At 44.0% G+C, this 288,358-nt stretch overlaps 1 protein-coding gene across 1 annotated transcript; it reads right to left on the minus strand.

The window, feature by feature from the left end:
• Positions 1–15,280: 15,280 nt before the first annotated feature.
• On the minus strand, positions 15,281–218,348 carry TMDD1 (transmembrane and death domain 1). The gene is made up of 4 exons (XM_086920369.1): positions 218,194–218,348; positions 178,593–178,712; positions 24,263–24,406; positions 15,281–16,219 (listed from the first exon to the last, which is right to left on the minus strand). Exons 1-4 carry the CDS (start codon positions 218,339–218,341, stop codon positions 15,888–15,890), a joined length of 744 nt encoding a protein of 247 aa, XP_086776495.1. The 5' UTR covers positions 218,342–218,348; the 3' UTR covers positions 15,281–15,887.
• Between the last annotated feature and the right edge of the window lie 70,010 nt (positions 218,349–288,358).

Consider the following 288,358-nt stretch of genomic DNA (forward strand, 5'->3'; position numbering starts at 1 on the left):
CCCACTGATATTGCTTATTGCATGAAACATTGCTTGCATCATGACGTAAAATGAATCCACCTAGGACTAAACAATGAGCCTGGCTAAAGTTCATGTTGGTGCATTTCATCAATTTCTCTTTCCCATCTTTAGTCAAATTCTCATTCCTTGTCTTCCTTCCACCCAACTAAGCTCCAGACATGCAGCTGGTTTTCTCTATTGCAAAATAACGGCCAGTCGAGCTATTATAATTGATCTGACACAGATGGATTTGAAAATTCTGCCCTCATTATTTGACTGACCAGCTGCACAAGGAAGATATTCGGTGTAACTTTTACAATATAAGTTTAAAATAAAGGTTTGAAAGACAAAATTTGAAAACGTTGTACTTTCAATGTAAAGGTTGGATACAGGTGTGGGGGAGGATCGAAAAAGAAATAGATGTGGAAAAAGATGAATGTTAGGGCTATGTTCTTTCTAGGGAGATGAGCTGGAGTTTGTGTCTTAGAAAGTGTTTCATTCAGAGTTAGGATCAGGAACATGCTTAGGGCTGCAGCCTGCAGCTCTGGTTAGTCTTCCGGATGTGGCAGGATTCTGCACTTCCCAGCATGCATTGCCCACTCTTGAAATTGTGCACCAAGTTTACCATAGAAGTGTTCTTGTGAATCTGAGTTTCACTTAAAGACTAGGGGGCAGATTTATGTTAACTGGCGCATCCCGAGGGATGCGCCAGTTAACATGCGCCACAGTGCGCCACAGCTACGCCACCCATGGTGCGCCGCATTTATGATGCGGCGCACCATGGGGCAAAAACGGCACAGATGCGTGACGCATCTGTGCCGGAAATGTGGCGCATTGCTAGAGTTGAACCTGAATAGTTGGAAGTCTGGCCTCTGAGACCATCGCCCTATACCTGCTAAGAAGGTGCTTGCTACCTGAAATTCTTGCACTACATAACTAAAATCAGGTAACAATAATGAAGTAAACATCCTGGATGTAGTTAGAATGAATGCCTGAGGAACCTAGGAACCCAGGAGCTCTCTAATCAACTATGGGCATGGGTATATCCCACTACTTGGTCCCAGCTGGTCTTTTTCCCAAACTTACAAAAATAAACTGGCTTATCCTTTTGAAGTATAATGTGAGACCTGCTGTATACTATAAAATCATGCGTGTTCAACTGAGAGGAGTGTTAAGATACATTATGAGCTGTCTGGAAATGTACATAGTTGGGTGAAAGTAATGAATTTGTGTGATACTGAATGTGCTCTTTGGTCCATACAGTCAAGGCTATCATTATGCCTTTTTAGATTCCACCTTTCTTTTAGGGGAATCATGCCTAGGGAGTGTCTCTAGAAGGTTTGGCACTGCATGACAAACGACGGTCAGTTATAGGAGCGTTTCTCCAATGTCTATCAGATGGATAATATGATAAGCTGTAATGTATGAAATTTGTAGTAACCCCCTTAGGATGATGTATGCGATATGTTAAAACTGAATTGTAAGGTGAAAAATATATGTACATACATGAAAGTAAAGTGCGTGTTTTACCCCTTGTTTTGCAGAATTTTAACATTGTGTCCGCCCCAGTATACTGCCCCTTGCCCTGACGAAGGTGCAGCCTCACTGGCTTGCCACCGAAACGCGCGTCGGCGTATGTCTCCAGGAACACGGTTATTGTCCATATTACAACAGGACCCGTAGTTGAAACCATCTATCTGGATTAACATCTTGACATATCCAGCACAAGAACCATCGCTGTGCCATACCTGCAAGGAGTAGATAATTGATTGATAGAATGAATGATGTATGGTATGAGACTGGCTAGAGTGAATAAGGATTGAATGTGAATGATATGTTGTGTGTTTAACATTGGCCGATACTGGGCAGGACAGAATTTCCCCTTTGTTTTCTGTGTGTGTTTTATCTATGATATATATGCAATTTTGATAAATTTAAAAAAATATATTTCTACATCTCAAGAAGAAACCTTTTTATCTGTGTGATCAAGAAAATTTAAAATAATAAAAAAATATATATATTTTCCAATATGAACTGTTTAAGTCTACTTGATTTGACCATATGATTGTGATGTTTAGTGTCAAACCCTAGGTTAATCACCCCTTTCTGTATATCTTTTGGACCCTCTAACTAGGGCCTCAATATCTTGCGGCAGGGTACTCTCCTTTTCTTTTCAAAAGCAGCTCCAGCAATGCTCTGGGGGGGCCTATTCTTTCAATGCTGCGTTTTGAGTTTGAGTTTTAAAGTTCTTCTTAAGCGCACGTATACCAGCGGCTTCTTGGCGCTATAGCTAACGGGGACTGAGGGTGGAGGTAGGGAGGTCAAAGCGGGCAATTAGTCAAAGGATTTTGTAAAAAGATGAGTTTTGAGGCTTTTACGGAATTGTGAATAGAGGGGGATGGAGCGAAGTTCAAGGGGAAGGGAATTCCAGAGGGTAGGGGCGAGGACAGCAAATTTAGATCCACCCCACTTCTTTCTCCGGAAACGTGGGATGGTAAGGAGGGACTGGGTGGAGGATCGTAGAGCCCTAGTAGGGACATAAGGGACGATCTCCGAGGAGATGAAAGCTGGCGCCGAACTGAAGCGGGCCAGGAAAGTAATGCATGCGAGCTTGAATTGAATTCTAGCTCGCACGGGGAGCCAGTGCAGTTGTTTCAGGAGAGGGGTAGAGTGGTGGAATTTGGGGAGATTGAAGGCCAGGCGGGCCGCCTGGTTCTGTATTTGTTGAAGGCGACGCAAACTGTATGCGGGAATACCGGCATACAGGGCGTTCCCGTAGTCCAGGCGGGACACCACCATGGCCAGGATGATGAGTTTAAGTGCGGAGAAAGTGAAGAATCGGGACACCCTGCGAATTGTGCGAAGTGAGAGAAAGGAAGAAGATACCACAGAGCTAACCTGGGAGTGAAGGGTGAGTTGCGAATTGAGTTTAATACCTAAGGTTTTGACTGAGGGAGAGGGAACAGGAGAAGGACCAAGAGAGGGGGGCCAGAAGAGAGGGGACCAGGGGCTGGATGAACCACCCGTCAACACCAGTTCTGTTTTATCGGGGTTGAGTTTAAGGTGGTTGTGGTTCATCCAGTCCCTGATATGAAGCATAACAGTTTGAAAATTTAGTGTAGAAGAAGGAGAAGAGAGATTGAAGACCAGCTGGAGGTCATCCGCATAATTAAATACGGTGACCTCCATCTGTTGAAGAGAGAAAATAAGAGGGGCAATATACAGATTAAATAGGAGGGGAGAGAGAGAGGAACCCTGGGGAACCCCGCACTGAACTCTTCGGGTGTCCGCTGTGTAGTCACCCAGGCGGACAGCCTGGGTGCGGTCACTCAAGAAGGAGGACAACCAGACCAGGGCACTCCCCCCGATTTCCGCCGCCGCGATACGGGAGAGTAAGGTGTTATGGTCCACCGTATCGAAAGCGGCTGAGAGATCGAGGAGCACAAGCGCCTGGTGCTGATTGGTGTCCATACCCTCCCTGAGGGTGTCAAGGACCGACATAACAACAGACTCCGTGGAGTGTGCGGGGCGAAAACCGGCTTGCTGCCTCAAGCCTTACGCCTGCTTCAAGCAGGCGCAGGGTTTTGACGCAGCATTGCCCTGAAAGTGACTGAGTGAAATCTCATAGATTTCACTCAGCCACTTTCAGGAGGCGTTCCTGCGCAGGAACGCCCCCCCTGCGCAGGAACGCCTCCTCATGGCGCAGTGCTGTACAACGTGACGCATCTCCTAGATGCGTCATGTTGTAAATAGGGTGCAGGGATGCGCCACGTTTCCGTGCCGTTGCGTCACGCAAAGGCGGCGTAAACGTGGCGCAAGCCCTTCATAAATCTGCCCCTTGCTGCTTGCTTCTCTCTTAGCAGTGCCTGTTCATTAGTTGCTGTTGCTTAAGGAAAACTGCAATTATAGTATTTATGAACAATACAGACATATATACAACATAACACTCGTGGAATGCAAACGAGCATCTCTTACTGCATTAGAAAGTTAGAAAATACAAATGTACCCAACATCTAAGGTCACGTATAGTCTGCTTCAGTATAGCACATCTCAAATAGGGGCTCTTCTCATCCATCCTTCGCAAAGTCACTTTTATTTGCGGCATGCTCTGAATATCTGGCTGGTTACCCCAGGAGATGCTACCATCATCAAAGCATTGCACACATAAAAAATGCCAATAGGCACATCTTGGCAACCATGCACTTTATACATATAAATACCCGGGCATCGTGTTATATTGCCCCATCACAATTTGGGTATGTGGGAATTTGGGAAGATTTCCTCCTCAAAAGGTTTCAGCTTTTTGAAAACATAGCAAGCATCATTAAGCTAAGACGGCTTACAGTGCCTAAAAGGGGCCTCTGGGTGAGCCATACTTCCCGTGAGGCCCCAGATGCTGTCCCTTGCATCTTCCTGACATGCACAATATGTAATTTAGCAGTGTTCATGGAACATGAATTTCGTGTTTTCATGAACACTGCCAGTGCGCAGGACAGCCCTCTTGGCCTCCTCTCCAGGCTCCTGATGACAAGAGGAGGAGGAGAGGGGATGGGGAGCGGAGAGGGCTGAGGCACACTCCAGCTGCAGAGTGTTGTTTAAAAACAAACCACTCTGCAAGTGGATGTCTGGATAGCGCATAGTTCAACTGGGATCCCCTCACACAGGCACAATAAATTTTATTTAGCAGACATACTGCACATGTCGCAGGCAGCACAGTATATTTGCTGTAATATGGCTGCCATAGTGCCATCAGTGCACCCTTGAGACAAATGAGAAGCCACACAGAGGAGCAGGGGCAGGATCAGGATCACCAGCAATGGCCCAATTACTGGTACAGCTGTGCTTCCAATCCTGTCAAGAAACTGGGGGAGGGATTGATGCGTGGCTTCCACTTTACAAACCTGGCCGTGTTCCTCTCTCTGGCTCCTCTTTGGGAATCATGGCCCGCTGGCTCCTATGCCCAGTGCCAGATTCCTACTCTGCTGCTTCCATGGAGCCTCAGAGTTGTCTGCAAAGTAACCAAGGTAAGTAAGCTTTTTCTCTGTGCATGTGTATGTGAGTGTATTTGCGAGAGTTTGAGACTGAATGAGATTGACTGCAATTGTGTGTGTGTGTGTTTGGGAGTGTCAATGAGAGTGAATGTGTATGAGAATCTGTGTTTGAGATTGTGTAGGAATAAATGAAAGCAAGAGCGATGGAGTGAGAAAAGGAGAGTAAGCCTATTAGAGGCAGTGAGTGATTGGAGATTGTGAGAGGGAGTGGAATGAGTCCGGGGTTTGCTATCTATGGTGCAGAAAGTGCATATGAACCAGAGCTCAGAGCCAGTGAGTGTGAAAGGGTGGGTGTGTGTAACCGTGTGTTTGTAAGTGAGAATGAGAACTTGTGAATTATGAGTACATTTGTGTGTGAGTAAAAGTGAGTATGAGCATTGTGAGCAAGAATGAGTGAGACACGGCGCCTGTTATTTGTTATAGTTTGATGATTTTAACTGTACCTTGTGCCCTTTTAGTGGGTCTATGGTCTGTGGCTTGGAGGACCCGTTCAATCAGGAAATGCCCTATTTCAAGCACACGGTTTATAGAGATGCCTTGAATAATATGATTTTTAGGTCAAGTTTTAGCAGTAGCATGCAAGAGCTGCTTGCTCTGCAAGTCATGCAGTAATAGAGTATTGGAAACAAGCTTCCCTCACTCTTCGCCCATATTTTTCATTGGCTTCTCTCTTTGTTGTTTGTAAAGTCTGTCTTCTGGTTAATTATGTGGATTGTTAGTCCCGCCTTATTATGCCATGTCATCATTTGTACCCTCCCATGGATATTGGCCCCTTTACTTGAAGTGTTACACTGTACGGTGTTATTTATAAGCACAATATTTTCCCGCTCCTCCCGTCCACACTACCGCTGTCCGTGCCTTCTCGCCGCCTGACCCCGCCCCAGCACTCCTGTTTACAATGCAATAGGTCTTGAGTAAATGCGCGTCCTATTGCATTGCAAATGCTTGTTTTTGTTTTGTTTTTACATTTATGGTGAGCGCCGAGCCCACTTAAGGTACGCCGCACTCTGTTTAATTTTTTCTCTCCATTAACTTTAACTATCAGCCTGCAGGATCCGTCTCCCTCTGAGAGGGCACCAGGCTGTGTGTCCCGCTTCCGGAGCATGGCCGCTTCTAGAGCAGAGCTGGTAGCGGCAAAGGAGAGACAGCTGGAGTGTGCGGCCTTAGGTTGAGTCAGAGCCAACAGAAGGACATCCATCTAGTGCTTTGGAAAGTGCTAGAGCGCCTACCTGCGCTGCATGCTCCTATTCCATCTTCATGGGCAACGTGTGGCAACAGCAGATATACCCCAGTACACCACCTACTACTACCTGCAGTTTCTATGGGTTAAGGTAGGACCAGCTTCCTATGACCAGCTGCTCACTGGCATCAGGGCAGAGAGCAGAGCAAGCTGAGTAATGTGCGGCTGGAGGTGGTGTCACTAGTGCAGGTCTCTGGGGATCAGATTACTGGACATTGACACAAGCTGGGGACGAGCCTGATAGAGGACTCAATGGCTCTTGGTGTGGCTCGAAGGGTGCCACCTTATGCTGGAAGGGAGAGGCTGGGTGAGACAGGAGAGGCGTAACCCAAATTCCATCTGCAAAAGTCACCATTCCTCACAGGTTGTGACTTAAAGCTAATGGAATTGAATCTAGAATCACACTGTGCGCCTGCCTGAACACATGGAGCAGGGAGCTTTGGTGCATCCGACTTAATCAAGAAATGGGCTGTACTTAGGGGCAGATTTACAAGCCCCATGCGCCTCTTTTATGCTGCCGTTTTGTCACTTTTGTGACGCAGCGGCGGCGCAAAAGATGCGCCATGCTGCGGGGTATTTACAATGTGATGCATCTGGGAGATGTGTCATGTTGTAAAGCTGTGCCAGAAGGAGGCGTTCCTGCGCGGGGGGGGGCGTTTCTGGTGCAGGAACGCCCCCTAAAAGTGGCTGAGTGAAATCTACAAGATTACACTCAGTCACTTTTGAGCCCATGCTGCGTCAAAACCCTGCGCCTGCTTGAAGTAGGCGTGAGGATTGACGCTGCATTGGAAAGATAGGGCCCCCCAGAGCATTGCTGGAGCTGTGTCGTGCTTGCGACGTAACTCCAGCAATGCGCCGCCTTTCCAGCACAGATGCGTCACACATCTGTGCCGTTTTTGCCCCATGGTGCACCGCATTGTAAACGCGGTGCATCTATGGTGGGGGAGGCGTGGCGCACAATAACTGGCGCATCCCTGCTGATATGCACTACTGTCGAATTCTTAGCTAACCTTTATAGGGGGAAGAGCACACAGTAATATTGACTTTTTGTTAATTTTGAAAGCTTATAGCTTCTTGATTTCAGACCTTAGAGTTTTACCAAATTATTTGAGTGACCACAACCCTTTTATTTTTACTTTTATTTGTTAGCAGCCAGGTGTGGATAAGAAATTGACGATAGGCCCTCTTGCTTTCTCTGCAAGTAGAGGTCTCCAGATTAAATGGTATGCTGCCAAACCGGCCCAGTTCTTGATGTCTACAGTGGCTCAGAATTTGCAACTAATGATTACGTGTTTATCCACTGATATACGCTCTAGTCTGATAAAATACAGTTTTGCTAAGATATGCCATGTAGTTTCCTCAGCACTAACTTCGAGTAGCAAGTTTCATGACACCCCCATTCAACAATGGTTTAATTCAGCTTGCTCTGAGGCCCACAATTCATTGATGTTGGCACTAAAATCAAGCCAAGAAATTAGGAGAAAATTAAATCTGCACGATCGTTGGAGAGAGCTACACTCAGAAAACTTAGACTTAGAGAAACAGCCTGGGCCGACCTCCTGGAAGCAGGACTGTCAAAGGACCCCAAACATTTTTGGGAGGTAATTCATCGAGTCAAATTAACCATTGTTTGGTCTGGCCCCTCCTCTAAGACTGACTACTTAATTTCAGCTAAACTTGGGTCGCTCATTTTTCTCAAGTTTGCCTTTCCAGGAGTGAGCCCTATATAGCACAAGGATGCTGGGATTTGCACAATGTGATAGGGAGAAGATCTCTGAGTTTAGCCTCACAATCGGGCTCTAGCCATCAGGAAGAGCAAAAGTAGTGGTGTTCCAGTGGACATTTGTAAGGGAATGTAGATGTCTGGACTTCCCTGCTCACTAATGTTTTTCGTGTTGTTTAAGTGGCCCTCTTATTCCCACATGGAAAGAAGAAGTAGTCATTGTGCCCATTTTAAAGACGGGGACAGAAACAATCCTGTTTGCTATCCTCAAATAACTCGGTTGGACTCAACCATGAATTTTAGGCAGGGTGTTCTGGCTAGAATGGAAGACTGGGCGGGGACAAATAATATTATTTCATATTTACAGTATGATACAGGAACCACAGAGCAATTTTCAAACCTCTCCATTAGCAAATATGCACAAGCCAAAAAGATCGCCTGGCATTTGGCCTTTATGGACTTATAATGGACTTAAAAATGTACATAAATACATTCAATGGGCACCTTCTTCAAAAGAGGGCATACATATCGAGGGTGGGAAACTGTTTCTTCCCTACCCTCCTCTATGCCGATGACTCAGGACTGCAAATGGAGTTCCTGACCGCTTTAGATATAAAGGTTAATTGGTCAGATTCCTTTGACTTAATCTGCGGAACTAAAAGCACCAAACTAAAATATTATCATAATGTAAAGGGATCAGCAGTCCTAAAAGTTGACAGTTTTAACTATTTAGGTGTCCCTTTTAACTCCAAGCTTAAATGGGGCTTTTTGTTTAGGTCTCGACCTAAAGCATTGCTTTTAGTAGTGCGTGTTGTTGAGATTTCTAGTAAGCAGTTTGAAAAGTCTGCCAAGGGCGGATTAGCCACAGTTCATGTGAGAAAGGCACGTGCACAAACCAGCCACGTCACACACCACCATTTGTCTGCCTCCCATCAGACTTCAAAGGCTCTCCCGCCGCTCTCCCGCCCGCCCCCGCCACAGCAATGCTGACAACTTGTTTACCATTGTTTACCATTTACCATCGATTCATCTTCAAACGAGTGCTGCCAGGGCCTATCTATGCTGCAGCGTCGTCTATTCAAATATAACAAGGCTGCATTTCCTGCTCTCATCGATGCTGATGGAATCGCCAATTCTAATCTAATCTTACATTGAGGTGTCAATTAGCTAAAGCGAAAGCGCTCGCAAGACCTACTGCTTTCAATTCTATTGAATACAGAGAGGAACAAAATAACAACATTGATATCGCCTTGGCAGAGAAGACTTTCAATAACTGTAACTGTAACCCATGCAGTGCTGGATGTTGAAACATGAATCTGCTGAAGCAACTTGCGGTTCCAACTGTAAGGTCTATAATGTGATGTTTCCTCTTTTGGTGAGCCTAAAGGGACTCCTAAGAACTTGTATCTATGCAGAATGGCCAGTGTTAGCCCATTTGTGCGATTATCACTATGTCTACCAAATGATGTTACTTTTGTTTTGGAGATGCGCATTGACAGTTTATTGTTGTTCTAATACATCGTCGGGGAACTTCACAATCTCTGCAAGCCAAATGGCGTCTGATAAAAAAATCAAATAATCTGCGTCAGAGCGCAAGTAAATTCTAGACCTCCCTAAATGAGGTGAAAAGCAATGTGTACTTTTCTTATACGCAATCACTTATTCGCTCACCTATCAAATCATAAACCGCACACTCACCAATCCATTCAGGCACTAATTTACCCATCCATTCATCTATCCAGGCACGTTCTCATTCATCCATTCATCAACCCACCCATGGATTCAATATTGCGCTCATCTACTCACACGTTCACTAAACTTTTTGTAGAAAAGTCAGATCCATTAAAGTAGGGTCTTGGAAAGATAAACGCAGCACAATAATGCTTTTCATTACCATTCGCCACCATTCAGTTTAGACCCAACATGGGTGTAAGTGGTTCTAAAGATAAAATGTAAAAAGGTATTCATAAATGTGGGTCCCTAGTGCCACAAGTCAAATAGCAATAAAAAATTAAGACATAGGTAGAACAAACAACCATTGGCAATGTCAATAGGCCTGACTTATAGCTGAAAGTGTCTTTTACATATGTTTAGGCTATCAATAAATCATCATGCATGACTCTGGCACTCATTCTTGCCCTCATACATCATGCTAGGCCCTCGCTGACTCCTTCTTGCACTTTCCCACTTCCCAATCCGTAATAAAATTGACACACAAAATCCCATAGGCATGTGGAAAATAAATTATAAGAATAAAAGTAGAAGAAAAACTTTGCAGCTTGTATTAACAATACAAAATTAAGCTAAAATATAGTAGTGGGTAGCCATCTTGCATTGGTATTGTACAAAGTATATAATTGTTTTAAAGTTCCAACGGAGCTACCACACTGCTGCCCGCCTCACACTGCTGCCCGCCTCACACTGCTGCACGCCTCACACTGCTGCATGCCACACACTGCTGCACGCCACACACTGCTGCACGCTGCATGCCACACACTGCTGCACGCCACACACTGCTGCATGCCACACACTGCTGCACGCGACACAATGCTGCACGCCTCACACTGCTGCACGCCACACACTGTTGCACGCCACTTACTGCTGCACACCACACACTGCTGCACGCCACACACTGCTGCACGCCTCACACTGCTGCACGCTGCAGTCCACACACTGCTGCACACTGCACACTGCTGCACACCACACACTACTGCACGCCACACACTGCTGCACGCCACACACTGCTGCACGCCAAACACTGATGCACGCCACACACCGTTGCACGCCACACACTGCTGCATGCCACACACTTCTGCACGCCGCACACTTCTGCATGCCTCACACTGCTGCATGCTGCACACTGCTGCATGACGCACTGCTGCACGCCTTACACTTCTGCACGCTTCACACTGCTGCACGCCACACACTGCTGCACGCTACACACTGCTGCACGCCACACACTGCTGCACGCCACACACTGCTACACGCCTCACACTGCTGCTTGCCTCACACTGCTGCATGTTGTACACTGCTGCATTACTCATACTACTGCATGCTGTACACTGCTGCCTGTCTCACACTGCTTTCCACTGCACACTGCTGTGTGCTGCACACTGCTGCATTTATCACACTGCTGGATGCTGCACACTACCGCATGACTCACGCTGCTGCACGACTCACACTACTGCATGCCTCACACTGCTGCATGCCTCACAGTGCTGCACGCCTCACACTGATGCATGCTGCACACTGCTGCATTACTCACACTGCTGCATGCCACACTGCAGCACGCCATACACTGCTGCACGCCACACACTGCTGCATGCCACACACTGCTGCACACCTCACACTGCTGCATGCCTCACACTGCTGCATGTCTCACACTGTTGCACACCTTACACTGCTGCACGCCTCACACTGCTGCACGCCACACACTGCTGCACACCACACACTGCTGCATGCCACACACAGCTGCATGCCTCACACTGCTGCATGCCTCACACTGCTGCATGCCTCACACTGCTGCACGCTGCACACTGCTGCATGCTACACACTGCTGCAATACTCACACTGCTGCATGCTGCACACTACAGCATGACTCACACTGCTGCACGCTTCACACTGCGGCACTCCTCACACTGCTGCATGCCTCACACTGATGCACGCTGCACACTGCTGCATGCCACACACTGCTGCACGCCACACACTGCTGCACACCACACACTGCTGCACGCCTCACACTGCTGCATGCCTCCCACTGCTGCATGCCTCACACTGCTGCATGCCTCACACTGCTGCACGCTGCACACTGCTGCATGCTACACACTGCTGCAATACTCACACTGCTGCATGCTGCACACTACAGCATGACTCACACTGCTGCACGCTTCACACTGCGGCACTCCTCACACTGCTGCACACCACACACTGCTGCATGCCACACACTGCTGCATGCCACACACTGCTGCACGCCACACACTGCTGCACACCACACACTGCTGCACGCCTCACACTGCTGCATGCCTCCCACTGCTGCATGCCTCACACTGCTGCACACCTCACACTGCTGCATGCCTCACACTGCTGCACACCACCACATCACTCAGGGACACCACAAATCACTCAGGGACACCACCACATCACTCAGGGGCACCACCACATCACTCAGGGGCATCACTCAGGGGCACCACCACATTACTCAGGGACACCCCCACATCAATCATGGACACCACCAAATCACTCAGGGACACCACCACGTCACTCTCAAACACCACCACATCACTCTCAGACACCACCACATCACTCACAGACACCACCACATCACACTGGAACACCACCACATCACTCAGGGACACCACCACATCACTCAGGAACACCACCACATCACCCAGGGACACCACCACATCACCCAGGGACACCACCACATCACTCTGGAACACCACCACATCACTCTGGGACACCCCACACCACTCTAGGACACCACCACATCACTCTGGGACACCACCACATCACTCTAATACACCACCACATCACTCAGCCCAACCACTTCATTACTCAGCACCATAACAGCGTCACACAGCACCACAACAGCACTGTCCTTGCTTGTTGTTAAGAGCACTCCAACTTTGAAGAGCAAATACAGGAATATTTTGTTTTGCGTCAAAATTGGGGCATAGGCCAGCAAAGGAGATAATTGCTTCTCATCTCAGTTGCCTCTTATGGGGCAGGTGTGTGGAGGTATTGCAATTCCAACAATTTACAGAAATTTCTAAGCAGCTTTCTGCTTACTTTAGATTACTTTTAGTTTCCTCAGGCACATCCACCTTTTCTTGTCAATCTGAGGTTGGCCTGACCTATTTAGAAGACCTTTTAGGGCTTGCTCCCCTTTTGTTATGAGTAAAATTGCGGCAATCACATGATCTGGGTTTCACTAAAAATATAATATTAGATTGCATTGCTCTTTACAAGTTGGCAAGCGCTCCACGGCTAGCCTACGTTAAGAGTGCGTTTTTTAAGCCTGGGGTTTCAGAGCTGTATACCAATCCTGAACTATTATGTACCGCGGCTTAAGCTTGTATTAGGACTCAATTTTGTGCTCAATGCCAGAACATACTTTGAGCTAACGCTCTTTGGTTGACCTCTTAGGAAAGTCATCTCACTCTAAGCCCTCGATATGAGCTGGACGTTTACTTAACATTTATAGAGAACTCGCAATTCAAACTAGGTTACTGTTGTGTTCTTTACATTTTTTTCTTGCTTTCCTGCAAGAAGGTACCTGGTTTGATAAGCTTCCTAGCTGTGTCAATCGCTCAGTTCAATCTACTCTTCATCTTATGCCTTTTGTTCCCTTTATAAAGAGGTACGATACTGAGTTTTAGTACCAGTTTTATGATCAATGAATTGTAGATCCATATAAATTAGGCTTCCAGTATCTACAACAGTTAGATTTGGTAGAAATATGATGTGCAGTCCTTCATTTTATTAGCGGTGCCCTCAGTATTAGGAAATGGTATTCTTGAATTGACTGTGTATATCTTATATGTACACCATTTTTTCTGTGTCTCTGTCATTTTATTAATTAACAGTTTGTGTGGGGTTTCAAACATGCCGTTTTTAGTCTAAAATTCATCATAAACTGTCTGTTTATTGTACTTTTTAAATTTATAGTAATTTATTAAGATGTGTATATGCATATACTTTCAATGATGTACTTTTAGGGCATTATTTGGCTTGATAACGTTTTTGACTGACTGACTAAGAGTGCCGCTGGCTATGGCAGTACAATTTGGGGCATATGACGGCACCCAAGGAAACGTGCTGCCCCTGGCACATTGGAAATAATTATTGCCATAAGGAAGGGCCCCCATGGCAAAACGAAGACCCTGAAATATTATAAGTCATTCTATGGAAAAATGCTGGCACTTAACCACTGGAGGAATTTCTTGGCATGAAGGCACCTGTGTCAAAATGCTGGTGCTGAGACACTGCAGGTAATTCTTGGCAAAAGGGGGGGCACCTAAGGCCAAATGAAGCCCCGGAAACACTGGAAGTAATACTTAACATAGGGAGACAACTATGGCAAAATGTTGATGCTGGCTTACTGGAGGTAAATCTTTGCCTCAGAGAAGACAGCCATGACTTATTGGCGATGAACAGTGTGAGGTGGGGCGAGGGGGAAGCAATCCATGATAAAATGTTACCTCAGAAATACTGGAAAGATAAGTAGACTTAGGGCAACTCTGTTTACTCGACTGGACTAGGGTAGCTCAATTATGCTAATCACATATATCCAGTAGGACTCATTCATAGTTACATAACACTGATGATACCAAATACTTCCATCACAAGGTTATTTGCTTTGTTTACATTTCTTTTTACACAAGAGTGGCCCATAATCTAAAATTGGTAAAAACAAATAAAGCAGAGTAGCAGTCAAAACTTGTTTGCTGAATAAATAGAGAATAATCAATATTGAACAGTGTGTGAGGAGAAATGTGCTCTGTGCTCATACATGACACACAAGAGATGCAAAATTGGTGCATGAGATACAGTGAGAAACAAGACTAATTTGACTTGAAGCAGATCAATTGATTTTGTTTGTCTCAACCTGAAATTGAAGGAACACCAGATGATTACTGTATGATCTTATGGCAATGTATATACTTCACATCATAAAGAGAACTGCACTGTCTACACTTAATTGATTTAAGTATAATACACTGAATTTAAACTTCAAAACAGTGGCCTTTCATTTTGGCCATTTCCTAACTATAACTTATTGTAATTGAAACAATGAAAATAACCTTGAGACCCAGTTAATAGGTATAATCAGCGATGTATACCTATGAATGACTACTACTTGATTTATGTGTTTAGTTTTTCTCAAATACTGGTGGCAATTTTTGACATACATACCATCCATTGAATACGAGCAATATCAGTGGCAAACATTCTGGTACTGGAATATTTGTAGTTCTTGTCATAGGAGGGTACCCATATGGCGGGGCCATGGGGTTGCCTTTTTAAGGTTCTCCTATAAGCCTTTGAAAGACAGCACCGTGTGCCCACTTCTTCAGGACCCCCCATCCAGATTAGAACTTGTTATCGGGCAGGGGGACTTCTTTGGCAGCGTGGGAGTGGGGTGTTGGCAAGCACTTGACAAAGTGCAAAGATTAGCAACTTTGTAAAATATTTGCGGCCAATTCACAATTTTACTTGACTCACAATACATTGCATGAAATAACATAAAATACCATAACGTTACATAACATAAAAACTTAACATGATAGGACATGCCAATATAACATGCACATAGAGTATGATAGCTAAGCATAAAAAAAATACTGTGTCATTATCTATAGCATGAAATGACAAACTATTTGACCAGCCTTGAGATTAGTCTATATCCCCTTAGATTCTCAGGTAGGGAACTGCCTGTTTTACGCTTTAACATTCTCTTTAATTTTGCTCAGTCATTTCTTGTGAAGTGTGGCTTCTTAGGTTAAACACATCCCTTCCAATCGAACTGGTATCCCTTAAGACTTCAGTACTACAGTACTAAGGCCGTCTCTGCAAGCCTAGCTTGTTTCTACTTGCTTTCCCTTGACACTATTTTCACTGTAATAGTGGGTTAAATTCTGTAAATTAGATTTTATTAATGGAATGACTTAAATATGGAACCTTAAATGGCGAGAATGTTTTACAGTAACAGTAGTAAACCAAAATGCATGCACGCTTGTGGCACAATGTCTGCTGTCAGTTTTAACATGCAGTAAGACGATACACCTGCTGGTATAGAAAATCAATGCAGGATGTGTTTCTTTAGTTGGACTGTAGTTTTGCAAATGCCATCATTCATCTTCGCAAAGTGAGCTTAAAGTTCAATCTTTGACTGCCAGAGCTCAACATCATTATCACTGTCATCGCCATCATCATCAACGCTGTCCTCCGATGAGCTTGAGATGAGCGTGTTATTGGTGTCATTGAACCAGTTGATATGTTGGGTGTGCATGATTTGAATACAGTCCTGGTTTGAGAGCCAGAGGGTGAAGGATGCCACCACAACTGCCACCAGACCTGAACCCAGAAATCCAATTAAAATTCCTTGAATCACTGGCCTGCACCACCCTGACATGCTCCTATCATACGGTGGAAGCTCCTCAGCTTCAATGATCAGCTCCCAGTCTTCCCAGTTTTCGTCGGTCACTGAAAAGAGAAAGAGATGAGTGAAACTGGCAATTATCATAATTGTTTTGCAGTGTTGCAGATCGTTTGTTCACCCTTCCTCAGGCTAACACTGTGAATTATACTTTATTATTGCACCATGTTGCTTTTGAGGAAACTAGGTAAATCTTGGTTTTCATCTTTATTGTTGAATATAAAAATAAATAAAACAAAATATCCCTATCGAAAATAGCGCTACGAGTAATTTTCAATTGTTTTTGAAAAACAAATGTAATATTCACAAAATGATACATATTAAATGAAATACATATGGCATGCCACCTTCCAGCTCCCACACCACCAACTCCCCCGACGATCGCCCACCAGATTGCAAGTTGTAATACGGGTGGGCGGTCCTGCAGAAGCTGGCCCACGGCTCTGTCTTTTCAAAGGCTTGTAGGAGAGTCTTTGAAAGGCAGCGCTGTGGGATCGCCTCAGCATGTTCCAGCATGGCATGGACTATAAAGTCCATGCTGTGCTGTAACCGGGGGTGCATGCACAAAGGGAGGAATGCCATGTGCCAATCTGATGCATTCCTAGGCCTTGAGGTAACAGGGCTCCCTTTGTTTCCTCACTGCCACACTTTTCATGGTAAGCTTACTAACATGAAAAGTGTGGCGATGAAGACATTTATAATATGCTTGGCAGGCCAAAGGGGCACCACCAGCATTTTACAAGCCTCTGCCTGCTGCACCACCTCCAGGGATCATGGATCCCTTGCATTTGCAGCAGTCATATGCTGGTCCAACCGCCGTAATCGTAATACGACAGTCAGATCATTGGTGCGGTGGTTGCCACACCCCCACCATGTGGTTGACGGTCAATTGGACTGCCAAACTCCTAATCAGGCCCTAAATCTGGAGGTAAACTTTTGACTGGGATCAAGCACTCACCCTATCTGACCCGCCCCCCACTGCGCTCAGCCTAAAACTTTGACTTTGACCCAGTCCCAATCAGATCGTCTCAAAAAGTGCTTTAAGCTTTTTTGGAAAAACACAGTGGTCCCTGTAGGGGGAACAGTAAACCTCAACTTCCTCGTTAACTAGTAAATTTCCATCAACTCATTGGTCCTACTTGGAAAACTACAATGTATTCAATTGTTTAAGATTTAAAAAAAGATATGGAAGAACTAATGTTCGCCCTAATATTTAGAAGATTTGAAAATGAAGTGATGCTCCAAATGACGCAACAGTGCTGTGAAAGTGAGGTAGGTGATATAAATTGCGCAGGCGCTATACAATATGTGTACATAAATAGTGACTGTTGGGGATGCAGTGGTGTTGATACACACTCTGACTCAGAGTTTACAATCACCAAAATCGCCAAAAAATACTCTATTATAGTGTCAACTTTTTGACCCTCTGAGATTATTTACTGAGGGGCATCATCAGAATGAGCAATGGGAAACACCGATTGAATGGTATTCATGTAATAAATGTCAATTAGTACATTCCAGAATGGCTCGGCCACATCGGTCCTATGCAAGCCAGTGAATTGCTTCCAGATCCTAGCGTGTGTGGCCCCCTTCAACTATTGCTGAATTTTACAGAAGTCTGTAATGCTTGGAGCAGGTAAGACTCAAGGCACGTGTCTTCCTGGTAGTACTCACAGAATGTAAAATACAGTATAAGTAATGTGTGTCTGGAAGCATTAGCTTTCAGTGTGACCGAGAAAAGTTACCCCAATTATATGTGTGCCACCGTGAGGTATCGGTGTGTTGCAAACAAAGGCCAAACAATCACAGAATTTGCAAAAAATCATTAAGCCACCAAGAGGGGTAAAAAAATTAAAATGGCATGCCCAGAGAATCAAAACATAAAATCAAATCTATGCGCTCACTGTAAGAGTGACTCATTCATTGCCTGAATATCATCCAATGAGTGTTTCCCATCCTTCATTATGGTGATGACCCTAGGAAAATAAACTCAGAGGATCGAAACACTGATACTATAATAGTGTACTGTTTTTAAGTGACTTTGAAGCCTGTTAACACTGAGTCAGAAGGTGTATCAACACCACTGCATCTTCAACAGTCACTATTTATGTACATATATTGCACTAGCGCACTTTATACCAACCTACCTCACTTTCACTGCACTGTTGTGTCATTTGGGAGCACCACTTAATTTGAAAATGTCCCAAATAATAGAGCCCAAATGAGTTCTTTCATTTATGTTTTTAAATGTTAAACAATTGAATAAATCTGTACTTTTCTTGGTAGACCAATCAGTTGATGGTTATTTAATAGTTACAGAAGAAGTTGAGATTTGCATTTCCCCCTTCAGGGACCACTGTTTCCTTCATTTTTGAATAACCCTGGTCCCAGGGTTACTTGGTTGCCTCTTATTCTTTTAATTAAGCTCTTTGGCACTAGAATGCACAATTTTTGACTTAATCCTTAAAAATTCATATCTCCGGCTCCCTACATTGGATTTTTGTAATTTTGGTGTCATTTTAAAGATAAACATATTGCCTTGTTTGTAAATTGGTATTTTATTTGTATTGTGTTGTGGCTTTTACTAACTGGCTGTTTTGATGATATTAAATTCTTTACACATACCTGTCTCCTAAGTTAAGCCTAACTGCTTTTTTGCCAAGCTACCAAGGGTTGAGCAAGGATTCATTTATTGAGACTTGACTGGACCAATTAGTGATTGTGGTATTATTACTAGCTGAAGGTGAATAACCCCACCTACTAATGATCCACTTTCCTACAGTGACACTGAGTTTAAATGATAGAACGCAGTGAAACTGTATGACCATGAAGGCAAGACACAGAAGGCGCACTATAGAATTCACAGATTATTCCAAGTACAGCATTAAAAGCAGGCTTCCAGGACCAAATACCCAAGATGTGATTACTTGGCTGGGAAATGTCACATTTCCCTGAAAAGATGTGTATCTTAACAGAACAAGACTTCTGATTTTTCTCAAATTGGATGATAGCTATCATCTAGGAAAGTGATTATTTTACACAATATGGAAGAATCCACTCTCTTGTTCACCACAGATAAGAGAAACTTGTACAATACTCTTCTCACCAAAAAAGACTAACAAAACAAATTCTACCCAGAATCACAATAACACCCCTATTTTGAATCTGGAGGCATAAACCCACATCTAACCAAATGCTTACCTGATTAAATGGTAAGACGGTACAGATATGTTGCTTCATTGTCTAGCTTGATCTGTACCCTGCCTCAAGCCCGTAAACCCTGGTACCACAGAACCAGTCAGTGAAAGTGCCATAAAATTTGTAGATGGAAGGAGGTCTTGACATGCCCTATAGCCGGCATGTCCACCAACTACGTGAGCCTTGAGAACCCTAAGAATTGTCAGCTAGCTACATAGGCATGTTTGCACCAGTGGACAATGTCCATTGGCTCCCCTGCCAACAGTAGGTGGTGAGAAGAGTGCGGCTCCCTCCTGTCCAGAAGTAGAGACTTGTCTCTCCCTGCAAGGCCAGGTAGTCTTGCGATCTCACTATGGGCCAGATGTACGACCAATTTTAGTATGCACAAACGGGTTAACTACCCATTTGTACATGTTAAAATGGAATGGCCATGTACTAACACAATTTTGCGAGTCGCAAATAAATTATGACTTGTAAAAAAAGTGTTTAGAGACTCGCTATTTGGAAAGGGTGTTCCCTTCCAAACAGCGACCCTGTATGAATGTTTAGCAACTGCAATAGCGGTCACAAAACACTTTCAAATCACCACCCTCTTCAGGAGGGTCCCTGGGACCACTACCTGCCCCTAAAAAATGAAACAAAAATGCTTCATTTAAAAAAAAAAAAATTAAATACAACATTTTTCTTCAAGGAAATCTGGCTGCATTAAAAAAAAAAGTAAAAAGCTTTATTTAAAAGCAGTTCCGGACATGGTGGTTTGCTGAGCTCAGCAGGCCACCATACTTGGGAGGGCCTGCCATTCCCAATGGGCTCGCAAATTGCGAGGTGCTCATTAATATTACTGAGCCTCACAATTTGCGTACCCACTGGGAATCGCAAACAGTTGTTGTATATGCAAAATAGCGTCTCACAAATTGCAACACGGAATTTGCGAGGCTCTATTTTGCGCATCATACTTCTGGGCCGTACTGATTAAACTGATATATATGGTAGTAGCATTTTGTTTTATATATTAATTCCTGTTTTATAAAGAACTCTTTATTTCAAGCTCCAAGCAGCATCAGAAATAAAAGAATAACTGTATTGGTAAAATAAAATATTTGAAGTATTGTAAAAATTCTTGAAACATCTACTTTTGCTAATCCCACGCATATTTTTCATTCTATTGTTTTCTAGCTCGACTGAGACACAACAGAAAGAGGCCAACCCTATCAAAACCAGCATTTTTCCTTCTCCTACAGAAAAAAACCATCTCAAATGGCTATGCTTCAGGATGGATTTTCCTACTGGAGCAGACCAAGGCTGATTTCGATATGGTTTGTGTACTCCTGTAATAGAGCAGACAAACTAAAATTGTTTGGTATTTAAGGCACCCAGTGTAATGACCAGCAGTTCGGATTAATTCTAGTATTTCCACTATCCCTTCTTTGCTAACTGAGCCTGCCTTGATGAAGTTATGTTTTCAGTCTACATTAGCAACACAAGCGCCTCATTGTTAAAGCCCTAAAAGTCTAAAATCATTCTGGGGTTGCTTGTGTTTCATTTTAATGACATGTTGCGCTGCAGTTTGGGATGGAACTTTCCTAATGGAGCAGGTTCAAAGCTTCTTTGAAAATGATAGTGTCTTTCATTAATGCACAGACATGCAAAAAACAATTGGGTGAAATGCATCTATCGTACTTAACAGCAGTTACAATTAATTCAAACGTTTCTCTAAAATCTAAATCATCTTTTACCATTTAAATGAGTTATTTTAAAAAGTGGGTATGTCCAGACGAGTCCCTTGCTCCCTGTACTTTAAGGGCGCAAGCTTCACCTCATTGATAAGGTCTAAAAAGGCCAACATTTGATTCGATTTCTCGTGTTCCTGTCCAGAGGAGACATGGTCAGGAAACTCAGGTAGTGATTTTGGGGGGATCAGGACCAAAACTGATTTGGCAGTGGTCCACTTATGTAATAACACATGACAGCTAAGAAAGATAATATGATATGCAACTAGGGTATTCACAAGTGGTTGATGTTTATTAAGTATTTTCAATTCAGCATTTCCAGTCATGACTTTATGCTGCTAATATGGGGTCAGTCAACCACACAATCTAATTTTACATCTTGTTTTTGAAGGATTTGTACTACCATTGAATTTTTGGCTCTCCTAATCATTCCATGCATATATGGGTGTTTAGGTACCAGAAATACATTTTGTTCGAGATGTCTTTCATCCACTTTTTCAGGGTGCAGTAGATGTTGCATCATCCCCCAGATTGATGGTAAACCTTTGCAGATCATTTTTACTGAGTCACCTAAGCCTAATAGATGTATCAGGAGGTGAATCTAAAGATCAGAGTTGGATGACGGTTATTGGCATATAATTCTTTGATTCTCATGTTGTAACAAAAAACATTGAAAAAACAGAATTATGCAAACTACTAATACTGGGATAGTTGCATGTGTTATTTAGACAGTAATTCAGTTCTCACAAAGAGCTAAATAAGTGAGAAATAAGGGGAGTTGGAGAGTGACTTTTCAAAAGAGTCTCATTCTAGGAAAACAGTGCATTGCTAGTAACTAAGATGATTATTAACAATTTACAGATATGATGTTAGCCCCTAAAGCTGGCTGGACAAAGCTGTGTTGCTTTTTCTTAAAAGAAGAATTCGTTAATAAATGAATTGCATTCCAGAGAGCGTATGAGGATAGTTAACATGTGGGGAGTATCTTGTCAAGGTCTGTAAAATCTAAAGCCAATGCTAATAGGATACTTGATGTGATGGATCCCATCACTAATTCTACTATTTCTCATAATGATGCTGTAAAGGGGATTTTTTACATCATTATTCTGCACTTCAATGGAGGCTTCAGAGAATTCCATCTTAAAGGTTCTTGCTCCAAATCCAATTCTTCAGCTCGAATAGTATAATTAAGCGAATTTCAGAGACAGAATATAGAGTGTTGTCCTCCATGGCTAACACCACAACAGCAGGCATTGATGGTATCCCAATCAAGTTTCATAAGGATTTTGCCCACTTTTCAAAGATTTGTTGATCAAGCCATTTATTGAAATCATTTCTGGTGGTTATATTTCTACATAGTTTACAGAATCCATTGTATTAAGTGTTTAAAAAAAAGATAAACTGTCTCCTAAGTCTAATTCATACTGGCTGATCAGATGTTAAATACTGAGTAAAAATGGGTGAAAACATTGTATGTTGTCCTGACCGCTGAGCCCGAGCAACATGGCTGATGCCCAGTGGAGCTGTTTAGAGGAGAATGACTTTGGTTTTACCGTCTTGGCCGTTACCTACTCAGCTGGACATTGGATATTGTTTTTTCTTGTCTCTCTGATGTGTCTCCTTTCCCTCCCCTACTTCCTCCCTCTGTGATCCTTTGGCTGCCTCCTCTGCCTTCCAGCTCTGCCTGACTTTGTCTGTTTTGCTTTATTTCCCCCTACACCCTTGTCTCAATGCTCCCCCCACCTATCCTCATGCTCTTATTGCCTCGTACCTGTGTCTATTGTAGGCTATTGTAACTGATGTAACTATGTACAATCTGTTTTCATGTAAAGCGCTCTAATACCTTCCGGTCTAGCCAGCGCTATATAAAACTCTTCAAATAAATAAATAAGTAACCCTTAATGAAAATGTTAACTAATCGCTTAGCTCTTGTCACCCAGAAATGTATTCACGGTGATCAAGATGTTTTTCTTCCTTACAGGTCAATAGCTATTAATACTAATTATCTGATTCAGGTCATATATTATTTTTCGACCAAGAAAACTAGAGTGACTATAATTATGGTCTATGTGGAGAAAGCCTTTGACCTGGTAAATTAGTCAGCATCATTTCAGATACTGAGGAAGTTTGTCTTACCTGATTAATTTCTAAAGATGTTGAAGAATCCGTATTCAATGACGATAGCTAGGATCAGTATCAAGTCATGTGATGTGGCCAAATTCATATTCTTCAGGGATGAGTCCAGGCTTCCCCCTCCTGTGAGTTGTTACCTATATTTCTATTGAGCCATGGTCTATTCTTTTATGGAATGAACATTTAATTTCACCTCAAGGTTCAGGTATGTCTAAGTGAAAAAATGTTTGTGATGATAATATTTTGTATCTGAACACAACAAAAGCTAATATCCAGAGAACCTTCGAACTATTTAATGAATTTTCTCAAATTTGGGCTTAAAAGAATAATCATAACAAGTCAGAAATTCTTCTTTTCAATGCCTTGCAGGAGGAACAATTAGGAACCAGTGGCTACCTATTTGCCCCATTAAATATCTTTTGATGTTTGTAACTTCCAATATTTTAGATCTGTATGAGTTAATTTATTGAACAACACTGTTTAAAGTTGAGAAATTGTTAGAGACAGCATCTTTTACCTTTAACAACTATAGGTTGAGTGGCTTTAACAAAAATGTTGATTCAAACTTTATTTATATTTTCTAATGTTCTGATAAAACTAATCAAGAACATTAATAAGGAGATTGATTGTTTATATGGAAACATCAGCTTTCACGTATCAATCTGACCATCATTCAATTAAGCAAAAAGCAGGGGGCTTGGTTTTACCTGATGTTTACTTATATTATCAGGCCGCCTTTACTGACACTCATTCTTGTTTGATCCACTCTCTCCTAATACTTTCTTTTTAACGGCAATGGTTTAAGAGTAACAGCTTCAGTTTTTCTTTTTTCTCTAAACGTGAAAATGTCCCAAAAAATCTAGATATAAAATCTTAAAAGAAATGATTTTGTAAAAAAAGTTATATTGATTTCAAATATAACATTCTCAATTGTCACACATTTTTATCTCTGCAGGATTGTAGCAAGATGATTATCAACAATTTACAAACATGATGTTAGTTTTTTCATAGGCTTAGAAAACCACTTACCATCTCGTTCGTGGCGTTGAAGATTTTCAGGTGTTTCATCCTCTGGCTGCAATATTGCTGACTCTTTTTCCATATTTTTTGAGTAGTCTTTCACATATTTCTTGAGTTCCAGATTTTTATCCTGGTTCAAGTTCTTGCCCAATTCTTGAGAAAAGAAAAGATGCAATTGAACCTATGATTTTACGACAAAAATGTTTGGAGTTCATTTCTTTGTGTTCTTATATTCTAAGATCATAATTTGAATACAGCACTTAAAAAAACTATTTGATAAATAAAGAAGAAATACTTTAAAATGTAGAATAGTCTGGAGGACAAATGAAAATCAGCATTCAGTTGTATTTTATTAATGAACAATTAATCTGAGAGGCAAGTTGGTGTGTTATATATTAAATCTGTGCTATAATGAAATGGGTAAAAGTGGAAGATAAAGTCAAGTCAAATGAGCGTTTTTAACTATCCTGAGATTTTGTTAATTGAGCCTATATTTTGTACACATGCTTCCTAAGAGGTATATCACTGAAGCCAGTGTTACCACAGATGATGACAAACAACACAAGATGATGGACGGAGTGATTACACTTTTCAACCACTAACCCCCAGTCACAGATCTGGGTTTAATCCATTCTCCTTTTGCTCACTATGCTGCCTCAACTTGAACCCAGCCATATGCAAATCAGTCTTGACCCTGGTGCTCATGGGGACAGTACAGCCCGAACTACCTGGCCAGGTTCTCATTGGACTGAAAACAAGGATCGTGGGACCGGTTTTGGGGTTTCACCCTTATCATCAGCCAGGCTAGCTTGAATCTAAAGGAACAGCGAGCAAGGGACCCATGTCTGGACATACCCTTGGCCACTTAGGGCAAACATAGAAAACACAACAAGATGATGGACAGAGTAATGAAACGTTTCAACCACTCCCCCCCAGTCACATATCTGGGTCTAGGCCATGGATTTTTGCTCAGTATGCCACATCAGCTTGAACCCAGTCATATGCGAATCAGTCTTGACGTTGTTCCTAATGGGAACAGTCCAGCCCGAACTGTCAGGCCAGGTCCTTCCTGGACCGGAAACATGCACCATAGGTCCAGTTTCAGGGTTTCACCCCCCCATCAGCCAGGCTAGCTTGAATCCGGTGGTACAGGGCGCAAGTTTGAACCCAACCATATTCAAATCAGTCTTGACCCTGTTCCTCATGGGAACAGTCCAGCCCAAACTGCCAGGCCAGGTCCTACCTGGACCAGAAACAAGTATCCTAGGACCAGTTTCAGTGTTTCACTCCTCATCAGCAGGCTAGCTTGAATCCTGTGACATAGCGAGCAAGGAACCCACGTATTGGTACACACATGGCCATTTAGGTTGAACATAGCAAACACAACAAGATGATGGACAGAGTAATGAAACATTTCAACCACACACCTCCAGTCACATATCTGGGTTTAGGCCATAGATGTTTGCTCACTATGCGACCTCAGCTTGAACCCAGCCATATGCGAATCAGTCTTGAGGTTGTACCTCATGGCAACAGTCCAGCCCGAACTGTCAGGCCAGGTCCTTCCTGGACCGGAAACAAGCGCCCTAGGTCCAGTTACAGTGTTTCACCCCCCATCAGCCAGGCTAGCTGGAATCCGGTGGTACAGGGAGCAAGTTTGCACCACACCATATTCAAATCAGTCTTTACCCTGTTCCTTATGATAACAGTCCATCCCAAACTGCCTGGCCAGGTCCTACCTGGACCAGAAACAAGTATCCTAGGACCAGATTCAGTGTTTCACTCCTCATCAGCCAGGCTAGCTTGAATCCTGTGACACAGCGAGCAAGGGACCCACGTATTGGCACACAAATGATCAAAAGGGTGAACATAGCAAACACAACAAGATTATGGACAAAGTGATGAAACTTTTCAACCGCTCTCCCCCAGTCGCAGATCTAGGATTAATCCATTGTTTTCTGCTCACTAGTTCACCCCAGTTTGAACCCCGCTATATGCAAATCATTTTTGACCCAATTGTTCATGGGAGCAGTACAGCCAAACTGCCAGGCCAGGTCCTTCCTGGATCGGAAACAAGCATACTAGGGCCAGTTTCAGGGTTTCTCCCCTCATCAGCCAGTCTAGTTTGAATCCAATCGTACAGGAAGCAAGAGATCCATGTCTGGGCATACCCATGGCCACTTAGGGCGAACATAGCAAACACAAGAAGATGATGGATGGAGTAATGAAACTTTTCACCCACTCATCCCAGCCACAGATATGGGTTTAATTCATCATTTTTTGCTCACGGTGCCACTCCAGTTTGAACCCAATCATATGCAATTGAGTCTTATCCCAAATCCTCATGGGAACAGCCCAGCCCAAACTGCCAGGCCAAGTCCTTCCTGTACTGGAAACTAGCATCCTGGGACCAGTTTCAGGGTTTCACCCCTCATCAGCCAGTCTAACATGAATCCAGTGGTACAGGGAGCAAGGGACCCATGTCTGGGCATACCCATGGCCGCTTAGATTGAACATAGCAAACACAAGAATATGATAGATGGAGTGATGAAACTTTTTAACCACTTACCCTCAGTCATAGATCTGGGTTTAATCCATCATATTTTGTTCACTATGCCAACCCAGTTTGAACCCAGCTGTATGCAAATCGGTCTTGACTCTGTTCCTCATGGCAAAGTTCAAAGCTGAATTGCCAGGCCAGCTTCTCCCTGGACCGGAAACAAGCATCCTAGGACCAGTTTTGGAGTTTCACCACATATCAGCCAGGCTAGCTTGAATCCAGAGGCACAGCGAGAAAGCGACCCAGGTCTTGTCATACACTTGGCCCCTTAAGGCGAACATAGCAAACATAACAAGATAATGGACGAAGTGATGACATTTTTCAACCACTCACCCCCACTCGCAGATCTGGGTTCAATCCTTCGATTTTTGCTCACTAGGCCACCCCAACTTGAACCCAGCCATATGCACATCATTCTTGACCCAATTCCCCATGGAAACACCCAGCTTGAACTGTCAGGCCAGGTCCTTCCTGGAGTTGAAACAAGTATTCATGGACCAGTTTCAGGGTTTCACCCCTCAACAGCCTGGCTGGCTTGAATCCAGAGGTGTACGGGGAGCAAGGGACCCATGTCTGGGCATACCCTTAGCCACTTAGGGTGAACATAACAAACACAGCAAGATGATGGATGGAGTGATGACATTTTTCAACCACTCACCCCCAGTCACAGATCTGGGTTATCCATCATGTTTGCTCACTTTGCCACCACAGTTTGAACCCAGCCATATGCAAATCAGTCTTTGACCCAGTTCCACATGGGAACATCCAGCCCAAACTGCCAGGCCAGGTACTTCCTGGAGTGGAAACAAGCATCCTAGGACCAGTTTAAGGGTTTCACTCCTCATCAACCAGGATAGCTTGAATCCATTGGTACAGGGTGCAAGGTACCCATGTCTGCTCATGCCCATGGCCACTCTGGGTGAACATAGCAAACAGAAGATGATGGATGGAGTGATGAAACTTTTCAACCACTCAACCCCAGTCACATATCCTAGTTTAATCCATCATTTTCTGCTCATTATGCCACCTCAGTTTGAACCCAGCCATATGAAAATCACTCTTGACCCTGTTCCTCAAGCCAGGCTTTCTTGAATACAGAGGTACAGCGAGCAAGGTACCCACATCTGGGCATACACTTGACCACTTATGGCGCACATAGCAAACATAACAAGATGATGAACGGAGTGATGAAACTTTTCACCCACTCACCCCAAGTCACAGATCTGGGTGTAATCCATTGTTTTTTGCTCACTAGGCCACCCCAGATTGAACCCAGCCATATGTCAGTCTTGACCCAATTCCTCATGGGAGCATCCAGCTCAAATTGTCAGGCCAGGTCCTCTATGGACCAGACACAAGCATCTTAGGACCAGTTTCAGGGTTGTATCCCTCATAAGTCAGGCTAGCTTGAATCCAGTGGTATAGGGTGCAAGGGACCCATGTCTGTGCATACACATGGCCACGTACGGCGAACACAGCAAACATGAAAAGATGAAGGACGGAATGATGAAACTTTTCCACAACTCACCCCTAGTCACCGATCTTGGTTTAATTAATCATTTTTGTTCACTAGGCCACCCCAGTTTGAACCCAGCCAAATGCAAATCAGTCTAGATCCAGATCCTCATGGGAGCAGTCCACCCCAAACTGCCAGGTCAGGTCCTTCCTTGACCGGAAGCAAGCATCTTGGGACAAGTATCAGGGTTTCACCCCTCATCAGACAGAGTAGCTTGAATCCAGTGGTACAGGGAGCAAGGCACCCATGGCTGGGCATACCCATGGCCACTTTGAGTGAACATAGCAAAAACAAGAAGATGATGGAGGGAGTGATCAAACATTTCAACCACTCACCCCCAGCTAGCAGCAGAGTACAAAGTTCCCCGGAGATGGTGTGAATGCGTGGATATAAGGGATGGTATAGTCAGTACTGTGACTGGAAGGGTTCCCTAGTCGGAACTTGGAGAGCCTCATACACCCAGAGTATTAGGTGTGAAACACACCCTTACTGGAGGGTATCCAGTGTCATCATCGACTCACTGCCCCTCGACAGACCGGCGCTGCAATGTCTGCCGGAGTACCCACAGGTACTCTTTTAGCGGGGTTCTTTAGTTCCTTGCCGATGGTGGGTGTGAGTGAGGAGATAAAGAAGTGTAGTCAGTGTAAATGTGAGTGATAGTAAAAAGGGTAAAACAGTCCACACTGAATTTTATTAACGTTGCTGGGTCCCTGGTTAAAAGGGGTGGAGGGGAGCTAGAGACCGTAACAGTGTACAGAACTCTAACTCAACCCCCTGGTGTGGTCAACATGTTTCTCGCCGGAAGGCGATTCGTCAGGACCTAAATACAGTGCTACACAGAAAAACTCATATGAACTAAATGCTCATTCAATATGTAGACAATAAATACAATCTCTCACAGTCGGAGAAAAAGAGGGCCACGGGGTCCTGCTCTATTTAGGCGACCCTAGAGGAATTGCATAGGGCCTCGCAGCATGCTCCCGTGAGGCCAGCGCTAATAGGTTACTGGAACCTTGAATAAGGCGCTGGAACGGCGGAACACCTACCCTCACGCTCGTGGCACCTGGTCAGGGTCAAAACCACTCACCCCCAGTCATAGATCTGGCTTTAATCCATCATGTTTTGCTAACTAGGCCACTCAGTTTGAACCCAGCCATATGTAAGTCATTCTTGACCCAGTTCCTCGTGGGAGCAGTCCAGCCCAAACTGCCTGGTCAGGTCCTTCCTGGACCAGGCACAAACATCCTACGACCAGTTTAAGGGTTTCACCCCTCATCAGCCAGTGTAGCTTGCATTCAGTGGTACACAGAGCGATGGACCCATGTCTGGGCATACCCATGCCCACTTAGGGTGAACATAGCAAACACGAGAAGATGATGTACAGAGTGGGAAACATTTCAACCGTTCACCTCAGTCACAGATCTGGGTTTAATCCATCGTTTTATGCTCACTAGGCCACCCCAGTTTGAACGCAGCCATATGCAAATCAGTCTTGACCCTGTTCCTCATGGGAACACTCCAGTCCAAATGTGAGGCCAGGTCTTAACTGGGAAGAAAACAAGCAACCAAGACCATTTTTGGGGTTTCACCCCTCATCAGCTAGGCTAGCCTGAATCCAGTGGTACAGGGAGCAAGGGACCCATGCCTGCGCAGACCCATGGCAACTTATGGTGAACTTAGCAAACACAAGAAGATGATGGACGTAGTGATGAAACTTTTCAACCCCTCACCACTAGTCACAGATCTGGGTTTAATCCATAATTTTTTGCTCATTATGTCACTCCAGTTTGAACCCAGCTATATGCAAATTACTCTTGACCCTGTTCCTCAAGGGAACGGTCCACGCTGAATTGCCAGGCAAAGTTCTCCCTGGACTGGAAACAAGCATCCTAGGACCTGTTTCCTGTTTTCACCCCTCATCAGCCAGTCTAGCTTGAATCCAGTGGTACAGGGAGAAAGGGACCCGTGTCTGGGCGTACCCTTGGCCACTTAGGGTGAACATAGCAAACAGAAGAAGATGATGGACAGAGTGAAGAAACTTTTCAACCACTCACCCCCAGTCACAGATCTGGATTTTATACATTGTTTATGCTCACTAGGCCACTCCAGTTTGAACCCAGCCATATGCATATCATTCTTGACCCAGTTCCTCATGGGAGAAGTCCAGCCCAAACTGCCTGGCAAGGTCCTTCCTGGACCAGACACAAGCATCCTAGGACCAGTTTAATGGTTTCACCCCTCATCAGCCAGTCTAGCTTGAATCCAGTGGTACAGGGAGAAAGGGACCCATGTCTGGGCGTACCCATGGCCACTTAGGCTGAACATAGCAAACACAAGAAGATGATGGACGGAGTGATGAAACTTTTCAACCACTCTCCCCAGTCTCAGATCTGGTTTAATTAATCTTTTTTTTAGCACTATGCCACCTCTGTTTGAACTCAGCCATATGCAATTCAGTCTTGACTCTGTTCCTCAAGGGAACAGTCCATACCAAACTGATAGGCCAGGTTCTCCATGGACCGGAAACAAGCATATTATGACCAGTTTTGGGGTTTCACCCCTTATCAGCCAGAATAGCTTGAAACCAGAGGCACAGCGAGCAAGGGGCCCATGTCTGGGCATACACTTGGCCACTTAGGCCAAACATAGCAAACATAACATAGTACGTAGTGATTTAACTTTTCAACCACTCACCCCAGTCACAGATCTGGATTTAATCCATCGTTTTGTTGTTCATTAGGCTACCCCAGTTTTAACACAGCCATATGCAAATCAGTCTTGACACTGTTCCTCATGGGAACAGTCAAGCCTGAACTGCGAGACCAGGTCCTACCTAGGCAGAAAACAAGCAACCTAGGACCGGTTTAAGGGTTTCATCCCTCATCAGCCAGGCTACCTTGAATCCAGTGGTACTGGGTGCAAGGGACCCATGTCTGTGCATACACTTGTAAGTGGTCGACTGTGCACTGCCGTGTTAGATCAAAGATTAAGGCTGTAAGTCGTGCTCCAGGATTATTCCCCGCTCAGGAATATATATAATCAATGTCAGTTGCACCGCCACAATTGTGAGGGTGTCTCCTGGGCACAGACGTGCGTCGCTGTAAATCCGGCTATGTGTTTATTCATAAAACTATTTCTTCAAAGTTTTCATTTCCAAAGTATTTTATTCATACTTATGTTCAAATTTCATAAGTTTTCATAGAATTTCCATAACGACGTTAGACATTCAGTATTGTTTAGATTAATTAAGTTTTGATAGTTTATTTTGCATACTTGTCAGTGAGAATGTTATAAAAATGTACAGAGAAGGATTGCATAGTTATTTTGTTATTATTCTTTTTAGACTTCCCCGATGAAGGCTTTATGCCGAAATGCATTGGAAGGACTAATGTGGAAGGATTAAATGTGAGAAGTGATGATATATATGAAGATGTGAGAATATATGGAAATTCTATGAAAACATATGAAATTTGAACATAAGTATGAATAAAATACTTTTGAAATGAAAACTTTGAAGAAATATTTTTTTGAATAAAAGCATAGCCTGATTTACAGCTACGCACGTCTGTGCCTAGGAGACACCCTCACAATTGTGGCGGTGCAACTGTCATTGTGGATACACTTGGCCACTTAGGATGAACAACGCAAACATAAGAAGAGGATGGATGGAGTGATGAAACCTTTCAACCATTCACCCCCAGTCAAAGATCTGGGTTTAATCCATCGTATTTTGCTCACTATGCCACCCCAGTTTGAACCCAGCAATTTGCAATTCAGTCTTGACCTTGTTCCTCATGGGAACAGTCCAGCCCAAACTGCCAGGCCAGGTTCACGATAGCATGAATCCAGTGGGACAGCAAGCAAGGTACCCATGCCTAGGCATACCCTTTGCCACTTAAGGTGAACATTGGATGATGCTCCTATCTTTCACCATCGATTTCACATATTATGCTGCCAGAAAGTTGCAAGCAAGAAAATCTATCTGTCTAATGATAAAAGGCATTTTTCACCACAGTAAAAAGTTCTAGTTTACAAAAGTAGGACAATGTAGAAATGTTATTTTCAAATGTTTTTTCAGTCTCCAAAAACCATGAGACTACAAGGTCAGTCTTTGATTAAAAAAAGAACATTTTCACAAATGTAATTTGTGTAACATTTTGCAATAATGCCCTTTTCCCTTATTTAATGTTACACAGAGATACTATATATCCATGATGTCATGGGCAAATGTTGATAATTTGAACAAAGTCCTTGTTTCTGTCTCCGTTTTAAATAATTGTTTCATCAAGGTTTACGGTAGCATATTAGTGCATCTTAAATACTTTAAAATTGTACAGTGTCATGGTTGCTTCCTATAATGTCCGTGGATCACTGAAACAATATTGATGGCAAAAATATCAAGTAAAAAATATAGAATGCCAAATATCGACTTCCTATCTCCAAACAGGAAAGTACAAAAATATCGAATCAAAAATATCGTTTGAAAAAAGTATAGATAGTCAAAATATCTAATTTTTTAAATAGTTAAAAGTAATTACAAATTAATGAAATAATAAATATAACTAACTTAAATATACCTAAAATACTTGAATAACATTAAAATTAATAAATAATTAATATAAATAAAAAATATATATATATATATATATATATATATATATCCAAATCCAATGCTCACCTCTTTGACAAATGAGCGGGACACATGCTCCGGGTTAGACAAGGGGATTTAATCGACGTGGCAAGCACAATTGGTTTGTCCTACAAGTCTGTAAAACGCTGTAAAATGCAGGCAGACGCGTTTCTGGCCTCAGTGGGCCGTCTTCAGTGCCGGTCTCACAGACCGCCGTGCATCCCTGGATTTGGATCGGTCACCGCTTCCATGAAGTAGTTCCGTAGCTCCTCCTCCCGGCTGCAGGTGTGTGCTAATTGCTGATTCCTGTAGGTGAACTGCATGATGGTCGGCGTAGTCCCGCGTGGTGCCTAGTACAGTGACTGGTTACCAAGCACCTCTAGGATGCCCCCTTTGTTGGCGTTGAACAACTCTACCACCACACAGCACCTCGGTAAGTTGATTCCGTCGTACCCCTTGTCGTCCCCTTAGTCAGGCAGCACAATGCCGCCTCCTCTCTCCCCTTGCGATATTCCTCGCCAGCTGGCAAATTACACGCATGGGGGGGCGCCGCATTTAGCACTTGCCGTACTATATCCAAAGTTTGTTTGCTGAAACAATGCGGAGCACCAGAACGAGAGGGCGTGCCCCCACCCGGTCTTCAGCAAAACCGGATAAATATCCAAATCCAATGCTCACCTCTTTGACAAATGAGCGGGACACATGCTCCGGGTTAGACAAGGGGATTTAATCGACGTGGCAAGCACAATTGGTTTGTCCTACAAGTCTGTAAAACGCTGTAAAATGCAGGCAGACGCATTTCTGGCCTCAGTGGGCCGTCTTCAGTGCCGGTCTCACAGACCGCCGTGCATCCCTGGATTTGGATCGGTCACCGCTTCCATGAAGTAGTTCCGTAGCTCCTCCCTCCTATATATAAACATAGTAATAATAAAAAAATATACAATATATTTATCATAGGATAGCGAAAGGGTTTAAATTTACTATTACCACTCCAGTGACTGCAACAGTAGAAAAAACATTGGATAGCGTAGCAGTAAAAATTATTATTCCCACTCAAGTGAGTGCAACAGTAGGTAAAGCGTTGGATAGCGGGAGGGTAAAATTTACTATTCCCAGTCCAGAGAGTGCAACAGTAGGGAAAGCGTTGGATAGCGTAGGGGTAATAATTACTATTCCCACTCCAGTGAGTGCAACAGTAAGGAAAGCGTTGGAAAGGGTAGGGGTAAAAATTACTATTCCCACTCCAGTGAGTGCAACAGTAAGGAAAGTGTTGGATAAAGGGAGGGTAAAAATTACTATTCCCACTCCAGACAGAGCAACAGTAGGGAAAGCGTTGGATAGCGTAGGGGGTAAAAATTACTATTTCAACTCCAGTGAGAGCAACAGTAGGGAAAACAATGAATAGCGTAGGCATAAAATTTACAATTCCCACTCCAGTGAGTGCAACAGTAGGGAAGGCATTGGATACCAGGAAGGTAAAAATTACTATTCCAACTCCAAAGAGTGCAACAGTAGGGAAAGCGTTGGATAGCGTAGAGGTAAAAAATTACTATTCCCCCCCAGAGAGTGCAACAGTAGGGAAAACGTTGGATAGCGGGAGGGTAAAAATGTGTATTCCCACTCCAGAAAGTGCGACAGTAGGGAAAGCGTTAGATAGCGGGAGGGTAAAAATGACTATTCACACTCCAGTGAGTGCAACAGTAGAGAAAACATTGGATAGCGGTGGGGTAACAATTACTATTCCCACTCCAGTGAGTGCAACAGCAGGGAAAGCATTGGATAGCGGGAGGGTAGAAATTACTATTCCCACTCCAGAGAGTGCAACAGTAGGGAAAGCATTGGATAGCGTAGGGGTAAAAATTACTATTCCCACTACAGAGAGTGCAACAGTAGGGAAAGCGTTGGATAGAGGGAGGGTAAAAATAACTATTCCCACTCCAGAAAGTGCGACAGTAGGGAAAGCGTTGGATAGCCGGAGGGTAAAAATTACTATTCCCACTCCAGAAAGTGCGACGGTAGGGAAAGCGTTGGATAGCGGGATGGTAAAAATTACTATTCACACTCCAGTGAGTGCAACAGTAGAGAAAACGTTGGATAGCGTAGGGGTAAAAATTACTATTCCCACTCCAGTGAGTGCAACAGTAGGGAAAGCGTTGGATAGCGGGAGGGTAAAAATTATTATTCCCACTCCAGAGAGTGCAACAGTAGGGAAAGCGTTGGATAGCGTAGGGGTAAAATTTACTATTCCCACTACAGAGAGTGCAACAGTAAGGAAAGCGTTGGATAGTAGGAGGGTAAAAATTACTATTCCCACTCCAGAAAGTGCAAAAGTAGGTAAAGCGTTGGATAGCGTAGGGGTAAAAATTACTATTCCCACTCCAGTGAGTGCAACAGTAGGGAAAGCGTTGGATAGCATAGGAGTAAAAATTACTATTCCGACTCCAATGTGTGCAACAGTAGGGAAAGCGTTGGATAGCGGGAGGGAAAAAAATACTATTCCAACTCCAGAGAGTGCAACAGTAGGGGAAGCGTTGGATAGCGTAGGGGTAAAAATTACTATTCCCACTCCAGTGAGTGCAACAGTAGGGAAGGCGTTGGATTGCAGGAGGGTAAAAATTACCATTCCCACTCCAGAAAGTACGACAGTAAGGAAAGCGTTGGATAGCGGGAAGAGTAAAAATTACAATTCACACTCCAGTGAGTGCAACAGAAGAGAAAGCACTGGATAGCGTAGGGGTAAAAATTACTATTCCCACTCCAGAGAGTGCAACGGTAAGGACAGCGTTGGATAGCGTAGGGGTAAAAATTACTATTTCCACTCCAGTGAGTGCAACAGTAGGGAAAGCGTTGGATAGCGTAGGGGTAAAAATTACTATTCCCACTCCAGTGAGTGCAACAGTAGGGAAAGCGTTGGATAGCGGGAGGGTAAAAATTACTATTCCCACTCAAGAAAGTGCGACAATAGGGAAAGCGTTGGATAGCGGGAGGGTAAAAATTACTATTCACACTCCAGTGAGTGCAACAGTAGAGAAAGCGTTGGATAGCGGGAGGGTAAAAATTACTATTCCGACTCCAGAAAGTGCAACAGTAGGGAAAGCGTTGGATACCGTAGGGGTAAAAATTACCATTCCCACTCCAATGAGTACAACAGTAGGGAACGCGTAGGATAGCGGGAGGGAAAAAATTACTATTCCAACTCAAGAGAGTGCAACAGTAAGGAAAACGTTGGATAGCCTAGGGGTAAAAATTACTATTCCCACTCCAGAGAGTGCAACAGTAGGGAAAGTGTAGGATAGCGTAGGGGTAAAAATTACTATTCCCACTCCAAGGAGTGCAACAGTAGGGAAAGTGTTGGATAGCGTAGGGGTAAAAATTACTATTCCCACTCCAATGAGTGCAACAGTAGGGAAAGTAAAAACTTCATATATAAATAAAAATAAAATAAATATTAATACCATTTACAAATTAATTAAAATAATTAACACTTTTATATAATATCATAATTAATCAATTAAAAATACAAATATTAATTAATTATCAAAAATAATACCTACTAATACAAATTATTGACCAATTAACAATAAATGAATTAACAATTAAAAAATAATTAAAAATTAGATTAAAAAAAGAATTTAAAAATTGAATTGAATTACTTACAATTAAATTACTTCCTACCCTATTCTCCTATAAACCCACAACCCACTACAGAAAATAAATTAATAAAATTAACATAATTATCAATTAATAAATTAATTAATATTAATTACCCATTATATTTCAATTAATTAGAAATTAATAATTAAATAACAATTAATTCAAAAGATATACAAATCAATACATTAACATATTTAATTATTTGAAAAGTAAAAAGCACTCCGAATAGCCGTTCAAAGCGTTTTTCCCATACGAATCGTACCCTGCAACGTCCCCCGTACGTACGATGAAGTACGATTCGTACCAGGAGCTGGACTCCGTACGAATCGTACAGAGACCGTACAAATCAAATCCCCATACGAGTCTCACTCGGAAGCCACTGTACACGACATCTGTACGGTTCACGGCTGGTTTACACGACCCAGCAAGTACGATATGTGTTGGGTACGCACCGAACGACCTTTTTTCTACGGTAGCTGAAAACTGCCATAAAAGCAGAGTTCGCCCCAAAACAGGTACGGTACAGCCCCCCCGGGTACGGCAGGTACCCCCCATGATCGCAGGGGTACCTCTGTGATCATGGGGGGTATGCTCCGTACACCCAGCGTACATGGGGTACGCACCGTACCCCATGTACGCTGGGTGTATGGCGCGTACCCCATGTACGCTGGGAGTACAGCGCGTACCACCCATGATCGCAGGGGTACGTGCCGTACCCCTGCGATCATGGGGGTACGCGCCGTAAGGTGTGTATTTGATTGTGCGCTTTTCCATACGAATTGCCCTTACCTGACGTGCACCATACAACTGGCGTCCTGATACCCCGCTCTGGATCGTACTCGTCGGGTCATACGGCGTGTGTACGAGTCGTACGGAGACGGGTCCGGATGCGATTCATATAGACGGTAATGTTACCGGATCGGAATCGGGCCCATTGTGTCCATTCTATATTTTTTAATCGATATTAATGCAAATCAATATTAAAAACTCAATATTTTCAGTGCATACCAATGTCTATTTTCACAGAGGTACAGTGACTTTCAATACAGTCTCAGTCAAATTAACGTCTTCGAACAGTATAAACAAAATGTATACAGTGCTGCTTCTAACAAACAAATTAAATCGGACAGGTACAGGTGGAGAAGCATAATTTTGGATCAACCCTCATTATTGATTAGGACATATATATGTTTATTAAGGGCCTTATGGGACTAATAAAGTGGAGTGCACTGAAAACCATATAAAAAGTGCATTTACCATCTAACTTCTACATTTATATACATGTATACAGTAATGCTTCTTTTACAGTAACAATATATTGCAGTTCTCATGCATATTTACATGTATGTGTTTTAATAATATTGATTGATTTTCATGTATTCCCTTATTTACTTAAAGGTAACCTGCATTCACTGTATAATGGAATATGTATCTATCACAATTGTATTTCACACTTATAACGTGACTGTCTATATATTTGTATACACTGAATTACAAAAACCTGTATTGAAATCTTAGTTTTGCTAAGTTTACCTTAAGCATTTGGATTTATAGACATGTGTACAATAATCATTCTTTTACAGTATCAACAAATCGCAGTTCTCATGTATATTTGCACGTGTGTGTTTTAGTAATATTGATTAATTTTCATGTGTTTACATATTTATTTAAAGATATCCTGCATTCACTGTATTATTGAATATGAATCTATGAGAATTGCAGTTTATAATTAAAACGTGACTGTATATGTGTCAGTATTCACGCAGTTACAAAGTTATTGAAATCCAGGTTTTACTAGCTTGACCAAAGACTTTTAGCATTTGGATTTCCCAATGCTTAACCTTCAATGTGAATGTTTTCTTTGAGTGCATTGTTTTTCTTTCCTCCACAGGTGCCTGGAGCATGACCTGATGAATTGAGAAAGGCCTATTGTGTGAAGAATATAGGGAAGCATGAGGGGAGACCAGGGAGATAAAAATGTACAAGGAGAAGGGAGGACTACTGTCTGTGTGGAATGAGGAGCTGAAGACCAAGGTCACCTTGAATATGTGGATCAAAGAAGAAGAATTACGAATGTGTCTGCGGAAAGAGTACTGTTTGAAGGTGGTCTCTGATTGGACCTTTAATACTGTTCTAGAGGGGTCTTTTGTGGGTATTACTAGGGAATACTCTTGTGCTATTCTCATTGTGAATCATCATGCAATGCGCAACACTCTTGCTTTAGAGAACTCCTACCGAAGTACTCCTTTGCTGACAAATTGATCTATATGGGGTTTCCATTAGCATTCTTTAGTTTAGATTAGCTGGAGAAATTAGATTTCCTCATGTATTATAGGCAGAAGGACCACAACCTCCAAAATCATCATCACATTGTTTTCTTATATTTTATACGATTGCCACTGAAGTCCTCATCTGTTACTCGCTACTGAGGATAACATCTGTACGCCTTTTTGGCTTTCCCTTGATTATCCTATAATACTATACTATGTTTCTGAGACTGATTTATATTACTTTGGCTTTGAATTTGGAATAAATTCATAGTTAATTCTACTTATCAACTCTGAGCTTCACTGGTTGACCAAATGGGTTGCACTGTAATTGTGAATTGAACCTGAACCTCACTCTTTTATTTCTCAAGTACCCTTAAATGATCCATCACAAGGGTATAAAAAGGGGGTCCAACTCCTCTGCATCAGCAAATGGTACGAGAGGATGGTTTGGGTCTTGAGATAGGAAGTTAGGGGGTCTTCTAAGAAAATAGTCCATGTCACATTTTAATTTAGTCTCAGTTCTGAAGACTATGGTTTGATTTGGAGGATCAGCAGAATTTCAGTGTTCGCTGGTGGAGGAATAGCAGCTGAGGAGTGAGTATCAAAAGGGTTGTGTGTATGGCTTACGCTTAGGTTTCAGTGTAGGAATAATTGTGTGATGTCTAGCAGAGGTATTATGAGTGTTGTGTGAGTGTGGTAAAGTTGTTAACGGGCCCAACATGTCCTATGATCCTGAGATGGTATTAAAGGTGTATGAAACACTTTGTTGTAATTGTCTGCTAGAGCTTTCTGGGGTTTGCCGTGAGACGTCATCGGCAGCTTAATTGAGATACAGACTTTATCTTTACGTGTGAGTGATAAGTATGATTAGTACAGCGGAGCTTTTGTGCAGAGGGATACTGTACTGTACTGTTCACTCTGAATGTGTGCTAGATTAGTTTTTCATTGTGTGATAGTACTCTGTTGATTTCTTTAGTAAAGCAGACAATTGTTATTTGTTGTTATTGTATTGTATTTGCTTGTATGCGTGAAGTTAAAAGAATGCATTCTTGAAAATTGAAGAGGAGTGTGAACCACGGCAAGTAATGAGATCAACGTCACAGTGTATCGCTCTTTGATTGGCAGGTTGGTATAAAGCTGCGCTGTTATTGGTTGAATACCTCATAGGCTGCGGTGCTAATATTGACTGATGATTATATAAACACATTGTTTGAAAATTGCTATTTACTTGCTTGAATTGGATCATTTTGATTGAGACTGTTGATATATTGAGCTAAAGTGAAATGTTTTAAAGTGATACAGGACTTGGTTAGGGAAGATGTGTGAAAACCTGTTAGAGAGGGAGAACTGGCGCTACTTGACGATACTGCAGATCACTATATGGTGATAAATCTGGGGCTTCATGCTTGTTTGGCTTAAACAAAGGCACAAGATCACTGAAAAGGAAGGTGCACTGGCATTACCTCGCTATGGGAAATTTACAGACAGCTTATTGAAAATATGAGAAGGATCATATATTAAATGAATTTTCAATCTAGACCTACACAGTTTGAAGGACTCCATGCTTGGGAGACTGCTACCCACACTAGAGTGAAGAAGAGATATCAGGAAAGAGCTAGAAGGACAGTTCACTTGTATGCAGATGCAAGGAGGGACGCAGAACAGAAGAGGTGGAGGACGAATATGAAAGAGGGAGCTAAATTATTGCTTGAATTTATAGGTGAGGAGTTTGGGAAAGAAGGACAAGATAATGGGAGGAAATGGGCCAATTAAATCAGCTGAGGGAGGTGAAACTGATTAAAGAGACACTAGCTACAGTCTTATAGATGTGTTGTTGTCAGAGCGTCTAGCCATACATTGAAACCCAAGCAACGAAGATTGAAGTTTAATGATTAGTGGAAGTTCAGAGATTGCTACTACACCAATGACTACAAGTGCTAATGCAATGGGAGTTACCCGAGTGAGTATGAATGATAATAACATACGCAGAAGTTCAGGAATCTGTGTATCTAGTCGCCCAGAATGTTTCTATAGCCTTGAGCATTCCCACTGGTCTTACATTCCCAGTGACTATGGGCCCTGTAGTACCAATATATAATTCCAGCTCAACAGGAAGTGTTACATGTGATTTGTCTGTATCAAATGAGGCAAGAGCAGGTATATTAATGACTTGCTGGTTGTGTCAAATACTTGTGAAGCTTGTAAGACTGATACTATTGCATCGCTAAATCACTTGACTGGGAATGGACATAACGTGTCCCCTGGTAAGATGCAGTACTGTTTGAAAGAAGCCCTATATCTTGGTCATCACATTGAGAAGGGAGTCAGAATGGTGTCAAAAGAGAGAATTCAGGCGCTTTTACAAATAAACCACCAACAACTCAGAAAGAGTTGAGGATGTGCTTGGAAATGGTGGGCTACTGTTGCCAGTGGATACCCAACTTTTTCCTAGTGGCCAAGCCTTTACTGAGGCTGAACCGCAAGGATGTTTTGGATCCGGTGCACTGGAGCAATGACTGTTTGGTTGCCTTTCTAGAGTTGAAAGTCTCTGCCATGCCCAGGCGCTAGGAATGCCTGACCTTAATAAAGCATTTTCACTTTTCTGCAATGAGAGGTAGGGCTGCGCTTTCTCAGTGCTTACACAGACTCATGGAAAGGCCTGCAGACCAGTTGCATTATTTTCTGCTACTTTACGTCTAGTAGCGGCTGCCCATCCCGGGTGCCTTAAAGCAGTGGCATTTGTGGAGGCCAGCATCAAGAGGTGTTCCTACAAACCTGGATCAATCCTAGGTTTAGGTTTATGGCTGAAGTGCTGTGAAATAGGTGTGTCATGTTCCAACAGAACAATGTGGTGAAAAGGTCTGCAGTTACATTGAGTCGCATTGGAAGGGCTGGTGGTCCTATTATTTGGATGCAGTTCTATTTCATTGAATGCCTGTATTTAACGGATTGAAGTATGTGCTGGCTGTGGTGTTCATCTTTTCACAGTGGGTTGAGGTGTACCCTACATGAGCAAACAACAGTCTCACAGTAGCCAAAATATTGTTGTTTCATGTAATACCTAGATTTGGCTTCATGGCTTTGCTGGAATCTGACCGGGGGAACCCACTTTAATAACGAGATCTTGAGGATATTTTACACTGCTTTGCAAGTAGAACAAAGACTCCATTGTAGTTACAGGCCTGAGGCTGGTGGAGCAGGATATTAGGACTTTGAAATAAATCGAGGCTTGCCAAAGTGTGTGCTTCCACGTCATTAAAATGGCCTGATGCTTTGCTCTTTGTGTTCATGAGTCTCCGCATCATACCTGATTGAAGGACAAGATTGTCCCCTCATGAGATCATCGGGCAGGTCAATGAGATGGCCAGCAGTGCCTGCAAATACAATTGTGAACATTACTGATTAATTGATCCTCGATTATTGCAAGGGACTGGCTGATGTGGTGCATTCTAAGTCTCTGAAGTTGCTATGGCCCACCTCATCAGGATCAATGCCATGACCTAAATCCTAGTCACTGGGTCCTGGTCTAGAAACATGTAAGGGAGAGCTGTCTGTAGCTCTTACTTACCATCATATTCCTTTGACCTATTGTATGAAATGCAGTCTGTTGATGAACTTATTTTATAGACAGGACAGATCCCAATACTATTTTTCAAACTTTGATTTGGTTATTTCAGAAATCCCTCAGTTCAAACATTTGAATAAAAATCCTTATTTTGAAGGTGCAGAAATTGCACACAAATATTTTGCCTCTCTTAAATCATTAGACACTGTGTATGCTCATAGGCACACATTGACTTGCTCAATGTGGATTTTTTTATTTTTTATTTTGGTAGACGACAGGGGAAAAAAATCAGAGTCTAGTTCTGGAAATGATACAGAGACTTAGAAGCAACCTGGATGGAGAGCTGAAGAGATTAAACATCAGGGGAAGGGGAATTTACCTGTTCTAACCTTAGATTGACAGCATAAAGGGAAGTTGTGCATATATGTTGACCAGAGTTTAATGCTCCAATATTTTTGGGACAGAAGGATTGTGAGCATGTTTGTGAGGCGAGAGGAAAGAATGATCTTTTCCTGGAAGGGCAGGATCCTGTGATTCCTGGTGTGTATTTTACATATGGACAATGTGTGCATTTTAAATTGCCCCATGGATGGCATTGTACCCGCTATCTTAGAATAGTTACCATGTAGAACATTTTAATTGGCTAATGATCTAGTGTGGGACAAGAAGCAGAGGCAACATGAGATGTTATTACAGCAGAAGTGGTGGGAGATATATTTGGTGCCACATCCCATCTGTAGGTGTGATCCTGCATGATCTGAAGATTACAACGCTATCTACTATTGTGGCAAAGTTAGCTACTAGCACAGCAAATTCCTTATTACTTGTAAATACTGAGATGATTGCGATTAGGTCCATGGTTTTCCAGAATTGACTAGTTTTAGACCTTTAACTCGCAAAGAGGGTGGAGTTAGCTGGATGCTCAAAGTTCAGCAATGCTGTACTTATATACCAGATGAAAGTCAGGATCTTGATTAATATATCTGGAATATATCTAGGTTGATGAAGTATTTGAAAGGATTGGAAGCAACAGGAGCTTGGAAGGCCATTGGAAATGGATTCTCTGCTGTAGGCAGGTGGTTTGGAAATCTGAGAAGTGGAAATCTGGGTGCCATTTTAAAGACCCTTTTAATAATTGTTCTCTGCGTGATATTCCTATTCATAATCTTTAAGAGATCTAAATATGCTCAAGTCAGACGGGGAGTGAAAAGGAAGAGAGCAGATGTAGAGTTAGAGGAGAGTCAGAGTAAATACTATGACAATATGAAACATCTGGTAGATTCAAGATGAAGATCTTCCGGTTTTGGATGATCTATCTTCTTATAAGATCAGATTGTTATCTGAGATGGCTTGATAGGCGATAGGGGCAATTTTTTCTCCACCCTCGTTATTGTTGATTAGGTGACATATATGTTTATTAAGGGCCTATGTACTCATATGATATGGTGTGTGTTCGACCCGGCAGCCTTGACGTGGGTTTCCCCTGCATTTTTTGCATTTTGCCTCCTGTATTTTTACTGTGTGATGGATTTTGATTTGCTGGTCTAGATGCTTTGGGCACTTTCCCACTTCTGATCAGTACCAAAGTGCAATTGCTTCCATAGTAAATTGGTGTTATGGATTGTTGTTTCCATGATCGGTTTATTTGGTTTACTATTAAATCCCTAATACAGTGCACCACAGTGCGCCATGTGTGCCAAGGGCCTGTAAACCAAATGCTGCTAGTGGACTTGCAGCACTGATAGTGCCATCTACACAAGCAGCCTTGCAACAAGGTCTCAGGACTGCAATTGTAGTGCCTGTGTGCAGTCTAGTACTGTCATGTCGACCTGGCAAGTGCACCCACTTTCCAGGCCTTAACTTTCCTTTTTCTTATTTGTTAGTCACCCCTAAGGTAGGCCCACTGTACCCCTATGGGCAGGTTGCAGTGTATGTAAAAGGTTGGCCATACCCTGGTGTGGGTGGCATGTCCTGATAGTGAAATACTGCTAATTTTGTTTTTCATTATTGTAAGGCTTCCTGTTCCCATGGGATAGAATGTTGAGTTTACTCATAACATCTTATGAACATTGCTGCCCATGGGAACAAAATAGGAAAATAAAGTTTGATATGCCTTTACTCAGAATGTTAAGATGCATATTTTAGTGGGTGTGATTTTTACATTCAGTGTTTGAAAATACCACTTTTAGAAGGTAGGTATTTTCTTGCCTAACCATACAGTGTCCTGCCTTTCCAGAGCAAGTCAGGGTTGGGTTGAATATACCTGGCCTGCATTCAGAGTAAGGGGAGGAGATTTCTTTCACACCTGAATGGGCCTGGTCTGCCAAGGACAGTTCTGTTTTCACCTCCTGACAGGAAGCTGCACCAGAGAAGACAGAGCTGGTTTTGGCTGGGCACAGACCTTCTCTGCCACAGAGAACAAAAGATTTTGTATTATAAAAAGAGGGGCCCAGACCCCAGACTTTTAGACCACTTCTGGGAATCAAGATGCATTTTTACCAGGGAGAAGAGCTAGAGAAAATGAGGAGGAATACTAACCCTGTGCTGTTTGCTGTCTGGGGTTGGCCTGCAGTGGCTACTTTCTGCATGGGAATGAAAAAGACTTGTCTGTGTGCTGTGTCCCCTGCTTGTAGAATAGCTCCCAGGCTTAAAATAGAGCTTGCCTCCTGTTCTGAAGTTTCAGGGACACAAAGACTCCACCACCAATCCCCCCTGAACTCCTATGCAGAGTGGTACCTGACAGTGTTCTGGACCTCTGGAGGTTGCTTTGGGATTGTGAAAATCAAAGCTTCACCTGTTTCTGATGCATCGCAGCTGTGCAAGAAGAATTTTCTGCCGCATCACCATCGCCAAAGAATCGAGGCAGCGCGTACTTGCTGCTGAAGTGTTTGCCGTGCAACAAATCCTGTGCACCGATCTCCAAAGTCTGAGAATACTGCACCAATTCTGACGCAGGCCCTGTCGTGGAAGAACCGACGCATCGAGGGAACGCGGCTGAAATCATTGCAGCTCATTCTGGGTCTTCACGCATCGCATAGTACCCGATTGTCACGCAGCGTCAAGTCTGACGCATCGTTGGGGGACACAGTAAGAAACCGACACCTCACCTCCCCACACAGTAAGAAACGGACGCATCACCTCCTCTCCTGTAAAGAACCAACACATCTGCTCCCCTGCACAGCAGTAAGGAACCAACGCATCACCTCGCCCGAATCAAGAAACTGACGCACCACCTTCACTGAGTGTCAGGAACTGACTCATCACCTTTCCTGCGACCCTTTTTGCTAGCATTTTTCAAAGCATCCAAGGTACTTTGTGTAAAAGTGTTGCATCCAGCATTTTCTTGGAACAGAATTGTTTCTACCTTTTAAGAATCATATTTTTAGTACTGAATATTGGATTTTTGTCATTTTGGTCTTGTTTGGTTTAGATAAAGATTACTTATTTTTCTAAACTGGTGTTGTGTCAATTTGTAGTGTTTTCACTCCATTGCTGTGTTTGTTCACAAATATGTTACACACTACCTCTGAGATAAGCCTGTCTGCTCAAGCGAAGCTACCAAGGGGGTGAGCAGGGGTTATTTTAAAAGTGTATCCCCCTTACCCTGACTAGGAAGAAGTGTATCAACTTGGACAAAGGTACCGACCTCTGCTTTCTAACAGTGTAGCTAATGAAGTGAAGTGAACTTAAAGCCATATAGAAAGTGCATTTACCATGTCACCTCTTCATTCATATATGTGTGTACACTAATGTGCCTTTCCCAGTGACAACGAATGCAGTTCTCATACATGTTTACAATTGTGTGTTTTATTGACATTGATTAATTTTCATGTATTCACATATTTTCTTAAAGGTATCCTGCAATTACTCTATAATGGAATATGTATCTATCAGAATGACAGTTTACACTTATAAGGTGACTGTCTATGTATCTGCATTTACGCAGTTAAATGTATTGAAATCTAAGTTTTGCTAGCTTGACCGTAAGCATTTGGCTTTCGCTAAGTTTAGCCTTCAATGTGAATGTTTTATTTGGGTGCAGTGTTTTTCATTCCTCTTCAGGTGCCTGGTACATGAAATAATGAATGGATAAAGGCTCATTTTGTAAACAAGATAGGGAAGTATGAGGGGAGTCAGAGTGCTAAAAATTAATGAGCAGAGGGGGGACAACTTTCTGTGTAGAATGAGGAGATGAAATCAAAGGCCGCATTGATTACGTGGATCAAAGAAGAAAAATTACAAGTGTGTCTGTCAAAAGAGTACTGTTTGAAATCAGTCACTAAGTGGACCTTTGATACTGCTCCATAAGGGTTTTTGTGGGTATAACTAGGGAATACTCTTTAGCTTTATTCAGATTCTTTTCAGACTAGGAGAGTTACAGACCTCTATGCAGTATTCGCATTGTGTGACTTATGCAATACTCTAGTTTTAGAGAACTTCTAGCAAAGTTCTCCTATGCTGATACCTTTCTGCTTTATTGGATCTATTTGAGGATTCATTTAGCATTCTTTAGTTTAGATTAGCAGGAGAAATTAGAATTCCTCATGCAGTATGGACAGGAGACTGCAACTTCCAAGCTCATCATCAGATAGTTTTTCTAATACTTTGTATGATTGCCACTAAAGTCCTCATCCATTACTTGCTACTGAGGATAAAGGCTGTATGTCATTTTGGCATTTTTTTTATAATACTGGTGTCACTATCTCAATCCCACGAAGAGGCAGCCACCAAGCTTGCAGTCTGGAAGTCAAGTAACTGTTTAAAGTTAAATGGCAGTAAGACAGAGGTTCTAACCATAGTTAAGGCTCCCTCATTATGGTCGTCGATGTGGTGGCCGCAGAACCTGGGCCCCACCCCCGCCCCCAGTAACCAGGTTAAGAACTTAGGGATGTGGCTGGATTCTAAGCTCTCATTCGCTCACCACACAAGGACGGTGGCCGGAAGTGCTTCGGAATAATGAAAGGCCTTTGGAAGATCTTAGGTGTGCTCCCCGTAGCTGCCAGGATAACTCTAGTCCATGCGTAGGTGACTTCCCGCCTGGACTACGGGAACGCTCTATATTTAGGAGCCAGTGGTAAGTGTGCACAGAGACGGCAATGCATTCAGAATGCGGCGACTCGCCTTTTTCTGATGCTCCCCAGGAGATCTCCCTCCAGGAATGCCCTCGCTGCCCTACACTGGCTCCCGGTGAGGCAGAGAATCCTTTTTAAAGCCTTATTTGTCAGTTCACGCATTCTGCAGGGAAACTGACCTAGCTATCTCCATGGTCTAACGTCCCCCTACATTCCTACCTGGGCTCCGCGGACATTGGGGATGAGACACGTGAAGGTCCCAGTAATCAAAAGACTGAGAATGGGTGGGCGGTCCTTCAGCTTCCTAGCCGCTAAACACTGGAATGCCCTCCCTCTCGTTCTCCTGACAGAACCATCAATAAGGCTCTTCAAAATAAAATTAAAGACCTGGCTCTTCCACATATAGGTTTACCTCTCAGCTTCTTAGGTTTACTGCTACAGAGAGGGCAACTGGGTGCAGCGCGGGGACACACTAGTGAGTGTAACCATGAGCTTTATAATTAGGGCTCCCGGTTTTGTGTTTTTACGGATTTCTACATATAAATGCAGACGGAAATCTATATTTCCTTTGTCTGTATTTATATTTAGAAACGGCAAAATACTAGAAAACGTTGCTGCGCTCGAATCCAGAGTTCTCTCCAGGCCCCCTTCCTGCTGCTGGAAATTCCTTCCTGGGCGCACACACACACAGCCAGCCGCACCACAGTACTTCACAGGTACTTTGAAAGACCACTTATTTGTTAATGAAGCTTTATTCTTTCACCCCATGCCATAGCCTCCCCCAACGCCCCTGACTCCTCCTGTCCCAGGCCACATACAGTGCACGTTTTAAGCACTTAAATTCACAGTGCTGCAGCAGGGCATCCTGTCACTCTGCTTTTTTAAACCTAAAAGAAGATGATTTTTCCTCGTATAAGGAGGTATTGCAGTTTTGTTAAAACTGTGTCATAGCTTTGAACTGTAAATGTGTTTATGTTGTGTGTTTTCGCGCTCAGAATGCTCAGGTCCTCAAACAACCACAGCCATTAATGCAGTACAGCTACAAGGACAATTGGGGCCATTGGGCGTTAACGCTGTCAATAATTCCTCTCACTGCTCACGATCTTTTGAAAAGGTGCGATATTACCATTAGCCTCATCTGTGAAATAAATAATACTTTTTTGCTTATTCAAGCTTGTTTCTTGTGTTTCCTCAAAAGAAAAATATTGTTTTGTTTCATGTTATAGAACTTGAACCCTGTAAAATGTACAATAATTTGATGAGAAAAGCATCTAATTGAGAATGATTAATGTGAGATCATTGCAAATGTAGAAAACATTTGACAAGGTTTTTCAACCTTTGATTGTATTTTATACATTAAAATAATGATGTACCACAACATGATGTTGAATACATGTATTTAATTAGTCCCTTATTTTCAAGCGCATAATGATTGATCAGGTCTCCTCGTAATGAAATACGAGACATTTAAACAAGCACAACTTCTGAAAAATAGTTTCTTTTCTTGGTATTTTGTGACTCATTGGTGGGGGGGGGGGCTTGGAGGATATCCTTTCCTGTTTCCTCGTGACTCGCTGCATTAGATGAAGGTCAATATATGAGAACGTATCTTGCCCATCAGAAAGTTATATTTCTTGTGAGTTCGGGGGATGCGCCTCTGCATCTCTGTTCATTTGCCTGTTCGTTAGCTCCCAGGTATTTTTGTATTTCTTGAAGTGCGTTTCTCCATTTCACTCCACAGTTATGCAATGTTGCACAGGCGGGGTGGCGAGCTCTTCCAAGCTATGTCCAGCGGGCACATTTCAGTATAATGAGGTATCGCCTAAAGAGATGTCACACCCAGCAATTGAAATCCTGGGTGGGGGGGGGGGGGGGGTTTGCTGAGAGAAACAATACTGTGACAGATCTATCCTATGTAGCCTGCTCTGGTTCCTTAGAGGACAGGAGAGTCTCTTCCCTTGCTGAGCTTTCCACCACCACCGCACATTTTCTACACAGCTCTGTCAGGCATCAGGTCAACAACCCTACCCTACATCTCCCCCCACTACAATGTCTGCGTGTGGAGCCCACACAGGAATATGCAGTGAGTGGCGTAGCAAATTTGCCATAAGCAAGTAGGAAATTGGAACCCTTTTGGTCCACAATTTGTGCGGTGAAGTGCAGCTATAGTAGGGCCCTAGGGCTCTGGTGTCACTGCACTTGCTGTACCACTGATAGCTGTTCCTCTGGTAAACACCTTAGCTGCGCAGGATATTCCTCTGCTGTGCTGGGCCATAATGATAATGGGTGTGGTCATGACGAGAGTAGCTCGTCATGAGCACACGAGCACCGTGCCTCATGACGAGCTGAGCTCGTCATGAGCGCCGAAGGGGTTAATATTTTGTACCACCCCCATGATTTTCTTAACTTTATTTGCAGTACATATATAGATATTAACTTAACATTTCTTTGGCATGAAAGTCTCCTAGCACCCTTTGCAAGGCAAATGTCTAACCCATTAACAATCCCTCTGTGATTTAATTCATAGTTAATGATGGAACACATCATAAGTAATCTGTGGTACGCGAACGTGCCTGTAAGGGAAAAGAGGGAGAATGAGGGGCAGATTGCTGGTGGCAGGGAGGCAAAGAGGGGAGGTGGAAGGAATGTCAGACTGCCCAAGACAGAGGTATTGAGGGAAAGGTAAAATGTGAAGCGCATGGAATAATAGAAAAATATTGCATTTATGTAAGGAAAGCATCTGTTCTGTTAACCAGCATCAGGTAATTTTTCACCCGAGGAGTTCTGTCTATATTTTAAATTTGAAAGTGCATGTACTCTATCCTAAAGTGTTTTTATAGCAGAACTGAGAATCACAGGTACTCTCCTTTTCAAAATACTCATTACCGGACCATTTAAAGCACTGCTAAAGCCAAAACAACCCGCTAGTTTAAGTGAGCGCGTGTGTGCATTGTCAATTTAAATAAATGTGGTAAAATACCAGCTGTAGCATCGTCTTTTACTTGTGGCAAAAATAAATGTGCATAAATACAGAAAAAAATCCCAAAAAATAAATATGGATAAATACAGACGGAAATGGCAAAATAATTAATACCATGAAACCGGGAGCCCGATTTATAATCTTACTTATTATTATTATTATTTTTTGTTATTATTAGTATTATTATTATACTATGTTTCTGAGACTGACTTAGATCACATTGGCTTTGAATTTGTAATACATTCATACTTAACCCTACTTATCAACTCTGTGCTTCACTGTATAACCAAATGGGTTGCACTGTAATTGTGAATTGAAACTGAACCTCACTCTTTCATTTCTCATGCACACTAAAAAGGTCTGTTGCAGGGGGGTAAAGAAGGGGGCTGACTCCTCTGCATCAACACCGCTTATCACTACATCACGATCAATAAATCATTGGAGGAAGGCTTGGATGGCTAACCTCTTCTCCAACGGTTTTATTATTGGCTGCAATTTCCCAAGCTAAACAACTGAACACATCGTCTGGTTCATTAGATGTGGCATAACTCCCCACCTTGGTGTCTCTCACTAACCCATTAAAAAGGAAAACTCAGACCTTTACACGTTCAAATGTGGGCGACCTCAAGGGGCCACTGGTCCAATTTAGCCTCAAGTCTTTCAAGAAATCACCCCATTTGTCATATCTCCCACCTACCTGGTTTCTCATCACAGCGACGGGTCTCAATGCTATTTCAGCCTGTGTCGATTTCCTTAGGTCTTTATGCAATTCTGTCAGTAAGGGGCGGTGGGAGACTTCCACACAATGACTAAGCTCTGCTTTATTATGGCCAGACTTCAAAAAACGCTGCTGTACTTCGTGCTTTTCGTGACAGGTCTTGTGTTCAACAAACACTGTAATGTCCATAAGGGACAAGTACACCCACAACACTCATCACACAAATTAAGAATGCCTTCCAGAACTGGGCTATCACAAGGCACAGCATACTATATCATAAAAGTCAGCCACAGGCTCCATGTATCTGGGACAGCTGTACGTGTAACTCAGTCATTTCGGGGTCACATATTTGTGGTGCAGGAAATTGGAATCTGTGTATTTTAGTCTGGCATAAATTCAAGTCTTCTTAATTGAATGTACACCTCTTTCGCAGTCCACAGGTGAATTGTCTTGGTTCATTTAAGTTCCCACCAGACTTTAAGTCCATGAAAAGCTGCAACCCTTTGATGCCTGATTTAAGCATGTCATTTTCTTTTTATTCTGTCCATTTATCACCAGGACTGTTAATACAAGTGTGGCCTTGGGTATATCAAGTACTGACCCCATATCTGACCCATCACTCGTGTCAATGCCGAGCACAGCACGAGTTTTCCTCATCCCACACCATCAGATTATCGAAAGACCTCAGCTTTCCATCTTCTACTAGATCGCCCCAAACCGCTATGCCTGTTTCTGTCCATGCATCTGTGACTTCAGTGTACAGCATATTTATAAAACACACAGGTGCATAAGGAACTGAATAATCTTCTCCTCTTACATACACACTCCAACACCTTCTGGCCATAGTCAATGGCATAATATTCACGACGTGGGTAGTAGGGATCCATTGAGCCACTTCAATAAGTTCTGACCTTCAAGCCTCGTCTCTTTCTGAGTTCTGTCCGTGCCCCAGCCATCCTATTGATTCAGAAAAGGGGATGGTGATGGACATAGTATCTGAATTAAGCAGAACACTCCTACCCAGCCCAAAGATCAGGGTTTGATCCATCACCGTTTTTTAGCTCACTGCACCATCCCAGCTCAGAACCTGGCTACATGCAAATTAGTCTGTCCCTTATTGGCCATTGCAGTTGCACCACAGCAAAATAAAGTTCCTAGTTGGGGGCCCCCCGAGCAATCAAACGGGCATAAATGTTCTTTAGTGTGACTCTAGGTCTACCTGCACTCCAGCCCCGGGATTAGAGTAGTATCTGCAGTTCTTTAAAAAAAGGACCTCTTTAAGATTACCAGTAGGGCTGCAAAATAAGTATAGCAGCCTGGGCAAAAATTGCATCTTTGAAAATTTCCTTCTGCCCAATAGCCACAGAAGCAGTGGATACCATAACTGCACAGAGTGATGTATAGATATGTATAGATGAAAGAACCCTCCCCATGTTCCCTTCCATGAAGTCTCCATAGCATGATAAATGTTAACACTCAGATATTTTAAATTGTCCAATTTCTGCTAAAGCTGAGTGATAGGTAGGGCCTCCCTCCTTTCCTGTGATAATTTGAGCAGCGGAAACAAAAAAAAGATTCATCCCAATTAAATGTAGAAACCTGGCATTCGTCAAAATCATTAAGGAGTTGCATTATGGTATTTTTTTAAGCTTAGAGATATATTAATGCATCATCTGCATAAAGAGAGATAGCCCCAAGTTCAGACCCTGGTGCCTTGGCAATCAAGCCAAGGGCTCAATACGCATCCATGTATTTGGCGTTGTGTAAAGCAATTGCACCCACTTAATGAATTCTGTGCCCAACCTATAAAACTCCAACATCAAGTAAAACAAGCTTAGTGTGCCCAAAGCTTTTTCAGTTTGGTTCTTTATACTAAGTAGGAATTCATTTGAGAAAGAATGAGAGCCTGTGACCGAAGATTTGTTCAGAATACCGTGGCCGATCCAATTACATTTCGGCATCTAAATACCACCGCTAGTAGTCTTTAATCCACTGCCCGACACTCCCTGTTTCTTTTTCTCATTCTTGCAGCTTCCTGCTTCTCACTTTGTGAGAGTTTTGTTGTCTTTCTCTTCCTCCGTCTTTACCATCTCCATGTTTTATCCTCTCTACTAGGTTTGATGCAAAAAATAAGTGCCAGTAGCCTCCACCGGCTACCGCTAGCTCAAATTAAGCACTGCTTCTAACCTACTGATGTATAATAATATAGCTCCTAATGATGGCATCCCTAAGATGAATGTAAAAGCATCACAATGTGTAGAAAATTGCTTTTTTTAAATGGAAATCTGGCACCAGCAAAGAAACACTCTCTAGTTTGACAATAGTAAGTAAAACTAGGTGAACGATATTTTCATATATTTATCATCTAGTTGTTTGCTAGTATGAACAAATATTGCATGTTGGACCTTCTATTCAACTTGCTTTAACATTTTTAACAGCAAACGCATATAATTTCAGGCCCTGTTCTTCGGATCCAGTTTCCCAGATTACTTTGGCTGTTTCAAAGTTAGAATCACGGTTGTAATTATGTTCATCTACATGAAAACTCGATTGGAAAAATTGTTGCCAGTCCAGGCTGTGCAGATGGCACTTGATTTTCTGATCCGTTTTGGGAAAACATTTTATGGTACCAGTTATGCCCGGTCCCTGTTACTGATACTTTACTGTTTTCAAAAAGTTAAATATGCTGCTGGCTTTCTACAAAGCTATAATAATCTAAATACTGTAGGTGTCATTCTGAATGTGTAAAGGTGTGTTTTTTGCTCATTTGGCTTGTTGCAGATAATGAAGATAATATCAATAGAGCTACTGCAGTGCTATAAACCTATAGGTGCAAAAACAACAATTGATGGACAGAATGCAGAACAATGTCATACATTCACCCCAGTACAGAGATCTGGGCCTAAATCCATCGTTTTTTTGCACTCCACACCACCCCAGTTCAGACATGGCGATATGCAAATCAGCCTTGACCCTGTGACTCATGGGAACAGTCCAGCCCGAACTTCCAAGCCATGTCTTTCCTGGACCGGAAGCCTTGAGGCCCATAGGAATGAATGGGGAGAAATTCGCAATTTGCGATTCTCAATTAGAGAATCGCAAATTGCGAATGCAAATTCAAGGGTGCCAGGGTGCCAAAAGGACACCCTGTAATGTACCTGTGTGCGCATGTGGCACACATACATGCCCAAAGGCATGTATGTGTGCACATGGCACTTTGAAAAATGCAAAAAAGTGCATTTTTCAAGGAAATCGCAAATTACCACTTACTTGAAGCGTTTGCTTACTTTTCGAGGCTGTTACATCCCACTTACCTGAATTGCGATTGCAAACGCTGAACTAAATCATCTAAATACTGTATGTGTAATTCTGAAAAAGTAAAGTCAGGTTTTTTTTCTTTTGTCTACATACAGATAATTCAGATAATACCAATAGTGCTGTTAGATACATACTACAGGCCTCACTTATGACATTTTGGCATAGGGCAGCGTATCAAGGCATTTCTGTCCTTTCTGCCTGCGCTGGAGCGGTTAGAACAATATTTATGCTAAAACCATGCATCTTTCCCCTTTAAACAAAGACACAAGAATTTATAAATAATAAACTGTACAAATTGACATACTGGTTCAATTAAAAAAATAATTACAGATATATTATAAAGAAACATTTCAGACATAAAAAGCACAGTAACAAAATAATAAATATACTAACTGCACATTCATGTTCTTACATAGTCATGGAGATAATTGGGTACATTGTGGAACCTTCTTGGCTTAACATTTTCTGACATTACAATTCTTCCACATGAAGAACTATAATCATTTCCATTTGATGAATGTTAGATTTGGGGGTCTCTAGTTGGCACAGGTAGGTACTTGTGACAAATAGCGACCCTCTCCTCTAGTCAGGATAAGGGGGATTACACTCCTCAAATAACCCTTGCTCACCCTCTAGGTTGCATGGCGCGAGCAGTCAATGCTTATTTCAGAGGCGTTGTAAGTTAAGCAGTTGTGACTACATACAGTAACCCAGTGACAACACTACAAATGGACACTACACAGGTTTTATATAAAAAATAAGAAGACTTTATATAGAGTTACCACATGATCATGAATGACAAAAATACACACTATGATTACTTTAAGATGGTAGATGTAAGCTTAGTTCAGTTCAGTTCTTAGATGCAACACTCTGCGTCAATGTACCTTAGGTTGCGTTGCGCTTCCACGACAAGTAATGTCGCAGCGATGGGAAATGCAGCAAAGTTCAGGTACAAAGAAATAAAGATGTGAAGATCTTCCAGATGCGGCACGCTTCTCGGGGATGCGAGAAGCTCTCGGTTCGATGCGTGGACTGCAGCGGCGACACCCTTACGATGCGGCGACAACAGTTCCAGCGGCGACGCTCTTCTCCCATGATGCGTGAAGCTTCCACTTGATGCGACAACTACAGCGGCGACATCCAAGATGCGATGGCAGCAGGTCGTCTGGCAGCTCACTTCTCGGGGATGCGAGGTTCTCTTGGTCGTTGTGGTGCAATGCGACAGTTCCAGCAGCGACACCCTCCTTCGGAGTTGCGACGGCAGGCACAGCGATGGAGACACGCTCTGACCTCGTTGCGAGATTCTTCTCCTGATGCGGTGCAGTGCAACAACTACAGCGGTGACACCCTCCTTCGGAGTTGCGACGGCAGCAGCAGCGACGGCGACAAGCTTCCTCTTCGTTGCGTCGCGCATCTAGCTCCTTGCGACACGCAGTTCCTCAGAAGGCCAAAAACAGCCGCAGGCCCTTCCACAAGAACTCTGGGGTTGAAGTCTGTTGTTCCTGAGACTTCAGCAGGAGGCAAGCTCTTTTCCAATCCCTTATAGATCCTTCACAATTTGAAAGCAAAGTACGCAAAGTTCCTTTCTCCTTCCTCTGGCAGTAAAGCAACCACTGCAGGCCAATCCACCAAGCAGCACTTCAGCTTGGGAATAGTCTCTCCTTAGTTTCTTCAGGTCCCTCTCCTCAGTAAAGGTTTCTTCTTGTAGTCCAATGTGATCTAATTTCTTGGGATCAGGGTCCCAATATTTATACCCCAAAATCCATTTTCTCTGAGGGTAGAGGGACCTTTGCCCAGTCCAAACCAGTTCTGAAGCACTCTTTTTACCAGACTTCTCCTTTCCTTTCACAGTGCAGGGCAGGCACTTCCGACGCCCCACAGGAGGTGGAGCCAGCATTGTGGAAGGCAAGTACAGTCCTGGAGCACTTTGTTTACAGGACTCCTTCTCTTCTTTCAGTGTGCAGGGCAGAGACATCAGACGCTCCCCAGGGGGTGGAGCCAGCACTGTGGAAGGCAGGCACAGCCCTATTCAAGGTTCAGGTGCAACTCCTCCCTCCCATCTAGATGCAGATCTCTCTATTCACCACTGGGTGGCTCAGCCTGTCTCCTGGAATTCCCCAGCCCTGTCACTCACAAAACCAGACATAGGAATACACAACCTAGCAGAGGCAGGTTTGAATGGTTAGACAAGCAAATACCTACTTTTTAAAAGTGGCATTTGCAAACACAGAATATTAAAATAAACTTTACTAAAAGATGTATTTTATTATTCTGAGTTCAGGCATACTAAACTCGAATTTCTACCATGTTCTCTGAGACAGTTAGGATTATACAATGAAATAACTCTAACAGACCAATATGGCCTATGAAGAACAGGTAGCCTTGCAATAGTGAAACACGAAAATGGCTGTAATTCACTATTAGGACATGCCACACATCAGGGCTTGTCCTATCTTATACTTACAATGCACTCTGCCTTTGAGCCTACCATAGGGATGACTGATATGAAGAAAAGGGAAGGTTTAGGGACTGGGAAGTGGGTGGACTTGCCCATTCAGCATGACAGTACCAGACTGCACGCAGGCTCTGCAATGGCAGACCTTAGACACATTTTACAAGGCTGCTTCTTTGGGTGGCACAACCAGTGCTGCAGGCCCACCAGCAGCATTTGGATTTACACGCCCTGGGCACACTCAGTGCACTAGACTAGGGTCTGACAAGTAAACGAAATAGCCAAACATGGAATCACTTATTATTACAACAATTTACAATAGGGAGCACTTGCACTGTGGCACTGGATAGCAGTGGCAAAGGGCCCATAGCATATAACATCAGCAAAAATACATGAGGCAACAGCAAAAAATGGAAGGGAGACCCACGCCAATGGTGCCAGGTCTAACAATGAACTACAAAATTATTTTGTGATTGTATTAAAACCTTCAGAATTAGAGTCTAACCCCACATGGCCAGCCTCCTGATGCTTTTAAAGAACTGCTCTATTAAGGTTCCAAATTTTGCCATCCTCAGTTCTGATGTAATTCCTGAAAAGAATGTATTGTAGAACAAGGGGACCCCACAGTTTTCGAGAACGTGGGGTGAAAGAAGCAGTAATTCACTGACGCCAAATGGTCTCATAGATTTAAAAAACACCAACGGTATTAAACATCTTTTTCAAAAGACACAACAATACCTAATACATAACAAACAAATGTAAAAGTAGGACAGTACTTAACTTTGTAAAGCAGTTTATTTATTCATTTATTTATTGCATATATTTTTTAATGTTTTTAAAATTATGATAAGGTGTTCACAGTCATGTGAAGAAAGGGATGTATGACATTACAACGCATACATTCACAACGCATACCATTACAACAAAACTTTTACAATGCAGGATCCATTACAACGCATGCCATTACAACGCATGCCATTACAACACAGCTGCTATTACAATGCATGCCATTACAATGTAAGTATGGGCAAGTATTTCTTTTTTTCATTAATGGAATTTAATAGTAGTGTACGTGTTGGATAGTGTATGGGTTAAAATTACTATTCCAACTCCATGGGGTGTAATAGTAGTGTAAGTGTTGGATAGTGTATGGGTTAAAATTACTATTCTAACTCCATGGGGTGTAATAGTAGGGTAAGTGTTGGATGGTGAAAGGGTTAAAATTTTATTAAATACTTACCCACACTTACGTTGTAATGGCATGCGTTGTAATAGCAGCTGCGTTGTAATGGCATGCATTGTAATGGGTCCTGCTTTGTAAAAGTTTTGTTGTAATGGAAGTGCGTTGTTTTAGTTGCGTTGTAATGGCTGTTTCCCGAAGAAAGTGTGCACTGGCGAGTGGGAATATTAAAAATATGCAACAGTACAAAACAACAAGATCCTTAGACTCCTTTCTGAAGTTTTTGTATAGTAAAAGGGAGTCAAATTATTCTGTGGTCGACGGAGTTTCAATCTCATCAAATTGATATCATTATCAGGACAAGGTGTGTGAGCACCTAGAATTGATATAGATGAACAAGCGCCAATTCTAACAAGGAAATAGCGAAGCGAGGAGATGTTTTTTTCCAATTGCGTTATCACTCCGGCTAACGTGCTTAAGACTTGCAGAATTTAGAAGAACTTCAGGCTACAGAAATATTAATTAAATACCGAGCTGGAACTCCTGTGACTCCCGTATATTGTTAATCATTACTCCAAACAGGGTCGCATGGGAGACGTATGTGTGAATATTCTGGATAAGGAGTGGGATCCAAGGGTCCATCCAGGGGGTCGTTGCCAGTAGGGCTAATGAGCCTGTGATTGTAAGAGTATCAGGTTAACACTAATTCAGGTAAAGTGAATTGGGAGGAACGCATCGGGAAGCCTGATGGCAGCTCAGGTCTTGCAGTCAATGCAGTTAACAAGTACAGTTTTTTCTCAGGATGATTTCCCACTAGATCTTTAGTTTTTAACCAGTCACCCACATTAATATTCCATTCTCTCACACATGTCTAGCATCAAAAAGTAGTTTCCGTTTAACCATCTTCTCATGCTCTTGATTCTCCAACTATCATCTATAGAGACATTCACCCAACATTTATTTCTAACAATCCATCGCAACACCAATTTAGAATTGTGGTTTCTCCCTCTGAAAAGTTCAAGCAGAGACTTTCCTGTTGTCATATGAGGGGAAAGACAATGGTAAATTAACAATTCTGCAGCTCATTTTTCCAATCTAGTCCACTATTCTTATCTAACTGATATCTCTCTTCTAAGTGTCCCATTGAATCTTTCTACCATACCATTAGATTTGCGATATTAAAAATGTGACTTCTTGTGTTCTACACCATATGACACAAAGAAATCTCTAATTCTCTTGAGAAAAATTGTACCCCTTTGTCTGGCAGTATACTGCTCAGTACCCCATCTCTACTTAACAACATTTCAAAAAACGAATAACTGCTCCTGAGGTGATATCAGACACACACACTACTTTAGGCTATCTTGAGAATAGATCAAGAACAACAAATAAATAGGGTGTAGACCTCATGCCCTTCAATGAACCCATCAAATCAAGTGCTATGTCTTGCAACGGCCCTCTAGGAAATTCTCTGCAAACCATGGGCACGCATCTAGTTTTATCAACTTTTTACTTTCTCTATATGACATTCACAAATCTTCTTCTCAGTCTCAATATCCAAACCTGGCCACCAGAAAACTGATCTAAGATGTGGACTAAATTAACATTATCCCTCTCCGGGCGCATGGCTATAGGCAAATGATAGTACTCCCGAAGTTTTTATATCTCTTCGTCAATGTTCCGCTCCCACTCACTGCATAGTTCTTTAAGAAACTACGACCTAACATGATCACGCTCATGTAGGTGAATCTACAGCCGAGGATTTCTTACGAGCTTCTTGCGTTGCCATCGGCAGACAGAGGACTTGGTGAACCGGAAATGCAGTTGTATAGCCTATGTGCTCAGATGAGCTTCTTTCATTTTTTCCTCCATCCCACCATGTTCCAAACCCATTTATCAGTGGAGTGGGACCCAGCGTTCCCATGGCAGCTCGCAACTGCATTATTCCAACTGTACAAGGGACACAAGGCCGATATAAACACTGTGGAATGTGTGTACTGGGCATGAGATGGCATCCGTCAATGAGTTGGGCGCACAACGCTATATGCACCCTCTGCATCACTGGCAGACAATCCCATGTTTTGCTCACTACAGGACAGGGGCGCTGCTGGTCGCACCAGCGTTCTTGGCATCACAGTCTTTGCAGACCTATACCCAGACGGCCATTGACACTAACACACACGCGCTCACAGCAGTAGATACACTACTGTACTATCAAGTCAGAGCAGAGCGACCTGCCACACAGTACACAATAGATTTACTGCTCCCCCCCAGTTTCCATGGCATTATAATTCATTCACACAAATTCATCACCGCTTAATTTTATCATTTGACTTTATTCACTCATGCTAACGGCTTCCATGGTGGATACCAGCAAAGTAAGTATGGGCGAATTTTGTGAATTCGCGGTACGCAAATTCATGCGAAAGCATACTCGCAGACCGCAAAATAGGCAAACTTTTGCGAACTTGCAGATTTTTTTATTTTTGCATGTTCGCTGGATTTTTTTCAGCGCAGCTACCGCGAAGTTAGGCATGCGATCGTACATGGGCACGGCCATCTTGTTTTCAGTGTTCGCGTTCCGTATTTCCGTTTCCGGGCACAAGTTACATGCTCGCGTTGTGCATTTCCTTCGTACGGGCACAATTGCATGTTTGTGTCCGTTTTTGGGTGCTCGCGGGGGAAATATCGGGCAAACTTACCCACGTGGTCGCAATGGGCGCGGCCATCTTGTTTTTCATTTATTGCTATGGTTCGGGCATGCTTTTTCAATCCTCCTTCAATCTTTGTAATCCTTTGTTTGTTTGAACTTTTTAAAAATCTTTTTTACTCATTATCTATTACTCTTTTTTTGTACATCTATATTTTGTGTTTTTTTTCTACTTTTCTTTACTTTAAAACTACTTGTTTTAACTCTCTTTTCTTTTATTTACTATTTCCCTATTCTTTCCTATTTTATTTTCCTTTAACTGTCCAGGACCATGGCAAAGGGAGCCGGCAAAAACCTGAAGGGGAAGGGTCCCGCACCCCGTGGCCGGCTCCCTTGCGGGCGCTTAAGGGGGGAGGCTGTAAATCCCAGGGAGATCTTCAGCGCGTGGAGGTGGCCGCACTGGTCTTCTTCGTGCAGCGCCACCTCCCCATGACTGTCGTGGCAGACCCGTAACCTGGTACGGCCACCGGGAGCATTGCAAGCTATGGGGTAAGGTGTGCCGGGCCATGTATTGGTGAGTCTGGGGTCTGGCGCACCTACAACCAGGTGACGCACTGGTGGTCGGACATACTGGACCGGGAACATGACCTGCTCGACCAGCTTGGCATGGAGATCCTTGGGCTTGGTGAATACTAGTAGCTATTTAATCACTACTTTGTTGTCTTCTGCTCTGTGTTATGATATTGCAAATATTATTTTTATTCTGAAGAGCAAGAATGCTGCTGATTACATTGCAGGTAAATTATGTTTCAAAAGCTTCTGTGATTGCAGGTTCTCGTCTGCTCACTGGCGGTGCTACTATGCTTACTTGCTTTCAATTTTGGGCATTTGGCCTGAGTGATTATGTATGAGTGTACTTTACAGAACTCCGTAATGCTTGATACTAGAGATTACATTGCAGGTAAATTATGTTTCAAAAGCTTCTTTGATTGCAGGTGCTTGCCTGCACACTGGCGGTGCTACTATGCTTACTTGTTTTCAATTTTGTGCTCATTTGGCCTGAGTGATTATGTATGAGTGTACTTTACAGAACTGCGTAATGCTAGACATTAGAGATTACATTGCAGGTAAATTATGTTTCAAAAGCTTCTGTGATTGCAGGTGCTCGCCTGCTCCTTGGCAGTGCTACTATGCTTACTTGTTTTCAATTTTGTGCTCATTTGGCCTGAGTGATTATGTATAAGTGTACTTTACAGAACTGCATAATGCTAGACACTGGAGACTCAAGTCCAGTCCTTCTTTTGCACTCCTTCCTCTAAGAAGAGATAGTGGTGGTGGGTTGATAGTTTGAGTATATTATGACTGGTTATTTAGTAGGAAACTTTTTAGTGGTCTGCAATCATGGCGGACTGTGTCTGTCACTTCGCTTGCTGCAGAGTGCTGCCTGCCAGTCTTAGTAGAACCTTTTTGTATTTGGTTTAGTGAGTTACATAACATTCCAAGTAGACAGTCCACAAATCCAGCAATATTAATATCCTAGTATACCACATCAGATAGGTCAATAAATTTAGTGCAATTGATGTCTATTTCCCCAAAATAATTTGTTATTGTTGTTTTGAAATGTTTGATTTGGTTGACAACAATCATCCATGTTTGTGTCTTTCTTTCATGTACACATGACAATGAAATTTGAAGCGCGTAACCTCAAAATTGAGCGCACTGCATTTGCCAGAACGGCGTATGTCAAAAGTCCACCAATAACTTCAGAATTTTGATCCTTTTATTTGCGGGTGAATTTAAATGGTTTCCTCAGTTGTGCTTGTTACAAAGTAGACCGTGAAAAGTAACACTGCTTCTACACGGCAGCTGTGTTAATAACCTCTTGCTGTTGCATGCTTGTCCTTTAAAACAAATCTTAAGTGATTTTTCTTGTTCCCAATGTATTTCGGGCTTATCATGTAGCCCTTCTTCAGGGGATCACTAAAAATTTAAACAAACATAACTTTTAGGTATAGTCGTATCTTAATCATGTTATTAAAATGAACATTACTACATATACTGATAGACATTTTCCCACTATGTGCTAAATTAAGCACTATGACCTTTAACCAAAATCACGTAAATGTCATTCCCCTTTACACATATAGCCATGTACAAATGAAATTCGTCGGTTTCCTACCTTTGATCGTAGACTAAACAAACTTCTGATTCTCAAATATGTCATTACTCTACTTCCCAACATACTCAATAGTTATAGGTGCTACTCAAACTCCGCCCTGCTGTTTTTAAACAATACAACGATAGGTAGAACACACTTATACTACGAATCCCACAATGCCTTGTTTAAAACCCAGATCAATCCACTTTGTTCAAATATACATTTCCAACGCTGTTACCGTAATTTGGCCTCGGTTTAAAGATAATGAACTCGTGTACCCCGCCCTCCCTGAAGTGTATTACGCATGTCAATCAGAGAACTTTTTTTGGGCGCGAGCGCCCCTGTGTAGTAAGTCTATAATGGAATATAACATAATTATGACAGTTCAAAGTCCCACATGTTGGAACAGGTGAATAGATGGTAATTCTTCATGAAACGTTCTTTCTGTAGATTTTGTCCTCGGTAATCTTGGGTGCAACGTGTACATCAGCTCCTCCCAGTGGCAAGAGGACAGAGGTGGCAGTTGGGGCAGGATGGCCAGGATCGGTCCGCCGAGGGCTCCTCTGCTGGCCCCAGTAAGTTTTCCTGTTAATATTCTCTAACTTTTACAGCACCTATTTACGAGGCCTCCAGGTAGAAATGCACTTTATAAAACTCCATTTCATTTAATTTAATTTCATCTTCTTGTAGACTGTTTCTAAATTCTTATCCTGCCTCTACTATGACTCTCTGTGCTACTACTATTTTATTAGTCTTCCTGTGTAGCTAGCTAAGTGTGCACAGTTGGTAAAAGGTATTAAACAAAACTCCTGTTCAGCAATAGCTCTAGGCACTGAGTGCAGTCCTCTGGGTTGTCCATAATGTCTATTGAAGTCTTCTTAATGTTTATGCTTTGACAATTCCCAACAATAAAATGTCAATGGCCACCAAGAATAAGATACTGGTTTACTTTTTGATTGGATAGGAGGACATACTACTACTGTTGCAGGGACTATTCTGCACATACAGAACTATGGACAAGAAATAGGGCATTGGTGATAATAGGCGCAGTTAGACTTTCCACATACCTCAGTCATAAAGGAAGTTGAACCCCCAATCTCCTTACTGACTAGCTAGTGTGTCAGAGTCATTATTTAGCTCCCGAATGCAGTGATGATCCCCAATGATTATACAACCCAGAACATAAGACTACGGAGTCAGAGTTGCGACCTCTCAGAGTCACGGACAAATTGCAAACCCTTTTCCTCACTCACTTATGACCAAAAACCACAGAGTCTATGTACGTTTTAAAGCTTTATTAAAAGTAAAACAACTAGCTCTGTGTGTACTCTGTATATTACATTTCAATCGTGCATTATATAAAAACATTTATTAAAATCGACTTCATTCATATAAGATAAACGGCGAACTCTTTAAAACTGAACAGTGGCTGATTTTACACATTAATTGTGGGAGAGCCCTCACCTGGTTGGAACTTAAAGTCTCGGTGGTGATGATGACGACTCCGAGTATCATCTTGCTTTTGTTCGTAGAAGTGAAGCTTCTGTCTGTTATGAGAAAAATGGTGCGTGTTAAAAAGCAAGCATTCATCAGTTGTGCCAAAAAGTGTAGCATGTTATGGCTAAGCATAAATAAAAAACACCCTCCCCTTCCGAAAGGGGAATTTTTAGTTTAGACTAGAGAGTCACAAATAATTACATTTGTTTATGTAGTAACATATTATTTTTTCATTACTAGACAAAATAGGGAGTGGTGTATATTGCATCTAAAAATATTAAATGTATTTTCCAGGCGTAACACCATCGGCACAGCCCACCACCAGTGCCGGGGCCAGCGCGGAGGCGGTCACTCCAGGGGCGGATGCGGTGCCAGGTTTAACTGCTGTGGGGGATGCCACAGTGGCGGCGGGCAGTGGTAAGCTTAAGCTTTTATATTCCTTCCTTATTGAGATTGCAGAGTACACTTTACTGTTAAGGAGACTTACAAATTCAGAACTAAGTTTTTGTCAACCAGGTAGAAGAAAGGCACCCTTGACTTCGCATTAGCAATAGCATTAGCGGCAGGAGTTGACGAGTAACCATTGGCCTCCTCTAAATTTGACTTCAACTCAGCTGTGAAAGTATTATAGAGAAGTCAAGTCAGGTCAGAGATAAACTTGATGGATGGGATGAACGAAAAGGGAAAGAAGGGTGTAAGGAAGGACGAGCGAAATTAATGACTGTCAAAGAATGATACGTGTTTTTGAATGCAGGCACAGTTGGCTGGGAATCTGATGCATGGCCGGTTGAAGGATGGGTGGAAGGAGAAAGAAAAGAGGACTGCCTGGGTGGGTGAAACAGAAACTGTATGTGTGCGCAATATGTCCTTAGGTTCAAATTCAAAAGCAAGTCAAGCACGGATGTATGGCTGGCAGTTTACAAAAAAAATAAAAAGGGTTTTTTTCGTGAGAAAAAGTAAGGTTTGTCCAGTTGAGACATTAAGAAGAATGATTGACAGTTACTTTGAATGGATTAATGCCTGGATGGTATCACCCTCCTAGATAGCATATGTGTACATTGTAGAGTAGACAGAGTAGACAGTCACTGGATGAAGAGTGTTACTTTGAAGAGCATGTAACACCGCACGTCCGTGCCAGAGTAGCAAAGCCGAGGAAAGTAGAAGTTGTAATTTTTCAGAATATTCCCTTGACTAACAGTAGTTTGTAAGCACAGCATATATTGTGTATCTATTGTATAGTTCACATTATCAAGTCAAGTCACAACTCACAAGTGCCTTCCTCCAGCGATTACAGGGACCACTCACTATCTTTGTTAATAATTTTTTTTCAACTCTGTCATTCATGTGTGGCCGATCGGTGTTCACTCAATCAATAAAAACAAAGCACTTAAAGTCATCCCTTATATAAGCAAATATCCTGTGAAGGGATAGATGATCATATTATCTTCTTCATTTTCTTGTTGTAGTAGTCAGGGACAGGGCAGGATGAAAGGTAAATTAATTGAGCAGTAGCCCTTGTGACAGAGTATGGCCAATGCCACCCGTAATAGAAAAGTAAGAGCTTCACCAATCACCACCTGCATGTACTGGACTGGTTAACAGTAACACAAGTCTGCGTCATCATGGCTTGCGTCTGTTTTTCTTGGGTGCAAGCTGACTGCGCTGGCATTATACCAGCTTCCACAAGTTTACGTACTAATTTCGCTAAACAAGAGAGAAAAAGAAGACTGGTGTACTGTCTGAGTCTAATGTAGTGAGTCCATATAGTGGTAGTAGAATTCATGAAACTCCCACTAATGTTAGAGCAGAGGCCGACGAAGTGGGAGGTTAGATAGATGCATGCCACAAATGTTATGTACTGTGCTTGCAAGTGGCTAGTGCTACTGTGACACAACTTTCTGTTGAATTATTTTGTGTTAATCCTAAAGAGTATTGGTTACGGTATTTTTCTCTTTCTTCATATAGATACTCCTTCTAAACTATCAAGGAAGGAGTTGGCTATCCGGGCTAGGTGCCGGAAGCTGGAGGCAATTGTCGCCAAATATCGGCGGCTGGTGGCCAAGGAGGAGGAGGATGACTCGCAGTCTACTACATCTACAACATCTGCATCCTCCTCCACTGCCCCTGGGTCATACATTCAGCGCAATCCTCCAGCGGTACGGCGCCGTGGTCCGGCAGCCACCCGACGCCGACGAGCAGCGAAAACAACAGCTGCCCCCCACAGTGCCTGCAAGGCTCAGATGCACCGGTTGACCTGTGAGTGGCCTACCTTGAGCAGCAGGTGGCGACACTGTCAAGGCAGAAAGCCCTGCTCAAGGCCCTCCGTAGAGAGCTGCGTGACCACCTGGCCACAGGACACCACCGGCGAAAGTAGTGACTGTCCCTTGCCCCTTTTTTAAAGACTTTGGGGGGGGGGGAAATGGGCATTGGGGTTTTTGGACTTTTGGACACTTCATGGACATTGGTTGGGGTTAGGGAGGGGGTGGGTCGGGTCATGCGGGATAGTTTATTTTTGTTATGGTCAAAATAATTATTTCTTTTCTACTTAAACATAGCATACATGTTTTTATGTTTTGTGGGGGAGGCAGGGGGGGTTAACTGTAAGTATGTATTCCTGAAACTTAAATAACTGCTTGACTCAAATTGTCTAAGTAATAATCGCCCACATTTCTACAAAAGTGCCACTGACAGAGTTAGTGAATTCAATTGTCCTACTACTTTACTAGTACTACCGTCAGTCTCTCCTCTCCTCCTATTCCATTATTTTTCCTCCCCCAAAATGCTTATCTTACTTGTGATTAGTGTTTGACAATAGGGCTAGGCACAGGGCTGGCTCCATGGCAAATGACGATTAATGTTGGCTATGGAATCCTGGATGGATGAAATGGCATTGTTGTGGTGGTAGTAGTAGTGGTACACACTGGCAGTAGCAGCATATGAAAAAAAAAGAAATGAGACATTGAGTGGCCTGAGAGAAGCATTAGAACAGTACTATAGTACAGTACACAAGAACAGTGCCATAAATTAAATTGTAGCCTAAGCAATGCTAAAGTATTCAATCAAAAGTTAACTAGTGGCTACTACAAGAACTAATACTGAAGGACACAGCAGCATAAACTTTCATCACTTGTAGGAGGATGTTGTTGTTGATGAATCCACTTGATGGGGGACATGAAATTCTGAAATGATTTGCAAATACTCATGGGTGTGTGTCAAGCATAATAGGAATATATCTGTGGATTCCTTGACCTGCCTTTAAATTGCTTTTCTGTTGGTTTGACCTTATCCTCCCCAGCAAGGGTGTGGAATTATTGGTGTCATTTACTCACACACCTCAATGAAAACCACACAGCCCGGGGGAAGAGGGTTAGGGTTTGAAAAATGGATGGGAAAGGAGGTTTTTGGGAAAGTTTTTTGGAGAGAAAGAAAAAAAACCACAGCATGGACAAACAACAAATGAAAAAAAAAATCTTTGAATACAAGCCTCATAGAAGTTCACAACAATAACATTATTTAAAAGATAAGGACAAGTGAAGTGGATACTGTAACTGGATGTTGTAGTTGTCCTGGTCAAATTGAGAAGTTGCATGCATCCAGGTATTCCTCTTATTCGCGGTACTCCTCCAATCCATCGGGCGCTCCGTCGATCAATCTCTGTGACCACATTGTCCACTGCCTGCCTGGCGGATGCGGAATTGCTATTGTAAGCATGAGTTAATGTTTTTCGCACATCGCACAGGGTAAGTTCCGGCATGTAATTGTCGATGGAAAAACAGAAAGGGATATTAAAACACCACGGAGGAAAAATATAAGGTACGGTGTGTAGTGCAAAAATAACACTTTCACTTTCAGAGGTGACAGTATTACATACATGCATCATTTTTAAACTCTGAGTCTCTGTTTCCAGGACAATTATAGCACTCAGCAGGCATGGGGCAGGGCCATGCATAGCCGCAATTTTACATGAACCGCTGTCTCGACTCTGGCATAACACTACTACACTGGCTCGACCACTCCATCCCACGACTAGACAGACATGTAGTTCTGCTGTGGTTGTTCTTGACTTGTTTACCTGTAAATCGACGATGATGATCCATCCATCCCAGTGAGTGACTGTAAAGATATTATGTAACTTTGGTCATCATGACTCATCATCATCATCATGCTGTTAGCAAACTCAATGTTGTTCATGCAGTCACAGTCTACACACAGTGAGTCCAAGGACATTTTCTATATTGAAAAATGCAACGTAGTGGCCCGTGCAGTAGAAGTACAATTTATATTAAACAAGGTAAACAGAGCACACTTGCGTTACATTTAGTGTGTAAAAGATTGAATAATAATAACAGAACACATAGATAGGATTAATTTCATGCACAACAAACAAACAACAATTGCTTTAATCAGAGCCAGACAGCCAGTGTTGTCCACTGCATGCCATCTCATCATTTATTACCTGTTCCACTTGTCAGCATCTTATTCTTAAGTGAAGGGCCACAGGGCAGCCTCTCTGTCAATTTCAGAAGTAACAGTCAGCATAGTCAGTCATTCCAGTCCCACTTCCTTTGAGGGGACTCATCTACGAAGCGACCGTTTCTTGATTCTGCGTAATCCGGCCATCTGCCTTGAGGGAAATGTATAGGGGGAGTCTGGAGGAGGAGGATAGAGGAGCATGACTGAGTTGTGAACTTGTGAACTTCAGGAATGCAGACAGCGACACCTTCAATATGGAAATAAGACGAAGAAGAAGACAGTGCTGCTGATGGATTTGTTGTGATTAAAGTTTTGTTGTGCTAAAAGTTGCAAATCAAAGAAAGACACACAGAAACAGAAGTCAATAAGGACGGAAGAAAAGAAAAAGTAAGTTGTCAGGGAAGTAGAGCTTGTCCTCAAACTCTGTGAATGGAACATGGAGTAGATCAGCTAACGGTGAAGAACTTCCATCACCTAAGTCGGTGTCCTCTTCTTCCTGCATTGGTTCACGTATTTTGTAATCTGGTGGTATGAAGTGCTGAATCATCTTGATCATTGTTAACCTCTCCACATTTTTGGGCGAGAGGTGGGTCCTTTTTGAAGTGACAATGGCACCAGCAGCACTGAAAAGACGTTCAGAAGACACACTTTCAGTGGGCAAGCCAACTAATTTATAGTCAGCCTGGTGATCAGTGGCCATTGAGGCCTTTTTCCATACCAATACACCAATGGGTTATGATCAATGAAGACCTCTGTTGGGTCATCCAGATAGGCCTGCACCATCCGCTCAAGGTCCTCCAGGGGTGCTCCACTTTGCCTACCATCTGTTGCCTTTGCATCAACACTGGAACAAGCAAACCCTTGATGAGCTATCCAATCCACTTCGGACAATATTATGGCTGGGCCTGGTGCAGGTGATAATCTGGTTGCTGGTGTCTTTAACGGCTCTGAGGGAAAGTGACTGTTCTCGGCCACAGAAGTGGACCTTGACACCTGATGGCCTGCTACTTCAGTAGTACTTGTGGTGGTTCCTTCAATTTACTGCTGCTCTTTTTCGAACCGAGTGGCTGACAGAGCTAGCCTATGTTTCTACTTTGAAACAATTTCTTCAGAAAAAGGAATTAATGCATTGCTGGCCAGTGCCTTTTCGTACCGTGGATCCAGAAAAGTGGCACAAATGTAATGTTGTTCTGAATGTATGCCTTTAAGCCTTATATTGTCAACTAGGCGCCTTATTAAGCTCTCCACGAACAGACATGCGCCTTGTTTTTCAGCATCAACTTGGAACGTTGAAGACACCCCCTTCAGTTGGTGCTCTAGCATGTGCAACAATGGGATAGCTTTGCCCAAACTACAGTCCTTCCTGCTGACTTCACGGGAGAAGACCTCAAAAGGATGAAGCATGTCTGTCAGGCTTTTAACTAGGCCCCATTCCTCCACCTCTAACCTCATGTCTTTCATAGCAGCAGTCCGTGCGTTAAAGACATACTCATTGATTACCAAGTACTGCTCAAATAGATGCTCAAGCATGTAGAAGGGTGAGTTCCAACGTGTTGCCACCTCCTGGATGAGTCTTCTGACTGGCACTCTACGGGTCCGTTGAATGATCCTCAACTGCTTCCGGGCCTTAAAAGAATGGCTGAAATGTGTGCAGATTCTTCGGCAGGTGGTCAGTAACTTGCTGACTGTGTTTTATTTTTTCAAGAAATCTTGAACAATATTGTTAATGCTGTGCGCCAAACACTGAAATAGCCACCATCAAACATGGCCTTAACTATATTACTGCCATTATCCGTGGAAACATAACCAATCATGTGCTTGCTTGGCACCAGCCATTAAAAGACCTTACTGTTAAACTCCTCCAAAATGTTTACTGCAGTATGAGATTTCTCCATGGCAAACATGGCTACTGTTGCATGTTTCCGAGTAGCTTGAAAAATTGTGACACTGTCAACACCTGCAGCTATCTTATCTATAACCCCCGCAAAAAAAACAGTGTGCCGTGATGCACATATAATCAACGTCTTGGCAACTGCTCCACATGTCTATTGTCAGGTGGATAGTGTGACCAGCACTCTTCTGCAAAGCAGCCCCAATCACTTCCAGTACATCTTCATGTAGTGCTGAAACCGCAACTCCGGCAAAGTAAGACCCGCTAGGAACTTTCCATTTAGAGCAGGCTGTTGCCACAAAATCTAGGAAACCCACCCCTTCCACGAAGGAAAAAGGGACAAGGTCCAGCGCTGGCATTTTAGCCGGCATTGCATTATACAGATGTGCCCGTCGGTGGTTGCGTTCAAATGGCGCCTCCGACCAAAACATGCTTTTAATGGTGGTCTGGATCATTTTCATATGTGATGATGATGATCCAGACTTCTTCAACCCAGTTAGGCTCATTGATGTACTTTTTTGCATTGGTGTCTCTACCAGTCTCTTACTGTGCCTCATAGATGTTGCTGGGGTAGAGCGTGTGGGTGCTACCACTGCAGTGCTGCTGCCAGGCGTACTGTGTGTACCAGAAAACATTTCTGTTGCTTCTTCACCTCTCCCCTGCACGATCAGCCCCTCGTCATCATCAGATGCAATATCAATAGATACATTTGGATTTGTTGTACTTTTGGCTTCCCGGATCTTACTAATGTGCGCCTCCCACTGGATAATGTGGTGTTTTTTGAGATGACCTCTCTGGCCTCCGGTACCATAGTTGGTACCAAGCTTACCCCCACTAACTACTTGTTTACAAATCAAACAAATAACTAGGTTTTATGCCTTTTTGCTAATACCAGAGAAGTCCCAAACTGGGGAGTTGAGATTTCTGGTGGTGGTGGTGGAGGTGCTACTTTCAATGCCAAATGAAGTGGAGGATGGGCGTTGCCGAATTTTACTCTGTTGTGCACTTACAGTTACAGCACCACTACTTGAGGTAACGGAGGTCGAGCTGGATGGAGGTCCCTGCTGGCCCTGCTGAAGAGAAAATATGGCAGCTGTAGGTCGTGTTGGTGTAGTAGTTACCTGTCTTGGTGTTGGTACCAGTGCCACGCCGCCCACATCCCGCACAGCAGCATTTTGGGATAGGGTAAAAATGTCTGTCTGCTGCATGCCCGCTGGGCCTGGAGTGATGACTGTGATGACTGGGCCGTCATCGTCAGACTCTTCATCAGCAGCAGAATACACCACTTCTACTGCTTCTTCGTCATAACCCATAAGTGAAAGCCTTGCGGGAACCTTCCTTTTACCTAGCTTTGTCGGCTCATGGCGTGCCTCCCTCTCAGACTGAATTGGTGAGTGCCAATCAAGATCTAGATCATTAGAAAGAAGGGGGCTTGAAGAAGAACTTGTACTAGCCCTCCTTTTCCTTGCTGGGGATCTGGAAGACAATGGATCATCAGGATGCAGAGTGGCTTGCTCGGCTGATACCTCCGCATGAATCTCGATTTCCTCATGTGCCGCTACTTCCAGAGCAACAAGCATTGTGGGCAGGTGTACCTCTCCTTGCGCCTTTCCTTGCAACTCTCCTTGCGCCTTTCCTTGCAACTCTCCTTGCAACTCTCCTTGCAACTCTCCTTGTAATTCTCCTTGCAACTCTCCTTGCAACTCTCCTTGCAACTCTCCTTGCAACTGTCCTTGCAACTCTCCTTGCAACTCTCCTTGTGCCTCTCCTTGTGCCTCTCCTTGCACCTCTCCTTGTTGCACCTGTCGTTGAACATTCGTCAGATGACTTACACCCTGCGTTGATTGGATGCTAGTTTGCGATGAGTCAACGCCAACATCACTGGTCGATGGTGAAAGAACAATTAAAGTGGCTGCCTCTGCGGCACTCATGGGCTTGGGCCTAACTTGGCGTGATGGCACTGAGACCATTGAAGCAGAGGTGCTGCTCTCAGCTAGGTCCCCGGCGGACACCGCTGCTGCAGGCATAGTTTTTTTTTCCCAAAAAAAGTGTTGGTCGGCACACCAGTCTCCTTGGTAAGTGGTGCCACTAGCTTCTTCTGCTCCTTCTTACTGGCAGTGCCACTGGCAACTTTCTTGGTAGAGGAGCTACAGCTACCTTTCTTTGGGCCCATCTTCGTCAGATGTCAGAAGAACAGCAGGACGCAGTTGCACTAGTTGCAGAGTTGTCTGTGGCTATGTGACGTCACGTGACATTGTGCACACACCGCAGCAGGACTTCTTCCTTGCACTACAACAAGTGATGAATGATGATGAGGATGATTCCTGGTTCTCACTTCTCAGTCTTTGTGCACCTAGAAGCAAACCAGAGGAACATCAGTTAAATAAATGTTTCATATGTCGGGCTTCAATTAATACTATTGCAACTAGGCATCTTATTATTATTAACACAACACACCCACAAACGGAAAGAACCAAAATAAAAATTACAATTCTAATCAAAAATGGATGTTTAGATTAATAGAAGAGAAACCACACAGAGAGAGTTATTTCATGCACCCTTTCATAACCCTAGCCCTACTGGCCCGCAAGCTTGCCGGCCTATGGCAAAAAAAAAAACTGCCTGGCCTCAATATGCCCCCCCCCCATACCCACAAGGCCAGACCCTGGACCAGGCCCCAACATCCGACAAAAATCGAAATACACACAAAAATCACCCCCATCCAATACCATCCATGCCCTAAATGATGTTTAAATTCAAGAGACCCCACAGAAAGACTTGGTCCATGAACCACTGAGTACCCCTGGGCATAATGGATGAAAGCAAGGCAGACTGGGTGCAGGCCTATGGCACAACACACACTGCCTGGCTTCAAAATGGCCCCCAGGCCCCCACCGACATGGCCAGGCCCTGAACCAGGCATCAAAATGGCCCCCACCCACATGTCCAAGCTCTGGACCAGGCCCCAACAACACCCAAAAAATCGAAATACACACGAAAATCACCCCAATCCAATGCAATCCATGCCCTAAATGATGTTTAATTTCAAGAGACCCAACAGAAAAGCTTGGTCCATGCACCACTGAGTACCCCTGGGCATAATGGATGAAAGCAAGGCAGACTGGGTGCAGGCCTATGGCACAAAGCACACTGCCTGGCTTTAAAATGGCCCCAAGACCCCCACCCACATGACCAGGCCCTGGACCAGGCATCAAAATTGCCCCCACCCACATGGCCAGACCTGGACCGGGCCCCAACAACACCCAAAAAATCAAAATACACACAAAAATAACCTCAATCCAAATCCATCCTTGGCCTAAATGATGTTTAAATTCAAGAGACCCCACAGAAAGACTTGGTCCAGGCACCACTGACTGCCCCTGGGGCCTACTGGCTAGTGTGGCTTTAACACACACACCAAAATTTAAAAAAACTTCCACATATAACAGTGAGCTACTCAATAACATGCCATAAATTATATTTAAGTTCAACAAAGCTCACAGAAACAGTTTATCATGCACCCATGACTAACCATGGGCCTACTGGATACTGTGGGTACCCACAATTTTTTTTTTTTAAGTTGTGAAAAAGTTTATAAATTGTAGTTGCAGCAACTGCAATGCCCCAAACAAACAACACCAACTTACTTGTAAAATCTCAAATCCAAAAGTGATCCCAAAGAAAAGTCCTCAAATACAAATATCCAGCAGCAGCCACAAAGAGTAATCCTTCCAGCTCCAAATCCAAATGAAAAGTGACCAGGACATGGACAAAGCACTGGGAGGAGCCTGCTGGACAGGAACAGGAAGTTGGTGACTGTGGGGCACTTCCTCCCTCCCACCCCTCCCCAAAAATGGACTCCTTGCACAAAAAAATGCAGCCAAATGTCAATCTGACGAGTTATTCTGATCCAAATCATCATTTTCAGGAGTTTTATGCTGCCAGCGATAGATTTCTTGTGCAGAATTGCAATTTGTGCAATTTCGAGAAAGCGAGTTGTTCAAATCTCCCGCCGGATTTCAGCTGTGCTTCGCATCTACGTCTTCTGTTTTCTCTCGCGGTGCGTGATCGCAGGCCCTTATGACGTATTCGTGTTCAACAAGTCTCGCAGTGCAAGATGGCGGTCGAAAAGTCTCACGCGATCACGCAGCAAGATCGAAAATGGCGCAGCGCACGCAAACCAGGAGGAAAACAACTCAGCAAACTCAGAATCACAGTAAGTTAATGCCGTGCGCGAGATTGTATTTTTGAAGCGCGACCAAGTAAAATAAATCCGCCAACTCGCGAATTGCGAATTCTTTGACAATTTTGCGCAATTGGCCCACCGCGAAATTGTCAAAAATTTACAAATTCTGCGAGCGGAACAGATTTTCAGCCCATGCTTACTGGAAAGCCCAGGTAGCCTGGGAGAGAGACCAATGTTAGTAAAAAAGTAAGAATTGCGCTTTTATATTTTATGTGTCCTGTTATTGAGAAACAGCTTGATTTGTTTTTCACTGTTGTAAGGCCTACTCTTGTCATAGGCTAGCATTGGGAATTCCTTAAAATACCTTCAAGCTGTAACTTCTGATCAGAAAGGAGTAGCTTTTTCATGTTTAATATCTCTGCTTGCTGTTGCTCTCTGACTCTTGCGAAGGATAGCATTTGTACATGCCAGGACCTTTTTTCCGGTCGCAAAAAGGCCGATCTCCATTTGCGACCACAACAATCAGTCATACATCTGGCCCTATGTCTACTGTGAGTCTTACCCTTGCCTGAGGTACCCCCTCCTAGTTCAGAGCCTCAGAAGTGGGTCCTGCAGCTGCTGTCATACTATACAGCTTCTAGCCCCTTTAAATCAAGCTTTGTGCTCTTTGAGACCGCAAATGGGATCATTCACTTTGGAACCATTTCGCTCGCTTGAAGGATCAATACGAGCGGGCGGAGGTTTATCTCTTAGCAAAGCATCATCGCAGGTCGCAACCACAAGGCTCCAGGCTGTCTTCCACAATGTCTGGTGGCTCTTCGTGCAAAGTGGACCACCACCAGCAATGCCTACCGTGCTCCCAGCGAACTCCTTCCCTGCAAATGGGAATCTCGGCTCATCTTGTGATGGTAAAACTCAAGCAGGAATTATTTGACACTAATCACTGTTTTCCCATTAATTCTTTAAAAATTCATATATCGACTTCAACTGATTGTATTTTTGTAGTTTTGACCTTATTTTACTCAGATAAGTATTCTCTATTATATATTTGTTTGGCACAGAGCAGGTAGGCTTAACTTAAGAGGCAATGTCTGAAGTATTAGTACAACACTTCAAAGAGTAACACAGTGAAAACACCTCAAAAAGACTCCACACAGTTTAGAAAAATAGTTTATATTTGTATGAACTAAAAAAGCCAGAATGACAAAAATCCAATAGGTATAATCAAAGTTGAGAATTTTTAAAGAATAAATGAAAGTGTAGGGCTTAAAAGCCTAAAATGCCGACTGGGGTAATCAGGTCACGCTTGAACAAGGTATATCCAAAAGATCAGGTAGCCCGTGATGGAGAGCATGCCAGATACAGGGACCTGCCTTGGCCTGCTGAAAAAGTACCTTGGTTCTTGCATGCGTCAACGTTTGAGCCGAAATGCAGGAAGCAAAACACGATGGTTTGAGATCGAATCGCTGGATCAAAGGCGATGTGTTGATGTTGAGTTGTGCATTTCAGAGATGTATCATCGTTGAGCCACAGAATGTAGGCAATGTAGCGGGAACTGGAGTCTGTACAGCAGCGGTGATGCATTGGCATCAACAGAGCTGCCCTGGTTCCGATCAGTGCAACAGCGTTGATGCATGGATTCTGGTGGTTGCAGAACTTTGTATCCACTTCCAAGGGTCCAGGACTGAATCGGCAAAACTTAGCAGGGTAGCAAGCAAAGTTCAGTGGCTGTTGCTGGTCAGTTGAAGTCTTTGATATCTCTGAGATTTAAAACAGGGAGAAAGCAAGCATGCCCTTTAAGTCACTCTGGGCTCAAGTAAGAAGGGTCCAATACTTCCCCAGCAGGGCAGAGGGTAGCAGGCAGCAGGGCAGCACAGCAGAGCAGAAAAGCAGTTTTTTCAGAGCAGCAATCCAGCATAGTGGCAGTCCTTGTAGCTGCATAGCAGTCCTTCCTGGCAGAGCACTTCACAGGGCCAGTAGTGTACTGAGTTGGCGGGGTCAGTGGTCCAGTACTCATACCCAGTTGTGCCTTTGAAGTGGGGATGACTTCAAAGAAGGGTCTTTGAAGTGCACAGAGGTCCTTTCTTCCTGTCCTGGCTCCAGACTCACTACAGGGGCTTATTCAGCCCTGTGTGTGTGGTCAGAGCACAGGCTATTCAGGTGTAAGTGTGAGGACGGGCCTAGCTCCTCCCTTCTAGCTGACATCCCCATGCCGCTTGCTATTAGGATGCACGCCCTTGTCACATCCCTTCCTAAAAGCGTCTCGCAAAACCTATTTTGAGAGTTGATAATAGGTTACCTACTCGCAAAATAGGTTTGGTACATGATACACCAATTTTTGTGGTTGCAAACGGGCCAATGTTTTGTTTGTGACCGCCAAAAATGGTTGTACATCTAGCCCATAGTCCCTGAAATGTGGTGCAAATGTTAGCTGGCAGGATATTTTTGCACCTGTTTTTAGAACAAACCAAAAAAGCCAGCTCATTTTGTGTAGAAGCCACTGCTTCATATGTGCTTTATCATTGAATTTGTTAGGGTTCCATGTGGTAGTGAGGGAGAGCTAGTATAGCAAGCACAGATAAGTTATATACAAGCAGAAGGCAGAGGATAGCGTGCAGGCATAGGGATCACAGAGTGTACCCTTGTACACAGGGCAGGCGTTAGGCATGGGCAGCGTGGGCAGCTGCCTAGGGCCCCGTGGACAGCCCACCAACATGGGGCCCACGCCTCTAAGGCCCCCTGCCTTTGGTCTCACAACTGTGGTGTGGCGCTGTGAGGCCCGCCTCGCAATCATGTTTAGCTCTGGCAGTACTAAGCGAATGGGACCATTTCCCTGGGCTTCCCCGCACTGTAATGACTGTGAGGAACAGGAAAGGGGTGCCTCATTCCCTGGGTCTCGCAGGGCTACATCTTAAGTGCGAGGTTCGGGAACAAAGGACCTCTCCCAGGCTAATCATGGTCTTACGCTGCCCACACAAAGGCACTGCAGGACACAGACTGTCCCACACATTTAACCCATTCAAGTGAGAAGCAACTCTCTTTCAGCCCTTGATGAGGTGTGAAACAGATGCTTGTGGAAGGCAGACAGGGAAACGTTGCAGCACACAAGTTCATACACGAAGCAGCTTCAATAACACCTTCAGCTACTGGGATGCGAACAGTCTTAAGTGAATGAATGAAATCTACACACAGGACCTGTACTGAGGGAAGGCCCTATAAGGTTATTTTAAAGTACTGTTACAATGGTAAATCACTGCACGAGGCACTGGGACATTGTTATTTGTCCAGGAACAACAGTTGAATAAATTAGTAGAGCCAAGAGTGCAACACACCTCTACTTGGTGTGTAGGCTATACACAGGGCCCCTGTGATTATGCAGCAGAGGATGGCCAAAACATTTGCGGCCGCTCCACTAAATTATGCAGTAAATCCCCCTGAATAATGCAGTGAAATGCAGTACATTTTGTGATACTCTTGCTTCATTATTTTCTCATATTACACTTGTTAACAATGTTAGTGAATAGGTTGCTTCTCATTAGTATCAGTTTAACACCCAAACATAGTAATAAGAATCCAACTGGTGACCAGTCAACATGCGCAATGGGCTTTTCACTGTATGGCAACATGTGTTGCTGCATTTTTAGAAACTTTTGAACCGTCTGAGAAGTTAAAATCTGTAGATTATGTACCAAATGCTAGATTATGTGGCAAATGCGGTAAATCCATAATTATGGGAAAAACACCATGGTTGCACAATTGCATAATTTCAGTGGCCCTGGCTATGTATTTACCACTGTATTGCATTTAGGTGAATATACTACGTGACTTGGCACTTCTCCTTTTCCAGGTAATATTTGTTCAATTTTTTTATCATACATTTGCAAGCAGTCTTTAAATGTAATCAAAATTCGTCCAATCTTGAAAAAAATAGAGCAATACATTCAGAAAAATGATTGATCAAGAGCACACTATTTGTCCAAGTGGGAGACCGAGATTTAAAAAAAAAGGGTCTCCTCATGCCACAATTCCAGTTAGTCCACTAAACCACAACTGCAGTGTCAGTGATTCCAAGGGGGTGCCCTCCCCAGGGAGTTGTCATTCTAGTCATAGTGATTATTTCCATTATGTTTGGTTGAAATGGAGAAGCTGAAATTAGATGTCAAATATTCTAGGCCCCTGGCTGAAACATTCCCATTGGACAAGGTCCAATGGGAATGTTTCAAATTATTTTAAGATGGTCTGTACCAGAGGCGGAGGTTTAAAGTGAAGTTCCAAAAATCTTCTATGTGACTCACAAGTCCTCCACTCCACAAGAAACCTCTTCTGATGTCTCTGCAAACACAGTGTGTCTCCAAAGGTACAAAGTGTCATGTGAATTGAAAACTGGAAATTGGCCACCTTACTATGGCCTCGCAGGCGAGATCATGCCGGTGAGCTCTGTGGGAAGGAGCCTCCTCTCCTGGGACTTGCAGTGATGATGGTTCATGTGGGGATCCTTTCAAGGCTTTTAGTCAGTAGAGCTACTGGGTGCACTGCCTATATATGCGCACAGAGAGTTGGAATACACAATTATCATATGGTGCAAGCCGGCGAGTGGGAAGTCCTTAGAACCACTCAAATTGAGTAGAAAAACTACCAATGAAATAACTGACTGGGTTGCCGATGCACTCAAATAAACAGTGTAACAATTGTTATGTAACAATACAACGATTAGTACGGAAATCAAAGTGACAAAAGTTTTTTTCTCAGAAACTCAAGTGGAAGAGTAGTTCGTTAGAGTCCTTTAATAAGTCAAACAGCCAGCCGACACGTGTTTCATCGCACTTGCGAATACTCAGGGCTGAAACAGACAGATAAGTAACAATGGAGCATGTATCATGTACGAGTCTGGTTACATTTAGGCCGTTGAATACGGTCCATATACATTTAGTATAGCTCCCACTAGTGTGGATAAACATCCATTTACCTTATTACATCTAAGTGCAACCCGAACAGGTTCGTGTCGAAAGTGCCTTCGTGTAGTTCTCCTATCGACGTGCTAGTGACCAGTGAATTTGTGATAACACGTTGAGGGATCCTAGGTATACCCAATTGAAGAGAACCGACATGTTCTATAAGATTTGGGTAAAAAAGCGAGTGCCCTTATCAGGGCACAAATCATCCATACTGCATGCTTTGTGATATGTGATAAAGTCACAAGCATCTGTGACTCTACATGCAAAAAGAGGGCACATACCTAGATGGCTGTGTCACAATCAGAAGGTCTGTATATTTAAAAAGAGATAAACCAAACAAGGAGAGGAAAAGCTCATTACTATTGTACCATTGTCATGGTTACTGGGCAAAAACGAAAGAGTAGTGAACCTTGACAAAATTAAAAATTAAATTAAATATAAAGTGTTTTAGAGGCTCACCGCACAGCTGGTGATAATTCCGACCCAGCCGGGCCCGTGACCGTCGGTATGTGAGCAGAGCAGACAACAGGGTAATGTTCTCTGTACTGAAAATGAGCCAAATAATATGAATAATTAAACTAGAAGTGATTAAATGAGAAAATCCAGTTCAGAAGGTCTTGATAATTTACAATATCCTATGTACGCCCCCAATCTGAGGGTAGAACTGGTTAAGGTCAATTGAATTAGCATTGACACCGGAATTTGATTTGTTACCGGTGAATGCTGACTGGTTGACAACATCCAGCGATATTATGCAGTTTATGACTTTTAGTTAAATTTATATAACTATACAGTCTTATTCTTTTCAGATTACATTGCCTGTATACATATATATTCGACTCTCAACAATTCGATTTTATAGCCCGTATTCATTAGTCTATTATAATATGATGGTGACCCCAGGGTTGGGTCTTGCACTTAGTCAGGGTAATAGAAGCGTGAAACTGTATAGTATGGTACGTCAACAGCATAGTTGCACGTTCGCTTACCAGTGTTAGAAGGTTCTGGGACTGTAGCGCCCGGAGATAGCAGAGTCGATGACTCAATAGTTGTGAAGTATAGTAAACAGTGAATTTCTGAAACGAATAGGGTGCCCCATTAGGAATACATTACGATCTCGTGTGCAATTCAAAATAGTATAACACAGTAGTTCTTTATAGGCGTTACGATCTCCTGTGTAATCCAAAATAATATGACCCAGTGCTTCCTTATGGGCTCACCTCAGCATGTATTCACGTTGAATGTTTCAGTCGGGTGCGACTGCAATTGAAGGGGCTAAGAATATTCCTGCTCAGACTATAACTGATTCCCTGTCAATAAAGGATATACAAACAACTCACCTTCTCTTGTCTTTAACTGATATGGAAGATTCTCCTTTTGACATGGACAGACTACTTGAAGAACTAGATATTGAATCTGACTATAGCATTGTCAGTGGGCTCTAATCTAAATCCAGATGGATCCCTACTTTACCTGGTGGCAATGCAATAGACAATTTTCACAAATGCGTGATTGAAGATCTAGACAACCTGAATCGTCTACGAAAAGACAGAGGGGCAGATGTATCAAAATTCCATTTTGCGAGTCCGTAATTGCGATTTGTAGCGAATCGCAATTTCGGAATCGCAAAATGGTATGTAACATTAAATCTGCGAGAAAATAGCGATTCCATAAAAGTCGCAGAAATTAATGCGAGAAATTTGCGATTCGCATATCTGCGAATTTCGCATTTAAGGAAATCGCAAAAACGGGAATCATGCAATGCTGGCACAAGTTGATGACATCACAAGCAGGAAGTACCAGTGATTGCTTGCACCTGCTCCCCAGAACCACACCCAGTGGCAGTTGGAAGAGTGTGCTGAGGCAGAGCAGACCTGTTTGTTCAGCTATGGAGGCACAGAAGGCACAGGAGGAGCAGCCAATTGAGAAGAAAAAAAGAAAGCAGAAGTTTTCAGAGAAGGAGCAAGAAGTGCTCATAGAAGAAATGGTTTGTAACCATGAGGACCTCTTTGGAAAAAAATCTCTAAAGGTACCTGACTCCAGGAAGAGAAAAATATGGCTGGAGATCCAGGAGAAGGTCAACTCAGTAGGAGTCACCACTCGCTCCATTGATGAAATCAAAAAAAGGTGGTATGATATGAGACTGAGATCCAAGGAAAAACTTGCGGAGAGGCTGAAGGATAGCAACCTGACAGGTGGTGGAAGTTCCATGGTGGACAAACCGACACCCCATGAGGAACTGATAGAATCCACACTGACAACGGAAAGTGTGAGTGGAGTGACCAACATAGACAGCTCAGAACCCACAGCACCAGCACAAGGTAAGAGGAAATGAAAGTGCATCCATGTGTGTGTACAAAAAATGTGTGTGTGTGTGTGTGTGTGTGTGTGTGTGTGCACTGCATTTGAGATTAGCATTAGTCCATGAACACTGTGAAACAAGACCACAGCAATGCATTATGGGAGTTGTAGTCCAATCGCCCTAGTAACACTCACAATGACAGTCACTCATATGACTCCTTAATGTGGGACAACGTAATGCTGAAACAGTGCAGTACAAGTAATACAGTGCCATGAGTGATGTTTATTTTGCAATGAACACAAATTCATATTTTGCACTCTACATTCACAGGACATACCAGTGAGGACAGGACTGACAATGAAGTTGAATTGTCACCTCCCCATGTGATGTCAGATACAGACAATGAAGTCAGTAATGCCCCTGTGACCATACAGAGGAAGCGCAGAAGAGTACTTCCTCTACAACCAATGGAAGAGGAAGAAAACACAGATGTTGAAGCAGTGTCCAATGAGACAGTCACTGTGTCCAGCCAAGATGCACAACAGCCTTCACAAAGTCCACGGAGGGCACGTGCATTCCGTATTGAGCCATCTGCAAATAACACAGAACAGAGTGAGGTTGTGACAGTGTTTGCAGGGCTTGAGCAAAACATGCTTGAGGTACAACGCCTTCAACATAAGGCACTCAGATCCATCAATAGGCAGCTAGTGAAGTCCAACAAGAACCAGGAACGCATGGCTGATGCCATTGATAAACTTTGCCTGACACTTGTGAACACAGAGGATGCACGGAACAGGGCTGCACAGGCTGCGCAGGACACAATGCACAGCTACACCAAAGCCATCAACCGGCTATGTGCAGTCACCAGCAACTTCACACGTCGCAGTGTGAACATGCAGCGTGAATTGAGTGATTGCACACGTTCAGTTGGACAGAGTGTGAACAATATGACATTGGTACTGGAAAGTATGCAAACAAACCAATCAGGTGCAAGGGCCCTTCTGTGCTCAGGTGAAAGCGAGGACAACTCCAGTAGAAGTAGCAACAACCCCACACCAACAAACATCATGGTGCAACGCAGGAGTGGAAGGCGTTCCACTACTGGAGCAGACCAAGAGGCCATGCCGCCACTTGATCAACCTGCTGGCAGTCGCCTGCGCAGAAAATAACTTACCTTGTTCAAGTACCCATGAAGTACCCATGCAGCAGTCATGCATAGATACTGTTTTATTTTATTAGTAGTATGGAAATGTGAAATCACAAGGATTACTTATAATGTAACATAAAAATAGCAATGTTTTCTTGTTCTGAAGTAAAGAACAATGGCAAAGTGAAAATGGGTTTCTGTATTTTTTTCTCACCTAAAAATAGTTACGTGTAATCTCTGCCCTCCTTTGCCGACCAGCCATGGCTCCTACTCCTGCCACTGCCATTCTTGGGGGAGGGTTTTCATCTTCATCATCAGATGTGTCTGAGTCACTCACTTCAATTTCTGTGCCTTTGCGGATTGCTATGTTATGCAGCATTGCACATGCTGTCACTATTTTGCAACATGTCGCTGGGTTGTATTGCAATGCACCTCCACTTTTGTGAATGCGTCTGAAACGGCTTTTCAGAATTCCAAATGTACGTTCTATTACCCCACGTGTGGACCGGTGTGCCCTGTTGTAGCGTCTTTCACTTGCATTTGCAGGATTCAAGTATGGTGTGAGTGTGAAATCACGCACTGCATAAGCACTATCACCTGCAAGTTAGAGAGGGAAAAGTGACTCAGAGTTACATTACATTGTTTGGGTGGAAGGGAGGATGGATGAGTATTACTTACCTAGCAGGTATCCATCTCCAAACTGACCAGCACTGAGACGTCTATGTATTGCACTATGTCTGAAGATGTAGGAGTCATGTGTACTCCCTGGAAACTTTGCCACAATGTCCTGTATTATGTATTTAGCGTTGCATATGACCTGGATGTTCGGTGAGTGGTAGTGTTTTCTGTTGCGGAAAACATATTCAATGGCTGCTGGTGGGGTGATGGCAATATGGGTTCCATCTATGCATCCAATCACATGTGGGAATCTTGCTATTTGATAGAAATCCAACTTGGCTTCCTGTATGGCTTGCTGTGTATTAGAAAAATATATATGATGTTGAAGTCTACTGATCATTGCATCCAAGAAGACATGGAAAAAACGCGATAGGGCACTCTGTGAGACTCCACCAACCTCTGCTATTACTGTTTGAAAGGAGCCAGAAGCCAAAAGGTGCAGTGAGCACAATACCTGCACATGTGTTTGTATGGATTGTGTTCTGGCAGTTGGGCGTTGTAAAAATGGTTTCAATTCAGTAATTAGGTCCAGAATGCTGTGAGGATGTAGCCTGTATTTTTCATATATCTCCTCCTGTGTCTGCTGGAACAGCGTAATGCGTATTCGGAATATCCTTTCCTGACGTTGTCTTCTCTGGGCAAGAGCTTGGATGCGCATCCTCCTGGCAATCAGGTACAGTCCTGCCATTTTGGAAAGAGTGAAAATGCATTCTGGGTGTTCTTTTATATATTTTTTTTTTTACCACCTGCTTGTACCTGGTGTTAATTGCGATTCCTTATTATGCGAAAATGACAAAATCGCAATTTGCGATTTTTTCTTACATATCCATGCGAATTTCGCTATTTTGCACCAATGCAAAATCGCGATTCGCACAATTATCTGCGATTTTTCATTTCTCGCACATTAGGAATTCGCAAACATGCGAATTCCTAATGTGCGATGGGATTTCTTTCATACATGCCATTTTCGTTTTTGCATGTCGCAAACGCTGGAAAATAGAGAATCGCAGCTTTTGCGACATGCAAAACACATGATACATCTGCCCCAGAATGTTTAAATATAAGGACAATCTTACAAATGGAGAAAGACGCGCACTCACTACACTCATGAATAATGAAACCATCACTATAAGGGAGGCAGACAAGGGTGGTAACGTGGTGGTAATGGACCGCGTGGACTACCAACAAGAAATTTTTGAGCAACTATAAGACAATACCTTCTAACACTGGTAAGCGAACGTGCAACTATGCTGTTGACGTACCATACTATACAGTTTCACGCTTCTATTACCCTGACTAAGTGCAAGACCCAACCCTGGGGTCACCATCATATTATAATAGACTAATGAATACGGGCTATAAAATCGAATTGTTGAGAGTCGAATATATGTATACAGGCAATGTCATCTGAAAAGAATAAGACTGTATAGTAATATAAATTTAACCAAAAGTCATAAACTGCATAATATCGCTGGATGTTGTCAACCAGTCAGCATTCACCGGTCACAAATCAAATTCCGGTATCAATGCTAATTCAATTGACCTTAACCAGTTCTACCCTCAGATTGGGGGCGTACATGGGATATTGTAAATTATCAAGACCTTCTGAACTGGATTTTCTCGTTTAATCACTTCTAGTTTAAATATTCATATTATTTGGCTCATTTTCAGTACAGAGAACATTACCCTGTTGTCTGCTATGCTCACATACCGACGGTCACGGGCCTGGCTGGGTCGGAATTATCACCAGCTGTGCGGTGAGCCTCTAAAACACTTTATATTTAATTTAATTTTTAATTTTGTCAAGGTTCACTACTCTTTCGTTTTTGCCCAGTTACCATGACAATGGTACAATAGTGATGAGCTTTTCCTCTCCTTGTTTGGTTTATCTCTTTTTAAATATATAGACCTTCTGATTGTGACACAGCCATCTAGGTATGTGCCCTCTTTTTGCATGTAGAGTCACTGATGCTTGTGACTTTATCACATATCACAAAGCATGCAGTATGGATGATTCGTGCACTGATAAGGGCACTCGCTTTTTTACCCAAATCTTATAGAACATGTTCTCTTCAATTGGGTATACCTAGGATCCCTCAACGTGTTATCACAAGTTCACTGGTCACTCACACGTCAATAGGAGACCTACACAAAGGCACTTTCGACACAAACGTGTTCGGGTTGCACTTAGATGTAATAAGGTGAATGGATGTTTATCCACACTAGTGGGAGCTATACTAAATGTATATGGACCATATTCAACGGCCTAAATGTAACCAGACTCGTACATGATACATGCGCCATTGTTACTTATCTGTCTGTTTTAGCCCTGAGGATTCGCAAGTGCGATGAAACACGTGTCGGCTGGCTGTTTGACTTATTAAAGGACTCTAACGAACTACTCTTCCACTGGAGTTTCTGAGAAAAAAACTTTTGTCACTTTGATTTCTGTACTAATCGTTGTATTGTTACATAACAATTGTTACACTGTTTATTTGAGTGCATCAGCAACCCAGTCAGTGATGATGGTTCATATCGGCGTGGCCCAGGAATAGAGACTCTTCTCCTCTGAGCCTTGCATTACTAGACCACGAATGGGAGGCCCAAGTCAGTGGAGCCTCCTCTCATGGGCCTTGCCACACCAGCCAATATATGTGAGGACCAGGGAATGGGACTACCCTTTGCAGGGCCTAGCAGTGTTAGACCATGGCCGGGAATACAGTGGAATGTGACCACACCCCTGGGCTTCACAGTACTAGACCATAGATGTGATATCCAGGGTAAAGCTCATACCCACTCCCCTGGCCATCTTAGCTCTGGATCATGGGGGGATCGTCCAGGAAAGAAAACCCACATTAACTGGGATTGCAGCAACAGACCATTGTTGCAAGACTCAGGGAAGAGGGCTACATTACGCTGGGCTCCGGTTTTCTAGGCCTCACAGCTTTAGACCATGGTTGAGAGGCCCAGGAATTAGGGGGGCTTACCCTCGGCCTCGTAGCCATTGTCCTGTCCTGTGAGGCCCAAGGGAGTTGGACTCTCTCATCTACACCTAGTACCAGGCCCAAGGGTATTAGGTGGCCAATGCATCCGAATTATGGCAGTATTTTACTGTGCTGGATGTGGACAAGGCTGAGAGGACCTCTCTTTCATAGGCATCACAGCCATGTTTTAGCACTGTGAGGCTGAGAACAGATTCTCCCCTGTGCCTCTCAGCCATGGTTGGATGCACAGGGGAAGTGGTGCCTGCACATGAGCTTTGAGGCATTGCTTCACGGCTATGAGACAATGGGTGAGCTCTCTCATGGGTGGCACTATTAATAGTGCAGCAGGTGCTATGGCACTAGGGTTCATGGATGGCAAGGAGCAGGTGCACTAAACCTATTGATGTGTTTTACTACTCAGCATCATTTACTTGCACCAGAGTCCATACTGTGCCACTACTCCCTTCTCCCATGCACCTCAGAGCCATGACATGGAGCTGCAAGACCGGGGAAAGCCTATCCTCTCCTAGGCTTTATAGCTGTGGTCCAGTTCTTAGAGACCCTAGAAAAGGAGCCTTTTGCCCTAGGTCCCCCAGTGCTGGACCATGGCTCCGAGGGTCATAGCTATGGATAGCATAGCAAGTGTAGCGTGACGTCACTGTTGCCTTGGGGGTTTTGGGGCTAGTACACCCAAATTATGGCTGCATTTTACTGTCTATTCAGTGGCCTAAGGGAATGGGGAGGAGCAATGTATATTGTGCGCACCAGGGCTCAATGCACCACTGATACGGCAAAGTTTCCCCTCCCCTCTCAACCAGGTTCCTTCGCTGCAAGGACTCGCATCCCAGGACCATGCCAGTGAGACCCCTTGCAAGGGAGTACCTAATACTACTGCAGCAGGTTCAGTGAAAGTGGAACTCTGGGGAGCTGGGTCCCAGATATATTTAAATTATGACTGCCTTTAACAGAACTATGGCTGCGAAGCCCATGGGATATGGGCCCTTCCAAGGGTTTTAGCTATGAGCAGCACAGCAGGTACAATGGCATTTGAGTTGTGTGTTCTGAACCATATTTACCAAAATGATAGATGTATTTTAAATCCATCTTGTGGACCGGGCTGGGTGAGAAGAAGTGGTCCATTTCACTTGCCTAAACCATGACCCATGGCACCATTGCAACACCGCTAGCCCGCTCATCTAGGCCTCACAGCCATAATCCAGTGCTGCGATTCAGGAGAGGCCTTCACTCCCCTGGACATTACAGCCATGTCATGGTCCAGTCTAGTGCGGCCCTCCAAAGTAGGAAGGCAGTATTCTGGATTACTCTAATCTTCCCTTTAGATGTCAAGGAACTGATTCAGACAAGCAGTCTAAGCAATATGGGTTATAAAACAAATATTTTTGCTGTGAAGCCTGGAGCTGCCCAGCCCAGGGACATGCCTTAGCACTGGCTCTTCTGTACAGAGGTGCAGAGGGGCATCATTTACTAACATGGTAACTGGGATGGAGGACTTGTACCATAGGAAGCAAACTACAAAGGCTACTTTATTAAAATGTTTATCTTTAGAGTTTGAGAGAATAAATCACCACAGAAAAGGCAACATTCTACCTAAAATCTTTAAGATTTAGGATAATGGCCAGTCAGTCTATGAGATAATGGCAGATAAGGAGTTAAAGGTACGGGGAGAACATGATTTGACCAAGATGAAACAATTTGGTCAAGTAGGAGAACCAAGATTGCTGGTTTCAAAACACATACTTTTCCCAGTATGCTTTATATGTTAAAGAAAATAAGGGCCTGATTTTGAACAGGATGTAATATAATGAAAACCCCAAAATGAACTCTGATTTTTGGTAAACTCCATATATACATCTTCTTGGTGAAACCACAAGTACGCTAAGTGTCCAGCAAAGTAATAATGGAAAGTTGACTTCCGACCTGGGTGGATGTCAAAGGATAGGGTGGGTGCAGCATTTTCATCACTTTTAAAAGTTAGGGATTGATTCTTATCACCAAGGGATCCCAGCCATAGCCCGATGCTGTAAGGCCCAGAAAAGGAAGGGCCCTCCCCTGTCCTTTGCAGTGCTGGACCAAGGTGGGAGAGGCTCAGGAAAAGCTGTCTTTTCCGTGGGCCTCACAGACATGGTCAAGCATTGCATGATTCAAGGGGGCCATTACCTTAGTGAATATAAATACTGCATGCACATATACATACTTAATGCACTAATCAGGAAACAAATTGTTAACATTTGATTGAACTTATAAGTTTTGGATGACCTAGGCCAAACCATTCCATCCAGTGTGACTAATACAATGTATTTCCAGTTAACTGAAATTTTAAATATATGTGCCTATTTTATTTGCGTTAATATTTATGTTTTTCTTTTGCTGTGATATTCCCACCAAGAAAGTTGCTTTTGCAAAGTAGCTTAACCATAGACAATTGTTGGCATTTCCTATAATGTCAATTTCTGTGATTTCACATTGTATGCAAATTAGGGGGGGCAGGGGGGGGCTCACACATTACCTTTCTGCCCGGGGCCCCAAAAGTCCTATGACCAGAACTGCTTGCACAGGACACTATCGAAAACTTAGCGCTACGAAGCAAAGTGGATGCCAGATGGCCTGGGAATGACGAGCAGAACAATGTATAACACACTGAATATGGTATTTTATATGAAAAGTCTCCTGCGCATTGTGATCTCATTCTGTAGCGACTGGGGCATGGAAGAGATTGTGTCCAAGCACATTAATCAGGTTTGAAGAGCACGACGAAGGTCTCTCTCGGTTTGAAGTGGTGGTTACTGCTCAGGTAGAGCTCCGAGTACTTGTGTGACCTCAGGCTCTTAATGAGCTGACTACACGACACCATGGCTCCCTAGAATGTGAACGCGGGACTCAGAATCCGCTGAGCTGCTCAGAAATGCCATGCCAATCTCCATATTTCGCGTTCAAAATGTCATTTTGTTTCTCTTGGAGATTGCTTCCACCCAATTGCTGTCCGTCTAAAAGCCCATTACAGAAAGGTTTTTTGTGTGTGGTGACTGTATTGGTGAACAGCGTTCACTATTTAAGACAGTGATTGATGTAGGAGGTTTGTAGCAAAAAGAAAGAGATGTAGAGGGTTGGCACTACTTCAATGCAGCTCGAAGAAGGGGCCTATTCTCTCATAATCTTTCACTTGATTATTTTCCTTCAGCTATATCTCTTTCGATTTGTTTATTTTCTGGTCACAGTCAGTAAAGAAGCATAAAAAATAGCAGCTTTCTTGGGAATGACGTTTGTGGGTTTACAAATGTAAAAAGCAATTGCAAAGCCTATATGTTTTGCGTTGGCCACCAGCCTTTAGGCTCTGGCCATTATTGCTTTTTTCTGTCTTGCTATTGGAAAACTTTATTGCCGGGGAAGCTGCAGCTACAGAAAAACAAGCACTTGCAATGCAATCGGTCTCGTTTTCGAGACCTTATAAGTATTTTGCGATGTAGAACATTATCGCATAATACTGCAAATTATGTAAAGGTTAGAAGCGCAACACCTCATTGTGAAGTCGTACAGAAGCCATCAAAGGTAAAAACATGCAAAGCAAAAACAAGCTGTATAAAGACAATCCTGCATTACAAGTCAGGAAAATATTACAGAGGTACAACAGCATGGACAAGTGCCTACATAATATCCATGTTAGGTCATATGAACTTACACATCCATCATTCTGCACAATACAAACCTTGCCTAAGCCACACAGGAGCACCAGAAGCCAGAAACAGTGCAAGATTGGTGCACACTAGTCTATCCCATCCGTGAGTGTTAGAGCGTGCCTACCATCACTGCCAGCTCGACTGCTTTTTACTGTGATCAGCCAAACAGGAAATTGCCTGTGTGGGGTGTGAGCGGACTCTGCCAATTGGAGGTGGGGGAATAGGTTGTGCAAGCAGTTGCCTAAGCGCAGGGCACGATAGCAGTAACAGAAATATTAAACTATAAAACGTTTGATTGCAAAGTGTTTCCCCTCTTCCAGATAACGAAATGGATGGTGCCTAGCTCCATGCACAGTGAAAATGTGGGTTGAGGAAAATTCTGCATTTGTGCTCAGAGGGTGGGGGGACGGCTTAAGACGAATCGGGAGGGTGAGAGCAGCTCTCCTTGAAGTAACATAGGCCTGTGGTGGCCTAATAAAAAAATAAAACCAAGCCGTCAGTAATGCGTAGAAAAGGGCCTAAATGATCTCCCTTTTTCTAGATAAGGACATGGATGGTTCCTCACTCCATGCAGAGGGAAAGGGTGCATTGAGGGAAATGTTGCATTAGTGCACGTAGGGGTGCATAGGGCTCAATGTGAATTGGGACGGTGAGATGGCTGACTTTGAAGCTCTGAGGTGGGTTCCTGTGGTGGCCTAATTAGACAAGCATTGGCATGGCCAAAAGGTCTCGCATTTGGGACCTTATAAGTATTTAGTTATGCAGCACAATATCCTTGTTGCAACAACATCAACTGTTGCGTGGATAAATACTTATAAAGTCCCAAAGGCGAGACCTATTGGCTATGCCAATGCTTGTTATTTTTCGTTCTTGGGGGAAACCGGGCTAGTGCCAGGAGGGTCAAGGGTGAGTGACAGCGAGGTGAGGAGTGAATGCCAGGAGGGATAAGGGTGACTGTCAGGCCATGGGGGTGAAGTGTGAGTGCTAGAGAGGTGAGATGTGAGTGCCAGGGCGATGAGACGTAAGAGTCAGGAGGGTCAAGGGTGAGTGCCAGGGAGGGGAAGGGTGAGTGCTGAGAAGGGGAAGTATGAGTGCCAGGAGTGAGGGTAGCTGCCAGGCCAAGGGGATGAAGGGCTAGTGCCACAGTGGTGAAGGTTGAGTACCATGTCAGGGGGATGAAGGGTGAGTGCCAGGGAGATGAAGGTTGAATGCCATGGAGGTGAGATGTAAGAGTCAAGAGGGTCAAAGGTGAGTGCCATGGAGGTGAAGGGTGAGTGCCAAGGGGGCGAGTAGTGAATGCCAGGAGGGACATGGGTGAGTGTAAGAGAGGAGAAGGATATGTGCCAGGGAGGGGAAGTATGACTACCAGGAGGGTCAAGGGTGAGTGTCAGGGAGGTGACAGTTGAGTGTCACAGAGAGTCAATGCTGAGTGCCAGAGAAAGAGAAGGATGAGTGCCAGGTGCGAGGAGTGACTGCCAGGCCTGAAGGGTGAATGGTGAGTGCCAGGGAGGTGAGGGGTGAGTGACAGACTGCAAACAGTAGTGAGCTGGGGTCTAGAAGGAGGTGCGGAGATCATCACCCGGTGTGTGCCAGGCTGGGACGCACCAGTGCCACGACAGACTTGAGTGGATGCAAGAACCTCTGAAAGGCGGGTGCCAAGGCACTCGTAACCTTAGTACAGGAGTGGGGTGCGCAGGAGAGAGTAACATCTTCAAACAAGAAACTATTCAAAATCCTGAAAACTCCAATTCACGGTCTTGCAACCTTATGAGAAAATAATTAGCAAATGCATGGGCTTACGTAGCGGACTTGCAGTTTGTACAGCAACTTATTGAGATAAAGTCTGCATTGCAAATAAGCCAAAGGTAACACAATTTGAATTAGTAACGGTAAGTTCCAATGAACTAGCAACAAGTTGAAAAAGCACCCCAGAATTGAACCGAGGATATAGAATAATAAAAATGGGGGCAATATTGGTCTCCTTTTCACAGCTGACAGCCAAAAAAACAGGGTATTGTGGAGTACTCGGATCCTGGTGGAATCAGAATTTTTAAAAGAGTCAATTTTTCATAAAACTTTTGTTTTTTAAACAACTCTTTTGAACACACTAGTGCATAGTGCCATGCGAGTGCCACTGCCCTTCTCCTAAGACACAACCTCTGTGAAACAAACCGATTAGAATAACTGTTTGCTGTTTAAAACTAAGTGGGGCACGAACGCAGTTTAGTATTCTGGTTAGTGCTTGAAGGAAGGATAAGAAACCTGGTTACCTTTGTCTGTACCACTGATATCTATGTGGATCGAAGAAAATGCATGGAGTGGTATGGTTGGCAGGAGATGTGCAGGTTGCTTAAATATTGTAGAGATTGGATTGTCAAGCACTAGGAAACAAGAGTGAATGCTGAATAAAACTAGAAACGCGAACACTTTCACGGCGAACGCGGCCGGGAAAGTAAAGCTGATTGCAATCGTGTGAAAGTGAAACTGATTGCGATTGTGCTACCTGGCTGAGAGGAGGCTGATGGGCAGTGAGTGGCCGGGGGCAGGGTGTGTGTGTGTGTGGTTGTGTGTGGTTATGTGTGGTTGGGTGTGGTTGTGGTTGTGTGTGTGGTTGTGTATGTGATTGTGTGTAGTTGTGTGTGTGGTTGTGTGTGGATGTGTGTGGTTGTCGTTGTGGTTGTGGTTGTGTGTGTGTGGTTGTGTGTGTGGTTGTGTGGTTGGTTGTGGTTGGTTCTGTATGTGTGGTTGGTTGTGTGGTTGTTTGTGTGCGGTTGTGTATGTTTGTGTGTGGTTGTGTGTGGGAATGTGTGGGCGGTTGTGTGTGTCTTTGTGTGTGTGGATGTGTGTGTGTGGTTGTGTGTGTGGTTGTATGTGTGGTTGTGTGTGGCTTTGTGTGTGTTTGTGTGTAGTTGTGTGTGGTTGTGAGTGGTTGTGTGTGTGTGTGTGTGGTTGTGAGTGTGGTTGTGTGTGGGTGGGTGGTTGTGTGTTGTTGTGTGTGTGTGGTTGCATGTGTGTGTTGTGTTTGTGGTTGTGTGTGTGGTTGTGTGTGTGTGGTTATGTCTGTGCTTGTGTTTGTGTGTATGTGTGTGTGTGGTTGTGTGTATGTGGTTGTGTGTGACGTTGTGTGTGATTGTGTGTGTGTATGTGTGGCTGTACGTGTGTGGTTGTGTTGATGGGTGTGGTTGTGTGTGTTGTTGTGTGTGTGGTTATATGTGTGGTTGTGGTTGTGTGTGTGGTTGTAGGTGTGTGTGGTTTTGTGTGTGTGTGTGGTTGTGTGTGTGTGGTTGTGTGTGTGTTGTGCTTGTTTTTGTGTGTGTTTATGTGGTTGTGTGTGTGAGTGTGTGTGGTTGTGTGTGTGGTTTTGTGTGTTTGTGGTTGTATGGGTCTGTGGTTGTATGTGTGGTTGTGTGTGGTTGTGGGTGTGGTTGTGTGTGTGGTTGTGTGGTTTGGTGTGGTTGTGTGTGATTGTGTGTGTGGTTGTGTGTGTGGTTGTGTGTGTGGTTGTGTGGTTGTGTGTGTGTGTTGTGTGGTTGTGTTTGCGTGTGGTTGTGTGTGTGGTTGTATGTGTGGTTGTGTGTGTGGTTGTGGTTGTGTGTGTGGTTGTGTGTGTGATTGTGTGTGTGCTTGTGTGGGTGGGTGTGGTTGTGTGTGTGGTTGTGTGTGTGTGGTTGTGGTTGTGTGGTTGTGGGTGTGTGTGGTTGTGTGGTGCTGTGTGTGTGGTAGTGTGTGTGTGGTTGTGTGTGTGTGTTGTTGTGTTTGTGGTTGTGTGTGTGGTTGTGTGGGTGTGGGTGTGTTTTTGGTGATGTGTGGTTGTGTGTGTGGTTGTGGTTGTGCGTGTGTGTGTGTGTGGCTGTGTGTGTGTGGTTGTGTATGTGTGGGTGTGTCTGTTTGTGTGTGTGGTTGCGTGTGTGTGTTTGTATGTGTGGTTGTGTGTGTGGTTGTGGTTGTGTGTGTGGTTGTGGGTGGGGTTGTGTGTGTGTTGTGTGGTTGTGTCACAATGATACAGCAAAGGTAGTGGTGATTTAGACAGTTGCACCTTCAATTCTATCAAAAGTCTTAATTTGTACTGGTTGTTACTGAACATATTCTTGGTTGTCTAGTATTGGTGTCCCTCAAGGTAACAATAACACTCCACTATCAAAGATGTTGGCTCAACCAAAATCCCAATGGAAATCGTTGTTAAGAATTTTTTTAAACTACTTGTACCTCGGCACTCCAATCTTTAGTGTCATATAAACATTTGCTGTCTAGGGAGTCAGTTCCCAATCCTGACCTGTTTAGAGTGTCCTGATCCATTGAACAAAGATTACCTAAGTCTATCTGTAGAAAGAGAACATCAAAATATTGCATTCATTCAGTAATTTAATGTGTCATTGAAAAAAAGTTCCTCTCAATACAATTCTTATTAAAATGACATAGTGCAATATATAAGCAGTGTTGTTGCACGTTCTTCTCCACTTTGATCCTGAAGAACTGATGTTAGTAGCCAACACGTGTTTCGTTACTGAACGTAACTTCCTCAAGGCTTATTTTTCGTGGTATTGATTGGCATCTACGGCATGTCATGAAGATTCCCAGAACAGATAAGTTCCTGGACCTTATTTTAAAAATACATGGTTTTCTAATCAGTTGAAATGGCTAGAAAATGGCCAGAAAATGTACTTCTTTCTTGGCGATTTGTAAGTCTGAGCAGTATTTGTTTCTTCAAAAATGTTTCATTTGAAGGAGAAATATATTCAAAATCCTGCAAAGTAAGACAGCGTGTTGCTGTTTGGTCCCTCCGACAATAGGATTCGGGTAAATCCTATGCTCTCATGGCGGTAAGTATGTACAATCAATCTCTTTCACTCAAGGCGGCAGCTTGCTATTTAACAGGTATCTCTGGAAATAGGGCTATATTAGGTCATATATTCAGCGCGCGATGGTCGTGCATGGAGAAAACAACTCTAAAATCGTGATTAGTCCATGCGTACACGTGGGGGTCCTCAAGTCACACAAGGGGAACTCTGATAGGTGCTTCCCGTGCTGCCGCACAGACCTTAGGTCCAGAATGACATATCTGACTCCCTAGATAGCAAATGCTTATATGATACTAAAGATTGTGTGGGTGTGTGTGGTTGTGTGTGTGGTTGTGTGTGTGTGTGTGGTTGTGTGTGTGTGGTTGTTGTGTGTGTGGTTGTGTGTATATGGTTGTGTGTGTGGTTGTGTGTGTTTGTGTGTGTGTTGGTGTGTGTTGTTGTGTGTGTGTGGTTGTATGTGTGTGTGTGGTTATGTGTGTTGTTGTGGGTATGGTTGTGTGTGGTTGTGTGGTTGTGTGTGGTTGTGTGTGGTTGTACATGAGGTTGTGTGTGTGTGGTTGTGTGTGTGGTTGTGTATGTGGTTGTGGTTGTGTGTGTGGTTGTGTATGGGGTTGTGTGGGTGGTTGTATGTGGTTGTGTGTGTGTGGTTGTGTGTGTGGTTGTGTGGTTGGGTGGTTGGGTGTGGTTGTGTGTGTGTGTGTGGTTGTGTGTGTGTGGTTGTGTGTGTGGTTTTGTGTATGTGGTTGTGTGTTCGGTTATGTGTAGGGTTATGTGTGTGGGTGGTTGCATGGTTGGGTGTGGTTGTGGTTGTGTGTGGTTGTGTTGTGTGGTTGTGTGTGTGTGTGGTTGTGTGTGTGTGGTTGGGCGTGGTTGTGGTTGTGTATGTGTGTGATTGTGTGGTTGTGCGTGTAGTTGTGTGTGTGACAGTAATACGGAAAGCATCTCAAAATAACGGAACACAAACATCAAGTTTGGAGAAAGAGAAAGCACATTGTAAGTCAAAGGGCACAGCAACGCTTGACACAACAACAAAACAAGATCACTTAGCAAAGACTGAGTGCTGATAATGGATTCACACAGCCCATCATCTTAAGAGTTTGATTGCAACCAATGTGCACTCAAACCAACATGAAGGCAGGGGAGGGGCTGAGGCAGAAAGCAAGCAAGAGGAAAGACAGATGGCGCTGAAGGCTTGCTCGTGCACGCTCGCGTGAACGCAAGCTTGTCGCCAGCCAGCAGCACTTTGAAACCTCACCTGCTAAAGTCCCTCTGAGCAGCGCATGCGCGCTGACTCAGCGAGACCTAAAAAAGAAAATGAAGCAGTCCTGGATGAACAAAAGGAAAAGCAGCCATTAGGAGAGCTTAGCCAGCATGAACAAAAGGCTTGTTGGACGCACAAGGAAAAGGAAACAACACATTTCTGCTTTGAGGGTGGGGAAGGGCTTTTAAAGTGAAACACAAGGGGCAAAGCAATGAAGCATAAGAGCAGCCACTTTGAAGCTCGGAGGCAAGCGTGCTCAAGAATGGAAAGGTAGATATCTGCTGAGCCCGAGCACTGCTCGAGGACAGCTTAAATAATGCTCATAAGTCTAATAAATAACATGCAGTGTAACATTTGAAAAAGAGGGACTAGTAAGCTATTTCACAAATGAAAAGCCTGTGTTTACCAAGGGCAGTAAGAGGAACCAATAAAAAATATGGGAGTGACTTCAAGCCCATATTCTAAATACAGCATGTCACAAAGTGACAGCACAAATGCTGGTTAGATGAGACCTAAAAATATTGACTAAGGGCAAAAATATTTTTGGGCTCCAAACAAGCACACATTACCATAGTAGTATCATGTACTGAAGGGAAATACTTTGTGTGTGGATGTTCTCTTTATGAAAGGGAGCATATCATAAATTGCAGTAAAGTCAGCCAATTACTGGAGTAGACTGACCCATTGCCCCATGATGCGTGCTTGAGTGGGTGGAAGAAAATGTGAATGACACATCAGACTAATGAGTGAAATCTGGCTGGCAACCCCTACAAATAATAATGTTATACACATAGTTTATTTAAATGAAATGGTCATGGCCAACACTACACTTAAAAAACCAATTGTTTTCACAATGCTGCCAGCCTCTTGCCTTTCCTAATATTTCTTGTCAATTTTGATTACAAATAGAGAGACTTGCAAGGATGGATAGAGTTGTATAGCTCGATAGTTGTGTACATAGATGGTGTTGCATAGATAGATAAATAGATACATAGATAGACTTGCAAAGACAGTTAGATAGATAGATAGATAGATAGATAGATAGATAGATAGATAGATAGATAGATAGATAGATAGATGGATAGATAGATAGATAGATAGATAGATAGATAGATAGATAGATAGATAGATAGATAGATAGATAGATAGATAGATAGATAGATAGATAGATAGATAGATAGATAGAAAGATAGATAGATAGGATAGATAGATTAGGATACTTTTTAACGCGCTGCACGCGAGTGCGCAGTTCTGTCTCTTGCCATTCTTTGGGCACTCGCCCTTGCTGCTACTTGGGAATTAGGTAGGCTTACCCGCATATTAATCGGTTTTCACCCGCATTTGACGGGACTCAGCTAGGGGGGATCCGGGCTGTTGTGGTCCCGACCGCCATCTTGGGTGGGTGCTTGTGCTTGGGCCACCTTCAGGCGCCATATTGCTCGGTCTAGTGGCTCTAGTAGCCGGAAGACCACGCGGCGTTATAGCATAAATTGGTATGGGTGAACAGGCGCGCAGCGGATGCGCGCAGCGGCAGTGCCGTAGATGCGCCGGAGGTGCGCCAGAGGTAAGCCCGTTTGCGCCCGTTTGTGTCCCGGGCGCTCCCGGTGCGTATACCTCGGCTATCCCTCGTGTGTTAGATCTCCTAGTGGATCCTCAGGTTTCGCATATGCCTACTAATGCCGGTAAACATAGTACTTTGACCCTTTCTCCTTCCACAGTTCTTTCTTGTGGACTACTGAATGTCCGATCTCTTGTAAAGCATCAGGCTGAAATTGCTCCCTTGATAGACTCCTTACATTTAGATATACTTTTTGTAACGGAGACCTGGACTAAGGTAGATTGTGGGGAGGAACTTGGGTGGGCCTGTCCTCCGGGCTACCTTATAAAATATGCTCCTCAAGTATCTGGTAGAGGGGGCGGAATAGGCTGTATTTTCAAAGAGTCAATTTCTCTTACACAGCTGAGGAATAAAGAGGTTTTGGGGTTCGAGCTAATGGGATTTTCCATCACGGCCCAGGGAGGCACTCTGGTAACGGGTCTTTTATGTTATAGACCGCCCGCTTCAACCACCACGGCCCTTCAGCCACTTATTGGTCTGATTTACGATCTGTCGAATTCCCACACTAGATTTCTAGTGTTAGGTGATTTTAACCTTTGGCCGTCTGGACCCCAAGATCTGGCGTATAGAGAACTCTGCCAAGCATGTAGTAATATACAACTATCACAGTTGGTTACGTCACTTACTCATGTTAAAGGGCATACTTTAGATCTTGTATTTGCAAACGAGGATCTAGTCACAATTGGAGAGATCGTGGATCAATGTTGGACTGATCATGCACTAGTGCCAATGTCTATTTCCCTGCCTGGCTCCCCAAGGACAGGCGACCCTGGCGTTGCCAAGATTAGTAGGCAATGGTCTCGCCTTTTGAAACATCGAAATAGACCTTCACTGTTCCCTATACCTTTTATGGTGAAGGATAGTGTGGATGAAAGCTACTCTGTCTTTTGCCAGCAGATCTCGACATCTCTGGAGGAGCTGGCTCCACTAAGGAAAATGAGGGATAGACCCAGAGGAACCAACGCCTGGTTCACTGATGACCTTGGACAGCATAAACTTTGCTGTAAACAGGCGGAGTGACTTTGGAGAAGAGAATATAAAGAATCAGATGAAGTAGCATTCAAAGTAGTCTTGCAGGAATATAAGATTCAGTTGAGGAAGGCCAAAGCCCAATTCCTGGCAGACACGCTGGCCAAGGCCTCCAAAAAGTCGCAGGCCCTGTTTAAATTGGTCGACAATCTAGCCAATCCGCCCTGTATTGCACCAGCCATTCCCGCTTCTCAGGAACTGTGCGACTCTTTGGCTTCTGCGTTTGAGGAGAAGATTAGGACAATATTGAACGGACTGCAGACTGCCGGTCAGCCCGTATCATCCTTGCCTTCTCTTGCAGAACCCCTCCTTCTTGCGGGCTCTGAGAAGGGTTATAATCGTGAGGACTCTCCTCAGTTGTCCTGTTTTCCCACCCCTTCTCTGGAGGAGTTTTGCCTCCTGGCTAATGGTGTGTCCTCAGGATCACCACTTGATCCTATGCCACATAAGATCTGGAAGGCATTTCAAGATGAGCTGTTCCCTCCGCTTCATGCTATATGCTGCCAGCCATTGAGTACAGCAGTAGTTCCAGAAAGTTGGAAATTGGCGATAGTTACACCACTGCTGAAAAAGGTATCTTTGGACCCTTCACCACCCATTAGGCCCATCTCACTCCTACCATTTACAATAAAATTGTAGAGAAATGGGTCACGAGAGCACTATCCAGCTTTCTGGAAAACAACTCCTGCCTGGATACATCACAATTCGGCTTTAGGCCGGCTCACGGAACAGAGGCTGCATTGGTCACAGTGATGGATGATCTTCGAGCGCGTGGGCAAGTCAGCATTTTTAGTGCTGCTTGACATGTCGGCCGCGTTCGACACAGTAGACCATGCAGTACTTTTGAGCCGTCTCCAGAACATAGGTGTAACTGGGTTGACCTTGAGTTGGTTAACATCATACCTCAGTAACAGACAGCAGGCAGTGGCGTTACCTCCTTTTCGATCTGCCATACGGCAAGTGAATCAGGGTGTTCCCCAGGGGTCAGCGATAAGCCCGATTCTTTTTAATCTCTATCTTCGGCCCCTGGTAGACCTGATAAAGTCATTCGGCATATCTGTCATCAATTATGCCAATGACACTCAATTGATTTTCTCATTTGAGGGCACAAAGGCAGTATCGAGGGACATTTTCCACTGCTGTATGTCGGCAACAGCAGAGTGGTTACGAGCTAACTCGCTCCAATTCAATGGATCCAAAACAGAGGTTCTTCACTGCTCCATAGACCGCATATCTCGTCCGCTTCCGGACGATTTTTGGCCTACATCCATCTTAGGTACAGTAGAGGCCGCCGAATCGGCCCGTAATCTAGGAGTTCTGTTTGAACCTAATCTGCAGCTTGATGTCTATGTGAATAAGACTACGGCGACTTGTATGGGCTTACTTCGGGCACTACGTAAGATCTTACAGCTCCTTCCCATTGAGGCTAGGGCGGAGGTAGTGCGCAGTTCTATTCTTAGTCGATTAGATTACTGCAACGCCCTACTTTTGGGTGCTCTCAAAACTCTGATCCTAAAGCTCCAGAGGATCCAGAATATGGCGGCCAAACTGGCTTTAGCCCGCCCTCGCTTCGCCTCTTCTTCGGCTGCTTTGGCTGATCTTCATTGGTTGCCTGTCCAACAGAGGATTGCCTTTAAAGCTTTGTGCCTTGTTTTTAAGACTTTGCATGAACAGGGACCTATACCGCTCCAAAATCTTTTTTCCTGGTATCAGGCTACCAGACTTCTGAGATCCTCCTCTGCGTTCCCAGTGACGATCCCCAGGATCAATAGAGTGAGGATGGGTGGCCATGCTTTTAGCTTCACAGCCGCTACACTTTGGAACACCCTCCCGCTGACACTGAGGAGTAGACAAGACCTTGCCTCTTTTAAAAAGGACCTTAAAACCTTTCTGTTTCCCAGAGTAATGTAAGATGTTCTATCTGCAGGAATTATGTGGTCGTAGCGCCAGGATACCCTTTGGGTGGCAGATGCGCTTAACAAGCAATAAATACATACATACATAGATAGATAGATAGATAGATAGATAGATAGATAGATAGATAGATAGATAGATAGATAGATAGATAGATAGATAGATAGAATGAATTTTAGAAATGGGGGTCTCTATTTGACAATGTTTTGCACCTTTGCCAAGTAGGGACCCTTCTTCCTTGTCAGGGTAAGGGGGATTCACTTCTAAAATAACCCCTGCTCACCCTCTTGGAAGCTTGGCACAAGCAGACAGGTTTATTTGGAGGCAGTATGTAAAACATTTGTGCATGCATACAGTAACACCATAAAACACAACAAATGGACAGCACACCAGTTTAGAAAAATAAGCAAAACTTTATCGAAACCAGCAAGACCAAAACTGTAAAAAGCACAGTTCTTCCGAGTCCGGAGCTACTGCGATTCTGAAAATGACAGAGTCCAACAATTCCAGCCGACTGTGTCGGTACGGGTCAGCTAAAGCGTCAGCAGACTAGTAGGAAGTACCTTACTTGTTGTGCCTGACATGCTGGTGTGGGCCGTTCAGGGCAACCGTCACGGTTGTGATGTGAAGTGGAAGCGGTGCAGCGTGCGGTGCCCTCACAGTATGGTGCAGACAGCCGCTCAGCTGCCAAAGCTTACTATACGGAGTGAGGTGGTGCTTGATGCAGTTCCTGCAGGTCACAGTGCAGGCAACTGAGCTGGTCGATGTTCGGGTCAGGTAGCAACAGTGTTGGTGACGTCCAGGCAGAGTGAAGCGAGGCGGTGTGGAGTGCGGTGCCCACAGGACGCGGTGCAAGAAATGCTTATTGATGGTTGCCCAGTAGTGGCGGTGAGACCAAGGATGCGCTGCAACATGCAGCGGTGTCTTCTTTGGTGCCTTCAGGACACTGAACCAGCAGACTTGCTCTTTTCTTCTTTGGTGACTGAAACCAGCGGTTCCAGAGACGAGACCAAGAAGGATGGTGAAGTCTTTGCTTTTTCTGAGACTTATTGAACAGGGGGCAAGCTCTACCTCAAGCCCTTAGAGATACTACACACAATTCCTCTCCTTGCCATAATCAGCTACTGCAGGCCTACCCCAGACAGCAAACAGCAAATGGCAGTACTTCAATCTTTCCTCTTCCCCCAAGTCCATTCACAATTTTCATTCCGTTATGATTTTCATCAGGGACTGGATGAACTGCAATCATCTAAAGTTAAACCCTGACAAGACCGAATTGGTACTCACAGGTGGCAGCTCCAATCCCTGGACCCCTCTATTTTGGCCCCCCTCTCTGGGTATTTCTCCTTCACCTTCCTCCTCAGTCAAAACACTAGGGATAAAACGCAATAACAACCTTACCTTGCACTCCCAGATCAGTTCGGTGGTCTCATCCTGCTTCCTGACTTCGCACAATCCGCAAGATCTCACGTTGTTTTTCCTTTTCTGCCCTTAAACTCATTTTGTTGGCCATGGTCATGTCACGTCTTGACTATGGCAACATTCTGTACACTGGTGTCCCTGCTTATGATCTTCGGCGCCTTCAACTTGTCCAAAACCAAGCCGCCCGACTTATTTATAACCTCCCCAAATCACATCATGTCACACCCCCACTTAAAGCCCTTCACTGGTTCCCTATCCGGGAACGCGCCTTGTTTAAGATGGGTTGCATGACTTTTCAGGCCCGGGCAGGAACCGCTCCAGCCTTCATCAACTCTGAAATTAAAGTAGCAGAGAGCTGCGTTCCTCATCTCAGTCCCTCCTTTCTGTTCCCCGCTTTAGGAAGAAGAAATCAGGGGGCCTGAAATTCTTCCTCCTTGCTCTCACTTTCTGGAATACTCTCCCATTTACCATTAGGTCCTCGGTTTCCTACTTTGATTTCCGCAAAGCCCTGAAGACTTTTATATTCTCGCAAGCTTTCTCGCTATAGCAGCTTCCCCAACCCTCCTGGGATCTGTATCCCTAGCGCCAAGAAGCCGCCTGGTAGTCATGCGCTTTACAAGCATTTTAACTTCAACTTCTCCTCCAGCTTCTTCCAGCTCTTCTCCATGGCAGAGGTTCCTCTTGAGTCCCAAAAGTGATCTAAAGTTCAGGGGTCTGGGCCCCATGTTTTATAGTACAAAATCCTTTGCTCTCTGGAGGCAAGGAGTGCCTGTCCTCTCTGGCCCAGTTTCCTGGCAGGAGGTGGAGACATCATTGTCCAAGGTAGACCAAGCCCATTCAGGAATGAAATAAATCTCCTCTCACTACTGTAACCCAGGTCTATTCAGCCTGGCCCTGAATCACCCTGGAAAGGAAGGGCACACCTCACCCCCAAAAGTGGCTGTCTGAACTGAATGAACACCCCTAGCCCCTGTCAATCCAAAGCCAGACCGTCAATCCACAAACCTAACAGAGTCCCACAGGATGGCTAAAAAACAAAATATCTACCTTAGGGTGACTCACATGCAAGAAAAAGGAAGGTTAGGGCCTGTTAAGTGGGTACACTTGCTGGGTCAACATGGCAGTACTAGACTGCACACAGACACTGCAATGGCAGGCCTGAGCTCCTTTTGCAAGGCTGCTTGTGTGGGTGGCACAATCTGGGCTGCAAGCCCACTAGCAGCATTTGATTTACAGGCTCTGAGGAGACACAGTGAACTGTACTAGGGACTTAATAGTAAACCAAAAAAGCCAATTATGGAAACACTAATCCATGACAACAATTTGCAGATGGAGCACTTGCACTTTGGGACTGAACAGCACTGGCAAAGTGCCTAAAGCATCTAAACCAGAAAAAACGAAATCCAACACACAGTAAAACACAGGAGGCAAGGGCAAAAATACAGGGGAACCCACACCAAGGATACCAGGTCTAATGTAGATAGACAGATTTTAAGGCACAGCTTCAATTAGTAATGTTATAGTTTATATGGGTACAACATATAAGAGCATTTAAAGCAAACTAGAAAGCCATGCTAACAAACTAATGTGGCAGTACCGACTGCTACCCAACTCGGGTGGCTTAGATGGACCAAAAAAAGCCTAAACACACAAAAACACTTACCTGAAATGCCACTGCCTCCGAGCATTGTCCTCCATCCCACCAACATCTTCCTGCATTCCCGGCCAGCAGCAGGAAACACCCACCCTCTCAGCCTCCCCATAGCCAATCACAATGCCTCAATACAGCATTCTGATTGGTCTGAACATCATGGATTGGCGCTCAGACGGGGACTGGGAGAGTTTACAAGTTCCTCACCAGGCTGTGTAATGCAGCCTGGTAGGGGACATGCAAAGTGTTCAAGACTGCATGGGGCAGACTGAGAGGGTCGGCCAAGTAATCCTGCACGCTTCAGGAGTGAAAACAAATCCACTCCCTACTCCACCAGCCTTTCCCTACCAAAAGCCACTGACGCATATATGAAAAATAAAATGATAATAACAATAGTTATTATTCATTTTATTTTTACCTTTTTTTCAGTAGTGTGACTCTTTAATGTGGTCCACAGGACATCCAAACCCAGGGTGGTGTGGTGGCTACTGCTGCACCGGTGGTCCGACTGCCGTATAACAACCACTGGAGAGTCATGATCCCTTGGTGTTGGCATGCCAGGCTGGGGCAGCAATATGCTGACGGTACTCCTGCAGCCCTGCAAAGCATATTATGACTTTCCTGACCTCCACTTTTTTCATGGAAGTGATACCACCATTAAAAGTGTGGCTGTAAGGAAAGTAAGGGGCCCTACAGGGCCACTGGTGCCACTGTGCATGGGGGTGCATGCAGGGGTGCACAAGGTGTACCACCCTGTGTGCATGCTCCCCAGTTCCTGCACGGCATGGACCAAAAAGTCTGTGCCGTGCAGGAACTCTCTTTGGCGCTCCCTCTGCACTGTAGTTCAAAGGCTCACATATGAGCCTTTGAGCATCACCACCACAGGGTTGCTGTGCCACCTGCCCACCAGATCACAAATTGACTAGTAATCTGGTGGGTCGTTGGTGGTCCAGTTTTGCAGTCTTAGAGCAGGGTGCTGGCACTGGAGCCCGCTCTAAGACAGACCAACTCATAATCAGGCCCTATATTAGTTTATAAGCATAACTGTAGAACCGAATTAAAGTACATACCTGCAGGAAGTAGAGAAATGCAGTTAATCATTGTTAGAAATTGGGTTTCTGGTTGACAGAGGTATGTACCCTGTACAAGGAGGGACCACAATTCTAGTCCTGACCTGTTCTCAGGACACCCCCGCGCTGCACGGCCACCAGCTGTGTGTGTGCCTCTTGCCTCGCTGCTGCCCGTAGCCTCACTGTGACTGCCTCTGTGCTCCCCGCCCCTACGCCGCATTTTGCGTGCGTGTGTTTCTGCCTTACTGTATTTAACCTTGATTTGTTTTTTAACTGTTTCCTTCCTCGTGCGTGTGTCTCTGCCTTACTGTATTTAACCTTGATTTGTTTTTTAACTGTTTCCTTCCTCTTGCGTGTGTTTTTGCCTCTCACTGTATTTCTCCCTGAATCGCTTTGTATTTGCTGACTTCCTCTCAGTATATCGCTTCATTGTTGTTCAGCCCCCTGTGCCCGCCCCGCTCCCCGCTTCCCGCCACGTCCAACGGCCACGCCCCCTTTCTGTGCTGTGCCCTCCCCCCTCCCCCCTCCCAGCTGCTCCTCCCTCCCTCCCACTTGGCCATAAATGGCGACCGCGCGGCGCAGGTGAGTGTGACCTGTTCTCAGGACACCCCTGTGCCGCACGGCCACCAGCTGTGTGTGTGCCCCTTGCCTCGCTGCTGCCCGTAGCCTCGCTGTGACTGCCTCTGTGCTCCCCGCCCCTACGCTGCATTTTGCGTGCGTGTGTTTCTGCCTTACTGTATTTAACCTTGATTTGTTTTTTAACTGTTTCCTTCCTCGTGCGTGTGTCTCTGCCTTACTGTATTTAACCTTGATTTGTTTTTTAACTGTTTCCTTCCTCGTGCGTGTGTTTTTGCCTCTCACTGTATTTCTCCCTGAATCGCTTTGTATTTGCTGACTTCCTCTCAGTATATTGCTTCATTGTTGTTCAGCCCCTTGTGCCCGCCCCGCTCCCCGCTCCCAGCTGCCGTCCATTGGCCACGCCCCCTTTCTGTTCTGTGCCCTCCCCGCTCCCGCCTCCCAGCTGCTCCTCCCTCCCTCCCACTTTGCCATAAATGGCGACCGCGCGTACACGCAGCGGTCACGCGCAGCGGGCGAGCCGATTGTGCGCCGGAGGCGCGCCAAAGGTAAGCCCATCTGCGCCAGTCCACGCCTGGACCGCTCCCAGTGCCAGGACGCCTTGCCCCCACCGACGCAAGTCGACCCGACAGACCTACGACACCGCCGCCCTCAACGCACTCAATGCCGGCCGGAACACCGCCTGCTGCCGCCGCCCCGAACCACTTCCACGGACCCTTCACCTGCACAACCTGCAAGTTCACCTGCCTCCGAACATGCACCGCGCCCGCCAAGCCAAACCCCAGCAGCGACCTCAAATGCATCCTGCTCAACACCCTCTCCCTCCACAGACACGCCGTCGAACTCTGGAACCTGCTCGACACTACCTCAGAAGACGTTGCGTTCCTCACTGAAACTTGAATGAACACCTCCTCTGCCCCTGACATGGCCATCCCCATCCCAGATGGATACAAGATCATCAGGAGGGACCGCATCAACCAGACTGGGGGAGGCATCGCCATCGTCCACAAGAACACCGTCCGCATCCCGACCGACGCTGACGACACCTTCGCCGCCGCCAAACACCTCCACTTCCAGATTCACATCGACTCAAAGATGACCTTCAGAGGCACCCTCATCTACAGACCCCGGGACCACGCACACAATTCAGCGAAGACATCGCAGACTTCATCACCCCGCACGCCCTCCCCTCCGCTGACTACATCCTCCTAGGGGACCTCAACTTCCGCCTAGAGAACAACAAGGACCGCAACACCGTCACCCTGCTGGACAACCTCGCCAACCTCGGACTCAAGCAACTGGTCAACACCCCCACCCACTACAGCGGCCACACGCATGACCCCGTCTTCTCATCCAGCAAGCACATCGCCTTTAGCCACTCCGCCGGACTTCACTGGACCGACCACATCCGCGTCCACTTCAGCTTCAGAAAAACCACAACCCACCACCACCCGCAACAGGTCCCTCACAGAAGCTGGAGCAAGATCACCGTCGACCAGCTCACCACCTCCCTCAGCCAGAACCCACCTGCGAGCACACCGGACCCCAACGAAGCAGCCCGCAACTTCGCTCAGTGGCTGACCGCCTGCGCCGACGACCTCGCACCACTGAAGAACCCTCCCAGCAAACCCAGAAGCAATAAGGCCCCCTGGTTCACCGACAAACTCAAGGACTCCAAGAAGACCTACCGCACCCTCCAGAAAGCCTGGCTCCTCGACCGGACCACTGACAACATGACTGCCCTCAAACACGCGACCCGCAAGCACCACCAGCTCATCCGCACCACCAAGAAGAAATCACTGAAGGATCGACTGGACAACAACGCCCACAACAGCAAGGAACTCTTCAGCATCGTCAAGGAGTTCTCCAACCCCAGCACCGGCAACAACAACATCACCCCTTCACAAGATCTCTGCGACTCCCTCGCCTCATTCTTCCACCGCAAGATCACCGACATCCACAACAGCTTCGGCGCACCATCCTCACACCCAACCGTCAAACCAATGCACCCCACCGCCACCCTCCTCACCTGGACCGCAGTGACCACCGAAGACACAGCCCGCACGATGAACACCATCCACTCCGGATCTCCGACTGACCCCTGCCCCAACCACATCTTCAACAAGGCCGACTCCACCATCGCACCCCAACTCCGAGACGTCATCAGCACCGCCTTCGACACCTACACCTTCCCGGAGAGCTGGAAGCATGCCGAGCTCAGCGCCCTACTGAAGAAACCAACAGCGGACCCCACTGACCTCAAAAACTTCCGCCCCATCTTGCTCCTCCCTTTTCCTGCCAAAGTCATCGGGATGATCGCCAACAGACAGCTTGCCGCCTTTCTCGCGACAAATGGATCCCTCGACCCCTCGCAGTCCAGTTTCAGAGCCAACCACAGCACCGAGACCGCCCTCATCGCAGCCTTCGACGACTTCCGAGCCCTTCTCGACAATGGGGAAACAGCGGCACTCATCCTCCCGGACCTCTCCGCCGCGTTCGACACTGTCTGCCACCGCACCCTAGTCCAACGCCTCAGCAACACCGGAATCCAAGAGAAGGCATTGAAGTGGATCACCTCGTTCCTCGCTGGAAGAACACCAAGAGTCCACCTCCCCCCGTTTCCCTCCGAGGCCACGGAAGTCATCTGCGGCGTTCCGCAAGGATCATCACTCAGCCCCACCCTCTTCAACGTCTACATGAGACCCCTCGCAACCATCGCACGCCAACACAACCTCAACATCATCTCCTACGCCGACAACACCCAGCTGATCCTCTCCCTCACCAGAGACCCTGACACCGCCAGAACCAGCCTCCACGAAGGGATGAAAGACATCGCCGAGTGAATGAAGAACAGCCGCCTGAAACTGAACTCAGACAAGACGGAAGTCCTCATCCTTGGACCATCACCCTCCGCCTGGAACGACTCCTGGTTGCCCCCAGCCCTGGGCACCGCCCCCAAGCCAACAGACAACGCACGCAACCTGGGCTTCATCCTGGACTCCTCCCTCTCGATGACCAGACAAGTCAACGCTGTCTCCTCTTCATGCTTCCACACCCTCCTCATGCTCCGCAAGATCTTCCGATGGATCCCGATCGAAACCAGGAAGACAGTCACCCAGGCCCTCGTCACCAGCCGACTGGACTACGGAAACACCCTCTACGCCGGAACCACAACCAAGCTACAGAAAAGACTACAACGCATCTAGAACGCCTCCGCCCGACTCATCCTGGACATCCCTCGACGCAGCCACATCCCCGGCCACCTGAGGAACCTGCACTGGCTCCCCGTCAACAAGAGGATCACGTTCAGGCTCCTCATGCACGCACACAAGTCTCTCCACAACCTGGGCCCCAAGTACCTCAACGACCGCCTGACCTTCCACACGCCCACCCGCCAGCTACGGTCCGCTAGCCTCGCCCTCGCCGCCGTACCAGGCATCCGAAGAGCCACCACCGGAGGCAGATCCTTCTCCTACCTGGCGGCCAAAACATGGAACTCCCTCCCCATCCACCTTCAGCTGACCCAGGACCACCTCGCCTTCAGGAGACCACTCAAGACCTGGCTGTTCGAGCAGTAGCGGCCCCCTTCCCCTAAGCGCCTTGAGACCCTTCCGGGTGAGTAGCGCGCTATACAAGTGTTATGATTGATTGATTGATTGATTGATAGTCAGCAGGGCCGGCTTTAGCGCTGGTGGTGCCCTGTGCGACAATGTCTATTGGCGCCCCCAAATCTTCAACTGTGCCTAGGATTCCCTCACTAGCACCCTTTAACAGTGCATCTCAAGTCTCCATACCCACTGTCTCTCAGATTTATTCAGTTTTATAGCACCACTCAAACCAGTGTAACGTGTCAGAGCACTTTACACAACACACATTGCACAGAGACTATCATATGTGTGTAAATCAGGGTATATGAAATGTTACATCAGATAGTACTACAAGGTGTAGTTTAGGAGTGACATGTCATCGATCACACACCTAACCAGTCCATGGCACAGCCACCAACACTCATTTCCCAGCCACCTACCCCACTCATTACCTGTCCAGATACCAGACTGGATGAGATTATGTCTGCACTGCACCAAATGAAAGAGGAACTCCACGCTGTTAAAGAGATGATATCTAGACAATCATGGCACACCAGATCCTCAAGTACTTCTATATCAAGCAAGCCCCAACTCTCCTACCACTCACCCCCAAACATACTCTACCCAGCTGGAATTAAATTCCCTCCCGTAATCTCTCTACCCACCCAATGTGAAGCATCAACCCTTTCTCGCAGAACGATCTACGCTCTCTTCTGCATTTCTATGAACCCCCTCTTATGATCCCCATTTCTTCAGCACGCATGGCGATCCCTACTATCCCCACCAACCCTCACAGGCCCTCTACACACAATAATAGAAGAATCATCAATATTAATCTTAGAAGAGTCACACTCACTCAGGATCCCACTTCTTCCCTCATCACACCCCGTCTTAGATGCACACTTCTGAATTGCATTGCAGCCTCTAGACACACAGCGGACATAGCTGACCTCATTATCTCACATGATCTGGACCTCATAATGTTAACCGAAACCTAGCTAACTGAATCCTCCTTGCCACTCCTCGACATTCTAGTACCCCCAAATTACGACATCATCAGATTGGACTGGAGTGGTAAGATAGGGCGTGGAATCGCGTGTCTACATCGTAGAACATCTCTGTAAACAGAGCCATTTCCCCTGTATTCTCCTCTTTCGATTGCCTTGACATCAACAGTAATGGCAAACCAGTATGCTCATTAAACATCATCTATCATCCACCTGGTGACAACCTAATCTTCACCGAACACTTCATGGACAAGGTCACAACGAACACCGGATGACAAAACACCCAAACATTCCTTGGCGACTTCAATCTCCATTGAAACGACCACAACGACTCTATAGTCAACAGTCTCAAAAACGTCCTCGGCGCTCTAGACCTCACCCAAATCTGCAACAGCCCTACACACAATGAAGGTTCAATATTGGATTTAATAATCTCCAAAAGTGATTCCATTCAGCTTGAGTCGATCGAACCCTGTGATTGGTCAGACCATCATATCATCACCTTTGTTATCAGGGAAACAGTGAAACTTAATTCAGCTCAATCCACAAAACCTAAGGTATGGAAAAGAGACTTGAACAAACTCAACCCTAACACATTACCTTCCTACAGCTGCAATCTACTCCAGCTGAAGGACTGGGTTCTTTTGGACCCAGCGGTGCCAGGGCACAACACCTGAAACCTTCGTGGGTAACCTGCTCCGGCGTACAAGTCACAGAGACACGGGACACTTCCTTCGGCGTCAAAGATTCAAGGTTTATTTGCTGCAGGGAACACAGAAGTCACAGGAAGTACATCGAGTGTAGTTCGGGGAGACTGCTTCAAATTGGTTCTGTGGATCGCTCCTTTTATACAGGTTTTACCCATAGGATAACATGTTACACAAAAGTTTACAACCCGGTTCCCACAATTAGCCCCCAGAGGGGTCGCTTTGGTCACTTTGAAACACACAAGGTCCGGAACATAAGTACGGAAACATTTGGCGGTTCCCAACTGTAAAAACCCATCTTCCCACCATTAGCAAATTCCAATCAGCAGTAAAGTAGATCGAAAATAGGAACAAAGACAGGTGCAGAGGAAGACGGAGACAGTGGGGAGATCGAAAAGGGTGTAAAAGGGGAGGTATCGAGAAACACGAGATACAGGCATCAAAGGGATGTGCCTAATGAGATGCACGGCTGAGACAATAAGCCCGTGCGGCAAGATGAGCCTCGAGCGGCGCCATCTGCCTTACAGCAGCAACCCCCTCGTCATAAAGACACTTACAAAGAACATGTGTCTTCCGCAAATATCTTGGGAGTCCCAGGGTCGCGAAGCGGACAGCGTCCGTTCGCTGGCTACTTGAGGGCAAGAGACAAAATGGATGCCGTATCTAAGATGGAACCCGTGGGTACAGATGAAAAACCCACATAACAAACGAACGGTTTAAGTTAGCACAGTGAAACTGCGCACACTTACTAAACTCGTCATTTGCGGTTCATAGATACCAGACTCGACCAGATTCGTGCGAGTCGAAAACACCACTTACAATTGTCACGGAACCTCAGACGCTCCTTTTGCCCTCATGTAGGCAAGCACTAGTCGGAATCATACTCGATATTCATCAGACCATCAAGATGTTGTTGTAGCATAGCTCTGTCCAACCGAGTCCCCTTGGTAGCAGATGGTTGTCTCATACACGTTGTAGCACAGAGGCCACATAAGGCAGGACCACACTGCACGCAAAGGCAACACGTGAACAGGAACACTACCACAACCCCGATGATCATCAGAATCTTCCAACCCCAAGTCGACATCAGGCCCCAAAACCATCCAAGTAGCGTCCAATCCCCTACATCCACGTGTATGGATTCGGAGATCTTATGCAACTTCGAGATGGCTTGATAGACAGTAGGAGCATTATCTGGAATGAAAATGCAGCAGCTCGAATGGATCACTTTACATACCCCACCGCGATCTGCTAAGACGACATCTAAAACCATACGGTTTTGTAACGTCATAAGTCTCTCCGCCTGAAGTTCTGTGGTGATATTACCAAGGGCACTGGCAGTAATATTAGCTGTCGATTCTACCACTCGAGTCAACTGTCTCAGGTTCCTACTATTAACCATAGGTCCCCAAAACGGGAGGAAACCCTTGAAAAAGTCTCCTGCCTCTTGACCGGTAGTATCCTCTTCGCTAATTACGCCTCGTACAACTCTAGTCTTATGATAATCAGCATCTACAGTGAACGTCGGAGGCAACAAATTTGCAATGAAACATGAGCCCATGAAGTCTGCGGGCAACCATGTGTATGCACGATCATAACAGATAAAGTAGGTACCCTTGGCAGCCAGAAACACAGGGGACGAGAACATTGGCAGAACGTAACTTTCAGTGCAAGCACTTGCTCCAAGTGGGGCTTGCGAACCACGACCCACAAGACAAAGATTACCAGTGTGGGGTACGACCCATATTGGAGGCGAGCTTTTGAGCTGCTTTTCACTAGTGAGCATACTATATTCCCCTCTACTTAGGACCCTATAGGCTTGTACCTCTTCTTCAGGGATAAGAAAAGGATCATGGATCTCATCTTCCATATCCTCTATTGCCATCGATAGCAGCCTCTGATACGAGGTAGGACCAGAGTAGGGGGAACGTTGTTCTTGAGTGGGGTGGAAACCCAGTGCGCTTCGAAACATTGTTTGGAATGCTCGAGCTGACCCTTGGGAACTATACGGTAACACCAGATATGGAATTCCCTTACCCGTAGTATGTGGCATCAACCCACACACCCAACAATTAGTAGTGTTAACCACTAACTGATGCTGATGGAGGAGCTGAATAAAGGAATTGTTGCGGAATTCTACACGTCTAGCCTGCTCGTGTTCCGGTAACATATGAAAGGAATGAGGAGAAGCAGTCGAAGTAAGGTTAGAGTAAGGAGTAGGAGTAGGGGTAGCAAGTAAGAAGTAAGACATAGTGTAATACACCCCACCCGCCAATAATGCAGAAGCAGTCAAAAACAACACAAACAATTGAAATATAAAACATTTGGTACGACTGAGTTGCTGCAGCTTGAACCTGTACGCCTGAGCTCCTTCCAAATCATTCAGCTTCGAAAATGCCATTCCCTACGACCGTCCGCAACGTTTCTTGACGCACTTCGTTCTGTGCAGCAATAGTCAATCCCCAGGAGTTCCTAGGAATCGACGGCCTTTAACCTAGCGTCAAGACCTACTGTCCAGAAGGAAGTACGCGCGCGGCCCTACGGCCTTCAATACACAATATGTATATATATTAGCACAATGTCTCTCAGCTGTGGAAGGAAAAAGATACAAGGAAGAAGCTTAATATATGTACAAAAAATTTTCAATGATACGAATGTTCAAAGTTGATCATGGGAAACGAGGATATTGCAGTTGTCAATTTCAGCAAAGCAAGAAAATTTTATTTGTCCTTAGTGTGAGATCGCAGAGAATATCGATGTTTCCCGGGACGTGTCTGCTCGTCGAACAAAGGATCCGTTGAAGAGACAGCGTCCTGCTGATCAGTTGGTTGATCTGGTCTTGAGTCTTTTGCTGACAAGTGTTCAACAGTGGCTTTCTGCTGCGCTGAGTGTTCTCCAACAAGCTGTGCGTCGCTAAAAGGTACAAACGCCGGCAATGTTTCTGTTTCTGTTGACGCAATGCCTTTCCTTACCCACGGGTCTGCCGGCAAAGGAATAGGGACTCGCTTACAATGGGTAGCATGTACCCAATTTTTCCGCCCCTCAAGACGAACGGCAGTCCTCGTGGCCAGGAGTACCTGGTAAGGTCCGGTGAATCGGGGGTCCAGATTGTTCTTGCGTGAGAAGTTACGAGTAACCACCCAGTCCCCGGGCTGGAGCTGGTGGCCTGGACCCTCCGTCTGCGTCGGCAAGGTGTCGTAAACCTGTTGGTGAATTAACCTCAGTTTAGCAGTCAAGTCATGTAAGTAGTCAATCAACATCGGATACTCAAGATCAGAGAATATTCCTGGCCTAGGAACCCCCCACACATTCGCAGGACGGCCGAACACTATCTCATAGGGACTAAGCCCTATTCGGGAGTGTACAGTCGCCCTAGTTGACAGTAATGCTAGAGGCAAAGCATCAGGCCACGAAAGTCCAGTCGTAGCCTGAATCTTCGCTAGTTTTAGTTTAAGGGTGCCATTGTACCCCTCAACCAATCCAGCTGACTGGGGATGATTGGCGCTATGGAATTTTTGATTAATCCCAAGGCCCTTACACACACTCTTCATCACACTTCCAACAAACTCACTTCCGTTATCTGACCACACGACTCTAGGCATTCCATACCGAGGAAAGTATTCCTTCAGTAGGATTTTCGCAGTAGACAAAGCAGTATTGTCTTTGAGGGGATAGGCCTCGATCCATCGGGAGAATGCGCAAACCACAACCAAAACGTATTTCAGGTTATTGCATCGCTCCATATGGATGAAGTCCAATTGGATCACCTCAAAGGGATACGAAGGAGGAGCAAAACTGCCAGGGGGAGTTGGGGTTCCTTTGCCAGGATTGTACATTATACACACCATACAATTCTTCACCAGACGTTCAGCACACTTTGTAATACCATCATTCTTCCACACAGCAGCCAGCAACTTACAAATACCTTTCGCGCTAATATGTGCTAACCCATGTGCCATTGTCACAACGGCCAGCACATACGCATCAGGCAACATCCATCTTTTCTGGTCCGACAACTCAATCCAGCAACCATTCACATCCAACTTTCCCGTACTTTCTTTCCACTTCATCTTTTCAGTGTCGGTGGCCTCATTCTGAATTGCTTTCACGCTCTCTATGGTATCTTCACACATACTTGATTCTGCAGGCCACCTAACCGAACTCGTCACATACATTCGAGTGCTAAGGTTCCGGGCAGTCTCCTTAGCAATCTCGTCTGCAAACGCATTACCACGACCAACATCATCCGTCACTTTACGATGCGCACTACACTTAACAATTGCAACTTGCGCAGGCAAAGTCAATGCATTCAAAAGATCGTTCACAAGCTGGCCATGCTGGATTTTCGTGCCATGCGACGTCAAGAAACCACGCTCTCGCCACAATCGTCCAAAACTATGCGCTACACCGAAAGCGTACTGGCTATCGGTGTACACATTCACACGTTTACCTTTTGCTAACACACATGCTCTAGTAAGAGCGATCAGCTCTGCAGCTTGGGCAGAATTCTGATTCAATCTTGCAGTCTCGACAACAGTATTCAATGTTACAACAGCATAGGCAGTAGTCACATCGCCATTCGACAACTTAAAACATGACCCATCCACATAAAGAGTGCCATCCGGGTCTTCCAATGGGGTGTTTTTAAGGTCCACACGACCTTTTGTTTCCTCTTCTGTCCGCAAGTAACAGTCATGTTCTGCTACTTCATCTGACTCTGCACTAATTGGTAACAAAGTTGCCGGATTTAGGACATTACAACGTTTTATCTGAATGTAGCTTGCCAAGAGCGTCAATTCGTACCCAGATAACCTTGCACTCGTCAAGTGCTGAGTTTTCGTTCGATTCAAAAGAGTATCGACTGCATGCGGAACCATCACTGTAAGCATATTATCCATGACCAATCCTGCTGATTGTCGGATGGAGACCGCAGCTGCCGCAGTTGCTCTCAAACAACTCGGCAATGCTCTAGCTACTGGGTCTAAGGTCGAGGAAAAATATGCACATGGACGTTGCTTACCACCAAAAGGTTGCGTTAGAACACTCAAAGCACAACCTTCCCTCTCGTGAACATATAACGTGAACGGCTTGCTGTAATCAGGGGTACCTAACACAGGAGCCGAACACAATAAATCACGTAATTCAGAAAAACTTTTCTGACATTCTTCCGTCCATGGTAAAGGAGTTGAAACATCCTTGCACGTAAGAGCCACCAATGGTTTCGCTAGCAATGAAAAATTAGGAATCCACTGCCTGCAGTACGACGTGATACCTAGAAAGGCACGCACATCTCTTTGGGTTTTTGGCACAGCCATTCGCGCAATTGCTGCAATTCTCTCTGGGGTCAATCTCCTTCCCTCCTTTGACAATAAGTGACCTAGATAGGTTACTTCTTGACAACAATATTGGAGTTTAGAAGGTGACACCTTGTGATTTAACTCACAGAGATGTTGCAGCAACGACACTGTAGCAATTTTGCAAATGTCCTGAGTATCAGCAGCCACCAATAAGTCATCGACGTATTGGATTAAAGCTGCACCAACCGGCAACCTAAACGCATCCAGTTGACCCTTCAAAGCTTGACTGTAAATAGATGGACTTTCACAGTAGCCCTGAGGAGCGCGTTTGAACCGGAAGCTACGTCCACCAAGAGAGAAACCGAAAAGGTCCCTGCTCTCTTCGGCAATCGGGATGCTGAAAAATGCATTTTTCAAATCAATCACCGAAAACCATGAAGCAGTAGCTGGAATCAGAGTCAGTAGCGCCGTGATGTCAGGCACAACAGGAAATTGAGGAACCACAATTTTATTTACCTCCCGTAAATCGATAACAAAACGATAAACAGGCGGTTTGGTAGGATCAGTACGTTTAAGGATGGGCAGTACAGGGCTATTGCACACGTTTCCCCGAGTTTCCTCAATAACATCTTTCTTGATCAGATCATAGATGATCGCTAACAAAGCTCGTTCACCATCAAGGGAGATACGATACTGGGGAATACGTGGCAATCGCACATTAGATTTCAACTGAACAACATAAGGGGAGATATCAAGCAGGCCCACATCATTTGGACCCGTCGCCCACAAAGACGCAGGAAGAGAACTCAATTCCGGTGGAAGCTTATCGAGAGACAAATACATGGGAGAGACTACCCTCTCTCCTAACGTAAGCTTTACACCCGCAGGAGAACAATACAAAGTTGCATACAAACGTTTAAGCAAATCCAGACCCAAAAGATTTTCGCCACAACCTGTGGTTAAAATCAACGGAGCCTCTAGCTCACGTGGCCCAATTTGAAGGGGCAAAGGGCGTGAAACTGGATTGCTAACGGGGGCGCCAGAGAATCCAACGGAAACATTTGTTAAGCCAGACAAAGGTGCGCCAGGGAGTTTCGAACGTATGATGGAACTTTTCGCTGCACCAGTGTCCAACAGAAAAGGCTCAATGACGCCCGATGTAGCAACTGCGACGTAAGGCCCTCTCTGATCAACCGGAACTGATACCACTCCCTCTCCTTGTCTTTGGCTGTCCTAGTAATTACTATCGTCAGTCCCCTGATCGACGTAATAAACGTCTACATTGTACTGCGCAGATCGTCCTTGCGATGAGCCACGTTGATCGAAACAGTTATTAGAATTTGATGAATTGTCAGAGCGATCATTCTGAGCACCACGACCTCTACCACGTGATGCGTGCTGTGAACCACCACGGCCTCCTTTAGACGAATTACCACTATTACGTTCATTTAAAGCAGGACAATTGAATTTAATGTGTCCCTCCTGTCTACAATAAGCACATTGATTGTACCCTAATGAAGATCTTTGGAAAGAGGAATCATTACGCGACTGCGATCGATTCGATTGCGACTGTGATCTATTCTGCTGAGGCGCATTCTGATTAGAACGCGGCGGATACGCTTGTTGTAACAACACTTTAGTTTTTAGCTCTTTCGTCTTTTTATCAGCACGGTCATTTTCCTCTTTCTCTCTATTCTCGTAATATTGTGCCGTAGACAATATCTGAGCTGAGGTAGAAACGGCCCATGCACTCTCTGAATTCTTTAATTTATTGCTCAGATCGGGCAACAAGTTCGACACGAATTTATCCACAAACAACCTCTGTCCACCCTCAGTACCCATATCCTGTCCACTATGGTCAATGAATGCTTCCTCAAACCTCGTAAAGAAATCGGAAACACTCTCATCTTTCTTCTGCTTGCAGGCGGACAGCTTGTCCCAATTTACCCTCATAGCTGGCATAAGCGTTTTCATTAATGTTATTATCCGCTGAGGAAGAGCAGTAATCAATTGATCGGGTTTAGTAGCAGCCACTTGTCCAGCGTCTGCCGCTGTAATGGCAGCCCAATCACCACCTAATTCATTTGCGTGATCTTGGTGACGAATCTTAGCCCATACCGGTTGCGGTACGACGTTGCCAAACAACATGTCGATATCGGCAAGATTCATTACCGTAGCATCTACGAGCTGCGATAATTCCTTATAATACCCAGTAGGATTTTTACGAGGATCGGGCAAAGATTGTTTCACCTGAAGCACTTCCGATCGTTTCCATGGGAGGTGTATCCACACTCTCTCAAAATGTGCCACTATCGGACGAGGTTGAGCATTAGGATCAGCTGGTATCCAAACCGGCGGAACTTCACGCATAGGATATTGGCCAGACTCGTCTTGTTGTTCAAGATCCTCAACGAACAATGCATGAGGAATAGGAGCGGGACGAAGAGATAGCAACCGCTCAATAGCACGTCGGACATTAGTGTCTACTATCAGTCCAGTTGCGAACTGAAGCCGAAGTTCGGACAGGGCGGTCAGCACCTCGTCAGGCGCATTGGCCACTATCTGATCATGAAGGAACTTGCACATTTCATCAAACACATATCTCTGAGTTGGTATGTTGAATTGAGTAAACGTTTCGAGGACAACACGGGGTGGATTTCTAAGAGGGTTTACCATCCAACCCATTGCCATATTATATAGTGCAACACGTTCTCTGTTACCAGGAAGCTGACTACGTCTCTGAGGACCATCAGATCCAGCAGACCCAAAAACAGGTCCGAGCGACTGAAAGAAGTTTGTCGCAAGGGGAGAATTACGATTACGAGTAGAGGGAGAAGAGTAAGACACAGGACTAACAAGAGAAGGAGTAGAGACAGTAGCAACAACAGGCGTTATCAACACAGGAGCAGTAGCGGGAGCAGGAGTATGTGGAAGCGGAGGAGCAGTAGGAATAGAAACAGACAAAGGAGCAGGAACAGTCGGAAGAGCGGGTGCAGGTTGAGGAACTGGTGGAGGAACAATAGGTGGAAGAACAGGTACGGCAGGGACCATAGGAGCCACGGTACCCTGTACGTACGGAGGTGGCGACTTCATAAGATAGGACATTAAAGGATCCTCAACTGCCTCTTCCTTCTTATCCGACTCCGTAGGCAAAGTAGGATAGCATTTATCTATGGACATACGCTGTAGTCTCTCAAACACTTCCTTATCCTTATCCTCCTTATCACGCTGAAACTGCTCAGCTTTCTTCACTATAGTAGCAACATTATCTCGCTGACTACGTTTATTCTGTCTGATTTCTTTCTGTCGGGCTTCTTTGCGCCACAACCGAAAGGCATCAAACATGGCCGGCCTAGATTTACGTTCGAACAACTTTATTTCTAAATTATCTAAGATCGACGCCTCGAAGCTACCGTGAGGTGGCCAACGAAGATCGCCGTCTTTCTTTGTATATTTAATCCAATAATCGTTAAAAGCAATCGGGCCTAGCCCATGTTTGCTATATAAATCATAAGTAGGAGTTCCAACTGGAGGTATCGGACACGAGTCCTCCAGCAGGGAATCCGCACCACAAGGTCTAAAACAACTGAACAAAGTACTGCGACCAGGCATCTTGCACACTAGCCGAGTTTCACAAACTTCAAGGGTTACGGGATTTACCAAGTCCCAGCAAAGAACAAAACCCTCGGTTTTTGGCGGCTGCAGTCGTCAAATAATACAACAACAAAGTACGCTAGCAAAGTGTCACCGACAAAAACACTCACACAGCGTGAACAACAAAGACACTCGCTAAAGTGTCAACAACCAAGAACTCTGGGAGCGACCCACAAATACTTAACTCAAAGATCGATGGCGTCCTCAGGAAGGCCCGTCAATCGTCTCGCTATACCAAGGTCTACGCCAGGCGCCAAAACAGGTCTACAGTCAGGGCAGCAGTCCGTCGCAGCCGTCAGGAGGCGGGAATCTTCGCGGGAAAAGTCTTCGGGCCACTTATTTCAACAACAGGATCGATGAAGCGGGGTGCACCTTCCCTCGGAGATTTCACACGAAGTTCCTCACGATCGTCGGGCTTGGACCGGTACCACTGATGCAGCCCCACGTTGGGCGCCAACTGAAGGACTGGGTTCTTTTGGACCCAGCGGTGCCAGGGCACAACACCTGAAACCTTCGTGGGTAACCTGCTCCGGCGTACAAGTCACAGAGACACGGGACACTTCCTTCGGCGTCAAAGATTCAAGGTTTATTTGCTGCAGGGAACACAGAAGTCACAGGAAGTACATCGAGTGTAGTTCGGGGAGACTGCTTCAAATTGGTTCTGTGGATCGCTCCTTTTATACAGGTTTTACCCATAGGATAACATGTTACACAAAAGTTTACAACCCGGTTCCCACAATTAGCCCCCAGAGGGGTCGCTTTGGTCACTTTGAAACACACAAGGTCCGGAACATAAGTACGGAAACATTTGGCGGTTCCCAACTGTAAAAACCCATCTTCCCACCATTAGCAAATTCCAATCAGCAGTAAAGTAGATCGAAAATAGGAACAAAGACAGGTGCAGAGGAAGACGGAGACAGTGGGGAGATCGAAAAGGGTGTAAAAGGGGAGGTATCGAGAAACACGAGATACAGGCATCAAAGGGATGTGCCTAATGAGATGCACGGCTGAGACAATAAGCCCGTGCGGCAAGATGAGCCTCGAGCGGCGCCATCTGCCTTACAGCAGCAACCCCCTCGTCATAAAGACACTTACAAAGAACATGTGTCTTCCGCAAATATCTTGGGAGTCCCAGGGTCGCGAAGCGGACAGCGTCCGTTCGCTGGCTACTTGAGGGCAAGAGACAAAATGGATGCCGTATCTAAGATGGAACCCGTGGGTACAGATGAAAAACCCACATAACAAACGAACGGTTTAAGTTAGCACAGTGAAACTGCGCACACTTACTAAACTCGTCATTTGCGGTTCATAGATACCAGACTCGACCAGATTCGTGCGAGTCGAAAACACCACTTACAATTGTCACGGAACCTCACAGCCCCGAGCTGGTTCCTATAATGTACATGACCTCACCAACCACTACCTCAACTCTATGACCTCGATTATTATTGAGGTTGCTCCCCTTCAACTAAAGAGATTTTTCACGAAAGACTCTAAACTGTGGTACAACGATCTACTGAACTAGTATAGACGTTCTCTTAGAACTTCGGAACGCAATTGGAGATCAGTCCCATCCGCTAAGCACCTCCAAACTCTTAGAAAAAAGAGAAATGCATACTATAGAAAGATCAAGCGTCCTAAAGTAGACTTTTTCAGCCACCAACTAGACCAAGCAAGAAATTGTCCCAAAAAACATTTTGAATTAATCAAAACCCAATCTAAGGATGAACCTCAACGACTACAAGACATAGCCCGTCCACAGCCCACCTGTGAAGAATTTTCTACGTTCTTTACTCTAAAGACTGATAACATCAAGAAAGATCTCCTCAATGACCTAATCTTACACTCAAGTACTCACACCAAAACAATCCCTCTTCTACCAACGTCGTCACAACAAACCCCCACAAAGCTTGAACTAAAAAAACGATGCAGCCTGGTCTTCCTTTGATACCTACAATGAAGAAGCTATAGGCAAGATTCTCAGCACCATGAAGCCTGCCAATCACCCCACTGACCCTCTCCCCACAAACGCTGTTAAAGACTTAACCCCATTAACAGCTTACTTCAACAAGGTTGCATCCCGGACACCCTCAAAGTAGGACAGATATTACCCATCCTAAAGAAACCCACAGCTGACTCCACGGACCTAAACAACTATTGCCCTATCTCCAATATTCCTACCTTGGCCAAACTTTTGGAAAAATGTGTACACCACCAACTGACAAAACATATTGATCACTTCGACCTTCTTAACAAACACCAATCAGGCTTCTGAGCAGGTCACAGCACGGAATCAGCTATGACACACATAATTGACGATGCGCTACAAATACTTGATCAGAATGGTACATGGCTACTCATCCTATTTCACCTCTCCTCAGCCTTTGATACAGTCAAACACGAGAACCTGATAGATCTACTGAATCACAGAATGGGCATATCAGGATCAGTGCTTAACTGGATTACTTCTTTTCTTCAAAACTGGACTCAAAATTTCAAGGTAAACAACTCCCTATCCAAACCGGTACCAGTAACTTTGGGAGTCCAGCAAGGGTCCGCACTATCCCCGACACTGTTTAATTTATTCATGGAACCACTTACCAATCTGTTGCAAGCGTCTAACGTGCAATTTCACATGTACGCAGATGATACCCAAGTATATCTAAAGATACACACCCCAAAAGACATTAAACTGCTTAACACAACGCCTAGGAACACCCAGACATAGCTAGCAGAGAACCATCTCAAACTGAACGCGCTAAAACTGTATTCCTCCTAATGGCTCCACCCGCCAAAGTCCCCATCATGCATGACTGTTTCAAATATCTTACGGCATTCAACGTTCAACCAACCATTGTGGACTCAGCTATATCATTTGGCATAACCCTTGACTGCAACCTCAACATGCAGAAACACATTAACAATGCAACAAAGGGAGCAAACTTCCAGATAAATACAGTGAGGAAGCTGAAATCCTTTTTTGCCGATCAATGATTTCAAGTCGGCAGTTCAAGCGCTAGTTATCCCTCGGGTGGATTATGGAAATGTCTCTCTCTGTGGCCTCCCCAAAGCAACAACAGCACCAATAAGAGCCTCCATTAATGCTGCAGCGAGACTCATCACTGGCTCGAAAAGAAGGTCCCACATCTCCCCAGACTTAAACTTCTTGAATTGGCTACCATTTGAAGCCAGAATCCACCTGAAAATTGCGTGTATGACTCATAAGGCCATACATCACAATGCACCCAGCTATCTCACACAGAAACTGACAATCCCTGGTGGTATAAGATCCACAAGAAGTGCAGAAAACCTACTACTGAAGCCACACAGATTCAACAGGAAGAAAGCGTATAAATGTTCCTTCTCAGGGATGGCACCTAGGATTTGGAATGCACTTCCCCCAGAAACCAGACGTAACTCCTCCACTGCATCTTTCAAAAAGGAAGTAAAATCAATTCTCATGGCAAAATTCACATGAACATAGACTAAGGAAATTATGAGATCATTCGTACCATCACCAGTATTTCTTTGATGACAAGGGTCCAACTAGACAACCTAGGGCTAGATGTAGGTGGCTAAATACCAGTCGTTAACGCCGAAATTCAGTAAATTTCACCTTTACCGACCGGTATTTAGCCATGTGCGATGTAGGTATTACTGATCAGTATCGGTAATAAGGAATTGGTAAAAATAAGGGAAACCAGTTACCGATGCCTTATTTACTGATTGGCAGACAAAAATACCAAATCGGCAAATAAGGAATTGGTAAAAAAATCGGTAATGCGATGGACCAAAAATCGGTCACACGGAATTTGCTAAAAATCGGTATTTAAGAATCGGTAATTAGCACTGACTCAAAGCAGATGGTAATCAGGTGCACTGCATAAAAACAGCCCCAAAATGCAACAGTGTCAAGTCAATGGCCCTTTACGTGATAGCAAGGCATCTATGTTTGCGAGCAGCAGGACTGAGGATCTGGAGACGGGAGGTGAGCGTGTACAGACTGAGTGTAACACTGTTCCAACTGACTTAGGCTGAAATCCTTGAGAGGTACAGGCTACACCCAAACACCATCCTGGACCTCATAAGGGACCTGCACCCACTCCTGGAGCACTAGACACCAAGGAAGCATGCAATACCTACTCATGTACAGGTACTCTGTTGCCTGCACCTCCTGGCATCTGGCAGTTACCAAGGGGTAATAGCTGTTGCAGGTGGAGTGTCACAGAGTTGCCTGTACCGTTTTTTCAATATATTCCTGGATGCCATGTTGCAAAGGATGGCACACTACATCAAATTCCCCAGCACACAGGCAGAACTCCTTAATAAAAGTTGGACTTTTATTAGAAGGACCAGTTCCCACACGTCATTGGTTGCATTGACGGGACACATATACCAATCTGCCCCCCTGCTGCAACTGAGTACATCTACCGCAATCGCAAGTCCGCACATTCCATCAATGTACAGGTCATATGTGATGCATCTAGCATTATCACCGACATAGTTGCAAAACTTCCAGGGAGCACCCATGTGTGACCCCAATAGCGTTTATCTTCTCCTGGATTACCATCCAAATGCTCCTTTTCTCGGACTCAGGGACGTTTAGTGATCTCGTCCCAAAGAGCTGGCCATGGTCTTTCACTACTTCCTCTATGAGGACCTCCAACTCCCTTTCACTAAACTTGTGCTTCCTTTTCTTCCCGGCAGTATCATTCCCTTTCTCAGGTGTGGCCATGGTGCAGTTCCTCTGTGTAAGGTGGGTGTTGACTGTGCAGCTCCTCTGCTGTTGCTCCTGCTCCCTGTCTCTCCAACAGCTACATATTCAGTGCACCTGCATGGGTGTGGCCACTTCCTGGTTGGGAGGTCATGTGGTTGCTCAGGATTGGCTGATTCGACAAATACAGATTTTTAAAATTACCAAATCAGTACTTGCCGAATCGGTATTACCGAATCGGTAATACCGATTTGGTAATGGGGTTTTGGTCATTTTATTACCGATTTCTATGAAATCGCTGACTTTTAGCGAATTTTACTGAATCGCTATTTTTTACCGAATTATTTCCTACATCGCAAATACCGATTCCTTAATACCGATTCAGTAAAAATCGGTATTAAGGAATCGGTATTTGGGAATTACCTACATCTAGCCCCTAGTCACTATAGTTGCCACTGCCATTACTCAACGGGACTCTCCTGTTTGCACCTTAATGCTTTACGTTGCACAAGATGTTATGTATACTTGTTGTACCTGTTTTTATTTTGTTGTATAATTAACATCACTGATTGTAGAGCGCTCTGATATCTGCAGGGGTCTTGTTCGCGCTCTATAAAACTTTCAAAATAAATAAATAACATAATTGTTAGGGGTTCTCTTTCATAATAAGAATTGTTTTCTACTCAAATGAACCCTTTTCACAAGATTAGGATAATGAACGACTGGGCAAAAAAAAACCTATAGCTATAACATATACCTTGCAGTTTGCAGCAGCTCTAGGGTGACAGTTACCGGAAGACAGCTTGAAAACAGTAGTCACAGCGCTCATTCTTTCACGTCTGGATTACTACAATAGTCTCTATATTAACATCCAGAAGAGAAAATTGGTCAGACTCCAGATCGTGCAGAATGTCGCAGCCAGGATGCTTACAGGTACCCCCAAGTTTTGTTTAGGTGAGGGCAGGACTCAGAACCCTTCACTGGCTCCCTGTTGAATGACAGATTCAGTTTAAGGCCATGTGTATAGTCTTTAAAGCCCTCAATGGCATCGGTCCTGACTTCCTGAAGCAATCAATACCGTGGTATGTTCCTGGAAGAGCCCTATGCTCCATGCAAGCCAAACAAATCATTGTCCCACGCTTTAACAAAATCAGCTGGGGTGGCAGGAGTTTCTGTTACTGTGCCTCTAAGGCATGGAACTGTCTCCCCTTTCTTCTTAAAAACTCAACGGAGCTCCTTCCTTTTAGGAATGGATTAAAAACATGGTTATTCATGTAAATCGTTATCCCGCCATTAGGGACAGTCACAGCTTTTTTTGGGGACTGTAAGCGTATAGCACCAGGACTCCCTAGGGCATGGGTACTCACAAACTTTCTCTCGGGGGCCAAATTTACAGTTTGGTTTGTGTCCGAGGGCCGCATCGGTGGGGGGGGGTCAGGGTCAGTGGGGGAGGGGGAGGGGCTAGAGCAACAACATAAAACTGACCATGAGGTTGATCATAGGTCCCTGCAGCGGACGCCTTCGTCTACTGAGCCGTCCCGGCATACACACATCTCTCTCGGTCTCCCTCCCTCTCTCTAGCTCTCTCTCCCTCTCACCCTCCCTCTCTCCTGTCTTCCTCTGTCTCACTCCGACTGTCTCACTCCCTCTCTCTCACCCCCTCTCTCTCACTCACTCCCTCTCACTCACTCCCTCTCCGTCCCCCTCCCTTTCCCTCCCTCTCACTCACTCTCTGTCTCACCCCCTTTCTCTCCCTCTCCGTCTCCTTCCCTTTCCCTCCCTCTCACTCCCTCCCTCTCACTCCCTCACTCCCTCCCTCTGACTCACTCCCTCCCTCTCACTCACTCCCTCTCTCTCTCTCCCTCCCTCCCTCTCCCTCCCTCCCACTCCCTCCCTCTCATTCACTCACTCACTCCCTCCCTCTCACTCCCTCTCACTCCCTCTCACTCACTCACTCCCTCTCATTCACTCCCTCTCCGTCTCACTCACTCCCTCTCCCTCCCTCTCCCACTCATTCACTCTCACTCTCTCACTCCCTCCCTCTCACTCCCTCCCTCTCACTCCCTCCCATTCACTCCCTCCCTCTCACTCTCACTCACTCTCACTCCCTCCCTCTCACTCACTCACTCACTCACTCACTCCCACTCACTCACTCACTCACTCCCACTCACTCCCTCCCTCCCACTCGCTCCCTCCCTCCCACTCACTCCATCCCTCTCACTCACCCCTCCCTTTCACTCACTTCATCCCTCTCACTCACTCCATCCCTCTCACTCACTCCATCCCTCTCACTCACTCCATCCCTCTAACTCCCTCCCTCTCACTCACTCCCTCCCTCTCACTCACTCCCTCCCTCTCACTCACTCCCTCCCTCTCACTCACTCCCTCCCTCTCACTCACTCCCTCCCACTCATTTACTCACTCCCACTCATTTACTCATTCTCTCTCACTCACTCCCTCTCACTCACTCCCTCTCACTCTCACTCACTCCCTGTCACTCATTCTCACTCACTCACTCTCACTCTGTCACTCTCTCACTCTCTCCCTCTCCCTCTCTCCCCCCCTCCCTCCCTCCCTCTCTCTCTCTCTCTCCCTCCCTCCCTCTCACTCCCTCCCTCTCACTCACTCACTCCCTCTGACTCACTCACTCACTCACTCACTCCCTCTCATTCACTCCCTCCCTCTCACTCACTCCCTCTCTCCCTCCCTCTCTCCCTCCCTCCCTCCCACTCCCTCCCTCTCACTCACTCCCTCCCTCCCTCCCTCTCACTCCCTCGCTCACTCACTCCCTCTCATTCACTCCCTCCCTCTCACTCACTCTCTCTCATTCACTCACTCCCTCTCACTCACTCCCACTCACTCCCTCTCACTCCCTCCCACTCACTCACTCCCTCCCACTCACTCCCTCCCTCCCTCCCACTCACTCCATCCCTCTCACTCACTTCATCCCTCTCACTCACTCCCGCTCACTCACTCCCTCTCACTCACTCCCTCTCACTCACTCCCTCTCACTCACTCAACTCATTTACTCACTCACTCCCTCTCCCTCACTCACTCCCTCTCCCTCACTCACTCCCTCTCCCTCACTCACTCCCTCTCAACCCCTCTCTCTCTCTCTCCCTCTCTCCCTCTCACTCCCACTCACTCTCTCCCTCTCACTCCCACTCACTCACTCCCACTCACTCACTCTCACTCACTCCCACTCACTCACTCCCACTCACTCCCACTCACTCACTCCCACTCACTCACTCACTCACTCCCACTCACTCACTCACTCACTCCCACTCATTTACTCATTCTCTCTCACTCCCTCTGTCACTCACTCCCTCTCAGTCACTCACTCCCTCACTCACTCCCCCTCACTCCCTCTCCCTCACTCCCTCTCCCTCACTCCCTCTCCCTCACTCACTCTCACTCCCTCTCACTCCCTCCCTCCCTCTCACTCACTCCCTCCCTCTCACTCACTCACTCCCTCTCACTCTCTCTCCCTCTCCGTCCCCCTCCCTTTCCCTCCCACTCCCTCTGTCACCTCACCCTGCCTGTGCGCCAGCCGGGGCACACACACACAGCCGCACCCGAGCACTTCACAGGTCATTAAAAGACCATTTGCATGTTAATGTGGCCTTTGTATTTCACCTCTCTTTAGGCCCCTGTAGCTTTACTCTGGCCATTCCTAGGATCGCCCGGCCGGCAGCCCCCACAAAGCAGCAAGAGTCTCTCTCGCTGCTGCAGACACTTTAAAAAAGAAACTCGGGAAACACAGTTATGATGTCTCGGGGGTCCGCGGGCCGCCAGGGAAGGGTTGCCGGGCCACCACTGGCCCGCGGGCCGTACTATGAGTACCCCTGCCCTAGGGTAACAGAGCACTTTAAAAATTACAGTAACATAACATAACATAACAGTTAATAGTTCAATGTTCTATATCATGATTTTGACTTATAAGCGACAAGTAACAAAAGGAGCTCTCTTACAGAAGCAGTACCCCATGGACCTATTTACATTATATGCACTTCATTATCTACAGGGTACACATTCTTTGCAGCAGGCATTTTAACCCTCTGCGCTACCTTAGGATGAGTCAAAACTTCCACTAGACAAACCTTTGGTCTTTTTCCAGGAAGACGATTAATCAAAGGACTTCTCTTGACATTTTGATTGGTGTCTGAAAGTTGCTGGAGGCCAGGAATAAACAGCAGGTGCTTTTAAAATGATAATATACATTTTTAAAAATGGTCCCCCTCCCAAGTCAACTCCCAATGCAGTCGCACCAAGCACCCCGCCCTAGAGCCTGCTAGTCAGGGTAAGTCAGATACACACTCTTAATTAATGTGTACTGACCCTCTGGTAGATTGGCACAAAGCCGTCAGGCTTAACTTAAGAGGCAAGGTGTAAAGTATTTGTGCAACACTTAAAAAAGTAAAAGAGTGAAAAAATCACACAAAATATATACCACAACTAATTTGAAACACAGAGCTTAATGTATTGAACAAAACAAGACCAAAGTAACAAAAATGTACAACGTAGAACCGGAGTTATGAATTTTTAGAGAATGTCTTGAAATATCATGCTTGAAAGCTGCTCGCCCTTGACCGGAACAAATCCAAAAGTTCAGGCCGACTGCGATAGAGAGCCAGTCGGATACAGGGAGCAGCCTTGGCCTGCTGAAACAGTACCTTGGTTCAGACTTGGGTTGATCTCGATGGCAAGATGCAAGGAGCTAGGAGCAAGGAAGATTATGCGCCGGCATTGATCCTGGCTATGTACGTGATGCGTTGGTTTTCCAAATCAGAAAAGCATTTTCCTCAAACTTCTCTGATGTAGGTGATGCATCGTTGTTGACTCACACAGCTGGCAATGTGATGCCCTTGATCCTGTCAGCAGACTCGATGCATCAGTATTAAAGGATGTGCTCCAGTTACAAGCAGTGCAATGATGGTGATGTGTGGGGTTTTGCAGTTTCAGCACTTTAAACTTTAAACTCACTTCCAAAAGCCCAGGACTGGATTGGCACCACTTGGCAGGGTACATTTCTCTCTCTCAGATGGCAGAGTCCAGGTGCTGCTGATGAGTGGAGTGAAGTATTTTATGTACTTGAGAATTCGAACAGGAGGCAAGCAGACATGCCCTTTGAGCCACTCTGGGTTCAAGTGGTGGAGAGATGCAGATCCAGTCCTTCTCACTATCAGGCACGAGGGCAGCAGTCAGCAGGTCAGCACAACAGAGTAGGAATTCAGTAGAGTTACAGTCCTTTCAGTTTCACAGCAGAACCTCTTCCTTGTGAGTATCCACGGGTCCATAAGTTTACTGAGTTTTTGGTTTTAGGGGTCCAGTTCTTATACCGAGTTGTGCCTTTGAAGCGGGGGAGACTTAAAAGAGAGTCCCTGCCCTTCCTGCACTGACTCCAAACTCACTACAGGGGGGTATGCAGCCTTTTGTATGGGGACAGACCCAGCCCATTCAGGTGTTCTCCCTCCCCATCTATCTCAGGATGGCCGATTGGTATGTGGATGGGCCATCATCCACACCGAAGCTCGATTTGAGTGTGGCTGCCTGGAGGGAATGCATAAAGTCCAGTTGTCACCCACCCTAGATGTATATTCAGAAACAGGCAGTTTTTAGAGCAATGGCACCAAATGCAAAGGCACCAAATGGCTAAGGTAAGAAATATCAGCACAAAGGAACCACATTTGGGTACAGCCAAATCCTGAACAGTCTGAATCCAAAAAATTAAATTGACCAATTACTCTTCTTTTTACTCCTTGTTTTGTTCCGTATTGTTCATCATGTTTAAAGTTTTTCTTTTCAATTTATTTTACTCATTCGTCTGTCTTACACAAATATTAACACAAGCACAGGAGGAGTGTGTGTTTCTGCATGTCACAACGTTATTCACATCACCCAATGCATTTCGAGAATTTAATTCCCTTCGTCAGGGGTATCTGAAATGCAAAGAATATTCAAAAAACACTGCCATCAGTATACATATTACATTACCAACTTCTTTAAAAAACTTCAACCTCAATGAATTTACTGGATCGAATTAGCACACGCAGAAACACGTTTTGGAACATTACCTTCCTTATTACGTTAGTCATCCCCCAATGCCAGATCCAGGCCCATTTATCAATACAAACTCTTTTCAACCCCCACATGACTCAGGTTAAAAAAAACACCCTCACTCCATAACCCCTTCCCTGTGAGTTACCCCTCCTTCTTCTTAGTTATCCCTTCCACAACAACCATCCTCACTCCACTTACCATGACATGTATTCATTAAAAATGTTTTTAAATATTACCGGGTTACTGCATCATATCCACAAATATCTTAAATTCCACCACACCATGTTCACGGAGTGCCAAAACACTCTTATCTGTTTAAACAAGTCAAGTCAAGTTAAAATTTGTATAGCGCACTACTCACCCAGAGGGTCTCAAGGCGCTTGAGGGAGGGGGAAGCTTTACTTATCAAATATCCAAGTTTTTAGTTGTTATCTGAAGGAGAGGTGGTTCTGTGTGAGGCGGAGGTGGGTGGGGAGGGAATTCCAGGTCTTGGCCGCTAAGAAGGAGAAGGATCTTCCTCCCATGGTGGATCTTTGTATGCGTGGAATTGCGGCGAGGGCTTGATTGGACGATTGAAGTTGGCGGGTGGGGGTGTAGAAGGACAGGCGCGTGTTGAGGTATTTGGGTCCTAGGTCGTAGAGGGCTTTGTGTGCGTGGGTGAGGAGGCGGAACGTTATTCTCTTGTTGACAGGGAGCCAGTGGAGGTCTTTCAGGTGACCGGAAATGTGAGCTTGGCGGGGGATGTCTAGGATGAGTCTGGCTGAGGCGTTTTGGATGTGTTGGAGTTTTTGCTGTAGTTTGGCTGTGCTTCCAGCGTAAAGGGTGTTTATGTAGTCTAGTCGGCTTGTGAACAGTGCATGGGTGACCGTCTTTCTTGTTTCGGTGGGGATCAAACTGAAGATTTTGTTGAGCATAAGTAGGATGTTGAAGCAGGAGGATGAGACAGCGTTGACTTTTCTGGTCCTCGAGAGGGAGGAGTCCAGGATGAAGCCCAGGTGCGGTTCCCAGGGCCAGTGGCCACCATGAGTCGTCCCAGGCGGAGGGGGAAGATCCTAAGATGAGGACTTCAGTTTTGTTCGAGTTTACTTTTAAACATCTGTTCTTCATCCACTCGGCTACTTCTTTCATCCCTTCGTGTAGGTTAGTTTTGGCGGTGTTTGGGTCTTTGGTGTGGGATAGGATCAGCTGAGTGTCGTCTGCGTAGGAGATTATGTTGAGGTTGTGTTGGAGCGCAATGGATGCGAGGGGACTCATGTATACGTTGAAGAGGGTGGGACTGAGTGAAGATCCTTGGGGTACGCCGCAGATGACTTCGGTGGCATCTGATCTAAAAGGGGGGGGCGGACTCTCTGGGTTCTTCCGGCGAGGAACGAGATTATCCTGTCCAATGGTTTTCCTTGTATTCCGACGTTGCTGAGGCGTTGTATAAGGGTGTTATGACAGACTGTGTCGAAGGCTGCGGAGAGGTCGAGTAGGATGAGGGCAGCAGTTTCTCCGTTGTCCAGTAGAGTTCGAATGTCGTCTGTTGCTGCGATGAGGGCAGTCTCGGTGCTGTGTTTGGCTCGGAAGCCGGATTCTGAAGGGTCAAGGGATTTGTTGGATTCGAGGAAGGCGGCGAGTTGACTGTTGACGGCTTTCTCAATGACTTTGGCAGGGAATGGGAGGAGCGAAATGGGGTGGTAGTTCTTAAGGTCAGTGGGGTCTGCTGTAGGTTTCTTCAGGAGGGCGCTGAGTTTGGCGTGCTTCCAGCTTTCCGGGAAGGTGGCGGAGTTGAGGGAGCAGTTGATGACGTCTCGGAGATGGGGTGCGATAATGGAGTTTGCTTTGTTGAAAATGTGGTGGGGACATGGGTTGGTTGGCGATCCTGAGTGAATGGTGTTCATCAGGCGGATGGTGTCTTTAGTGGTGATTGGGTTCCAGGCGTAAAGGTTGTTGGAGGGGGTTTTTAGTTCGGAGGTAGGTGGGGTGGGTTGGTCTCCAAAGCTGTTATGTATGTCAGCGATTTTGTTGTGGAAGAACGAGGCTAGAAAGTCGCAGAGGTCTTGGGATGGAATGATGTTGTTGGTGCCGGCGGTGGGGTTGGTAAATTCTTAGACGATGTTGAATAGTTCTTTGCTGTTGTGGGCGTTGTTGTCGAGTCGATCCTTGAATGCTGATTTCTTGGTGGATTGGATCAGTTGGTGATGTTAGCGGATGGTGTTCTTGAAGGTGGTCATGTTGTCAGTGGATGGATTTTTTCGCCAGGCTTTCTCGAGGGTGCGACAGATCTTCTTGGATTTCTTAAGGTCACCATTAAACCAGGGGGCTTTTTTACTGCCTTGATTTGATGGTTTTTCAAGGGTGCTAATTTGTCCGCGCAGTGGGTGATCCATTGTGTGAGGTTGGTGGCTGCTTGGTTTGGGTCCGATGATTTTGCAGGAGGGTTTTGGTGGAGCGATGTGAAGAGCTGGTCGGTGGTAATTTTATTCCAGTTTCTCCGGGGAATTGGTTGTGGATAGTTGTGGGTCGTAGTTTTTTTGTAGTTGAAGTGAACGCAGCTGTGGTCCGTCCAATGGAGAGCTGTGTTGTGAATAAAGGGGATGTGCTTACTGGAGGTGAAGATTGGGTCGAGCGTGTGCCCGGAAAAGTGGGTGGGGGTGTCAACAAGTTGTTTGAGTCCGAGATTGGCGAGGTTGTCCAAAAGGGTGGTGGTGTTGCTGTCGTTGTTCTTTTCCGGGTGGAAGTTGAGGTCTCCCAGTAGGATGTAGTCCTCGGAGGGGAGGGCGTGGGGGCTGATGAAGTCAGTGATGTCTTCGCTGAATTGTGAGCGGGGTCCGGGTGGTCTATAGATGAGGGTGCCCCTGAGTGTGGTCTTAGGGTCGGTGTGAATCTGGAAGTGAAGGTGTTCGGCGGTTGTGAGGTTGTCATCGGAACTGGTCGTGATGCAATTGGTGTTCTTATGAACCATGGCAATTCCTCCTCCTATTTGGTTGATGCGGTCCTTTCGGATGATCTTGTAGCCGTTCGGGATGGCAATGGCGATGTCGGGCGCTGATGAGGCGTTCATCCAGGTTTCTGTAAGGAAGGCGACGTCCGGCGATGTGGTGTTGAGTAGGTTCCAAAGTTCAATGGCGTGTCTGTGGATCGAGCGGGTATTTAGTAGGATGCACTTCAGGTGGTTAGTGTCGGTGCTCTGATTGGAGTCTGTGGATTTGGTGTGGGTCCTGATGCAGTCGAACTTGCGGGAGTGGCAGGTGAGTGGCAGGTGAAGGGTCCCTGGGTGTGTCCTGGGGCGGCTTGTTAGCAGTCTGGGGGACGGCCGGAGTTGAGTGCTGAGAGGGTGGCGTAGTCGTACGTTATGCGGGTGGAGAGGAGTTTGCGGGAGCCACGGGGTCTGGCGCTGGGCGCGGTCCAGGCACGGACGGGCGTAGATGGGCTTACCTTTGGCGCACCTTCGGCGCGCATGGGGCACGTCCGCTGCGCGTGAACGCTTCACGTCAGCTATTCTGACATAAGTGGATAGTGGGGGGGTGGGGCGAGGGAGGAGCAGCTGGGAGGCGGAAGCGGGGCGGAGGCGCGGGCTACGAGGCACAACAACAACAACAACAAAATGGCTGCAAAGCAAAAGCGAAACAGGGCGAGATTGGGGCACAGTCTGTGGTGTCTCAGACAAATGGGCAGAGGCACAATCGGGCACAAATGACTCCCAAAGCAAAGCGAACAGTGAAATACAATGTACTGCAAACGATCGTACCAGGCAGCTCTTATTACCGGACTCCTATGCTATAGGCCCCCGGGGGGCTCTACAGACTATCAGAACCTCTTTGATGTTATTACTAATCTTACGCTGGCCCACTCTAGAATTATTATTCTTGGAGACTATAAAGTCTGGGAAGATGGGAAGGCTAACAACCACCTGCGAGATCTAAGACATACTTGTACTAATCTGGACCTCACACGTCCTTGATTTGCTATTTTCTAATCAAGCCACAACAAGGGTACTAAATGTAATGCCTCAGAGTTGGTCAGGCCACTATTTAGCATCAGGACGATGCACTCAAGGGACAGTGAAGGTCAGCAAAGGTCCTATAGGATAGGCAGGGAATGGGCGAAACTGGGTCAGATTAGACCCCCAGTATTTGACCCAGAGGTCACACACTTCGACCCTATGCTATCGGTAGAAGAGAACTATTTACTCTACACAAACCATATATCTACCAACTTAGATCAGGTAATCCCCATGAAGAGGATAAAAAATAGGAGGAAGGCTACGGAACAGCTCTGCATGCTTCGCAAGAAGGCGGAGAGGAAATGGAGGAAGGGGTATGGGGAGGAAGATAAAATTGAACTAAGACAGAGACAGCTGCACTATAAGGAAAGTATCCTTAAGGCCAAGGCCGACTTCTATGCCAGCTCAACTGCCCACGCATTTAATGGGACAAAAGCCCTCTTTGAAATCATAAGGCTTTGTCTGCCCCTAAATGTATGGATAATAAAGTGGCAGCATCTCAAAAACTTTGCGATGAAATTGCCACACATTTCCAAGACAACATCGCTAAGATCGTGGATAGTCTTACTGTTAACAGCAAGGATGAACAACTTAATTCTGTACAGACGGGAGCTGAAGATCAATTACCACTGGTATTTCTGAATAATTTTCAAACCCTCCCAAAAGCTGTATTTGATAGTTTGGTAGAGAGTGTCTCCTCAGGCTCACCTAATGATCCCTTCCCCTCCAGAATATGGAAGTCATCGGGCCAAGACACTCTTCCTTGGTTGAGGCAGATATGCAATCAGTCCCTGGAGAAAGGAGAGGTCCCAGAGGAATGGAAACTGGCAGCGGTGACTCCACTGATTAAAAAGCCTTCCCTGGATCCATCAGTACCAGCCAATTTCAGGCCTATTTCTCTCCTGCCCTACCCAGTGAAGATCCTAGAGAAAACAGTTAGTAGGGAACTGTCGTGTTTTCTGGAGGAGAACTTCCTACTTGATAAAGATCAGTTTGGCTTCCGCCCTGGTCACGGGACGGGAACGGCCTTGGTCACAATGTTGGATAACCTGCGGATGCGTGCCGACAACGGGAATGCGACTGTGCTAGTGCTTCTCGATATGTTGGCCGCATTCGACACGGTGAACCATCTCATCCTACTGGAAAGACTACAGAATCTGGGAGTGAGGGGGCCGGCACTGCTATGGCTACAATCCTACCTGGCAGGACGTCACCAGGTGGTAACACTAGCTCCTTTCACTGCCAGTAAATCGCCAGTCATCCATGGGGTGCCGCAGGGCTCCGCGATCAGTCCTATCTTATTTAATATTTATCTGCAGCCCCTGCTCCCCATTATAAAGTCTGCCGGAGTCTGCACTGTCAATTACGCGGACGATAAACAACTGGCATTCTCTCTGGAAGGTGACAACGCAGCATCCCTTGACCTGTTTCAGGAATGCATGCAGAAGACATCCAATTGGCTTAGTAGGAATTCCTTTCAGTTTAACGCAGGAAAGACCGAGGTGGTCTATTGTTCCTCGGGTAGGCCACCTAGACAATTTCCCTCTGAATATAGGCTTATTCCAGAGGAGGAACCATTGACCCCGGCAAGCAGAGTACGTAATCTGGGGGTGCTGATTGACAAGGATCTCCAGATGGAATCACAGGCTAAAAAGACCGCCAATGTCTGCTTTGCCTTAATACGTATGCTGCGTAAAATACTTCCCTTGCTACCTAAAGAGGCGCGCCCACTGGTAGTAAGTAGTATAGTAGGTAGCAGGCTGGATTATTGCAATTCCTTGTATCTGGGGGTCCCACTATACATTCTGCAGGGTCTCCAATGAATTCAGTCTGCTGCAGCTAAACTTGCCCTTGGCTGGCAACGCTGCTACTCAACAACACTGGCTTTGAGAGAGCTGCATTGGCTACCAGTGATGGAACGTATTCGCTTCAAATCCCTGTGTTTGGTTTTAAAGCGGTACATGAGCTGGGGCCAGTTCCTATGCGAGAAAGGTTCTCCTGGTATCAACCCACTAGGCAGCTCAGATCGTCCAGTGCCGCCCTACTTAAGGTGCCTAGGTTCAAACAGGCCAGGCTAGGAGGTAGAGCATTCAGTGTGGCCGGCTCTCGTTTGTCGAATGAACTTCCCCAGAGCCTTAGACAGATTAGCGCCCTGCTAGAGTTTCGCAGGAACCTGAAAACCTGGCTTTTTCCTAAAGCCTAGCTTGAGTCCCCTATTTAGGCTCTGGCAGGGTGCGACCTATTCAATCGTGGTTCCGATTTTAGTCTGAAGCGCCAGGATACCCGTGGGGTGACAGTAAGCACAATATAAGTTTTAAAATCAATCAATAAATCAATCATACAGTCTAGGATTTGGCTGTGCAGCCGGAATGGTATCCAAATGTGCTTCCTTCGTGTTGACTTTTCATTGAAAGCACAATGGGGCAGGCTCGGACCGAGCTTGGACGCCTATAGAAGTTTAAACCATTAAACATGATGAACTATAACAATTACATTGGTGTGCATTTTACCACCTTCAAATGTCTCTTAAAGTAAGAAATCTGCCAACTTTCTAGAAGTTGTTATGTAAATTTGGGCAACCAAATGTACCCATGTGGCCTTTGGGAATTAAAGTAAACAGGTACGGATACCAACAAGAAATGTATTAAGGTCATACTATTTTTTATGAAAACTGTAACTTGTATAAGATGTCTAACCATGACATCAAATTAAATAAATAAATGCATTCAACATATCTGCGTAGAGAAAACAATGATCATACTTTGCTAACAGAATTCAAGTTATTCTGAATGAAGATTTACTAGTTTTCAATACATAACTGCCCATCTCAGCGAAACAAAACCAGAGTCTTTCCCACACATGCGAACTAGAACTCCACACATGAGTTTAACAGTAATTAAATAGAAGATTGGGTTAGACATCGGTATTTTGGTCTCCTTTGTAATATATCGGTGTGACCATCTTCAGAATTCAAATGATTTTTGTGAAGATCTACCACAACCCCTTCTTCAATTGGAAGCAGACTTCGGTTTGTACTTTTAAAAAACTCTCACCAAGAACTTAGATCATATTCATACACAGTCTTAACAACTGTAGCAGCCACCGCATCTGTCAACAGTCTCCTCCGGCGTTCCACAGCTTCAAATTTCCATGGAATAGATTCACACTTTTAAAGTCAGTTGTGAAGTTCTAGTTCCTATGTGTAGGGCAGGCTCCGGGTTTGTTTCTCGGAGATGGGCAGTTATATATTGATGACTAGTTAATCTTCATACAGAATAACTTACATTTCTGTTATCAATGTATGTGAGAATTTCTACATTGAACCCCTAATTCTGTGGTTTTTGATATGCATTGAATTATCAATGATACATGAATTCGAAACAGTATGCGTTAAAATGCAGCAAAAATGAAGTCAGCAAAACAGGAGGTCAGAAGGCAAACAAAAGTTAGGGGAAACCACAGGAAGGATTGCAGGTCGAACAATAATGCATTTGTTTGTGTACATATTCTGTGCATACTTAGAAGAGGATAACTTTTTAAAGAACAGTTCAAATGAACAGAACCTGCGTGCTGTGAAAAAGCAGCATTCAGATGAACAATGGGGTATTTAGGCAAAATATTAAAAAAAATATCTTCATACCAAAATATTATGTCTAAACTATTTTGATATAGAAATATCACATGCTAGAATATCTTTGTCAAGAATATCGATTTTCAGGTAAGTAATATTGATTTTTTAAACTATTTAAAAAAATCATTAATATTGTTTACAAAGATATGGTTGTTTATAATATAGTTTTTAATTATAGTTATGTATGTTAGTATATACTTTTAATGCATATGTTATGTTTTGTCTAATTTTTTGTGTTTTTAATATAGTTGTTAAACTTTTAGTAGTTATTAAATTTAGTTTAATACATTTTTGTGATTTCGCGTACCGTTGCTGGCTGTGCAATTTATATGGGTACAGGGTTGGAAGTACATTAATTATTCATTAATTTCGAATTAATATTAATTATGTATTCGCAAATGAATGATGTTGAATTTTCTAACTTTCTTTACGTTTAAATTTAGGTGCGGTTTTGGGAAAGATGGGAAGTAAATAACTATAATTCAATCATAATACATTTTTAATTATTATTAATTACTTCATTGGCAAATATTTATGTTAATTGTGTATTTTTTTAAGTTAAGTTTCAGGTGCAGGTTTTGGATTTTATAGGGAGATAGGGTGGGAAGTAAATTAATGTTAATTAATCAATATATATTTTCAAATTAAAATTAATTATGTAATTGATAATTAATTATGCTAATCAATTTTATATGCAAAATATTTATGCTAAATGAGTAATTAAGATATTGTTTAAGATATATCAGGTGTGAGTTGTTGAATTTGTAGGGGTAGGGTAGAAAGTTCATTAGATACATTTAATGTATTATTAGTTAAATATTAATATACATTTTCTAATTGATAAACAAATTGTAAGATATGTAATAATATTTTTAAAATTTACATATTAGATGTGGTTTATTTGTTTTGTATGGCTAAAGGATGGAAAGGTAATTAATTTTTTATAGTTAAATATTAATAATATTGTAATAGGTGTTTATTTATGAGAAATGAGTAAATATTATACATTTGTATATCTTTTTTTTCTGTGTTGTGTAGTTTGTAGAAGTATAGGTTTGAAAGGTATTTAAGTGATAACACATTTTAAAATAGTAAACAAATGCTTTTAAATATGAAAATTATTATTGTGTTTAATAATTGTGTTATGCAGTTAACATTGAAATAAAAGTGGATTTATTTGTTGGTATTACAGTGAGAATATAGGCCCAATTAATTATGGTGATCAGTCCGACCACCAAATACCATCTCATCAGGCAGAAAACGTCCGACAATGAGTCGGCAGCCCTCACTCACTTTTATGTTGAGACGGCCAGCGCGATGGTCGGGAAAATACATCAAATTTGGCAGAAAGGTAGCTTTTGGTCCAGAGTGCGACCTTTTTGTTAAATGGTGTAAACCAGTTCAGTAGTTCCTGAGAAATTCATATAACTAGAAATATTGATATCTGATGACCGCGGTGGATCCTGAACCCTTGCGATCTCGAGCTTGACTCTGATTGGCTGCCATCTTGTGACTTGGTTGAACCAAGTCACAAGAAAAACTGTAAACAAACAAGAAAAGGGGGCAGGGGAGAAACACCCTGACCCCTAGGCCTGCGCAGGGGGTCCCACAAAAAGCATTTAAAAAAAATATTTTCAGTGGGATTCGAGTGTGAATCTTGCCAAATAGGTTTTTTATTAAATGAAGCGCGCTCTCCCACACTTCGTTTAAATAAGCCTCCGGGTGGGCCAAATGCCGGGTGCATTGTCAAAATGTGATGTGGGGGCTCTGCGGAGCCCCCAAGCACTGGGGACCGCCACCTCCCCGGGGCTTTTTATTATTTAAAAAATCACAGGGGCTCCTGCCCCAACGCTGCCCTTGGGACCACCACCTCCCCGGGGCATTCATTCATTATGGGTGGGGGAGTTGTAGCCCCATGAAGACCCAAGGACCGCCACCTCCCTTGGGCTTCAATTTCTTAAAAGAAATGTTGGGGGCTCCTTCCCTCTACACTGCCCAGTGGTACTCCACCTCCCGAGGGGCATTCATTAGTTAAAAGATTGGGGTCTGTTGTGGACCCCCGGTCCTGGGGACTGCCTCCTCCCCGGGGGTGCACAGAAGATGGCAGGAGGCTGTGCGGCCCCCCCCTCCAGGAGTCCTCCATGGCTCTGGGGACGGCCACCCTCCAGGGCCATCTCCAGCAATGTTCTAGGGTGCCCACCCCTGGGACATTTCAGTGTGCAATGGCAGGGCGGGAGCACTGTTTCCATCATGCAATAGCATACTCTACTTCGATTCATGGAAGCAAGAGCTGAAAAACTGCTTTCGCTTCCATAAAGTGAAGCAGATTTGCTTTTGGGCAAAGGGGCAGCATGTTTGCAGCTCCCTTTGTCCAAAAGCAATGCAGGCTCCCTCAGGAGGCGTGGAGCCAGCAGGACCCGCGGGGTCATTGGGGTTTCCCCGTGATACCCAACATTGTGACCAGGCCCAGTGGATGAGGTCAATGGGGCCAACAATAGCCTGGGAGGGGGGCCACTCGCCCCCTCTATTCTTTTTTTTAAACGCATAAGGCTGGGCCTCAGGGGATGTTGTTCACAGGGCTGAAATCAGCATTGGGAGAGGGGGCCACAGAGCCCCTCTCCCCCTTAGTAAAATAAATAAACAAAAGCCTACCCCCAGGGGATGGGGACCCCGGAGAAATAATTGCCTCTGAAGGGGGGCTGCACACCACCCTCCCTTTTCGATAATTTTTTTTAAATGGCTGAGGCCAAGAGGGATGGGGTCCCTGGGGCACAAAAGGGTCAAGAGAAAGGGGGCCACACAGCCCCGTTCCTGAAATAAAAAAATAAAAAACTCCACTGCCACAGCCCCCCTCCTCCCTGCACCACTCTGCAAATGCGCCTCCTGGTGCACTCTAGGTTAGGGGATGAAGTCCTGGTGCGCTCTAGGTTAGGGGATCAAACCCACTGGGTACCTCCAGTAAGCCCCACACAGTGGGATTACTGTTAACCCTGGGCAGACAACTACACTAAGCTCGCGTAGTTTGAGAAATTTGCTCTACTTTGCACTACGCGAATTGCACGTAGCACAGTGCAAACACGTGTAGCGTAGTGGTCATTTTTTGCTTACTCGCGGTCCTCAACGTCAAGTTGGTGACCGCGAGCGAGCAAAATGACAACCCAGCGAGACGTTTTCCTCGTACGCGATCAGCAACATCAAGTTGGCGATCACGAGCATGGAAAATAAACCTCCTGGCGAGATTCTCAACACGGGGAGGTCAGGTTTCTAATTGCGAGTGGTCGCATATGCTCGCGACCGCTCGCGATGAGAAACTACCAATCCGCGTTGAGAAAACTGCAGCTCGAGTAAAAAACGACTCGATCGGCAGTAAAAGACAGCTTGCACTGTGCAAGATGCCCTTTTCAATGATTGCACAGTGCGGACAAGCATCTGGCACTGTGCAATCATCGCGAACAGTGCACTATGCAGTTTGCGTTGAGCTATGCGTAGCTCGAGTAGTGCAAAGTGCACTTTGCGTAGCTACGCGTAGCGCTACTTCGCAAACTACGCCCAGGGTTAATTACTGTAAGGTGGTCGGAGGCCCTGCCCCTTTTTACAACACTCTGTAAACGAACCTCTTGGTGCACTGCTGGTGGGTGAATGAGGTCCCCTTGTGTCTTGAGGACTTCATGACTAAAGTGGAAATCATCCCTCAAGCAGCAGTGCGCCAGGAGGCTTGTTTGCAGAGTGGTGTAAAAAAGGGGATATGGCCTCTGACCACTCTCAGCAATCCAGCTGTGTGGGGCTTACTAGAGGTAACACGAGGGCTTGTTGGCCCCCAGGGACTCTCAGGAGGCAAGGGGACTTCATCCTCCAACGAAGAGCAGACCAGGAGGCACGTTTTCCGAGAGATGGACAAAGGGCGCATGGCCTTGTATCAGAACTCACCAATCCTGCTGTGTGGGATTTACTGGAGGTATTAGTAGAGTTAGTTGGCCTCCAAGGTTAGAGCTATTGGCGTTGTAAATGTAAACGTTTTTTACTAATGTGTTTTGGAGTGAGGGAATGTATGTTGTGTGGAGAGGTATTATGTGGTGTGTTGTGAAATAGGATTATGTGGATAGAAAGTATATCGTATTTAGTGTTTAGGACTATGTAGAGTGGGATTAAATGTTATGGAGAGTAATTATGTGGTATAGTCGTCTGTGTTGTGGGACGATAACCTCAGGATTAGTCATCCTTGTTTCCATAGAAGCTAAATTATAAACTCAATGAGACAAAAAAAGAAGGAACCGCTGAGGAGCACTTCTGGACCTAGTCAGAGATATGAGCAGAGCCACTACAAAGATGTGACTGTTCAGCTGCACCGATTTGTGTGTAGTTATACATTTTCCACATTTGCCACATAATCCATCATCTGCTGCATAATCTGCAGATTTGAACAAAAAAAACATTGTCTCAAACAGCTCAAATGTTACCAAAAATGCAGCAACATGTGGTGCAGTATGGTGGAAGGCCCTTTGCAAACCTAGAATGGTCACCGGTTACTTATTGCTAAATGTGGGTGTTAACTTGCTTCTAATGGTGCACAAACCAGTCTTGCTTCTTTCTGTGCCTCTCTTGCCTCTTTCTGCATTCCTCTTGCTTCTTTCTGCACCTTACTTTCTTTTACTGCACTTCACTTGCCTCTTTCTGCATTTCTCTTCCACCTTCTGCACCTCCCTTCTTTCAGCAACTCTCTTGCTTATTTCTGTATCTCACTTGCATCTTTCTCCTGCATCTCTCTTGCCTCTTTCTGCACATCTCTTGCCTCTTTTTGCACTTTTCTTGCTTCTTTTTGTACCTCTCTTGCTTCTTTCGGCACCCCTCTTCCCTTTTTCTGAACCATTCTTCACTCTGTTCTGCACCTCTGTTGCCTGTTTCTGCACCTCTCATGCCTCTTTCTGCACTTCTCTTGTCTCTTTCTTCACTTCTCTTGACTCTTTTTGCATTTCTATTGCTTCTTTCTATACTTCTCTTGCCTCTTTCTACAACCCTCTAGAATCTTTCTGCACCCATGTTCCTTCTTTCTATACCTCTCTTGCCTCTTTCTGCACCCTCTCTTTCCTCTTTCTGCATGTCTCTTGCCTGTTTCTGCAACTCACTTGTCTCTTCCTGTAGTTGTCTTGCCTTCTTCTGTACCCCTGTTGCTTCTTTCTGCACTTCTCTTGCTTCTTTCTGCATACCTCTTGCCTGTGTGTGCACGTCTTTTGCCTCTTTCTGTACCTCTCCTGCCTCTTTCTGCACCTCTCTTGCGTCTTTCTGCCCCTCACTTGCATCTTTCTGCAGTTCACTTCTCTTTTTCTGCACATCTCTTGTTTCTTGCTATAGCTCTGTTTCTTCTTTCAGCACTTCTCTTGCCGCTTTCTGCACTTCTATTTCCTGTTTCTGCACCTCTGTTACCACTTTCTGTACCACTCTTACCTCTTTCTATACCTCACTTCTTTCTCCACCCCTCTTACCTCTTTCTGCATACCTCTTGCCTGTGTCTGCACGTCTCCTGCCTCTTTCTGTACCTCTCCTGCCTGTTTATGCACCTTTCTTGCCTCTGTCTGCACCTCTGTTGCTTCTTTCTGCTCTTCTCTTGCCTCTTTCTGCACCCTCTTGCCTCTTTCTGCACCTATGTTGCTTCTTTCTGTTCTTTTCATGCTTCTTTCTACACCTCTCTTACTTTGTTCTGCACCCCTGTTGCCTCTTTCTGCACTCATCTTCCTTCTTTCTGTACCTCCCCTGCTCCTTTCTGCACTTCTCTTGCTTCTTATTGTGCCTCTCTTGCTTCTTTCTGTATCCTTCTTCCCTCCTTCTCCACCCCTGTTCCCTTTTTCTGCACCTCGGTAGCCTGTTTCCACACCTCTCTTGCCTTTTTCTGCACTTCTCTCGCCTATTTCTGCATTTCTGTTGCTTCTTTCTGGACTTCTGTTGCCTCTTACAATGCCTCATTGTCTTCTTTCTGCACCTATCTTGCCTCTTTCTAAACCTCACTTGCTTCTTTCTGCACCTCACTTTCTTCTTTCTGCAGATCCCTTGCTTCTTTCTACACCTCTATTGCTTCTTTCTGCTCTTCTCTTGCTTCTTTCTGCACCTTTCGTCCTCTGTTTGCACCTTTTTTTCATTCCTTTGCCTCTTTCTAAAAACTCTTTACTCTTTTGGCACATCTCCTGCTTGTTTCTGTGCCTCTCTTGCCTCTTTCTGCACCTCTCTTGCTTCTTTCTCTACTTATCTTGCCTCTTTCTGTATTCTTTTTCCGTATGTGTGCACCTCTCTTGCCCGTTCCTGCAACTATCTTGCCATTTTCTGTACTTCTCTTGCCTCCTTCTGCACCTCTGTTGCATCATTCTCCTCTTCTCATGCCTTTTTCTGCACCTCTCTTGCTTCTTTCTGCACCCCTCTTCCCTCTTCTGTACCCTTCTTCCCTCTTTCTGCACATCACCTGCTTCTTTCTGCACCGCTCATCCCTTTTTCTGCACCTCACTTGCTTGTTTCTGAAAATTTCAGGCCTCTTTTTGTAGTTCTCTTATCTTCTGTTGTACCTCTGTTGCTTCTTTCTGTACTTCTCTTTCCTCTTTCTGCACCCCCTTGTCTGTTTCTGCACCCCTGTTCGTTCATTCTGCTCTGCTCTTGCTACATTATGCACCTCTTTTGTAAATTTCTGCACCCCTCTTACCTCCTTCTGCACCCCTCTTACCTCCTTCTACACCTCTGTTGGTTCTTTCTGCACTGTTCTTACCTTTTTCTGCACCCCTCTTTCCGTGCCTATGTTGCTTGATTCTGCACTTCCCTTGTTTCTATCTGCACCTCTCTTTCTTCTTTCTGCACCTCTCTTGCCTCTTTCTGAACCTCTCGTGCCTCTGTCTGCACCTCTTTTGCCTGTTTCTACAATTCTCTTGCTTCTTTCAGGAACCCTTTTGCAAATTCTGCACCCTGTTGCCTCTTTCTGCTCCCCTGTAGCCTCCTTCTACACCTCTGTTGGTTCTTTCCGCACTGCTCTTGCTTCTTTCTGTACCTCTTTTGCATATTTCTGCAACTCTTTTGCCTCTTTCTGGACTTCTCTTGCCTCCTTCTGCATATATGTTGCTTCTTTTTATACTTCTCTTGCCTTTTTATGCACCCCTCTTGCCTGTTGCTTCTTTCTGCACCTCTGTTGCTTCTTTCCGTGCCTCTCCTGCTTCTTTCTGTACCCCTCTGGCCTCTTTCTGCACTATTCTTTTCTCTTTTTGCACCTCTCTTCCCTCTTTCAGCACCCCTGTTTCTTTTTTCTTGCCTGTTTCTGCAACTTTCTTGTCTCCTTCCGCAGTTCTCCTGTCTCCCTCTGCAGCTCTGTTGCTTCTTACTGCACTTTTCCCGTCTCTTTCTGTACCCCTCTTATCAGTTTCTGCACCTCTGTTAGTTCTTTCTGCACTGCTCTTGCTAATTTTTGCACCTCTCTTGCGAATGTCTTCACCCCTCTGGCCTCTTCCTGTACCAATGTTACCTTCTTCTGCACTTCTGTTGGTTCTTTCTGCACTGCTCTTGCTTTTTTCTGTACCCTTGTTCCCTTTTTCTGCCCCTCTCTTGGCTGTTTCTGCAAAATTCTTGCCTCTTTCAGTACTTCTTGTACCTCCTTCTGCACCTCTGTTGCTTCTTACTGTACCCCTGCTACCTCTTTCTGCACTTCTCTTGCTTCTTTCTGCACCTCTGGTGCTTCTTTCTGCACTTCTCTTGCTTCTTTCTGCATTTCTGTTGCTTCTTTCTGTACCCCTCTTGCCTCTTTCTGCACCCGTTCCCTCTTTCTGCACGTCTTGCCTCTTTCTGTACCTCTGTTCCCTTTTTCTGCACCTCACTTGCCTGTTTCTGCAACTCTCTTGATTCTTTCTGTGGTTCTCTTGTCTCCTTTTGCACCTCTGTGTCTTCTTTTTGAAATGCCCTTGCCTCTTTCTGCACCCTCTTGCCTCTTTCTGCACCTCTGTTGGTTCTTTCTGCACTGCTCTTCTTTCTTTCTAAACCTCTCTTACCTCTGTTTACAACCTCTTGCCTCTTTCTGCACCTCTCTTGCTCTTTTCCGCACTTCTCTTGCTTCTTTCTGTACCTCTCTTGCTTCTTTCTACAACATTCTCAAACCCTGTTCCCTCTTCCTGTACCTCTTTCTCCACCTTCTTCCCTTTTTATACATCTCTTTTACCTCTGTTTGCACCCCTCTTGCCTCTTTTCTACCTCTGTTGCTTCTTTCTACATTTCTCTTGCCTCTTTCTGCACCCCTCTTGCCTCTTTCTGCACCTCTGTTGGTTCTTTCATTCTTTTTGTTCTGCTCTTGATACCTTCTACACCTGTCTTACAAATTTCTGCACCCCTCTTGCTTCTTTCTGTACCCCTCTTCCCTCTTTCTGTACCTCTTTTGCCTAGTTCTGCATCCCTGTTTCCACTTTCTGCAGCTCTTTTGCCTGTTTCTGCAACTTGCTTCTTTCTGAACTTTTCTCGCCTCTTCCTGTACTCAAATTGGGAGTGCAAGCTGTCAAGTTTAAAGATCTGTGTGCTCTCGTGACTGAGGTATATGTCTACTTGTACAAGTATTCTTATATGTGTCATTCACCCGAAAATGGTAGCTTAAAAAGCGGGGAACTTCTCCTGTAGGTGGTCAAATCTTCTAAGTTCTGAGTTATTATTTGGTTGCACAGGTAGACATGTCCTATGTATATTTGTGTTATAGAGCCCCCCCAAATATACTATTGAATACCCATGTGCCCTGTATTATGAACAGAAAGAAATGCATACAAGTTTTTGTACAGAAATTTACAGGGTATGCTGTTTGAAACACAGGTATTCAAGTATGTTTATGTTTATTTTTATGTAACATGTCACTAGGTAAAAGCAGAGACATATATGCATACCTTCACAAACACGGTCAGACTTGCAACAGTTTTATGCTTATGATTGCTGTTTTATATTTGGTAGGCCTAACATTCTGAGCAGTCGATTAACAGCGAACCGTCAAGAGAAAAGTGAGGTATAAAACATCTTGGGAGAATGATTAGTGATTAGACTACTTTGTATGAGTCTATTGTAAGGTACAGTCAAAGTAGGCCTCTTTCTGCATCTCTGTTCGTTCTTTCTGCACATCTCTTGCTTCTTTCTATACCTTTCTTCCTCTTTCTGAACTTCAGTTGCCTCTTTCTGCCTTTCTCTTGCTTCATTTTGCACCTTTCCTTCTCTTTCTGCATCTCTCTTGCTTCTTTCTTCACTTCTCTTGCTTCTTTCTGTGCATTTTTCCTCTTTCTGCACATGTCCTACCTTTGTAGGCATAGTTAGAAATTAGAATTTAAAAAACCTTAGAAATTCACTATAAAAAAAGAGTTTTCAGAGACGTTATAGTTAGAAATTAGCATTTAAAAAACCTTAGTAATTCCCCCAAATAAACACAGGTTTCACGGATGATATAGCTAGGCTGACATTTCACTCATAGATCCTCAAAGGTGTATTGAAGAATGAGTGGGTTTATGAGTGTCTGAATGGATGATTTACTGGGTGCATGCCTGACTGTGTAAGTGAGTGATTAAACATGTCTTAGTGAATGCTTGGGTGAATGACTAATCTTTGTGAATGTCTGTATCAGTATGTCAGTTGGTTGGTGTAAGTGGTTGCATGGGTTAGTAGATAGCTACATGAGTGTCTATATGGGTTAATGATTAGTTGCCTGAGTGTCTGTGTTGGTGAGTGGGTGTTTGTGTGACTCCCTGCATGAATGTGTGAGCAGTTGATTAACTGGGTGTATGGGCTTGTGAGTGCATCTGTGAGGGGCTGTATGGATGAGTGAGTATAAGTATGGCTGTGTTGTTGTGTGAATGGATGTCTCAGTGGTATATGTGTGAGCAAATACATATGTTAAAGGCAGTTTATGTGAGTGTTGGAGTATGTACGTGACTATATGTGAGTGTGAGTGATTGTAAGAGTGGCTGCATGCAGGAGTATGTGCTTGTGTCAGTGATTGTACAAGAGAGTAAGAATGTGTTAGTATCTGTATGAATAAGTGAAGTGGCCTGTCTGTAACTGTATAGGTGAGTACAGGAGGTGAGTAAATGGCAGTGTGATTGAGGCTTTGGGTTACTGAGTAGGTGAGAAATTCTATGGGTGAGTGGTGGTGTGTGAGTGTCTGTATGAGTGTCTGAGTGCATATATCAGAGGTTGTTTTTGACTGACTGAATGTATGAGTGACTGTATGGGTGAGTGATTAGATATGTGTATAGACCTATGAATCAGTGATTGGGCATGTACGAACTGGTAGTGGTGTGTCTATGGTTTTATTAATGATAGTCTTTATTTTAGAGTGGGTGTTTGAAAGGTATGTTAGGGTGTGAGGAGGTGCATCAGTTATTAAGTGGAGGATGTTATCAGTGATGTCATTTAAGATGTCATCAGGGGTTCAAGAAGCAAGAAGCAAGAGAAGTGAAGAAAGAAGCAATGCAGAAAGAGAAGGAAAGGTGCAAAATGAAGCAAGAGAAAGAGCATCAGTGATGTCATTTGAGATGTTATCAGTGATGTCATGAGTAATGTCACAGACCAAGTCATGAGTTATGTACTATGTGACATCATCAGCAGTGTATTGCGGGGGCGCGAGTTATAGTTAGCTCAACTAACTATAATGGCCAAAATTCTCTGGTTTTGTACTAGTGAAATGTCCAACTAACTATAACGTCTCTGAAATCTGTGTTTTTTTCAGTGAATATCAAAGGTTTTTTAAATGCTAATTTCTACTATACCGTCCCGGAAACTTGTGCTTTTTAAATTAATTCCCAAGGTTTTTTAAATATTAATTATTAACTATAACATCCCTAAAACCTATGTTTTTTTCAGTGAATTTTTAAGGTTTTTTAAGAGCTCATTTATAACTATAATGTCCCTGAATCCTATGGCTTTTTTAAGTCAATTTCTTAGGTATATTAAAGGCCAATAACTAACTATAACAGCCCTGAAACCTACTTTTTTTCAATTAATTTCAAAGGTTTTTTAAATGCTAATTTCTAACTATAAGTTAGAAGTCATATTTGCAGAGTTGTGCAGAAAGGGGACTTGGCCTCTGACCAGTGCCCATGAATGTTGCTGCGTTGAACTAACAGGAGATGCCTGGAGGGCTACTTGGCTGCCAAAGTCCCTCAGGACTAAAGTGGACTTCATCTCCCAACCATTACTGTGCCAGGAGGCACGTTTGCAGAGTGGTAGAGAAAGGTGAGCATGGTCTACGAAGACCTTGTAGCAATCCCACTGTGTGGGACTTACTGGAGGTAACATCAGGGGTAATTGGGCCCGCAAGGTCAACCTTGTAGGCCAAGAACCCCTCCTATTAACTCCAGTAAGTCCCACACAGAGCAGAATCGCTACGTTCTCATAGCAGGCAATACCCGCTTTACCCACCACTCTGCAATGACACTTCCTTGTGCGCTCTTGGATGGGGATCAAAGTCCCCTTTGCTGCTGGGGGCCCTTAAGGGCCAACTAGAGTCCCTGATAACTCCAGTATGTCCCAGATAGTGGGACTGCTGACATGTGGACACAGGCCATGCCCCTTTGTCCACCAGTCTGCAAACATGGTCCTAGTGCTTGCTGGGTTGGGGAATTAAGTCCCCTTGAAAACAGACGGCCCATGGGGGCCAACTAGCCTACCAGGTACCTCCAGTAAGCCCCATACAGCTGGATTGCTGAGAGTGGTCTGAGGCCATGCCCCCTTTTTACACCACTATGCAAACGCACCTCCTGGAGCACTGCTGCAAGGGGGATGAAGTCCACTTTAGTGCTGAGGTCCTCAGAACACAAGAGGACCTATTTGCCCCACCAGCAATGTGCCAAGAGACGTGTATGCAGAGTGTGTAAAAAGGGGCTTGGCCTCTGACCACCTCTCTGCAATCCCACTGTGTGTGGCTTTCTGGAGGTTTCTGGTGGGCTAGTTGGCCAGTCAAAGGGACTTAATCCCCCAACTTAGAATGCACCATGGTGCGTTTTTGCAGAGTGATGCAGGGAGGGGGCATGTCCTCCGGGCACATGCCAATATTTTATGAGCCCTGGGGCCCCCATCCCCCACGGTCTCACCCATTTATTTTTTTAAACGGGAAACACAGAAATTTCAGCCGTTATACTTAGCTGAGCTAACTATAACTTGCACCCAGGCAATGCACTGCTGATGGTGTCACATATTACATCCCTCATGACATGGTCAGTGATATCACTGATGACATCACTGATGATATATCTGGTTTTGTATGAGTGAAATGTCAGCCTAACTATAACGTCCCTGAAACCTGTAGTTTTTTAAGTGAATATTCAAGGTTTTTTAAATGCTAATTCCTAACTATAACGTCCCTGAAACGTGTGTTTTTTTTCAGTGAATTTCTAAGGTTTTTAAATGCTAATCCCTAAATATAACATACCGAAAACAATTTCTAACTATTCTTACTTAGGTAGGACATGTACAGAAAGAAGAAGAAAGGAGCCAAAAGAATCAAGATAGTACAGAAAGAAGCAACAGTGGTGTAGAAAGAGGCAAGATGGGTGCAGAAAGAGGCAGGAGAAGTACTGAAAAAAGCAACAGAGGAACAGAAAGAGGGAAGTGAAGCACAGAAAGAGGGAAGAGGGGTACACAAAGAGGTAAGAAAAGTACAGAAAGAAGCAACAGAGGTGTAGACAGGAGCAAGAGAACTGTAGAAAGAGGTACAGAAGAAGGCGAGACTTGTGCAGAAAGAGGGAAGAGGGACACATAAAGACCAAAGAGGAGTGCAGAAAGAAGCAAGAGAGGTGCAGAAAGAAACAAGAGAAGTGCAGGAAGAAGCAAAAGAGGTGCAGATAGAGGCTAGAGGGCTGCAGAAAGAGGCAAGAGAAGTGCAGAAAGAACCAACAGAGTACAGCAAGAGGCAATAGAAGTGCCGAAAGAGGCAAAAGAGGTGCAGAAAGAAGTAAGAGAAGCACAAAAAGAAGCAAGAGAAGTGAAGAAAGAGGCAAGTGAAGTGCAGAAAGCAGAATAATACATAGAAAAATGCAAGAGAGGTACTGAAAGAGGCAAGAGAACAACAGAAAGAACCAATAAAGGTACAGACAGAGGTAAGAGAGGTGCTGAAAGAAGCAAGAGAAGGGCAGAAAGAAGCCACTTAGGTGCAGAAACAGGCAAGAGAACTGTAAAAAGAAGCAAGAGAGGTACAGAAGAAGATAAGAGAGGTTCAGAAAAAGGGAAGTGCGATGCAGAAAGACACAAGAGGGATGCAGAAAGAAGTAGGAGAAGTGCATAAAGAACCAACCAAAGGTGTAGAAAGAGGCAATAGAAGTACAGAAAGAGGTAAGAGAGGTGAGAAAAAAAGCAAGAGAAGCACAGAAAAAAGCAAGCGAAGTGCAGACAGAACCAACAGATGTACAGACAGAGACAAGAGAGGTGATAAAAGAAGCAAGAGAAGTACTGAAAGAAGCAGAAAGAGGCAAGAGAACTGTAGAAAGAGAGGTATAGAAGGAGGTAAGAGAGGTGCAGAAAGTGGGAAGAGGACTGCAGAAAGACCCAAGAGGGGTACAGAAAGAAGCCTGAGAGGTACAGAAAGAAGCAAGAGAAATACAGAAAGAAGCAACAGAGGTGCAGAAAGTAGCAAGAGGGGTGAAGAAAGAGGCAAGAAAAGTGAAGAAAGAACCAACTGAGGTGCAGAAAGAGGCAATAGAAGTGTAGAAAGAGGCAAGAGAGTTGCGGAAAGACGCTAGAGAAGCACAGAAACAAGTAAGAGAAGTGCAGAAAGGAATACAGAAAGAGGCAAGAGATTCGCAGAAAAAGGCAAGAGAGGTACCGAAAGAGGCAGGAGAACTGCAGAAAGAACCAATAGAGGTGCAGACAGAGGCAAGAAGGGTGCTAAAAGAGGCAAGAGAAGTGCCGAATGAAGCAACAGAGGTGCAGAAAGAGGCAAGAGCACTGTAGAAAGTGGCAAGAGAGGTACAGAAGGAGGCAAGAGAGGTGCACAAATATGAGAGAGGGATGCAGAAAGACATAAGAAGGCACAGGAAGAACCAAGATAGGTGCAGAAAGAAGCAAGAGAAGTATAGTAAGAAGCAACAGAGGTGCAGCAAAAGGAAATATAAGTGCAGAAAGAGGCAAGAGAGGTGCAGAAAAAAGGCAAGATAGGTGAAGAAAGATGGAGCAGGGGTGCAGAAAGAGGCAAGAGGGGTACAGAAAAAGTGAAGGAGGTGCAGAAAGAGGCAAGAGGGGTACAGAAGGAGATAAGAGAGGTTCAGAAAAAGGGAAGTGGGGTGCAGATAGACACAAGAGGGATGCAGAAGGAAGTAGGAGAAGTGCATAAAGAACCAACCAAAGGAGTAGAAAGAGGCAATAGAACTACAGAAAGAGGCAAGAGAGATGCAGAAAGAAGCAAGAAAAGCACAGGAAAAAAGCAAGCGAAGTTCAGAAAGAGGCAAGAGATGTGCAGAAAAAGGCAAGATAGGTACAGAAAGAGGCAAGAAAACTGCAGACAGAACCAACAGAGGTACAGACTGAGACAAGAGAGGTGATGAAAGAAGCAAGAGAAGTGCTTAAAGAAGCCGAAAGTGGGAAGAGGGATGCAGAAAGACCCAAGAGGAGTACAGACAGAAGCAAGAGAGGTACAGAAAGAAGCAAGAGAAATACAGAAAGAAGCAACAGAGGTGCAGAAAGAGGCAAGAGGCGTGAAGAAAGAGTCAAGAAAAGTGCAGAAAGAACCAGCAGAGGTGCAGAAAGAGGCAATAGAAGTGCAGAAAGAGGCAGGAGAGGTGCGCAAAGAAGCTAGAGAAGCACAAAAACAAGTAAGGGAAGTGCAGAAAGAAATACAGTAAGAGGCAAGAGATGCGCAGAAAAAGGTAAGAGAGGTACAGAAGGAGGCAAGAGAACTGCAGAAAGAACGAATAGGTGCAGACAGAGGCAAGAAGGGTGCTGAAAGAGGCAAGAGAAGTGCCAAAAAAAGCAACAGAGGTGCAGAAGGAGGCAAGAGAACTGTAGAAAGTGGCAAGAGAGGTACAGAAAGAGGCAAGAGATGTGCAGAATAAGGCAAGAGAGATGCAGAAAGAGGCAAGAGAACTATAGAAAGAACCAACAGAGGTGCAGGCAGAGGCAAGTGGGGTGCTGAAAGAGGCAAGAGAAGTGCCGAAAGAAGCAACAGAGGTGCAGAAAGAGGCAAGACGGCTGTAGAAAGTGGCAAGAGAGGTATAGAAAGAGGCAAGAGAGGTGCAGAAAGAAACAAGAGAAGTATAGACAGAAGCAGCAGAGATACAGAAAGAGGCAATAGAAGTGCAAAAAAAGGCAAGCGAAGTACAGAAAGAGGGAACGGGGTACAGAAAGAGGCAAGAGAGGTGCAGAAAGTGCGGGAGGGGTGCAGAAAGAGGCAAGAGTAGAGCAGAAAGAAGCAAGAGAAATGAGGAAAGGGACTGTCAGGTGCCCCACAAGACATACCTCTGCTTGCGAAGCGATTCCGCAGAGACAAGAGCCACCGCCCCTGTACCCACCTGACCCGTGCGGACTGTAGTACCCAGCAGGGATGAGATGGAGGAAAGGAAGGGAGCCAGAAAGGAACGAAGAGGCTTGGCGTGGGTGGAGCTTGGGTAGGGTCTTGGTGCCAACTGGGGAGGTAAAACAAGACTCAATCAGGGAAAGGTCACACCTCCCACCTCCAATGCAGACCTCTAAACACATACAGCAAAGGACTCTTCGCCACCAAACTCACCAGTGCTCATGCAGACCTTTGGACCCAGGAATACAGGAATACAGCGCTGCTCCAAGAAGAAGAGGTTACCATAGTCAAGCGCTCCTCCGCGGTGATGCACAATTAAGTGTCAGGCTCTAGTAACACGTGGCGTTCCTGTGTGGCAAAACGTGAAAACATATGTAGCGCTCCTGCGTATTCTGCCATCCATAACACATCAGACCATTCCTTCTCAACCATGAGCAGCAAACAGCAGATGTACTGCTCCATGGTGTGGTTCGTTCTTTCAGCCTGCCCGTCCGTCTGGGGATGGTACGTGGAGGAAAGGCGTACGTCCATCTCAAGTATCCTGCATACCTCCTTCCAGAAGCGGGACACAAACTGTGAACCCCGGTCCGTTATCACCACTGATGGAATGCCGTGGAGGCGAACCACGTTGAGCACGAAGACCAAAACTAGTTCGGCCACTGTGGGCAGCTTTATCAAAGGCACGAAATGAGCCATTTTGGAGAGGTGGTCCACTATGGTGAGTATCGTGGTGTGACCCGTCTTGGTGAGAGGTAGTTCGACCACGAAATCCATGGAGATGGTGTGCCACAGATACGGTGGTACAGGAATGGGACGCAGAATACCAACAGAAGGCTCTGAACAGTTCTAGCCCTGCAGACAAACAGCACAGCTCGACACATGGTTTCTTGTGTCAGTCACCATCGTAGGCCACCAGAACTGTCGCTGTACGAGATCGAGCATCTTGTGGTAGCCAGCGTGGCCGGAGAGAACATGGTTGTGGCACATGCGGGTAGCTTGTTTTTGACAAGGCACCCCAGGTAGGTACAGCTTGTCTCCCTTGTACAGCAACCCGTTCACGCAAGTCACACTCTTCTGTCCTTCTGCTAGGTCAGCAGGATCGGTTAGGTTTGTATCTTTATGCACCAGAGACATGAACTCGGAGGACGCCACAACGCCCTGGAAGTGTTGTTCCGATATGATGGGAAGAGGCTCGATCGTGTCAGCATCTTCATCGGTTTCGTCCAGCCATGAAAGGGCATCCGCTTTGGCGTTTTCCTTTCCGGGCCAGAACGTGATCACAAAATTGTACTCATTGAAGAACAAGGTCCACCGTAGCTGTCGGACTGTGAGGGCACGTGCTGAGCGTGGTCTGTATAGATGGTCATGGTGTGTCTGGCCACCTTTAGGTAGTGGCACCATTCCTCGAACGCCGTCTTGATCACTAGGAGCTCTCGGTCGAACACGGTATAGTTGCGTTCAGCGGGTTGAAGCTTCTTGGAGTAAAAAGCCACTGGGTGGAGCTGTCCTGTGCTGGTATCCCTTTGTGAAAATACGCCCCCTAAAGCGTCCTTTGAGGCGTCTGCTTCCACTACGAAGGGCTGCTCGGTATCTGGATGCACCAGAACAGGTGCTGTGGTGAATCGCCTTTTTAGTTCTTGGAATGCATTGTCTGATTTCTGATCCCAACAAAAGCGCACCCCCTTGCGCAGTAAGCGTGTGATAGGAGCCACCATCCCGGAGAAGCCTGTGATAAACCGACGGTAGTAGTTGGAAAAGCCCAGGAACCTTTGCACCCCTTTTACGGATTCCGGAGTGGGCCACAAGAGGATGGCCTCCACCTTTTTGTTGTCCATTTGAATGCCAGCTGGAGTGATGATGTGTCCCAGGAACTCAACAGAGGATACGTGAAAAACGCTCTTCTCCAACTTCACGTACAAACGTTGCCTTTCCAGCTGTTGGAGGATGGAAGGCACGTGCTGAACGTGTTCTGTGATGTTTTGTGAATATATTAAGATGTCGTCTATGTAGACGATACAGAAGACATCTATGTAGTCCCGTAACACGTCGTCTAAGAAGAACTGGAATGCTGCGGGGGCGTTGCAGAGTCCGAAAGGCATGACCTGGTATTTGAATAGACCGTATTTCGTCCGGAAGGCGGTCTTCCATTCGTCACCCTTCCGGACTCTGACTAGGTGGTAAGCACCCCGCAGGTCCAGTTTCGTATAAATGGAGGCGTTCTTCACCTGATCCAAGAGGTTGGAGATCAGTGGTAGCGGGTACCGGTTCTTCACTGTGATGGCGTTCATCGATCTGAAGTCTATACAGGTCCTCAGATCATCTTCCTTCTTCGACACGAAGAAAAGAGGAGAGGATACTGGAGACCTGGAATGGCGGATAAATCCGTTGTCCAAAAACTCATCCAGATAGGAGCGTAGATGGATGTTCTCCTTCTCTGTAAGATAATAAATCCTGCTGCAAGGTCACGTGGAGCCGGGTATCAGGTCTATTCAGCAATCGAAGGAACGATGTGGTGGTAGGGTGTTGGCTCCCTTCTTGTCGAACACTTCCGCCAGGTCCAGATAGGCCTCAGGTACTTCTGTTTGGGAAACCATCCCCATGCCTTGTACAGGTAGCGAACGTGCTTGCACGGTACGAGTACCCAATAGGTCGTCCTTCGCATAACAGGTCCTGCAGCAGTGTTCTGAATCCAGGCGTATGATTCTGGATACCCAATCGATACGGGGATTGTGCTTTACCAGCCATGGCAAACCCAATATTACCTTGAACTGAGGAGCGTTAATGACGTCAAAGCTGATGGACTCGGCATGGTGATTCACACAGGTCATGGTCATGTCTTCGGTTCGATGTCTGATAAGGCCAGAAGTCAGGTCCATTCCGTCTACAGCCTTGACCGTTTCTGGTTGTGCTTTAGGCACTGTACTCATGCCCAAAGAATGTGAATAGGTAGTATCGATGAAGTTGCCGGTTGCACCGGAGTCCAACATCGCGGTCACCAGCCAAGTACTGCCTGCCTGGTTCTGCAAATTCACTTCTACTCCTACATGGCGACTACCGTTGAATACTGCAGGGATCGCAGAGGTGCAGGAAGAAAAACCCAGAGGACAGACCCCTTTGTCTACTGGGTTGCCTTGTTTCTCGACTTGTCTCCCTTGGTGATAGGCAGCGCAAAGGGCCTTCTGCTCTGTGGTCTTGTGGGTTTCACTGGACACTCCCTGACGAAGTGTTCGCTCTTGCCGCAGTAAAGGCAATGGTTCTGCTTCCTCCTTTTTTCTCTTTCTTGGCTAGTCCGGGGTCCTCTGACGCCGCCTATCTGCATGGGTTTGGGGGTATCACCCTGGGGAGCAGCTTCTTCTTTGCCTCGTTCTGCGCCCTTGTCCCCAAAGGACAGGAAGCGGTTGCCGCTGCGTTTCAACTTTTCGGTCCTTCTTTCCAGTAAACGGAAGTTCATTTTGACCACCAAGTCAATGAAAGGGCCTATAACGTCGGGCGGATTGGAAAACTGTGAGATGAGATCCGTAAGGTCGTCATGCAATCCCCGATAGAACACTGATACCTTCTTGGACTCAGGCCATTGGGCCTCGATGACGAGCCTGCTGAACATGGTGATGTAGTGAAGCAAGTCATTGTTACCTTGCTTTAGGTTGAGCAGCTCGTTGTCTGCGGCTTGCAGAAAGGTGTGACGAGCGAACATTCGCCGCATGGACTCCTTGAACGTCGGCAGTTCGTTAAGCATGGGGTCGTTGTTTTCTACCAATGAAATAGACCACTGAGCAGCGTCCTCGCCCATGTATGACAGAATGAACGCGACCTTGGATGTGTCGTCGGGAAAGGCCGATGTTCTGGCCATGAAATGCAGGTGGCACTGATGGATGAAAACGCCGTGCTTGGTACTGTCACCGTAGAATCGTTCGGGTGGATCCAGTTGTACAGGATGGGGCGTGACGACTTGTGTAGCTGTGTCCTGGTTGGTGGTAGTGGAGGACCCCCCAAAGGTGAACGTAGGCTGTCTCAACAGCCCTTCTTGTCTGACTCTGGGGCTAGGGGTGGTTCCCCAAGGACTGGTGATACCAGCTGCCAACTGGCCCTACATGGTAGTCAAGTCCTGGCGCAAGCTGAGATTCTCTGCCTGCATGGCAGCCAGCATGACGGCTATGTCTTGCAGGGTAATCTCCGGGTCACTCATGTCGTCTGGGAGGAATAATCTACGTGGGCTTTGGATTCTGTCAGTTGCCACACAAGACTTACCTCTGCTTGCGAAGCGATTCCGCAGAGACGGCAAGAGCCACCGAAAGGGTCTGGTGTGCTACTTAGCACGATTTCAGCGAGGAAATTCCTCCCGATCGATCCCTTCGTTGCTCATGAAGTTTTTCCGACCCTTTTAAACAGTTGAATAAAAACTATAAAACTTTTTTTGGCTAGGTACATTGTTTGACCCTGCACTATAATTTCTCACTTTTATTAGGAAAATCCTAAATACGAGTTAGTGAAATGTGAGTAAGGTGGGGATTTGTGTACCCCGTCCTGAAGAAGGTGTTTTACACCGAAACATGTCGACACACACAACAAGGAGGTAACGCACATTAACTGCGGCACAACCTCCCACTTTTTATTTTTAATAGTACCAGCCCGGGGGCTTATTAAATAGTTTTTAGTCACTCCACAAGCCAGGTCCTTTTTAACTTTCACTCAATTTTAAAACCTCACCGCACACTCACATAATCAACCCCTCACGTACACCATACATAGTCCACCAAGTGCTCCCACACAACCGTACGTCGTAGCACGCCGTACCCCAGAGAGGGGTACGATGACCGCGATGATGAAGCATGACACCAAGGGGCCTGTTGGTGTGTGAGGGGACCTAAAAAACATTAGGGTGCTCCCCATTGCGGAGACCACACCTACGACTATAGAAAGAAGCAACAGAGGTACAGAAAGAGGCAAGAGAACTACAGAAAGAGGCAAGAGAACTAACTAAAGCGGCAAGAGAGGTGCAGAAACAGGCAGGAGAGGTGCAGAAAGAGGGAACAGGGGTGCAGAAAGAAGCAACAGAAGTGTAGAAAAAGGCAAGAGAAGTGAAGAAAGAGGCAAGAGAGGAGCAGAAACAGGCATAGAGGTGCATAAAGAGGGAATAGGGGTGCAGAAAGAGTCGAGAGCTACAGAATGAGGCAAGAGGGGTATAGAAAAAAGCAAGTGAGGTGCAGAAAGCGGCAAAAGAGGTGCAGAAAGAGGCATGAGCGATGCAGAAAGAGGCAAGAGAACTGCAGAAAGAACCATCAGAGGTACAGACAGAGACAAGAGAGGTGCTGAAAGAAGCAAGAGAAGTGCAGCAAGAAGCAACTGATGTGCAGAAAGGGGCAAGAGAACTATAGAAAGAGAGGTAAAGAAAGAGGCAATAGAAGTGCAGAAAGAGGCAAGAGAGTTGCGGAAAGAAGCAAGAGTAGTACAGAAACAAGCAGGAGAACTTCAGAAGGAGGCAGGAGAAGTGCACCAAGAGGCAAGAGATACGCAGAAAAAGACAGGAGAGGAACTGAAAGAGGCAAGAGAACTGCAGAAAGAAACAACAGAGGTGTTGACAGAGTCAGGAGGTGTGCTGAAAGAGGCAAGAGAAGTGTTGAAAGAAGCAACAGAGGTGCAGAAAGAGGTAAGAGAACTGTAGAAAGATTCAAGAGAGATACAGACGGAGGCAGAAGAGGTGCACAAAGAGGGAAGAGGGATGCAGAAAGACACAAGAGAGGTACAGAAAGAAGCAAGAGAGGTGGAAATTCAGAGAGAAATAAGAAAGGTACAGAAAAAAGGAAGAGAAGTGAAGAAAGAGGCAAGTGAGATGCAGAAAGAGGCAAGGCAGGTACAAAACGAGGGAAGAGAGGTGAAGAAAGAGGCAACAGAGCTGCTGAAAGAGGCAAGAGAACTGCAGAAAAATGCAAAAGCTGTATAGAAAGAGGGAAGAGACGTGCAGAAAGAGGGAAAAGGAGTATTGAAGGAGGCAATAGGGGTGCAGAAAGAAGCAACAGAGGTGCAGAAAGAGGCAAGAGAACTATAGAAAGAGTCAAAAGAGGTGAAGAAACAGGCCCATGTATCTCCAGTGCCAGAATCTTTGACCATACCGCATTGCTGTCACCGCGGGCCTGCCTCTTTGGTAAGCTTCTCAAGATCCTTTTGCGACTCCAGTGCCTCTGGCCTGTGGGTCCTATCAAGGGTCATTTTTTAATTTTGTGGGCTCCCATGATTGCTTGTGGCCTGCCCTGACTCCCCTGCTTGTGTTTAATCCCCTGGACCTTGCTGGTATCAACATTGCATCTTTTTCAACTTCAGTATTGGTTGCCGTTGCCAAGGCTTGTTGGTTCTCCCGCCATACAACTACCTCATAACTCTCGACATCCAACGTGGGACAGCTCAAGTAAAGCTCCTGGTCTTCCACAGCATCGCCTGGTCCATAAAGCTGCAGCTCCAAGTTCACCATCAGCTTTCCTGCTACACCCAACATCGGTGGGCATTCCTCTTCCGTGCCTCCTGGTCACTCCTGAGTGGCATAGACTCTGGCCCCTCTGCTTGCAGGTTTTTCGAATCTTGAATCCACCTTTGGGTTCCCCCGGAAACTTTCATCTTCTCCAGCATCAGCATCTTCCTGAAGTCTCCCATTGAGTTTGACTACGGTTTCCGATGCCACTTCACACCTATGCACCTGGCTTCTCTGGTGCAGGTAGCCTGGTTCCAAGAGTGTCCACGGATGGGATGGCTCTCCAACCTCTTGTCTTCAAAGGGGTTTCTTCGGGGTCCGTTGGGAAGTGTCCTCTTTCTTTAGGATTGCATCCGAAACTTACATGTTGATTTGTATGGAGAACATGGTCGTGTTCCTAAATTGCACACAACCTCTGTGGGGCTCTTATATACTCACAATGGGTACCTTAGGTCCCCTGAACTTCTACCTCCTCTAAGTATTGTCTTGACTTGAGTCATGGTTCTTATACCCCTATTTTTGTATATGGTTTGGTCTCCCCTGGGGATCACTGTGTATTGTGTTCTACTTACCTGTTTCCATCGCGAAGTATTGTGTGTATTGGGTATATCTCTGGCTAGGAGATATCTGTATGTGTTAGTGAGTGTCTTATAATAAATACATATTTTTATAACTGCACCGTGTGGTTATTTTTCACTTAAACTATACCTATATGATTATGTTCTGGTAAAACAAGCTGCTTTACACTCCTGGACTAAGCCTGAAGGCTGCTCTCCACAGCTACCAGTTAAGAGCTTTCTAAGGTCGTCTAAGACCACTGAAATACCCATAAGAGTTGTCTGGATGAGTGCAAGGTGTCTACTTACAAAAGTGTACATCATATACTGAGCCAGCCTCTCACAATGGGTTACACCACGTTGTCTGTTTTTGCAGAAAACATGTCCTGGTTGTTGTATTCAGGGCACAAGTCCTAAAAAAAATAGGTGGGGGGACTAACCTAATTAGGCAGAATGCAAGTGACATCACAGCACATGACATCACAATGCAAGGCATCACGGCACATTATAGTATTAAGTATGTGTGAAGTGCTCACCTTTGTTTCCCCTCCGCTGCAGTTGCTTCTAGGTGTGAGGCTCCTGACTGCTGCCAGCCAGGAGACTCGAAAAAAAGGAGGCCTGATTACCCCTCAAATGTGGCCTTTGGTATTGGCCGAGCAGGAGTCTAAAATAAGAAAGTCCTGTCCCAGCCTACACATTGTTGCTTGTTGCATATGGAAAGCAGGTAACGTGCAGGCGCTGCTGAAAGTGTTTTGGTGTTTGAAAATTACACAGGGACGAGTTCAGTACAATATTTAGTGAGGCCCAACTTCTTGGTAGGGTGGGCGGCGTTCACCCTGTGAAATCAATCAATCAATCTAACAAATTTGTAAAGCGCGCTACTCACCCGCTAGTGTCTCAAGGCGCTGGGAGGGGGGGCAGCCTCTACTGATCGAACAACCAGGTCTTGAGTTGTTTCCTGAAGGAGAGGTGGTCCTGGGTCAGCCGTAGGTGGGTGGGGAGAGAGTTCCATGTCTTGGCCGCCAGGTCGGAGAAGGATCTTCCTCTGGCGGTGGTTCTGCGAATTCGTGGGACGGAGGCGAGGGCGAGGCTGGCCGAGCGTAGCTGGCAGGTGGGTGTGTAGAATGTGAGGCAGTTGTTGAGGTATTTGGGGACTATGTCATGGAGAGCCTTGTGTGCGTGGGTGAGGAGTCTGAACGTGATCCTCTTGTTGACGCGGAGCCAGTGCAGGTCTCTCAGGTGGGCAGAGATGTGGCTGTGACGCGGAATGTCCAGGATGAGTCGTGCTGAGTCGTTCTGTATGCGCTGGAGTCTTTTCTGGAGTTTGGCTGTGGTTCCAACTTAGAGGGTGTTACCGTAGTCCAGATGGCTGGTGACGAGGGCTTGGGTGACTGTCTTCCTGGTTTCGGTGGGGATTCACCGGAAGATCTTTCGGAGCATGCGCAGGGTGTTGAAGTAGGATGACGAGACGGCATTGACTTGTTTGGTCATCGTGAGGGAGGAGTCCAGGATGAAGCCCAGGTTGCGTGCTTGGTCTGTTGGCTTGGGGGCGGTGCCCAGGGCCGGAGGCCACCAGGAGTCGTCCCAGACAGAGGGGGATAGTCCCAGGATGAGGACTTCCATCTTGTCTGAGTTCAGTTTCAGACGGCTGAGCTTCATCCATTCCGCGACATCTTTTATTCCTTCCTGGAGGCTGGTTCTGGCGGTGGTGGGGTCGTTGGTGAGGGAGAGGATCAGCTGGGTGTCGTCTGCGTAGGAGATGATGTTGAGGTTGTGTTGGTGTGCGATGGCTGCGAGAGGGCTCATGTAGACGTTGAAGAGGGTGGGACTGAGCGAGGACCCTTGCCGAACGCCACAGAATACTTCGGTGGCCGCGGATCGGAACGGGGGGAGGCGGACTCTCTGGGTTCTTCCGGCGAGGAACGAGATGATCCACTCCAAGGCCGATCCTGGGATACCGGTGTTGCTGAGGCCCTGTATCAGGGTGCGGTGGCATACAGTGTTGAAGGCTGCTGAGAGGTCCAGGAGGTTGAGGGCAGCAGTTTCCCTTTTGTCGAGCAGGGACATGATGTCGTCGGTAGCTGCGATGAGTGCGGTCTCGGTGCTGTGATTAGCTCAGAAACTGGACTGCGAGGGGTCGAGGGATCCGTTTGTCTCGAGGAAGGCGGAGAGTTGTTTGTTGACGGTCTTCTCGATGACTTTGGCAGGAAAAGGAAGTTCTTGAGGTCAGTGGGAACTGCGGTGGGTTTCTTCAGGAGGGCGCCCAACTCAGCATGTTTCCAGCTCTCCGGCAAGGTGGCGGATGCAAAAGAGCTGTTAGTTATGTCCCGGAGTTGGGGTGCGATGATGGAGTCGGCTTTGTTAAAGATGTGGTGTGGATAGGGGTCGGTTGGGGAGCCGGAGTGGATGGTGTTCATCATGCTGGTGGTGTCTTCAGTGCTGACCAGGGTCCAGGTGCAGAGGGTGGTGGTGGGGGGGCGTTGGTTCGGTGGTTGGGTGCGTGGTCTGTGCGTCAAAGCTGTTGTGGGTGGACGCTGTCCACCCGCGTGTACCCCCGACGCATGCCCTGGTTGAATTGTGCATTTCTACCATAGATGCCTGCTTGCCTTTCTCATGATCTAAAACTCAAACATGTATCATTGCATTGCCAATTGCCTCAATTGACAGCATGTCTTTGCCATTTGGATATGTTCCAACTATAGAAATATCACATACATACATGCATACATAAAGAAATATATATAAACATCTTTTTGAGTGACCACAAGCATTAGTTACTATAACCACTACATTTAAGTGCCACATTGTTCCAATTAGTGAGTGCTGAATGCTGCTGTGGATATTTTAAACTAAACAGAACGAATAGCCTGACAGATTTACTTTTTAGACTTTGGATCACACCCAGCCTATCAATTCAGGGGGATCAACTTCAAGCCCGGGATAAAGAAGAAGGGTGCTACTAGGGGCATCAAAATATTACCATTCTTTCCATCCCTAGGAGTGCAACCCTAGAAATTACTATCTAATCTCTATGAACTGTGTTGTCCGACTGTCTTCTTGTACTTAATACAAAGGTCTGGTTTCTAGCATGAAATAATTGTTAGGCATCTTATTAATTTGCTGTTGGTGTTTTTGACTTCAAGCCCGGGATAAAGAAGAAGGGTGCTACTAGGGGCATCAAAATATTACCATTCTTTCCATCCCTAGGAGTGCAACCCTAGAACTTACTATCTAATCCCTAGCTTAGTAAGACAGGCAGGCAGTCCCTATGAACTGTGTTGTCCGCCTGTCTTCTTGTACTTAATACAAAGGACTGGTTCCTAGCGTGAAATAATTGTTAGGCATCTTATTAATTTGCTGTTTGTGTTTTTCGAAATTACAGTATTGATTGTGTATATATTGAACACTTGTATATTGATTGCACATTTTTCCTGTTTGTATGTATTCTTTATTGTTTGATGACTGTATCTTTTTGACGACATCCAAAAACTTAATGAAAACATGTTTTTCTAAAAAATAGATAAAAATACTAGAATAAAATAGTTGATCCCCCAGAATTGATAGGCTGGGTGTGATCCAAAGTCTAAAAAGTAAATCTGTCTGGCTATTCGTTCTGTTTAGTATATTGGAGTGGTCCAAGCCAGTCAGATACAGGACCCAAACCTTTTTGTCACCCTGTGGATATTTTAAGGCATAGCAAAAACGGTCTCACTGTAAATGCTGGTGTTTGTCTCATGGTAATTGCCGCCATTTTTTGGGATGGGGGGAGCGATGTCCCTTTGCACACCTACTCTATTTTCTAACCTGCTGAAAGGTATTTCCTCACCTACAGCTGTATTACTATTTAATTAGGCACTGCAGTGCAGGTGGCTAAATGTTCGTTAGCAGGAACAATACCGGCCAAAGTCCACATACTGTTACCCTCAGCAAGCGTTAGTCATATTTTGTCACTAAGCAAACAGTGCTTACGTTTTCCAATGTACACGAATTGAACAGATTGTTTACTTTTAACTAAAAGTAAGCCAACAAAAACAGCCAAATGAGCCCTTTTTTGTAGCATGGACGTAAGGGGAAGTCCCAAATTCATCGAAAAATTTCATCATTAATTACTTCCTGATTGACTACATACTCATATTACTTAGCAAATGTCTTGGCATAGGTCTTCAATTTGGTGAAGCACAAATGGAAAGGTTTCTTATTTATTTGCAATAGTTAAATAAAACCTTTCTGCCACATTACACCAACATATAAAATAGTTCCACAATACTATGTACTTGGGATAACATTTAGGAAAGCCTTTGCATCTTTAAAACCACAACATTACACCGATATATAAAATAGTTCCACAGTACTATGTACCTGGGATAAAATTTAGGAAAACCTTTGCATCATTAAAACCACAACATTACACCAACATATAAAATAGTTCCGCAGTTCAATGCACGTGGGATCACATTTAGGAATGCCAGTACAAATAGATTACAAAAGTATTCTTATGTACGGAGTAGTGACAGAGCCACGGTGAAGTGATCCAAGTACACATGTAATTACAATGACATCACAGAATGGATTAAAATCACTTATATGCAGAGTAGTAGGTTTTTCTGAATAAAAAGAATGGCTGAAGGAAGTGACTCGACACTTAAGGTTAAATTTGTGCAGTTTAATGAGTTATTGATCAAAGTTCCACGAATGCAGGGTGTTCCCTGTCTCGGGTATGCTTCCATTTCTTCCTTGTCTTTATGTATCACCGCCAGGCATTTCCATTAGTTTCTTTCCTGCCTTTATAAGAAATCTCACAAAACGCCAGTTGAACTGTGAATCCGTTGGGGAAAAACAGAACAATAGCTCCTGTTTACATGATCTAATTCCTCTTTAGTTGAAGAGTGGGTGTAATATTACTTTTCTCTCTGCCAATCATTCCTTACAAGTGCATACCAAGTGCAGCAGATCTTCTTTTCCCTTTCCCCATAGCCAGCAGTGGGTTGCGGACGCACTGCGTTTCCAAGGAGATAGGTGTATGTGTGTTTGTAGGATGCCCAGTCGATATCTCAGGATTTTGTTTATGTTAGAAAAGTCTGTATGGAAGTAGGGTTGGGGTAAAGTTGTGTCATAGCACTGCAGCGCTAGACAACCATAGGCCCTGCCCACCACTGCTGCCTTGTCCTGGATTAGTGAGACACCTTTGATGGTTTTGTGTACTGCCTTTTTGACGCTGGTGTGGGTTGCATATACTGCCCAGAGACTTTGTAAAACAAGTTAAATTATGGATTAGTTGAGTTAGGCCTGGGCAGACAAACTACTTCTGGTTGTCAGTTCCAGCCATAAGATTTTCATGGATTTAGTTCGGCGTTCTTCATTTTGTGCCAACAGTTGATAAATTCACCTCTCCTGACGAGGGATTGTTTCTGAACCCCAAACCTTGTCTGGGCTGGAGAAGTGTATTTAGGGAGGCCAAAGATCATTCTCTGGGCCCTGGACACAATTCTGTCCAGCATTGATACATCCCTTCTACATATATCAGCTCACTACCATAAATTATTGTAGTGTTAGATTAGGGCTGGCTACTTTCCTCTTTAGATTCTGTAATGCCAAGGCTAGGGCATTGCCCTTTCTCTTCAAGGCATAATTCTGCGGTTTGAATGATCCTTTTCATCAATACTGACTCTTAAGTATTTATATTCAGACAGGGACTCGAAACGTTGAGAGGCGATGCACCAGTTTGATAAATTTCTTTTCGTGCTGTACACAGACATTGCTTTTGTTTTATTGAAGTTGATTTTTAAGCAATTTTCTATTGAATAGGCATAGATGGCATCAAGAAGGTGCTACAGACTGACCGCGGTGTGGCTTATTAGCACCAGGTCATTTGCATAGAGGAGACTGGAGAGGGCTAGTCCACCCAATTTCGGGGTTTGAGAATTTCAGCAATACAATTTTATCATTAAGTCGACAAGAAAGAGGTTGAATAAAAGCGGAGGCGAGGACGCAACCCAGCTTCAGGCCTTTAGCGATTGGTATATGTCTTTGAGAGATGCGTTCACATCCTTAACTTGACCTGCACGCAAGTGTCTGTGTGTAACATGATCTGTAGCTTCAAGAGGGTGGGTTGAATTTTGCGTTTGGCAAATTTCCTCCATAATTTGCCACAATCAATGTGGCCAATTCAATGAAGCAAAACTATACAGAAGACTTTGCTCCTTTGGTCCTGTGTATTAGCAAGGATAGAGCCACTAATGGAAAGGAGTTTGAATCTGAGAGCCCTTGATTTGGAAAAGACCTTTTGTTTTTAGTGCTAAGTTCTGCTTGTGCGGGTGAGTCATAACTAGAAAAGAGATGGCAGTTTCCTCATTCAAGTCAATGGATTATGTTTTTGTCAAAAATAAATAACAAGTTGAAATAAACTATTTCACAATGTACAACAGGAACAATGGTTGACATCTGAAAAAGTGCTTAGTGAACAATTTAATATGTAGTCCGATTGGGGGGAAAGATAACAATGTGGCAAATTACAACAAGGGCGATAAAATTAGTGTTTTTTTAGAGACATAAATGAGCTGATGAGTGAAGTTCGCAAAGGAGGGATTTAGTAGTTAGGGGGTAGAAGGGAAACATCTATTACAATGCAGGTATTACATCGTCATACCTTTACAACACATCATTTATAACACAGATGCATGCCATTAAAACGCATATGCCATTACAATGCATGCTATTACAACACATTTTATAGTAACTTTTGAAGTTTGTACTTTAAATAGGATTTCATATATTTTTTTCCTTTACTATCTTCATGATTTATAATAAAAAAATTTGAAGAGGTTTGACGGGACACAAGGTAAAGTTTGGATGGGAAAGTGTATTAATGCCCAGGTATTAATTTATTGCTTGTGCATTAACACCCAGGTATTACTTGTAACATTAGTGTACTAACTTTTAATGATTAATTGTTTAATTATAAGTAAACTAAAAAAACTATGGGCCTTACTTAGGAGGATATGACACACATCCTCTGGGGCCGGATGGAAGGGAAACAGGGGTTTTGGCTGGTGTAGTGTATTCATATCCAGGTCTTAATTTTAATACTTGTGTATTAATGAATATACGTTTTTATTTTAAATTATAGTTGAATTATAAAAAAGTATAATTATTATTTTGAAGGTTATGATAGTCTTCTCCTGGTAAGGGATGCAATAGAAATAGTGGTTTTGGAATGGGGACTGTATTATTATCTAGAAAATAATAATATTACCTGGTAATTACTTATTTTTGAATTTATTTTTTAAACTGATTGAAAATGCTTAAAATGAAAATTTTGTAGTTGTGATACTTATTATCTGAGATGGGATGTTGGGTAAATAGGGGTTTAATGAGTGAAACAGTAGCAATTTACAGGTATTCATTTTAAGAACATTCCATAAATTTATGTTAAAAAAATGAGTAAAGTAACATTTTTAAAAATGGATAAAAAAATAATTATAAGGTTTAACCTCTTACTATTGAAAGTAGAATGTTAGAGTAGAAATGGGTTTAGAATAGGGGCTTATCATATAATCAAAACATCTTTTTCTTTTTATTAATTATAAAATAACAGAGTAAAACAATAATATATATATGCATACATGTACCATGAAATTAATTTAAAAAACATTTAAACAGGTTTTAATAATTGTATTACTAATATAAGACATAAAATGAAATATATTACAATTTATAAAACTTTGCAACATGGTATATAAAAATAGGTTATATTATATGTTTAATTTACAAAAATAATCGTTTTCTCAAAACTGTACCTTCATATAGTTTTTCTTTTTTTTTTTAAGGATTTCCCAAGCTTTCCCATTGAAATGAATAGCAGAAATTCTCCTTTTTTCATTTTTGCTTTTACAGATGACATTGCATGTTGAAAGTCTGTTTCCACAGATCGTCGGGGTAAAGATCGTACACAAGGAAGACCTGCACTCAGGTAATTGTTATTTTATTTACTAAATATAGATTGTGGGTGGCATAGTTGATTGTAAGGAGAGAGCATGGAGATAGTTAGATATTTGTTTGTATTTTGAAGTATATTTTGTATGTTTTAATCACCATTTTCATCCCTATTCAAGTAGTGGTTGTAGGCCCGCATCGGTTTAATTGCGCTTTTCAACTTTTGGTTTAAAAAAATATGTTAAAAGAAATTTTGTGATTCCTTTTCAACCAAATATTTAAAAAGCAATATTTTTTAGCGTATAACTCTGTGGTGCATCACGTTTTTCTAACACAGTATGCGATTGTCGCAGATTTACTGCTGAGTGGAAGTTTGGCGGAAAAAGATGGGAAGTACAACTGAATGGAAGGTTTGGACATAAAGGAAGTTTTCCTATGAGGTTTCTCAGAATATGCTATAATTTAATATATATACAACCTATTTATTTTTGTTTTGGAAAATCAATTTTGGGAATAATTTGAAAACTGTGTACAGTGGATTGCAACAATGGATTTCTTGTTATGTTTTTTCTAAAAATAATCTATTTTGGGGGGTTTTGTTTGCACTACATTTGCTATAAAGTATGACTGTGTCATTTTTTATAGTTAAACTCGGGATTTGCATTACATTTTGGATTATGGAATTGTTACCCAATAGTCGCTCGCACATTTCTTTTTTTCTTTTAAAAATGTATGGGCTCAGACTACCAGCCAATGATTGCACAATTTTCATTTCTTGGAAACTTTGCTCCTCTTTAAAAATTTCCAAAAAATTATCAAAGCCACGGTGGGACTTTCCGATTGATTTGTTGAAGGAAATGTGCTATCCCTCTATGGCATTATTAGTCTTTGCTCCTCTAAGCAGGTCGTGTAACAGTTCAACCAATTCACATGAAACCTTGAAATCCTCCTGCGACCCGGCCTGCTTACATGCCAAATCCATGTGTCTTCAAAGTAATTTAGAAGGGGAGCCAATTTGCCGTCATTTGTCATAAAATATTTGGATTCAGAAATTGATGTGTAGTATTCATCCACACAGTCAGGAGGAACAAAGCATAAAGCAGTTAGGGCCTCTTTAGGATGGCGGTCAGAATTATGCCCAACCACATCCATTCAGAAACGGGACCGCCCAACTACAAGATGGTTGTCTCACCAGCCGAATTAGGATGTGACCACCACCACTTCGGAACCAATGCCTACATTTTGTTTTGCAGAGGTTGCTGTGGTCTGCAGCGAATGCCACAGTAGCAAAAACACATCCCTGCACTATGTGGCAGGCACCATGCAATGCCTGCTACATGGTGGAGGGATATGTAGAGTGCCCCCTAAACCTAATACTAAGGGCCAGGGGGAGGGGGCCCACTACGGGCCCCCAACGTCCCTTTCTTACAGATTTTTCATGGCGGGGAAACCGGTATGAAATGGTCGGCGGGGAGGGACATCATAACCCCTACGGCGGTGCCTGGCAGGCATCACCACCCTTGTATGGGATCGATGTTTCCTTTGGCGGTCCAACGGGCTCCTTGAGCCCATTGGATCCGTGGCGAGTGGTCTCTCCGACCACTACCCATCTGCCCGCTATCCTAATGTGGTGGGTGGAAAACAAGAATTTGATGACGGTGGGACCACCACCGACAGGCTTTCAATAGAGGTCTTACCTTATGTAAGGATGTTTTTTTAATTTTTCTCCCGTATGCCTGTGAAAAGTTAAAAACAATCCTTGAATTTAGGTTTCAGTACACAATTTGGTGATGGTGTTAATCAAGGGTAATTCAAAATCAATAAGCACTTTTCTAGGACTTTTATTCTGTGTTTTAGTCTTACCACTGTTAAAAGTTCAGTGTATGTTGAGGTGTGCTTATCAGGGAGTAAACTATGCACTAAGGGATTACAGTGTTATTAATGAAGGAGTGAATAGTGTATTTTTGACCCAATGGATGGGGTGTCGATTTAAACGTCCCATCCATCATCCAAATATCACTAGCCTCCTATTTTAGATGTTTATGGCGTGTGCTAAAAATTAATATCCTTTTCTGAGGGTTTTTGTTATCATGCAAAAAAAAGTTTTCATTAGTAACTGTAACAGTTAGTTCATGGGGAATATTAATACCAGAAAATGCTTGGGGTGTTATATGATGAGGGCTACTTGCCTGCTTTTTACTTTGGATAATTCTTCTTAAATAAGGGACTGTGAGCATAGAACTTGCTACATGAATGGGTATGGTAGTGGGTACCTCCCTCAAAGCTAAGGCACAGGGTTCATTGGAGGTGGATGCAAGTTCTTTCCATTCATTTATGTTTTCGCTAACCTCTTTCTCCATTGCACAGGCTGAGTGAATATGCTCTGTGGCCCTTTTCAACTGTGTCACCAAGAGTAACCACTCAGCCTGTGCAATAGGAGCAATAGGATGCGTAATATTGCACACACCTCCAATGACTCCTGGGCTCAGTTAATCCAACCTTACAATAAAGATTGTCACTGTACTTTAATAATTTGCTGCCTCTGTTTGACTTGATATAAAAAGCCTCTCCTCCACTTGTCATACTGCAAAAGAAGGATAATATGTCTGTAGCTGCCTCTTGACTATTTATTGAATATGTTTTGTATTCTATTTTTATACTATGAATATGCTACCTATGATTTTGTATTATGATTTATTGCAGACTGCTGTGAAAAAGAAGAGAGCTATTTCAATGTCATAATATGTCCAGCTTTACCTCGATCAGGTTCCTTTGTCTGAATGCTTGCACTTTAAGTGGTATTGGTTTATTTCTAGGTGATAAGGTTTGCTTGATTGTGTTGCTTCTGGCTGTTGTCGGGTAGGTCTGAAAAGAAAAGTTTGTATTAATTGAGGTTTTTGGAAGTGATTGTGCATTTTTTCTCAATTGTATTTTCTTGGATTTGTAAAAACTGATTGTTGCTACTTTTTCATTTGGGATACTGAAAAGAAAAAGTTGTTGTTAATATTGGCTTTACCAACAGGTTTTGAAAAAATGTACCGCAGATTGCCCTTTGCTTCACGACCACATGCAGATGAATAGGCTTTGTTGACCAGCTGATGGTTTGGCCTGTATGCTTTTTTTGATGGTTATGTTAATAAATGAGAGAAAAAAAGTATAATTACTTTATGTTTAACTGTAAAATGGTTACATTTCTTAAACCAAACAACAGACCAGCACCTTTATTGTAGGGGTGGGCGGAATTTGCGAAATTGACTTTGTCAAACTATTGCGAAATTGCCCAAAATCTCTGTGAGCATGCGGAACTTTCGCGAAGATGCAGAGATTTCTTTTCCTGTCCGTGTTTTTGCGTGCTTGCGGGGAAATGTACCTCTAACTTGCCCATGCGGTCGCTAATGGGCACAGCCATCTTGCTCGTGATGCTTATGTCCTCTTCCGGGTCGAATGACGTGTTCGCGATCGCAAAGTCATGCGGGATAGCACGACCAGTTACCAACAATCCAACATCTCGTGGCACACGCGAAAGGGATAGGAAAACTCATCACCGAATGCAGGGAACCGTGAAGTTGCTAACGCGCACACATAAATGCATTTTTAAAGCGGGAACAAGAAAAAACTTCTGTTTCATGGCATATTGCGAAAGTTTTTACCTTTTCGCGCTCTCCACGGAACGTGAACATGTCAAAATATCGCAAATTCTGTGAGCGTAACAAAATTTACCACCGAGGCCTACTTTATTGGGGTAAGCATCTGGTGGTTATAATAGTAATTTGACCCCCCAGGATTAATCAGCAACCTCTCTGAGGCAAGCACACATTGGAATTAGATTAGTTAGTTGTTGCCCGAAAGCTGTCCAGCACTTTCCTGAGGCAAATACATAGCAGAGTTAGAATAGTACTTGCCCACCTACCACTGTCCAGCACCTCCCCTGAGGCAAACATCTGACGTAGATAGAATAGAAAATTTGACCCCCACCACTGTCCAGCCCTTACCCTGCGTCAAACATTTGGCAGAGTTACATTAGTCATTTAGACCCCCCACCACTATCCAGCACCTTCTCTGAGTCAAAGACCCTGTGGAATTAGAATAGCATTTTAGCCCACCAGTGCTGTCCAACACCTTTCCTGAGTAAAGCACACAGTGGAGTTAGAATAGTAATTTTGCCCCAAACCAGTGACCAGCACCTTTCCTGAGGTAAGCACCCAACAGGGTTAGAATAGCAATTTCGCCAGCACCATTGACCAGCACCTGCCCTGAGGTAAGCATCCTGCAGAGTTAGTGGCGTTATTTTTGACACCCCCCACTGTCCAACAGCTTCTGTGAGGGAAACGTCCGGCATAGTAGCATAGAAAATGTGCACACCACAACTGTCCAGCACTTTCCCTGAATCAAACATCTGGCAGAGTTAGAGTAGGAATTTTCACTTCCACCACTGTCCAGCTTCTTGGCTGAGGCAAACACCTGGTGGAGTTAGAATAATAATTTTGCCCCCAAATTCTTTCCAGCACCTTCCCTGAGACAGAGACCCAGTGGAGTTAGAATAGTAATTATTCCCCCCACCAGTAACCAGCACCTTTCCAGAAGCAAGAATCTTGTGGAGTTAGATCAGTAATTTTGACCAACACCACTGATCTGCACCTTCCCTAAGGCAAACAACTGGTGGAGTTAGAATAATAATTTTGCCCACCAACACTGTCCAACACCTTTCCTGAGGTAAGCACCCTGCAGCATTAGAATAGTAATTTTGCCCCTGCACCACTGAACAGCACCTACTCTAAGGTAAGCTCCCTGTGGAGTTAGTATAGAAATTTTGGAGCCCACCACTGTCCAGCAGCTTCTGTGAAGCAAACGTCCAACATAGTTAGAATAGAAAATGTGCACACCACAACTGTCCAACACTTTCCCTGAGTCAAACATCTGGCAGAGGTAGAATAGTAATTTTCACCTCCACCACTGCCCAGCACCTTCCCTGAGGCAACCCCCTTGTGGAGTTAGAATAGTAATGTTGCCCTCCAACTCTGTCCAGCACCTTCTCTGAGGCAAACACCAGGTGGAGTTAAAATAAGAATTCTGTCCCCAAATTCTGTCCAGCACCTTCCCTGGATCAAGTACCTGGCGGAGTTAGAATAGCAATTTTGTCCCCCACCAGTGATCAGCACCTTTCCAAAAGCAAGTATCCTGCGGAGTTAGATTAGTAATTTTGCCCTCCACCATTGACCTGTACCTTCCTTGAAGCAAAAGCCTGGTGGAGTTATAATGCAATTTTTCCACCCAACACTGACCAGCACCTTCCCTGATGTAAACACCTTGCAGAGTTGGAATAGTACATTTGCACCACAAACTGTCCAGCACCTTCACTGAGGGACGCACTCGGTGGAGAAATAATAGTAAGTGTGCCCCTCCCCCCACCACTGACCAGCACTTCCCTGAGGCAAGCAATCGATGGAGATAAAATAGTAAGTTTGCCCCCCAACAATGATCAGCACCTTCCCTGAGGCAAGTTTCAGGTGATGTAAGAATAGTAATTTTAATCCCTGCACTGACCAGCACCTTCCATAAGGGAAGTACCCAGTAGAGTTACAATATAAATGTTGCCCTATAGTACTGAACAGCAGCTTCACACAAAAAAATTGAAATATTTGAATATGAATATATTACATTGTTGGTAAAAAATACATTTTACAGTGTACTTAAAGATAATTATCCAAGGGAATGTATTGTAAAAATTTGATTGTTGTCTGTGTATGGTCAATCTCTGCAAAACTTTAAAAAAATGTTTAATTGTAATTTCCTACTTACTGATGATTGGAAATATGATTTGTAGTGCTGGAGCTGTTTTTCAAGTTCTGTTAATAAAGGTGATTTTCTTTTTAAGTATTATCATTAAATTATTTTCGTTATGAAGGTGCTTAGTTCTGAACTAACACTTAATTCAGTCAATAGATGACAGTCTTCCAATTGAAAAAACTCAGTTGTCTCCTCCAACTGCTGCTGTGTGTGGTCACCAGTAAAGATAGAGCACCATTGAGCACAAAATGGTGGTCAGCTTCATGTATACGTTTTTAGAAGTAAAAAACATTTTTAAAGTAAATATGTTTGGACCTCTTACTCACATCCGCAATAGAAAATGTCCTGAACAACTGGAAAGACACACATACGGCTTCATTCAAATGCTGGATGAATTGGAATTTATACATTAGGGGTGCATATAACATCACTCTTCAAAATTCACCCTGGAAACCACCAGTCAGACATATTTGGGACAAGTTAGATGTATATTTCACCACGTACAAACCACCATGACGATTCATAGATACTATCCACATTTGTGTTTCCCCTTCATAACTCCTCAGTCACAAAATCTGAGACCCATGTTGGGACTCTTGCCTGAATTCCACTAATGGGACTTGTGAATCCAAAGCTTAATTTAACGCACTCAGGAACTAGAGGCGTACTTGGACACCTTAGCTCTACTTGATTAGGCCTTCACTTCTGTATATGAAATTGACTTTTAACCAATATAGTTACCCAGTGGCCAGCTTTTTAATTCTTTTGTTATTCATTCGTTGTATATAATGCTTTGAATTACTTTGTACTTTTATATTACTTTGTATTTTTACTTGTTTGTAACTCTACCATCTACTTATCACTCTGCAAAGGTTAAAAATTGTTTACACAGCTGATGTATTCCATCTACCCATTTAAGCATTTGTTATTCCTTTTATTTTTATTTTGTACACTGTTTGCTTTATGAAAATAACTAAAAAGATCCTTTGAAATGTGAAAACTATGGGCTCCGTTAGGATGTCGGACGGGTCGCCACCGCCATGGTGGCGGTGGCGATCCGCCCAACAGAAATGACTGCCCGCCACCCTTTTCCCCCCCGCCACATTACAATGGCGGGGGGGACCGCAAAGGAGGCAAACACCGCCCGCCACTTTTCCGCCCGGTCGCATTGCGGCCGGGGCGGAAAATGATTAATATGGTGGCGGTGTCTATGAGACACCGCCAGCCATATTACAATGGCAAGTGTGCAATGCCTTTCCGCGGCGGCAATGCCGCCACGGAAAGGCAGGCGGTGTTCACTCTGGGGGCCCCCTGTGGGCCCCCGGAGTGAAGGCCAAAGGGGGGTGGCACACGGGGGGTACCTGTGGTACCCCCCTGCATTTGCATAATCAAAGCGGCAGGCACCGCGCGGTGCCTGCCGCTTTGATTATGTAAATGCTGCTAAGCATTTTTTGTATTGTGGCGGGCGGAGCAGAGAGCTCCGCCCACCACAATACTATACATACAGGATGTGCCCGCCACTGTGGCGGGCACATCCTAATGGTGCGTGCAGGACCCCCGCCCTTAGGGCGGGCGGTCCCGATTTCCGATAGGATGGCGGGCGGGCAAAGCCAGCCCGCCATCCTAATGGGGCCCTATGTTTCAGCGTGAATCAGAACCTGACAAAATGTATATTTATTATGTAGTGTGTGAAATGTTGGTTTCTATGTTCCATTTCAGAATGGAGGCCATTTTGAGTAGATGATGGCTAGGCTACTGTAATCGAAATAGTGGAAGGTCATGTGTTTTTTCTACTTTGTATGACTTGAATGTAGTTGATGCGTTTTTTATGGACTGTAAAGTGTGTTTCTCAAAAATGCTTTGTATATACACATAAATGTCAGATTTTGTTTTTCAAAGGTCCATAGGTGTTAAGAAGCAGGTATTAAAATAGATACACAAGTATTAAAATGTATACCTGTGTATTAATTTACTTCCGCACCCAAAAACCCCTGTTTTCTTTGCATCCCATCCCAGATGATGGCAAAACATTTTTTTAAATAAAAAAATTTACCATTAGTTATACTTTAACATAAGAGAATTATTATGCGTTGTAATGTTATATTAGTATACGTAGTGATGGTTTGAGTTGCAATAGTCATTTTTATATATCTCTAGGAACATGCATTCAATCAATCAATCAATCAATCAATACATTTGTAAAGCTCGCTACTCACCCGTGAGGGTCTCAAGGCGCTGAAGGTGGGTGCCTACTATTGCTCAAATAACCAGGTTATTTGAGGTGTTTCCTGAAGGTGAGATGGTCTTGGGTCAGTCGTAGGTGTGCAGGGAGGGAGTTCCATGTCTTGGCTGCTAGGTAGGAGAACGATCTTCCTCCGGTGGTGGTTTTGCGAATCCGTGGGACACTGGCGAGGGCAAGGCTGGTGGAGCGGAGCTCGCGGGTGGGAGTGTAGAACGAGAGGCGGTTGCTAAGGTATTCGGCGCCCATGTTGTGGAGCGCTTTGTGTGCGTGGGTGAGCAGCCTGAACATGATCATCTTGCTGACGGGGAGCCAGTGCAGGTTTCTCAGGTGGGCGGATATGTGGCTGTGGCGAGGGATGTCAAGGATGAGTCGTGCGGAGGTGTTCTGTATGTGTTGAAGGCGTTTCTGAAGTTTGGCTGTGGTCCCTGAGTACAGAGCGTTTCCGTAGTCCAGTCGGCTGGTGACGAGGGCCTGGTGACCGTCTTTCTGGTTTCAGTGGGGATCCACCAGAAGATCTTTCGGAGCATGCACAGGGTGTTGAAACATGAGGATGAGACTGCGTTGACTTGCTTGGTCATCGTGAGGGAGGAGTCCAGGATGAATCCCCGGTTTCGTGCATGGTCTGTGGGTGTCGGTGCGGTGCCCAAAGTTGTGGGCCACGAGGAGTCATCCCAGGTGGATGGGGATTGTCCGAGGATGAGGACCTCCATCTTGTCCGGCATTATAAAGCCTTGCATTGTAAAAACTTGCGTTGTAATGGTGTTTGCGATGTAAAGTATGCGTTGTAATGTCAAATATTCTGAGGAGAAGGGTCAGTGTGGCTAAAGGGATCATTTAGGGGTACAGGTAGTCATGGAAGTGTTTTAAGCATCATGCTTATGAAGTTACCGTAGGGTTCAGACCACACCACCTATAATGGTTGGCCACGTATCCCTTCTACTGATCTTTTTGTTGCACAATAAAGTAGATTTAATAAGTAATTCTGAGGTCTTACTATGGTTTTTAATTGCATTTTAGTCACCAACCAAATTTTTTTGATCTAGTGACTTGATTTTCAATCAAAGTTTTCAATTAATTTTTATTGAAAAAAAAGAAAATTGGATTAGTGATTTCAATAGCATAACATTTACGTTGCTTTTATTAACTAGGTGGCTCGTGTTATAAGATAAATGCTATTTTCTCTTCAGCACCGCATTAGCAATTTTACAAATTGTTTAGAATTTGTTACTGTTTCTGGGAAGATTTTCTTCCAACACCATGAGCCATCAGTACAGAGAGCTTAGTATACAGTTTTTAAAGACTGGTTCATGCAGTAATTTATTCTAAACAGCAAGTCGAAGTTTAGATTTTGTTACCTCGAGATACATCGTCACGACCAATGACTCGAAGGGTTCGAGACAGCCGATCCCAATACATTGTATCTCCCTCCTTAGAAAGCCAATCTTGAAGGACTTCGAGACACTGCTCTTGTGTAACTGTAAAAAGAAGCAAGAAATATTAATGACCAGCTGTAATATGCATGGAGAAAAGTTGAAATGAAGAAAACAGGACCTCAATGGGTGTGTTCAATCTCCCTGCTTATTGCATTAATTTCATCATCTTGATGTGTGCTTTCATTTAAGTGTTGACATTCTTGTTTTTCTTAAAACTTGAAAGTTTTGTTCTAACCGTGGCTCTCAACTTTTATTTTGGTGCTGATTCACATAGACATTTACACTTATATACTCATTAATGTCCCTGAGGATGAGCACCCAAAATATTATCAGTTCAAGTAGTACTAATTCATATAATTTGAAACTACTTTGTGAATTGTTTCCGAAATGGTCAACTCCCTATTAGTGAAAGTGCAAAGAGTGCACGCTCCTTCTATTTGTACAAATTGTATATCAATATTCCATGAATATTCGATTTTAGATGTTTTGAGGCAATTCACAAAGGCAGTTCAGTAGTAATTGTAGCACAAAGGTGGAGATTTGCATGGCCTGTGTCATCATTTCCATAGTTCTTATTTCAACATTCAAGTTTTCAGGAAAATAATAACTGTAATAAAAAAGAAGAGAGGGACATACTTTATTGTCCCAATAGTCTTAGTCACTGCTCATATCTACATTTGTGATATTGCCCTGAGTCTGCACAGGTACTCATTGTACTGAGTCTTGTCTTGGAGTTTCAGTGTGTGCTGGTTTTATGGTTAGTTTGGAGTGGCAAAGTAACAAAGCAGCTGCTCTCTGATTCTGAAAACATCTCAATGGAAAGGAAGAACCATGATGGACACTATCGATTTCAGATCTCTGTTTTTTAAAGTCTCATCATTGACAAACTCCACATGGTACAACTTCTGTTGCTTGGTCCTCAGATGATATGAGGTACACCTTATTTGCTTGATCTCTCAACCTTTCAGAGCTATGCCATGATCACTTCGAGGTGGAATGACTGCTGTATTAACAGAAATTAAAATATATTATTCCTCCAATCGAGACATTATACAAGGTCACGCCTATTAGAAATGTTGTAATTTGAAAATCCCTTTTACGTGGTGGCATAATTGCATTAACGAGCTACGTGACTGCTTTACAACGCAGCATGTGCAGGAAGAGCATTTCACGCAAGGAATGCTTAGAGTTTTAAATCATAACTACCAAGAAGGAATATAGAATGAAATCAAAGATAACGCTCACTCTTGATGTACACAATTATGCTGAGCCGACTTCTTCCCTTTGGAATGCTGGGTGCAGGAAGTATACTTACCTCTGCTTCATGGCACGAGCATAGCTTATGCTTGAGAAGTTGTTTGCAACTTTTACTTTTTGAGTAATCTACCAAACTTGGGCCTGGTTCAAAAAGGTAAACTTAGATCAAAAGTCTAAATTTAGACCCAAAGTCTAACATTACTATTACTAAATTTAGCATTTTGGTCTAGGTTTAGACCAAAAGTATAACTTAGACCAAAAGTATAACTTTAGTACTAGTAAAGTAAGACTTTTCATCTAAGTTAGACTTTTGGTCTAAACTTAGACCAAAAGTCAAACTTTACTAGTAGTAAAGAAAGTCTAACTTCACTAGTAGTAAAGTTACTATTTTGTTCTAAGTTAGACTTTTGGTCTGAACTTAGACTTCAGGTCTAAACTTAGACATTTGGTCTAGGTTTCCATTTGTGAATCATGCCCCAAGAGTCTGTTGAGGCATGGATATGGAATTGTAAAAGAAACATCGACAGAAATGGACATGGAACTGATTATTTGAAGACAGTTGCAAAGTAGCAAGCAATTTATATTCAACACCTTGCAGGCAGTTCTCATTGGCATAATGTACACTCAATATTCTGGAATAATATGGAGAAGTCATGGACTTCTATCCAGAATTCTTTCCCCCCAAATTATTTGTTCATCCTGATGGGTATTTAGGTGGATAAAACTCGGAGAATGATGCTCTCAGAATCATTTACAGAATGAATGTGGTCAGATTGCAGAGGTACATGAGTAATCATCAGCAAATAATCTTTCTACCTTGGTCACAGAGTAGGAGCACAGAAGAGGAACTGTACAATAGGCACAAGTCAAGTGGTTTGGGAGCATAGCAGCCCACCTTGATCTCCCACTGCCAGAGAGGTTCTGCATTTATATGTATTGATAAATACAATACTTCGATTCTCAAGGAGAGGTTATGCATTGTGTTAAAACCATATAGTGATGTGGCCCTTTCTTACTAGGTACAGATTGCGTGGGAGAGTAAAAGTAGAGGAACAGAAAATATAGGAACTGATGTACAAAAATGTGTATGTGTCATAAACCCTCCAATTCATGGACTCAGATGATTTGCAGCTGCTAACAAGCTTTTTGGGATTTACAACCATAATTTCGATCACAAACCATCAAAAGGTTACTGACTCCCAAATTGAGGTAGTATGTTTTTCTGAATCTTCTTTGGGCCCCTTCTCCTTTGGGAGTTGGTTGTGCAATTTTCCGGAGGAGAGTGCAGTTGTCCAGGAGACCTCTGTCAACTTATAATTAAATGTTCCACAAAGAAAACTTTTTTAAAGAATCCCCCCTTCCTTTACGGAACCGTGGCTACTTTAAAAAGGTTTTTATTTTTTGAAAATCAATCAAATGGATGGTGATCTGCTAATCCTTGCAGGCCACCATCCATGTGACTGTGACTAATCGTAGTGACTCCTAAACTGCAAACCACCTAATGGCTATTCATTAGACATGGCGTTCATCAACTTAGGCTGATTTGCAAAATCAGATTCCATTCACAGAACGTTAGTGCGCAATTTAAGACAACTTTTGGCAAATGCATCAGGACCCTAATTCATTGTAGATAGTGCAGTAAAGGAGCAATGAAACAAGTTGTAGCTTAGTTCCAGAAAACAGATTGGATGGGACAGAAATATAATAGTAAGAACTAATTTCAAGTCGCATTGTCAGGTACGATTTTGCCACACCAAATAAGTCCTGGTGTAGGAAGCCAGTCTCTGTTTCACCTGGTCGGAATCCACATCAGGTAAACCTGTGTTCAAAGGCAGGCATCTGCACAGTTGGCCCTACTTGGGGGCCGAATATGATGTTGTTAGGAAAGCATTCCCACCGAATTGGGTTAGGAATGCTTTCTGAACGATTCGTATTCGGGGAGTTCTACAGAATGATTACAATGTGTCCTGCTGCTTAAGGACACAGTTCAATTCACACGCATTGACTTTAATGGGAGCCTGTGTCTCGAACGAGAAGACAGGCTCTCATTGGAAAAAGGGGTGGATAGGAAAAACCTTGCATCCTGGGACGAGCACCCCATGGTGCCTGCCACATTGTGCATGGTTGGGAAGAGGGGTCCCTTGGGTACACACACAGGCCACAATTGGTTGCCTCCAGGTGAAGGAAGGCCTGCAATGCGCCCCCAAAGTCGAATCCAAAAGCTGTTTTGTCTCGGTCACAGCTGCAGTCCATGCACGTAACAGCAGGGGAGCCAGGCAAGGGGAAATTTCGAGGAACAATGCCCAAGTAAAATTAATTATTTATTTAATTGTTCCTCATCATCGTACCTCGAAGTCCCCCCTTACCAGGCCCCACTGCCCCACCGCCCTACCGCTGTTACCTGCATGGACCACGGCTGCTCAGTCAAACTGATTCAGAATTGCTGTCCGAATAGGGCATCGTACTTTCTCATTTAGAAAACATTTCAATTGGGCTGTAAAACTTGGCTCCAATTGACTCAGGAAGCCTGATTCCAATCCGGAGAGCCAGGATGGCTTCCTTGCATCGTATTCGGTCATCTGGAAAGTGACCGATTCGGAACGAAACATGGGTTCCAAATCAGATTCGCCAATACCGAATCCCATCCGTGAGGACTGAATTAATCCTCCTTCCCAGGGGTCTAAATGTTGATGACACACACCTACATCACAAGCTCTGATGACTGATTTCTAAAAAGTAGATGTTCATTAGAGTTATGTGTATATCTAGGAACAATTGACCTGTTTTATGCCAGAAAGATTTATATCTTGTATAACTGATGTATATATATCTCAAACACCTCTCCCCTGTCCTTCATCCACACGTTATCACTTGTTTCCCAACCTTCCCTTTTCTTTCCATATCAAGAGCACTGTAAATATGTATTTTACTGTTATATGCTTGAGGAACTGCCTTGCCAGTAATAATTAATGCTTCGACTCAAAATCGCATTAGATGCTTTTGATCCAGAAAATAAATTGCATTTCTGCATTACATTTAAAGAAAGACTGGTGAATGCTATATTATTTACTGTTCGCTACAAGTGTTGCTACCGCAACCACTTACCTATTGTATTGGTTCTAGACAGCCTATTGTGTGCCAGTGCAGAGGAAAGCACAGGGATGCATTGTATTGTTGTAAATACGACTCATCCCTGCACTTTCCTAATAACGCAGCTCGGCGCAGCAAAATGGCTTGCAGCTCTGTGCTGCGTCATAATGTTGTAAATATGACCCTATGTATTGCACTAGGTATAAACAGGTAAAATGAAACTGCTATGTAATTTGCATATATTCAGATTGAATTTTCACTCACATGTAAAGAACATCAAGGGGCATATTTACACTAACTGACGCATCAACATGAATATGCCAAGTTTCTTGCGCCTACTGTGAATGCCCTAAAGATGCCACAGATGTTCTGCATTTACAATACAGTGCTCCAAGGTTCATGGATTTCTGGTGCATCTTTTGCCGCAAAAGTGACGTATTGCTGGAGTTGGTCTTAAGACTGACGCAACCCCAGCAATACGTCAGCACACAGAGGCGACTCCCGTGTTAAAAACCCTGTGTCAAGCCTTACGCCTGGCTTGAGAAGGCGTAGGGATTTCACTGCATCGGTTCTACATGAATTTTAACTTGGGAACAACTACCCTGTATACATAATACCTGGTGGAGGTATAATGTGACACAGGCCTGTACAAACTGACACATTGGGCCCAATGCGTCAATTTTTAAATGTTAAAGCGCTGATTGCACAGGCGCTGCGGCCTGGCTACCTCCTTATAAATATGCCCCAAGTACTTTGTATTGGTAGGCTTGTAAATATCATAGCTACAGCTTGAATGAGCCTATTATCAACTGAAGGGCAGACTTAGCCAGCTTTGCCTACTTATACTCCTCAGATGATCAGGCAGAGTGTGGAAATTATTAGAGCTATGTTGAGAGAACTAATCACCAACAACGGAGACTATGCTTTGCAGAGTACAGGTACTAGAGTATTGCCTGCAGTATATACATCCAACAATGTTGCCAATAAATCACAAACTATAAGAGCACTTATAGAAACCTGCACCATGAAGAAATACCCTTTTGGGGACCACTGAAAATGCGCAAGATATATGTAACATATCCCAATACAACCCTATCAGACAAACAGAATTATGACTAGGTGATTGTCTCTAGACATGGCACCACAGGAAAAACAATGGGGAATGCTATTTACTAATATATATACTACAACAATGGTACCTTATTACGTGCAGTAATTCCTGATGTTTTGCAGGAAAATACAGGAAGAGCATGGTGCTTTGCCTACAGTAGATCTTGGAAAAAAGCTCCAGGCAATGTTGATACAACTGCAGAGGTTGTCTTAAACAATATCAAAGGAGATGTTGTAAATCTAGCTTTCGGACAAAGATATTCAGAAGTTGCTCTTAAGAATAGGGAAGCTGAATTCCCCTAAATCATTTAACAACCACATACAATCATGGGATAATATATCGTAAGGTACAGCACCTTTTTAAACTGTAGAAAAGATTGCAGGAATAATTCCAAAGTTAAGGAGCTGGATAAGAAGTCTTCTGAAAAGGAGATAACCAAGAAAAAGTAATCTCGGTAAATGAAAGACTAGTTCATATAGAAATAAAGATAGAGAATAAGTATAATTTTAGAAGTCTGATGTAAGTGGGGCCTTCAGAAATATATCACTTGGATGGCCGCTTACTCTCCTTAGGGTTGAGAAGGCAGAAGATGCTCGAAAAAAAATCAGAAAGAGAGCAAAAGAACTCTCAAATACGTTCCGCATCCGGCACTTTAAATAGATCATTCCAAGAAAAAGTGTGACGATTCAGTAAAGAAAGAATGCTCATTAGAAAAAAGTTGCTTTGAATCACATGAGAAAAACTTCCTCAAGATAGTTCTTCTAATAAATGGGACATGGACACAAGCAGGGTTAGACAATACAGACAAGATAACAATAGTCTATCAAAGCCTCATTCAACTGTCTAGAACAACCACAAATAAAGTATAGGTACCTCGTTGAGATATCAGATGGACTTTTGAGTGAACCAGGTCACGTTTGTGAAGATGAATTGCAGATTTAGAGAGCTAGGTAAATTTGTCTTAAGGCAGTATTCTGACCTCAAATTTCAAATATTTTTCACATTATACTTTCTTAAATTGATTGGCCTCTACAAGTAGTGACAGAATGACTTCTCTACTCTTGCTTTGAAGAATCATAGGGATGTACATTCTAGAAAATAGACATAACAATTGTTACCTGCTCTCTATGAGTCAGGCTGGTTGGGAAAACAGGGCAACTCAACATTTTAATCCTGCACATTGTTAAACACATATTCACAGCCAATATGCAATGAGCCCAGAGGCCAAAAACATTTGAAGAAGATCGTAGATGAATAGATGAGTTACTTTATCAGGGTATAGTTGCCTCAGTGCACTCAACTAGGAACTCAACGTTATTCCCAATATTAAACCATATTTAAACTATTGTCTGGTGATGGAACCAACTTTTGGAGACAAACATTGAACAGAATGCCCACAGTACATGTCTTATGATGGAATTCACGAGAGGTAATTCAGCTGCAGATGAAGCAGCTAACAATACTCTTTTGAAACATAAACTTGCAGCAATAACTTGATCTCAGACTAAAACATGTATATAGACACAATCTTGACAATAGAATCATGATCTTAACCGAATAGGATAGTTCCGAAGTATTTCCCAGGGAAATATAAGTATTTACTAGTGATTGAAGGAAAACCTATTGTTAACATTACTGGAGTTGATGATCTGTGTATTCCAAATGCAGCAGCTAGATTAGATTTAAGCAGGGCAGCTCATGGTGAATTGAATCTGTACATGAAGGAGTATCAGTGACTCGCCAGATGTTTAGAGATCGTAACTGGTAGTCACTCCTTCCTAAGATGGTTAGGGTGAATGTTCTTCAGTGTAGAAAAGTATTAACTAACTAAACCTTCTAGTATTGCACGGCCAAATCCAGCTCATTTGATAAAGACAACAAACGCTTCTGAGACAACTTATGATGATTATGTTGGTCCCAGAAAACTGTTAATATAAATATAAAATGATAGATGTGGACAGCTGTACATGCTTTATGTTGGTCTGGCCTGAGGGTAATAAAACAGCTGAAGCAGTTACAAAAAATGTGTTATGCCTGGTTTGTATGGGAGGAGTTAGAACATCTCACACATATCAGGGTCAGGCATTCACCTCAAAGGTGTGTAGCGGGAATTCCGTTCTCCTACAGAACTGTGCATAGAGACCTGGAACCTCGGTGAATTAGGATGGCCCAAAACTCACCTTAGTACCCAAAATCCCCTTACCGAGCTAGCTACAGTGTCTCATTGGTCATAACAAACTCCCAATGCTTAGAGAGACCAGAACATGAACTTAGATTACCTCAGGTATCGTGGAACACATGAACACTCTTTCGTTATATAATCATTGCAAAGCAGAACATGGAGTAAATGAGGACACATGCATGTTTGAAATATTTATTTACTAATGCATGGTTCTCAAACGCAGTATCTTGTACAATACTAGCAAACATATTATAAGCAACAAAGTTATCAGCATAGTTATATTAGTCCATAAAAGGCGAATGGTGACAGCATAATAAGATGCTGAAATGAATAGGAATTAAGAACCCCTAATTCACACCCTCCCTATTTAGCATAGTATTTTATATCTATGAAGGTCTCATTTGGGTTTTAGCAGGGGGGGCCATACCTCAAAATCTCAGTGGCAGAGGATCACATCATCTTCCACCAGCTCTCTGCATGCGAAACACCATCAAGTGTGTTACATGTGTGTTCAGCACAACAATATAAAACCCACCTAGAGCCAGATTTTGGCAGCAGCATGTGTGTTATGTCTATGAAGGTGCGAAGATCAGACCTCACAACAACATTGTGTCTAGTTATCCTTGCAGCCTTCAGCACTCACTGTGCGGACAGTGTACTGAGCAAAACTGATATCAGAGCAATAACATATTATTTCTCAAGTAAATCACGAAGCTCTTCTGGGTTGAAAGCTAAAACAACAATTATGTGTCATGTGCAAAATGAGGCAGAAAGGTAAAATGGCGTTTAAACATTTAATAAGCTCATGCTAACTTAACACAGTATATAGAAAAGAATCAGCTATATGACACCCCCCCAATGATCCGAGCATGGACAAAATCAAGGCAAGGTAAAACCAGAACAGGGGCATAACATGACAGCAAAGTTCAATATTAATGAGCTAAGCTAATCTGAAAAGGTATACATGATGGCCTATAGTGGCCAAAATAAATGGTCCAAACTCTTCAACACAAGGCCCCCAAAGATAATGTCTATAGGCCTGGGGCGTATAAAAAGAATTGAGCGTAAGGAAAAGGCACCATCAAAAAATACAAACGGGTACGTGCCTAAATAATAAAAAGTTTCCGAGGCATCTCAGGGCAGGACTGTATATGCAAAATATGCAGCAGCAGCCTCCAATATGAAATCACTGTCATCATCCGAAAACAGTTCAGCCATCCAATTAAGCAGCGGAAAAGAACATACGTGCTCCTCCAGCACTGGATCCTCTAGCATCATCAGAGGACAACTCGGTGGGTTTTCAAGAACGCTTTGTGCCAAGAACTCATGCGCAGCTGCGAGTATGTCCCAATGACCCATTAGTCCATGCATCGCTGCCAAGGCCATACCAACTCGTGAGCAACTACGGGGCTCATCAGATGATTAAAATCAACGTCAGGAGACACCGTCAAGCAGAGACACAAATCAAGGGCCCATTCGAAATCGCAGATCAGGCAATGAAAAACAGGCTGGACACATGTGAAGTAGGAAAATCGAAACCATAATCCAAATGCCGTGCTTAAAGTCGCAAGCCGCAGGGTGAGATAGTAATCAAGCATCCGGTTGCGAAACAGCAGTAGGAGGGGCTCTGCGGCATCCAGCGCAGGACGGGCATCCATGTTTAATAAAACAAAATATAACCAAAACGCCTGCAGCTAATGCCAGCAAAACTGGGAAGCCAACAAACAGACTTAAAAATATAGAATGGAAAAAGCTAGGGATGATTCCAAATATCTTCTCGAATGAAGTCACGAGACCACTGCTAACTAATTTAAAAAAGTGAGCCAGGCCAGAAGTGGAGGAGGCATTAAAGATTTGATGAACCAGCTCGCTGAAATGTAACGGTAAATCAGTATTCGAAAGGGCCTGCACCTCCGTGCGCATGTTAGGTATGTGAAGGACGAATGTTTCTCGGGCCGAACTCAGGGCCACTTCTTTTTGAGACAAAAGGGCTCTTATTGTACTCATACCATTGAACTCTGCTTTCAAGAATGGGATGTGCGGCCAGATGGATACAGCTGAATTCCCATGCGTAGGGGGATACAGAACATTTTTGCAACAGACGACACGTTCTGATACGGTTACTACATAAGTGACACCTTTAATTAAACCGCAACACTCCTCGTTATTCAACAGCAAATAACTACCATTCGCCAGTAATGTGAATGTGGGAACTATTGCAGGAACTGGAGTCCCTTTTAAAAAACTTGCCAAATTAGGCCGGTCCTGATTACAGGAACCATGTAACTGGATGTGCCTGCATATCAATGAATGGTCAGGGGACTCTGTGCATTCTTCTCCATTAAGATACACTTCTTTCTCGTCTTTCAAGCATCTATAAGTGAATGGAAGAGACCACGCCTCGTGGAGAAATGATTCCCTAATGGTTCATATCTCCCTATAGCTATGAAATGCATACAATTAGTAAACTTGTACAAGGCAAATGGTAATGTGATTAATCAGTGGATAAGCCATGTTGCAGCAGTAGCTTCAGCTACAGAGAACGGTAAAGATTCCAACCTCTCAATGTGTAACATGGAAAATGAAGCATCACGCATTGAAAGCATGCAATGTTTGTCAGTTAAATTAAAAGGGGCGAAAAGAGAGGAAACAATCATGTAACTCCAAGGCACACGACCAGCCTTAAGCGTCTGCAGGGTCCATGCAAATTGCAAAATAGAACGCAATTGATTTTGACCATGGTACAAAACAGACACGTCATCATGTACAATGTCAACAACAGAAGATACAATATTATTCAACGTATAAATGTAGGAAGAAAGCATGTTAATACTGTTATCGACAACTGCAAGCACTTTTTCTAAATTAGCTTGATCTATTGTCCTTAGGCGCTTAGCAGCCTCAACCTGTGAAGTTTTCAAGATTTCATTGTAAATTGCATAAATTCATCTTTTAGATCTACCATTAGCCCGGCCCTTTATGAAATCATTCAAATCCACATCATCAGTCAGCTTGGCCAGATGTAATTTAACAGCAGCTAATGTAGAATGTTGTAGCCAATTCTGACATAATTTGCCAACTGAGTAAGTAGTGACAGTATGGTCAGTCTCAAAACGTGGGTCAGGCTTGACGTGTGTAAAATCTTCAGTTAAACCCAAAAAGCGACGCTGGCAAGAATCAGAGCTTCTCTGCCACATCAGCCAACCCTTTGGATCCAAACTGGATACATTGAAGGATGAATTGTGCATTAACTTTTGCAATTCCCGAGTGGAAAATTGTGTGAAATTATTCCAACCGGAATATTCTCTAAATCAGGAATAGAAGGGGTATTTAATTTTTTTTAAGTAGCCAATCCATAGCATGTTGTCTGGAAAATGCTAGAATTTAAAAACAACATATGATTTGGGATGAGACATGCACGGTGCAAAGCCTCAGTGCCTTGTACCTGCGAACTTTTAGAACCCCAAACCGATTTAAGGTCAATGGTTTCCTTCCATAGCTCGTAGCCCTCTGCAGCTAATCCGTCTAGAAAGGACTTCAAATACAATAATTTAGTATTGGTAAGTCTAACTTTGGAAATGGGCTTTTGTGTCATCTTAAAATAAAAGGACTCAGGACTTGACTGATTCAAGTCGGTAAAATAAGTGTACTTTTTCAAAAATGTACTGGAGCTGCCTTGTAATGGTGCTGGGCAATGTTCCCACTGTGTGTAATTTACAGTAACGCTTCTTGAACTAGTCTTATGCAGGAAATGGTTACCAAAATGTTGAAAGCAAAATAAATCACCATAATTAGCAGATTCTAAATACAAATCTTCAGCATCAAAGGCAGCATAATATTTCAAATCAGAAAATAATGATTCTACGGCCTGAACATCCCAATCATCAGAACGTATGTTTTGTTTCACCACATCCCCCATGTTCACTCTGAGTACATTAGGGACATTAACCACTTCAGTTGGGCCATGGATTTGAAATTTAACTGCAACCCACACAATCCCATCAAGAACCGGCCAAGCAGTGATGTTTACAAAATTCAAGTCTCTCTTCAGTCTGTATGCAGAATGGGACGAGGAAAGGGGGGCCAAAGTTCCATTAAGATGCTGAATGCATGTTCTCTCCTCGACATAGTGTCCATCGATCAGACGGAAAAAATAAAACACAAACCCAATTGACACAAAAAGATAAACTGAAAAAAGCACCAGACAAATATACGTCCAGGGAGGGACCAAAAAATGTTTTTAAATAAAGTCGCATAAGTTGCTAGACGTGAGGGTTTTTGCAAATTCACTGAAACACAGTCAAATGAGAATCGGGATTCTGTGGTCAAACGTGTCGGTAAATCAGGCATCGATAAGTCAGCAGGATAGGCATAGTCTATGTCATCAATGTTATTAACTTGATAAGTATTTAATAAAGGATTGGAAATGGCAGGCATCTCGAGGGCCACTTCAGGTTCAGCATTAGAAGTTGTGGCCAACACAGAATTTCTCACAATCAAAGGACAGGAGACCGCCGGTGTCATACTATGAAGAATCGGCCACCCTGTGTATCTTGACATTGTCAATTGAGATAAACCTGTTTTCCTTACGACCTGGAAGTGGTGGTAAAATGACTCTTCTTGTGCCCTTCACTCCAAGAACGGGAACCGGCGCTCGATTGGAAGGACCAAATTCTTTCTTGTTATCGATCTTCTCTCGAACCAGTAGTCCAACTTTGGGTAGCCAGCCAACCACCGGGATCTGCAAAGCATCATCCGTTGTGGAGGGCAAATGTTCCTTTGCAAGACTGTCTCTGGTATTTTGTAGATCCTGTAAAACACTGCAATGTTCATCTACGTCAAAGGCCGTGGCTTGAGCCACGCACTCTACACCGTCGAGGTCAGGGACATACATCTTGATACCAAAGAGCATTTCGTACGGGGTCCGCCCACCCAGAGACCTTGTAGGGAGATTGTTTAGAGCATGCTGCACGCCATTACGGTGGGCCAACCAGTTTCTGTCAGTGCCTATAACTCGAGCTGTCAAAGATTGCTTTAAGTCATGGTTCATTCGCTCCACTACACTATTACCCTCAGGTCTCTATGGAGACGAAAACTTGACTTGGACCCCCAACGAAATCATAACATCCGTATACGCATTAGAGGCGAAAGCTGGACCCTGATCCGAATGGAAGGTACCACAGGCAAAAATCCCTACAAAGACACGCAAATCTCTTATGACAGCCCGTGAATCAGCGCTGCGATGGGGCCATACCCACACAAAGTGTGTGCATGAATCAACTGCTACTAAGATGTACTTATACGCAGTATCAGAAGAAAAAGGACTGCAGTGATCTAAATAAACGCAACCCAGTGGTTTATTAGATATGTACATATGTGTCTGAGGCGGATGCGCAGCAGTCGAAGGCTTGATCTGCTGGCAAATGTCACATTGAAGGACATAATCTTGCGTCTGTTTGTACAGTCCCCGCCACCAGAACCTCTGTTGTAGCTGAGTTCCAGTGGCTGAGACGCCCGCATGCGCAGACGCCACACCTTCATGCGCCACTGTAATCAAAGTAGCTCCGCAATCCGAGTTGGGAATCAAACGTTCCCCAACATCAGTAATTTTCACATACGGAACCTTATCGGGACTTAAGTGGTATGTGTACTTCGAAGGGAACCCCAAATGATATTTACCTCCCTTCTCAGTGGCAGCAACTGCCGCCAAGATGTCATCATCAATTTTACTTTCAGACCGTGTAACTGGTGCAACTAAATATTTTGATACTGCTGATTTTGCTGCCTCATCAGCAAGCGAGTTACCGACAGCGTGGACTCCTACACGCTGATGGCCGAGAGTATGAATCACAAACACAAGTGGCAACCGCTCTTTAAGCTCAGCCACTCGGACCCAGATCATTTTATGCTTTATTGTGCTACCGTTGGAATCACGAAAGTCATTCTGAATCCAAAAGAACAAGTTCTCATTGTAAGACTGGACACTGAAGTAAGAATCCCTTACGATTAGAGTTGTCACACCAGGATCTGCGTACTCCAATGCAAGCATCAGAGCACGAAGCTCTGCTAATTGTGCAGTACAGTCCCCTAGTGTCTGCGTGTGCACGACACTGGACTTGAACTCATTGTTCACCATGGCACTGACCACAATGGCGCATGCGGAAACGTAGGCATGTTTAGAGCCATTCGCAACCTGCGCCAAACCATCAGTGTAAATGATGCAATGGAAATCCTCCAGGGGTCGCATTGCTAAAGGAGCCGGATGAACGAATTCATACTGTAAGTACTCCTGCGACCGTAATGAGGCGTCAAAAATAAACTTGACATCCTGGGATGTCAAGGATGCAGCCCATTGAATCCACCGAGGGTGCAAAGCTTTAGAATTTGGTACACTGGCTTTCGTGACTACCTCCAAGGTAGGACACGGGGTAACAACCAACATGCGCTTTCCCTGTGACAGGGCACGTTCCTTAAGAATTGCCATCTGTACTGCCGTCAAAACTTTCTCTACAGTGGAAAAGCGCAATTCAGCCGAAGTGTACAAGTGTGACTTGTAAGCAATAGGTACTGTGTCTCCCTCATTAAAAGTGAGGTTCTTGAAACCCACTGTCCCAGGGATAATTCTTATCACCAGATTGGTCTGGTTATCACAAGTCAGTAAGAAGTTAGAAGCGAGCAGATCAGCCTGCAAAGACTGCAGAATTGCCGAATGCTCAGGCAGCCAGCATGATTTGGAAAAAGATGGTTGTATCAAAGCATACAAAGGCTTGATACGCTGGGCATATTTCGGAATGTATGTTCTCCCAAAATTCAAGAAGCCCAGTAAAGATTGCAATTTTTTCAGTGTTGTCGGAGCACGCAATTGTGCGCATTTCTCCAGGAAGTGAGGAGCCAATACCTTTCCTTCATTGTTGAGCTCGTAGCCCAGAAACAACACTGTGTACTCCGCAATGTGCGATTTTGCAAAGTTAAATTTGTAACCTAAGGTGGCAAAGGTACAAATATTCCCGTTGACCCGACACAGATGCTCCCAAAGTTCGTCATCTGTGAGATATATGTCATCCACATACGAACAAGCATCCGGGTCGATTCCCTCCAAAAGGGAGACAATGCGGGCAGTGAAAATCCCAGGACTATTCTTATAGCCCATAGGCAAACACCGAAAAGGAGGTCCATTGGGAACTTAGAGCATCCAATCGATGTGCATAAAAACCGTTGGAAATGTCAAGCGTGGTTTTAAACCGCTTACGCACAAGACTATTCATTAGAGCAGAACCGTGGGTATTCTGTACTGCACAGTTACGGCAATGCGAGTTTAAATGCCGGTAATCCAATACCAAACGCTATGAACCGTCTGGCTTGTTTACAGTAAAAAGAGGGTTAGTCATTGGTGACACACATGTTTCAATTACACCTTGATATTCTAATTGTTCAAGGATAGCCGCGACGGAAGCCTTTGCTTCACTCCGTATGGGATATTGAGGTTGAGGTCGTGGCTGAGACCGTAAAGGAATCTCGTGGCACGGGGACAATTTATCCCAACCACATTGATTGCGGTACACAGCCGGAGCCAGAGCCCACTCTTCTGTAAAATGCAGCGCATCCTCTTTCGAGACTGTGTTCGCGAAACTGGGGAGGATTACCTCCTCCCCTCGCGGAGCTGCGAGTACAAAAGGTGGGGGCCAGTCAGTCTCCGCAAGCAAAATGTCATATGTAGACAAAAGATTTTCCCAAAATACCCCTATTATGGTTTGCTGTATGTCACCCTCGATCAACAGGACAATTTCAAAAAGTCTATCAGGGGGAGCAACTCTTGTATCAGCTGTTTCAATCACAACATAAGTATCAGTCACTGTCACCTTCAGTAGTGGACAGGGGCCTCTCTCAGTATGGTAATCTCCGCCGCGCTGTCCAGCAAGGTCAGAGCCCACATCAGATTCCGAAGCAGCGTTCTCACTATCTGTGGAATATCGATGCGCTGTTAAGGCTGCGACTTTCTTCTTGGCAAACTGCGGTCTTCTAGGCGTAGAGCCTTCCTGCTTTTCTGCACCGCTCCTCGGGTGGGGCTGGTCACGACCTTGCTGGCCACCCCGACCCCTGCCGCCCCCTCCAACACCGGTTGTCGGGCCGATGAGTCCTGAAAGGAACTAGGAGAGCGTTGGTCAGAAGCTTGAAATCGTTCAGGAGATATAATCGTCGCGCGATCGCGCAAGTCATAAACTCGTTCCGACTGCGCAGGCAACGGATACGCAGGACGAGAAGCCTGGATTTGTTGTTGTTGCTGTTGCTTTCCCTGTTTCTGTTTTTTAGGCCAATTTAGTTTTTTGGACTTGGGCTGAACTTTCGTTTCCTAAGTTTGTCCCTGGGGCTGCTTTTTCTCCTTAACAGAAAAAGGAAAAGACCCTTAGTATTGCGACCCACGGTTTTATAAGCCGCCTCAATAATTTTCACTAACTGTCGGGGTTTCTCAGCATCGGGAAGCACCGCCAACGCGTTAGCCACCTGAAAGTTCACTGCATCCCCCTTGACATTAGCAAGGATCAGATCGCAAACCATATCAAAGGTGCCACACAGGTGCATGCCCAATTCTACCGCAGACTCCGGTCCGTGATCATCTTGAACACGTTTAAGGACCTTAGACAGCACGGACATAGACGGGGTGCCGTAGCACCTAGCATAAACCGCTGCAAAAGTCTTACCCCAGGTCTCACAGTCAACAAGCTCAGGGGTCAAATCCTTCGGCAAACTTAGCGTAAGAATCCGGTGTTTTTCACCAGGAGTCGTATTAGGAAATACACCTTCCAGCTGGTCAAATTTCTCGGCAAGCCAGAAAGGAAAAGCATCCTTATCCTGGGGCTTCTTGCCCATTACAGCATTGACCATGACGGGACTGAATTTCAAACCGCCCTGTCCGGCCGGAAGCGCCGCACCCCCCGGAGCTCCGCCTGGAAGATTACGGCCCATGTAATGCACTAATGCTCTAATCACGGCAATTGCGACTACATGTAGTCGTCGAAGTTCAGACAAAGGACCTAGCCTTGGAGCGTTCAAAGAATGGGGTAGGGCGCCATCAAACCAAGCTCTATGCTGCCAAACGTCAATAGGAACTTCCTGTGCCCTGTACGGAGTATACTCATTAGGTACAGCCGTGGGAGTGTATGTGTGGAACACACCAGAATTCGCGTCCACCTCCGGAAATGTCACCCACGAGTTCGTAAGGGTAAGCAGCATCCGCACTCACCACCATTATCACAGCCAAGCCTTCCAAAGGTACATTGTACATCCGCAAATTATCTCGCACCGCACTGCGACTATGCTGCGGAATGTCCACGGCAGCCATGACAGCACAGGAAATATGAAAAACAAAGTAAACTTTGTAGCACAACTGGGTAGTAATTCAAGGAAACCTTTTTAGTAAGAATCAAGCTTGAAAAGACCTCTTTCAAAATAGGTAGGTTTTTCCGACACCACTGCTTTCCGGAAACGGCAGTGAAGGGGTTAAGGAATGAATGATATACTACTCCAGTGGGATATATGATGTTACAACGCGGACTGTAACAACGCATACCGTTACAACGCGGATTTTACAACGCGGATACTGTAACAACGCATGTATTTACAACGCATTTTTTTACAACGCAGGTACCTTTACAACGCAGACCATTACAACGTAAGTATTGGTAAGTATATATTAATATTAATATTATAATAGTAAATTAATTTTTTTAAATTAATTAATTAAATATAATTTAATGTAATTTTATTTAATTTAATTTCAGTTAATTAATTAAAATTAAAATTAATATTACTTTATTTTTACCCTGTACCCCTGTACCCCAGAAACTCAAAACTGACCCACAACCCCAAAAATAAATTTAAGTAATTTTATTAAATTTAATTTAAATTAATTATTGTTAACTTAAAAAAATGTTTACTTTATATTTACCCTGTACCCCAAAAACTCAAAACTGACCCTCAACCCCAAAAATAATGTAATGTAATTTAATTTAATTTATTTTCTATTAAATAATTTAATTTAAAATTAATTTTAATTTATTTTTACCCTGTACCCCAAAAACTGAAAACAGACCCTGAACCCTAAAAATACCCCTTTACCCAAAAACTGAAAACTGACCCTAAACCCTAAAAATACACCTTTACCCAAAAACTGAAAACTGACCCTGAACCCTAAAAATACCCCTTTACCCAAAAACTGAAAACTGACCCTAAACCCTAAAAATACCCCTTTACCCAAAAACTGAAAACTGACCCTGAACCCTAAAAATACCCCTTTACCCAAAAACTGAAAACTGACCCTGAACCCTAAAAATACCCCTTTACCCAAAAACTGAAAACTGACCCTAAACCCTAAAAATACCCCTTTACCCAAAAACTGAAAACTGACCCTAAACCCTAAAAATACCCCTTTACCCAAAAACTGAAAACTGACCCTGAACCCTAAAAATACCCCTTTACCCAAAAACTGAAAACTGACCCTAAACCCTAAAAATACCGCTTTACCCAAAAACTGAAAACTGACCCTGAACCCTAAAAATACCCCTTTACCCAAAAACTGAAAACTGACCCTGAACCCTAAAAATACCCCTTTACCCTAAAACCCAAAACTGACCCTAAACCCTAAAAATACCCCTTTACCCCTAACATATAACATTTAAAATATAACTATATACTTACCAATACTTACGTTGTAATGGTATGCGTTGTAAAGGTACCTGCGTTGTAAAAGAATGCGTTGTAAAGACATGAGTTGTAACAGTATCTGCGTTGTAATAGATGCGTTGTAACAGTAGTGCGTTGTAAAAAATGCGTTGTAACAGGTGCATACCACTCCAGTGTCATGATATAAGGCCAACAACATAAGGGCGCCATGTAGCGCGAATTCCGTTCTCCTACAGAACTGTGCATAGAGACCTGGAACCTCAGTGAATTAGGATGGCCCAAAACTCACCTTAGTACCCAAAATCCCCTTACCCAGCTAGCTACAGTGTCTCATTGGTCATAACAAATTCCCAATGCTTAGACAGACCAGAACATGAACTTAGATTACCTCAGGTATCGTGGAACACATGAACACTCTTTCGTTATATAATCATTGCAAACCAGAACATGGAGTAAATGAGGACACGTGCATGTTTGAAATATTTATTTACTAATGCATGGTTCTCAAACGCAGTATCTTGTACAATACTAGCAAACATATTATAAGCAACAAAGTTATCAGCATAGTTATTAGTCCATAAAAGGCGAATGGTGACAGCATAATAGGATGCTGAAATGAATAGGAATTAACAACCCCTAATTCACACCCTCCCTATTTAGCATAGTATTTTATATCTGTGAAGGTCACATTTGGGTTTTAGCAGGGCGGGCCCATACCTCAAAATCTCAGTGGCAGAAGATCACATCATCTTCCACCAGCTCTCTGCATGCGAAGCACCATCAAGGGTGTTACGTGTGTGTTCAGCACAACAATATAAAACCCGCCTAGAGCCAGATTTTGGCAGCAGCATTGTTGTGTTATATCTATGGAGGTGCGAAGATCAGACCTCACAACAACATCGTGTCTAGTTATCCTTGCAGCCTTCAGCACTCACTGTGCAGACAGTGTACCGAGCAAAACTGATATCAGAGCAATACCATATTATTTTTCAAGTAAATCACGAAACTCTTCTGGGTTGAAAGCTAAAACAACAATTATGTGTTGTGTGCAAAATGAGGAAGAAAGGTAAAATGGCGTTTAAACATTTAATAAGCTCATGCTAACTTAACACAGTATATAGAAAAGAATTAGCTATATGACAGGTGCTCGCTAATGCCTTAACTGAAATTGGAACTGATCTGCAACAGTCACCCCTTTTTCTCATGGAGTAATAGCCTGGATTGAAAGAAACAGCAAAACTCTTAAGCACATCTTGAGCTCGAGAATCTTCAGCAAAGAAGATAATTGGTTCGGAAACCTAAAGAACGCACAGTGAGTAATTAACAACCTCAAAGGTGAGCACTTAGTCACCATACTCCATTCTAAATGTTATTTGGAATAACAATGTTCATTCCAGATTTTCCAGTTCTTACAGCTCTCTCTGAACCGTCACACTTTGATTTTCCGCAGGATTTTGCAGAAACCTGTGAGACTGAAGAAAAGTTGCTGGATGGCTTTCAATGGCTGGTGGCCAATACTGTGAATAAATTACAGTTAACCAAATATTTTGTCCATTATGCAAAGAGCCAGCAATGGACATCTCCACAAAGGGAACACCTGTTGTACCTGGTTAGAAGAGTTTCTATGGGTACATATTGACCAGGTAATCTCACCACCATCACAGCAACTCAAGGTGATGGCTCAAGAAACTATTCCCATCTGTGAGCAATCTGTTTCTCTTCATCAACCGTTGTATAAAGAATTTGGATCATGCAGATGAATATATTCAACTTTTAATAGCAACAGCACCAAATCCTGAACCTTGCTCTGAAAATACTGACAATAGCAAGCACAGCAAATTGGGTTACCGGTTGAGGGGGTGAAATTCAACTCAAGCAGCAACCACAACTCTTGCCATGGCCAAAAAAGCCTGCGGTTAGCCGTCTGGGGGATTGGCACAAAAACAGTCATGCTTAACTTAAAGGCAAGGTTTAAGCATTGATGCAGGACTAAAGTGTCAATACAACACAAGAAATATCCACCAATTCAGAAAAATAGATACAATATTTATAAATTATTGGACAGGAAAACAACAAAAATCGAATCAGTAGAACTGGAGATATGCAGTTGTAAAGGTTTTGTGAAAATCAATTTCTCTACAGCAAAAAGCATCAACTGCAGTAATCTGTTATGGGACACTGGGTTCAAGTCACAAGTTCAGGCAAACTGTGATGGAATGTCGATATGCAAAGTCCTTGCACTGATGGAGCCACAAACAAGGGGCTGCAATGGCAGGTCTGGAGCAGAGATCAGTCATGCAGGGGCGTCAATGAGAAGCTGCAATGTTAGGTCCCACGTCGTCGTCGAGGAAGCCACTGGTTCTTTCGAAGACTTGCAATGAGGTGCATGGGCATCGAAGATGAGCTGCATCGCCCTGGGCTGGAGCCAATAGTAGGCTGCATTGCAATGCGTGGCAAAGCGTCAACCTCAAAGACGCCTCTTATGGCCCTGTGAATTAGAAGAAGTGGCCAACAGCCAGTGGACACTCCATGGAGTTCTGGGTCCACACAAGCAATCATACGTGCATACGTGTCCTGGTGCAACAACAGCTGGCCCTGGCAGCAAAGCAGTCCTTGGTCAGCAGGGCAGGCAGCGCAGCTGGGCAGTCCATTTTCTTGGCAGGGTCCACAGGTCCAGAATTGATCTGAAGAGTTGGTCTGAGGTCCATTTTTTATGCCGGGTGCCAGCTTTGAAGAAGGAGAAAGTTCTAGAGGTTTCTAATCTCAGACGTCCTTGGAATTTCCTAACTCCCTCCCTGTCCCCAGCCTGTCTGGGAGCACAATAGTATCAAAGCCTTTGTAAGTGTGATGAGGCAGGGGCTTTGTCATGTGCAAGTGTGGTAGGCAACAGCTCCACCGCTATCAAGTTAGAGATGGCCGAACCTGCAAACACCTGTTCACTTTGTCTCACTTTCTGGGAGCAATATGCAAAGACCAACTGCCAGAAAAACCTAGTCATGTGACACAGGCTGCAGGCCTCAAAGGTTAGGAGAAGAAATTTCAAGTTTCTAAAAGTGAAATTTTTGGAATTGTGATTTAAGAACAACTTTATCCTCAAATAGGGTTTTAAATTACAATACTTTAGATACCAAACTTGACATTCCACTTACTCACAAATTACATTTGTGACTTATTAAATTTAATTTGGTAACTCAATGTTATCCTATGAGAGAGGTAGACCTTGCAGTAGAGAAAAACAAATGTAAGAGTTTTTCACTACCAGGACATAAAAAACGTCAAAGTCCATGTCCAACTTATTAAATGCACTGCACTCTGCCCTCTGGGTTGTTTCGGCCTACCCTAGGGGGGCCTTGTATGTGCTAAAAAGAAAGGTTTAGGAGTGGCAATATTTTTATATTGCCCTGTCAAAATGGCTATTTAAAACTGTACAAAGAGGCTGCAATAGGAGGCCTGGGTACGTACGTAGGTTGCACAATCGGTGCTGCAGGTCCACTAGTAGCATTTAATTTACAGGCCCTGGGTATGAGGAGTACCACTTAACTAGAGACTTACAAGTAAATTAAAGGTGCCAATTGGGTGGATGCCAATGCTACCATGTTTAAAGGAGAGAGCACAAACATTTTTGTACTGGCTTGCACTGGAAAATTGTGGATAGTCCAAAAAGCCAACAAAAAAGGCTTAGAAAACAAGAGGGTGAATGCAAAAGGTTTAGGGATGACCCAACAGAAAGAGCACATCCAACAGTGAGTAAGCAATGCTCAACAATTGTTTCCTGTACAGAAGAAGAGGAAAGAGTAACAAACAACAAGAGACTGCTGTGAAAATCATCAAAGAGATTATTGTGTTTGTACACACTAACACCTTGGAATTCTCTCTAGGTAAACTTAATTGTCTGTGGTTTTTGATGACGGCACAACAGGTACACCGCAGGCTTTGACCGAGAATCCCGGTCATTTCCCTTGCTGAAACACTCCAGGGACCACTCGCAACAAATCGTTAGCGTATGCTTGAGGAGGGAATCCCCCTCTTACACTTATAGCACCCTAGTGATTGCGACACTTAGTCCTAAAACACTCACTTTATTGTTTTTAACCCACATTGGCACTATTTATGGTCCTGGGAAAAGCCAGCATAATCAAAGGCACTGGCTGAAACATGTCGACCGAAACTGGATGTAGGAGGTCTTAATCTTGCCACCGCAACATCCACTTGCCTTGTTTTTAACCGCTGATGGAGGCCCAGGCTATTAAAATGTAATTCACCCTCGGGTACTGGGACCACCGTCTAGCCGTTTTAACTTCACTGCACAATTCACCACACTGCACCCTCAGAAAAATACCTGCTACGCTGTAATCAGGCGTCGTAGCAAACCCGGGACACATTATGTGTCACTGGGTGGGCCCGATGATAAAGCATGCCACCAACTAGGTTAGTGGGTGAGGGCTTCATAAAAAACCTAATAGGTGGCTATTGTGGGTGGTGGACAGCAGACTGCGCAGGTGCTGGAGGAAGCTGGTGTTTGGGTGCTCACTCGGGCCACGAGAACATGCTGAACTTTGCCATTGGCGCTGGTATCTAGCTTCAGATCTTGCTCTGGCCAGTTGGCCTCTGGGGGTTTTGGCTTATATGCAACTTGAATTCCGGCCCTTGTCATGTGACCAACAGAAGGATTAGAGTTGAGCAGGGAAAAGTGGATCTTCGGCTGGAGTCTGCTAATAGGGGGGCCTAGCCGTGGGGGGAAGCCCAAAAGGCAGCGGAGGCAGCAGAGGCAGCCACTGTTAGGAAGAAAGCGGTGTGGCTTGTTGCCCTGTGCCCTTCTTTTCCCACCCGTTCGTTCCCTCTGCATCTCCACTGCAGCTGGAAAGTAGACTGGGTTATTGTGCTTACATCCCGGGGCTGGAGGATATTGTAGTCATGCTCGTATAGGGATTTGCATCTTAGTGATACGCCCATGAATCACTGACAGAATATTGAAGGTCAAATGATAGACCTACAGAAATATCGAGGCAAGAATATCAAAATCAAGAATATCGACATCCTATCTACATTATGGTAAAGACAAAAATATCAAAAAATATATATCAATGTCAAAAATATTGTTTTTTATTTAAGTTAAAATAATAATGTAAAATAATGTAAATGATACATATAATTAAAATAAACATAGTTACAAATATTTAAAAATTATAAGTAATATATAATGTAAAAATAAATGAAACATATACATGTAACTTAATTATTAATATTTTGTAAAAATTATTTTCATAACTTATACATTGTTAAAAAATATCTTATAAAATATAAATACATCTCTACACATAAAACAATAATATAAATACAAATTAAATAAATATATATAACAAATAAAAAAACATTATTTTTAATATTTTTACAATTCATTTTATACAACATTAACTAAATTAAAACAAAAAATATTAGATAGCAGATGGAATAAAATGACTATTCCAACTCCAAACAGTGCAACAGTAGGGAAAGTGTTAGATAGCGTAAGGATAAACATTACTATTCCAACTCCAAAGAGTGGAACAGTAGAGAACGTGTTGGATAGCATAGGGGTAAAAGTTACTAATCCCACTCCAATGAGTGCAACAGTAGGGAAAGTGTTGGATAGCGTAGGTGTTAAAATTACTATATTGATAGCGACCGTTAACCATGTTCCAGGAAGGTCGCTACCCATTCCGCACAGCTCCACCTGTTGCGCCTGTGTCCCTACTCCTGGATCTCGCTGCTGCTGCGAGTTCGAGGCCCTCCTCCACCCGCTGGCTCCTGCCTGCTCCTCATCCCTAGTGGCCCAGAGGTGAGCTGTAAGTATCTGTGTGCCCGCCCTCTTCCTTTTTTGTATTGTAATCTATTTGTGCTACTGTATTACACTGTTGTATTCTGTTACTATTGTTGTATCACTGCTGTAGTCTGTTTTTATGTTATTGTACCCCTTCTTGTATTTAGTTTTTTGCCCGTTTCCCCCCTTAGTCTTTCCTAGCGGTTCAGCCTTCTCCTCTCCCATCACTGTGTCCCCTGCGGCCCTGCCCCCTCACTCGCTCAATAGCTACTGCCTCCCAGCTGCTCCTCCCTCCCACTTCCCCTTCTGATGGTGGCCGAAATGCGGTCGCGCTGCGGATGCGTTGAAGGCACGCCAAAGGCAAGCCCATCTGCGCCTGGACCCTGCCCAGTGCCAGACCCCCTGGCTCCTGTGAACACCACGCAGCACGCCACCACTACAATGCCAGCACCCTCCACGCACTCAACGCCGGACGATCAAACACCTGCTTCTGGGCCACCCCGAAGCGCACCCAAGGACCCTTCTCCTGCTGGAGCTGCAGCTTTACCAGCCTCAAAGCCGCCACCTTGCCCACCGGGGTGGGACGCAACCAACCAGATACATACTACTCAACACCCACTCTGCCCGCAAGCGCGCCATCGAACTCAGGGACTTACTCAACTCTTCATCCCAGGACGTCGACTTCCTGATGGAGACCTGTATGAAACCCTCCTCGCACCTGACATCGCAATAGCCATCCCGGACAGCTACAAAATCACCGGCAGAGACCGCACCCATGGAGCAGGAGGAGGAATCACCATCGACCACAGAAACACCCTCAGAATCTCGACCAGCACCAACGGCACCTTCAGCGCTGCCGAACACCTGCAATTCCAGATCCACATCAACGTAACACCACCCTCAGAGGAACCCTTATCTACAGACGCTCTGAACCCCGGCCACAGTTCAGCGACTCCATTGCTGAATTCATCAGCATGCACGCCCTTACATCCACAGACTACATCCTCCTTGGAGACCTGAACTTCCACCTCGAGGACACCAACAACAGCAACTCCACCATTCCTGCTCAACAACCTCCTCAACTTCGGAATCAAACAGCTCATCACGACTCCCACCACTCCGCCCCACACACGCTTGACCCCATCTTCTCCGCCAGCAACCACGTCACCTTCAGCCTCACCACCAAACTCCACTGGACCAACCACTGCTGCATTCACTTCACCTTTGAGAAACCCACCACGCACCACCACACACAACGGGCCCCCCGCTGCAGGTGGATCAAAATCACCCAAAACCAGTTTATCACCACCCTTCCCTGAAACCCACCAACTGACACCACCAACAGTGACCCTGCCGCCCGCAACCTCAGACAATGGATCGACGACTGCCCCAACACTCTCGCCCCGATCAAGAAACCCTCAAACAGACGCACTAACAGAAAAGCCAGCCGGTTCACCTCAGAGCTCCAGGCATCCAAGCAGACCTGTCGAAGGCTCAAGAAGAAGTGGGACCACGAACAGACTCCAGACACCACAAACTCAACTGAACTGCCAAATGGATCTCTTTAAAGGAACGCATCAACAACAACCCACACAACAGCAAAGAGCTCTTCAACATGGTGAAGGAACTCTCCAACCCTAGCTCCAACTCCAACAACATCCTGCCATCACAAGACCTCTGCGACTCCCTAGCCACCTTCTTCCACCTCAAGGTCACAGACAACCACAACAGCTTCAACAACCAGAGCCCCCGACAGCCATTGACACCTCAGACTCACTGCTCCTAGCCACACCAACCCCTTGCTCTCCTGGACCCACATCAATGACGATGACACCATCAAAATCATGAACACCATCCACTCCGGCTCACTGTCAAACCCCTGCCCCACCACATCTTCAACAAAGCAAGCGCCACCATCGCACCCCATCTCGGCAAGATCATCAACAACTCTATCGAGGCAACCACCTTCCCGGAGACCTGGAAGCACGCCGAGATCAACGCCTTACTCAAGAAACCCAGTGCGGGCCCTAGGGACCTTAAGAAGTTCTGGCTCATCTCCCTACTCCTGTTCCCAGCGAAAGTCATCGAGAAGATTGTCAACAGGCAACTGACCTCCTTCCTCAAAGAGAACAACATCCTAGACCCGTCCCAATCCGGATTCCGCAGCAACCACAGCACCAAAGCAGCCCTCATTGCTGCCACCGACGACATCAGGACCCTGCTGGACAATGGAGAAACTGCAATCCTCATCCTCCTGGACCTTTCAGCCACCTTCGACACCGTCTGCCACCGTACCCTTTGCAGACGCCGCCACAACGTAGGGATCCGCGAGAAAGCCCTGGACTGGACCACCTCCTTCCTCACCGGCAGAACACAGAGTGTCCGCCTCTCTCCATTTCGATCTAAAGACACCAAGATTCCGCAGCAACCACAGCACCAAAGCAGCCCTCATTGCTGCCACCGACGACATCAGGACCCTGCTGGACAATGGAGAAACTGCAATCCTCATCCTCCTGGACCTTTCAGCCACCTTCGACACCGTCTGCCACCGTACCCTTTGCAGACGCCGCCACAACGTAGGGATCCGCGAGAAAGCCCTGGACTGGACCACCTCCTTCCTCACCGGCAGAACGTAGGGATCCGCGAGAAAGCCCTGGACTGGACCACCTCCTTCCTCACCGGCAGAACACAGAGTGTCCGCCTCTCTCCATTTCGATCTAAAGACACCAAGATCATCTGGGGCGTATCCCAAGGATCGTCCCTCAGCCCGATACTCTTCAACGTCTTCATGGCACCGCTCACCAACATCGTCCGATTGCACAACCTCAACATCATTTCATATGCCGATGACACACAGCTGATCCTCTCCCTCACCAAGGCACCTACCACCACCAAAACCTACCTCCACAAAGGAATGAAGGCCATTGCCGAATGGATGGATAACAGCTACCTGAAACTGTTATCGGATGAGACGGAGGTTCTCATCCTCGGCTCCACTGCCTCCTCCTGGGATGACTCCTGGTGGCCAGCCACGCTGGGAGCTGCACCGACGCCCACCAACAACGCAAGCCATCTGGGGTTCATCCTGGACTCATCTCTGTCAATGACCCGGCAAGTCAACGCTGTCTCCTCCTCCTGCTTCAACACCCTCCGCATGCTCTGCAAGATCTACAGATGGATCCCCACCAGAACCAGAAGGACGATCACCCAGGCCCTCGTCAGCATCAGACTGGACTACAGCAACACCCTCTACATGGGAACCTCGGCTAAACTCTAGAAACAACGTATAAAGAACGCCTCTGCAAGCCTCATCCTTGACATTCCCCTGCCACAGCCACATCACATCCCACCTGAGAGACCTGCACTGGCACCCCGTCAACAAAACGGTCACCTTCAAGCTACTCAGCCATGCTCACAAAGCACTTCACAACACCGGACCAGCATACCTAAATGAATGACTCACCTTCTACACCCTGAACCGAAAGCTTTGGTCCTCTGACCTTGCCCTTGCCATTGTCCCCCGCATCCAACGAGCAACCTCTGGTGGGATATCTTTCTCCCACATCACCGCCAATATAGGGAAAACCCTCCCCATCTACCTGTGGCAGACCCAGGACCTGCTGAACTTCAGGAGACTCCTCAAGACCTGGCTGTTTGAGCAGTAGCAGCACCACCCAAGGGTCTTGAGAGCCTCACTGGTGAGTAGTGCGCTCTACAAATGCATTGATTGATTGATTGAATGATTGATTACATTGATTTATTGATTGCTAGAGTTGGGGTAAAAATTACGATTCCCACTCCAGTGAGTGCAACAGTAGGGAAAATGTTGGATAGAATAAAGGTTAAAAATACTATTCCCACTCCAGGGAGTGCAGCAGTAGGGAAAGTGTTGAATAGCGTAATGGGTTAAAATTACTATTCCCACTCCAGTGAGTGCAACAGTAGGGAAAGTGTTTGATAGCGTAGGGGTACAAATTACTATTTCCACTCCAGTGAGTGCAACAGTAGGGAAAGTGTTGGATAGGGCAGGGGTTAAAATTACTATTCCCACAACAGGGAGTGCAACAGTAGGGAAAATGTTGGATAGCGTAGGTGTTAAAATTACTATTCCCACTCAAGTTAGTGCAACAGTAGGGAACGTGTTGGATAGCGAAGGAGTAAAAATGACTATTCCCACTCCAGTGAGTGCAACAGTAGGAAAAGTGTTGGATAGCGTGGGGGTTAAAATTACTAACCCCACTCCAGGGAGTGCAACAGTAGGGAAAGTATTGGATAGCGGAGGGGGGGGTAAAAATTACCATTCCCACTCCAGTGAGTGCACCAGTAGGGACAGTGTTGGATAGGGTAGGGGTTAAAATTACGATTTCCACTCCAGGGAGTGCAACAGTAGGAAAAGTGTTTGATAGCATAGGGGTTAAAATTACTTTTCCCACTCCATGGAGAGCAACAGTAGAGAAAGTGTTGCATAGTGTAGGGGAAAAACGTCCTATTCCCACTGCAGTGAGTGCATCAGTAGGGAAAGTATTGGATAGCATTGGGGTAAAAATTACTATTCCCACTCCATTGATTGCAACAGTAGGTAAAGTGTTGGATAGCGTAGGGGTAAAAATTACTATTTCCACTCCAGTGAGTGCAACAGTAGGGAAAGTGTTGGATAGCGTAGGGGTTCAAATTACTATTCCAACTCCAATGAGTGTAACAGTGTGGAAAATGTAGGATAGCGTAGGAGATAAATTAACATACCTATCAATTAAATAATTTTTGAAAAGTAAATAACATTAATAATTAATTAACAAAAAATGAATATTAAAGACCAATAAAATTAAATTGATATTTACTTAAATAACATTAAATCACTTCCCACCCTATTTCTCCATAAACACACAACCTGCTACACATAGCAATAACACAATTAATGTAATTATCAATTAATACAAAGTAATTACCAATGAAAAATTCACCAACATAAAATTAATAATCAATACCAATTAATAAACATTAATACCTACTTAATTATAATACATTATTTCCCACCCTATTCCCCTATAAACCCACAACCCTCTACACATAAAAAATAACACACATAATATAATTATCATTTAATAAATTAATAAAAATTAATTACCAATTAATAATGAATTAACAATGAATTAATTAACAATAATAACAATAACAATATTACAAAATAAAAAAATAGTTTTAATAATATAATGATACATTAATCAATTAATAAAAAAATAATTACCAATTATTAATTAATTAATAATAAATTAACAGTCAGTAACAATAAATAAAAATATATTAAATAATTAATTATAATTAAATTAATTCCCACCCTATTTCCCTATTAACCCACAACCCGCCCTGATACTAAAATGCAAAATTTACATTAAAAAATTACTAATTTCTAAACATGTAATACATATATTTAAAATTAATAAAAATAAAGTACAACATTTTTTAAACATACATATAAAATACATACTAAAATACATGACGCTAATATAAATATCGATATTATTAACTATATTTTTGCTAACGATATTACTTACTTCAATATTACCTATTCGATATAAAAAAATGATATTACTTACCTTAAGGCTGATATTCTGGTCACAGATATTCTTGACATAGATATTCTGTCCCTACGATATTAAAAAATCGATATTAGTGAAGGTTGATATAAAAAAAATCAAAATTTTGACTGCGCACCGCCCTTGAGATCAGGGGAGGTTGCAAGTAGTAGCATCCTAAATAGAAAAGGACGGGGCTGGGTGCCCCATGTCTGTTTAATAGCCAAGGTCATAAGTTCAAAAATGACCCGAGGAGCCAGCTCCTCAGAATATAAGAAGAAGGCCTGAACTAAAGGCATCTGAGGCACTTGAGGCGCACGATGACCGCAAAGAAGCTGAGATCTGCCTGCCTACTCTTGGGAAGGGCAAGCACTAAAACCAGATCCAACCTGTTGTGGATCAGAGACCCATTAGTAAGCATGGGCGAAAAATCCGTTATGCTCGCGGATTTTGCGGACTTTCTGTAAATTCGCAATCCGCGAGATTCGCGAACTTCCCGCAAAATCCGCAAATTCGCACGCAGCGGATTTTTTTTCTTTGCGGTGTAAGTTCGCAATTGCGAACATGTAGGTGCGGCGGGCAGCAACAATCTCGCACTCGCGAAATTACAAAAATTGCAATTCCGCACAAGAAATCTACTAGCAAGCAGCATAGACCTTCTGAAAATGATTATTTTTATCAGAATAACTCCTCAGGTTGACATTTGCCTGCACTTTTTTAGATTTGAGGCCTTTTGATTTTCTTTGGATAACTTTTGGATTAGAAATCAACTTTCTCATATAAGCTTGGTGGGGCATTAAAGTTGCTGTAATGCTGCTCTGCAGAAAAACGAGTTTTGCAAAAGTGAAAGCAGGTTCAAAAGTTCAAACTCATCATTAGTAACCGTTCCCTGTAGTGCTTCCTGACAAGGGCCCCTCCAGAGTTAAGTTGCTAGTTGCAACAATTGTATGACCCTGCTCTGACCCTCACAGCAGCCTCATAGAATAGCTACAAGTAGGCCACAAAGGTCCTGGAAAAAAAAATTGCACTGCAACAGAAAGCAAATTACAGATAAGGATGCAGGTGACAGACTGGAATTTTAAAACAGTGACACATTAATAAATCAACCCCAAATTAATTCATGTCAGTTGAAGCAGGCAGGTGTGCTTGCTTTTTCCCCCCATATTCTACAGTGATGATGAACCAGAGGGTGGCATAAGGCATTGATGTACCAGAGGGTGGCATGGGTAAAACAGAGGGTGGCAGGGGTGAAAGAGAGGGTGCTGGGAACCTATGATGATGAACCAGACGTAGAAACAACATAATCGTGACCGTTGCGAGCCGACATGTAAGTTCGCGATTGCGAACTGTTACAAAACCCTCGCGAACTGTCCGAAATCCTTGCGAACTGGCAGAAATCCTTGCGAACACAAAAAAAAAAAAATCCGCAAATTCGCGAGAATTCGCGGATTTTGAGGATTGCGAATTCGCAAATTCGCAAAATTCGCGAACGCCAGATTCGCAAAATTCGCCCATGCTTACCCATTAGTCACAGAGTTGAAGGCTAAGAATCACATCTTCACCCAATGGGAAAAGGAGGAGTTAACGCAGGAGGATTAGAAAACAAACGCAAACTCCTATGGGGGTGTCAAATTGCATTTGCAATTTTAATTGCATTAATGTAGTGCTAACTACCCCTCAAGAGGCATCGAAGCGCATGTTGGCGAGTAGCATGCTACTCCGGAACCCAAAAGGATTAGTTGTGAATTAGTGTAGGGAGAAATGAAATTAATTTTAGCGCTAGACGTGTGAGTATATTGTTTGGATTGAAATAGGATATTGGAGGGATTGAAGAGGGAAACGTTTGCATTTATAGAACGTTTTCTACCCCTGATAATGTGCCATAGCGCTTTTCCGCGGGTACCACACTACTACGAAACCCACACAGGATTAGTGGGGAATTATTATAGGGAAATATGAAAATAATTTCAGCGGTGGACATATGAGTCTATTAGTTGGATTGAAAATTATATTGGAGGGATAGAACAGGGAAGGGTTTAGAAAGTGGTAGGAGGAGGTTTGGGGAAAGTAAAGGGGAGGTGCAGGGAGTAAGAGTCAGAGAAAGGGTTTAAAAAGGTGTGTTTGGGAGATCTGAATAGTGAAAGAGGTTTGAGATGATGCAGGGAGGGGTAGAGGAGGGAAGAGTCTAGAAAGGGTTATCTTGGGAATCATAGTAGTAGAATGATATTTGGAATTAGTTAGTGAGTGGAGGTAGAGGATAGATTGAGAGGTAAGGGTGGAAATAGGGTTGTGAATTGGGGAGAGGTTTGGAATGAGTCAGACAGTGGAGGTAGTAAGTAAGTACATGGATGGTATATATGTATGAAGAAAGGTAATATATGTTGATGAAATTGTATAAATCAAGGAGGGAATAGTAGCTTGTTATGGTTCAGTACCCGTACTCCTTGTGCTGAACACAAATCCAAAAGCAGGGGTAACTATTCTAAAGCTAGGCGCATAAAGTCACCTGCAGATAGACCAATAAAAAAGGGAATGGGGCAGACCTAGGTGTAGAACTCTCTGTCTAGAGGCAAACGCTAGTCTTTTCTCATGATACCCTCATAGACCCCGAAGAATGCCATGCTTCATCATCGGGCAGTTGCTCCTCGTCAGGCCGGTGCTGCAATGCCCTACAGGTCCCCCGAAGGGTCACTTTAGTGGAGATCTTTTGCATAGACTGCCGTTAGATGATTGTGGGTGTGTGAAAAAGAGGGTCCTCTGTGAGAAGTGAGTAGGTGCGCGAAGGATAAAACTGACTAAGGGATACCAAAAGTCAGTGAAGTTTAATGCGATGGCTCCCTTGCCAGATTAAAATACCCCGAAGGTCATGAGTTAATAAAAACGGTGCAAGGAGCCCTAGTAACAATAGGTCATGGATCAACATGTTTCACGCCTGATCGGTCATCAAGATCCATGGCACTTCATCAGGACTGGGTGTAGTGAATAAAAACATGAGAAGTGGGGTCAACATCCCTACTCAATCAGGGCGGGCAAAACCTGTGTGTAGCTACGATGTAGCTCAAACTGAATAGTTTAGCCGCTCCTGTAGCACTCCTGGATAACTCCTGGTACAGAGCGTTTACACGCACAAACTAGCCTATGGAACATCTCTTTACCTTCTAGTAGGTTGCGACAGGACTGGCTAAACTATTTAGTTTGAGCTACATCGTAGCTACACACAGGTTTTGCCCGCCCTGATCAAGTAGGGTTCTTGACCCCACTTCTTACGTTTTTATTCACTACACCTGGTCCTGATGAAGTGCCATGGATCTTTAGGGTGGCCTGTGTATGAGTTTGGGAGGTGGTGCAGCATGTGGGTCATTTTGTAAAGTTCTATTTTGTCCAATGGATGAGAGGCAGTTAAAAGAGAGTTGCTGTATTGCTATAATTTTGTTATGTGTCGGGGGAGAAAGAAACCTTGGCAGTGGAGTTGGTTTAGGGTGTGCATTAATTGTGTAGTCAGAAGGGTGGGAGTGGTTGTATGCTTCCAGTTTATGAAGGAAAGTATTATGAAGTAGTGTGTGTGAGAAGTTGGTGTGCTGATGTGTGTGTTATGTTTTCTTTTTGAAGAGTAATGAGACGAGGTGATGTATTTGTCTTCTTGGTATGTAAAGTATTGCTGGTGAGTGGAAGCTGCAAGGTAAAGCGGGTGGTGATGTGTTTTGAAAAAGAGTGTATGTGGTGTGTGAGAGGGGATGAACAAGAGTTAAGAGTGTTTGTGTTAAATTTGATTGCTAAAAGAGGTACTATGTGTGGTGCAGTACAGTGTAAGGGTTGTGTGGTTGTGTTTTTTTGATAAAAAGAAGATAAATTGATTGGTGGTTGAAAAGATAGAAACCTGGGTTTCGGTTTGTTGGTGACAGAAAGAGGTCTGTAAGGAGTTATTAGAGCAGGAAGTGTGTATATGGATGGGATATAGTTATGTATGGCATGGATGTGAGTTGTGTTGGCGAGGAGTGGATTAGTTAGTGGTAAGAGATAGGGTTGCATTTTATGTGTGAGTGAAGGTGCCATTGTGTGGTACTTGGAGTAGAAGGGCATTTAGGTGTGGTTTGTAGGGTTTTGAAGTGGGGGTTGAGACATTGAAATGTGTCTATTGAAATCGAGCTATGCAGCCTAAAAGCCCAGGTAGGACAAGATCTGAGGGGGTTATTTTAGCCACAAAATACCCTGATTAGGCCATGTGTGGTGTGGCCCGGAAAGAGGGTAGAGGCTTGAGACAATGAACAGGTTTAATACTGGGGTGCAGGAACTTCAGTGAAAACAAAAGAATGGTCATGGATGTGCTTTCCCCTTCTGTTTGCCCACCCTCTGATCATGCAGGGTGTGCTCCATTCATCTAGTAATAAAGGGCCTGTGGATTATCCACTGCACTCCATTTCCCTTTTCTAACACGTGTCCTTTAATACTCCTGATCCCACCCAAGTGTCTCCAGGATAGCCTTTTTTATGTTTTCATATGATGTGACGCCAGCGGGATTGGCTACCTGGTAGGGTACCTGTAATTCCCCTGATGGCAGAGGAGCAATATATTGGCCCTATCTTCCCAGGGTCCACCCGGGAAACCTAGAAAAAATACCAAAGCTCCTATTATATTTAGATACAGTGACAACAACATCCATACCAGACACGTCACTGTATAGGCAAAGCTGCCATTAATTTCCAGTAGGAAACAATTTACAAAATACAGGGAGGCCTTTTAATTTGACAAACTCGTGTGGGTGCCTAAGAGAACCCTTTTTATTATTCAAAATGGTAATCATTTGCAGATACCGAGAGGTAATTTAAGGTGCATTTTCACATGCTGTTTCGAGAGAAGGTTGGCATTGATGTATATTTATCTTTAAAATGTAATTCTTGAGGCTATTCCTGAAGAGACAGAACTCTAGGGTCCGATAAAAACACATTTTCACTGATTCAGGACACTTTGCACAAGACAACTGCTGCCAAAACATTGTACAAAAAAAATTCTGGTCAATGTTGTTGTTTTTATAGAAGTTGATAAGGGGAGTTGCCTATGCTTGGACCACTGCAGGAGTTTGTTTCTTCAATGTACAGTCAATGCAAATGTTGCTTTTGCACTGGACTGTCAGTGACAATGTTTTTACACTGCTCTTTCTGTGTAAACGTTGTTTTTGCTCTAGATCAGCAGTGAAAATAAATGTTTTACACTGGTGTTTCTGTGTAAATGTCTCTTTAGGACTGTCAGTACTAAATTTGTTTTTGCAATGGACTGCAAGTGCAGATGTTTTTACACTGGTCTTCATGTTTGAACTTTTTTGTAGTGGACTGTCAGTGCACAAGTTGATTTTGCACTGACAGTCAGTGCAAATGTTGTTTTAGCACTCAACTGTCGAATACAAGTTGTTTTTGTACTGGCCTGTCCATGTAAATGTTGTTTATACACTGGTCTTCCTGTGTAAACGTTGTTTTTGGACTAGATCGACAGTGAAAATAAATGTTTTCACATAGGTGTTTCTGTGTAAATGTCGTTTTAGTACTGAACCGCCAATGCAAATGTTGCTTTAGCACTGGACTGTCAGTACTTAAGTTGTTTTTGCAATGGACTGCCAGTGCAGATGTTTTTACACGGGTCTCCATGTTTGAACGTTTTTGTAGTGGACTGCCAGTGCACAAGTTGATTTTGCACTGGACAGTCACTGCAAATGTTGTGTTAGCGCTGGACTGTCACATACAAGTTGTTTTTGTACTGGACTGTCCATGCAAATGTTTTTTTTTACACTGGTCTTCCTGTGTAAACGTTGTTTTAGTACTAGACTGTCAGGCACAAGTTGTTTTGCAGTGGACTGTCAGTAAACATTTTGTTTTATGCATCTTTCTTTCTGTGTCAAAGTACATCTGACTTTTAGCAGTGCCAGTGGAGGATGTGGCTGGAGTCAATAGAGTAAGTGGGTGCAGCCAGTGGAGGAAGTGGGTGGAGCCGGGGAAAAGTATGTGTGTCCTCCGACAAACACCTGAGCACCGGACTTCATATTTTACAAATTAAGCACTGCCCGGAGGTCATGTGGAGGCGTGCGGGAGTCTGAGCTACCACCCAACGCATTTGACCGTCACATCACCCCACCCACAAGTCCATGTCCCCCCAAAAAAACAGTAATGTAGACTTATTACATTATTTATGGCTCTCCGTTACTTACCGTAACTGCCTTTGTGGCGGTGGGCAGCCGAGTACAAGACCTTGCCTGCCTTTATTTTCTATAGGCGCATAGGCCAGTCTGCTGCTGCATCTGCTGCCTGCACTACGTTGTCGTTGGGGCTGGGCGGGCTAAACACTGTCCTCAACCCAGAACTGCTTCAACTGCTAATGACTCTTGGCTTGAACCGGTGCGTACGGGGGTGCCGGGGCTGGCATTTTGAAAACAATCTAGGCATGCTGCCTGCTGCACAGCCCTACTCCCACAGGACCTAAAGAAAGCCATTTGCCTATTTAGTATTTCAAAATGCGCATCGTAGGTGCGCTTCGTGACTTTCACTCACAAGCTAATCTGATCTGCATATTAGATTCATTATGAGTCGGACAGTCTGGATGTGATGCGCCGAGTCAGTAATTTAATGTTACATTTTGTCTATGGCTACCAGCTACGTGAACGCCAAATTCACATTGCCATATGATATGATGTGCAGCCAGTGCTATAAATGGAAAAAGAGAAGTGCCGGTACTCACCAAATTTATTGGGAGGGGTGTGTCTGGGGGCGTGGCTTCTAAGCAGCCTTGTAAACTATCATTATTTTCTTCTTCAATGTAAAGTGAACCAGGGTTCTTTGTCATGTTCTGCTCATAGCTGCATTGTGTAATTGGTGTTTGTTGTAATTACATAAGCGTGAACTTAGCCCGAGGGCATTAACGAAGCTGAAGTTTTAGGCGAAAGCAGACTTTTTTTATGGCGCAAGAAGATTTAAGTAATTTGCCCATGATCACACGATGTTGAGCCCACACTGGGATTTCACCTCTGCCATGAAAACAAAAAGTATGCGTTCATGTGTGCTTCTCATGTAAAGCACTGTAATGCCCTCCTGCCAAAAATGAACCAATGTGCCCCGCACAACACGAGCCGAACTTGGCCGAAGGGCGTTAGGCACTCTGACAGACAATGGCAAGTGTATTCTAATTTCCAGTGCTGCAACCTTTCCCTATAACTGACAACGAGACAGTTCTAAAGTCGAGAGCTCTAGCTGTCAAATCTTCCTGTCCTGTTGCGCTATCAGGGTGTGAGCAGGGCCGGTCTGTAGCGTGGGCGGGCTGGGCACAGACCCAGGCCGCCAGTATTCCGAGGGGCTCATGGAGCTGTGCACATTAAGGCAATTCCAGCAGCAGAACCCCTGCCAGCTTGCAAATGCCTTGTTCATGTTCCTGCCTCTGTCTGACTTGCCAGAGTTGTTTTAATCATTTTTTTAATCAGGCTTTTGGGCAATGCTTTAACACCTCATTGCCACTTTCTTTTTGCTCCTTTCACCGTCTCACCCCTGCTGACACACACACCAACAGACCCATCACTGTGAGGCAGCTAAGCTATCAGTGTTTTAGGTGAGCTGGGGGAGGTCCCGAGGCGTTTGGGTTCAGGGCCAGTCACTGCTCATCCAGTGAATGGCCATTCAACTCAACAAAAAGGACCCCCTGCTGCCTCATTTCAGTCTCTAGCATCAGCAAGGGCGTCAAATTTCTCTCAGCCCAAGGCGCTAGCTTAACAAATGCCGGCTCTGAGTGCAGGGCTGCAACCTCAACCTAGCGCCGGAATACACGGCATTAACTGTCACGCGCCCCCATAACCCAGAGACTGGGAGTACCGGTACTCTCTTAACACAAAGGAGAAGTCCAGGTACTCAATGGGAGAGCACGGAGAAGTGCCGGTACTCAGTACCGGTGGGTACCGGCCCATTTAAAGCACTGTGTGCAGCGTTGCAGACTGTGGTTTAATGTAGACCCGGCCCCGATAAATAAGTGCCGGTGCTAAGCACCGGAAAGCATCAACACAAATTAAGCACTGCTATTAAATGTATTTTTAGATGGCCCACAACTGGTAAACAGTGGTATGAATGGTTTCCAAAAAGACTTGCTGGTCCAGTATGAAGTCAAAGAAATACTAGATTTACTGAAAACTCTTTAGGACATTCAGTATTGGAAAACTCTGTGAGGAGTGGAGTAAACATTAGTCATTGTAAACTATTACTAGCCACATTCATTCTCGGAATTATAATGTAAATGTTCAGTTGTTTTTGTCCACATACTGGCCAACTACAGCTAGATGTTGTTAGTTTGAATAGTTTGGGACCAATATTATGTGTAGAGGATACATTCATGCAAAGCACCAATGAATATGCTGTCCAAAGTTTGACGTTTCTCACCCATAAAACTATGAGTGTTTTGATAGGCATAATGTCTTGATGAAGTGATTATACATGATATAATATGTATTTCGGGATACATATAGTTATTTACTTTCCCCTTGGTCAGAATAAAGTTTAATTAATTATTATTCACCTTTGGCAAGAAACCTGACTGTTGTGTGCGTCCACCTTACAGTGCGATCTAGGGTCTAATTCACAACACCCCAACTTACCTTATTTGTGAACACAATGCTCACTCACAGCCCTTGTGATCCATTATGGATCCCCCAAGCTCCTTTACCAGCCCCCAAGCTCCTTTAACAGCTGCTTGAAGTTAATGGTAAAATGGGTTCACAAAAGTTCTTCTAGCCTTCAGGAAGGGCTTAAAGCCCCATGTGCCAAATTTACGCTGCCGTTGTGTCACTTTTGTGATGCAGCAGCGGCGTAAACCATGTGCCACGTTGTACCTTATTTACAACGTGATGCGTCTAGGCAGATGCGTCACGTTGTTAAGCCCTGTGCCACATGAAACCTGTGTTAGGTTTTATGTGGGCGTTCTGGCGCAGGGTGGGCGTTTCGTCCCAGGAACACCTCGTAAAAGTGAAGCAGTTAAATCTACAAGACTTCACTGAGTTACTTCTACATACATGCTGCATCAATACCCTATGCCTGCTTGAAGCAGGTGTAAGGAGTGACACAGCATGTTAGGCATAGGGCGCCCCTGAGCATTGCTGGAGCCGCATCGCTCTTGCGACATGACTCGATCAATGGGCCGCCCTTACTCCACAGGATGCAACACGCATCGCCCTATCCTTGTGCCATGGTGTGCCGCATTGTAAATGCGACGCATTCGTGGGGGCGCAGGAAGGGAATTGTGTGTCTCATCTTTTCTTGCGTGTCCTTGCTGATTTGCAGAGATGTGCCAGAATTCGTAAATCTGCCCCGGAGCTTTTTGCTGAATAGACCTCATCTCCTCCATGCTCTTGCCTTCAGGATAAGTGATTAGCGCCAGGACACCCACGGGTAACCGCTGCACTTTAAAAAATACGATTAACAAAATAACAAAAGGGCTAATTTTAAGGCCCACGATGGGGATCAGGATGGGATTTTTGACCTGGTAAAACTAGCTCCTCATTTTATTCCCCGTTCCAAAGTAAGTAACTTGAAGTAACAAGATTTAGGTGTGGGATACTGATTGGACTCAAAACTCCCCACCCCCCATTTTATACCCCCACAATCTAAATCTGGGCTTCTAATTATAAGGCCCTAACAGTCTGCATCTAAAGTTCTTAATAATATTATAGCTTAAATTTAGTAATGCATATTTCAAACTGGTTGGATTCTCAAACCATCAGAGAAGCCAAGAGTTGTAGTTGCGTGAATTATCAGATAAATCCAATTTACTTCAATACCTGCTTCTCGCAAATGTACAACTATAATGATTACCTATTTCCCTTTTTCTTCTCAATAATACATTGCTTTCTGGTGAAAGTTTTTCAAGTTCATCCTCAACATTCATGTCAGGATTGATAAGCCGTGTGTGAAAGTCTTGACATTCTTCAGCTGTCAGCAAAGTAGAGATCCTTAACATCATGTGGGGGCCAATATTGTCTGCAACTGTGAAAAGCAAGAACACGTGTGAAAGAGAATTAGTTAAATTCTTGTTTTTAACAACGTAGCATTCCAACTAGCAAAGAGAGGACAAGAAGATTGGGCAGTAGCTCTAAATCTTGCAAGTAAAGGGATCTTGCTCTATAGCAAAATAAAAATGCAAAACACATCTGTCCTGCCTAATATGAAGGGTATGCAAATGGTTGCATTTATTTGTTTTGAAGAAACGAAAGAAGATATTACTTACATATTGGCAGTGTTATTGTCCTGACATGTTTGACTTTTCCTGGGTTTTCCCATCAAACTAAAACAACTATATCAAACAAAGAACACTTGATGGCTATATTTAGTTGAGGTAACAGTTATTTTTCTGGAAACATTGAAATTATGACTTTGTGTATTTATTAATGGAAATTGCTGTGCACAAAAAAACATGGAACCTTAAAAAGTTGAGGAGCTCATATAAAACTTGCTTCATTATTTCATATGATACTGGTGTTTAAATATTTTAAATATTCATTGCAATAAAACTCTACTAGATAGTAGGATTAATAAATGGTCAAAATATTGTTTTTAGCTTAGTGATTTCTTCTGTCAATAACTTTCCATAGAGCTACTTTATCATTATAATTCGGATAATGTCTTCCGTATAGGAAACAATTAGCTGGATAGCCTATTTTTTTCTAATAGGAATAGAATATGAGCCAAAGGTATCTGTCTGAAAAAGGATACATTATGTCGGAGGTAGTAGCCCCACCAACTTTATAAAAGGTGGAAACATCTGTGGAATGATGTAATGTATTTGCTTTGCTGGAGGAATTAATATCCTGCTCTCCACTAGCACACACAAGACGAAAACTGCAGTCTAAGGGTCAGTTGACTAGCATCCTGGTTCTGCCTCAGGGACACAAAAGGCTGAAAAAAGGGTCCCATCCTTTGAGATAGAATTGGCTGCTTAGTTGGCCCTGGACCTGGCAGAAGAGAGGCCTGACCCATAGATAACAGTCCTTAGAATCTAGAAGCTAGAGGAGAGTCCCAGCATCTAGAAATATTACGCTTATTCATTTTGCAGACGTCTGGAGAACTTGGACAATGCACCAAAGTTTCCTGAGAAAAGGAAAGACCTGGACTGCTCTAGAATGTAGGCTTGCCCCAGTCAGAGCTTTTACCACTGGGATTAAAGGCTATCATTATTTTCCAAGGAGAAATATTACGCCCTGTGTGTTGTCTTCAGCTACAACCTGTCTCCACCCCCATTCCTCCCCTAACTCCCTCTCATGTCTTTTCTCTCTTTCCAGGGCATCTTCAAGATTGCAGACATGCATCCGGGATCCCAGCTTATGCTATACTGCAAATATTTGTGTATATCTTCACCCACCCTCACACATCACACCTCCTTCACTTTCTTCCATGGAAGAAATATATCTTGTGGGTATCTAGATAAAAAAGTCTGCATCAGTTTGGTCTTTCCCTTGTAGATGACTAAACTAAAGGGTTGCAATGTTAGGAGTTTAACTAGAGGGCAGTATGAATTTACTGCCTTCTAGTTATAATACCTAATATATTCGAAGGCCCATTTCATCTCCAGGAATTGCTTCTTGATTATGGAATAGTTGCGTACTTTTGGGGGAATAGTTTCCTACTGATATATAGGAATGACCTCTCTGTTCCGTCTACAACTCTTTATGATAGCACTGCTCCGATGCCTGCTCCTGAGGCATTTGCTTGTAATAGAAATGGCTTTGAGAAATCGGTGGATTGGAAAACAGATCAGAGGAAATTAACTCTTTCAACTTTTTAAAGGAAGTCTTGAGAGTGGGCAATGGATCACTTGGTCCAGCTTGAGAACTAAGGGCATATTATCGCTGTTTTATCGGCAGGAAACTGCCGATAAAACGGCAATAATGGGCTTGATAATACGTCCTTGTTAATTCCAATAGAAGCCCATGTTAACATCAGAACATGGGCTTCTATGGGAATTAACAAGGGCGTATTATCAAGCCCATTATCGCCGTTTTATCAGCAGTTTCCTGCCGATAAAACGGCGATAATTTTAACTCCGGTCCTTTATAATATGCCTCACAATTCATGGGAGAGTTCAATTCACTTACAGAAGGTTCTATAACCCCAAATATAGCATGGCCTTTACTTATTCCTCAATTGCTTTCTGTCTAGCTTCTGGGATTCCGTTTGGCATAAGTCTCATTGTTTTACCCTGTTCTGTATTTATTCTATGGTGTATCAATTAGGTCCATCCAGGTATGGAGGAAAGAATTCCAGGGCGGGAGATTAAGGCTTGCCTTAACTCTTGTTGTTCTGCCCACTTCTAAATCCTTGTTAATACACTCCAATTCTTGTATTTTCAATCATAAAAGGTCCTTCTGTTAGCACAGGTAAGAGACCTTATCACTTTTTCAAAAGGTTCACATGATAAACCTGGGCTTCTTTCTACCACCTTGTTAACCTCTAGTTTATATGTGATGGAAGTGTTTTTTCTCTAATATTTAATAGGATCCCTGTCACTCACTCAACTTCTTGTTCTCTGAAGATGATAGCAAAAGTAACAGAAAGTCCTCTGTGACCCGAGAGATATCTGAACGAACTCTGAAAGAGGAGCCTTGCACCTGAATAGACTTAAGTTTAAGAGCTGCCCCCAAAAGCTGCTCCTTAAGAGTGTAAGACTGTATAAATACCAAAATCTTTCTAAGTTTTTTCCGAGTCTGTATTAGCCTGAAGGGGTCTCTATGTATTCGCTGTATTTCTGCATCCCAGACTGAGGCGGATGCAATCTGCGGGAAGGCATTAGTCAGGATATTAATAACATAAGACTTTAGATTATCTCCTTCCAGCCCCTCCTTTAAGTCTAAGATATTGATGTTATTCCTCCTAGACATATTTTCCAGTCTCTCCAGTCTTTCTGCCATATCCCGCTCCCTCTCCTTTAATCTCGATATCTCTTGGGTGTTATTCTTAGTCTCTTGCCCCAGGCTCCCTACCTTTTGTTCTAGATCACCCATCCTTTGGGTGAAAGCCAGGAAGTTTTCTTCTGGGCCGGTACAGGTGTCTTGTATTTTTTTTTAATTTATTTCCGAGATAGAGAAACGGACCCCCATTTCCAATGTTAATAGTCTTAGTAAGCCCTGAACCGTTTCCACGCTTTGCGGCCCCTCTTCCAACGGAGAGGTTCCTGCCTCCTCGGGTTCTTCCTGTCTTTCCTCCCCACTCAATACTGGCAGAGCGCTTAGAGGTGCAAAATAATTGGAGAGTGTAATAGAGGGGTCCACGGCCGCCCCAGCCTCTTCTATCAAGACACTGAAGCCACCCCGTGTGTCTAGGTCAAGGTTGCCCTGGGTGTTTGCCATGAAATAAGTCCTAAGTGAAAGGGCTACTTTTATGGGTACTAAACTCTTTGTTTTCTTTTGGCTTTTTGCAGGTGTAAGCTTGCCTGATTTACTCGCCAGTTTATTGGCTTTATTTACTACCTGCCTCTGTTTTACTGTTTGCCTGGCTTGACCCTGTTTGCTCTCCGTAGCTCGGTGTTGCTGTTTGTCTGGTCCCCCCCTAAGAAGTTACGTGACCTTAATTTATACCTTCTCCCCCGAGACGGTTCAGTATAAGAGGTGGGAGGAGGGTTAAGGGTACTGGCGGTATTGGGGGCTGAGGTAGGACCTACACTAGCTGAAATGTCAGATTTTGCTGTATGTACCTGTACCTGTCCTTCGCCCCCTACGGCTTTTCGTGCCCTCAGCTGAAGGTAAGGATTGGGGCTTACTACCTCCATGGAATACAAATGTGGTACATATCGCACTTTTAAGGATTGGTTGCAATGCCCCAGAAGATAAGATGGGGGGTTGGGAGACGACTGAGAAGACTATGACAATCTCAGTCCTAACAGTCTGATAGGTTGTGCACCAAGGTGGAAACAGGAGTACTGGCTTATCCTGAGCTTACCCTTACTGGGAGTAATGAGGGTGGTGACCCTGAGCTGACCCTGGCTATAGAGAATATCTCCCCCTAATATGCTACAGCGAGCACGGCGAAGCTCCACCAGAGGCCCAGCGGCTCTTTGGAACGTAACCACCGGGTTTTCAAGCACCAAGCTAGACCGGTACGGAGGGTATTGTTCAGAATGAAGTGGGTCCAATCCTGCCCCCACAAGACCGGACAGATTCAAATGCCTCTCAAAAAGAGAGAGAAGAATAAAAAAATAATAAAAAAAGAAACAGCCACTATTCTGCAAGTTTCTCTTTTTTTTCTGTGTTTTCACTGAGCTTTAATGGAGTCAGTCCAGCCTTCTGCCGACTATCTTACACGTTCCCTCAATCCAACCAGATTGAACTTCCCCCGATCAACCTTACAGTCTTCAGAGGCAGCTTTCACAACCCCAGGGGATTCTTCCCCGCAGGCAGGCAGCAAAACAGAACAGTAGAGGACAGGAGGTGGGAGCTGGGAAAAAGGATGGATGCACTAAAGGATTTAGGGGCCCAGGTGCAGTTGCGTTTTCCTGCTTTTCTGAAAGTAGTCCTCGCAAATTAGATGTATAACTTCAGGTTGCCGGAGGAGGTAGACAGTTTTCTGGCACAATATAATGTAGATGTTTAAGGAGGGGGTCAGGGATCCGGCATCCATTACCCGTTTTCTTTAATGTTATGTATATACATAGAGGCGATGGGCTCTAGGCTCAAGTAGGCCATAATTATTGCCAGTAGGTAGTATGGGAGGGTTCCCAAGGGGCGGGGGGTGGTTGGGGGTGCTGGTGTGTTTTGGGAGTTTTCACGTTGGTTGGTGGGGAGTATTGGGAAAAAATAAAAAATAAAAAATAAATTCATGTGACATTACAACCTCTAGTAGCTACAGTAGAAGGTGGATCCAGATTAATGTTGCGGGATAGGATTACCCAGGCAGGGTCTCAACAACTTGAATGTCTCAGCTGGAACATTAAAGGTTCGAGGGTAAAAAGAAGACAACGTCTTATTTTTCAGTATTTAAGGAATAGTCCGGCAAAAATCCTTTTGCTTCAGGAGACTCATCTCATGCAAGCAGAGTGTAAAGCCTTATTTGGCAAACATAAATGGGTAGACACAATTGTTGCATCAGATCAGCAATGTTATTCAAAAGGGACTGCGATAATACTAAAAAGAAATTCTGGTGTGGAGGTAACTAAGTCCCAGGTAGATTGCAGAGGATACTGGGTCATTGCAGAGATTAAGTTTAGGGGGGTAAAACAGACTTTTGTGAGCTTCTATGGGCCCAACGAAGATGATATCTCCCCTTTGAATACTCTCTGTTTGAGGCTCCGCTCATCCTGGCTGGAGATTTTAATGTACTCCTAGATAATAGGTTAGGTAGGTCCTCCGCTCGTATTCAGATAGCTGTTCCCCGGGTAAAAGCGCATCTTCTGAACATCTTGTAAAATTTTTACTTATTTGATGTATGGAGGAAAAAACATGGCACGGTTAAGGACTACTCCTTCTATAGTAAGAAGAACTCCCACTATTCTAGATTAGATTATGTATTTATGGAGCAGGCAGATACCCATAGGGTCTTTTTAATCAAAAACATGCCCATTCATCTATCGGATCATGGAGCATTGACCCTTAACCTAGACTTTCCTCCAGATTTTTCAATCAGGAGGTGGACACTGAACAGGAGGTTTCTCCTATTAACCTCCACACCTGGCTTCTTGAAACTAGAAACCGATATGTTTTTTCAGAATAATCTTGGGTCTGCCCCACTTTATATTGTTTGGGATACCTTTAAGGCGTAGCTTTGAGGGACACTAAAAGGGGCAGTCTCAGGCTGGGCCAGGTCAGAGAGGGAAGAATGGGCCGATTTAGAACTGCAGATAGCAAGGGCCGAAGCTGAGCTTAGGGCGAGACCTCCCGAAGATCCGGAAAATGAACACTGGGTAAAGAAGGTGGAGGACTGTCAACTAACATTTGAAGTAAAAACAGAAGAAATTCTGCGTCAAAAATAGGAGTTAAGCAAAATGAGGGAGTTTGATCAAGGGGAGTACTGCGGTAAGCTTCTTGCCATGAAGTCTAGGTTTGATAGCGCTAACACATATATAAGTAAGATCAAGAGGGGTACACAAACAACAGAGGAAAAAGACGAAATAGCCCAGGTTTTCACAGGGTTCTTTCGAAATAACGGAGATCTCCATGGGGTTGATGAGCTTATAGATACCTGGCTTAAGGCGAAACAAATACTGCGGTTAACAGAGGCTAGTCAAGAATTTCTTTCTCGAGATATATCAGGGAAGGAGATATTGGATGTGTTAAACTTGGCTAAAAAGGGGAAAGCTGCTGGCCCAGATTCAATCCCGATTGAGGTGTATAATATGCTTCAAGATGAAATTATTCCGGTCTGGCTGGATCTGTTTAATGAAATATTAAAGGGCACTTCTCCTTTACCCAAGTCATGGTCTGATACAGTTATCACCCTGATTTTGAAGCCTGATAAGGACCCTTTGGAGTGTCAATCGTACCGTCCTGTATTATTATTAAATGTGGACTATAAAGTATTTGCAGGCATTTTGAACAAACGGCTCTGCAAAATTATACCCCAGATAATCCATGAAGACCAGAAGGGTTTTCTTCCGGGTAGGCAAATGTTAAAGCTGGTGTATACCCTGATTGGTTCAGTGGACCTGGCCTTAGCTTCTGGTTGCCCTTTGTCAATTATCATGGTAGTTGCGACCAAAGCTTTTGACCGCGTCAACTGGCATTTTGGGCTTTACTGTAGGCTTATGGGAGAGAAAATCAAAAAAATCTATAGTTCACCCTGTGCACGCATTCTAGTTAACGGTTGTCTATCCCCGATTGTGAACATAGAACGCGGAACGAGGTAGGGTTGCCCACTGTCCCCTATCCTATTTGATATCTATTTGGAACCTTTCACTCAGAACTTAAGGTTAAATGAAAAGATTACCCCATTTAAAGAGGGTGGGCGTGTCAGGAAACTCGCCATTTATGCAGACAATCTAGTCCTGTTTTCCTCGTGTGTAGATACTACCCTGCAGGAGCTTATATATGAATCCGATACCTTCTGGAAGTTCTCAGCTTATCAGATAAATAAATATAAAATTAAGGTAATGGCTTGGAATATAGATACTCAGGGGGAAGACTATGAGACAGAATTAAGATACCTTGGGATCACAATAACTCAAGACGTTAGGCTAATTCAAACGGTGAATTTAGCTAGATCCTCACAGGAAGTGGAGACTCTCTTACAAATCTTTTCAATAATATACCTTTGGAGTTTCCAAAACCTGAGATCCTGAAAATCCAGGGTACGATTTCTTCCTTTCTTTGGGCAGGAAAGGGGATTAGACTCTATTGGAAAAAACTCAGACACAAACTCCTACAGGGTGGTTTGGGTTTACCTGACTTTCAATTTTATTGCTGGGCCTATCAACTAAAAATGCTTGGATGCTATTGCACTCTCAGGGTGATTCCCTGATTGGTACCATGTTTAAAACCATGTTGGAGGGGTGTGGGAATCTGGGTTTATGTATAAATTTGGGTCCCCCAAATTTTACAAAAATGTGTGGTTGAAAACACTGGGGATGGCGGCCAAACTCTGGTCGGACTGTCGTTTCTGTTTGCGGCTTTCTTATAGCAAGTGGGCCCCTGTGTGGGGCTCTCTTGGAACACTGGATTGCCTTCTAGATGCCCTATCATATCCATTAAAAGCGGCAGGAGTCTTAGTATGGGGACCTGGTACAGGGCAGTAAATGTCTTTCTTGGGAATTTTGGAACCAAACCACTGCCGGAACTCTGTCCAGATTCAAGCATTACCAGCTTTCGTCATGGTGTAATTCTCAAAGTTGGTCCAATAATCTGGAAGATGATATGGAGAATGATTTGCAAAATCAATCCTCGAGGAAGAAAAAAGTTGCTCTTTGGTACTCCTATCTTCTGGCTGCAGCAGAAAAAGAATGGATAAGCCATACCGGGTTTGGGAGAATTACTTGCCAGGCGAAGACTGGAAGGAGGTATGGCAAGTATCTATTGACATGCTTTATTCTGTGATTAAATCTGCTGCTCTCAGAAGAAATAATTTCTTCACAATCCATAGGATATACTGGACTCCGCTAAAGATCTCTAAATGGAAGGGTGGAGGTGCTGCAAGTTGCTGGAGGTGTGGTTCCCAGAGTGCGGATGACGTCCATATTTTCATGTTCTGCCCCAGAATACACACATTTTGGTTGGATGTCGGTAAGACCATCTCCAGGGCTATGGGTCTAGAAATAGAGGTAAGCCCAATTCTTATTTTTTTTGGTGTGGTGGACATGATGGCTGGGATACGACCTCAGTCTGGGTCCCAATGTAAATTGGTGTTCTATTTGATACTGTTGGCAAGGAGGGAGATCTGCCTGTTGTGGCGACAAGAAACGCCCCCTAGTTGGAATGATTGGTGGAAGTCTGTTAAATATTATAGAGCCATAGAACAGAGGGTTACTATCTCAAGGGGTAGGCCTGAGTCGGGGTTGTTCTGGAATTGTCTGGACGGCCCCCTGAGTAGAGACTAGTTCATAGATCATGGCTTAAAATGATTAGACCTGGATTTAGGACACTTCCAATGATTAACACCTCCTGGTTAGCTCAAATTGAGTATAAACGGGTATTCCCCGTTTAGAATAATTCAGCTGAGACTAAGTATCCACCAAAGCTATTTGCGCCAGTGGCGGGACAGGTCGAGAGGTGGCAGTAGCTACGGAGGTCATATGAGGAAAAAAAATAAATAAATAACAAAAAGTCACTAGGTCAAGGCACGCTCAAGTGGTGTTATCATATTTCTCTCTTTGGAATTGTTGCTGTTTCTGTAGATTTTGTTTCTCAATCTCTCTAATTTAATTGGGTCTTTCCCTGCCTCATATAATCCAAAAGGGGTTGCGCCTCATTTCCCTACATTTTCATGTCCATATTTAGCAACGTACTGGGTTTCCTCCCGAACAACAACAATGCAACAGGCTAGTATCCAGTACTTTTCTGTTCTTTAAATTGGTTGACAAACTGGGCTAAAGGAAGCACCTTATCCCACTGTCATGTTTCCAATCCTAACAATTTCTTTAGTGTCAACTTAAAGGTGGAATTTTTTCTTTCTACCAGACCATCCATTTGAAGATGGTAAGTATAATAATGTAATAATGAGTTACGATGAATCAAGATAGAACTTTATTCTTCAGTTTCAAGCTGGAGTAATTGGTTACAGAAATAGTAAGTTATAAGGAAGTAGAAGCCCCACTGGGAGAAGCATCCCAGCTGCTCACCCCACACACTACAACTGACATTTACTCAACGAGGCACAGAAGAACATTCTATAGCTGCGCAGCAGGGCACAGAATACAAAGAAAGTACTACATGGCAACACATACCTTCCTCCTTTAAGGAGACAATAACAAACAACAATACAAATAAGGTGGAAACTCTAATTATCAAAAAATAAACATGTAAATAAAGAGGAACTACAGAGGAAAATCACACACACACACTCTCTCCCATTCAGCAAAGGGCGAACTACATGAGCCCCAATGGGTGCAACACATATGCCCAAGGAAAAGGAGGTGCAAAGTAAATGCTCCATCACCAGAAATCGTATGGGGAGAACCAGTGTACCAGACATCAGTGTACCAGATATGCATTCAGTAAAATGTAACTCTATCACAGTTTGGGCACAGATGCCTATCACCAGTAAAAGGCACAATTAATATGCACCCTCTCATGCAATGTAAATCTGAAAGCCCATCTCCGGAAAATTCAAGTAGGTTTGAGGTAGAAACACATAACCCAACAAAATGGCTCGAGCCCAAACAACTTGACCAACACTAGAAAGTGCAAGTAAAGATGGAGCACGTAGCAATATGCCCCCTCAAAATGGTTTGAGCAAAACAAGTCACACCACTATAAAATGCAAAGAAAGTTCAGGGTCAGAATGTGGCGCATCAAAAATGGCTTGAGCTCAAGAACATGCCCACCATCAGAAAATTCAAGTAAAGATTGAGGTCAGAGGATGCCCCATCAGAATTGGTTTGAGCTCAACAACAAGCCCACCACCAGAAAATTCAAGTAAAGTTTGGGGTCGCAATATGCCCCCTCAAAATGGTTTGAGAGCAACAACCTATACAAACACCATAAAATTCAAATAAATAGGATTTGGATTAAAATCTCTCAACGTCATCAGCATACAAAGTAAATATGGTTTGGGTAACAGGAACTCTGCCCCATTACCAGGAATAGTTTTGGATGCAAATAAAAAGAAATCTCAGCACTAGTAAATGTATGTAATGTATGAGGGAAAACATAACACATAACACTCACCGGAGCACATAGTAATGGAAGGAAAAACTCCAAACCCACATACACAACCTGCTGACCTTCAGAAAACTCCTCAAGACCTGTCTATTCGAGCAGTAGCAGCATTCCTTTCCCCCCCACCCCCAGATCCTTGAGACCCTCACGGGTAAGTAGTGTGCTTTACAAATGCTATGATTGATTGATTGATTGAACGAAATCATAAAAATCAATGTATGCAGTAAAAGTTAACCAATTCAGAACATATTCAAAAGTACTAGATTAAGCATGGTAGAAAATAAAGAATGGCCAAATATATAAGCAGAATGGAGCAGTGCAGCAGATTATGTAATGAAAACTCACTAGACAGGATGATTAAGGCATAGAACCCATATGACAACTTAAACCAATACCAGCAAAAATTCAAGAAATAACGCACATCAATAATAATGAGAACTGCTTGATGTGCAGTTTGAGCAAAGCAAAGTTGAAATGAATGTGAAAGAACGCAGCCTTCAAAATAATGTAACCAGATTTTTTTATTAAATGTTGATGTAAAAGTTGTGCCCATCAGCATGAGAGTTCCATGCACATTCCTTTGAAGACAAATGTAATTTTTATTATCGTCACTGCTTCTCCTGGATAATTCAAACACTGCTGCTAAAGTGAAACGTTCACAAATTATAAGCGCATATAGGCACTGTAGATTTAATCTGGAAGCATTGCCCAGGAAACTCAAGGTCCACAGGCTGCCTTAATTGCATGTGCATGTAATCTAGGAGGCATGTAACCTAAAAGGTGTGGGAGGGACTCCACCCGGGCCATCAGATGCATTGTTGATAGACGCTTGTCATCAGGGATACGACACAGGCTGAGAACGCCTCTACGGTGACTGCATAAGTTCAAGTTCAAGTTCAGGAATTTGTATAGCGGACTACTCACCCAGAGGGTCTCAAGGCGCTTGAGGGAGGGTGGGTGCATTACTTATCGAAAAGCCAGGTTTTTAGCTGCTTTCTGAAGGAGAGGTGGTTCTGTGTAAGGCGGAGGTGAGTGGGGAGATAATTCCAGGTTTTGGCCGCTAAATAGGAGAAGGATCTTCCTCCCATGGTGGATCTATGGATGCGCGGAATTGCGGCGAGGGCTTGATTGGATGATCGTAGTTGGCGGGTGGGTGTGTAGAAGGACAGTCATGTGTTGAGGCATTCGGGTCCTAGGTCGTAGAGGGCCTTTTGTGCGTAGGTGAGGAGACGGAATGTTATTCTCTTGTTGACGGGGAGCCAGTGGAGGTCTTTCAGGTGGCCGGAAATGTGAGCTTGACGGGGGATGTCTAGTATGAGTCTGGCTGAGGCGTTTTGGATGCGTTGGAGTTTTTTCTGAAGTTTGGCTGTGGTTCCGGCCTAAAGGGTATTTCCATAATCCAGTCGGCTAGTGACCAGTGCGTGGGTGACTGTCTTTCTTGTTTTGGTGGGGATCCAGCTGAAGAATTTTTTGAGCATGCGTAGGATGTTGAAGCATGAAGATGAAACAGCGTTGACTTGTCTGTTCATCGAGAGGGAGGAGTCTAGGATGAAGCCCAGGTTACGTGCGTGATCTGTAGGTATGGGTGCTGTACCCAGGGCCGGTGGCCACCATGAGTCGTCCCAGGCAGAGGGGGATGATCCTAAGATGAGGACTTTTGTTTTGTCCGAAATTAGTTTTAAGCGGCTGTTCTTCATCCATTCGGCTACTTTTTTCATTCCTTCGTGTAGGTTGGTTTTGGCGGTGTTTGGGTCTTTGGTGAGGGAGAGGATCAGCTGGGTGTCGTCTGCGTAGGAGATGATGTTGAGGTTGTGTTGTCGCGCGATGGATGCGAGGGGACTCATGTAAACGTTGAAGAGGGTAGGACTGAGTGATGATCCTTGTGGTACGCCGCAGATGACTTCGGTGGCCTCTGATTTGAATGGAGGGAGGCGGACTCTCTGGGATCTTCAGGCGAGGAACGAGATGATCCAGGCCAAAGCTTTTCCTTGTATTCCGATGTTGGTGAGGCGTTGTATGAGGGTGCTATGGCAGACTGTGTCGAAGGCGGCGGAGAGGTCAAGTAGGATGAGGGCAACTGTTTCTCCGTTGTCCAGTAGCGTTCGGATGTCGTCTGTAGCAGCGATGAGGGCGGTTTCGGTGCTGTATTTGGCTCGGAAGTCGGACTGTGAGGGGTCGAGGGAGTTGTTGGATTCAAGGAAGGCGGCGAGCTGACTATTGATGGCTTTCTCAATGACTTTGGCAGGAAATGGGAGGAGTGAGATGGGGCGGTAGTTCTTAAGTTCAGAGGGGTCTGCTGTGGGTTTCTTCAGAAGGGCGCTGAGTTCGGCATGTTTCCAGCTTTCCGGGAAGGTAGCGGAGTTGAAGGAACAGTTGATGACATCGCGGAGATGGGGTGCGATGATGGAGTCTGCTTTGTTGAAGATGTGGTGGGGACATGGGTCGGTTGGTGAACCTGAGTGGATGGAGTTCATCAGGCGGATGGTGTCTTCAGTAGTGATTTGGTTCCAGGCGCATAGGTTGTGAGAGTGCTGTTTTGGTTCGTAGGTGGGTGGAGTGATCTGTTCTTCGGACTGGTTTTCAAAGCTGTTATGTATGTCAGCGATTTTGTTGTGGAAGAAAGAGGATAAAGAGTCGCAGAGGTCTTGGGAGGGAGTGATGTAGTTGGTGCCGGTGGTGGGGTTGGTAAATTCTTTGACGATGTTGAATAGTTCCTTGCTGTTGTGGGCATTTTTGTTGAGTCGATCCTTGAATGCTGATTTCTTGGTGGATCGGATCAATTTGTGGTGTTTGCGGGTGGCGTCCTTGAAGTTGGTCAGGTTGTCAGTGGTTGGGTTTTTTCTCCAGGTTTTCTCGAGGGTTCGACATAACTTCTTGGTTTTCTTAAGGTCATCGTTGAACCAAGGGGCCTTTTTGCTACCTTGTTTGATCTGGTGGTTTTTCAAGGGTGCTAATTCGTCAACGCTGTGGGTGATCCATTGTGTGAGTTTGGTGGCAGCTTGGTTTGGGTTCGATGATATGGCAGGAGGGTTTTGGTTAAGCGATGTGAAGAGTTGGTCGGTGGTGATTTTGTTCCAGTTTCTTCGAGGAATAGGTTGTGGGGGGTTGTGGGTCGTGGTCTTTTTCTAGATGAAGTTAACGCAGCTGTGGTCCGTCCAATGGAGAGCTGTGGTGTGATTGAAGGAGATGTGTTTGCTGGAGGTGAAGATAGTGAAGATAGGGTCGAGCGTGTGACCAGCTAAGTGGGTGGGGGCGTCAACAAGTTGTTTGAGTCCGAGATTGGCCAGGTTGTCCAGAAGGGTGGTGGTGTTGCTGTCGTTTTTCTTTTCCAGGTGAAAGTTGAGGTCTCCCAGTAGAATGTAGTTTTCGGAGGGAAGGGCATGCGGGCTGATGAAGTCAGTGATGTCTTCGTTGAATTGTGTGCGGGTTCCTGGTGGTCTATAGATGAGGGTGCCTCTAAGTGTGGTCCTGGGGTCAGTGTGGATCTGGAAGTGAAGGTGTTCGGCGGTCGCGAGGTTATCGATGGAGCTGGTCGTGATTCGGATGGTCTTCTTATGGACGATGGCGATGCCTCCTCCTGTTTGGTTGGTGCGGTCTTTTTGGATGATCTTGTAAGCGTCCGGGATGGCTATGGCGATGTCGGGTGGTGATGAGGTGTTCATCCAGGTTTCTGTAAGGAAGGCGACTTCCGGCGATGTAGTGTCGAGTAGGTCCCAGAGTTCAGTGGCGTGTCTGTGGATCGAGCGGGTGTTCAGCAGGATGCACTTCAGGTGGTTAGAGTCGGAGCTTGATTGGACGATTGAAGTTGGCGGGTGGGGGTGTAGAAGGACAGGCGCGTGTTGAGGTATTTGGGTCCTAGGTCGTAGAGGGCTTTGTGTGCGTGGGTGAGGAGGCGGAACGTAATTCTCTTGTTGACAGGGAGCCAGTGGAGGTCTTTCAGGTGACCGTAAATGTGAGCTTGGCGGGGGATGTCTAGGATGAGTCTGGCTGAGGCGTTTTGGATGTGTTGGAGTTTTTGCTGTAGTTTGGCTGTGCTTCCAGCGTAAAGGGTGTTTATGTAGTCTAGTCGGCTTGTGAACAGTGCATGGGTGACCGTCTTTCTTGTTTCGGTGGGGATCCAACTGAAGATTTTGTTGAGCATACGTAGGATGTTGAAGCAGGAGGATGAGACAGCGTTGACTTTTCTGGTCCTCGAGAGGGAGGAGTCCAGGATGAAGCCCAGGTGCGGTTCCCAGGGCCAGTGGCCACCATGAGTCGTCCCAGGCGGAGGGGGAAGATCCTAAGATGAGGACTTCCGTTTTGTTCGAGTTTACTTTTAAACATCTGTTCTTCATCCACTCGGCTACTTCTTTCATCCCTTCGTGTAGGTTAGTTTTGGCGGTGTTTGGGTCTTTGGTGTGGGATAGGATCAGCTGAGTGTCGTCTGCGTAGGAGATTATGTTGAGGTTGTGTTGGAGCGCAATGGATGCGAGGGGACTCATGTATACGTTGAAGAGGGTGGGACTGAGTGAAGATCCTTGGGGTACGCCGCAGATGACTTCGGTGGCATCTGATCTAAAAGGGGGGCCGGACTCTCTGGGTTCTTCCGGCGAGGAACGAGATTATCCAGTCCAATGGTTTTCCTTGTATTCCGACGTTGCTGAGGCGTTGTATAAGGGTGTTATGACAGACTGTGTCGAAGGCTGCGGAGAGGTCGAGTAGGATGAGGGCAGCAGTTTCTCCGTTGTCCAGTAGAGTTCGAATGTCGTCTGTTGCTGCGATGAGGGCAGTCTCGGTGCTGTGTTTGGCTCGGAAGCCGGATTCTGAAGGGTCAAGGGATTTGTTGGATTCGAGGAAGGCGGCGAGTTGACTGTTGACGGCTTTCTCAATGACTTTGGCAGGGAATGGGAGGAGCGAAATGGGGTGGTAGTTCTTAAGGTCAGTGGGGTCTGCTGTAGGTTTCTTCAGGAGGGCGCTGAGTTTGGCGTGCTTCCAGCTTTCCGGGAAGGTGGCGGAGTTGAGGGAGCAGTTGATGACGTCTCGGAGATGGGGTGCGATAATGGAGTTTGCTTTGTTGAAAATGTGGTGGGGACATGGGTTGGTTGGCGATCCTGAGTGAATGGTGTTCATCAGGCGGATGGTGTCTTTAGTGGTGATTGGGTTCCAGGCGTAAACGTTGTTGGAGGGGGTTTTTAGTTCGGAGGTAGGTGGGGTGGGTTGGTCTCCAAAGCTGTTATGTATGTCAGCGATTTTGTTGTGGAAGAAAGAGGATAAAGAGTCGCAGAGGTCTTGGGAGGGAGTGATGTAGTTGGTGCCGGTGGTGGGGTTGGTAAATTCTTTGACGATGTTGAATAGTTCCTTGCTGTTGTGGGCATTGTTGTTGAGTCGATCCTTGAATGCTGATTTCTTGGTGGATCGGATCAATTTGTGGTGTTTGCGGGTGGCGTCCTTGAAGTTGGTCAGGTTGTCAGTGGTTGGGTTTTTTCTCCAGGTTTTCTCGAGGGTTCGACATAACTTCTTGGTTTTCTTAAGGTCATCGTTGAACCAAGGGGCCTTTTTGCTACCTTGTTTGATCTGGTGGTTTTTCAAGGGTGCTAATTCGTCAACGCTGTGGGTGATCCATTGTGTGAGTTTGGTGGCAGCTTGGTTTGGGTTCGATGATATGGCAGGAGGGTTTTGGTTAAGCGATGTGAAGAGTTGGTCGGTGGTGATTTTGTTCCAGTTTCTTCGAGGAATAGGTTGTGGGGGGTTGTGGGTCGTGGTCTTTTTCTAGATGAAGTTAACGCAGCTGTGGTCCGTCCAATGGAGAGCTGTGGTGTGATTGAAGGAGATGTGTTTGCTGGAGGTGAAGATAGGGTCGAGCGTGTGACCAGCTAAGTGGGTGGGGGTGTCAACAAGTTGTTTGAGTCTGAGATTGGCCAGGTTGTCCAGAAGGGTGGTGGTGTTGCTGTCGTTTTTCTTTTCCAGGTGAAAGTTGAGGTCTCCCAGTAGAATGTAGTTTTCGGAGGGAAGGGCATGCGGGCTGATGAAGTCAGTGATGTCTTCGTTGAATTGTGTGCGGGTTCCTGGTGGTCTATAGATGAGGGTGCCTCTAAGTGTGGTCCTGGGGTCAGTGTGGATCTGGAAGTGAAGGTGTTCGGCGGTCGCGAGGTTATCGTTGGAGCTGGTCGTGATTCGGATGGTCTTCTTATGGACGATGGCGATGCCTCCTCCTGTTTGGTTGGTGCGGTCTTTTTGGATGATCTTGTAAGCGTCCGGGATGGCTATGGCGATGTCGGGTGCTGATGAGGTGTTCATCCAGGTTTCTGTAAGGAAGGCGACGTCCGGCGATGTAGTGTCGAGTAGGTCCCAGAGTTCAGTGGCGTGTCTGTGGATCGAGCGGGTGTTCAGCAGGATGCACTTCAGGTGGTTTTAGTCGGAGCTGTGTTTGGGGGAAGTGGATTTGGTGTGGGTCCTGGTGCAGGTGAACTTACAGGAGTGGCAGGCGAATGGTCCATGGGTGTGTCCTGGGGCAGCTTCGTAGCATTGTGGTGTGCGTCCGGGGTTAAGGGCAAAGAGGGTAGCGGCGTCATACGTTATGCGGGTGGAGTGGGTTTTGCGAGGACCAGAGGGTCAGGCGCTGGGCGCGGTCCAGGCGCGGACGGGCGTAGACGGGCTTACCTTTGGCCCACCTTCGGTGCGCGTCCGCTGTGCATGAACACTGCGCTCAAATGCGTCTGTCATAAGTGGATAGTGGAGGGGGGAGGGGGGAGGGGTGAGGGAGGATCAGCTGGGAGGCGGGAGCGGGCTGGAGACCCAGGCCGGGAGGCACAACAACAACAACAAAATGGCAGGCAGCCTAAAACGAAACAGGAAGCAAATGCGAAGCAAATGGCAGTGGACCCGGTACAATCAGGCACACCTCGAAATCTACAGGCAGCGCAGCACAAATGAAACTGTACTAACAGCGCACTTTGGCAATCTAGCGCTACGATGTTTGAATGAATAAAATCAATAAGCAATCAAGGCAGTCTAGTGCTACGATGTCACAATGAATTAAATGAAAAAGCAATCAAGGCAGTCTAGCGCTACTATGTAAATGAGCAAATTAATCCAGCAATCCAAATGAGCAAATTAATCCAGCAATCCAAATGAGCAAATTAATCCAGCAATAGCCGCAGCGATGCGCTACGATACCAGGCTGTAAGGCAGGTAGGGCGGGGAGCAGCATGGGGAGCGACCGCGTCTGTAGGAAACAGGACTGTCACAGCGCTCTCGCGTGAGAGCGGGCCTAACAGTATCAGTGGGAGGGAGGATCAGCTAAGCAGTAAGTTTACTTTTGATTCTGGTCTCATGTTCTTCATGTTCTGACTCCTCAAGATGAGATTGGAGAGATAAGAGCTCACTCACCATTTCAGAAGATGCCGCTCATTAGCAGGGCCATTTCTAGGTGTTTTGCCACCCTAGGCGGGAATTGAAAAATGCCGCCCCCTCCTTTTTACTACCATCACTCTCCCCCCCTAATTTATTCTTCAGCCCACCTCTCTTAGTTACCAAGTACTAGGGAGTGAATGCAATGAGTTAAGATGTTCTAACTAGCAGCCTAGTCTGAAAACAAATCTAACACTTGATCGTGATTCCATAATAATTCATCACCAAATACCCTTGCAAAACTGACTGGTGAAGACTGAAGGACGAACTTAAAGCACACCCCAAAAATAAAATAGAAATAAAAGTGTCCAGTTGGGAGAAAGCAACTGTACTAGAAAGTTGTGGCAGTCCCGAAGAAGGATCGCTTTTTACGAGGCTACCAGGAGCCTAACGCCCCCGCCCTGTAGGAGCGCTACGACTTTTATGGTGGTCGTGCTGGACATCGCTGCTTTAAAGCTCTCTTTCAGAGTTCTTTACAGCCATTCCCATTTGTCAATACAAATGGTCACCGACAGCTAGTTGGCGGAGGCGGTCTACACAGACTCTCTCCCAACTACATTTATAGGAGCCACGCGTGTGGAGGCAAGGGATGTGGACATTTTAAAACTGCATGCAGTAGCTTTATTATGAAAAAAAATTAAACTATTTATAGAAATGTCTTCTGCTATTGGCTAGGCTGTGTTTGCTAATGTGAATAATGCAGGTGGAGGCAAGGGGGGAAATAAAGCATAACACTTTCCCTACTCTCCTAGAGCTCACTTGCCACCCACCCTGCCCCCTAGCCCACAGCCACTTACCGACGCCAGCAATTGTGCACGAACTTGCAGTATCTTAGAATCCCTGTCACAGAGAATTATAGAGAACACAAGTGAGGTGCCAGTTCTCCTCACCACGGAAATGTAAATCGGTCGAAAATTCAGAAGATTTGATTACAAAAAACAAACTTTTAAGAATATTGGAACCTGGCAAGAGGGTTAATGAAGTTCCAGGCTGAAGTGCAATGCATTGAATCTCGGGGGCCTATAAAAAGTAAAAATCTACTATAGTGTGGTGGCAGAGAAAGTACAGAGAGTGCCAAGTAGCCAAGTAGTCAAACAAGCACCAAGGTGCCTGGATACGTGTGTGATCTGCTGCAAACCTCCCATATTTACCATTTTAAGTGGGAGTGCCTAATTAGAGCCAGTGGTTTCCTGTCCTCGGCACAAGCACTTAAATGTCAAAATACATAAAAAAGAGCATTGAAAATGCAATAGGTCTCGCCTTTGATTAAGTTAAAGCCATTTGCTTTGCTAATGGTATTGTATAGCAAAGCAAATGGCTTTAACTTAATGAAAGGCGCGATCAATTACATTTTTAATGCTTGTTTATTTTAAGAGGGAGAGTACCGGCACTTCTCAAGAGTGAAGTACAGGTACTCTGGTACAGAGTACCTTCCCTCCTATTTTCTCATTTCAAGCACTGCTCACAAGTCAAAGAAATTGCAACCTTAATTCCATCACTTGAATGGAAATGGTATTCAGGCCTAACACTGACCAAGCATTTACGATACCAATGCTCAAGCTGCACATCCGCCATGCAACACAACTTGGTGTTACTGCGCATTACCTCAGCTGCTTTGCCTCCAGGTACAGGCCAATGCTGTAATTGTTCTCAAAATGTACTTTCAGCGAAGCCAGCCAGCATGGTGAGTCAGCGTTCTAGCCTCTTGTGGTGCCCCTTATCTTTTAGGAACATCGTATTTTCATCGGCGATGTTACAATTACATAAAATCGTTCAATTTTGAGAGAACAGGTACCCTAAGATAGTCCTACCAGTTCTTAAACACACGTCACTGTGTAAGCATAGTTTGTCCCGAGACATTAAAGAAGGAAAGGGATGAAAGACTTATTGTGCCATGTCCAATATGCTTTAAAAACACATGCACCAAATACTTTAAGATGCTTTTAAGTAAGAACCTCCCTCAATTCCTTCAGCCCTTTTAAAGGTGTCTTTATATCACAGTCTCGTTCTGTCCATTGTCACTGCTGCTTTGCATACACAAACAAAAATATTTGGCTAAGGCTCCTTGCACTGCAGGTCAAATCACCTTTAAAATGTGTATCACTTTCTAATCTGGATGAAGTAGTCGTTAAGCCTGATCAGTTATGACCCATGCAACTAGCTTATTGGGCTTTACAAAGGAAGATATTCATACGCACTTTTCGAGACATTTCCACGTAAAGTGAAGTGCTAGAGAATGTACCATTTGTTATAATTTAAAACAGGAAAAACTGTGTGTGTGGGGGGGAGGGTGTGACCTTCTCATCTTTCCCTTGGCGCCTCGAAATTCTGTGACCCGGGGATAGTGCTCAAAGTATTAAACAGCTATCTCGCACGTTTTGGTCTGTTGTCGCCCACTGATGCACCATATTTTAACACAGCCTCTCATGGTGGCTTGCCCCTGAACACTGACCGAGTAAGAGAAACTGTAGGTGTAGGCGCTCGACAAACAAAAGCACTCACACCTGGTTGCTCGCTAGCTAGGGCTTAAAATAAACTAATTTAACTTGCCTTCCACTTTACCCCATTACATCCATTCGCCTGTGTCTTACATAATGTATAGTCTTGTTAAATATTACTTCCATAGGAAGCCTCCTATCATCAATAACCTGATCGAAATCTGGCTACTCACTGCAGTGATGGTGCAACAGATATTGGTAGCTTAGTCAACCATGACTAATATAAACCTTTATTCTCCTCTACAAGGTACCAAAGCACTAATTAAGTCCATCCCCCACCTTTAATAAGGGTTCATCTAATATGAGGAGTGGGCCTAAAGGTGCGCAAGGCGGTTGGTATCCACTATGCTTTTGACATACTTCATGTTCTTTACAATATGTTGGAATATTGCTGACCAATAGAATCTTTGGTATATGTGTTTTCTGGTCCATTCATTTTCAAATTACCCTCCCATGAAATGACTATGGCCAGGTACATTATGAGATCCCTCAAGAGTTCTTGGTCTAAGAGTTGCACTGGTTGATTGTCCCCCTTTTCCTGTACAAAAAAAGCCCCTGCTTTTTAGGGATTTGTGGCCCTTACTCATTCAAGCTGTCCTCTTTGGCTTTAGCACAGGCCTCCAGAAGAATCAGGTCCTCCCTCTATGCTGCCTGGAAATTTATTTCCGTTTCCCACACTGTGGTGTCCACTATAATGGGTAATACTGGCATGCCTCTAAATGTGTCTAACGGAGTAAGATACTTACATTTCCTTTCCTTAGGAGCTTGGAGATTTTCTAGTTCATTGTCTGCATGTCAAGCTTCCCCCCACCAAGATCTCTCTTCTTTACATGTCTCTTAAACTAGGGTTCCAAAGTTAGGGTAATCTGTTCTCAAAATTAGAGCCTCTGGTAACTGGAGAGCTAGTCCTACTGTCCGCAAGGTTGGATTGTCTTACTTTCTTTGTTCTTTTACTCTTGTTACTGTATATACTTGCTGATCTACATGTGCATGTTGATTTCTTATTGTCCGGAGGAGGGTTTTCTTGTAAAAGCTGCACTCTAATAATCAATTGATGGCATCTGGTATCTAAGAGGGGCTCAACCTTTTTAAAATGCATCTCTAAAGAGCAATGAAAAAAATGTTATTTTGGGATAGAGCATACATAATCTTTTTTTAAATTCCTACATCCATAAGTTCCACTGTCTGCCTGTCTCTTTATCCCCAGTCTTTTAGAGTTTTTTTTCAGAAGGCCAACTCTTCTCTTTTAGCAATTCCTATTTTCTTCCACCTCTATTTTCTTGAGTCCAAATGTAGGTAGATGCAATCGCCACAGCTTTTCCCAAAGTCAACTTGATATGCTGCTTTACCCATTTGTGCACATTCAGATGAAGGGAGTTTAGAAACTGTTCCATGTATATTTTCTTCACTATTCCTTCTTTCGTTGTTGTATCGATTTCCAAACATCTGCCCATTCCGTCCTTTACTCAATCAAACAAGACCCTTGAATTCTCTACAACTCCCCAGGATAACCACACTGACAGAAAAATCCCTACCACTGTGACCACTTTATTTCAATTCCTTCTTCATATGGCTGTCAGGTCCCTCCATTTATGAAGACCTACTTTTCTAATGTGGTAAATACTGTCAATTGTCAATAAATGTTACCAAGAATTCACTATACACTTGAGCATGCTTTCTTGTGGATTTTGTGATTGTCAGATAACAGGGTTGTGCAATATTTTCAGTTTCACCACTACCTTAATGATAACATGTAAAAGGTGACAGCATGACTTTTGTTTTCCTTTGTTGGGGTGCAAATCAAATACTTCTATAACCGTGCTGGGTATTCCTGTCAGCCGCCTTCGACATGGTCTGCCATTGCACGCCTCCTAGAAGCTGGAATCCAAGAGAAGGCTCTTGACTGGACCATGTCCTTCCTCTCCGGCAGACCCCAGAGTGTCCGCCTCCCACCCTTCCGATCTGAAGCCACTGACATCATCTGCGGCGTCCCCTAGGTCTCATCCCTCAGCCCAACGCTGTTCAATGTCTACATGGCCCCCCTCGCACAAGTGGCCCGCCATCACAACTTCAACATCATCTCCTACGCTGACGACACCCAGCTCATCCTCTCCCTCACCAAGGACCCACACACCGCCAAAACCAACCTCCACGAAGGAATGAAGGCCGTCGCCGACTGGATGAGGAGCAGCTGTCTGAAGCTGAACTCGGACAAGATGGAGGTCCTCATCCGCGAATCCACCCCCTCAGCCTGGGACGACTCCTGGTGGCCGACCACACTGGCAGCAGCAACAACACCCACCGACCATGCACGCATCTAGGATTCATCCTCGACTCCTCCCTCTCCATGTCTAAGCAGGTCAACGCTGTCTCCTCCTGCTACAAAACCCTCTGCATGATCCGCAGGATCTACAAGTGGATCCCGACTGAAACAAGAAGAACGGTGACACAGGCCCTCATCAGCAGCAGACTTGACTACAGCAATGCACTCTACGCAGAAATCTCAGCCAAACACATACGATGACTACAACGCATCCAAAAGCCTCAGTCAGACTGATCGTCAATGTCCCCCGCCGCAGCCACATCACTCCCCACCTGAGAGACCTACACTGGCTCCCCATCAACAAGTGGATTACCTTCAAGCTCCTCACCCATGCACACAAAGCACTCCACTATGCCTGACCAGCCTACCTGAACAGCAGACTCAGCTTGCACACCCCCACCCGCCAGCTCCACTCCGCCAGCCTCGCCGCTGTCCCCCGCATCCAACGAATGACCTCCAGTGGCAGATCCTTCTCCTACCTCGCCGCCAAGACCTGGAACACCCTCACTACCCACATACGGCAGACCCAAGACCTACTTCCCTTCAGAAGACTCCTCAAGACTTGGCTCTTCAAGCAGTAGCAGCACCCCCGGATTGGTGTCACTACAACGCATGCTTTTACATCGCATGCCTTTACAACGCGGTTTTTACCACGCAGTCCATTACAACGCATAATGCTTTTAGGCGCTGGAAAGTGAATTATTTAATTTACTATTCCAACTCCAGTCCCCGTGGATAGCAGGGAAGGTGTTGGATAGTAAATTAAATATATTCCCTATCCTAGAGCGCCCCCCAGCGCAATGCGTTGTAATGGTATGCGTTGTAATGGTTGCGATGTAATGGTAGTGCGTTGTAAAAAATGCGTTGTAAGTGATGTTCCCCGCACCCCCTCTCCCCTCAGCGCCTTGGGACCCTCACAAGTAAGTAGCGTGCTTCACAAGTACTCTGATTGATTGACTGATTGATTGATTGCCCTGACTGTCTCTCCTGCCCTTCCTCTCTATCCTGGGTCTCCTCAACCTTCTGGAACACCATAGTTTGATCCTGGCTCAGGCTATACGGTAAGTAATAGTTTTCTCTCACAATGACTCAGTGCTCAATGTTTGCCCCACTATAGGCTTCATTACTTCAGAGGTAATTGTATTGTTTCCTGAAAGAGTATCACTTTGTGGCTAATTGGAATGCTAAATACAGTAAAAGCGCATGCCTTTTCTTCACATAGAACAAAGTGTACTTATTTAAATGTACTTTTCCACTGCAGATATCAAAATCTACTATCACCACAGAACTACGCATTTAATAAATGTAGTAATACAACTTGCATTCAAGTTTGTTTGCTTATTTATGTATCAATTTATGAAAAAGTGTTTATTTGACAAACTAGTTGTCTTATGAACTAAATGCATAAATTAAAACAAAAATAAAACAGCAGCATTTTAAAACAATACATAAGTTTAATTTCTCACGTAGTAGCCATTTGGGTGGATCAAGTCAATTACATTATTCACTTGTCACAACAATATATATTAAAAGGTTGTAGTTCCTAATCCAAAGAGTGGAAATTCAAAGCCTATTGGCATAAACAGTTTTGAAATAGTTGATGTAATAACTGAAATAAATTGACTTATTATTTTGGAACTGAAATGCATATTGACTTGTTTGACCTATTGCTTTGCTTACACACGTTGCTCTAGTGATACCCTCAGAAAAGGGAGTTGTCTGCTCTGAAGCATGCTGTCTTGTGTGGAACTTAAATGTCAGCATGATGTGCTTTAATTATATTGAAAGCTGATAATTTGGGTATTTTTAAACTTTGGATTACTAAAGAGCTACAGATTTCTAAAACTTATTTTTGTGACAAGTGTATGGTTTCACAGTTTTTGTGGCTAGCATGTGATAAATGATTGAAATGGAGTTTTCCACTACCATATCTTTCACCTTATACCACAGTTTGGGAGTGTGAAATGATATATACTATAATGTTATTTTGTGAGCGCAGCTCAATCGGACTGATCAGACAAGATAATATTTGCAAACTAAAAGTCACATTTTCCAAACAAATTACGATAAAAGAATGCTAACCATTTTCATTTAATTAACCTGAAACCTCCTCTAGGAAGAGCAGACCAATCAACAGATTATCAAATACATCTTAATGCAAATGACAAACCATCATTACATGATTTGTCATTTTGGTGGTGTCAGACTCACAAGGGATTAGCTTCCCCTCACTTATATACCAGCCCCAAGTCTCTGTAACTGACCACAGATTTAACTGGCCCAACTTAAAAAAAAACATTTCCCGATAAGGTGTCTATTAAAAAAAATATAATACAAGTACAAAGGTTGTTAAAGAATCAAAACTTGTCAGATTATCAATTTCTTTTCTGCTCAGATTCTACCCAAGAATGAGTTTTAATAAAGAGGTTTTTCAACATCCCTTGATCTTTCACTTTTACACCTGGAAAAAGTAACGTCATACCTGAGTTCCTTTCTTAATTCAACATCACAAACATCCAAGATGCCTTACCTAAAACCAGGGGGCATATTACCAAGCAATAGCGATAATTATCGCTATTGCTTGGTTAGAGACAAAAATGTACCGCTGAGCTGCGGCGATTTTTATCGCAGATAAACCTTGGTATTACCAAGGTTTATCGCAAATGCGATAAAAATCGCCGCAATGCATGAATATCGCTGAAAAGTCTGCGATATTCATGCATTAGCGAGCTAATGCTCTTAGCCATGTTATCCACCTCCCATTGGATAACATGGCTAAGAAGTGCTCAGGGCAGGTGTTAGCTTTTGGAGATATTCGCGCTCAGCGCGAATATCTCCATAAGTTGGTAATAGGAGATAGCGATGTTAGTGACAATTTCCAGTCGCTAACATCTTGGCACGCCCACTTTGCATGTCATTAGTGATAAATATCACTGACATCCAAAGTGGGGCCCAAGATGGTCGCTATCTCCTACTAGCTGTCGCTAACTTGTGTTAGGGACAGCTAGTTAATAGGGAGATAATGTTATCTCAGCTTTCTTGGCTTTTAAAGCCAAAAAAGCGGAGATAAACCCCCTTGATAATATGCCCCCAGATTTCTTGAGGATGGCATGATAAGCTTGAGGAAGGCTTGATAGAGCAGAGAGCCCTGATTTACAAAAACATATTTTCAGTTTTAAGCTTGCAGCAGAGTATCAGCCAGGTTTTAAAGTGATCCTTATCTGAAATCACTGTAAATCACCACAGAGGGCTACTTTATCACCAAATTCAGGCCTGAGGGCCAAAACTTCCCATCACACTTATCTAACATCTACCCAAATTATGGAAATCCTATCATGAATTCCCACTAATAGACCTCAGCACAAGTGATGGCAACTAGGTAAATCTCATCCATGTATAAACTCAATAAAGGTACAAAGATGTTTTTTCGTAAGTACAAAAATAATGGAAAAAAGGTGGAATAAACCTAATGGTCACATACACTCACTACTAGCAAGGGGCTCCAGGCACCCATTCACCAGTAAGCACAGTTCAGGGGTAGTTAAATTCATGGACCTCCTCAAGTTGGACACTATGCAACTATCATTTTCATTGAGTTATTTAAGGTCACATTTCTCAGAAACAGTTTTTTAAGTTTATAGTGAACCCATTCACTGTTGCAAGGATGTCTGTAACAGCTATCAGTAAGATTCAAGGAGAGCACAAATGCATATTGATTTCCATGTTTTACATTGCCATACAAAGTTCTTGTAAAGTCAGACCTATTGGCATTGGCAATAGTTGTTAATTTAGCAATGGAGCAGTCTTGATGAAACTAGTTACCCTGTGAAGACAGACTGTTACCACTGAATTGGGCTTGCAAATATGTAATCAGAGTATTGCCCCAGTGACTGAATTTATTAAGTGATTGGGGCAAGTTGTCTGACAGATGGTCTAGAAATTTGAATGAGAGTACATTGGGAAAGAACACATGCAGCCAATAGATGTACAAAAAGGCCTCTTCTTGGCACAATTAACTTAATTATCACGTAAGGCTCCTATTTTCAAAAATTGATTGCTTTTAGTTGTTTTTTAATTTCGCAGACTGTCCTATTGACTCCCATAGAAACAGGGAGACAAAAGAGTAATCAATGATGGCCAAAGAAGGGTTAGAAAGTCAGAACATGCCCTTACATTTAAAAATATTGTCCGATGTTTAAAAGAAACATTTACTAACTTTACCCCTTGGTTTTTTATGCCAGCATCTAACCATATAGAGCAGTGTACCCAAGCATACTGTATTAATATTGATCTGAGTAGACTGTCGGCCCACATGTTCTTGCATTTGGGTCACAAGAGAGAATTATTGTGATGTTTGAATCAGAAGTATCTGGGTAATAAATACAAGGATCCAATTGCGTTGACATTAATCAAAATGTATTGAAGGGATTTCACCCATGACAAGAAGTCGCCTCCTGACCCGGTGATCGAATGGCAACTAACCGATTTCATTGAAACCATGACCAGTGCCCACTCCTTTCAATGCACGGGACACATTTCAAAAGACAACATTAAGTAAACATAGATTGCATGAGACACAAATTCCATATAAACAACACCTTTCCCCTTATAAAACAGAACGAAGTATCGCATCCCCACAAAACAGGATTTTTCTCTAATATCTAATAAAGTTGTCAAATATTTTAGGGGCCCTTATGATTAAATGACTACTCATGCCACCAGCACAGCTGAGAACCGATTTTGCCTCACCATGACTAGTCTTAGCCTCTGTTACTCCCCCCAGCTGTAACCAATGTCCCCAGTCATGATCATCCACACACCTCTTTCTTTGCCTCATAATGTTAGCCTGTTCAGTCATCACCTTCACCAGTTGCCTCTTGTTCCACCAACCTTTACTCACCACAAACGCAGCCCTTTTACTGACTTTGATCACTTGTTCAGTGATTGAAAATGTAGACTCTCCTTTCCTTACTCCAAGAGGTTTCTTTATTAAAACCCTGTCACCGACTGATACATCCCCATTACCAAAATGATATTTCTTGTCAACATTTTCTTTGATGAGGATTTGTTTCGGAGAAAGCCTGGAGGAAACCTTTTCCATACCGGATTTGTCACATGACAATTTTCCATACTGGATTTGTCACATCCAGACATCTCACTCAAACAAGATGGAAACAATGGGCGTGTGACTCCCTACCCTTTATCATAGCAAAAGGGGTCAACCCCATAGTTCAGTGTGGAGAGGTATTGTAGTTCCACACCTTCTGTTCAATAAACTCTCAAATCCAAACCAGACGCTAAGGTGGTCTGGATCCCATATTTCGCAGCATTATTACCCCTCTCCACTGAACTATTTGACATGGGAGAGTACAATGCCACTTTTAGTTGATATATATCCCTGCACCTTAAGAATTAGCAAATTTATACTAACACAAAATGTGTGCCGGCCAATAAACATATCTTACTGAGAAATGCAATAATTGATTCAGTATCTGGTGTATCTACAAATATAATCGATAGCTAAAATGGCTTACTTAATTTCTTGAAATAACACTGAATATGGCCCCGAAAAATACAATCCCACCTTTTCCCATGCAGCATTAGGAAATGGAGTCAGGTGCTACGGGGTTTGCACCCTCCACCAGTGCTTGTCAGAAAGAGGACACTCTGGACAGCTGTCTATCAACCTTTTACCCTGACTATCCATAGAAGGCCACAAATAGTGCTGTTTTATATTCATTCCCAGTTTTTATGGAACCAAGGTGTCCGAGGTGTTATTTGTTTATGATCACCTTAAGCACCTCAGCAGGTGAATCAAACTTGTTACTTCGCCATACTATGTCATTTTCCACTGGTAATTCTTCAGCTATCTGTGCAAAAGTGTTCAAATCCCCATTAAGACATATTGGAACATATTCAGCTACCATACTAAAAACTTGATCATTCTTGCAAGTTTCCTTTCAACCTTCCTCCAATATTTTTGATTCGTACTCTGCCACAGCATCCACCACTGCCACATATTCTATGTCATCCACCATTGAATCATCCTCATCATCCTTTTCCATCAGCATCCAAGACAAGCATCCAGCCCAGATATTCCTACTGCCCAAGATATGTTTTATGACAAAATTATACTCCAGTAACTTGGATACTAATCTCATGACTCTGGTCGACATGTTATTGTTGTTAAGTTTGCTGAAGATATAGACCAACGGTTTATGGTCAGAATACACTTTGAACCTGCACCCACAAATATACATTTTAAACTTTTGAACTGCCCATACACACGCTACAGCAACCCGTTCTATCGTGCTGTATTGGCAGTCAACATGTTTAAGCAACTTTGATGCAAACGCTACTGTTGGTTTTAACCCTCACACCCTTTGACTTAGCACAGCGCCTAGACCCTGAATACTGGCATCCTCAGTAATGAGAGCTGTGAAATCATCCCGGAATGCATGTAGGGCTTTTGCTGAAACAATCAACTCCTTCACTTTTTCAAACACTTTTTGTAATCCTATGACCACTTGAACCCTTGGCTCTTCCTAGTAACACCTGCAATGGTTCCACCGTTTGTGAATAATTAGGCACAAACCTGGCATAGTACTAAGCCATCCCGAGGAACAAATGCAGAGAATCTTTGTCTGCGGGTGCTCTGGCATCCTCAATTGCCCTCACCACTGAAAATGTTGGTTTTATGCCAGTACTAGACACAGTGTGGTTGAGGTACACTAACTGTTGCACAGCAAATTTGTACTTTACTGCCCTGACTATCATCTTTCTATCCTTCAGGATTGACAGCACTGTCCTTAAAGTTCTGTTATGTTCCTCCAAAGTTTTTACGTATATCAGGATATCATCCAAGTAAGCTTGTACCCCTTTGGTGCCCTGAAATAACATGTCCATAGTTTCTGAAACACGCTACCCGCCGCTGTTAATCCGAAAAGCAGCTGTAGAAACGTATAGGCTGCAAAAGAGCTCACAAATGTAGTCAAGTCCTGAGACTGAGCCTACAAAGACACTTGGTGCTATGCTGATCTTAGGTCAATCAGGGAAAATCATTTGTGCCTCCCCCCAAGGTTCGCCAATAACTCCTGAATTCTAGGCAGTGGGTGACAGCCAACAATAATGTTTTTGTTAAGTGCACGTAAGTTTGCTCTAAGTCTGATCTCACCCGACTTCTTCTGTGCCACCACTTTGGGTGCCACCCACTGTGACAAATCCATAGGTTGGATGATCCCCTGAGAACATAGGTTTTTTTAAAGTACTCTTCAGTTCCTCCCTGATGCTCATGGGAAGAGAGCGCACCTTATGAGCTATGGACTGGGCGTTACGCACCAGTCTTATGCGAAGTTCCATGCACTTTACTAACCCAACTAGGTCACTAAATACAGACCGGAACTCAGATAGCATTCCTTTCATGGAACCATCCATGCAATCCACATGACATCCAGGCAACTCCCCCACTTCCATCGGGTTCTCTTCTCCCGGAACTAGGTACAGCCCCATACATGCCAAATTTCTCCAACTGATAATATTTTTCCCTTTTACCACTAGGTATACTTGTGTTTCTGTTTCTTTACCTAAACATTGCAAAATGCCCACAAAGGACCCAATCATCTCAATGTCTTTTTTTCTGAATGTTTTAGGATTCACATCTGACTGCAGCAAAGTATCCTTTTTCCCCCAATGTTCATTAAAAGGGGTGTCCCTTAGAATGTTTATTGGTGACCCAGAGTCTGCCATGACCTGCAACAAATGTCATTAATGTAGGCAGTACATAAAGGACCTTTGACTGTTTTTGGATCACCGTAACAGTCCAGTGTCAAAATCACATTACTAAGTGAATTTGTGCATGAATCGACTTTAACCTCCATGCTACCCATACTTACTGTTTTCCTATTGCTTCTGCACACATTCTGAAAATGACCTACTTTTTTGCATATTATACAACGTTTGCTAATAGCTGGACATCCTGCAAAGTTACTAATGTGGTTTTTAGAGCCACATTCAAAACAAAAATGTTTATGCTTCTTTTGAGTGAATTTTGGTGACTTCCCTTTCATGATAACTGAACATAACACGCCCTCCTGAATTAACTCCGGTGAAGACACCACATTGACACATGCGCTGGAGTCTCTGTGCATGACTTTACTTGAACTAGCTGAATGCTCAATGCTCAGGGTCAAATTGAACACTTCAGTCAAAGATGGATTTTTACAGCCCAGAATTATTTCCTTAATTTTGCAAGAAGCGCAGTTGAAAACAACCGGATCCCTTATGTTGTTATCTGCTATGGAGCCAAAACCACATATGGTTGCCAATACCCTAAGTGCCAAAATGTACTCTTCCTCGTTCTCCTTCTCCATTTGCTTTCTTTTATAAAAGTTATGATGCTCCACCATGATGTTAGGCTCATCTCAAAACTGTTTTTTAAGTCTTGCTATTGCCTCCAAATATACATTCCATTGACAATCACCAGATCGAGCTTGGGGTGTAGGAATTGGTGAAATACTATCAAATGTATTTGAGCAGCTTGACCCAAATTCTCGAATAACAAGGAAAACTTTCTTGCCGGGCTGTAACCCATGGAGTCAATAGCCACTAGAGGATTTTTGAATAACCTGAACCATTCAGGCCAAATATTTTCCAGGTTAATTAAGGAATGGGTGATAAGGCGCGGGTTAGCCATGCTCAGAATTAGAATCTCAAATAAAACAATTCCGATGGGCGCTCTGTAAAACGAAATCCACAGTCATCCAAAAAAAGACCATGAAGCCAATCCAAAGAGAAAACCACAAAATAGGCATACATTTATTCCTCAGTCAGATGATGCCAATGTAGTAGAGTCAAAGAAATGCATAAAGCTAAAATGAAAACCATAAAATCATCATATAGCAATTTGTCAAAGCAGTGGAGCTCCAAACCAGACAGCGCTGGTAATTCTTCCAAAAACGTAGAGAATGCAAAAGTTACCTCCAATATGGTTGAAAAAGCCACAATAGTCCTTCAAAACTGTTCGATGAAAAAGAAGCAGCCAACGACATACTTCTTTTGAAGTAGCACTGTGATAAATGATGCCTCTGTTTAATCCAATATGGCTGCCACGTCGCTCATGCAGTGCCATCACTTCGCACTCATAACATGAAGTTGGGACAAATTCAATATGGCTGATGTAATACATCAAAACTTCTCGGGAACCCGTGACAAAGCCACTCGCGTAGCACCCTGGATGCTTGGGAAGGTGGACGCTTAGGCTGCTGCACTTCACTTCAGTCATCCCCTCTGATTCAATTTTAAAGATTGACTTGCATCCCAACCAGACAACAGCAGTACCTTTGGTGCAAAAATGCCCTGGATGGTGCATCCACCCACTGCAGGTGGGTTCTTTCATCCTTCAAAATTTCACTACACAGGAGTCTGCAGTCCGCTCCTGCGCCGTGTGGATGATGTTAATGGGTGGAACCCAGTTTCCTGATCATCGCAAAGTTGCAATAAATACAAGGGTCCTATTGCGTTGAGATGAATCGAAGTTTATTGAAGTGATTCCACCCACGACATGAAGCAGCCTCCTGGCCGGGTGATCGAACAGCAACTAACCAATGTCATTTGAACCCTGACCAGTGTCCGCTCCATGCACGGGACACATTTCAAAATACAACATTAAGTAAACATAGATCATGCACATCTGTCTGCGAGACACAAAATCTATATGAACACTACAATCTGTATGAAAGTTGTATGTTTTATGGTAGGAGGTAAATACGCTTTGAAATACATAATGCCATCATGAAGGAATTTTTGCGGCAGTACACATCCATGGGATATTAACAACGATTGATAAACTGCCATGAGGATGCCCTATGTCCTTTATATCATTAACATTAAACCCCTCATAATCAGCCATGGTAGAGGAAATAGTAACATTCATTAAGAGTCACAGAATTGTATACAATAATTGCACTGATGCTTGAGCCCAAACCCACAAATCTCTGTAACAAGCTATATCTTAGTACCTGTAACCCAAATTTAATGTAGATGTTAACAATACACTAGTAGATTAATGTCAGCCAGAAGAAATATTAGTGAATGCAAAACTTGGTGTGAAAGCTAGAGTTCACATCTCATGTACCAAACTTTGGTGGTTCAAGCAGGAGCAGATCAAAACTATGAATGCTGGAAGCACTCAGAGCTTCTGCTCTTTTACTGTTGGTTCTGCCCAAACTTGTTAGATCCTGTTTGCCTTTGAAAATTGCCTTGTAATAGAAAAGAGGCATTACATTTTCAAGCAAATTGGCAGGACAGTCTATAAATAATACTCTTTTCATGACTTGTTATTTTACCCGTTCACCTCTGGGATCTGTCTCAAAATATACAAAAGGCTTGACTTATAGAGTCGCTGAACTACAAAGATTTACTGCTCCCTGTGTCTTATTGAAGTCCTTGGGGTCACTGATTATTAAGCAGCTAATAAAACCTCTAACATTTTCAATTAGGGTGCAGAAATTGACCAACCTATGCTAACCTCACCAGCATTGCATTTTTCTTAGTTTTTCTCAAATCATGGTTTTGAGTTTTGGAGCACAACGGCCGTTTGGCTGAATGAAATGACACCGCTCTTCACTGCCTTTGTTTGCATTATGAAAATATAGGATGAACTTTAGTGGCACCTAGTCCTTTAAACTGCTGTTACAAAAGCATGTATTTTGAACTAAGACAGTTTATTTTGTTACTTCCTCCCTCCAAATTCCAAAGAGCGAAGGGATCACGTTTACTATTATCACTGGAACCAGTGCACCAATATGGAAAGTATTGGACTTTGGTCATATTTACTATTCCCACTTAATAATACACAAACAATTGAAAAAGCAAACCAACTTACTAAATATACATAACAAAACATAAAAAGGCATTTAAAGAAATATATTTTAAAATGTAAAATATGTTTTTAATCAATCCTAATGATATAAATATTATAAAAATTAAGATTACAAAATTAGGTGAAAGTGAATAAACATTGTTTATTGAGACCATAGTCTTTTAAACACAAAATTTACCAATTCATTACATTGAAAGCTAAAACCACATAAAATCTTGCTGTGCTATCACAGCAAATAAAAACCTACCCACTGCACATGTTACATCAAAAATTGTGTGGCCTATGAAAACGTTTTTGCTTCCATCCTGACCTTTTTCCCATATTTATTAAGAACGTTTGCTAAAAATAAATGTCTTAAAGTTATGAAATATAGACCATCCATCAACACATGTATATTAGAGCTGCGAACATTTAACCCACCATAGAACCATTCTATTGATGCAGCTTGCCTTGAACCATTGCACATAAAGGGAGACCTTAGAGATTTTTTAGGCTTTTTCCTTCTGATATATCCCAATCATACTTAAAGCTTAGACATAGAATCTCTGCACCATATAGCATTTGTGGTGGGTCCATAGCTTAATATGCAGTAATCACTGGATGTAAAGTAGGTTGCCAATGCCCAAGTTTTCAAAGTATCTATGTGCATTTTTCCGGGTAATATCTTATTGCTAATCATGCCTGAGGGGGTTTCTCCCACAATCATCTTGCAAACAGAAGAAGCAACAGATTTAAATATTTTCCTTATTTCCAAATTCCTGTTTTCATCAAGTTTCTTGTTAATTAATCACATAATATGCTTAGATGGCAACAAATCTCCTTTGGAACGCTACTCGCATCATATCCATATCAGTAAACTCATCCACATCTAGTAAGACGATAAAACATAAAAATGTGTTCCAAAATATAAATGAAAAAAGATACAATATCGGTAGCGATTCCCCCGTTATCCTAATGGGCCCCTTAGTTTGGTGTTATAATATAGTTTGATTTTGTTCTGATAATTCCACATGAGATCCTCGATAGTGCCAGGATACCAAGCACAACTTTCTTTAGATCCCATACACCCAGGAATATTTTTAGAATGAAGTGATGATTCCACAGAATAGAAAGTAGACTTTCACCTGTAGACTCATGCATTATTACTCTGTAAACCCAAAGTATCTTCTTATTACAGCCCACCACACTTCAGAGCACCGATTAGACAAATGTAATATTACTTCATTGATACTGTTGATTCTCTCTATGATGTCATTTCTACTGGGATGGTACAAAAAGCTGTTTTTAATGCTTGAGAATTTTAAAGTATCTGTCATCTTATTTGACCTAAATGGAACACCACTGTCAGTTAAAATGAAAGGATGTAGCTCCTTCCTCAAAAACACTTCTTCAAGAAATCCCATTCACATTTCTAATATCCACCTTACTGACCAAGTGTAGCTCAACGCACCTTGAATCCATTTTGATGAGGACAATAATATATTTGACACTACTAGTCCGATAATATCAAGTGAAACATGGCTTAAAAGGTTTCTGCAGATTATCAGCTTTCTCACATTCAAATCAAGACTTCACAAATCTTTCCATTCTGAATCAACCCTTGGTCACCTATATAGCTTCTGCATCGAAGTTTAGTATGAGAAAGGCTGAAATGCCCTTCATTACATAACTGATGATCTTAACCCTCAGGTAAGTAGGAGGAATCACTTCATCTCCTCTCAAAAGGAATTGTTAATTGAGGCACAACTTATCCTTCACTTCACAAAATGCTCACAACCCTTCTTTTAAATTTTCACCATTCACCTACAGTCATGTCCTTCACAAATATTAAAACATCATCTTTGTCAAACCCTGAAAACCATTCCTCCTTTAACAAAGCATCTTTAATGCCAGACACTCCATGCACAATAGCAACGCTATTATCGTTCCAATGGTTTGGATCAATTTTTTTCAAAGGTAAAGCCTTTCTGCTTAAAAAGTCTGCTGTAAAAGTGGTGCTCATTATGATGGCAGTGAAACTGCCACCGGCAGCCTGCCGGTGGCGGTTTCACCACCATTGTGAAGCACTCTTCCACCTGCCAAATTACGATGGAGGGCGGTGTGCTGGCAGACGCAAAGTGAGTCCACCACAGGTCTGCCAAAGGCAATCATTACGATTGCCTGCTGGACCCACCCCGCATCTACAAAATGGTGGCGGTGCCTAGCAGGCACCGTCCACCATATTACGATGCTGCATGCTGGCGGGATGGTGGGGATGTTTTTTGTGGCACTGTTGCGTGCCCAAGTTGTGTTGGGGGAGGTGGGTGTGCGCCGTGGGGGTACCTATTGTGCCCACCTACATTTCCCTGCAACAGGGAGCAGGCACGGCATGGGGCCTGCCACGTAGTGCAGGGAAATGCAAACTGTGCATTTCGGACATTGCGGTGAATGCTGCAGCCAGCAGCATCTGCCACAATGTCAGAGATACTCGATGATACTGCCACGGTTGCGGTCAAATCGTAATCTCATGTGCGGGCCCTCCACAGTACAGACGGCTGGTCACCAGCCCTGGCAAGACGGCGGATGGACAGAAGTCCATCCGCCATCATAATGTGCCGCATATTTTGCTCTAGGCACATACTGTCCATCTTATAGGAAATCCTCAAGTCTAAATGAAAGTCTAGCAATCCTGTCTGATGTTCTAACCATACCTTCGGTGATTAATATCTTGGCTTACAGTCACTTCTGAGGGTGAATCTCCTACCCCATATGTACTTACAAACTTACAAAAGTGTAGAAGAGCTAAAAAGCAGGTTAGTGTCTACCTTTCATGTACTGAATATTTCTCTTTGGTGGAAACACTAAGCAAGAAGCATAGGTGACTATCAATTATCTTACAGAACTATCAGTCAGTAAGAACATTACCCAAAATGTAACCACTGGTATCAGTAGTAGCAAAAGTAGTAGCTTTGGGATCAAATTCTTGTAAATTCAGTCCTTCGCAAACTGCTGCTTTGACGCAAATATGATGCCTGACACTCCTTGGATCATTCAAACTTGGTTTTATTCCCAGCATTTGTTTAGTTCTTCAGTTAACCCCTTATGTTCCATAAAATTGAATACTTCCCTAAGCCTTGAATCATATTACTTTCTGTTATGCCATATAATCAAGATGTCAACCTGGAATCAAACCACCCTGACATATCACCATTAACTCCATTATAAAGCTTTGAAAGAGGCCAGCAGCTGACGCAGGTCCAAAAAGCACATGACAGAATAGGAAGCACCCAAATGTTCTCAAGAAAACTATCAAATGCACTGTTGTAACTTTCTCTTTAATACTGATGTAATGCATGGAGCTTTAGGGGCATCATGCAGAACTCGGTGGGTGTCCTGGGCAACCACTGATTCAGTTGTATTTGGCTGTGTTACCTGTAAGTGGATGCTAATAAAGAGATTTTGCATTATCAATTTGCATTGAGGCTTCTCTTAACACTTGTGATGAGTTGCATCCACTAGTCGTCGCAGTGTGCATCATTTGGAGTTTTTGGCACTGTAATCAGAGTGGCAAATAAATAAATTGGGGCACACCGATAATCACTTAAGGGGGAGAGTAAACCCGGATTTTCGAAACTGGACTGTGCTAGACTGGGTGTTTACTGCAGGTGCGATAATTATGAAATCAGGAAACGTATGCCTTACCCCATGTAGAGACTGATGAAGCGTGAGCACTGCAAGGCTGTATACATTTGAAATCCTGTACAGTGAGCATGCATGGCTTGAGACTAACACGTCACTGAGAGAAGAGCACTCACAGAAAGATTGCTACGCACTTTACCTGTGTGTGCGAGGCATGTAGTGGAATTACGATGGCACAAGAAGGGCGCAGTGCCCCATCCATACAGAGGAATGAGAACATGCTGAGAGGATGATGCTTGGTGATAACAGCAGCACAACAGTAAGCAACACACGGTTACAATGAAAGACTAGTAAATGTGCTACCAAATCTGTGCATTTTGGGAATCCGTCTGGGGCAGCGTTTCCAACCACAAAGCAGTTCCCTTAAAATGGAGTCAGTCACAGTGCATTAGTGTGGAGAATAATAACACTCATCTCCATAGATGCATTGTCGCTTTGCATATGGAAAGGTTGTAGGATGTATGATGTTGGGGTAGTTTAGTGCAGAAGTAACTTTCACTGCAATCTGCACTTTAGTCGCCCGTTCTCTAATCCTTCAAAACTGGAGGTCAGAGGAGGTACCATCTTATTTTAAATGGGTAAATAAAATGCGACGGACGAAAAGATTTGAAGAGGCGTATGCTAAAAGAGTAGGGTCCACAAGAAAATTTATGAATATTTGGAAATATTTTCCTATTCGTGCATCTACCACCACCTAATAGCATTTCACACGAGAATATACTAAGAACACACAGGGTCTGAGGTATAGAAACGAATACTATTTACCGAAAAAAAAAAAAATAGCACTTTAATAAAAATTATACGGCACGATTGCACTTTAAAGATTTTTAGCACTTATGCACTTTAGCACTTGAGCACTTTAGCACTTCAGGTTAAAGGCTCAATTGGAGGAGAGTATTCAGTTTTTTGCACTAGCCGTGTGTCAATTATTGAAGCTGCTAAACTGTTTAAGTGTAACTGAAATTGAATGTTCTTGGTTCTTTGGTTTTAGCTGTGTTTCTTCTCATTTCCTTGATTTTATTCTGATTTTATTCTGATGATGTGTATAATAATCCCTGCTGATGTATGTTTGTTAAATAGGTACTTTTTTTGTGTTTCTTGCACTGACCTCTGCTCTGCTCAATAAAAAAAAAAAGAAAGACTAGTAAATGTGCTACCAAATCTGTGCATTTTGGGATTCCGTCTGGGGCAGCGTTTCCAACCACAAAGCAGTTCCCTTAAAATGGAATCAGTCACAGTGAATTAGTGTGGAGAATGATAACACTCATCTCCATAGATGCATTGTCGCTTTGCATATGGAAAGGTTGTAGGATGTATGATGTTGGGGTAAGGTGCAGCCAAAATATACAGTTATTAAGAAAGGAATATATACAGGAACAAAGTCAGCCGATTTAAGCTATTTATTTATTTTGGTAGAGGACATAGTCCTCAGGAAGATTCCTGGAAGGAGAAGTAGGAGATTATTTATGTAAATTGACTTGATATTTTGAATTGTAATATTAGTATCTTAAGTTTCAGAAATGGGGCTACTAACATGAGTGAACCCCCTCAATTTCTATCCGCAAGGGGGGAACCCCTACTACTTTTGAAAAAGTGGCAGCGTCTGTTTAATTCCTACTTGATAGAAATAGGGTGAACATTTTCTCCAGCCAGGAAACAGGGAGCCCTCCTTCATAACCTAGGCATAGAGGGTAGGAATATTTATGAAATTCTTGATCCAGTGACAAGTGGAAATGGCAAAGGAGAACCTGGGGATATCTACGAGATGTCAGTGCTAATACTACAAACTCACTTTTGGCCACACCTTAACATAGTAATGGAGAAACATACATTTTTTATGAGGATGCAAGCCAAGGAAGAGAGGGTAGTGAAATATGTTGCAGCTTTGAAGTCCCCTGCCTAAACTTGTGACTTTGCTGATCTCACAGACTCTCTCATACAAGATCAGTTGGTTCATTGTACTAATGACCCCAAGGTACAGTGTTTTGGTTTTACATTCTATATGTTAATGGGGTTTGAAGGAGACATGGAATGTGTAGGGGATTTCATGGACAAGGTTCCACCGTACTTCATTCTCTATGAGGAGGCTTATGCGGTGGTAGATGAGCCGACTTGCTCACCTGTTTCCTGTTATTGAAGCTTGAATAAAGACAAGCTAAGAAGTACAGAGTACTTTATGTATTTGTGTGGAACACCCCCGCATAGCAATTTGTGATGATTTGACTATGCGCTTGCTGTTATCTATGTGTGCAGTAACTTCCAAGGATCTAAGAAGGAAGATTAACAAGCCTGGTTTAATCTATACCAAGTGGCACATCTACGATTCAGACCATGCAGACGATGGAATCTACAGCAATTTGAAATTAAGGTAATATACCTTTACAGTGAAGGGAGTCTACCATTGGGGGTTAACCACCTCATCGGATGCTTTCTCGAGCAGTGTTCCGTCTAAGGCATTGTTGCGAGCTCATCAAAGGGCTCATCATGACGCAAGGTCACACAACGTGACCTTGCATGTTGGCCATATTGGCATATTTTTGCCAAATGTATTACGGTTGCACAGCAACAGGGACGCAGATCTATCACGGATACGACATGGAAGCACTCAAATGATGTATGGAAGTCGTTTGAGAACCTACACTGATGGGAAGTCGTGGAGTTAGGCTGATTCCTTTCTTATCATTTCAAAGGAAACAGGTGAGGGGGGTTTTGTACACTTTGGTGCTGGTGAAATTTTCTACACTGGGCTGAGGATGCATATTTAATTGAAGAGAAGTCAAAATTTGTACACATTATGGCTCAACTAAATGTTACCATTAGCCCACCTCATGCATTGTGTGCCTCCAGATCTGAACTAGCTATGAAGTGGGTGGAGCGGAAAGACTATTTTGTTAACTATATTAAAGCTCTGGATGGGGCTGAAAAGCTGAAAGCAGAGCAAATGAAAAGGATTTTCTTACATTTGTTAGGACCAGTAGGGTTGAAAACTTACACTTGCATGCCCAAGGCAGTTATAAGTGGGGTTATAAAGGTTTTTGAAGCAGCATTAATGGATTTAGATAATTACTTTTGACCGAAGGTGTGCATGGGCATCATACGTCACAAATGTTGTCACCGCAAGCAGAACACAGGAGAATCTGCTGACAATTACATGGCAGAATGGAAAAAGTTAGCTACAGACTACAAATTTGGGAATTTAAATGACGATTTCATAAGAGATCAGTTGCCCATGCAAGTAATGCTGCAATTCAAGATCGATAGTGGGTTAATGGTGATGTGACACTTGAGGAGGTGTTGGCAATAGTGCGAAAAGCAGAACTCTCTGGAAGATGTGCAACGGAGCTTAAGAATTCAGATAAGGACCTAGCGAATGTTAATAAAATACAAACTAGTAGCTATAAAGCAAAAGGCAAGGAGCAGAAAGGTGCTTTAAAGGAGAAAAGGTCAGATGAGAGAAGGTGCTATCACTGTGAAACTAGGGATCATCTGGCATTTAGCAAGAACTGTCTGGCTGTAAACAGAAGTGTAGCAACTGTGGTGTAATAGAACATTATTCATAAGTCTGCAGAAGGAAGGCAAGTAATGTCAATCGTGTATTTAAAAGAGACAGTCCAGAAGGAAGTGAGGCAGAGGTGGACGGTTTAAAGATGTACTGTGTTAGATGTTTACATGGGAATTTGGTGCATAACATCACTGAGAACAATGCTAAGGGCAAGTCAGTTTGTGGAATGTTAATAGGTGGGGTCCCGATTAAAATGGATGCAGATTCAAGATCATCAGCTACCAATGTGAAAAAGGACATATGGAAGGATAGATTTGCAAGCAAAGTTGGACCACACTTGACACAAATGGACATTAATAATGAGAGTTTTACAGGAGAGAAAATAAATATGTTGGGGTTTAGGTGGCTGGCATTCTCATTCAAGGACATATTCTCAAGGGGCCAACTATATGTTGCCAAACAGGGACCATCAGTTTTGGGATGGGTAGACCATGAGACTTTACATATCATTCTTTATCTAAACTGTGATGTAATGGTGCAAGAGTTTCCGAATGTGTTCAGGAAACACCTAGGAGTGCTGAGGGGGTTTGAGCACACCATTGGGCTCAAAAGGGATGCCATTCCAAAGGTGCACAAGGCGAGAGTGATTCCAATAATGATTAGGGACGAGGTGGCGAAGGAGTTGGAAAGTTTGATTGAGAAGAATGTAATTGAGGAGGCAGAAAGCTCTGAATGAGTTTCGCCAGTAGTAGTAGCGGCCAAGAGCATGGCAAGATCCATCTATGTATTGACTTGAGCCATGTCAATAACAATATTGTTATTGAATGGTGTCCCCTACCAAAGATCAATGAGGTTGTTTCATCTCTTAAGGTGGCTACTTGGTTTTCTACCATAGATCTATCTACAGTGTATCATCAAATAGTCCTCATGCTGGAATCAAGGAAACTCATAACATTCCTCACGCTGTTTGGGGCACATCAACTCAAGCGGATGCATTCGGATTAGCTTCAGCAGCTGCTGTATTTTAACAGGTGAGCCATGATTTGTTCGGAAAGGAGTGGGGAGTGAAATTCTTACACAATGATATCCTGGTTTTTGCAGCAAACAAGGGGCCTTATTTATGAAGGCCTTGCGCCGCCGGTGCGTCACTTTTAACATGGGAAAAAGTGACGCACCGGTGGCGCAAGGCCTTCATAAATAAGGCCCAAGGAGAGTTACGCCGTGAGATTGTAGGTTTGAGGTTGGAGCTCATCAAATACAGGTTTGCATAGAGGAGTGTGACATATCTAGGCCATGTGATCAGCGAGGAAGGAGTGAAAACAAAGCCTGTGTTGGTAAATGCCATAGTTGATACTTCTGCGCCGGGAAATAAGGATGAGGTAAGGTCATTCTTGGGAATTGCAGAATATTATGCAAAAATCATTCAGACTTTTGCAAGTAAAGTGCACATTATCAGCTTGTTGTTGAAAAATAATACGACATTTGTTTGGAGTATACAATATGAGGGCCGAGTTTAATCAAGTCAAGAACGATTTAGTGAATGTGTCAGCTTCAAGCAGTTTTGATTCTGAGTTGGAGTTCTGTCTTACAACAGATGCCAGTCACAAATGTCTGGGAGCAGTGTTATATCATAAGGACTCCATGGGTAAGGAAAAAAGCATTCCTTTTGCTTTCAGATCGCTGTCACTAGTAGATGAAAAATATCATATAATCGAGAAGGAAGCGTCAGTGTGTACTTGGGCTTTAGAGCATTTTTGAGCTTTTGTCTGGGGCAAGTCAGTGACCATCCAGACTGATCATAGGCACTAAGTGAGGTTGTTGACTCTGGAATGGAGTATGTCTGCTTCTGCCAGGTTGCCGAGTTTATCTATGTGGATAAAAGATTATTTGTATAATTTGGTGCATGTACCAGACAGGGAGAATGTAGTGGTGGACAGCTTATCCAGAATGCATGTTCCTATTGAGGAATGTATGGATGGTCCATGGGGAGATTTTAAAATCGCGTTGGTTTATGATTCAGGAGAACCAGCAATCAAGAGAGTGAAATGGGTGTAGGAGCAAAAGAAGGACGCATTATTACAATCTGTTGATGAGTATTTGGTTAGAGGTTGGCCAAGGAAGGAATGTGTGTCAGAGTTGTTGAACCAATATTGGGAGGTTGTCAGTGGATAAGGATATGATTTTGATGGTGGACAGAATTGTGCCACCCAATGGTCTAAGGAAGAGTATTTTTCAACTCTGTCATGAAGGACATTTTGATGTGGTGAGAACTAAGTGGTGGTCAAGGGTGTATTTGGGTGTATTTTGGTGGCAGGGTTTTGATAGAGCAGTGGAAAGGTGTGTAAGAACATGCACCTTATGTTATTCTGCAAACAAATCCTTACAAACTTTAAGGCCACCAATGAGTGAATGTTTAGTCCCTAACAACCGTGGGAGTGTGTTGCAGTGGATTTGCTTGGTACGGTGGGAGAGTTGTCAGAGTATGTAGTGGTGATGAATTATCTTTTTTCTAAGTTGCCTGTAGTGGAGATTGTGGAAAGAATGTATACGTCTATGGAATTGGAATTTTCTGAAAAAACATTTGTGTTGGAAGGAATGTCTGCAGTAGTGTCGAGAGACAATGGAGTGCAATTTACCACAAAAGCTGAAAATAATTATTTGGAGAGAGTTGGTGTGAAACACAGGACTACATTGATCTATAATCCCAGTGGCAATGGCACTGTGGAAAGATTTAACTGGGTGCTGAAGGGAGTTATTCAAGGTGCAGTGAGCAAACAGAAGGATTGATAGCTCAATGCGAAGAAAGCAGTTTGGGCTTACAGAGTAACCATCCATGATTCCACTGGTCAGAAAACTGAGATGCAGATTTAATCTGTCTCGGTTCAAGGATGTGGCTGTGGAGCATTGGTCACTCAGGACGGTTAAGGACAGGTTGGATGAAACACATGAGAGGACAAAGACTCACTATGACAGAGTGCATTGAGTAAGAGAGGTTCGAGTGAAGGTTGGCAATTTGGTGCGAATTAAGAAGAAACCTGGGAAGATCCCCGAGGGGGAGAGTACATTTTTTGAACCTCAGGAAGTAGTGGACGTGTTGAGTAATGCTGTTAGGGTGAAGAATGGGAAAGTGTGGTATTTGAAATGTGAAGCTCTAGTGGCAAGCGGAAGTGCTGATGACAGAGTGGACAAGGAACAGGAGAAAAACCGGATGAAGGTTTGGAAAGAATGGAAGATGTTTTGAGATAGTGGAGTACAATATGCTCTGGAATTGGATAGATTGGTTGGTAGAGAAGAAGAAGGGGTTGATGTTGGAAGGACAACGGATGTGGAGGAAGAGGTTGCGAATGTTGGGGATGTTGTGGAAAATGGTGTCAATGAGGCTATATCTCAGGCATTCAAGGGTAAAGATACGCTACATGAAGCTTTGGATAATACCAAGAGCAAAAGAGTTTTGCCTGGATGGTTGAAGAAATATGTTATGTAATTGAACTATACATGTTTTGTTTATTGCTGTAGAGGGGGTTACTTTTCCTTCATGGGTTTTAGGCTTCAGAGTGGGTTGCTTCCTTTCATTTTTTGTGTGCAGGTTTTGGTATGTTGTAGTCTTGTTTATATAGAGGGGGGATGTGTTGTGGTGTTACATTCTATTTGTTAATGGAATTAACAGGAGACATGGAATGTATAGGTGATTTAATGGGCAAGGTTCCACGGTATGGTGTTACCTGTGACAAGGATGATGCAGTGGTAGCTGAGCCGACCTGCTCACCTGTTTCCTGTTATTGAAGCTTGAATAAAGACAAGTACATTGTGTATTTGTGTGGAACACCACCGCATAACATACAGGAAAGGGTATTAGTCAAGAATACTTCTCTGAAAGAGGAAATCAGCATTGTTGAGAGTATGGAACATACATGCAACTTTGTAAAAGAAATATGCAATACCCCATCGTTCAGTGCTGCCTGTGGGGTTTGTGAAATGTTGGAGTGGGATTCTGAAGGTGTAGGTTATAATGCTTATTCGGGGACAATTCTGAAAGTCACACAAAAACATGAGAAATTTAAATTGAATAGAGGGAATATTAAAGATTCAAAAGCCAAGTGTTTCAAGTGTGGAAGCCCAAACCATATGTCGAATTATCCAAATTGTTATGTCTGAAATGTTAAGTGTTGTAATTGTGGAAAAAGCAGGCATTTCACACTAGTTTCTAACAATACTAAAGGGATCTATATTGCTTATGAAACTAATGTTCCACAACATGCAATCGTACATGTAATCTACTCAGACGGGGTAATCAAACATGAGGACAATGTTGATGGGAATGCCATTGAAATGCCTAAATGCTATATCATCATTGTTGGTCAAACTGTGCCTGTGTTTAACAGACTCAGAGTCTCCTTTCACCTTAGTAGGTGACAAGAATTGGGAAACCATGGTGCCCCATGCATCAAACCAAAGCCGGTTCAAAACAGGTAGATTTTCAGAATTTGCCCCTTTGCAACCAGTATTTTTGCACTTGGGATGCATCCTCCCAAATGAAGTTATAGCAACTTAAGGAATCGCTAAAATTGTGATTAATCAAATTGCAATTGCATTTAAGGAATCACAAATTGAGATTCCTTAAATGCAATGCATTAAGCAAAAAATTATTGTGACTTCGCTGTTCGTAATTGCAAACTCCCATCAAATTAAAGTTGATGGTAATTTGCGATTGCTTTAAAAAAAATGCACTGAAGTGCATTATTCAAAGTCACATTTTTTCCATGTGGAAAAAGAGGAATTTCAGGGGTGCAACAGGGTATCCATCTGTAACTCTTGCTCCCTTGAAATTGCATGCGTACTATGAAGTACTATGAAGTACTCGCAAATTGCGCTTGCAATACCCATTGATTCTTATGGCCCTCTAGGCCCATAGGAATCAATGGGAATCAATTACCTAATTGGGAGTAACAATTTGCGAGTCACAATTAAGGAATTTTAAGGAATCACATATTTTTTACGATTCCTACATACATTGCATTTTGTGATTTCTAAATAGCGAATCAATAAAATTCGCTACTTAGAAATCGCAAAATGCGGGCTTAGGTGTGCCCCCATATTTGGTAAGAAGACCATCCCTTTATGCCCACTTGATATTAATCCTATAGGTGATGGGCAGCAAAACATTAATCTGCTAGTCCACCACCATGAGAATAAAATGTAAAGGAAAAGAGACCATCAGAAATGTGTTTGTGGCCAAATGGGGAAACAATCTACCTCGGATGATGCCTCCAGAAAGACCTGAGAATTACCTTCAACCCAAATTCTCCCAACCAGGTAATGTTAGTGTCACAGGTTAGTAATACTACGGTCATTGTATAAGAGTTTAGGGAAGTTTTTAAAGATGATTTGGGTCTACTTAAAGGGTTCAAACATAAGATCATCTTAAAGCAAACGCACATCCAGTCGTACAAAAAGTCAGAAGCATACGGAACCTCATGCTGAAATGACTACAGGAGGAATTGGACAGATAACAATGGTTAGGAGTGATAGAGGAAAAAGCATCCTCAGAGTAATTGGCCTCAATTGTTTTGGCACCCAAGGACAATGGAAATAATATAAGAATGTGTGTTGACATGAGAGACCTCAACAAATGCATTTGGGTCGATCTGCAACCCCTCCGAAATATTAACAAGGCATTGGCATTGTTATGAGGTGCAAATGTTTTTAGTGTAACTGATTTTTCGGTGGCCTATCACCAGCTGCTACTGCACCCAGACATGAGGGCATTAACCTATTTTGTCACACCTCTGAAAGCATACATGTTCCTAAGGATGCCTTTTGTGTTGGCCTCAGCAGTTGCATGCTTCCAGAAGTTGATGAAGGAGGTCTTGACCGTAATAAACTTGGTCATGTATTTCCAAGATGACATATTGGTAATTTGCAAAGACAGAGCGAGTCATGACATTATTCTCAAAAAAGTATTACTCAGGTTGAAGGAAAGAGGTCTAACTCTCAAGAGGGACAACGGCAAATTCAGAATGTGAACTATCACCTATCTTGGAGACATCATCTCAGGTGATGGTATAAGTTGAAACTCTGAACTAGCAGATGCTATATCACAAACACCCACTGACAAAGAAGAGGTTAGGTCATTCTTGGCCCTTTCAGAATACTGCTCTAAGTTAATTTAGAACTTTGCGAGTGTAGTGCAACATCTGAAAGTTTTACTCAAGAAGGGCGTGGAATTTTTATGGGCACCTGAGTGCTTAGAGGTGGTTACCAAGGTGAAAAATGAAATAGCTTGAATACCTTGACGACTGATATTAATATGAAAGGGTTTGGAGCGATGCTTTTACAAATTTTTGACGGCAAAGAAAAACGTGGAGATTTTGTCTCACGTTCACTCAAAGGGGCTAAGGAGCATTATTCTGTGACAGAGCGTGAGGTATTAGTTTGCATGTGGCCCATCAACTATTTCAGATTTTTTTTGTGGGGGTTACCTTTCATGGTGAAAATAGACCACAGGCCTCAGGTTCAGCTGATTGCCTGCAGGCATTCAGAGAACACCACTCCAGGAAACAAATTTCGATTGAGGGACAGCAGTTTCAATTGGAGTACTTACCATGATGGAAAAACATATCAGCTGACTATTTGTCTAGAATGCCTTCCGACAAGGCAAAGTTTTCGGAGGGAGAGCATCCTATATCATGGGTTAAAGTAACATCACTCCAAATTGTGAGGCTGGAGTGCTCAAGGATGAAACACATAAGCAAGGGTGGCCCATCATTAGCAATGTCCCTGAGGGGGTAAAAACATTCTGGAATGTTCTAAAGGATGCAAACATAGCTAATGAGGAATTGTATAGGGGTGAGAGGTTGGTTCCCCTGAGGTAATTGAAATTTTTATGATCAAATGTGTCCCCAACGTGTACCCCAACGGCTCCATGTACGAGTTTCAAGTACATGTAATTCCTCTCCACAACCGAATCCGAAGACGCAAATACATTTGCGTCCACCGTTAACATGTCCTCTATCAGATCCACCATGAATGTATCGATAATTCAGTTCCTAAGTATGCCGTGCCACCGTCTTTACATGGTGCACTTTCACGTTTTTCCTGGCTCTGCCGAGCTAGGCCCTGATTTCTGTCTTCGAGCCACTTCTGTCTCTGCCTCTGAAAGCTGCAGCATGGAGATGCATCCCTGACCTCTGTCTTACTTCCTGCCAAGCGAGCGGTGCCCGGCTCGGCCTGGTCTGCCTGTCAAAAACAGTATTTTACCTTCAAATTATCAGCGTAGCCAGTTCAGCTCCTCGAAAACACATTCCTGTCTAGTGATTTAGGTAAACATATGCCCGGCTGCAGAGCAAAGAGCAAGTCTTCCTGTCTCCGTGCAAGTAATTTACAGTTCCCGTTGCCAGAGTAGGCCCATGGCCCCGCACGTAGACATGCAGACACCTATGCACACACTAACATTCAGTATAGAGTAGCCTCTGCCCAAGAGACCTTTTACTCTAGATTAAACATCCTCCAAATACTAGATATCAGATATGTTATAGGGACAGGTCGATCTGACATGCTAGACTTCTGTCTCCTCTACTAATGCTAAAAGTCAGACCCTTAGCTTCCTCCAGATGTACGTCAATCACACGTCATATTAGCTGCGCGCGCATTCAGGCCACAGGTTTCAGCTGACTCTGCAAGAATTCTCTAAGCATCCACCCACTTGTGACACTTTTCTGTGACGTTTCCAGTGTACGCCTCTGTGCACACCCTTGTTCACGCCTTTCTGTTACGCACATGTGTTCTTATCATATATATTTAACTTGTCACGCCTACTGTATTCAATGCTATTGTGTCATTTTACTATATATGTCATGTACTGTTAATAAATCGTTGACATCTTCCCTGCCATCATTGCATACCCGAACCCTTGTATTGATGGAATAGATTTCCATGGCTCGAGTCATTTATGATTAAAGCCCCTATGACTCAGACACCACGGACTCTGCCTCTCATTTGATTGAGCTATTTCTTTTTACCTGTCTGAAATTATATGGCAAACTTGTATACGGTAAAATATTTACCACATAATTTGGCGCCCGAATAGGAAACCCTCCCCCACCCCACGCGCCGGTGATGCGTCGCAGGCTTTGCCCCCGACTACAGCTGTGACGGACCCCATGCGCATCTGCAGGTTTTCCTGTATCTCCCTCAGGCCTACGGAGGTGACGGAGACTGCGGTCGACATCCAGACGAGGCGGTGAGGAGTGCGGAGGATCCCGACCAGAGCCCAGCCGAGAGAGCAGTGTCCGAGGTATCGAGAGGCCCACCTGTAGTGCCGAGGCGCATGCGTAGTGCGCAGCAGCAGCAGCAGTGACGTCGTAGCGGTCCAGTCCAGTCGAGTTTCCGAGGCCTTCCGTTCCGTGCTTCCCGGTGAGTACCGTTGCTGGGGACGCATCAAGACGGGTGCATTAATTTGTGTCCGGTCAAGACGGGTTTGGGTACACAGATCCGGTCTGCACTGTTTTAGCAGTGTATCTGTACTGTTTAGCAGTGCATCTAGTATTCAGTTATCAAGTTATTATTGTTCGTTTCGAAATGTTTCAATGTGTTTTTAATGTCGTGGTATGAGTAATTGTTTGCATTTTCTTACTGTGTTTATTGTGTCTAGATCGAGGTAGCTATGCCTTTATTTTCGAAGTTACGACAGATAGGAACTAGGAAAGGGATACTAGAAGCAGTTCCCATCCCGCCCAGGGACACTCCTGGACATTTTATGTACCACAAGCACGGCTTAGATGCCATATTATACCTAGACTTGTGGGTGGATTATACGAAAGACTTAGCCGAGAATCAGAGATGGCCCATTACAGGGACATGGGATGCCGAGTGCATCATGAGAGTAGAGGAAGCGTTGTGGAAAAAGAAAGCCAGACAGTCACAGAAAGATGCCATTGAACTATGGCGTAAAGAATCACATAGACGGACAGAGAAGGCACTCAGAAAAGCAGAGAAAAGTAGAGAGGAGTCCGAAAAAGCCAAAGAAAAAGAACTACTAGAAGAAGGAGAACGAGTCAGAATGGAACAACACGACAGACAGAGTAATGCCATTATGACAGGACTGTATCCAGTCCTGGCCGAAGGCCTGCCCAAGGCGACCCCGGAAATACCGAAAGATCTGCCCCCTCCATTGGTCCCAACTAAATTACGTCATAAGACTGCAGCAGACATTTTCCTTTCTTCCTATTTAGACGGCGTAGCTCCCGCATACACCAATGTACCCATCAATGTACCCGTACCACCTGCACCTGTACCACCTGCTGATAATCCGCTCCCAGGTCCGCAACAGCAGACCCCTCCCGCACCGTTTCCCACGCCTGTTGTCACTTCCCCTCCTGTCCCCCCTGGTATTCATCCGCTTAACCCCTTTGGGCCCGGCGCTGTTCAGGGCCCAACCCGTTACAAATACCGACCCTACAGTCAGGTTATGCTCAAGCCTCCGCATCAGGAGGTGCTACAGGAGGTTATCGCACCCCGCCACATTTACAATGAATAACAATGAGAGACTTAGCAATGCAGCGTACACCTAAAGCAGCCCCAGCCGAAAAGCTTAAAGAACAGCTCACAGATTGCAGATATGATACAGTGCCTGGCAAAACAGGTCCCATGATGTTAGCCTCTCTGCGTTTAAGACGTGTTACAGATTATTTGGTGTTATTACCGGAAGTGCCAGACCATCTAGACAATATATATCATTTTATCAGAACAGGAGAAAGACCGGGGTGTATTAGTGAAGCCATGGCACATCAGAAAGTTGAGACACAAGGTTTAATAATGCGATTTCTGATTAATTGTTTGATAAGGGAACAAGATCAGTCCAGTTTTCCACAAGCAGAGATGGAGAGATTGTCAAAATGGAGTCAGAATATTGCAGAGGGTAAACATGATAGAGAGAAATGTATACATGCTATGATTAGAAAGATCCGTAAAGAAATAGTAGCAATACATGCTCGACGAGAATCTGAAAGGCAACTCGAGTCAAACGATAAAGAAACCTCAGATGAGGAAGAACCAGAGAATCCAGCAGAAACCTCGCAACTAGCGAGGGGAGACATGATGGCATATGTAGGTAGAGAGAAACTCCCTAGACAGTATCCTCTTGATAGGCCCTGCGACAGACCCATTCGTTTAGAAAACAAGAGACGTTACCTTTGTCCGATACCAGAGCGATGTTCTCTGGAACATATATTTCAAATTACTGATAAAGCACTGAAAGAAAGAGTAGGGTATCTCGAACTCAATACCTTACGTGATCAGGAACTAGCTCGGTCCGCAGTACAGTGGGCCGGGGATGACAGCATATATAAGGACGATTCAGTAGTGCAAACATTTTTAAGTCTTACTCCAGAAGAACAGCGATTAGCTGGTATATACATGACCCAACACCTCATCATACAGTATGACAACCAAGCATCTGATCCAGGTTCGTTATATAATTTATTGCAAGACTTGCTTCTGAGAAGATGGAGAGGTCTAGGTACCGATCTAATTGAAATAATTTTAGAACAACGTCATAAACATAGGACTTTCTTGACTCCACATCTTGTTTCCGTTCCACCCCCAGTCAGACAACCATATCACCTAGACAAACAGAATCCTTTACGAGAAGTACATCCAATCCGGAAACCCGATGATACCCTTGAACGCGTGTTTGTATACACACCCATAACTAAAATGGAATTATTGGAAATGAAGAAAATAGTGCCAAGTCATGATAAAGACCCTGCAGGTTTTCACCGTGAAATAAAAGACATGTTACTCATGGGAGATTACACCTATCCCGACATTATGAAAATACTGAAAGTGTTATTGCCTGCCGGTATTTACGAGAAACTCAAGGAAAAAGAATGGGAGGTGGGAGACGAAAAGATTAATTGGGCGGAATTAGAAACCAAAGAAACTGGTCGAACCCCAGGTTTAGGTCTTGGCGAGAAAACTAAAGCATTACCAGGATTATTAGTACAGGTTTTGCCAAGGTTGTTGGCAACTAAAAAGGAGGATTGGGATGCAATCTCAGCCTGCAAACAGAAACACGATGAAGACACTAGTAATTTTTATTCCCGATTCGAGAAATGTTTTATTATTAATAGTGGCCTGAAAACAAGTAGCGAGTCATACCCACACCTTTTTGTGTCAAAATTAGTCGAGAATTCCCTGCCCCAGGTTAAGAACCGTGTACTGAAAGTCGAGAGCACATGGCAAGCTAATACGCCTTCACAAATGTTACAGATGTTACAGTACCACCAGAACAGAATTAGGGAAGAACATGAACACGAACAAAGACGTATGAAGGACACAAAGATGAAAGTACTAGTTGCTCAGTCAGTTCCAGCTGATGGTCATAAAAGGGGTACGACACAATCCAATAATTCAAATTCAGCAGCTCCTGTTAAAGGGACATGCAACTATTGTAAACAGCCAGGTCACTATGTAAATGATTGTGCAGTTTTGAAACACAACATAGCCACAGGTAAAACTAAAGAGAGACCGCGTCCTCCTAGACAGGACCAGGTCCAACAACACGTTCCACAGAATGTTCAGCCTATGCAGGTGCCACAATAGACCGTAGCGGTACCACAGCCTCAGCCCATTGCCGCAACACAACATGTTACACAGCAGATGTACCAGTATGCACAATCTGACTATCCCGATTATCAGCAATACACATGAAACAGCCTAGAGAGGGAGGTTGGCTTGCCTCTTATTGAGGTTCCTGTAGATCAAGAAGGTCCTTATGTACACAGTCAGGTATTAGGGAAAGATAGAACATTTTTGATTGACACAGGGGCAAGCAGAACGACCATCAGTCATGACGAGGTTCCAGGGGCACCCCTCTCAGGCTCACAGAATGTTTCCCTTGGATTTTCAGGAAAGCCTATAGTCAATGAAGTATCGAAACCAGTTCCCCTAGCAGTTGGTCCATTGTCCCGTACTACAGACTTATTGCTCACGAAATCATGTCCAGAAAACTTGCTTGGTATTAAGACACTGAAAGCTCTAGGAGCTGCAATTTGTTGTTCTCCGGAAGGAGTAAGGTTGTTCCTTCGTGATTTTAAAGGACATTATGTATTGAGAGATTTTGACCCCAGGTTACAGAATGTACCTGCACATTTATGGGCAAAAGGCCCCACTGATGTTGGTTGTATGCACATTACTCCATATCGTGTCACACTCAAGCCAGGAGTGGTACTACCACGTATCCGACAATACAAGTTACCACCAGATGCTGTAGTGGCTTTACTGAAAATCATTGACAAGCTCATTGCACAAGGAGTGGTTGTTGAAACCGACTCCAATGATTGTAATTCCCCTATCATTCCAATTCTTAAACGTACAGATCCAAATGCACCTCCAGTTTATCGATTAGTGATCGATTTACGAGAATTAAATAAATGCATTATACCACAGTATCCTGTGGTCCCAGACATTTCATCCCTATTGACAGCTATTGATTCCGAAGCAACGTTCTTTACTGTAATAGATCTCAAGAACGCTTTCTTTAGTGTCCCCATTGATCCGGAAAGCCAATACCTTTTCGGTTTCTGTTTAAATGGCCGAAGCTTCAAATTTGCACGCGCACCTCAAGGATTCACAGAAAGCCCCAGCATCTACAGCCAAGCATTAAAACGACAACTTGACAGTATGCACATGCCTGCCAACACTGCCCTACTCCAATACGTCGATGATCTATTGATCACAGCCCGTAGTGAACCAGAATGTGAACAAGCATCACTGACAGTTTTGCATTTCTTGGCGGACAAGGGACACAAGGTGTCTCCTTCGAAGCTACAATTCTGTGCCCAGCAAGTGGTGTACCTTGGGCACTTGCTGTCCAAGTGGGGTAGGCAGCTGACACCCGAACGAATTCAGTTAATTGCACATCTTCCGCAACCCAAGACACAGAAAGAAGTACGAGCCTTTATTGGACTCACTTCCTACTGCAGACAATGGATTTCTCAGTACGCATATCTAGCCAAGCCACTGATACAGTTGACAACCCAGGAGGCAGCGACATTGACTGTCCTCCCTTGGACTCAGGAACATACACAAGCTTTTGACGATCTGAAGAAAGCCCTGTCAAGCACCTGTTTTAGCAACACCGTGTTACAGCAAACCTTTTACACTTTTTGTCACAGAACGCGATGCCACATCGTTGTCGGTTCTCACTCAGGTTCAAGCAGACAAACACAAACCGTGTGCTTATTTTTCGAGTACATTGGATCCAGTAGCCCAGGCCTTGCCTGCGTGCTTAAAATCAGTTGCAGCTACAGCTCTAGCAATCAGACAAAGTGACTCCATTGTATTAGGACATCAATTGACAGTACAAGTTCCACATTCTGTAGAGGTTCTCCTGAACAGAACACAGACTCAACACTTGACTATAGCACGACTGACAGGTTATGAATTGACATTATTCCAACCACACATAGAAATCAGACGCTGCAATACACTGAATCCTGCTACACTTTTACCATCGAGCACAACTGATCCTGCTCCACATGATTGCGTGGATGTCGTTGACACAATTACGAAACCCCGACAAGACTTGACAGATGTTGCATTACCTAATCCAGACCTGACACTTTATGTGGATGGTTCATGTTTAAGGACAAACACAGGAGAATTAGTGGCCGCATATGCGGTGACCACTGAAACTGAAGCCATAGAAACACATCGCATTGACACCCTGTCAGCCCAAGCAGCAGAGCTCATTGCTCTGACTCAAGCCTGTATACGAGCCAAGAACTTGAAAGTAAACATATACACAGATTCCCGTTATGCATTCGGAGTCGTACACGACTTCGGTGTCCTCTGGCAAGAAAGAGGTTTCTTGACCTCTCACGGAGCCAAGATTCAGCATGGTCCCCTCATTCAAGCTCTGTTAGAAGCAATACATTTGCCTACAGCTATAGCTATCATGAAGTGCAAGGCACATACGAAAGTCACAGACAGAATTTCCCAGGGCAACGATTTTGCAGATCGAATAGCGAAACATACAGCACTGACTCATACTCAAACGACTGATATGACAAAGACTGACGCAAACTCACCAACACATTGCATGACAGTCAGGGACCCCACACGAGATGTCATCGACATCCAGACACATGCTACTCCAGAGGAAATAAAGAAATGGGCTGAACAAGGAGGGGTCCAGACAGATCAGGGATGGATGACGAAGGGAAAGACCACATGGTTTCTCCCCGACTCTATGGTTCAGGTTATCATCAACACAGCACATAGTCCAGCACATTTAGGAGAAAAAGCCATGTTAGACAGTGTACAGAACCTCTGGTTCAACAAGCATTTACGAGCAGCAGCAAAACAGAAAGTGCGTACCTGCATGATCTGTTGTCAGTTCAATCCAGGAAAAGGTGTTCCCGTAGAGCAAGGTGGATTTCATCCTCCCGACTATCCTTTTGAAGTCCTCCAGATGGATTATATCCAGATGGAAAGGTGCAGAGGATTTAAGTATGTCCTCGTAGTCGTATGTGCCCTATCCCGATGGACAGAAGCATACCCCGTCCCAGATTACACTGCCCCGACCACTGCCAAGCAGCTGGTTCGTGAATTCTTTCCTCGATACGGTTTGCCCCGTGTTGTATATTCAGATAACGGTCAGCCATTCTCGTCTGAACTTATGAAGCAGGTCTCACTTCTATTGGGGTACCAGTGGAAGTTTCACTGTGTCCGACATCCTGAGGCAGCAGGTCTCGTTGAGCGGCACAATCAGACTCTGAAAACTCGCCTTGCCAAAGTGTGTAAAGAGAAGGGAGTAGATTGGATAGTAGCTTTACCAGTTGCTCTTTTTTATATGAGAATGGTAGCACATTCCAGGACAGGGCTATCCCCGTATGAGGTGGTCTTCGGTAGACCTCCTAATATGTGGGGGACGCCTCTGCCGCGAAAAATTACAGATGTTGACAGTACTATGCTGACAGATTACCTTGCTTCCTTGATGTCTGCACTACAATCATGTCGTTCACAGGTCGCGGCAGCCTTCCCAGACAACACCGAGGTGAAGCCACATGAACTGGTTCCGGGGGACGTAGTAGTCGTCCGAAATTTCGACAGGTCAAGCCCTTTGGAGCCCCGCTGGAAGGAGCCGAAGATTGTCTTGTTAACAACCAGGACTGCTGTAAAATTGGAGGGGCGGAAGGGTTGGGTGCACTCCAGTCACGTAAAAAGATTCCATGGACTTCCGCCAAAGACTGAATCCCAGCCCTCTCGCATACCAGAGACTGATACCAAACTCCCCCTTCTAGAGAAAACTCCCCAAGAGGAGTACCGACAGAAATTGAGGTCTAGTAAGTCAGACAGTTTAATTGTTTAAGTCCCCTCCAGGGTGAAGCGGTTAGGCAGTTTCTGACAATGTACAAGTTAGACCCAAATAGAGAGAGAGATAGACAGGAGACCAAGAAACAAAAATATCGTAAAAGTCTCCGGAGCAGATGCGTCTGCACATTACTTGTTATGTTTTTTCTGAGTCTTATGATTATTGCTATGAGTTGGATGTTGTATATGTATTTTCCTCTTGCACATTCTTTTTCTAATGACACTGCAGAGCACACGTTTAGTGCTCTACCTCCACACGAATTGTCTTATCGACTCGCGCTGCACAACAATACATTTATTCGTATGTTACACCATTCTCACCAGATCAACAATGCTACTAATTGTTGTATATGTGGCCGACTCCCTCCCTATCAGAACTACAAGGGACTTCTGCCCCTCTTTCCTTACCCGTTTACACATAATGGTTCCTGTGGTGCATGGTTTAGTTTAATATCCTCTATAAACACCGAATCTAGAGTTTCCCACAGAGATTGGATATGGGGAAATCTGAACACAGTCATGAACAAAGCATGTTTTCCAAACGAGGAGGGTCTTCCACAAATGACAGGAACAGATCTAGAAAATGAAGTGTATGGATTAGGCAATTTTACACTTAACCTCATGATTCTAAATGTTCAGTCAGAGACTAGTCCAGACTTACCATCCATAGCAGTTCTACCAGCGAAAGGTGTATTGTGTGTCAGAAAGATTGGTTCAGTACATCTAGGTCACAGTGACTGTACTACTGTGGTCGAATTTAGTGATAAAGGCAAGTCTACATTCAAAGCCTCCAGACACTCCTACTTTATATGTGGTCAGACAGCTTATGTCCGTTTACCTCCAGACTGGGATGGTACCTGTTTCATTGCATTCCTATTGCCACCAGTATTCCTAGCCCTATCTGACTATCACAGGAATTCCCGCCTTAATATTGTTAGACACAAGAGAGACCTCCCAATAGTTGATCAGACTGAAACTACATGGGAACAATATACAGATTTCAATAAAGGATTCTTTCCCTATCTAGGCACTGTCTCCAATAGTAAACTGATACGCAAATTAACCAGAATACTCGAAGCCGTAGTGAATGAGACTACTTCTGCTTTGGGCAACTTAACAGAGGAGCAGTCTGCAATGAGACTTGTTGTTCTTCAGAACCGCCTTGTCCTTGACGTCATCCTGGCCGATAGGGGCGGGGCTTGTAGAGTCATCGGATCCAGTTGCTGCGTGTTTATTCCAAATAACGCGCCATCGGTCTATACGGCCATTACCCGACTTCACGAAATTGCCCATCTGATACACCAGAATCCAGGCTCATGGACTTGGTCTGGTTGGCTCTGGAGTATAATCACAGCTTGGGGATGGAAGCTGTTGTCATTCCTAGGAATCATATTGGCCATAGTATTCAGTTGTTGTCTATGTCTGCAATGTGGGCCAGCGATTTGCGGCTTGTGTGCCACAGCTTGTGTTCCCCATTCAAGTTCACGTTCCCATTCCCGAAGAAAGAAAGAAGAGCAGATGATGTTATATGAACAGATTGATGGTCTCATGAACATCGACATATCTTGAAGGGTCCGTAGGGGACAAGGAGGGAATGAGGTAATTGAAATTTCTATGATCAAATGTGCCCCCAACGTGTACCCCAACGGCTCCATGTACGAGTTTCAAGTACATGTAATTCCTCTCCACAACCGAATCCGAAGACGCAAATACATTTGCGTCCACCGTTAACATGTCCTCTATCAGATCCACCATGAATGGATCGATAATTCAGTTCCTAAGTATGCCGTGCCACCGTCTTTACATGGTGCACTTTCACGTTTTTCCTGGCTCTGCCGAGCTAGGCCCTGATTTCTGTCTTCGAGCCACTTCTGTCTCTGCCTCTGAAAGCTGCAGCATGGAGATGCATCCCTGACCTCTGTCTTACTTCCTGCCAAGCGAGCGGTGCCCGGCTCGGCCTGGTCTGCCTGCCAAAAACAGTATTTTACCTTCAAATTATCAGCGTAGCCAGTTCAGCTCCTCGAAAACACATTCCTGTCTAGTGATTTAGGTAAACATATGCCCGGCTGCAGAGCAAAGAGCAAGTCTTCCTGTCTCCGTGCAAGTAATTTACAGTTCCCGTTGCCAGAGTAGGCCCATGGCCCCGCACGTAGACATGCAGACACCTATGCACGCACTAACATTCAGTATAGAGTAGCCTCTGCCCAAGAGACCTTTTACTCTAGATTAAACATCCTCCAAATACTAGATATCAGATATGTTATAGGGACAGGTCGATCTGACATGCCAGACTTCTGTCTCCTCTACTAATGCTAAAAGTCAGACCCTTAGCTTCCTCCAGATGTACGTCAATCACACGTCGCATTCAGGCCACAGGTTTCAGCTGACTCTGCAAGAATTCTCTAAGCATCTTGTGACACTTTTCTGTGACGTTTCCAGTGTACGCCTCTGTGCACACCCTTGTTCACGCCTTTCTGTTACGCACATGTGTTCTTATCATATATATTTCACTTCTCATGCCTACTGTATTCAATGCTATTGTGTCATTTTACTATATATGTCATGTACTGTTAATAAATCGTTGACATCTTCCCTGCCATCACTGCATACCCGAACCCTTGTATTGATGGAATAGATTTCCATGGCTCGAGTCATTTATGATTAAAGCCCTTATGACTCAGACACCACGGACTCTGCCTCTCATTTGATTGAGCTATTTCTTTTTACCTGTCTGAAATTATATGGCAAACTTGTATACGGTAAAATATTTACCACACCCCAGCATTACAGCAAAACTTTCCTAACTAAGCCCATGAGGATCTTCTGGCCCGTAATCTAACCAAGGCCATACTGAGAGAATTCAACTGATGGCCAGGACTAGACAAATATGTGGAGATAGTGGTTAGGGATTGCATACAGTGTGCTAGTAATGACAAGTTCAGGTCTGGCAGAATGGCTCCTTTGGAAGTTCCGGGTACACCTTTAGCGCGGGGACACACTGTTAGTGGTACCAGGCGCTTTTTAAATTCAGTTTACTTACTTACTTACCTTGATCCAAACTAGCCCTGGACATTTTAGGTCCTTTTGAAGTACTATCTTCTAGTGAGAGATTTTTACTGGTGATGGTAAATCACACCTTCAAGTGGGTCTCTGCATGTTGTGTCAACTACATTGTGGCAAAGACTGTTTTAGAATTTTCGAGGGAAGCCTTTGTGTCTGAGGGCATTTCAAAAACCATTGTAACAAACAATGGAGTCGAGTTTATTTCACAAGAGACAAAGGAGCTACTACACAATCTGTCTATTGTGCATCATTGCACTGCTCATTACGTGCCACAGGCCAATGCCCTAGTGGAATGCCATAGTGGAAAACATGAACTACTTAGTGAGTGTATGTGTGCAGATGGCAGTGGAAATGGGGAATGCCATTTACGGAGATTTTCAAGATACACCTAGCAGTGTCACAAGACTTTAGCCTTTTGGAAGTTTAAGGGAAGAATTGCTGGAAGCAACCTCAACCCGGCATGGTTAAGTAGTAACCTGGACTTCACAGAAGATCAAAGAATAGCAGGAGAAATACAAGAGGCAGTTTGATGTAAAGCATTCTGTTAGGCAAAACTAATGGAAGTTTGGGGGGGTGGTCCATGTAAAGAGACCCTTGAGGGCCCCAAAGTGGGAAACTAAGTTCCGGGGTCCCAAGCAAATAATTGATTTCAAGAAGAATGTTGTGGTGCTGAATGGGGGAGAGGAGAGAGGTGCAAATCATGTTCACATTACCTAAAGATAGTCACAACCTAGATATAATCAATAAAAGAGGAAGTTGTGTACCAAGGGACGAGGAGGCCGGAGTTGTATTGTGAGATGACTCTGGTAGTTCGCGAGATGCTCTTGATGCTCCTAGATTCAGGTAGCCACCTATGTATCTCAACTATTATCTTCTAGTACAAGCCTGTACCCAGTGTGTCACTTGCTCTCAACATTCTTGCTATTTTTTCAGTTTTGAATATCCTATTTATATATACAACCTTATGAGGATTTTACTCACTTAAGTTAACAGTCACTGTATAATACTTTCCTGGTTTCTTTTATACTTTTTTTCCTTCCTAAGTTTTCATCGCCACCTTTACCCTGAGAAATGCAGGAAACATGTTCCATCTACCTTCTTAACCCCTTCAGTGCTCATGACGAGCTCAGCTCGTCATGAGGCACAGTGCTTGTGTGCTCATGACGAGCTGAGTTCGTCATGACCACACCCATTAACATTATAGCCCAGCACAAGGGAAGAATTCAAAGAGCAGTGAAGGTGTTAACCTCATTTTTCCTTCCAATGTTGTTTATTTAGTTGTTGTTGTGGGGGAGAGAGGAAGATGTATTGTAACTTGCCCTTTAATAATTATGTAATGCATGGAGCTTTAGGGGCATCATACAGAACCCTGTGTGTGTTCTGGGAAACCACTGATTTAGTTGTATGTTTTCTGAGTCAGACAGTGGCTGTGTTACCTGTAGGTGGATGCTAATAAAGAAAGTTTGCACTATTAACTTGCATTGAGGCTTCTCTTAACGTATGGCTTCTCTGGAAATTTGGTTATATGCAGAGGACAGACATACTGTGGAGAATCAATAAGCATTCTGGGTGAAAGAGAACATTTAATCATTTCTAGTCAATGGGAACAGAGTCACGATGATATTATTGTTAAGTCCTGTTAGGTCAACACAGAGCGAGATTTTACATTGACCCATCTCTCTAAGACCTATGCGGAACTCCACCTTGACACTTCCACTAGTTCAATTATAATGAGCTTTTGCGAACTGCTTAAGTTCTATTTTGACCTCATCCCTCAAAATAAGAATACTCTTGACTTTATAAATTTTGGGTGAGAAATACAGCTTCAATCTGATCAGTTGTATGAAACCCTTCAATTTACCAAAATTACCAACAAAAACTTTGAGAAAATCATTCATTACCCAACTTCTCATATCCTCACTGTCACACACAGTGAAGCCTTGCTCTGGTATGTTGGGGTCCAAAACAAAATGCAAACTTCTTTGGTCCTTCATTTCTAGAAATGAAGGACAAACCTTGGCTACATACAATTTGAAGGTGCCTTTCTTTTTTCCTGCAAATAGGCTTGTAACATGTTTTGACTGTTGCTTGGCTTCAATGTTGAATGGAGGGTGCTATGTGATTACGTGCTAATCCACAGGATTGCAGCTCACGCTGCCTGTTGCATGGCAACAACGTTGAATAGAGATTGCTGCAGAATTATATGCCATTCCACTCTCTCTCAATGCTCAATGTTGCCTGTTGCTTGGCAACAATGTTGAATAGCATGAGCTGCAGAATGAATGCCAAACCACTCTCCCACAATGCTCTTCGGAAGATTGTAGGCTTGCACACCACTGATGAAATTCACTGAGATGTACCCGGGGTACTTTGCAAAAGAAAGAGAATGCAACTTCCAAATGCACTATGCTGATATTTGTCATTGAAATGTAATTGGTGCTGAACTTAAAATTACATTATTAATGTTCTTACCATATAATGTTTTTATTTGCCTTCCATCGCAACAAAACTTGTAGGACTGGTGAAATTACTGCTTGAAAGCAATCCTGCTCTTCTTATTAAATATGGCTTCATTAATATAAGCTCAGCACCATGTTGATGGGTATGGATGTTCAAAAAAGCAAATTCATCACCAGAATTCTGCACTAACTCCTCTGATATTAGCGAAGGGGAAAAGGTACTTTAATGCGGAACAACTGTAGTAAAGGGATAGAATGAAGAGGTGGCATGCCGAATAAATTAATATAATGCAGAATTTTGAGTTTTAATGGTTAGCATGTTCTAGGTATTTAGGTAGATGTTTGTAATGTTGGGGCAGAGGGAGTGGTGCAATAATTATGTGTACTGGCTCCCATGTGTCCTATGAGGTTGTTCAATAAAGAAGAGCTTACAAGGATTACCTGAGTCTATGGGTACTACAGCAATTGTTGATGAGCTGGGCAACCTCAGGAACCCACAGATTTACCCTGCATATGATTTTTAAAGAGATGATCATTGCTTGCTGTTGGCGAGATCGCTGCCCTCTGAAGGTGTCCTGTCTCCCACTACAGGCTACACCATGGAATGTCTATCAACTGCTCCAATGTATTTTTGATTTTGGGCTTTTTTTCCAGCTTGGCAGTTGATGCTGGTGGCTGTTGAGGGATTGACCGTTTCACAACGCTCAACACATTTCAGAAGTTGTGGTGGAAACCATGTCAAGATAAACGTAGAAATGCGGGATGTGTTCAAAAGCTGCATTTCACTGCATGAAGACGAACACGACCTGGCTCATGACAGGAGCACAAAGACGACACATCTGCCAAGGACGTTTCTACAGATCAGTTGAGGCTTAAGCGCATCATCAGGCATGTCACCCTATTTTAAGCCACGGAGGAGTAGGTCATTGACCTGCACGTCATCACACAAGGCCACGTGTGGCAATATTTGTTTAATTACAGCTAATGAGTGAAGGATGCAGAGAGATGGTGAACTGCTCTGAGGATTTACGGTGCATTTCTGTGTGAGTGTGGTAATAACTGAGTGGTATGGAGTGGGTTGAAACCGATCTAAGAGAATGTATGCACTGCGCTTGAATTTAAAGTGCAAAGGCACCCTAACCTCTTCCTTTACCACTTAATTGTTTTCCCTTGTGACAAACTTCTGACAGGAACTTGACATAAGTAAGTGCTGTTTTCTTCTGATACATTACAATGTTTTTCTTAATTTCTGTTTTTATTAACTATGAAAAAGAGTAAAAGAAATATTCAGTATGTCCATAAGTGAAGCGACCCCAGAGTGGTTAAGTCAGCGTTGCACCTAAGTTCACCTAAAGAATTTTACCAACCCCCAGTGAGCCTGCTATACAATAGGGAGAGTGCTTTCTTAACTGCATAGCCAATGAGAGATTACAATGGATCTTTTACACCAGAAAGGAAGAAAAGAATTTTGATATATTGATTGGGTCCAGAAAAATGGAGAATAAACAACCAGGCTTTAAAAAAATGAGAGAAGTGCTGAAAACTTCGATGTTTTTCAGTCGGCTCCATGGGATTTAGATGAGCAATTCTCATCTACAGTATGTGCAGCTATCATGAGGAATATTTTTTTCCACAGAAAACGAGAAGCACAATTCTAATGAGGATTATATCTTGGCTTAAAAAAATTATCGCAATTACGTCTAGATTTTAGAGCCTACACTATGAGTTGATGAGGGATAAAATAGTCATGTATGCAAAGAACAAAAACACACTTTCAAATGGTAAATCAAAATGTGTGCAGCACCAAGGTCTGTAGAACTCGAAGAAGGATAAGCGCAAGGCTGATCATACCATCCCAACAAAGAATCCTAATTTTACATGCTATCATTGCAGTAGTAGTGCACACTTTGCTACATTTGACAAGCGCCTGGCTAAATCAGCTAAGTGCTTGCAGTGTGGTTTGGTGTGCCATTCTCAAGGGGATGCAAACATAAGGAGAATGAAAAAAATAGTAAAGTAGCATGTGTGAGGGAGATTGATGGAAAGGATTCTTCATCAGATAAGAGTGTGGGTGATGTGAATGCCAAATGTGTTTACAAAATAAATGTGGTTCTAAAGATTGCTGGTGATTGCAAACCACTTTGTTGGGTATCTTTGGGGGTATATCATTGAAGGTAGCAGTCAATTCTGGATCATGATTTTCTGAGAATGTTTGTCAGAATCACTTTGTTACTGTAACTGGAGACCATTTAGAGGTGTCCGAATGGGTTTCTTCATTGGTAGTGGCAAGGTCAACAAACAGCAAAGTGCGGCTGCTTGTTAATTTAAGGAGGCTTAAAAAACAACACATGGGCCAATTATGATGTCATTAGGAAGAGCTTCAGGTGGAATTTGGTACTGTTGAATATGATTCAGAACCCTTGTTACCTACCGAATTCCCAAGTACCGATAACGATGCCCGGAAACCATTCGAACAGACCAAAACGGTTCTGAAAGTCATCCCGACAGCCTGAGTCTTTCAATGCCGATTTGTGCATCTCTATGGATTTGGTTTCTGGACGAACGATTACGATGACCGATTTGGACAGCCGTTCCAATTTGGTTTGCCCGAGATGAGACGGCTTTCGGAATCGTTCTTTGGGGGCCAATTGCGGGCCCCCGTTCAAGAGGAGGTGTTCGAATGGGGTCTGTGAGGTACCCAAAGGACCCCTTTTCCCAACCATGCACAATGTGGTAGGCACCATGGGGTGCCCACCACAGGGTGCAAGGTTTTCCCCAACCACCCCTATTTTCAATGGAGCCTGTGTTCACTTTCGGAACACAGAATCCCATTGAAGTCAATGCGAGTCTGACCGAATGATGTTGGGAGGCATCATAATCGGTCATCTGGACTCACAGGACCCAATTTATTTTTAAAATAGTCCAGAACTGATTAGTTTGGGACAGCTTCCAAACGACATAGTAATCGGACCCATAATTGTGGATCAATTCCCCTTGTCACAGATAGACAAAATGTTGTAAACCAGAGCTTCTAAATGGTTTTCTACATTAGATCTATCTGCAGGATCCTGGACTGCATCAGGCAGCACAGGATCCTGGGAGCAGACATCTTACTGACTTTTTTACACCATTTGGCTGATACCTATTTCGATGCATGCCATTTGGCCAAGCATCGGTGACAGCAGTTTTTCAAAGACTCATGACACAACTTTTTGGGGGCATTCATGAAGTAACATTCTTCCAGGATAACATATTGATCATGAGGAAGACTAGGAAGAACTATGATGCAATATTAAGAAAGGTGTTGAACATTTCAGTAAAAAAGGTTTAACTGTGGAAATTAATGAATGCAGGTTTGCTGAAAGAAAAGTCACATATCTCGAGCATGAGATTAGTAAAAAGGGGATTAAACTCAAGGAGAAACTTGTGGAGTGTATAAATAAGACACCATCACCTAAAAATAAGGATGAACCTTTATCTTTCTTTGGTTTGGCAGAGTTTTATTTAAAGTTTTTTGAAAACATTTCTGAGAAGATGCATGACATGCACATGTTATTGAAGAACAAAAGCTAATTTGAGTGGTCCGGCTCTTGCCAAAGGTAATTTCTAGAGATCAAATAAGCATAGGTAAAGCACCCACTCTGCAAAGTTTTGACCCCATGTCTGGAACTTTTGTCCCCACAGATGCCAGTGGGAAACATTTAGGAAGCATACTCACTCAGAAGGGAGTACAAGGAAATTAGTTTGTTATAGCTTTTGCTTCAACATTAGTTTCCCCTACTGAGGGGAAGTACTCTGTAGTAGAGCGAGAGTCATTGGCATGTGCATGGGCCCTGGAGGATTTTTGAAAGTTCTTATGAGGAAGAAAGTTTATCTTAAGATCAGATCAGATCCTAAGCCTTTGAAAAAGCTTTTAACAACTGAATGATTATCTAGAGCCTCAACAAGAACTGCAAGATTGTCCATTCTCTTACAGGATTGTCTTTATGAAATCCAATATGTACCTGGAAAGAAAACTGTAACGGCAGATAGTCTGAGCAATCTCAGGAAGATTGATGTGAATCCCTAGAATGATGTGTATGTTGCAGGAATCTTTATGATTAATGTAGTCAAAAGCCTGCAAAAGGAGGAGTGGATAAAGGCATATGACAAGGATGATACCTTAAAAAGAGTTAGAGAAAAGGTTGTGAGTGGTTTTGTGGAAACTAGCAGAAATCGCTGTCAGCTTGAGCTGAAGCCATTTTGGTTGTGAAAGCCATTTTAGTTAGCCATGTGCTCACCATGTGATTCTCCTGTCTTCACTGTTGCCTGCCCTTGTATTTTGCTTGAGTCATCAACTATAATTAACTCCTTCAGCACTGAGCCAGAGCATTGTGCATGCTCAGCAAGGCCTGTAGCTGCAAGAATGTACACCTGTCTTAGATTATAACTGTCAGGCTGTTTTTACTGATGTAAGGAGAAATATTTCTTCTCCCACTTTGCTGACCAAGACATATTTATATGAACATGTTAGTCAATAACTATTTTTGTATGTGCCAGTACCTCCCCCTGGTCCCATGCTGACAATGCAACTAATGGATATAAAAGACCAATGGCTTCTGTACTCCTTGTACTGCCTCATACAGCGCCCGAGGGTGTTGTATCGATGTAGTCCCACTCATGAGTGAATAATAAATACCTTGTTTTGATTCCAGCTTACGTGCCAATCTCTTCTTTGTTGGTTTAAGGACCGGTGCATCAGTGAGTCCCTGAAAAGGCTTTTTATTCAACAAATTCGCGCCCGAACAGGTACTCATCGGAGACACAGCCATCCAAAAGTGCGGTTGTGATGGAGGGCAGGACTCTACTGAGGAGGTACACTGCATGAGGAGGTTCTTTGTCTTTGCAGAACTACATGTTTCTTTGGTTTTCCCGATCTGACCCTCCAGGGGGTGGCCGCTTTCGACTGAGATCTTCTTTGGCGTGAGTATCTTGAGCAGACCGTTAGGTCACCCAGAGCTTGGCAGGTGGAGGTTGGAGACTTTGGTTTTATTAAGGTCGCTATAGCGACACTCTTGTTTTGAATTAGCTTGGCCAAGATTCTGATTTGTTTGTTTGTTTGCTGCAGAAAATAAAGGCAGGTAATGAGGAGATTTTTCTCTACTATTTGATAAATTCACAGGATGAATACGCTTTGACAATAATATTACATTACATTGTAATGTTTTGGGCATGCCTGCTTCTAGAACACTACGTAGAATGTGTTGCTATCTTCGTGATTCCAATATGGATTTAGAAAGTACTCAGCCGGCTACCCTAGATGGGGCACCTAATAGTTTTATGTACATTAAATATGGTATTTCTTCCATAATGTATGGTACACTGTGTTACGAATACACCATCAGGGATCCTGATCTACGCACTTAGTAAGTGGTGATTCAGAGCGCTCTTGAGTGTTCCGCCAGCCCAACTGGTATTTCGGTGTATTTTGGAAAAGGTCTAGGACTACAGCCTGTCTTCTTGAACATGGAAGAGTCTTTGGGCTGTTTACTTGTCTTGGTGCAGTCTCTGTACTATTTTTTAGAGCTTTTTCATTTGTAAATATGATTTACAATTGGTATTTACAATTAGTTTGGCTTGAGTACAGTCTGTGGGCTGCCTCTCGTTTTTGTCCTAAATGTTGATTTGTGCTTTGGTTGTGTGTTTGTGTGTCTATGAGTAATTGTTTACTGAACCTGTGGTAATGCTTGTGAAGTTCTTGTTTGAGTGAGTAGCGACTGTACTTTTTTGTGTTTGGATGGCTTGTCTTTGCAAACTGTGTTATGAGTGTGAGGCCCCCTTCTTGAAAATGACTGGAATGAGCTCAAATTGGTTTGTTGTTATCATTGTGTTCTGCAGAAGCCATTGGAAGAATTACACTTAAAAATTCAAAGGATAAATGATATAACATATACTAAGTAGCTGCATGCTACTATTAAAAGTAAAGAATTAACAAAGTATAGATGTGTGAACATTGCCACAATGGTAAAAAAAAATTGAATGAAAACTCACTAGGAAAAAGTAAGCCTCACAGAAAAAAACACATTTATGTATTTTACACACCCAGGACTCAATACAAAATGTTACAGCATTATCCTTAGATACATTAAATTAAATATCAAAAGGCATTCACGTTATCTGAGTATTTGGTTGCTGCTAAAATAAAAGCATCCTTCTTGTACCACACTGCAAAACAATAGATTTTCACTGGCTTGAAATGCCTGGGTCTTAAATAGAATGAACAGTGCTCATTTCTGGCGCAGAAAGAGAGCTTTTAACAACTGCTCAAAGCTGTCTGTCCAAAGAAAGCTGTTGTCAGAGCAGAGGGAGGTAATGAATGGTTTATCAACTTTTTGGGGTTTCTGTGAGGACATTAGAATATAGCAAGGCTTTTTTTTCTCTTGAAAAAGCGTAGAAGCTAACGCCTGCTGGTCATAAAACACAGCTGAGTAAATAATACATGGCTCAGTCATAAGCTACAGATAAATGCTGTGGCAACTAGGTTTTAAATTAGTACAACATGGTATGAATGGCACATGCATTAAAGACTACTCATTTTAAAAGTTAGAAATACAGCTTCAATATTCTGGATAAAAGAGAAAGGATAAAATGTAAGGACTTCCTTTCCTGTTGCTTTTCTAATAAGCACATCAGTGGATCTGATGGTAAATAATTACTGCCCTCTAAAAAGTCTCACAAACTTTTTATGTTTCAGTAAAGCTTCTGTGCTTAGTGTTATAAATAAATGCATTTAAAGGTGAAAGGAAAGGAATAAGGCTTGCTTTTTATAAGTAGAAACAACTAAAGGGTTAATGATCATTATTTTTTTTTAAAATGACTACATGAAAAAATTATATAAAATCATTGCACTAAAATCGTTTTTGCATTATGATCTTTATAATGTCTAATATCACTACTGAGAAAATTCAATATTATTTAGCACTGTAGAAAATTATCCTGTGCAAAGGATGTATTCAGATTCCAATGTGCACATTAAGATTTCTATCTCCAAATGGTTAAAAATGTTGTTGCACCAAATTAAAGGGGGAATATTAGCTTTTCTAACAACGCCAATATTACTGTCTCTTAGTGACAAACTTAAAATGTAGTATGGCGTAATGGCTGCAGTATCAAATATAAAGGCTATTAAAAGTTATGCAAAGAGTAGCTGTACAGATGTGTGAATTATATTGCAAGCCTTTATGCAAGCTTTTGTGCACAAGAATTCTGGGCGCATTATGGCATTCAGAAAACTGAAATTTTGAGCAAGTTCTTTAGGTGCTAGCATGCCCATTACACAGGAATAAAAACAAAAATAAGACAGCAAAAGTTGCATTCTACTTTTAAATTATCAGCAGAAAGGCACAGAGCAGGAATGCCCTTCAATCATGCTTCTTGAGAGTTACTTTGAATTTTAAAGGCCCCATGGGAATAGCCTTGCTCAGACAGGGGACAGCAGATTTAAGGGTCAGAGGCCAAGTTCTGTATTTAGAACTGACCAGCACTACTGAACGCAACATTTCCAAGCAGGGAGTTTTGGAGCATTTTTTATATCAGAGGTTAGCCACTGTGACAGTGTGTGATTTCTACATTGCACTATGAAAGTATCTCAGTGTTTCTTCATGTGTACATGTACATATATAATTGTGTAAATGGAAGTTGTACAATTAGTCTATAGCCCTTGTCGTAATTATATAAATAAAAATTAAAAAAATATACAGGGCTGTATTTGATTGAGCGGGGAACATATTCCTTTTCAGCCGATTTGCTTCTATTTTGGTCTACAGCAAATAACACATGTTAATGTTCAATTTTAGCTTTATTCGAAGATTAATCTCACAAAAGCACAAACATACATTTAAAATACATCAATAAACAGTTGTTTCCTCGTTAAATGCAATAGTTTAGAAAAGATTAAACAGACATACACAATTGATTAAAAGAAATAGTTTAAAAACTTTGATACATAATTACACGGGTGCCAGAAGGGAACACATGTTAATCAAACGCACACTTCAGAGGTAATGTCAATTTTGCTCTAATGATGTCTGAGGCTATAATGTGCCTAGGAAAATTAGGGTCAAATTAATTTTCAATGTATGTTATTAATATTTGGGATATCGTCATTAGTAATTTAACTACTTTTAAGAAATGGAAGAATTTACTTTGTTGTTTCAAAGAACTTATAGCCTTGATTGGGCATACCTGGAACAAGATTGAACACCACTGATCTGTTTTAGGTAACATTAGCTAAAGGAAATATTGCATATTCTGTTAGGAGCAAATGGGGATATCACTGTTTTCTTGAGAATTAATACAAGTGTAGGAGATATGCAGGGTGGGGTTTATCCTATTGAATAACATTATCAATGGGTAGCAGCGTCTGTAGGTCATGTGCAGAGAATAGGTCTGCCATGCATAAAAAAATACTGGTTTCCACTTAAAATTGTTGTGCTAGTACCAGATAAAAAAGCTATGAAATAAAGTTTGCATTAATGTGCTA

Source organism: Lissotriton vulgaris, chromosome 5 (genome assembly GCF_964263255.1).
Source record: "Lissotriton vulgaris chromosome 5, aLisVul1.2, whole genome shotgun sequence".
NCBI lineage: Eukaryota > Metazoa > Chordata > Amphibia > Caudata > Salamandridae > Lissotriton > Lissotriton vulgaris.

Bases quoted from the DNA above. Each gene is read 5' to 3' on its own strand.
- TMDD1 (XM_086920369.1), bottom strand. From the start codon at position 218,341: ATGATGTTAAGGATCTCTACTTTGCTGACAGCTGAAGAATGTCAAGAC. The intron at 24,407-178,592 runs GTAACAAAATCT...TCTTTTCTCAAG, and splicing joins TCGTGACGATGTATCTCGAG to AATTGGGCAAGAACTTGAAC. The intron at 16,220-24,262 runs GTAAGTGGTTTT...TTCTCTTTTCAG, and splicing joins TCAACGCCACGAACGAGATG to TGACCGACGAAAACTGGGAA.